Source organism: Haliotis rubra, unplaced genomic scaffold, assembly GCF_003918875.1.
Source record: "Haliotis rubra isolate DU_JTF1 unplaced genomic scaffold, ASM391887v1 Scf739, whole genome shotgun sequence".
In the NCBI taxonomy this organism is placed as follows: Eukaryota; Metazoa; Mollusca; class Gastropoda; order Lepetellida; family Haliotidae; genus Haliotis; species Haliotis rubra.
In genome coordinates this window covers 301-288658 of record NW_025767456.1, presented here as the reverse complement: position 1 = coordinate 288658, position 288358 = coordinate 301, and the positions used below count along the sequence as shown (strand labels likewise).

The following is a 288358-nucleotide window of genomic DNA, read 5'->3' as shown; positions in this document are numbered from 1 at the left end:
TTGCAAATGGATATGGCACTGAGCACCAGGGAGGCGCAGGTAGGCCCAGAAAATTGACTGTCGGTGACAGGAGGCGGCTTGGTATTCTTGTTTCTAAAACAAAGGAAGGAGTTTAGAAAACTTAAGGCTGGATATGATTGATAGAGGAACTGTGGCTGTCTGTATTGAGACAATTAGGACTGAGCTGCATGCAATGGGTTGGCAGAAAAGTCGAGGAATTCCATCACCGATCATGAAACCTGACAAAAGGAGCGAAGGTTGAACTGGTGCTTACAGCATAGAAATTTCAACTGGTACAATGTGATTTTCTCAGATGAAAGTTCTGTGTGGCTGTTTCCTAATAGACTGAAATTCGGGACCAAACAAACTGAAAAACCTTTGTATCAGCGCCCAAAGTACAGTCCGAAATTTAACGTGTGGGTTGGCATATATGTGTTAGGGGCAACGCCCCTCAGTGTATTTGAAGGGAATATGAACAGTGAGCGGTACACAGATATTCCCGAGGGACATTTACTTCCATCTGCTCACGTGTTCTATGGGAATTTTTGGATTTTCGTTTGTGAACACAGCCTTTAGTTGATTAACATGAGCAGTAGAGTGGTAGGTTTTTGCAGCTTTGGCTGAAGTCCACTGACAGGAACAGTAGACCAGACACTCTCTGGACTGCTAGCTATATAGAGAGGTAGAGTGGTTCAGGTTGTGGCGAGCTCCGCTGATGCGAGTGGTAGACATGTACATAATCTGCTAACCTTTAAAGTTTCTAACGATCGCCTGGCCATCATCATCCCTGTCCTCATCACTAACCTATCCGACGTGAGGCAGTGCTATCTCAAGTAGTTAGCTGATATAGGGGAAGGTATCTTCACATGGGGATTACATGAACGCAGTCCAAACGACACTTCCCAAGTCTTACTTTTCAGCGGAAATCGAAGCGGGATAATACCCCGTCTACTGTCCAATAATATGACGAGATGCACACACCGGAAGCCAGTGCAAATATCTTGGTTGGGGACCGATTCAGTCAGCGGCGATCCCTTTGAAGGCTGGGGAAATCGAACTGGTCCGAAGGGATCGTGGTGTGGGAGAGAATGTGATAGAAACTTAAGTGTGCCCGAGGCACTGAGTATGATATAGTGGATGTCATGTTTGTATATAAAGGATGGATTTATCGGAGGTTTTCGGATCTAAAGGCCTAGCGAGAATACTTTACAAACATACACTTGCAATTATGATGCAAAAGTATTGACGGTGTTAGGTGAGCCATATTTGTATTAGACATACACATAGCCAATAGTCTCGTTGCTGAGGCAATGCAAGCAACAGAAACTATCCGTCTTGATTACATTGTCTTTGGTATAACAATATCATTTATTATTGTCCAACAACACACGTCCTTGTGTGATTTGTTATATTCTTTAATCTGGAGGCAGTATATGGATGCAAATACACAAAAGATTGCAATTTGCATCACTATGTACACTGAACGGAATGTTGTTTGGTGTGCGTGTGTGTGGTTGTGAGTGTTGTTACTTGTCGTGACTTGTATGGTGTATGTCAGGGGGCGTGGGACCGGCGGGACTGACTATAACCAGACACAGAACACATCCAGGAGTGGCCATATAGGTGTAGCAGTAGTGAACTGATACGGGTGGACTGACTGTAACCAGACACAGAACACATCCAGGAGTAGGTATATACGTGTGTAGCAGTAGTGAACTGATACGGGTGGACTGACTGTAACCAGACACAGAACACATCCAGGAGTGGGCATATAGGTGTAGCAGTAGTGAACTGATACGGGTGGACTGACTGTAACCAGACACAGAACACATCCAGGAGTGGGCATATAGGTGTAGCAGTAGTGAACTGATACGGGTGGACTGACTGTAACCAAACACAGAACAGATACAGAAGTAGGCATATACGTGTGTAGCAGTAGTGAAGTGATACGGGTGGACTGACTGTAACCAAACACAACAAAGATACAGAAGTAGGCATATACGTGTGTAGCAGTAGTGAAGTGATACGGGTGGACTGACTGTAACCAGATACAGAACACATCCAGGAGTAGGCATATACGTGTGTAGCAGTTGTGAAGTGATACGGGTGGACTGACTGTAACCAGACACAGAACAGATACAGAAGTAGGCATATACGTGTGTAGCAGTTGTGAAGTGATACGGGTGGACTGACTATAACCAAACACAGAACACATCCAGGAGTAGGCATACACGTGTGTAGCAGTGAACTGATAGGTGTTACATCACTATACAAGAGTGAAATGTATCTGTTCTAATCTGGCAGTACAGACACAGAACTTTGTGATATGGGCGTTGCAGAATTGATAGAGGTTACTCCAAACCGACTTCTTTGCCATTGTAAACACATAATGACCGCCATTACTATCGCGTGACAAGTCATGCTTAATGCTACGGAATTAGAAACCCTCGAAGTTCAGTTTTATCATATGTTATAAACATTAATCAATGCTTCTAATGACTATGATCAGTCTCATCTGGATGAGCTATATTTCTCTATTCTGTATATTAGATAACGTCAAATTTCATACTGTGGCGGACATGGTATAGTGATAACCGAGACATTATAGGTCGAGATGGGTGAGCAGGCCAAGTGCCCAGCTAATTCCCTCTGAGCAGTTTCTAATGTGTCTAGCTTCATTGATCTGGCCAATTCTCTCAAACACAGCAATTCAATTACTGAAATGCTACAACTCATGTCCGTGAAAACAGGTGGTGAGACCGAGAATTTGGAGGTTGGTGTTCGACCGAGGGGATTGTTCAGTGTGTTGACGCTCCCTATTACTGAAATTACCTACCAAGGTCTCCCGAGAGGGTCTGGCTGGGTACACATCTATCTGACAGGTCACATCCTCCTTTCAAACAAGAGATCCAAGTATGTAAATGGACTGTGATCTTATAGACACATCAGATTAATCTCTCAAGACCTGGGTTAGTTGAGACTGCAGACATATTGTTTGTGCATTTGATGGTGTGTGTAGGAGTTCAATAGAGTCAATGCGCCGATACGTCGGAGCACAAGAGAGGTAGGTATCCCGGGATTACAAGCAGCGTTTGTGGCCATTCATTCAAATAAATTCACATTGATTTCGTTGATTAGCGATTAAATGTCGTTTTATAAATAGTGAAAAAAGAGTTTATTGATTGTAACTTCTCTTATATTTGCATTGAGTGATGTTGCACACTGCCATAGAGCCCATAGGCCAAAACAAATTGATTTGTTTACATTGCCGATCATTTGTGCAAAAGTGAAGATCCGAAGGCAAATGATGTGTTTAATTTTTCGTTTTACTGACATTTTCCTTTTTCCTAATGACGAATATGATTACACTCTCAAAATAAATTTTCAATCAACTTAATTTAGTGATAAAATAATTCGTGATCGTCAGCAGTGGGTGTATTACAATAATGATATTATTGACCCACATACAATAACCCAATCAGTCAAATGTCAACAAACGCCATGAAACCTCTTCTTAAAATTCCATCATAAATAGTACCTACCGATGAAATCTTTGGATTCAGATTTGAATGGTGAATGGAAATATTATTGTAAATTGTAAACCCTTTTGAAAGCTTCCTACGTGTAGTGTAAAATCCGCAACAGCATACATTGCAGACAACTGTGATAAATATTGAGGCTATTCAATGTATTCAAAGTCCTGCATTTGCCGCACTGGTACATTGGTCTGTTGGAACAACACGTGTTTATTGTGTTTTCCACGACGTTTAGCCTTCATATTCAAATATTCCTTTCTTAGAAAATTAGCATAATATTGGTCAGGAATGGTCTGCCTCTCGGAGGGTAGTCCACCAGTAATTTCCGTTTTTTGGAGGAGGAGATGATAGATGTTACAACTATTTTGACTGTTGTTTATTCTGTTGATGATAGTGGTGAGTCCACGTCACACCGACAGTAACCAATCACTCAAGACACACAGCTGTGTCTGCTTCATAACGATGAACATGGCAGATGATGAACCTGCTAAGGAGTCAGAAGCCATGGAACCCACCAAGCTGAAACCTCAGTCATGTCCAGTGAGTTGGTCTCAACTCCCTCATGAGAGAGGACTGTTGTTTCATGTTTTGTTTTTGACGAGTGGTTTGCTGTCGATCATACATATTCACATCATGTATTTTATCAACATCTTCCTGATCATGTACAATCAGCATCTAAGAGGAAAGAGCGTCATATCCAAAAGTCCACCCAATGTCCACTTGGAGACTCATGTCGTGTCAAGTCTGTCCAATTTCATCAACACTGAATACCTAGTAACTTATTAAAGAAAATAGCTGAAGATCCACGGTCGAAATATTGCTTAAGAATGGATGACACGCATGGTGAAGTTCTTTTGAAGGCATCTGATAACGCGGGGTGTTTTTTCAAATTTCTAGTTGTCAGTATCACAATGTTACAAGCAAACGGAAATGGTTCATCATTCCGGATTTTCCATGAAAGAAGGCCCTTTTGCTGGTAACGCGTAGCTATTCACGTCGATAGACATATTAATGTTAACTGAAAGCGACGAAACCATTTCTATAAACTGTGAAATCCCAATGGAGTTCATTGTACGATGCCCACTACACATAAACACTCGTTTGTGAAACATTATCAAATAATGACACCGGGTGTTCGCGTACTGTATCATTCCCCACTGGTGGCACCCGTCATAAATACATGCAAAGGCAAGCCAGTTGGTCGCCGGGAAATCACGGAAATACATCATGATGGTAGAAAATGGGGAAGCTTTACGAAGGCCTTGAACGTTGTAAAACCCTGATGAAACTATTCATAAAAAATGTCATCCCCCTTGTCATAGAGACTTGTTGAGAGGTTTTTTTTATCTGGGTCTTTATGCTCGGGCAATACAAAATTTCACACTTGTTTCGTATAAGTCGTGTGGCACACTTGTTCGTGTAATAGTTTCTTTATTACCCATATTAAAGTACATTTGTGCAGTAAAACAGTGTAAGCAAGTGTGACTGCCATGTTCATTGACGTCACGTTCAATTGTTTTATGACGTCTTAGACGACGAAAAACAGAAACAATGATTGCTAGGCAAAAGCGATATGCACATGTGCACATATTATATATATGACACTGGTTATGCTCAACATATGGGTAATAAATCTAAATAAGAAACATAACACGTAGTTTCACAGGTATTGTTTCTTTCAAATATATAGGTTCGGAATAACATAATCGATATACCGGTATACCTGAAGCATAAGTTCTTAGCTAAATTTATTCTTTTGATTTTGTCAATCAGTGCAATAATATTCCCAATGAAGCAGACAAGCACCAAAGGGACCACGGCGGGGTATGCCTCTTCTTGTTTAAATGGTATAACCAAACTTCACATAGATGATATCAATTCAAGAGTAGAACATTTCACATAATTTCTCAGTAAATATTATTATATGACATTTACTTTCATTTTTAACAAATCGTCCCAAATCTTTGAATATGTTACCACCCCTATGACTCATGCGATTCAATACATTCAAAGCTATCGCACTGCTGCAGACAATGGGACTGTTTGTACCTGCTCGGAATGTTAAACCCTGTACAGATCATGCTTGAAACACTGCTTACATATATATTATCTCGGGTTTAATGTGCACTACATCGAAAGACCCGACTGCAAATCACATTCGAGTCTTATCATGCGCAGATAATACTTTTCTCAACAAATAGCATTATTAACTGGACGACACTATTGTCAGGACGCGTTCATAGATGAATGGATAGATCGGGGACAATTGCCACTATGAGTATAACGCAGAGAGACTTAGAAAAGCGTCTAAAATATGAATCAATCCTTCCCATATCTTTTCCCCAATAACAGGTATGATATTCTATTATGGCCCAGGAACGTGTTCTCTGTACTGACATGGCCAGAAATACGTCAGTCTCATTTGCAAGTGATGCTTTACTCCGATACCTGAAGATGTGACGATGACTCCATGCTGGAACCCAGAGTAAACATTGATCAGCAGTGTTTAAATAAAGAATGCGTGGGTTCTTGAGCCAATTATTTGTCAGCTTTCGCGGACGATTCGTCTTCATTTCTTGACCACGTCGATTCGGAAATATCTGTCTTAGCAAAAGAAAGCCGGTCCCGATCGCATATACAAGCTTCAAGGTATTGCCTTTTGGGCGGGGATGTCACTGCGGTCATGGACATGTACCATGACAAGGGCATACATATTGAAATGTCCTAGTGAACTGGGACATATAGCGTGATGTCCCAAGAAATATTTATACATGTTGAACTGACAAGGAAGTGGGTGCACTTAGCGTTATGATAAAATGAGATAAGTATAAATATTGGACTCAGGAAAGGGTAATCACACTGATATTGCCCTGAAAATGGTATAGATTAATATTTAGACCAGGAAACAGATAAAATCTATTTCTTTTTCTTCGCAAACAAACAGTTGTCCGTTCAAGACTTATCTAGTTGTGAGTTGAAACAAACAAGTCTTGACGGTCCGGGTAGATCAAAGAGAAAGTGTTTGACATTAAGAAAGAAGTATACGTTCCCCATACTATGGCAAGTCCTAATCAGTTAAGGATGTGATAAGCATGTTCACGATACTGCTCCATCTCATGCCTCGATTGTACCTCAGAATGTGTACGGCTTTGAAGTTTTAATTAGAATGTTTGAATGCTGTATTACCCGGTGCATCCGTTTGGCGGGCATATTGCTCGCTTCCCGGAAGTACATGCCTGATTTCAGTGGGCTGACTTATAATCGAATCATCGTGGTGGACACAGCGTGTCATCAGTCAAATTCATCTCCGAGCGGGAAGATACACACTGTCATCGATTCTGCCTCGTTCTAAGTAGTCCAACCCAGTGAAATACGATCTGTGCATAACACACAATTCAATTGTTTTGTTAATATGGTCAAAGGTTAATGGTGTAATATTCCCATATGACAGCTGATAATAGACAATAGTTATATACGTTGGATAGGTACCACTTAAATAGTAAGTACTCGAAATTGTGACACTGAGCAATGTTTGAACAGGTTACACTGCAAATGTTTAAAGAACATGGAACACTATTCGAACACGTAACATTACACAATGTTCGAAAAGATACCATGGAATCCTGTTTGGACACGTAGCTCATTAAACAATGTTTGAAAAGCATTATTGAAACACTATTCGAGAAAGTAACAATAACAATTTTTGCATAAGTTAAACGTAAACATCGGAAAAAATGAATATTCGTATACCTAACACTTAGGCGATGGTCACACACGTGGACCCAGACGATGCTTAAAGGTTTAACATGGCTTGTACATTTTATAATCTTTCTGATTGTGATATATATACATCGAGAGGATTATAACCATGAAATATATCTCACGGGGTGTTTCTCTTCCTCATCATGTTCAGTAATTGATGTTATATATGAAGGTTCCCTCCATCAGTCATGTCACGAGGAAAACATTCAGGCAACTGCTTCCTGCACAAGGGTTTGTTGCCCAGTGCTGAATTTGGGGCGAACTGTGATCGTTCTTCAGTGCATAGCCATGAACTGACGAGTGTTGAGTAATTGCTGCGGTGCTCACTCAACAGTCTTACCACATTAGTTCGGGAAAAAAGAACATGATTAACGGCCCGGGGATGTATTTCATTATGGGATTTCTGTACAACACAAGCGTTGTTGAAAAGGTTTCAAGATCCAACATTATTTCTGCATATACATGATTGAAAAAAACATTTAGAAGATTTGTATGCAAATATGATCGTTGAAAAGTCTTAATCAATTTGAAACCAGTTGAGGCCTCAAATTGATGGTTAAGGGATTTTTCAGATGAAAAATACGACAGATTGTTACCCGTAGTACTGTTTGAATTGTATTTGGTGTCACTGATAGACTGATTAGCAACGGTTAAGAATGATGGTTTCAGATAGCAAAGATCCGATCCTTGAAATCGCATTTACTCAAAAGGAACCCGTGAAGGTCCGGGTTAGAATATTGATCTTCAGTAACCCATGCTTTTCGTAACAGGCGACTAACGGGATCGGGTGGTCAGGCTCGCTGACCTGGTTAACACATGTCATCGGTTTCCAATTGCGCAGATCGATGCTCATGCTGTTGATCACTGGATTGTCTGGTACAGACTCGATTATTTGCAGACCGCCGGAATATTGCTGAGTGCGGCGTAGAACTAAACTCACTCACTCACTCAAAAGGAATGAGAAACATTCAAAGTCAAACTTAAACTGTGCATGTGTGAGGTGTGTGTGTGTGAGAGAGAGAGAGTGTGTGTGTGTGTGTGTGTGTGTGTGTGTGTGTGCGCGGGCGCGCGCGCGCGCATATAGATGTACATAAATACCAACCATTACATATAAGCTACAAAACCTTTTCCTAAACCTAAATAAATCTCAGACAACGAATATCACATTCCATTGTGTGATTCCGTCTTTATGATAAGCATGTGTTTATACATCGCTTTGAGTTCTAGTTGTATACAACATACACCATTCATATCATACACTGCGAATGTTGTCGCATTTGCTCGGCACTTTGGTTTAATTGTGCAAGTGTTAAGATGAATATGTTGGACTGGGACAATGTATGGCGTTCTTTCATATTTTGACACCTTAATACCAGAGTCATTGAGCACATCGTCTCGGCATGGGCTGCGTCTCCACTACAGAGACGTGGACGTCCATTACACACACAGATTAATCCTGATAAAGGAAGTCAGCGCGCTGCGATGTGACCCCTGTAGCTCATGTCGCCGTCTTCGCAATGCCTGCTTCATCAAATAGTGCTGCATTCTGGGGAACATCACTTCAATACGACTCATTGCCTCATACTTCTAATCACCTCCCGAACAGAAATGCAATCAAAATGCATGCAAATCTCTCATTCGTAATATTGAAATTCAAAAAGCACTATGCACTTATGAGGTGTCCTTGTAATGGTGGATGGTTGAGGAAAGTTTGATGCAAATTTAAGTGGCACACACAATCACCACATCATCGACGGAGGAACTAATTTCATCACTAATACATCTAAATGTCGAGAATAATCCCTAGCCAAACACCGCGAGTAGGCCTCCTTCCCGTCAGAAGGTCGCCGACTGGTCAATAGCGTCCGTCTGTATGTAGTACGGTTTGTGTTTTAAGAGAAATGTGTGTCAGTCGTTCATTCCAGGCTATAATATTTGCTCAGTAAAATAATTCCACACGATATGTCAGACACACAAGTGACTTAAACAAGATTTTGCATAAACGCTTTTAAGCCTATTAATGTAAAATGTAACAGGTTCACTTTAAAGCATTTGGAAAAATGATTGAAAACAAAGTGATTTGGAGAATGGTTCTCTCGACATCTCTCAGGTTCCTTCAGTCAGTATTGATTAGGATTACACATTATTCGGCTGAGGAGACAGAAAATGTCAACGCTGATAACATATGGGAGGATATTGTGGTCAGCAGTTTCCATCGTACACTATACAACATGCAGACAAATCAGACGTGGATTTAATAATATGACAGAAGTCGTGTTTGATTAACAAGCTTTTAACATCACTTTGTCTTATTAAACTCCTCGCATCGCACCACCTCCTCCCTCCGACATGCAGCGCCAGCATGTTTCCCGTAGTCCAAACATCAATCTTCCCTTTTTGTCAGCTTGAATCCGATCTAATAAAATCTCTCATCTCATTTGAGAAATGGTTGCTCTCTAGAACAAAGAAGAGATAATGAAATACTCAAAGGTTTGCCCCACATTTTACCAGCAATTTCTTCTGCAGAAACACACAAAGCAATGGTTGAATGCTTGCACTGATGGGTTTGTCGTGATGCTGAGATGTATTGGCTAAATTCAATAATATAAGAGAATTGTTTTGATTCGATTGTGAATTACATGCATTATGCATATCATAGCCCCTGTGTGGGAAGTTCAAGCAAAGTGTATAAACGAGATTAACTCCAGAACAGGGAGGTGGAGGATTGGCTGAAGTGTCTTCAGTGTATAGGTTACCCCGTACAAATCCGTACTCGTATATAGACCCAACCAATATCGTTTACACAGTACAGTTATCCCCGTACACTTCCGCCTAGCAGTGGTACTCGTATATAGACCCAACCAATACCGTTTACACAGTACAGTTATCCCCGTACACTTCCGCCTAGCAGTGGTACTCGTATATAGACCCAACCAATACCGTTTACACAGTACAGTTATCCCCGTACACTTCCGCCTAGCAGTGGTACTCGTATATAGACCCAACCAATACCGTTTACACAGTACAGTTATCCCCGTACACTTCCGCCTAGCAGTGGTACTCGTATATAGACCCAACCAATACCGTTTACACAGTACAGTTATCCCCGTACACTTCCGCCTAGCAGTGGTACTCGTATATAGACCCAACCAATACCGTTTACACAGTACAGTTACCCCGTACACTTCCGCCTAGCAGTGGTACTCGTATATAGGCCCAACCAATACCGTTTACACAGTTTACACAGTTACCCCGTACACTTCCGCCTAGCAGTGGTACTCGTATATAGGCCCAACCAATACCGTTTACACAGTACAGTTACTCCGTACACTTCCGCCTAGCAGTGGTACTCGTATATAGACCCAACCAATACCGTTTACACAGTACAGTTACTCCGTACACTTCCGCCTAGCAGTGGTACTCGTATATAGGACCAACCAATACCGTTTACACAGTAAAGTTACCCCGTACACTTCCGCCTAGCAGTGGTACTCGTATATAGACCCAACCAATACCGTTTACACAGTACAGTTACTCCTTACACTTCCGCCTAGCAGTGGTACTCGTATATAGATCCAACCAATACCGTTTACACAGTACAGTTACTCCGTACACTTCCGCCTAGCAGTGGTACTCGTATATAGGCCCAACCAATACCGTTTACACAGTACAGTTACTCCGTACACTTCCGCCTAGCAGTGGTACTCGTATATAGGCCCATACAACATCATTTACACACTACACATTTCATTGGGTGTAACAGATCGACCTAGTGGTGAATATTGTGTACATGTATCATAAACATCTGACTGACTGACTGAGTATGGTTTTACGCCGCTTTTAGCAATATTCCAGCAACATCACGGCGGGGGACACCAGAAATGGGCTTCACACATTGTACCCATGTGGGGATTCGAACCCGGGTCTTCGGCGTGACGAGCCAACGCTTTAACCAGTAGGCTACCCCACCGCCCCCCATAAACATCTGAGGCCAAATCTTCACCTTAACTTGTAGGAGCATAAGTACTTTGAATATCAGTAACATATATACATTGAACCGAGTGACGATGAGGTCCATTGTTGACATGATATCCCACTCAATATGCCGCTAGTCGGCGTTGTGGGTCTATGTAGCGCATTTCTACATTACGTTATTGCTCTTCCAGGACATCGGTGCCATTGCGTGGACAGCTCTCTCAAGTAAAAGATATATGTCAGTGTGATTATGAAAACTCCACCGACTGGCCAGCAAGAGTGAGGACATTGTTTGATACGTGTGCTCCCATAGGGGAAACCACTTTCATTTAATTTACAACTGTAATATAAATTACAACACCTGTTGTGTTTTTGAAAATTAGTACCTGCATAGATCATGAAGTAAATACTCTCCGTCACAAACACCTGTATAAATAGAAACCCCTCTTCCTTTCACGCTCGCGTGTTTCTGGAGAAACCCTCGGCAGCTCCTCTTTTCGACAAATTTCTGTTACTGGGCAAAACTTTTCACCATGCCTACGAGCTGCTGTTTCTGGATGCCCCTCTCACCGTCCCCATACCTTGGACCTGAACACCAACCGACGAGGACCAATCACCTTGCCCTCAGATAATTCCCATCGGCTTTTTCATCGGGTCACGGTATCCTCAGTTCTACTGTAATCCCTTCAACTGTTCAATCCACCCATCTCAACCCTTGTATTCCATAACATAGGTCCCTTCAAACAACACCAGCACTGGAACAACCTTACAACAACGTTCTCTTGCCCGCTGTACTGAACTTCCCCTTGAACCTCGCGCCCTTGGCTCTCAAACTGAACCACCCTCTGGCCGCTTCCCCGTGGGCCCCGTGACTGCATCACTCATCACTCGAGAGTTTAATCCGCGCTTCAAAGCTAGTTCGTCTTCTAGTAAAAATCAATAAGATTGAAAGAATCAGACATCCATGCCGCCAACTACACAAGCAGTCATCTGTCGACTTCAGTCAATATCTTTCTGTTAGCTTGTCTGTCCTTATTTATGGTAATTACATGACCCACTTTTGCCAAATACATTATTTGTCTTTTGAAGTATAAGCTGGTCTGATGTTGGTCGTTTCCTTTGATTCTGTAATATATGACGCCTTCTACACATGCTACACTTAAGGTTTACTGCACACGTCTTGATAACTCCCTACTCTTCCATGCCATTCTTTCTGCTCCTCTCTGCAGACCGGTCAGGTCATCTTAGTTGATGAACATCTTGTGCTCAGGTCGCATTATCTGACGTTGGTTACAACAAAATCACAGGTCGCATTTTCAGATGTTTATTTCACTCTGATACCCAGATCGCATTATGAAATCATATTTCACTGTGATGCCCAGGTGGAATTATAGGATGTCGATTAAAATCTGATGCCTAGATCGGATTATCAGATATTGATTACACTCTGATGGCCAGGGCGCATTATGAGATCATATTACCCCATGATGCCAAGGTCGAATTATAAAATCATATTACACTCTCATGTCCAGGCATTTCTGGTGTCCCCCGCCGTGATATTGCTGGAATATTGCTAAAAGCGGCGCAAAACCAAACTCACTCACTCACTCATGTCCAGGTCGCATCATCAAATCATCTTTCACTCTAATCACCAGGTCTCATTATGAAATCATCTTTCACTCTAATCCCCAGGTCTCATTATGAAATCGTATTTCACTCTCATCCCAAAGTCTAATTATAAAATCATCTTTCACTCTCATCCCCAGGTATAATCACAGGTCGCATTTCCAGATGTTTATTTCACTCTGATACCCAGGTCGCATTATGAAATCATCTTTCACTCTAATCCCCAGGTCTCATTATGAAATCGTCTTTCACTCTAATCCCCAGGTCTCATTATGAAATCATCTTTCACTCTAATCCTCTGGTCGCATCATCAAATCATCTTTCACTAATCCCCAGGTTGCATTATAAAATCATACTTCACTGTGATGCCCAGGTGGAATTATAGGATGTCGATTAATATCTGATGCCTAGATCGGATTATCAGATATTGATTTCACTCTGATGGTCAGGGCGCATTATGAGATCATAATCCCCAGGTCTCATTATGAAATCATCTTTCACTCTCATCCTCAAGTCTAATTATAAAATCATCTTTCACTCTAATCCCCAGGTATAATCACAGGTCGCATTTCCAGATGTTTATTTCACTCTGATACCCAGGTCGCATTATGAAATCATATTTCACTGTGATGCCCAGGTGGAATTACAGGATGTCGATTAAAATCTGATGCCTAGATCGGATTATCAGATATTCATTTCACTCTGATGGCCAGGGCGCATTATGAAATCATCTTCACTCTAATCCCAAAGGCTAATTATGAAATCATCTTTCACTCTAATCCCCAGGTCGCATCATGAAATCATCTTTCACTCTAATCCCCAGGTCTCATTATGAAATCATCTTTCACTCTAATCCCCAGGTCCTATTATGAAATCATCTTTCACACTAATCCCCAGGTCGCATTATGAAATCATATTTCACTGTGATGCCCAGGTGGAATTATAGGATGTCGATTAAAATCTGATGCCTCGATCGGATTATCAGATCAGGTCGAATTATAAAATCATATTACACTCTGATGTCCAGGTCTCATTATGAAATCATCTTCACTCTGATGGCCAGGGCGCATTATGAGATCATATTACCCCATGATGCCAAGGTCGAATTATAAAATCATATTACACTCTGATGTCCAGGTCTCATTATGAAATCATCCTTCACTCTTATCCCCAGGTCGCATCATGAAATCATCTTTCACTCTAATCCCCAGGTCGCATCATCAAATCATCTTTCACTCTAATCCCCAGGTCGCATTATGAAATCATTATTCACTGTGATGCCCAGGTGGAATTATAGGATGTCGATTAAAATCTGATGCCTAGATCGGATTATCAGATATTGATTTCACTCTGATGGCCAGGGCGCATTATGGGATCATATAACACCATGATGCCAAGGTCGAATTATGAAATGATCTTTCACTCTAATCCCCAGGTCGCATCATCAAATCATCTTTCACTCTAATCCCCAGGCCTAATTATGAAATCTTCTTTCACTCTAATCCCCAGGTGGCATCATTAAATCGTTTCACTCTAATCCCCAGGTCTCATTATGCAATCATCTTTCACTCTAATCCCCAGGTCTTATTATGAAATCATCTTTCACTCTAATCCCCAGGTCGCATCATGAAATCATCTTTCACTCTAATCCCCAGGTCTCATTATGCAATCATCTTTCACTCTAATCCCCAGGTCTCATTATGAAATCATCTTTCTCTCTAATCCCCAGGTCGCATCATGAAATCATCTTTCACTCTCATCCCCAGATCGCATCATGAAATCATCTTTCACTCTACCCCAGGTCGCATTATGAAATCATATTTCATTCTAATCCCCAGGTCGCATTATGAAATCATCTTTTACTCTAATCACCAGGTCGCATTATGAAATCATCTTTGACTCTAATCCCCAGGTCTCATTATGAAATCATCTTTCACTCTACCCCAGGTCGCATTATGAAATCATCTTTCACTCTAATCCCCAGGTCGCATTATGAAATCATCTTTCACTCTAATCCCCAGGTCGCATCATGAAATCATCTTTCACTCTAATCCCCAGGTCTCATTATGAAATCATCTTTCACTCTAATCCCCAGGTCGCATTATGAAATCATCTTTCACTCTAATCCCCAGGTCGCATTATGAAATCATTTTTCACTCTACCCCAGGTCGCATTATAAAATCATCTTTCACTTTAATCCCCAGGTCGCATTATGAAATCATCTTTCACTCTAATCCCCAGGTCGCATCATGAAATGATCTTTCACTCTAATCCCCAGGTCGATTCATGAAATCATATTACACTCTGATGTCCAGGCTGAATTATAGGATGTCGATCTAACGCCCAGATTGGATTATCAGAAGTTGACTATACTCTGATGTTTATTTCACTCTGATGCCCAGGTCGCATCATGATATCCTATTATACACTGATGCCCAGGTCGAATTATAGGATGTTGATTTCCTAATGCCAAGGTCGGACTGGCAGGTGTTCACCATGCCCTGATTCCAGGTCGCATTAATAGATGGTGAAACGGTGAGGCAAAGGGCGTGTATGTGAGTACCGGGAACAGCACTCAATGTCAAGCCAGGCAACTTTACTAGGTTGAGAAATCAAGTTAATTAATGAAATGTTGTACTTAGTTACGTTAAATAACATGTGCCACTCATGCGTTATAAGTCGTAAGCTAAAGCTTTATTACATTGTGCCATTGTAAAACAAATGGTAATTGTTTTGTTTCTATTAGCATTCAGTAGAAGCCAGTGGTGTGGAAGTTTTAGGGGGCCAGGGGTTGTCTAGAATCTAGAATCTTTAGAACAGCCCACATTAATCTAGCATAGTACAGATCATTTCTGGAAGATTGTAAAGCCTATATACGTTGCAAACGCATGCCTTCATCGCCTCACATTACATGAAGACCAGCAATTACGTGAAGATCATCCTGCATATCAATCCTAAAAATATTTCTGAAGATTGACCACTGCTATGTCTAGGTGAATATAATCACTATAGGTATGACCACTGCTATGTCTAGGTGAATATAATCACTATAGGTATGACCACTGCTATGTCTAGGTGAATATAATCACTATAGGTATGACCACTGCTATGTCTAGGTGAATATAATCACTATAGGTATGACCACTGCTATGTCTAGGTGAATATAATCACTATAGGTATGACCACTGCTATGTCTAGGTGAATATAATCACTATAGGTATGACCACTGCTATGTCTAGGTGAATATAATCACTATAGGTATGACCACTGCTATGTCTAGGTGAATATAATCACTATAGGTATGACCACTGCTATGTCTAGGTGAATATAATCACTATAGGTATGACCACTGTTATGTCTAGGTGAATATAATCACTATAGGTTTGACCGCTGCTATGTCTAGGTGAATATAATCACTATAGGTATGACCACTGTTATGTCTAGGTGAATTTAATCACTATAGGTATGACCACTGCTATGTCTAGGTGAATATAATCACTATAGGTATAACCACTGCTATGTCTAGGTGAATATAATCACTATAGGTATGACCACTGCTATGTCTAGGTGAATATAATCACTATAGGTATGACCACTGCTATGTCTAGGTGAATATAATCACTATAGGTATGACCACTGCATGTCTAGGTGAATATGATCACTATAGGTATGATCACTGCTATGTCTAGGTGAATATAATCACTATAGGTATGACCACTGCTATGTCTAGGTGAATATAATCACTATAGGTATGACCACTGCCATGTCTAGGTGAATATAATCACTATAGGTATGACCACTGCTATGTCTAGGTGAATATAATCACTATAGGTATGACCACTGCTATGTCTAGGTGAATATAATCACTATAGGTATGACCACTGCATGTCTAGGTGAATATGATCACTATAGGTATGATCACTGCTATGTCTAGGTGAATATAATCACTATAGGTATGACCACTGCTATGTCTAGGTGAATATAATCACTATAGGTATGACCACTGCCATGTCTAGGTGAATATAATCACTATAGGTATGACCACTGCTATGTCTAGGTGAATATAATCACTATAGGTATAACCACTGCTATGTCTAGGTGAATATAATCACTATAGGTATGACCACTGCTATGTCTAGGTGAATATAATCACTATAGGTATGACCACTGCTATGTCTAGGTGAATATAATCACTATAGGTATGACCACTGCTGTTATATTTCATACTGACATTGTATATATACTTACGTACTGTGAACTGTCTTTCTATTGTATACTGCCAATGTAATTGCACTGCAGTAATTTAACTGGTTTGTAAATCATTTCATAATGAGATTGTTTATTGTATACCATGACATTGTTATTTGTTTGTTTCACTTTGGGGTCAACTTTTAGTCCCAACTATCGACACATGACATCCTGAAGACACCAACAAATTTTCACTATTGTCATTTCAATTCGATTTCGTCATTATTACATTAATGAAGACCTGTAGTCTCAAGTGAATTCAAATTTAACACATACTACTTTCTATATAACATGTTCACTCGGAAGTGTTTGTTTCTCTTGTGAGGGGGAAGTGCTGACCACGCTCTGGTGGAGGAAGTGCTGACCATGCTCTGGTGAAGGAAGTGCAGACCACGCTCTGGTGGTGGAAGTGCTGACCACGCTCTGGTGAAGGAAGTGCAGACCACGCTCTGGTGGAGGAAGTGCTGACCACGCTCTGGTGGAGGAAGTTCTGACCACGCTATGGTGGAGGAAGTGCTGACCACGCTATGGTGGAGGAAGTGCAGACCACGCTATGGTGGAGGAAGTGCTGACCACGCTCTGGTGAAGGAAGTGCTGACCACGCTCTGGTGAAGGAAGTGCAGACCACGCCCTGGTGGAGGAAGTGCTGACCACGCTATGGTAGAGGAAGTGCTGACCACGCTATGGTGGAGGAAGTGCTGACCACGCTCTGGTGGAGGAAGTGCTGACCACGCTCCGGTGGAGGAAGTGCTGACCACGCTCTGGTGGAGGAAGTGCTGACCACGCTTTGGTGGAGGAAGTGCTGACCACGCTCTGGTGGAGGAAGTGCTGACCACGCTCTGGTGGAGGAAGTGCTGACCACGCTCTGGTGGAGGAAGTGCTGACCACGCTCTGGTGGAGGAAGTGCAGACCACGCTCTGGTGGAGGAAGTGCTGACCACGCCTGGTGGAGGGAAGTGCTGACCACGCCATGGTGGAGGAAGTGCTGACCACGCCTGGTGGAGGAAGTGCAGACCACGCCTGGTGGGAGGAAGTGCTGACCACGCTCTGGTGGAGGAAGTGCTGACCACGCCTGGTGGAGGAAGTGCTGACCACGCCATGGTGGAGGAAGTGCTGTCCACGCCTGGTGGAGGAAGTGCTGACCACGCTCTGGTGGAGGAAGTGCTGACCACGCTCTGGTGGAGGAAGTGCTGACCACGCTCTGGTGGAGGAAGTGCTGACCACGCTCTGGTGGAGGAAGTGCTGTCCACGCTCTGGTGGAGGAAGTGCAGACCACGCTCTGGTGGAGGAAGTGCAGACCACGCTCTGGTGGAGGAAGTGCTGACCACGCTCTGGTGGAGGAAGTGCTGACCACGCTCTGGTGAAGGAAGTGCAGACCACGCTCTGGTGGAGGAAGTGCTGACCACGCTCTGGTGGAGGAAGTGCTGACCACGCGTCTGTTACATGTTGTCCTAGAGCATGATTAGATTACAACGGAAAACAGATACCATGTTCACGTGACATATCTCATCACGTGTTACCATGGTTACTACTTCAAACACAGAGGAGACAGACGTACAATATGTGCATAATTCATTTTCCAGCGTGACAACAACAAAATCCCATATATGACAAATGACATATACATGTACGCGTTGCAAGACAGTTTGAACTACTCTTTCTGTCCAAAGAGAAGTTCAACAACCACGATGTCACATGACACATTAACTGAAGGCGCAGATAATGGCAGTTTGTGTGTTGATTTAACGTTTACGGTTTGTAGATCCCTACTCCTCGGCGTATTTGCGATGGGCTTTTGAATAAATGTTCATAATCATCAGACTGATAGCAGCTGGGGCAGCAGCTGGTGCAATGTACACACTTCTCTGACATACTCTGACATACTCTGACATACGACATACTTATTGCGCAATACAGCTTACGTGTCTAATATCTTCACTGATGCGCTTGGTATTCCTCATCTCGCATAAAGGATGCGTTTCATTACATCAGCGATGCTAATTTATTCCAAATATTCAGTTTATTTCTCCATGTGGAACCGTTTGTTATAAATCCACAGTGTGTGTATGTTACAGCTGTATCAACATGTACACATTGTACCAACGTGGGATTCGAACCCGGGTCCTTGACCCGGCGAGTGACGTCTTAATCACTAGGTGTACCCAATATGAGATAACTCTTATGTTTCCGGGGTTAAATGTATGTCACTGTGACATTGGCCACCCCGCTACGTAATGTCCCAATGTGTACACAGAACATACCGCCATGTAAATCATGCTTCTGTAACTTCAGTTTCGGCATGGTCCTCCGCTACAACGGCGGTTTCTATGGGTGACAATACGTGCTGCTCTTTTCGGGTCCCTAGTCTGCTCACTTTGTTTAGGTTGACTGTAAACACCTCCGGCTCTGTCCACTCACCTTCATGACAGTCAGGCAGTGAGTCGTGGGTCAGGAAGCTGTGTGCCTGGGGCCTCTTGTATAAGCTCGGACTGTTATTCACTGAGCTCATTACGACGTGTGTCACCGGCGTTCACATCTCTTACCTTGCAGGTAGGATCGTTCTCTACTCTTGCCTGGCAGGTAGGATGTGCTTTTGCTCACCTGTAATTAAGCCGGGTTGAAACAGGAAGCATCATACACGTAGACATCAACATGGACACACAGTGTTTGCTGGGAGTCAGCGACGTTGTCGAGGAAGGGACCAAGGAGGAAAACACGGTAGGACTTCTACTTCCACCTGTGGAATGTGTTGTTATGGTGCATTGTGCACGCTACCTTACTTCGCGGTAGTTTTAGTCAAACAACGAACACTTTGCCCAATGCCCTTGCAGTAAAGGGTGTTTACATGAACGGTTAACTGATAACTGAGCTAAGCATGTATGTGTTGTGTACCGGTGGACCTACAGGGCTGAGTAATGTACGAACCCTCGGCAGTTGGTAGGCACTAGAGACGACTAGGTGTAAACTCATTAAACTATTACAACTGTTTCATTTGATATGTCTACACTGTGATTATTTACGTGCGCGACTACCCGTCAGAATGCACTCATTTTCCGAAGGCTGTTTCAGATCATGTTTTTATACGACCATATCCTGTGTAACGAGCACCACATGTCGATGAGTCAACCCTCACTCTGTCGGAGTAACAGTACATGGAATTACAGGTGTGCGCAGATAGGTAGCTTTCGGCTGTAACTACAGTAGGCCTAGATACAGGTCAGCATTAGCTGTAAATACCTTGTGTAAACTACGGTGACAATTAGGAGACGCTAATTTATATAAATTGAGCTTTCGCGTCCTTTTCCTGCATTCATCGTGACTTGACAAGCAGTAGCTGATGTAGAGGCTGAATGTAGTGTACAGCTGTTCCCCAGAAGGTACGAAATCGTCAAACAACGAAAGACGGAACAAAACGTACCCCATTAGTCAAAACAACAAGGGTAAAACAATTTCAAGACCATCATATATAAAACGTGAAAAAAAGTCATTTTATTAATATCACCTCGACCGACATTCGTCCTACATTCCAACAAACAAAAGTACTGTTGTGGCGTCATCAAACACATGTCCCAGTTAATGTCAATTATTATGTTATCTGAGCCATAAAACAATGCTAAACGTACAATGAATGTTTTTCCCTCAGAAGTAATCACATAGCGTTATGCCCGTGTAACCCAAGTGACCGTATGGCTGTATGGGGTTGTAAGTAAATGTACAGTACTACATAGAACGGCCCACAATCTAAACTGCTGATGTTATTGCCTACAGCAGGACTACAGCTTTATGTAGGCTCATGTACGTTATGTAAGTTGTTGAAGTCGGAGTGTAGTCAAACAGGGCCTTGATATTCTGTATACCGTATTTCCTTCATTTGACACCCTAGAGTTTAATATTTATTTCACGCAAACTTTTGGCCCGTGGTCTATTTTGGCACAGATTATTTTATCGAATCTAAACCGTGTACTCTTCACACACCGTTTCCAACGACACGTGGTGATACCGGAAGTGAAAGGAAGTAGTCATTACACGCCGGAAGTGAATATGAGAGGGGTCATTAATTTCATCAAATAATGGACACGGCATAAAACCATAAAACCTGATCGCTAATTGACAGAGACCTGTTTTTCTGTTATTGGGCAGAGCCTCTGGCCCGACCTCAATTTGAAGCCACCGTGTACTGAATAGAGGAAACATGGTATATACAAGTTGTGCCTCCATATGATGTGGTGTGTGTAAGATTGGGGAAAGGGGTTACAGACTATGCCTGTCAGTAACGTGTATACCTCACTACAGTAAGTGGCTATCGGATGTAGTTACATAACGCCACTGTGGACCTAGTACTCGGCATGCTTGTCATCAGCTGTTGACTCTCGACAGTGATCACCATATATCAATATTAGCACATACCTGGGAACTCCCTGACTATAAAACATTAGTCATGTAACACTATTGTGTTTGTGAAGGTTCCGTCTTTGTGTACAGTCACTTGACACTGGCTGGTTCAGGGTTAGCACAATACAAACGCCTGCCCACGTCAGACCAGCGTCTCCTAGAACAATACTGATTAAATAATGCGACAAACAAAGCGTTTTACGGCGATATAAATGTCACTTGAAGGCTAATGTGTTGTGCTACAAACCTGAGCCGGTGTGATATTGGCCAACATTATGTAGATGTGATAGACCAGCTGATGCAAAACAGTAGATGCAGTAGTAGTGAAAGTAGTAGTAGCTGTTGTAGTGAAATAGCATTGGCAGTAGCAGCACTTGCTGCAGTAGCATCAATATCTTTAGGATACGTAGTAGTAACAATAATACGGGTAGTAGTTGCAGATGATGTAGTAGCAATAGGAAGGATAGTAGTTGTAGCTGATGTAGTAGCAATAGGACGGGTAGTAGTTGGAGCTGATGTAGTAGCAGTAGGAAGGGTAGTAGTTGTAGCTGATGTAGTAGCAATAGGAAGGTTAGTAGTTGCAGCTGATGTAGTAGCAATAGGAAGGGTAGCAGTTGCAGATGATGTAGTAGCAATAGGAAGGATAGTAGTTGTAGCTGATGTAGTACCAACAGGAAGGGTAGCATATATAGCTGATGTAGTAGCAATAGGAAGGGTAGTAGTTGCAGCTGATGTAGTAGCAATAGGACGGATAGTAGTTGTAGCTGATGTAGTACCAACAGGAAGGGTAGCATATATAGCTGATGTAGTAGCAATATGAAGGGTAGTAGTTGTAGCTGATGTAGTAGCAATAGGACGGGTAGTAGTTGGAGCTGATGTAGTAGCAATAGGAAGGGTAGTAGTTGCAGCTGATGTAGTAGCAATAGGAAGGATAGTAGTTGCAGCTGATGTAGTAGCAATAGGAAGGGTAGTTGCATATATAGCTGATGTAGTAGCAATATGAAGGGTAGTAGTTGTAGCTGATGTAGTAGCAATAGGACGGGTAGTAGTTGCAGCTGATGTAGTAGCAATAGGACGGGTAGTAGTTGTAGCTGATGTAGTAGCAATAGGACGGGTAGTAGTTGCAGCTGATGTAGTAGCAATAGGACGGGTAGTAGTAGTGTAGCTGATGTAGTACCAATAGGAAGGGTTGGGTATAGCCGATGTAGCAGCAATATGCTGATGTAGTAGCAATAGGACGGGTAGTAGTTGTAGTTGATGTAGTAGCAATAGGACGGGTAGTAGTTGCAGCTGATGTAGTAGCAATAGGACGGGTAGTAGTTGTAGTTGATGTAGTAGCAATAGGAAGGGTAGTAGTTGCAGCTGATGTAGTAGCAATAGGACGGGTAGTAGTTGTTGTAGCTGATGTAGTAGCAATAGGACGGGTAGTAGTTGCAGCTGATGTAGTAGCAATAGGACGGGTAGTAGTTGTAGCTGATGTAGTAGCAATAGGACGGGTAGTAGTTGTAGCTGATGTAGTAGCAATAGGACGGGTAGTAGTTGCAGCTGATGTAGTAGCAATAGGACGGGTAGTAGTTGCAGCTGATGTAGTAGCAATAGGAAAGGTAGTATTTGCATCTGGGTAGTTGTTGTGAAGGTAGTTAATATGACAGATTTATAGCATACATTGTAGCGGCAGTTCTATCTCCTTGCATTATATACGTTTCTGCTTTGCTTCTCAGTGATTGTCGTACATTTCTGCATATATAGTGTCAAGCATATAGCTTCGGGACCTTCCTGAAGCTTCCTCTTGGGCGCAGATGTTGGTGTAATTCAGTCCACATCCACATCCACATTCACATCCACACAAATACCGACACAAACGTGCACACTGCATCTGGTGCTAGTACAGTTTTATATTTCAAGGTGTGCAATTAATCAATTGAAAGTATCACTCTCGAGAAATTTTATGGTGAAATTATCTGATCCCTGGCAGTGCAGGGTTTAAAACATTGCAGATGTTGGCACCGGGATATTAATATTGATATCAGTTAATATATTACAAGTTATTCCATCCCATTTGATTTGTCTAGCAGAGCAGTTTTTGTCGTTAATGATTACACTGTCCTTACTCTCAGGTAATGGAATAGGAAGGGGCTTGTGTTGCCTAATTCCTTTGTTATCTACACTTGTGTGTGTGTTTGTGTGTCAATGATTAAATAAGCAGGTTGCGAAGTTCCATTGTTCTCGCGTCTATTTATATATCGATTTATATTGACTTCGATACATGTTTTCGTCTAGGAAGTTGAATTAAAAACCGATGTTCACATTTTTCGGTAATCCCTGCATCCGTTTTGTGTGTATGGCTCCATTAGCGCAGGTAACATAGAAGTTAGTTCTTGAAAAAGCATTGCCTGTTATGTATCGGGAAGGTTATTTGAGTGTAATCAGTGCTTGTGTTTACATGGCTTTAGGGCCTTTCTGTACACGAGCCCGCTACTTCCGGGTATACGTCCATCTGTCCTTGAGGGTATATAGGAGTTGTACACCCATCTTACATTGTCTAGTATGTGTATCGAGTCTATGAGGCGGGTGTAGAGGCAACAGTTTACACTCTAGGACTAGTGTGGGTGGAGAATGCAAGGCAATGCGTCATCCGAAGCATGTCGGGTCTGTTAGGTCTGATTGTAGGTCTAATTGACATGCAAGGTTTGTTGAATCTGAGAGACAGGCGAAGAAGGTTTTGTATGTACACTGGGAGACAATGACGTATGTGTATGTTGGGGGTCTATACCTGATGACAGTGGGCCTTTAGATGATTTAGGGTTAGAGGGCTTGGGTTGGAGGTTTTATTCTAGTATTGGTTGGTCAGTGGAGGCGTGGTGTTGACAGAGGCCGTTAGTTGCAGAGTATACTATCGTCATGCCCCGAGGCTGTTGTTTGAACGGATCGACGTATTGACGTCACTAAATTCATCAAGCCATGTCGGATAACGACAATTCGCTGTTGTGAGTTTACGTGCATTTGTAGATCGTCTTGTACACCACCCTGCATACAAGAAGATGGTCAATACTTCCTGTGTCCCGGTTATCAGATTTTAATAATGGGTTAAAGCTACGAGAGAGTAAGTTAAAGTCGCATGGTACATAGTTTAACGTCATTGACGTGATAGCCTCGAGTGGTGACGTCATATTAATGTACTATATTAACCCGACTATAATCTATGTGCAGTCTCCACAGGCTGTTGACATTGTTTGAAATGTGCCTCTATTCACCCAGCAGTCGGTGGGTACCCGGTAGGATGAAAAGCAATGTGACTGTTTACATTTTAGCGCCTCGGGTTGAACAGTGATTCATTGAACGGAGCATTAATGTAGGACTTTGAGCATCATCGTCCTCATTTTCATGACCATTATTATTAGACGTAATATTGTTGCTATTTGGACTTGAAAACTCGCTGATTTCAGCACGTTTATCTCAGTGAAATGTGATATGCCACTCGTGTAAGTAGATATGTACAAACTAATTTTCTGCAGTTTGGCTTTTTGACAAATGATATAAATATCTATATGTATATAAGAAGATAATGAAACATACAACCAAATGTTGTATGAATATTAATGAAAACAGTAAATGTTAAAGCTCGAGTGAAGCTATACATAATGTACGGAGTAATTACTGAATACTTCAGCATGCCATGACCTGAATACTTTATTAAGGATAACATATCATGAACACGTCGCCTAGGCTGCCATGACTTAAAAACTACGCAAAGCGTTGTCGTGAAATACTTGACAAGGTCGCCATGACGTGAATACTACAGGATGTCTTGACATGCCAATGCTTGGTGCAGTTTCTGACGTTACGGGGTCCATCCAATTAGTGCATGACGTTACGGGGTTCATCCAGTTAGTGCATGACGTTACGGGGTCCTATAAGGGTAATGCTATTTTTGAGGGCATTATCATTTGTAGAAGCCCACGGTCTCCCATTAACTGCCCGACGAAGGAGGGCAGTTGAAAAAGACCTAGGGCTTCTGCAAATGATAATGCCCTCAAAAATAGCATTACCGTTATTATTGCTAAAATACATGGAATTTGTGTTGAAAAGAAAAAGGAAACGATGAAGGAATTTGACTGTAAGTTTACTCAAAACCAACTTCTGACGGGGTTGACTGCCCGAATGCAATTACGTCATCGAACAATTCAAGTGACGTCACAACAGAAAGTGACGATATTCGACCTTGGTCTTTAACAAGACCTTAGTGCATGACGTTACGGGGTCCATCCAATTAGTGCATGACGTTACAGGGTCCATCCAATTAGTGCATGACGTTACAGGGTCCGTCCAATTAGTGCATGGCGTTACGGGGGGCCATCCAATTTTTGCATGACGTTATGGGGTCCTTTCAATTAGTGCATTACGTTACGGGGGCCATCCAATTAGTGCATGACGTTACGGGGGTCATCCAATTACTTCATGACGTTACGGGGGTCATCCAATGCAGTGCATGACATTAAGGGGTCTATCCAATGTAGTGCGTGACGTTACGGGGTCTATCCAATTAGTTGATGACGTTGCGACACCTTTTTCCAAACTTCCAAACAATCTGATCTTCGATCCATCCAACTATTTGATAGCGCCTCCAACTCAACTTAAGGTAAACATTCATCATTAGTCTTGTTCCAAATATATGTCTCGTGACAAAACTCGATTTCCCTAAAGCAGACAAGAGTATATAAGTCTCTCACATCTCTCTGTCCAAATAAATTCCATAAAACTAAAGTCTCATCCATCGCTCTATCAAAATGTCTCATGACGAGGCACTATGTATAACCTCGACCTTCGCTTCTTCCGAATTTCTCCAGAAGTTACACAACATAGCCTCCCATAGGTTAAAATCTCACAAATCGCTAAATCCGAATTCAACATTACCCAAACGTCTCACGAATATGGCATCACCATCGCTCCAGCCAAGTATCTCATGATGAGACAGACAGTGTCCTTAACCTCATATAGATATAATCTCACCATCGCACCATCCATGTATCTCAAGACGAGACAGGCAGTGTCCTTAACCTCATATAGATATAATCTCTCGCCGGTGTCCTTAACCTCATATAGATCCAGCTCCAAAGTATTATCTCATGATGAGACAGACAGTGTCCTTAACCTCATATAGATATAATCTCACCATCGCTCCATCCAAGTATCTCATGACGAGACAGACAGTGTCCTTAACCTCATATAGATATAATCTCACCATCGCTCCATCCAAGTATCTCATGACGAGACAGACAGTGTCCTTAACCTCATATAGATATAATCTCACCATCGCTCCAGCCAAGTATCTCATGATGAGACAGACAGTGTCCTTAACCTCATATAGATATAATCTCACCATCGCTCCAGCCAAGTATCTCATGATGAGACAGACAGTGTCCTTAACCTCATATAGATATAATCTCACCATCGCTCCAGCCAAGTATCTCATGACGAGACAGACAGTGTCCTTAACCTCATATAGATATAATCTCACCATCGCTCCAGCCAAGTATCTCATGACGAGACAGACAGTGTCCTTAACCTCATATCGATATAATCTCACCATCGCTCCAGCCAAGTATCTCATGACGAGACAGACAGTGTCCTTAACCTAGCACAGATATAATCTCGCCGTCGCTCCATCAAAATCTCTGAAGACGTTAAGAAACAAGGTCTCCTGTCTGAGACATCGTTGATTGCTCTCAACATTTGCCAAACCAATTCCGCATTCTCACCAAAGAAATTCAGCCCTACATCATTAAAACCTGTCACCCACTGTTCTGTCCATGCGCCAGCAATTATATAATCAATGCGAGCCACAGTGTGCACTGCTCTCTTCGGCCATCATTATATTTCCTATCACGGTCGACCCGGGGGTCAGCGCTTTGCACGTGTTGGGGGAAATTGCTTAGCATTCAACAATTGATTCTAGATTATTTCTGACGGCTGGTTGTGTGGACTGGGAGCACAGGTGACACAACGGACGCATTCTGTCGTGCATCTTTCCTGGGGGTTTTACACCTCTTGATGCAAGCGGACAAATTACTGTGGTGCAATCATGTAAATTACATGTTCAAAGTGGCGTTTCAATTGGGACAAGACGCTCAGACACATGGTATTGGTAAGACAAAAGGAAAAGCAATCAGGCGGCCCTGTCTAGTGGGAAGAGCTGGGCACCCATTGCAGTCTGAATTAAATAAACCTGTTCTTGATCTCTGTCCCGATGACAGCAGTGATAATGTAAATCTACAGTCACAGAAGTAACAGATGAACATCGTAATAGTTCAATTCATTTAGTTCATATATGTTCATATAAAACTCGCGTAAAAAAGTCTATTGAATGACTATGGTTGGAAGAGAATTCGAAACCAGGTACGCTTAACTTCGATTGAAACAAAAATCTGATATCGTGCAATGTGCACATGAACTCAATCATTCAATATATTGAAGGCAATGTGTAAACTGTTCACCTTTCTACAAGGTCGGTCCACCATCAGTCCTAGGCCTACATCACAGATGCTGCAGTGTGGGAATACAATGCCCACGTAGGCTGATGTTATGGTAACTATGCACGCTTGCTGGTACTCATAAAACTTCATCAGTGATAACCAAAGCTTCTCCAAGCTTCTCCATGTCGACATTCTGGCTGATGTTCACCGTGATGCTAATCCAATGGTCTCTTGATGACACTCTGGTCACGCGTTGTCCAGTCGTGTTTTGTGCTGCAGACGAGCCAGATTCCTAGGACTGTAGGTTCAAGCCCAGATATGATAAAATTAATGATTCTTGGTTTGGTCTGCGCATGAATGATTCACGAAAGTGATAAACGTGTAAGATCTGCGTCACTTCCGTCCCAAATTAGACTGACGAGATCATTGTTTGAGAGAAACCCCACTTCATTTATCCAAGAACAAAACGGAAATAGTTTCGAAATATGTGTCCGGAAGTGACGTCACCAGTTTCCACGGTATATGTTATACGACTGATCGCACTCTTATACGTAATCATCGTGCGTTAAATTACTTTTCGCTGATTGACAAACGACTTCAAATAGGAATTCCAGAACTACCTACGAATTATTCATTTATTATGAATTTGAGTACCACACACTCAAACGAACTTTAGCAAATGTTTATCACGACTAGGTAGTGAAAATATCCACTTCCGCTTTATGAGGAGTATGATAAGGACACTTTGAATCTTCGATACAGACTCAAATACCAATCAGCATTATCACAACACGTGATGGTTTTACCAGTAGAAAAGCGGAAATAGTTTAAGAGTTTAAATCTATCCAACATCTTCATACATCTAAGAGCTACCTTCATATGTCGAAATGGTACGTTTACAACCTTATGCCTCAGCTTGCAAAAGGCAAAACATGTAGCACTTACCAGTTGGACTTTTGCTCATTTGATATGTTTGAAAGAAACAAAGTTGTTTCATGTTACAGCAGAGATTAATATTATGTTTGTTTGCGTTGCTAACTTAAATATGAAGAAGAAAACTAGAAACGTCCGTTCTTTTTTGAACGGCAGCGTTACTTTTAATGTTCTTAAAACTAAAACTAAAACTAAAAAACTAAAAATATCGTCAAAGTCCAAGTCAAAGATGAGGTTAAGTTCTATTTTTCATCATATATTTATTTCGTTTTTCCTAAATCATGTTGAGCATTTGAAATCATTCATCTCACAATATATTGTGCCATCTTTACTTAAGGACTGACACAACCCTATGAGCCACACACTCCGAAATTCGTGTAAATGTCGGAGTTGAGGGCTGGATGTCACTCCAGATTATTGATCTCACCAGTGTGATGAAGAGTGGCTAATGAGTCGTGGTCACATGATGTCACAACACGACATATGTACCCAGTGACCCTGCTATCATGACGTTGCCCCATGGCCAGGGGGGACAGGTGAATCACATTAGCAGTCTGGTATCTTTGCTGCAAGCGTCAGTTTTAATAGCATTAGCCGTGACGTAACTATCATATCGCCAGACTGGTGACGTTACTTTTGTCCAAACTTGCATTTAACCTTTCGCCCACTGCTGCCGCGTTGACGAAGGAGAACCTAATTCGTGGTGACATAGTACATGATGGCTGTCTGTCGTCACCAGCGTGTTACAGAGCATACATGATCAGAACACCTCCTGTCCGTCTACCGCCAGTCTGTCTCACAGTCCCTCAACCTAATTATTTTCCGACCAGCCCTTTTTGCAATGCGAAAGCCATAAATGACGCAAGTCTAAGTTTTCCTCAGGTTGAGGAATATGTCATCTCTCTGGAATTCCCAATGGTCTTCAAGTCACATGGTTTCTATCAAAATTATATATAAATTTATATTTTTAGATATTAGTGTAAGTCTCGTCTACGTCACTAGAACGCTAACAAACGCAATTTGATATGTCTGCATGTCCGTACGTGCGTATATGTATAAATTCTCCACAGCAATAGTTGGTCTGTACGATAACCAATACCGACAGATACTTCAGTGGCATATCTGTTCAGCTGCAACTTGTGTCCGGGAGGTGACCAACATTGACTGTTGCCTGACGCCTACTGACATTCGTCTTGGACTATGTATGGACTATGATCATTCCTTACAGTGACGATGCTTATCATGCCAAACATATATTTTCTTCATCTTCCATAGCTGGCAATCGATAAGATCTGATGATCGTAAAATGTGATCATATTCTGAATAAACGTATTTAAGTATTTGAACCAACAAACAGCATTTGACTGTATTATCTGATCGAAGTATTCCTTGAGAACCCGTGAAGATCCGGGTTAGAATCAATCTTCAGTAACCCATGCTTGTCGTAAAAGGCGACTAACGGGATTGGGTGGTCAGGCTCGCTGGCTTGGCTGACACTTGCCATCGCATCCAATACGCTTAGATCGATGCTCATGCTGTTGATCACTGGATTGCCTGGTCTAGACTCTGTTATTTACAAACCACCACCATACAGCTAGAATATTGCTGAGTGCGGTGTTAAACAACAAACAAACTAACCAACCAAATTCCTTGAGACACAAAGAAACTGAAACCCTAACTATCTGTTAGGTGTATTCCTTGGGACACTGAGTAACTGTCACCCTAACTATCTGTTAGGTGTACTCCTTGAGACACTGAGTAACTGTAACCCTAACTATCTGTTAGGTGTACTCCTTGGGACACTGAGTAACTGTAACCCTAACTATATGTTAGGTGTATTCCTTGGGAGACTATGTTACTGTAACCCTAACTATCTGTTAGGTGTATTCCTTGGGACACTGTGTTACTGTAACCCTAACTATCTGTTAGGTGTATTCCTTGGGACACTGTGTTACTGTAACCCTAACTATCTGTTAGGTGTACTCCTTGGGAGACCATGTTACTGTAACCCTAACTATCTGTTAGGTGTACTCCTTGGGACACTGTGTTACTGTAACCCTAACTATCTGTTAGGTGTACTCCTTGGGACACTATGTTACTGTAACCCTAACTATCTGTTAGGTGTATTCCTTGGGACACTGTGTTACTGTAACCCTAACTATCTGTTAGGTGTACTCCTTGGGACACTATGTTACTGTAACCCTAACTATCTGTTAGGTGTACTCCTTGAGACACTATGTTACTGTAACCCTAACTATCTGTTAGGTGTACTCCTTGGGACACTATGTTACTGTAACCCTAACTATTTGTAAGGTGTATTCCTTGGGACACTGTGTTACTGTAACCCTAACTATTTGTAAGGTGTACTCCTTGGGACACTATGTTACTGTAACCCTAACTATCTGTTAGGTGTACTCCTTGAGACACTGTGTTACTGTAACCCTAACTATCTGTTAGGTGTACTCCTTGGGACACTGAGTTACTGTAACCCTAACTATTTGTTAGGTGTATTCCTTGGGACACTGTGTTACTGTAACCCTAACTATTTGTTAGGTGTACTCCTTGGGACACTGTGTTACTGTAACCCTAACTATCTGTTAGGTGTACCCTTGGGACACTGTGTTACTGTAACCCTAACTATCTGTTAGGTGTACCTTGGGGTGTAACTGTAACCCTTGGGACACTGATTAATCCCTAACTATCTGTTAGGACACTCCTTAGGGACACTGTGTACTGTAACCCTAACTATTTGTAAGGTGTACTCCTTGGGACACTGTGTTACTGTAACCCTAATTATCTGCTAGATGTATTTATTGAGACACTGTGTTACTGTAACCCTTACTACCTGTTAGGTGTATTCCTTGGGACACTGAGTAACTGTTACCCTAACTATTTGTAAGGTGTACTCCTTGGGACACTGTGTTACTGTAACCCTTATTATCTGCTAGATGTATTTATTGAGACACTGTGTAACGTTTCAGCAGAATCTACAAGCATATGGCAATATCAGCAGTTACTTCAGGCAGTACTTTGAGTTGGCCATATTAACGTATAAATATCACAAGTTATACTCAACATTTTCAACCGATGATGTCTTTGATGTAATGCTTGTATTGGCTATAAATGATCACAGAGGCTAGAGATCCCTACTTTCCCCCCGTCTCCGGTCACCCCCTGTGGCGAGGACCAATATCACGGTCCCCCATTCATCACCAGCTGAAGGCAGTGTGGAGGAGGACATGATGCAGGACCGGGGCCCTTCACGAACAATGAGATGATTGTGATTATATTCCACCGAGTTAGCACAGATTTATTCCAGGAATCACACTTGACATGACACTTATGGTCAATTTTCAATATCCAGCAAGTGTATTGCAATCTTCCTCCGCGTGAACATGATAGATTGTTATGTGTTCCCCAGTTATTGTATTCCTTCCCATTATACAGCTTTTGACAAGACAATATGTGGAGAAGACAATCGTACAATGCTCCATACTATAACGGCTGTTAAGGTGCTTTTCTCATAACGGATCTGCCGACCCAAAATTGCACAAATGTAGCATATAATTGATATTTTACGAATCGTGTTTTATTTTTCCCATCGAGTCGATTAAAAAAGTTATTTTGTTAAGTATAGATCGATATAAGAAGGGACGTAACTCATAGTAAAACAGCGCATTGATGTATTCCGAATACCATATTTCTGAGGATTCAATCTTAGACTAAGTGTTTTTCAAAATTTATTTTCATTAAGATTTCAATCACCAATCGTGTAGTTTTATTAAAGTTACCGGTTAACTTGCTCAGATGACAACTGGGAGCCATTGTCGCTGGATCTGACTTGGTACACTTCAGTGTGGAGGAAGTAAAAATGATGCAAGGGCAGGCCACTTTGACAAAATCCATGGAAGTGAAGATGAAATGACACAGGAGAGGTGCTGTCTGAGTAACTAAGCACCCTTCACACCAAGAAACCCTCCAATATTTCGAAATTTCACACTTTAACGAGAGAATTCCCAACAAACATGCTCTTCAGGGTGCGTATCATCAGTACATCATATTTTACCTATTTGATGTTAATGTGTTCCGTGGGTGTAACGTATTCAAGTCGGTGTAACGAAAACCAAGCTGCCTCCACTGTATAGACCCACAATTAACAGACAGTACAGGACACGCTTCTTGTGTTTACCCGGAGAACCCAAACCGCCGGTGCCAATGAAACTGTCATTTACTGCTTCCCCATTTTCTGTCCATCGATCTAACGCTCCGGGCCCGTCTTCCACGGCCATCTTTCTCTTCACTGGCCAACTGACCATTCTAGGTCCATTTAGCCACCCAATCAATGCTATGCATCACTTCAAGCGATCATCCTTTATGTCATCTGAACGTAAACACCGACAAAGGGTAACCACACCGCAAATGATGAACATCTTCAATGCACTGCTGGGTAATTTAGGGGCGAAGGTGAACGCCTAAAGTCTGTTATCAGGTCATATAATTCTGTTCTACCACCCTCCCATATCATCTTAATCGCCCATTGGGACTCAACACTGGAGTAATATGACAGTATAGTGGTAGAGTGCCCATCCAATAGTTTGCTAGTGGAAAAGATTTGGATGTTATTTGCAGACTCACTCACTCACTCGCTTACTCACTCACTCACGTGATTAAGTGGAAGGCGCAAACTTATTACAATCACGTTATTAACTTTTCCCTGATGATGTGTATGTGCCGATGTACCAGTTAGTGTCCTTCGTCATCTACAAAATCAAAACATCAATGCTGTACCTCTCCTGCTGTCAGTCGACTTGTATTGGAAACATGCATATACTGTAATGGCCTCCACTACAAATTGCCTAACGTTTCCGTACGTCGAAGAGTAAAATACCGTAAAACCAGAAATTAACACGCAGTCAAATGAATGCGATCCCTGGTCTAAAATACGTGGAGCAGCTGGACAAGGACTAAGACCCCATCAGACAAGGTTGATGACTTTGAAAAAGCTTGGTGTACAATCTGACCACACTTAACGCGGAACTTGATGACGAACACTCTCGATATATGGAACTCAGGTTCATTGTTTACTGTGTATACATCACCGCCCATGTGCAGTGGACCCGACATAACACTGTTGTTAACACTTAGACACGTCCTCACCTTGTTAGTGAGAGCAGGGGACAATCGCATTTTACGCATCAAGTGTTTAATCGCATGAATTTCATGATTTACAGTATGTCCAAGATGTCCTCTGGATGAGCATGATAGTCGGACGGCTTACCGTATGGTGAATGACATGTATATAGCATAACCAGGACGATAAACAACCTGGCCAATATCGCCTTTAATACCACCTCTAGGTCCTGTGATAAATATATTTAGTGGTATTGTCGAGTATTGTATTAGAATATTGCAATAGTGCTTGTAACTATCGCAAGTCTGTTGCAATGGTCAAAACCTCCTCAACCTATACCTCAGCAGCCTGCGTTGTGATTTGATTAGGTCATCAACGTTAAGGTAGTATTGTAGACACACAGCTTCTTCGGCAGTGGCTACAAATTACACATCTGGCTACTCGCTTTGTACCTTGTGGCAGTGGTAGTTTCATAAGTTTTGTGGGTGAACCAGTCTCTGTGTTACGTTTTGTTATAGTGATATTGTAAAAGATTCTATCGTGTAACAAATAATACAAAGAAAGAACGCACACGTTTTAAAACTGACCGCAAGGACCGTGGAGTTGAACTCATTTTTGCGTCCCTGGTTTCCACATAGATGAATATGTTCCATTACAGACCTCTTTCAAATGTAACAAGATATTTGATTTGTAAATATGATTAAACATAAGACGACGCGATACTGTTTATTGATAGCCATGGACAAAGAGGTCAAGTCAATAGAGAATGTTGGCCATGGCTGTCCGGGTTCCAATGTCTACACTCGCGGTGTTTGCCTTCACGGAGACAAAACACAACAGGTCCTGATCATGGACAACGCTGCTGGTCCCGTGACCTTGATTCTGTCAGTGTTATGTGTGCCCAGTTCCCTTTGTCTCCCTATTCCACATATTTACCATGTGGTCAGTTGTTCTCTATGTCTTCTTGCGCCTGTGTCCTCTTTCCCTCTTTGTCCTGTGTACCCCCCTATTCTGTTTCTCCCTGTGTCCCTTTCTCCATGTGTCCCGTTTCTTCCTGTGTCCCTTTCTCCCTATGTCCCGTTTATCCCTGTGTACCCTGTATGCTGTTTCTCTCTGTGACCTGTTTCTCCTGTACCCCACTGTAACCCCACCCCACTCCACCACCCGATGCAATTTCCTCTGTGACCCGTGACCCCTGTATTCAGTTACCATTGCATCTTGTTTCCCATATCGTGTTTCGTTGCGTGTCTTCTTTCCCACAATGTCCTGTTTCCCCGTCTCATGTTTCCTGCTGAGGAGTATTGCGGAGTTAATGGTTGTAGGTTTTGCGTCAGTGCTACTTTGCTCATGTTGCAGTTTTATCATTCAGGCAGAAATTGCCCAAATGTACAGACCCTGCCGCAGATTCGAGGTGTTTTTGTCTCTTAATGCTAGTGTGTCGAAGACATCAGTAACTTAAGAGATATGAGTTTATTCTAAATGCAATAAATTACCTTAACTACTATTCGGAACGATGAGCACTTAGCACACGATTTACTACGGCAAGACGCTTGATCCAGGTATTGATTAGGTTACATGTTTAAAGGAAGTGATGATGATACTGATTACGGGGATTTAAAGCGTTTATCACTATGTATTCTGTCAACAGCCACAGTGTGTCCCTGCATTTCACACAGAGATTACAGACTTCGAGAAGGGGGTTTCGTTTTCAGCCATCGAGAACTCAAATCGGCTGCAGTCAGATCAGATCTTGTCCATGTCTCCACCATTTAGCCTTGTTAGACCACCGTCCGTTTGAATGTATTAATGAAGCCAGCACTACGCAGCTCCGCAAACATCTGACTGACCAACCATATCCAAATGACCAGACTATCATATCGATCACTATTAGTTAATTGATCTAATCACGTGACAAAGAACCCAAATGTGGATTCCATTGTTTCCGAGCGTCCCCTAAGGGCACACCAGCCCATTCTTATATTTGCTTCATCATCTTAAATACAAGTAGGGAAATGAGGTTTTAATTTGATACACCAAGGGGTTGTGCTAAATCAATGCTCTCGCCTTACAACGAGCGTAGGTTCAGGGTATAATGAGGGCGCAGTACAACGTATGTGGTTGATAGTATACTGGATAGTTGAAGCAAGGAAAGCTACTGCATCTCGATGGTTTTCACATGTGTATCGCTGTCGCAAAGCTGATAAAACGCGACAGAAAAAACACTAATCAACCAAATTGAATAACCTTTTCCACAAATCGGTGTAACATGGCAATGACGCAATGACAGCATTGTAGGTTCCGTTCATGTGACAACATAAGACATCTCCCGTTCAAGAGTACATTCTTTCTGTTCAAGTGCATAAGACAGCTCCTGTTCAAGAGTACATTCTTTCTGTACAAGTGCATAAGACAGCTCCTGTTCAAGACTACATTCTTTCCGTTCAAGTGCATAAGCTAGGCTCTGGTCAAGGGCACATGCTTTCTGTTCAAGTGCATAAGACAGCTCCTGTTCAAGAGTACATTCTTTCCGTTCAAGTGCATAAGACATCTCCTGTTCAAGACTACATTCTTTCTGTTAAAGTGCATAAGACAGCTCCTGTTCAAGACTACATTCTTTCTGTTCTAGTGCATAAGACAGCTCCTGTTCAAGAGTACATTCTTTCTGTTCAAGTGCATAAGACAGCTCCTGTTCAAGACTACATTCTTTCTGTTCGAGTGCATAAGACAGCTCCTGTTCAAGAGTACATTCTTTCTGTTCAAGTGCATAAGACAGCTCCTGTTCAAGACTACATTCTTTCTGTTCAAGTGCATAAGATAGGCTCTGGTCAAGGTCACATGCTTTCTGTTAAAGTGCATAAGACAGCTCCTGTTCAAGACTTCATTCTTTCTGATCAAGGGCACATGCTTTCTGGTTCAAGTGCATAAGACAGCTCCTGTTCAAGAGTACATTCTTTCTGTTCAAGTGCATAAGATAGGCTCTGATCAAGGGCACATGCTTTCTGGTTCAAGTGCATAAGACAGCTCCTGTTCAAGACTACATTCTTTCTGTTCAAGTGCATAAGATAGGCTCTGGTCAAGGTCACATGCTTTCTGTTAAAGTGCATAAGACAGCTCCTGTTCAAGACTTCATTCTTTCTGATCAAGGGCACATGCTTTCTGGTTCAAGTGCATAAGACAGCTCCTGTTCAAGAGTACATTCTTTCTGTTCAAGTGCATAAGATAGGCTCTGATCAAGGGCACATGCTTTCTGGTTCAAGTGCATAAGACAGCTCCTGTTCAAGACTACATTCTTTCTGTTCAAAGGCATAAAAAAGGCTCTGATCAAGGTCACATGCTTTCTGTTAAAGTGCATAAGACAGCTCCTGTTCAAGACTTCATTCTTTCTGATCAAGGGCACATGCTTTCTGGTTCAAGTGCATAAGACAGCTCCTGTTCAAGACTACATTCTTTCTGTTAAAGTGCATAAGATAGGCTCTGGTCAAGGTCACATGCTTTCTGGTTCAAGTGCATAAGACAGCTCCTGTTCAAGACTACATTCTTTCTGTTCAAAGGCATAAAAAGGCTCAAGATCACACATGCTTTCTGTTAAAGTGCATAAGACAGCTCCTGTTCAAGACTTCATTCTTTCTGATCAAGGGCACATGCTTTCTGGTTCAAGTGCATAAGACAGCTCCTGTTCAAGACTACATTCTTTCTGTTCAAGTGCATAAGATAGGCTCTGGTCAAGGTCACATGCTTTCTGTTAAAGTGCATAAGACAGCTCCTGTTCAAGACTTCATTCTTTCTGTTCAAGGGCACATGCTTTCTGTTCAAGTGCATAAGACAGCTCCTGTTCAAGAGTACATTCTTTCTGTTCAAGTGCATAAGCTAGGCTCTGGTCAAGGGCACATGCTTTCTGTTCAAGTGCATAAGACAGCTCCTGATGAAGAGTACATTCTTTCCGTTCAAGTGCATAAGATAGGCTCTGGTCAAGGTCACATGCTTTCTGTTCAAGTGCATAAGACAGCTCCTGTTCAAGAGTACATTCTTTCTGTTCAAGTGCATAAGATAGGGTCTGTTCAAGACTACATTCTTTCTGTTCAAGTGCATAAGATAGGCCCTGGTCATGAGTACATTCTTTCTGTTCAAGTGCATAAGATAGGCCCTGGTCAAGGGCACATGCTTTCTGTTCAAGTGCATAAGGGTGCAGGTTTTCTGTAACAGTGGTCATTGTAGCTCCAGTTCATGGGTACATAAGATACATATGTTATATGTTTCTGTTCCAGGATGTCATCTGTGGCCAGTTCAGACACACACCTGAAGGGAGCAAGAGAAGAAGACACAACCCTTTGCGCGTTTCATACCTGTTCCTGAGATATGTTTTCAAAAACAGAGGTAAGTTGGATGTTAATGATACGTCTAAGAGCCATGTCCTATCGCAGAATACATCTGCTGGTGTACACCTTAATAATAGCTTATGATGAATCATCCTCGCCACGACGTCATCTGCTGAAGATTATAGTCATACGTGAAGACAGTCTTGAGCGACGCCTTTGTTCAAATAGCACCTGTAATCAACATATCTGAAACCATGGAATGTTTCTGGCTCAAATCTTGAAATAAGATAGCTATAAATATGTTAATGACTGGTTTGAATTGCGACAGTGCATGTCGGTATCGTCTACGTCTACGTTGTGGACGTCCAGTAACTTTTTTGGTTTCAACACGGGTATCGTAGTTACACTACTTTTTTATCGTTTTGAATACAACAATGTGTGCGGAGCTTTGACAATGGGAACATTATGTGGAATACATTCTTGGTGTTATCCAGTTTGGGTATTGCTGAATATATGAACACGAACAAAATAATTCACTCACTCATTTATTTTTCTCACCCATTTGTTTTTGGTATGTATATATGTCTCGTATGTTAGCAATGTAGGTTAGTTGTTTTTGTTTATCTCATCAAGTCTTATGAGGGTGGCGGCGTTTGCTGTGACATCCAGATGTCTTATCTCTGAATAGACTAAGATCTTCTTTAGCGCTTACTTGTATAATTATGCAGTGTTTAATATCTTTGTTATTATACTTGATCACATCACGAAATTCGTTTTGAAAGAAAATGGCATTATTTGTTGGCCAGAAGAAGATATGGTATTTTATTCTCGTACTTTGAAGGCATTGTTTACAAATTGGGAGTTGCTGACTGTGGCATAAAACGTCATTCGCCTACTTCGACTTTGAAATTAGGTATATGCGAATTTTATGTAAAACGTTTCGAAATGTTGCCACAGGACATGTGATTGGATAATTACTACTTGTTAACCCATGAAGGTTAAATCAGAAATCGTAAAACAGTTTCAAGGTTGATGCTTGGTGAACATACACAGCTACTCTATTATTAACGTATGAGGGAGCGAGGGAATAGGGCTTGCGCTGATTTGGACGGTATTTCAGTAGGCTAAAAGACTCGTATTGAGAGTAGCCAACGTGGCACAGGGCTGTAACGTTGACCTTTAAAATGAAAATATATACGAGTAGCAGAATCCACGAGTAGCAGATCCTGATACAACTAAGCGATGTCACCCCTTCACTGTGGTTTAGTTAGTATCAGTCAGCTATCACTTATGACTGAATGTTACAATATTTGTTTCTTGAACAGATATTTTTGTAGAAATATGCCATCACAGCTAAACACCAAATCGTTATTTCCAGTGTTACGGGAGTGTGTGCGGTTTTGCAGCATCTGTATCACAGTCAGCATGCTCTTCATTGGTGAGTACCCTATGTCATATACAAATATTGCAATATTCAAACCTCGAAGTAGAAAGCGTCAATGTTGGTAATCATGTTTTACTTTTCTAATATTAATGTCATATATCAGACCTTGATTTTCGAACAGATATGTGTAACGGTATCAATATAATCTAAACTGCTGAAGGCAGAGTCAATTGTACCATCTAAACCAAATATTTTAGTTTATGAATCACGATCAAATAGTGATAATACCAGCTATCCTGCTCCATCGGTGGCACAATCATAAACACATGCAAAGGCAAGCCAAGTGTTCACCAAAAACCACACGGAAAATAATTATGATGCAGTTAAGAATAAGGAATTCCATCAGACATGGGAGAAATTATCAATGCCCTCCACATGTCATCCATGGAAATGAAGATGAGGATTTTAATGTTATAACGTCGGGTTTTTCTTCGGACGAATTACACTGTCTCTCCTCGTTATCATCAACTGATGAAGCAATACTTTGCTGTACAGGTATACAAAAGAAGGAGTTATGTCCCTTTGAACCTGCTATTCCCGTGTTCCTGTTGGTTGATGGCAGCATCCTGGCTCTACATACGGGCATCTCGGCTATCCGACTGTGTATGGAGAAGAAAAAGTCAAATGACCCGGATATCAATAGACTTGATAACACGAGCATCCTCCTGAAAATACTAGTGCTTTTTCTCGTGTTGTGGAACTTGGCAGGTGGGTTAATCGATGTATGCTGCTAAGAGTTATCTGCCATTGATATCGTACAGGATAGTGACCACAAGCTCTGTAGTTTGTCAAGATGGACATGTGAAACACGGCTCTACTTACACCAGCTAAAGCATATAGGAGTGTAGAACACACACTGCCTTATTGGGTTGAGAGTAAGTGTGTTGTGAGTTAGTGAGAGTGATTGATGGGAAAGTGAGTGTATGTGTGTGAGCATTAGTGGTGGTCCGATTAATTGAAATAATCGAAGATTGGTCGCAGTGACTAAACGACCAAGCAATCGATCATGTTTTCTCATAATCGAACACAAACAATTCTGGAAAACCTTTTGCATTAACAAGATTTTTCACAAGTTTGGTTTTGTCTGTTACATTTCATAAGCACTACAAGCTCGTTCCACGTCATGATTGAATTTATCTGAAAGACTCCAAGAAATTAATGTTTTTAACATACTAGTCATCCTTTAAAGATGTGCAATTTGCAACAAATCAAAGAAGTACATTTTTTTTTCTTTTTGTTTTTGCGCAAACAAAAATAACCAGGAAAATTTCATAAATGACGCTAGCCAATTATTTTCGGTGATTGATCGGTTTGTAATGAACCAATCATCAATTATGCGATTTTAACCAATTCCCAACACTAGTGAACATAGGCGCACCCAGAGGGGGGTGGTTATGTGAGTGGGTGGATGTGTGACATGTGTATGTAAGTGATTTTGTAGAAGAGTCAGTGATATCATTAATCATTGGTTTTTAAGTAAATGTATGTGTGAGAGAGTGGATGTGTGAGTGAGTGGTTGTATGAGTCGGTGGTGTGTGAGTGGTCGTAAATGGTTGTGAACGTTGGCGTATTTGAGAGTGACTGATTGTGAAGATGATTGTGCCTGCGGTGATATTGACGGAGTTGGATATGGATATCTTCAGAAACTACTTCAATAATTAAACTTCCCACTAATAAATATGAACACAATTAAATTTGCGTCTCTGAATTCAAGATACCCGTTTAAGAATATTTTAGTTTTGTTTTCATCTGTAGTGTCAACAGGCTTACTGTGACTGTTTTGTTGCAGGGTCAGTGTGGATCTACAGTGCCGAGAAAATAGTGCAGTTTCACGACTCCATCAGGACCACCTATTGTGACGTAACAGCGTATTACTTTGCATTTGGTCTTGTGACGTCGGCATACATTGTTGTCGGACTCATCATTGTGTTTGTGCTACTGACTGTGACGTCATTGTACATATACCAGACATGCACAAGGACGTCATTGCGTGGAAGGGAGGACGAGGAAACGGACCAACCAGACAGTATCACTCATATATGATCAAAATGAGAATTTGATCATTCATCATCGTCACGATGTTATCCTGCTTCATTCAACAGTATTACTTACACTTCATCATTATCATCGACGTTTCCTTGTAGACGGTTTTTCATGAGAATTCCTCTTGCCACTATTGAGATTGCCATGACAATCAGTGTACGGTTGCCATGGACACAGGAGATTATTAGTCTGGAGAACAGTTGAACAGCTGTCTTATATACATGTAGAAATGTAAATTATGCAATTGTTTTTCGGGCATTTTATTTTGTACATAATTATGTAATAAAATGAGTTGATAATGTTGTGTTGTGTTAGTATTAATGGTGAACGTCGCTTGGAGCATTATCAGTTGTATCACGGTCTGTCAAGGAAACCTAAGACTTGTGCAATTTACGGACGTTTTAAGGGAATCCCACAACCAGGACACTGTACTGACACGCCAGTTTGAAACACCATCATCAGGCAATGGATCCTGGCAAAGTAGAGGAAGCAACAAAGTTAGATATTAAGTAAGTTAGTGTATTTACATGGTATGGTCTGGGTGAAGGACGTTCTTACACAGGGAAAATGTAGATAGTAGTTCAAACTGGTCAATATGACAGATTAGAAAGTCTGCTTGTGAGTTTTCTACGTTTTCAAAGCAAGTCGTTATCCAACAGGCGAAGCCAGGCTCCCCAGCAAATACGTCGTACGTTTGTTGTAAGGAGAGGGACTAGTATTCCAGGTCGAACACAGGCTCCCCACGAGCTCCCCACAGGCTCCCCCAGCAAGTACGTCGTACGTTTGTTGTAATTAAATTATATTTGTGACGTCATTCCATTGTCTGTTCGCTCCATTACTTTTCAGGAAAATGTGTACCAGTTTCAAAATAAAACTAGTATTCACTTCGAATTTAATTTTGATAGAAAGCAAATACGTCGTACGTTTGTTGTAAGGAGAGTGACTAGTATTCCAGGTCCCCTCCGAGCTCCTCCACAGGCTTTAAGGAATGGAGAGTCGACACACGGAGAGGAGTTGTATTCCAGGTCGAACACGAGCTCCCCACGAGCACAGGCTCCCCTCGTATCCTTGTAAGGAGAATAGAAGCGACAAGTATTCCCCAATCCTTTCCACGTCGATAAGAAATCTCTGCTAAAAGCAGAGTCGATTATACAGTTGTGACTATATGATGAGTATATATTTGTTTCAGCAGCCTTACAGCTGTACGATGTTGTTTGTAAACAAATCAATCTGGACCAGACAATCAGATTGTCACCATGCGATACAATGACAGAGCATGTGTTTATGAATCACTATGAAATAGAGATGATACCAGGTGTTACGAAGCCAAATGTCAGAGAGATGTATCAGTGCCTTTTGTACATGGAATCTGGACAATACAAATCACTGGTTGACTTAATGAGCACCAATCTTCTCATGGCAGTACCCAAACAGTGACATATCATAAGCACCAAGATCGGACCGGAATTGTCGTCCTCACAAATCCCCCAGTAGCACAGTGTACGACCGATATTGTTGACGTCACATATGTAATTATCATTAGCTGTTGCTTCCGATCGTCCACCAACGTGTCTCTGTCTCAGCTATTATTTTTCAAGCTAATGAATAATGACGAGAGAGAGAGATATATTTACAGAAAAAACAACGTGCTCTGGTATAGACTTTCCATGTGTACAACTAATTTACATCTATCCTTATACATTCCAATTTTTGTCGAAGATAAATCTAAAATGCGAAGCATGGAATAAAAATGTGAAAATATCTTCGAACAGCTGGCAAATGTGACCTCAAAGTAACAAAGAACATCCCTTGGGTGCTAATACATAATTAATACAATAAAGAAAGAAACACGATTTCAGTTTACACGAGGCGTTACGTTTCTGGTCTCACTGCTAAGACCCACCTTTGAAATGTACAAAGGCCGATAACTCCGTTATGTAGTCGGTAGAGTTCACGTCGCCGTGGTTCATGGAGATCAATGCTTAAGTGCACAGACTGGGACCATCCATTCAAATCTGTACTATGCCATTGTCATTGTTCTTTATAATGTTACAAGTGAGGATGAGAATAAGAATAGTTTACATCCGAAAGTTTCAACTTAATGCATGTATTTGGTCTGTATTGCCCAACATTGTTTTGAACATGACGTGTATTACCAATAGGTTGACTGATACAAACCAACGCATTTCTTGAAAAAGGTCAATGAACCACTTCTAAAATTTAATCAATTTGTTATGGCTTGATGGTGCTCCAAACATTGTGATTTGGTGACTCTAAGTATTAGACTGCAATGATTATATCACATTTCTTGGTTGTTTGTTGCCATCGTTCTTTGACGGGGTGATTTCCAGTTCCCATGATTCTACAAGGGATCAACACGTAACAAACTGAAGTCTTCGACGGCACTGTATATTTAATTCAAACATGGTTTGTACAATACTTATAAGTTAAACGTACATACAGTTCTATGCATCCACATATACATTCAGCTGTACCAACCACACACTTACAGACTCACTCACTCATTCATTCACTGTACAAACTCACACACTTCAAGTCCCACTCACACTGAGTTCCGACTCATCAACTGACATAACACACGGTCATCACAGAAACTCCACGGAGTCATTCAAAAGGCCACTTATGAAGCTTTGGGGAAATCTAGTTTTGATATCAATGTTAGTATGATACACAGTCAAAACATTATTCTGTCGAACTTACCGAAAAACTCCTGATCCCTTCGTGTTATTTCTGTATTCATGTATTTGTCGCTTTTATTGAACCTCGGATAACTCGAAATATTTACGACGGTCCTTTTAAAATTCGACACAACAATGTTTGACTGGATATAACTATTATATACATCAAGTCATAAAGAGACATATGATCACGTGACACTGGTGCCCGGCGTGCAGGGGTCATCAAAGTTCATGTAAGTCCAGCTCCGACGGTAGTAATGTTTCTCGTGTTGACTCCTTATGGCGCTGTCCATCCGAGCTGACCCTGTCACGCTGAGGGTGCTGAATGGAGAACTCACCGAGTTGCTGGAGCTACTGAGGGTGAAGTTCCCATCCGTTGATTGCAAGGCTTTCTCTGCGTTGCTGTTACACGGCAGGAAGTTCACGTCGTAGAATTCGTCCCACAACCCCATGTGTTTCTGTGAGCGGAAGACCTTGACCAGCATCACGATGGCCAGGACCAGGCACACCAACTGCAGCAAACAGGCCGAGTCGTTGTAATATACCATATGTCTCACATTAAACATGAATTTAGGAATTCTGGGGTTAAAGGTAATACTCGTTTAAATATATGATGTACTTACATTCCAAGTTCGAAATGTCGAACTCTTGGCATTATATTAATTTGCAACATAATAATTTCGTAATTCGAAATAATGATGTAAGAAGCCATTGTCCGGATATTGACGATATTTTCCGAACGAAATTGTTCTAAGGGGAGTAACTCCTGGTTTGTAATGTTCGATGAATGTGAGCAACGAACAAATTTCGGGAAGTTCCTGGCTTACCAAGTTGGATTAATGCATGCATGCCAGAAACATAGCTGCCATAACATTAGGTGCACAGTGAGATATTATCGTTGTCAATCTGTTCCGGGTGACATGGGTTGAGGCACCGTCTGCGTTAGTCTTTCCGGCACGAAGAATATATAGTATATTACTAACACAGAGGACAGGTTATATTGTCCTCACCTTTATCCTTAGCGATGTTAGTTTACTTATACCCGGATGATATTAGAGGACGCCTCTTATATTCGAGGACCGGTCCTTACGACTTTCACATCAGGTACCGGAAATGACGTCATTAATATTGATTAGTCAGGATAGTGTCCTACATAGTGACCCTCCCAACAGAAGGCGTCTGGCAGACGGGTTTTCCGGAGTAAAATTATGATTTTGAGATGTACATTCAGTAACCACACAAATCTAATAGAAACTATAGTACGTATATCATAGGTATAGCAGATTAAGTGGTATTAGTGGCGTAGTAGTAGTTGCAACGGTAGTAGTAGTTGCTGAAGTTGTGTGAGCACAGCCATACGTCTAGGTAATATATATGTACGTGTGTACGGCAGGGGTCGCTCTGAATAACAATTTCTCAAAACATCATATCTCTTTAACACTTAGTCGGGAAATGGAAAACAACTTGATTTAAGTAAGTAAAACCATGATATCCTACTTGTGAATGCTATAGGAACGCAGTTCTGCCTCTAGGTGTCTACATTAATGCTGCCACCTTCAGGTGTCATGTTGCTAACTTTGTTGTCATTCAAAATTATAATTTGTCCAGTTACCCTCCTGTCCCCGTCCACGTGTATGACCTTGTACGTCATGTTGTTTACCTGTCTGATGACCTTACGGATACCCATGTACGTCATGTTGTTTACCTGTCTGATGACCTTACGGATACCCATGTACGTCATGTTGTTTACCTGGCTGATGACCCTGGTTACACCCGTGTACGTTGACTTGATTACCTGCCACATAACAATAGGGTTACCCATGTACGTCATATTGTTAACCTGTGACCCTAGGGCTACCTATATACGTCACGTTGTTTACCTGTCTGATGACCCTAGGGTTACCCATGTACGTCATGTTGTTACCCTGTGTGATGAACCTAGGACTACCTATGTACGTCATGTTGTTTACCTTTCTGATGAACCTAGGAGTACCTATGTACGTCACGTTGTTTACCTGTCTGATGAACCTAGGACTACCTATGTACGTCACGTTGTTTACCTGTCTGATGAACCTAGGACTACCTATGTACGTCACGTTGTTTACCTGTCTGATGAACCCAGGACTGCCTATGTACGTCACGTTTCTACCTGTCTGCTGACCCTAGGGCTATCTATGTACGTCATGTTGTTAACCTGTGTTTTCACCCTGGTGACACTTATGTTGGTTTCCTGTCTTTCATATGGTGCCTATCCATGAATTGCAGAAGTTAACAAACGCGATTCTCACCTGAACGACACCCACGGCCGCCGTTGTGCATGCCCATATCACGATATTAGCGAACAGCCATTCGTCGATCTTACTCCAACATCCAGCCTGAAAACACCAATCAGTAGTTATAGAAACAACAGCTATTTACGCTACTCACGAGATCAGTGGAGGTCATTACCATTTCAGATTGAAGGGAGCACTGACGGCCCAGTATTCTAAGGTGCCAAACATCGCTGAGCAGAGTTGCCTTTCTTTGGCACGCCAAGAATATATGTTAGTACCGTATCCGTGTTTGTAGGTTCCACAAAGTGGTAACTGTCTGAGGCCTGTGTCACGTCGAGCTTTGTTCCTGTGTTGAGCTGACAATGAGCCGATATGAACGAAGTGAGAGAGTTAAAATGTAATGCCCCATCCGAAATATAGTTCAGTCCCATAGCGGTTGTTGTAAGCGGAATGCTGTCTCACCCAGTAACTTCACGGCTTGGCAGCGTTCGAAATTATCGTCGGTCCTTAGGGCCGAAGCCGACTGTAAACCACTCGGACCCACAGCTTTTGTTTTTTTGTAGGTCCGTATGGCCTTGTTTGCTGGGAATTACTTACATTGTAGCTAAAATATAGGGCCTAGACATTTTTATCAGGACCCACAACTTTTTTATCGTTCTGGCTCCTTAGGGCCTAAAGCTGTTCAGGGTTAAGGGCAAACACTGCGGCTTGGAGATGACAAAACCGTTATGGTAGATTAAACTTTTAGATATACCTATATCAGTGATAAGGATTCACAACGGATCATTAGCAATGTGTATCCCAGACTAAACAAGACTAATCCCAGACTGACTGAAGACTAATGACTTGGACCATCCACAGATGGCAGTGGTAAGTGAAGGGAGATTACTGTTCATACTGTACGGATAAGCGTTCGACGTATAATGCCCTTATCTATAACAAATAGGGGAGACGTTGCAGAGATGGGTAGTTGATATATTGGACTCGGATATAAAACAGATGGGAGTGAGTACTCGCAGTAGTAAGACGTCAAAGGTATTGGACCCGGATATCCAACAGGGGAGACAACTACTCACGGTGCTGAGATAGATGTCCGACGTATTGGCCTGAGATGAGAAACAGCTATGGGGTATCTTCATCACTGTTTCATTGTATTCCCTGTACGTGTACAGCCCGCAACACTGCAACTGTACGTGTACAGCCCGCAACACTGCAACTACACACACAACATCGTCTAAGTTCACAACCACTGCAACTACACACACAACATCGTCTAAGTTCACAACACTGCAACTACACACAACATCGTCTAAGTTCACAACACTGCAACTACACAATCATACAACATCGTCTAAGTTCACAACACTGCAACTACACACACAACATCGTCTAAGTTCACAACACTGCAACTACACACAACATCGTCTAAGTTCACAACACTGCAACTACACACACAACATCGTCTAAGTTCACAACACTGCAACTACACACAACATCGTCTAAGTTCACAACACTGCAACTACACACAACATCGTCTAAGTTCACAACACTACAACTACACACAACATCGTCTAAGTTCACACACTACAACATCGTCTAAGTTCACAACACTGCAACTACACATACAACATCGTCTAAGTTCACAACACTGCAACTACACTACACATACAACATCGTCTAAGTTCACAACACTGCAACTACACATATCGTCTCAACAACATCAACTACACACACACACAACATCGTCTCAGTTCACAACACTGCAACTACACATACAACATCGTCTAAGTTCACAACACTACAACTACACACAACATCGTCTCAGTTCACAACATCGTCTAAGTTCACAACACTGCAACTACACACACATCGTCTCAGTTCACAACATCGTCTCGTCTCCAGTTCACAACACTACAACTACACACACAACATCGTCTCAGTTCACAACACTGTTCACACACATCGTCTAAGTTCACACACTACACACACACACATCGTCTCAGTTCACAACACTTCACAACACATCATCGTGCAACTACACACACACATCGTCTAAGTTCACAACACTGCAACTACACATCGTCTCCAGTTCACAACACTACAACTACACAACATCGTCTAAGTTCACAACACTACACAACTACACACAACACAACATCGTCTAAGTTCACAACACTGCAACTACACACAACATCGTCTAAGTTCACAACACTGCAACTACACACAACATCGTCTAAGTTCACAACACTGCAACTACACACACAACATCGTCTAAGTTCACAACACTGCAACTACACATCGTCTCCAACACTCTACACACAAATATCGTCTCAGTTCACACTGCATCACATCGTCTAAGTTCACAACACTGCAACTACACACAACATCGTCTAAGTTCACAACACTGCACTACACACACACATCGTCTCAGTTCACAACACTGCACTACACACAACATCGTCTCATGGTCACAGCACACAACAACTGCACACTACACACACAACTTCGTCTCAGTTCACAACACTGCACACACACACACATCGTCTCAGTTCACAACACTGCAACTACACACACATCGTAGCACACAACATCGTCACTACAACTACACACTACACACATCTTCAAAGTACATAACACTACAACAGGTAACATCTCCCAAGTGTACAACAGAGCAACTGCACAAACATCACCGTCTCAGCTTACAACAACCACAGTAACCGACGGATTCGACATGTGAACATCTTAACATGTAGACTCTTTAAAATGAAAAAGACGACAAACAAATAGAATGTTATAATATGAAGACTTGATTATTTACGCTCCGCAGCCATTTAAATGGAGTATCGTAGATTGTGGCGTTAAACAACAAATAACAAGGATGATGGGGAATATGAAGTTTTCTCATCTACCATGCACGGTGACCTCCTAAATGTTTAATTGTATCGTTCTATTGTTTATATGTATCCTTGCCATCGTACCTCAGTCTGTATCAAGTCCCGTGTGTCAGTGTTGAAGTCCCGCCAGGTGGAGTTGCGGTACACCTGCAGCTGGAACCAATAAGGTCTGACTTGACTAAACGATGCAAGATTCGTCATCATTTATAGGGTGCGTGTTTCCTTAGAGATAATCCTTCAGATAGCCTTGTTACTTGGAAGGCACAGGAAGCCCAGTTAGCGAGGTGTGCCAGGTAAGCCTTGGTTAACATTTATTTATCTGAACCAAGACCAGGCAAGTGGATTTCCCCAAACAGGTAGGCGTCAATATGTGTTTGTTGTTAAACGCAGCTTTCAGCAATATACCAGCTGTATGACAGAGACAGCGGCCTGTAATTAATCGAATCTGGACTATACAATCCAGTGATCGAAATTGTAAGCAACGATATACCCATTCGGGCGAACATTCAAGTCACCGAGCCCGACCACACCATAAAAATAAACTGGCGGTCTGTTTTAACCCGGAATTCCCACAGCGTATCTGCGTCAAGTGCCATTGCGTCACTAGGACGAACTTTTCACATGAATCTGACACGTCGCCATACGACTTAAATACTGATCTATCTGAGGTCAACATCCCATCTGTCTTTCCCGTTTATATAAGATGCTTTCCTTAAAGCTGAAAGACTGAAAGCAACTTGTCTTCACTAACCTCGCCCCTTAGAAGGTATGCGGTCACAGCGCCCCCTATCTCCACGGCGAGGAAGATCAACAACAGGACTATAAACTGTTGAGTAAGCAAGAGAAAGTCTATCGGAAATGTTTTGAGGAAGGAGCTTTGTTAAACTTCTTCTAGGAATATGTCGAGGCTAATTCAAGAACCTTGAAGGTACACACGCTTAACTAACTTAAGATATTCTAAGCAATAAACACTGAATAAAGTAGATCCTGAATAAAAAACAGAAATTTATCCCTTTGGTATTTCTTTACATAAATATATATGCGTACACATATATACACAGTACGCATGAAGAATAGTTCTTAATACGTTTGATGTGGGAATTCTACCTAGTTTCAGTGTAATTAACACACCGCATCGATCAGGAGAATGCGAGCGGTAGCGATTGATCTGGGTATTGGAAGAATTGTGTACATATTGATAAGACGGGGTTTCACTGTGGTAACATACCAGGTTAAACATACGGCTGAGTATGTACTTCCTGTCACAGACAAGACTCACTCACCGTTATCAGGAGGCATTTGTGTTCCTTTAGACCTCCAACACAACCCAGGAAACCTGTGGAGACACAATGGTGCTCAGTATGACATTAAGAAAAACGTAGTATCCCGGCCACTTCGAATTCCGGGTACCGTTGTGCATCATACGCTTGCACACCCACCCACAAACACACACGCGCACATACACATAGGACAGTACTCTGAAAGCATGAATCGTTTAACCAAATGATTGCTGTTCGATATAACTGCGTTGACATGAAGGATACAATCCGGACTATTGATTTTACTGTAGACAGATACGTGTAATGAGACAAACGTTAACTGACTACAGATTGACACTGATCTGACGTTTACAAAGACCCTCACACAAGCGAATTACCCGTCCTACCTGTTAAGTGAGTTGAGATAACACCGCTTTGCGTGGCGGGGCCAGAAGAGGTCCAGATCCACACTTTCGGGAATGTTACGGAGAACAGGGAACTTACAGACAAATATTTCTAATCGGTGAGAATGTAGTATTAGACAGGTCAGCAATGTAACGTTTATATGTACGTTTAAAATAGTACATACCCGTCCCACTCATAACTTGTGAGTGAGTGAGTTTAGTTTTACGCCGCACTCAGCAATATTCCAGCTATATGGCGGCTACTCATAACTAGAGGATCTTGAGAACACGATTACACATACCTGTGACAAATATAAAGGCCCCAGCTGTCAGGATGGTGTAGGTGAAGTACTGAAACACAGGAAGATGTTGCTCACGAGACTGACAATTATCTTAGGTGAGAGTCGTCGGATTATCAGCGCTTTTAAACTGTGATAGTTTACTTATAGTCTCAGTTACATTAAGACGTCACAGCTTTTAGATAAGAGTTAATTGGGTTAATTACAATATTACAGCAGCAATATCACGGCGGGGATGCCAGAAATGTAGTATACACAATGTACCCCTGTGGGTAATCATACCCGTGACGAGCGAACATTTTAACCACTAGGCTACCCCACCGCCAATCTTTAGATAAGAGATAACCTGACGGTATGTAGCTGTTCGGTTTGTTCAACCAGTTCGGGTCGCTTGGTTTACTTGTTTCAAATACCCGTTACATTCAGTAAAGCAATGGTATATCAATAGGGTAAGATCATCATGCTGTTACAATAGGACTCAATCCATGTTATGGTTGAAACATATTTTCTCGATAATGTTGCACAATGACCTATCGTGACATCGGGTTAACGAGTTCAAAATGTACAATCGGATTTCCAAGCACAGATTCAGCCTTCAAGAACAATAACGTGACGTCATGATAATGGCTGAAAAATTCCGCACTTCATATTGGAAAAATCAAACCAGGAAGTGATATGCATAAAGTAAGGGAATATTTAAATGAAAAACATTGTTCTGAAAGCTTAGACTTGATCTGTGTTCCGACAACTTACTGTGGTGCCTTTCGGAAAGCTGGTCAGCAGGGCAGGGTTAGTGGCCAGCGTCCAGGAGATATACCCGACCAGGAAACACCCGATCAGCTGGAGGAAGAACCAACAACATGTACAATGTCCCTGCAGTCGAGTTGAAATGACTTAACTCTACAGTCACAAATATTTGAATTCATTGTTTGATTGGGCCAGGTGAACAAATGGTTGACAGCACAAACACAGACTGATGACGCAGTCAGCCAGATATTACATTGCCAACCACTGATACTCACTCGGCTCTTCAGACACGCATGGCTTGCAGGGCCTCTTTACAGACTCTGATTCCAAAAGGAATCGGGGCGGTGGGGAAGCCTAGTGGTTAAAACGTTCGCTTGTCACGCCGAAGGCCCGGGTTCGATTCCCTACACGGGGACAATGTGTGAAGCCCATTTCTGGTGTCCCCCGCCGTGATATTGCTGGAATATTGCTAAAAGCACCGTAAACCTAAACTCACTCACTCACTCCATTTCGATGGTTGACTGGAACTAGTGTTCTCTTTCCAGGTGGAATATAACAAATCAATACACATTGTGTGTCAATCTTTTTCAGTAATATACAGTGACCCTATGTCGAGTCTGATGCTTCTAATTGCTCTACTATCATATCTAACATATAGTAATGATAACTACACTATAATAATGTTATCTATAACGCCAAAATGATATCTACTACAAACTAGCGATATGAATACATGACACTTGTATTAATAAAAACAAATTGTCTTGTTCTCGAGGCTACTTCTTGCTCTCCCATGACATACAGCTTGTGCAGGAACAAGACGTAACTGAAACGTCATGACATACAGCTGGAGCAGGAACAAGACGTAACTGAAACGTCATGACATACAGCTGGTGCAGGAACAAGACGTAACTGAAACGTCATGACATACAGCTGGTGCAGGAACAAGACGTAACTGAAACGTCATGACATACAGCTGGAGCAGGAACAAGACGTAACTGAAACGTCATGACAGCTGGTGCAGGAACGTCAAACGTCATGACATACAGCTGGTGCAGGAACAAGACGTAACTGAAACGTCATGACATACAGCTGGTGCAGGAACAAGACGTAACTGAAACGTCATGACATACAGCTGGTGCAGGAACAAGACGTAACTGAAACGTCATGACATACAGCTGGAGCAGAAACAAGCTGGTGCAGGAACAAGACGTAACTGAAACGTCATGACATACAGCTGGTGCAGGAACAAGACGTAACTGAAACGTCATGACATACAGCTGGTGCAGGAACAAGACGTAACTGAAACGTCATGACATACAGCTGGTGCAGGAACAAGACGTAGCTGAAACGTCATGACAACGTCAAGACGTAGCTGAAACGTCATGACATACAGCTGGTGCAGGAACAAGACGTAACTGAAACGTCATGACATACAGCTGGTGCAGGAACAAGACGTAACTGAAACGTCATGACATACAGCTGGTGCAGGAACAAGACGTAACTGAAGACGTAACTGAAACGTCATGACATACAGAACAAGACGTAGCAGAAACGTCATGACATACAGCTGGTGCAGGAACAAGACGTAGCCGAAACGTCATGACATACAGCTGGTGCAGGAACAAGACGTAGCCGAAACGTCATGGCGAAGACTAAAAGAAGATGTTATCCATAGATAAGTGGCATATATCCATGTTCGTAAATTTCTAAATGCCTGTCATACCTATCAGTGACATGTATGACATAATAACGACATCTGCGATATATTATATCAATAAGCACTTGTTTATATAAAAATGATGACTTGTCTATTATATTTGTAAAATCTGCAATATTTTTAAACGACATCTGAAGAAACTTTTTTCGGAGCAAATGGAAAATCGATTTTCTAGAGTGAGACATGTTTCAGATATCGCGCAACGATTGATGAGCTGTAAAAATATGTTTTACAATCTAATTGTGTTGACGTAACGAGAAAACTTTAAAACGCATTTAGACCAGCATGTCGAGTTGCCGGGTGACATTAGCTAAGGTGCGAGAGTAAATGGGTTGTAAACATAGCGTCGTATTTTAACACGGGCAATAACAAACATGACATTTAGTGAGACAGCACAACTCGCGCTTTTTAGTCCATACTCAGTTAGATGTCAAACATGAGTCATGTGCTTATGTAACATCCTGCCGGTATAACGGAGTATTTGGTATACGGCAATTAACATATAGAATCGGAACACTGTCAAATACAGGACACCTCGTCAAACCCGACACCGTCATTCTGAAACATCTGTTATCGGGACATTAACTTTCAGGAATGTCTTCAAATATGTCATCGTATTAAAAAACACTTGAAACCCGAAATTTGTTTAATATTAATGAGATCACTACAGTCCGGATTAACGGAGGTTCACATTACTTGGGGACTAGTAAGTCATTGTTGTCCTACTTAAACATATACAAAATGATTATGTACTAATGTATAATTGTATGATCAAATACAATTCTCTCTCTCTCCTCTCTCTCTCTCTCTCTCTCTCTCTCTCTCTCTCTCTCTCTCTCTCTCTCTCTCTCTCTCTCTCTCTCTCTCTCTCTCTCTCTATTGGTAACATCTACACCACGGCAGACTGTCTGTGGGCAAAGACAACGCGAATCTGCTTCACAAACCATCTAGTTCTACATGTGCTAAAACAGTTTATTACGTATAATTAGATAGGCACAGCACTACTGTCATATGGAGCTACAAAGAGGGTTCCGGTAGAACTCCCCAGAACTCCATGCGCAAGACAGTCCTTTTTGGGAGACCCCTAACACAATGCACCATTCATACACAAGTCCCGTGTGTCATATAACACAATAAACCGCAAATAATGCATCACTATCCGATTTCCCGTCCATCGATCGGTTGGGAACAGACGTTTTCCATTCAGGCGTGAAAGGTTGAAAAATGACAGGTACAGTTCTCATGTCGCCAGATAGATGTGTTCATGCATGACGACCAAGATTGATTTCACTTACCGACGTGGATCGTCAATATGAACCAAACAGTGTCCTAAGAGAAACTTAAACTCACCCAGAATATACAGTTGAAAACGATGAACCATGGTCTGAGACATCCTGTGACCGCCATGGCGGTCTCCCTCGCATAGTTAGCTCCAAACACCGTCTTGTTGTCCCAGACCTAGCACCAAGCGCTGTGATGTCTCTGAGCTCCCAGCACCGTATACAGTTTGATTGTCCCAGTAGTGAGTCGCCCCAGTATGTACACCTGTCCTGAATGCCCAATGTATCACCGCTGTATTATGCAGGCCTACATTACCGCACCTGTATCTCAATGACAGGGCTACATCTTGACTCGGAACGACATGCCAAGTCGGCGCTTGATTGTTGTCGCGAACACTGCGGGGAGACCGGTTGAACGGGACACAGCTCCCAGCTGTATAATGAAGGGGATTTTGTATAGAATCTATTTACACACAGCTCAACCAGGCACGTTTTATTCAATACTGCATACGTACATACAGTGTGTGGAATTATACAGCATTTGCATGCCGTTATCAATGTTTATGTTGAAGCTCGTGTGGGTGTACAAACACACATTCAGTGATTATAATTATTATTTTTATCATCCGGGTAAATGTTTGAGCGCGTGTATTGAACAGCCGCGTCATGCCGGTGTTGGTGAGCATGTTGAACGGGTTTGTCCTGCCCGTGACACACAACGGATTGCAATATCGGCCAACATCGACTTCACAGACATGTCATGTCGGGGTCGCATCCGGTCAACAAGTTCTCCACCCACAACATACCAAGGTCATCATTAGGTAATGATAAGTGATGAGGGCAGGGTTGACGGAGTCCATTTGTTGCTTCTTTCAATGCGATGTGTCGGTACAAATGCAGGTAAACGGACAATAGAATTGAACGCTATGCACAGCAGAATGATAATGTGCCCCATACCCTGATGTTCCGGGATTATAGCCCATCTGTGGTGTCCCCCGCCGTGATATTGCTGGAATGTTGCTAAAAGCGGCATAAAACCATACTCTCTCACTCCTGGATTATTGTAGAATTAAACTCAACTTACTGAGTTGCTGTTACACTGACATATGTATGATCAGATCGTGTGTTTAGGTTTGGGTGGGTACAGACAATACATGGCTGCTGGATAGTTTGCCACGTAAACAAAGACTGAGTCCTTTTAGTGCCTATGCTACAAGATGGATGTGAGGGTCACTGTTCCATCGTTCCCAGGATGATGCCATGTGACATTACACATTACAATGCTTCATATATCGCTTCTGAAGAACGGTGAAACACTGTTAGGTAATGTTTATTGCAGTTCATGATTTAACCAGATGATCAAGGTAAAACTATGCATTATACAGGTAAATGTATTGATTGATGAAGTTGTTGAGATGACGATAAATGAAAATGTCATGAAGCAGAATGGTATGAAATGTTTATGTTATATATACACAGACATGTTTAATTGACAAAACCCATCTTAGTGTGTGTTTTCTCAGTTCAAAGTTTGCATCTGTTCAAATCAACATACATAATCGAGTCTGGACCAGACAATCCAGTGATCAACAGCATGAGCATCGATCTGCGCAATTGGGAACCGATGACATGCGTCAACCAAGCCAGCTAGCCTAACCACCCAATGCCGTTAGTCGCCTCTTACGACAAGCATGGGTTACTGAAGATTCATTCTAACTCGGACCTTCACGGGTCCCATAACGATATGACCAACATGTTTCATATTATAATAGTGGAACGCTCGAACACATGAACTTAAGATACGTTAACTCAGTGCATAGAGTTTGGTGTTCATTAGACCACTGTGCTACTGGTTGTCCCAACAGCGTTAGTAGTTGACTGGTTTGAACTGTCGGTTGCTGTAAGTTGCTGGGCTGAGGGTGTGACGCGGCATAGATCTGTCACTCCCTCTCGTCACACCGAGGCTACTGGTCCCCACAAGAACAACCCTGCCACCAACAACTCTGTCCCGTCTGTCTGTGTCTTGGTTCCTAGAACGTGCTTCCCTGGGACTGGCGTCGCTGTTGTACCCTTCATCCACCGTCATGGATCCAGGTGGCGTCCCGGCAAGCTGGACTTCCGGTTTAGCAGCAGATGAAACTGCGTCGTGCAGCGGCGCTGTACCAACCCTATTGTCTCCACTTCCCGTGTTGCTGGCCTCCTGCACTGTCTCCTTCTCCACCTTGTAGGGGAGACTCTGTCTTCGGGCAGAGACTTTCGCTGACCTGGAAATCTTTACCAGGATGAGAACAGCCAGGATTAGGCACAGTAGCTGCAACATTAAGACTTTCATGAGACAAAGTCAGAGCTAAGATTCACGTAAAATATTCAACTGTTTCAACATTCAACTGTAATATGTATAACATTCAGAACAAAATAGATGAGAAATACTTCGATTTGCAACAATGCTGAACAATCAAAGATAGCTTAATCAACAATTCGGAAGCATGGTACAGTTCGAAATGAGATGAAAAAGGGAGTTTTGTTGTTTTGATAACACATAATATTCTGTAAAGGTTTATGTTTCGGCTTTTCTTCCAGCATGTTCGGTTTTCAATGTAATGGCGAGACAGGTTATGTCGGTAGATAGACCGCTGTTGTTTTGTTTTATCTCTTAATACACTTTGGCCTATATTGGATCTAAGGGTAACTTGTACACACGACGTGTGAGCCTGATCCTTACCTCCAAGACAACCACTGCCGCTATCGTACACGCCCACGTCGCCACGTTCTGCAGCAGCCACCCGTTAATCTTGCTCCAACACCCGGACTGGAAACATTGTGATGGTTAGATTCTATAGCTTACTGCAGCGAGTAGTTTTCTCATTTTGATAACATGGTTAATTAAAGATCAATATTCAGTAGGTCACGGAGCTATGGTCAGGGAATTCCCAATACAGAGTTGCGTCCCATTGTCACCCATGTTACGCTGTTCGTACTTTCCAATTCCAGAGGGGCGGTGGGGTAGCCTAATGGTTAAAGCGTTGGCTCGTCACGCCGAAGGCCCCGGTTCAATCCCCACATGGGTACAATGTGTGAAGCCCATTTCTGGTGTCCCCCGCCGTGATGTTGCTGGAATATTGCTAAAAGCGGCGTAAAACCAAACTCAGTCAGTCAGTCCAATTCCAGATCCAAATTTATACTCTTAATGTGACAGAACCCTGAAGAGATAAACATCTACGCTCTGGGACACAACGACGTTCCTCTCAGCCGACACGCCGTGCTGTAACTGACACACTCCTCAGAGCGTTACACCCTACTCTCCTATTCGACATCTTTTTAATGTCTAACGTAACTAGCAAATGTCAGTGAAGACAGGTGTACTGACTATGTACATATTGACTGAAGATTTGACTGTCCCGGGTGTGAAGCAGGTGTCTGGAAGCTGGGAGATCGTCTCTCGGTAGTCGGTGAAGCTGGTCAGACCACAACACTTCAGCTGTAACAAGAGCAGATGATCACATCAGGGCTGACTTAAGAGAACATCAGACATATTGTATCGTTACGAATGGTGTCCATGCTAAGTGGCAAATCAACGAACTGAGCTGAGCTGTCCACATATCGGGATGTCTGGTCAACTCACCAAACTTCTAATGTCACCATGACACACAGTGACAAAGAAAGGGATGGGTGCATGTGTACCTCTACATGTTTAAATGAAAGTTAATGAATAATATATTATATTGAATCAATTGCTTGAATCGGACATTCACCACAAAAGATTACATGACAACTTTCATTCTAGTTAAACGAATATTTCGAACATGTATTCGATTTCTTTCCCAGCATACTAGATTGTCGATAGGGAAACACACGAGAGTAATATTCCTTTATCATATAATTCCAGTCTTGGGATATATATAATCAATAAATAAGAAGTGATTTCACTCAAGAATACAATTTATAAGTGAGCTGCCTCATTTACGATGTAGTGCAAGATTATGTTTATCTGTCTACATATAGGAATACACCCATCTAACGGTGCAAGTGCTCGTCGATACGAAATGAATTATTATGGTAGTGTATTATCGTTTAGTTTCAGTGTACTGGAAGTGGCAAATTATTGTACTGGCAAATTACAAGGGTCGGGATATTCAGACCGGAAGGTACAAGTTTTCTGTATGGCAAGAAAATGTTAAATATCTTGACTAAGCATTTGTAAGGGTCAGTTCAAAAACTTTGCACTGATAATTAAACTAGTATTCTACTTTAGAACTGTGTACGAAGTGATCATCGGAGCCACAATCAGTTGTTTGGTGCTCAGCTACATAAAGATTGATTGAGCATGAAGTGCAAGTAACTGTAATTGGTTCTTGAACACATCGAGGAACTACATGTCATGTCAATAGTGTCTGTATATATGAACCTTTGCCTGCTCTACTCAAACACCTACCTTCTTCTGAATGTAGTTCTTAGAGTCTGTGTTGAGGTCACTCCATGTGGACATGCGGTACACATCTAGCTGAAATATACACACAGATTACATGATGAGGTCACTCCGTGTGGATATGCATCTAGCTGAAATATACATACAGATTACATGATGAGGTCACTCCGTGAAGATATGCGGTACACATGGACATGCAGATACACACACATCTAGCTGAAATATACATACAGCATGATGAGGTCATATGTGGACATGCGGTACACATCTAGCTGAAATATACATACAGATTACATGATGAGGTCACTCCGTGTGGACATGCGGTACACATCTAGCTGAAATATACATACAGATTACATGATGAGGTCACTCCGTGTGGACATGCGGTACACATCTAGCTGAAATATACATACAGATTACATGATGAGGTCACTCCGTGTGGACATGCGGTACACATCTAGCTGAAATATACATACAGATTATATAATGAGGTCACTTCGTGAAGATATGCGGTACACGTGTGTGATCAAGCGCATGGATTCCATATTAGAAATAGGATCGTGCATACCACCTGACACCGACGTGTTACAGTTAGATTAATACAACCACTGTTTCCTGTTTTACGACTTCCATGACGTATCGGACACGAGTTATTATCGAGGTGGGTCCTGGAATTCTGTATGTATTCATCAAATCCTCTTGGTTTGACCCAAGTAAATGTAATGTCAACTGCCGAGTACAGGAAGTATATACAGGTAGGCCATATTTCATGCACCATATCAATGGGTATCTCACAATCGCCAAATTATTTTGCACGGCAGTGTATATGCGTTATATGTTAAGTGGTTCCTTGGTAAGCTTCACACATTAAACAGAGGTAGCGCCATGACAACTGATTTACTTTTCTCGTACATTCCACTCAATTTTAAAACTGTTTTAAAAAGAAAAATATTTACGTTCGCATGCGATTGTTGACATATTGTTTGTTAATCCAATACCAAACATACGCTACATCATAATTGAGATTTGAATGTTTCCTTCTTCATAGCCCAAGCATAAAGCTCATGATGCTCAAAGTTTAACCATCACCATATGGTTTGTTTGTGCCGTCACTTCCATTAAAAGATGATATGATATATGATTTATGACTGACTGACTGAGTTTTGTTTTACGCCGCTGTTAGCAATATTCCAGCAACATCACGGCGGGGGACACCAGAAATGGGCTTCACACAATGTCCCCATGTGGGTATGATATATGATATGATACGATACGATACGATACGATACGATACGATACGATACGATACGATACGATACGATACGATATGATATAGGATATGATATGAACACGACTCACCTCGTCTCCCTTGGTGTAGGCTGCCACGGACCCCGCAACCGCCAGTATCAGCAGCAGGACCAGACAGGTGATGTACTACAGGTAAAACGTGGCGTTTGCATTCCATCAGAAGTAAGCAAACATCAGGTGTTTCAAGATATTTTGAATTTCACCAAAATACGTTTCACTGATTATGTGGTACTGATGCTGTCAATCACTGGATTGCTTACATGTCGGCGTTTCAAAATTGTAATTTTATTGTCTGTGGTGTAAAATGACACTCCCTCGAAATCTATGTGCATTTTCCGCAACCTGTGCCTTTATACTCCGTGTTTCACATAGTAAATGCAATAATGCATTATACTTAATGCTTCACATAGGGCTTGCGGTCATGTGGTATACTCAATGTGTCATGTGACACACGGTAATGTACTATACTCAATGTGTCATGTGACACACACGGCAGTGTACTATACTCAATGTGTCATGTGACACACACGGCAGTGTACTATACTCAATGTGTCATGTGACACACACGGCAATGTACTATACTCAATGTGTCATGTGACACACACGGCAATGTACTATACTCAATGTGTCATGTGACACACACGGCAATGTACTATACTCAATGTGTCATGTGACACACACGGTCATGTACTATACTCAATGTTTCATGTGACACACACGGCAATGTACTATACTCAATGTGTCATGTGACACAAACGGTGAACGAGTGAGTTTAGTTCTACGCCGCATTCAGCAATATTCAAGATATATGGCAGCGGTCTGTAAATATTGAGTCTGGACCAGACAATCCAGTGATCAACAGCATGAGCATCGATCTGCGCAACTGGGAACCGAAGACATGTGTCAACCAAGTCAGCGAGCCTGACCACCCGATCCCGTTAGTCGCCTCCCGTTAGTCGCCATGGGTTACTGAAGATCACTATTCTAACCCGACCTTTGCGGGTAGACACAAACGGTTATGCATTATACTCAGCGTGTCATGTGACACCCTCACGCTAATGCATTATACACAGTGTAACACATCTTACTTAGTACTGTTTCATTGGGTATCGGTGGTAGGGCCATATACTCACCGCTTTTGTAAACCTTGTCCTTCTCATTACACTCACTATGTAACAGGGTGTGTGGGGCCATGCTGTATACTCACTGTTTTCAGTGGGCAGTCCCTCTCAATCAGCCCCCCGACACATCCAAATGTCCCTGTAGGAGGAAAGGATGGACACATGTGGAAGAAAATACTTTCATCATTGAAGAGAAGTAGCGACCGTTAGTTAAGGAGTGATTGTTTCTGGACACACGATGGTATGTGTTGGGTTTTCAATTCACCAAGGGTATTATTATCAAAGATTTACTTTATTCATACAGATTAAGGCATTGCATATGATCTATTTGAATGGGTAAATTAACACTATATTTACCAAAGTTTTATTGCAATGATAAAGGGTTGAGACTTTACCTGTTGTAACAACGACCAGTCCTATGATGAGCGTCGTGTAGGTGAAGGACTGGAAATACACGTTACCATTCTCAGTAAACCTACTTTTAAACGAACATATAGTCCAACCAATATAGCCAACAAATAACACTTGGTAGGAATGGGACCATTATATAAAGTCAAATACATAAAGTATTAATTTATATTTTTTAGATTTAAAGAAATTCTCTTGCTCAAATGAACTGACCTAAATTGTCAATGTCTGATGTTCAAAGAAGCCTCAAAACCGTTCCCATAATCACGATTAATGACAAATTGCCAAATCCCTTCTAATGCTGATTAAATACCTTTTGAGCAAGAGACTTTCTTTAAATCTAAAACCAACATCAATAAATGTGTCGATGACAAGAGAAAAGTAGCCTACGTCTACAGCTCGTGTAGTCATGTTATTCATGACCTACTTACTGTTGTGCCTTCAGTGAAGTTGTCTGCCAGGACAGGGTTGGTCGCCAGATTCCAGAAGGTAAACCCAACAAGGCAAAACCCGATGAGCTGTAGGAAGAACCAGTAATGATACAGATAAGTTAATCATAGTTTATATGATAAAAATAAGCCGGTTTAACATGAGAACCATATACCTCCTTCAGACATATTTCCAGAAATGGGAAGATAGTCAACCTGTTTCATCGCGAAATCCGCGGAGAAATTTAGACCACCATGAAAACGATGACAACCAAAACAAGAAGACATGGTCATCAATTTCCCCCCACCAGAGTGTTCTGTTCCTATTTTGACAACTATTAATTCTCCCTACAAATAGCAGTACACATTGGAGGTGATCTTAAATCTTGTTACAGGGGCTTTCTGACAATAACTATAAAATAGAGATACATAGCTGTTAAATGACTACTGAGAGGATTACTGTCATGTCAGCAAGGAGAAGATCTCAGTGCCTTAGACCTATTTTGCCAGACAGCTACCTGGTGTGTTGAAGGGTTTTTGTCTACTGATGGACAGTGAAGTGAAAATTCATATGGAAAGCGGCAATGGCAGGCGTCTTGGTGAACAACAAATCCAGTATGTTTCCCAGAAGATGAGTAGGTTCTGTGATGTGTTGTCTGAGATTGTATCGTGAAAACAGTTCAGTCAAATTGGAATTCCTTGTCCAACTGGTGTTAAAGTATCCCATAACAATGTGGTCACACAGAGTAACAACATGCCTAAGGAGATCTTCAAGCTGATGTGAAAGTCTGATCCACCTTGTCTTTGGAGGTACATATACTGCTATGACGCAAACTCTGTTGGTGACAACAACAAGAGCTCCTACGTTTTCACTGTCGAACACGAACAAGAGAGGAAGTTCCAGCTCTTTCTTTAGTCTCATTTTTCAAATGTCGAGGACTAAGTTTGTAAAAATTCCACTACCACACAGGAATCATCAAACTTAACATACATAGTTCCTGTGAGAGGTCTGTCTTTTTTTGTATCAAGATGGACGATAGTGCCTGTCGATCCATTCACCAACATTTCACCTATATCAGTATTCTTTGTGTACACATATCTAGCACCAACTGCAACTGTGATTGTGAATGTAATCCTCCACGGGGGTATCATGGGGAGTTTCACTCAAAACTGACACTGTTGTTCTCCCAGTAGGAAAGTCTCTTTGAGTGTCTTCAGCCTTGAAGACAAATAATGGATTGGTAAATTTGTTCAACTCTTATTGGTTGTATGAGTCTACTTTTGCATTTGTCACAAAAACAGACACTGTCTTCAGGTATGTGGTTGTTCTCAAGGATTATGAGAGTGTCCACGTGGGCTTCAGTATGCTCTCCTACTTGTACTGCAGCCAGAATGATTTCTGTAAGTTCATACAGTTTAAAGAGTTGCTGCCATACTGATCCTGCTAGGTTCATACGTCTATCTGAAGAAGCAAATACTGGTCTATTTCCTACGGGGTTCGGTTGCAATGGGTCTTCCACAGCAAGTACTGATACTCCACCAATAGGAAGTTCACACTCAAACACCTCTTGGCCTCTCTGTCTAACTGACAGGGCAAATGCAAAATGGAGAGTTGTTCCACCAATTTTTGAGGCTGATTTTCCGTTGGAAGCTGTAAGTATTATCTTTGGTTTCTCTAGGTCATCTCCACCTACCCATAAAGCTCTGACAACTGTTTCATGAATAACATGAATTGTGTGGCTCTTCCCACACCACCCCAACCACTGAGGAAAACATGAAACGGTTCTGGTGGAGTACCCGTGAAGGTAGACTGTCTGCACGTTCTTGTCCAGTCTTGTCCAGAAGTTGTGAACTCTTCTATGCTCTGAATTTAAGCTTTGAATCAACACATATATTGTCCAGCTCCAAGCGCAACTGTGAAAAGAGAGAATCGTTTTTCCTTGAGGTTGGAGTATTTGCCACACTGCAGATTTCCTCATCACCAACAGTTTCCAGCAAATCTGGATCAAGTGAGCCACCCGTCTCTACAGCATCATCATCTCTGTTCTGTTCCATCCGTGGTGCTAGTTTGTCCCATACCTCCTGGTCGACATCCATGCTGCTGTCATTACTTTCCATGGCAACTTCCAATTCTTCTTGATTTGGTTCATATCATAGGAAGCATTTTCATCCTTCAACTGTGATCACACAGATGAAAATGTCAGTTCATATATAGCTTCCTTTACACAACAATTCTTCTTCCTTCCTCGAAGGAAGATACAGAATCAAAAGTCTATGGTAATATCTCTCCACGTCTCTTTGCTTTGAAATGTAATGGTATCTGATAACAACAGGTTTTTTTACTTTTGAAAATTGATCCCATGTCATTCTGCTACTGTAGTCTGTTTCTTTTGCCTCCTTCTTGAGAGATATCACTAGGATCTGCACCCTCCATTTCATTGTTTTGTGACAGAGAGTCAGAGACAGATGCATCATTTGCCCCCAAATCCGCAAGACACAAGGTTTCCAGATTGTTGGGACGTGCTGCATACTTGTCAAGGGTACTTGGAAGGAATACATCCGTGTCATCATCATATAGCTTGGATAGCTTGTCTGGAGGCTTCAGCATTCTGGTACGTTCATTTTGGAATCCTGATTGTATGAACTGTACAGCTGTGTTGGTATCACGTAATGGTGACCCTAACAATCTTGCAATAGATTCATGCTTAGAGATCTCAAGAAGATTTCAAGAAGACATTCCCAATTTTAGTTTTTCTTGCAATGTATTAGCTTCCTTTGAAGCTTTTTTAATAAGTTCAGGCATTGCTCTTTCGGGCTTACACATGTAAGACATCAGGTTGGCTATGTAAGTCCATATGTGAGTAATGAACCGAATGAATATCTATGTTGTTTCTCAGCATTTTGAGAAGACTTGGGGTGTAGTTATTGATGAAAAGTTCATTTGCTTTTTTTCAGGATGATGGTAGTACACTTTGATGATATTTGGCCTGCCCGTTCATGCCGTAGATCAGAGACACTTGTTATGTCTAAAGCATCTGACAGGTCCATAATGATGGTTGGATTACTATTCGAGGCTTCAAGGACTTTGAAAATAACTGATCTGGCTGTGGAGATTATTTATTTGGCTTCTTCACCATCTGGTTTACGTGCAATGACTGTTTCCTTTGAAGGGGGTCTTGAAAAGAGAAATCTACAGGGAACATTCTTGTTCTTCTTGCAGGTACATGTATGTCTATGTCTTTGTCTACCGATAACAAGTTCAAGCAGCCCTGAACACTCTGTTTCAGATGGGATACCACTGGAAATATAATTGTCAATGAACTGAATAACCTGCTCATCACTATCACGATCCAGTTTTGGAGCATCTATTACACGAACTGCAGAATGGAAATGTTCTGTGCGTCTTGCTTGAATTTCTTTTCTAATATCATAATTCCATATTTGTCCAACAGGATGTACGAAAATGACTTTGTTCCACAGCTGCCGAAAGATGTAATTAATTTGTCTGGCAACAGTTACAGGGTTTCTAGCATTCCATCCACGTTTTGTGCACCAATCCTTTTCTTTGATCTCATCAAAAGACAGGTCCTTTCAATACTGTTTTGCCACTATGCGTATCATCTCAGGACAGTGAAATTCAGCAGCAGATCCAGTTATGAAAAATTATATGGACCAAGTTGATGAACTTTTGCGAGCATGTCCAGCTGCATCTCTTGCTAATACTGTGGTGATCCTCTGACCTTCTCGAAAAAAGGAAATGTCATCTTTCATCAGCTGTGTGAGCCTTTCCGGATTGTTCAGCTGTCCTGTACGTATGTCACCCTGACGTAACTGTTTAAAGCACATGCTAACACTGTCTTTTAAAGTCTTCATCTCACTCCAGTGCCGGCATTGGAATACATACTGGGTACTTTCAGCAACTGTAGATCCTGTGACAAAAGGTTAGCATTCACGTATTTCTTTGGTGTGATTCTCAGAAGTCTGTCATGAGAAAATGAGTACTTTCGATCTGGAAACAGACATGGAACTGCCATAGCTTTCCAACTAGGTTCCTGGTATATTGAAACAGGAGTTTGTCCTTCACCGGATGTCAAGTTCAAAATTTGGTTTGAATGTAACTTGGGTCCTTCTTCTGGATACCAGGGTTGTGACAATGCATCGAACTATCGATGGATTTCAATTGTTGAGTCTCCGATGGCAATTAATCGATGGTAGAAACGAAAAACTATCGATACATCGATAGTATGTATGACTATTGATAGTTTTGTAATTGACTTTATTTTTATTAAATATTTATGTTGTTTTGCAATTTTTTTTTTATTGTTTGGGTGCAGACTTGCAGCTTCATTGAGTTTATGTTTTAACTGTTTACTTGATCTTGGTTTCAAGTTTCTTGTCACTTGCCTGATCTGTCCACTTGCCTGATGCAGTTGGGTGCAAAACGTTCATTGCGTGGTCTGTACACACGTTGTCTTCCGTCACGTCGCTTGAGGGGGATACCGCGATTCATCACTGAACCATATGTGCCTCCGGTTTCCCAGGTTCCATGGCTGCACCGTGTTACAACACCTGACTCGCGGACGTTGACGTAATCATGTCAGAGAGGAGGCAACATTTGGACGTCTGGCACACATACCTGCCTCTCGGAGACGGTTCCTGATTGTGTGGTCGGACATTCTCCAGGCTCAAAACCGTTCTTGTGCTGTGTCCCGGGCGGAACGATGTCAGTCATGTAGGTCGATTACCCGGTATATTATAGCGATATTGGGCTGGTGTGGTGACTCGCGGCTTCCTGGTCTTGGATGGTCATTTGTCGAATTGGAATACACAAAACGATCCCACAAACAAGTTATTGGCCTTGGATGAACGCCGAAGGTCCTCGCCACGTCATTCTTGATTCGCCAGCTTGTAATCGTCCAACGACAATATTTCTGTCGGCACCGTTGAGACGTCCAATTTTCTGATCCAGTATTTGAAGAGTCTTGGGTGAATTTGCGAGATGTATTTAGGTCTTTTATAGTCATAGGTTGTACTCATGCTTTGCACGTGAAAAGCTATAATCGCGAGTATAACGTGAACAAGAGTTCCTATGATGATACTAAGTGTTAATGAAAAGGTGGGCGTATCCTGCTCTACTGTAGGCACCCTTCATAAACACATGCAAAGGCAAGTCATGTTCAAACTCCTAAAAATTATTGTGCTTTTTCCTAAATCCTATATCTGTGTGAATCAAGAGAACCCCGAGGCTCCCCTCCTCCCAAAAATGAATGTTGAATAGTGAGAGAGTTGAATAAAGATATCGAAATAATATTATGAGGTTAGGCAATGATAGTATAGGATAAGTTTGTTTACGTTTTTATGTATTGATATAGGCCTGGTCTATACCGCAAAGACATTGTTATTATGGCAAGGAGCAGAAACTCACCCAGAAGAGACAGTTGATGACGAGGAAAAATGGCCGAAGGCATCCAGACACCGCCATGTTTAATATTCTTTTAAGAGCGAATGTCGATGTACCTGAACCCGATGACAAATAGTATCCCCAGATGTGCTACCAACTACATGATAGACATTCGCCCACTCGTAGGTATGTACTCGCTTCATAGGATTGTAGAGGTTATTATTGAAATATATTACGCAGTGGGTGCGTTGTGTTTGTTTTTTACCCCGCTGTATTGTCGTAGAACGCCAGTCAACAAAGCTATGACCACATGCCATACAGTGAATGTGAGGATTATATAATGTAGCAGAGCATAATACTTACTTCAAGCAAGAACTGTTCAGGCACACTTGACACTAGATTGTGGACACGTGAATGCACGGCGATAGTGACACTATATTGTGGACACATGAATGCACGGTGAAAGTGACACTAGATTGTGGACACATGAATGTACGGCGATAGTGACACTACATTGTGGACACATGAATGCACGGCGATAGTGACACTGGATTGTGGACACATGAATGCACCGCGATACTGACATTAGATTGAGGATACGTGTATGCACGGCGATAGTGAAACTACATTGTGGACACATGAATGTACGGCGATAGTGACACTACATTGTGGACACATGAATGCACGGTGATAGTGACACTGGATTGTGGACACATGAATGCACGGCGATAGTGACACTAGATTGAGGACACGTGAATGCACGGTGATAGTGACACTGGATTGTGGACACATGAATGCACGGCGATAGTGACACTAGATTGTGGACACATGAATGCACGGCGATAGTGACACTTTATTGTGGACACATGAATGCACGGCGATAGTGACACTATATTGTGGACACATGAATGCACCGCGATAGTGACATTAGATTGAGGATACGTGTATGCACGGCGATAGTGAAACTACATTGTGGACACATGCATGCACGGCGACAGTGAAACTAGATTGTGAACACATGAATGCACGGTGATAGTGAAACTAGATTGTGGACACATGAATGCACGGCGATACTGACACTAGATTGAGGACACATGAATGCATGGCGACAGTGACACTAGATTGAGGATACGTGTATGCACGGCGATAGTGAAACTATATTGTGGACACATGAATGCACGGCGATAGTGACACTAGATTGAGGATACGTGTATGCACGGCGATAGTGAAACTAGATTGTGGACACATGCATGCACGGCGACAGTGAAACTAGATTGTGGACACATGAATGCACGGCGATAGTGAAACTAGATTGTGGACACATGAATGCATGCGACTCTAAACAGACAACACATGTTCACATCAGTTTATTGATACCTAATTGACACACAGAGACCAGGAAAATACCTAAACAGTAAATAGTCATCAATAGCGGATAGCACTATTAAGGTGGTATCCATCTTATATTCATACGTAATAAATTATCACAGATAAGGACTAAATACATTTCCAAGGATCAGACAATAACAAGGGGAAGAGGAATTCCCATTAATATCCATCCCATTTGTATCATGTGTTTCTATTGCCTGTATTTGCTGACACATAACACTCTGCTTTAAAAGTCAGGAATAATGTTATCAGTAACCCCTGACAAATCTATATGTTCATCATTCTGTTGATTGCACTGTACTGTGAGCTGGCCGCTAAATATACTACCCATCAAAACTTTAGACTCACCTAAAGCACTCACTATATGTTATGTATATACATGTATATATATGGTTACCGAATGGAATATTTTGCAAAATCATGTTTAGAACAGTTGACTGAAGTAAGTGGCTACATTTACACTAGTGAGTCTAAACTTTTGATGGGTAGTATATATACTGTCTCGAATGTGATTTAGCGTCAGGACCAGTCAAACCACCTGTGTTCTTTCATTCACAGAGTATACGGAAATATCCCGAATACAGTGGCGATGTGTCTTTGAAGGCGTCCACTGCTATTGACGTCCTATACGTCAAACCCGCCTTACACTACGTCATGTTTGAAGTAAATAATTCAGAGTCAGCTAAATACGGATGTCGCTGATTATTCTGACCGAAATCGACGATGGCAGCCACCGCTTGTCTGGGTCTTTCAAGAAGGTCTTGTGTGACCACAACATGCCATTGTCTGGACACCGGTGCCTCCAGTAGCAATGTACACAATTGTCTGGTCGTCCGTATGGCCTTGTTACGAAATTTGTTGCCCTTGGGTTAGGTGTCCTGTTCATTTCTTTCAAATGTCTTCAGAATATTCTTCTTCACCGTGGAGAATGGATATGGAATACATCCTAATGGCCGGGTAATTGGCAGGACTATTGTGTGTAAATGCCGGTGATAAAACTGCTTTTCTCATTTCTCACGTCAGATATAATTTTTCTGGACTTCTCCAATGGTATTTGGGAAATTAGTGGACACATGTCGTTAAATGTGGGTAAAGGTCAAGGTCATATGTAATAACGTGTTCTCAAAATAATCCACTCATCATTAAATCTGATGCATGCCTACTTTTGGGCTGGGCTTGCTTTGTAAATGTTACACCTGTACAATCGACTTGGTAGTAGTTGCATCTCCTGCAGTTATCTTGATAAACGTCAAGGTCTGGAAGTAACGTCTGGCAGTGCATGGTTGAATGGGTGCAAATTAGGCGGATTTGAGTAAACCCAGTTTGAATTATATATCTGTGGTTGTTTCTATGACTTGTGATACATCCAGCTGTTACTCCGTGATGTAGCGGAAGTAACCTACTCATAAAGCGGCTTTAAACCGAACTAACACTCAGCGGACTTGATGCCCTTTTCGTGATAAATTCCTATCAAATATTTTGACTGTTCATAAATGTGTGCCTTTACCCTATTAGTAAATATCAGAAATATCCATTTAATATGTTAGGTTTATGGTATTATGTTGATGGAATGATTCAAAGCTAAACCAGGTGGTATATATTTGTATACCGAGATGGTGACAGGTACCCGATACCTCCATGCATTAGTTAATCATGTCTGGTGTAACATCACCTGAACCGGTTAAAACCGTATGTAGATAGAAGCGACAAAACCCTTCCCACATTCATAAGAAAATCTCTGCCAAACGCAGAGTCGACTGCAGATATTTGCCTCAGGAGTATTACACCTGTATGATGTTGTTTGTAAACAGATCGGGTCCTCTTTGAATACATCTGTCAGTGTTCACCAAGAGGTCAATACGGTACATTGATTATACAATTAAATGGCACAATTACAATCATATCTACTGAATCTGTCGTATAAACTAACAGCATAGAAACAGGAAAGTCTAGTAAAATTGACCATGCAAAAAGAATGTGTTCACTGTGTCAAAAAGCTATGGAAGACGAGGATTACTGTTAACATGTCCAGGTCTTTCATATCTAAGACACGTCATGTTATCTTAATATTTCTAGTAATATCCCCACGAAGCAAAGGTTATCTTACGTAACAAGCCACTTACGTTAAAGAAAGTTACATGTATGAGGGAAGGTTTTTGTATTTCTACATTTTTATACTGTTTATTTTTAAACGTGTATTTTGTAAATGTCTTTTCAAACATAAGCTTCATATAACAGCTGCATATTTGCTAGGTCGGTCTGTGGGAGTCACAAGAGGTACTCGGATGTTTCCGTGTTTGGTCTTGTATGGTTGGTATCAGGCAGCTCCATTCTTAAGTCCGATGCTTTATGGTAGCAGTACAGTAGCTTTCGACGAGAATTAGGGTAAATTGGCCGGACGATGTCCAGTCCAGAAACATTGACATTATGATACTTTAGATTGCGTCGTCAGGGGTATATGCTTTGAGTCAGTGAGTGAGTTGGGTTTAACGCTGCTGTGAACAGTATTATGGTTATGGTTAAACCCATCAGTTTGATGCTAACAACTTTAGAAACATGACTGGAACGAACTGGGATTCGAACCAGAAGTGAATTGCAGCGGCCAAGACGCCTTGATCCCCAGTGCCCCATATTTAGTGAGTCATACATTATATGCAGTCAGCAAAAACAAATCTCAACGCACATTCAGTGACAAAATAATTTATTCAAACCCATTTAAATTGTGGAAGAGTTTTTGATATTTCTCATTTGACATGGTTTTCAAAATGAGTTAAGTCAAATACAAATGGAATTACATTTATTGCTACAATTGACAATCTGCAAAACACAAACAACATCTAAATATAACACACAATAACAGATAAGGTTTACTATCACAAACATGAATGATTGTACAGCCAGCTCAAACTACGGTCTCAGTACAATGTCATTACAAAACAACAACATCCAAATCAACAGAGTTCAGGACAAGGGAGGTAATAACACCCAGCCAACAGCAGTCAGTGCAAGGGAGATAACCGTGGCGTAGTTACTGGTTCAGCTGTCTCGACAAACATTATTTCTCTTGAAAACAAATTTCGAAAATGAATAACGTGTAATGTAATATACAAAACCAAACAACAACACGACATTTGTAGAGCAAGTTAATTCCGTTACAACATATTCCACAAAATGTCATCAATAGTCTTACATATTCATTTCATGTGAAAACGCTGATCTCAGACAGATGTACCTTTATCGTATGAATTACATCACAAAAAGAAAATATTGTTATTTTTTAAAGAAACATAGGTGATTTCATGCTTTTTTACATTTATGCAAGTTTTCTCTTCGAATGCAGACACGAACAAATATGAAAGATAATATCAAAGTGAGAATGTTTGCATCGAACCCAGCTATGGCTTGTTGAGTGATCACTGGCACCAGTGAGCTGCCTCATCCATACTGCGCGTGTTACTAGGGATGGAATATGGAGGCAGAAAACTGACGAGGCCACGCCCATACAAGTCATGCTCGGCCATGACCCCGTACAAACAGCCTCATTATCAAGACATCTTCTCCACGGTCTCCCTTCATCGAAAGATATACAAATATATAAATATCGAAAATATATACACCAAGGGACGGATATATCGTAATGGATATTTGGTTACAACGCGTCAGTACTATGAGACGGCCGAAAATCAGTTGTAAAGAAACCATCTTTCTTCAGTACAAGGTCCTTTATGCCTCAATAAAGTATCACTATATATGGAGGGATTATACAAATACACATGTAAATTGTTGCTAGACAGCCGAAAAGCTTTGGCACAATAATTAAAAATCTTCTGTGTAAAATATAACACAAAAAACAGATTCAAGTAAAACGAACGAAAACATAAACTAAGAACGTATAAACTAACAAAGCCCAATGTTAAACTGAGGATATATAAATCATATACATACACGGTAAGAGGTGTTTACTGAACTTACAACAAAACACCCAACAACTGTTTCAGGCACAACTGGTATACGTCAGCCCTTTGTCTATCTGCTGCACCACGCCACCCCAGCCTCACCCCACCCCCACCCCACCCACCCCAACCCCACACCAACAACCCCAACTACACCCACGCCCTTCCTTCATCCCAACATCTCCCAACCATATCTTCAAAATTATAAATTATGGACGGATGTGACTGGTTCGTCATGTCAATCAACGACTAAAAGTCAACGTTACTCCTATGTCAATATTGTGTACTGTTCTGTGTATCGTAGAGCATATATATTTACATCAACTCCAAAAATATACCATCGTGATAACTATCTAAGTGATAGACTTTTCCCCCTCCCTAACTTACATTTTTCCAGGAAATATTATATATCGACAACTGATGTGTTCTTTGTCGGGTTTTTGCTGCTAGTACCTGCGACTACCACCCCTGTGCCCAGCATGTCTACCCCCGTTGTGACGGGCGTCCCACGCTTGGCCTTTGTAAGAAGGCGTGGTCGACACCTTGCGGGATTTCTTGACCTTTGACACAATCACTGCAGCCAGGATCAGGCTCACGATCTGAAACATAGAAGAAAGAAATATTGGGCGTTTCTTCGAAGGAATCAGCTATTACCTTCAGGATATAAGTATGTTCCCTCTAAGTTGATGTGATTTACTGACTATGGAGAAAGAGTTCTAAATTTGTAAAATATGTAGGCCACGCCCACATTCAAACAACTTCGTCCTAATGCTATCCCGTGCCTTTTCACATGCAAACAGGGCAGGTCAATAGTAATTTTAATGAGGTCTTGTATACCGTCCTTTCAATGACAAACTGGTGGTAACCTTGAAATATCTTGGAACATTTTTTGCGTTGATATTTTCCGAAGAAAATGACAACATTATGATGTCTCGGACCTATTCGATTCACCAAACAATACTTTCTGAGATATTTTCTCTGCCAAAGTATCTATGTATAAACAATACAGATCACTCACATGCAATGTAGTCTGTGCTTCTGTTTCTTTCATAAATGTGCATTAGGAATCGTGTCAATGTATTGTTCTGTTTATAATCGAGCATAGTTTACCAGAAACAGTGTACACCTAGTCGAGTGGATCACCATCTCCCAGCTACCACGGAACATATCTGCACAAGCACCACACCACCCAGTGTCCCCGCCCATATCAGTCAGATCACAATCTCCCAGCTACCACAGAACATACCTGCACACGTACAACAGCGCCTAGTGTCCCCGCCAATATCGACCAGATCACTGATCCCCAGTTACCCCATATTTAGTGAGTCATTATATACATTAAATGCAGTCAGCAAAAACAAATCTCAACGCACATTCAGTGACAAAATGATTCATTCAAACCCATTTAAATTGTGGAAGAGTTGTTGATATTTCTCATTTGACATGGTTTTCAAAATGAGTTCAAGTCAAATACAAATGGAATTACAATTATTGTTACAATTGACAATCTGCAAAACACAAACAACATCTAAATATAACACACAATAACAGATAAGGTTAACTATCACAAACATGAATGATTGTACAGCCAGCTCAAACTACCGTCTCAGTACAATGTCATTACAACACAACAACGTCCAAATCAACAGAGTTCAGGATAAGCGAGGTAATAACACCCAGCCAACAGCAGTCAGTGCAAGGGAGATAACCGTGGCGTAGTTACTGGTTCAGCTGTCACGACAAACATTATTTCTCTTGAGTACAAATTTCGATAATGAATTACGTGTAATGTAATATACAAAACCAAACAACAATACGACATTTTTAAAGCAAGTTAATTCCGTTACATCATATTCCACAAAATGTCATCAATAGTCTTATATATTCATGTCATGTGAAAACGCTGATCTCAGACAGATGTACCTTTCTCGTATGAATTACATCACAAAAAGAAAATATTGTTATTTTTTAAAGAAACATAGGTGATTTCATGCTTTTTTACATTTATGCAAGTTTTCTCTTCGAATGCAGACACAAACAAATATGAAAGTTAATATTAAAGTGAGAATGTTTGCATCGAACCCAGCTATGGCTTGTTGAGTGACCACTGTCACCAGTGAGCTATCCATACTGCGTGTGTGACTAGGGATGGAATATGGAGGTAGAAAGCTGACGAGGCCACGCCCATACAACTCATGCTCCGCCATGACCCCGTACAAACAGCCTCATTATCAAGACATCTTCTCCACGGTCTCCCTTCATCGAAAGATATACAAATATATAAATATCGAAAATATATACACCAAGGGACGGATATATCGTAATGGATATTTGGTTACAACGCGTCAGTACTATGAGATGGCCGAAAATCAGTTGTAAAGAAACCATCTTTCATCAGTACAAGGTCCTTTATGCCTCAATAAAGTATCACTATTTATGGAGGGATTTTACAAAATACACATGTAAATTGTCGCTAGACAGCCGAAAAGCTTTGGCACAATAATTAAAAATCTTCTGTGGAAAATATAACACAACAAACAAATTTCAAGTAAAACAAACGAAAACATAAACTTAGAACGTATAAACTAACAAAGCCCAATGTTAAACTGAGGATATATAAATCACATACATACACGGTAAGAGGTGTTTACTGAACTTACAACAAAACACCCAACAACTGTTTCAGGCACAACTGGTATACGTCCCAGCCCTGTGTCTATCTACTACCACCACGCCACCCCAGCCTCACCCCCACACCCACCCCAAACAGCCTACAAGCACCCGCACCCTTCCCGCCCATGTGTCCCCGCCCATATCGACCAGATCAACCATCTCCCTCTAACTTACATTTTTCCAAGATACCACAGAACATACCTGCACACGCACCACACCGCCCAGTGTCCCCTTGCCCATACCGACCAGATCACCATCTCCTAAGCTTATACAGAACATACCTGCACAAACACCACACCGCCCAGTGTCCCCGCCCATACCGACCAGATCACCATCTCCCAGCTTATACAGAACATACCTGCACAAGCACCACAGCGCCCAGTGTCCCCGCCCATATCGACCAGATCACCATCTCCCAGCTTATACAGAACATACCTGCACAAGCACCACAGCGCCCAGTGTCCCCGCCCATACCGACCAGATCACCATCTCCCATAGCTACCACAGAACATACCTGCACAAGCACCACAGCGCCCAGTGTCCCCGCCCATACCGACCAGATCACCATCTCCCAGCTTATACAGAACATAACTGCACAAGCACCACACCGCCCAGTGTCCCCGCCCATACCGACCAGATCACCATCTCCTAGCTTATACAGAACATACCTGCACAAGCACCACAGCGCCCAGTGTCCCCGCCCATACCGACCAGATCACCATCTCCCAGCTTATACAGAACATACCTGCACAAGCACCACAGCGCCCAGTGTCCCCGCCCATACCGACCAGATCACCATCTCCCAAGCTTATACAGAACATACCTGCACAAGCACCACAGCGCCCAGTGTCCCCGCCCATACCGACCAGATCACCATCTCCCAGCTTATACAGAACATAACTGCACAAGCACCACAGCGCCCAGTGTCCCCGCCCATACCGACCAGATCACCATCTCCCAGCTTATACAGAACATACCTGCACAAGCACCACAGCGCCCAGTGTCCCCGCCCATATCGACCAGATCACCATCTCCCAGCTTATACAGAACATACCTGCACAAGCACCACAGCGCCCAGTGTCCCCGCCCATATCGGCAAGTTGCCGTCCAGCCATTCGTTGATCTTAGCCCAACATACAGCCTGGAACAGGAGGCCAACAGTTTTATAGGAAAACTTCAGATGAGATATATGGAAGAACAACTTATTAATAACAAATTAAAGCGACGGTTTTAACACTGCTATCGAGTAAGTGGTTTACAGAATTTAGCGAGGAGCACACATACAAATATTTAAGGTAGATTTTATACAACTGAATAGATATGTAACGGAGAACATGACATTACAACCACGTTACCTCCCACGATCTAGGAACAGGGAGTGGGTATCGTCCACCGTGTTACGTGAGAAACAGGAGACAGCGACATCACGCAGCCATGCATGAAGCTACATCCCCCAATTCCTGTACACCAGGATTAATCAAATAATATTTTTGCATACAAAGATACAGTAACCGTTAGTAACTAAAGCCGGAAACAAGTATGGCCTTGACATTTGGAGTGAGGTGGAGATATAACCCAGACGTACATTGTGTTGATTGGCAACGGTTTTGGTAGAAGGGTCTGAGAAGCAGCTGTCGGGGTAATCGGCCACGGTGGCGCCGTACTCTGTCGCGCTGTTGAAGCCGCAGCACTTCAACTGGAAAACACATACTAACATACAGCTGCTATAAACATATATATGACGCTTGGGTTTAACCTTTCAAACAGCCTTGCTTATTGCATATACATAAATATCTTAATATTGTTACCTTGGCTGACATCATTTTGTTATTGTATATGAATAAAATAGTTTACGTTTCATTATGTATTCAGTTCTGAAAGATTGTTTATTCAAATATCCAATCAACATTTCATATAATGAAATAACACTTTGTATTTGTGTAGCTATTTTCAGTTTGCCACAAAAACTAGATGTATATGATTACACAATGCCATTTAGACAGTGGTCACATGTAACACATGTTATATTTAGGTGCCTGACTCTGAGGATGTGGGTTCGAATCCCGGATGGGACTGAACCCAACAAAAGTACTTCTAGAATATGTACTTTACTAAGAAAGTTTAACCGCAAATATAACATATATTATGGATGTATATGCCGTTTCCTTGTCCAGCAACACGGACATTCCGGAAGAGGAACAGGTGCCCTGTGGTCGCTAGAGGCGACGTTATGGGTCGGGAGGTCGGGTTCAGTGTGTCATTGGACTCCGACTGGATGGCCCGTTGCTCATGATAATATTATCAATCTGTTTATATACATGCCACGGCAAGTTTTACAAAGTTTTACAAAGTTGACATTTTCGCTCACGCTGCACCGGACATGAATATCTCAACCTGGCAGGTCTCTTGAAGATATGAGGATGTTATCTGCCAAGAAAAGACCAACATCTTCCAAACATTATAACAGTAGAGCAGGCCGTACCTCCTTCTGCAGGAAGTTCTTGGTGTCTGTGTTGAAGTCGGCCCACCCGGAATCCCGGTACACTTGTAACTGAAACATCAAGGAAGAAGGATGAATACTTATGTGTCCTTCTCGACATGCAGCTGTGTATTCTTGCAGCTGTTGTTTATCAGATACATACAAATGTACATTTAAACACCTTGCAACAATAACTGCCCGGCCTTGATAGCCATAGCAATCGTGGATCTGATGATGATTTACCAGTACATGTGCCTGTTTCTGGCGACGAAGTAGCATGTTTTCATGTGTAAAGTTTCTCATTGAACAACATTTTGAAGCCGTGACAGCTTTACCGATAACACAAGACGACAAAGCTCTTAGAACGTGCCCGAGCTGTTGAGGATGCAGACTTATAATTGCTAGAATGATGATACACACACATAGACGTGACAGTCTGATGTATAGCGATTGGTGTAGTAGTAACTCAACTGGAAGATATCATCAAATGTTGACTGACTGACTGAGTATGGTTTTACGCCGTGTTTAGCAATATTCCAGCAATATCACGGCGGGAAACACCAGAAATGGGCTTCACAAATTGTACCCATGTGGGGAATTGAACCCGGGCCTTCGGCGTGAGGAGCGAACGCTTTAACCACTAGGCTACCCCTCCGCCCCATCAAATGTTGCCACACCTACCTGTTCCCTCATCATGTAGGCCGTCACGACACCGGCTATCTCAATCAGGAAGATGATGACGGTGAAGACAAAAAACTGCAAACAGAACCACGAGAAATGTATTTCAGTTTAATGACTTTATGGCAGATCAATTAAGCTTCATTTATAGCGAGATACGTCGAAAGATGGATTTCTCCCAAGTTAATCCTGTTCATGTAAACTTTGGTATCAGAGAACCATTCTTGATAAAACTGATTTGTCAAGGAATTCATTACGTATGAGAAGATGCTGAGTTTTAGGCCAAAACATGCTGTCACTCAAATCTATCCCTGAGAATCCATGCAGGACGGTAAAGTGAGCGAGTTTAGGTTTACGCTGCTTTTAGCAATATTCCAGCAATATCACGGCGGGGGACTTCAGAAATGGGCTCCGAAGCTAAATCTTCAGCGGGGCGAACGAACGCTTTAACCATAAGGCTACCCAGGATGGTAAAGACTGCGGTAGTTTGGTGCCCAATCTGACAGGAAGGTTTGTTGCATTTTCATAGGTTCACGACTCCAGCACGGAATTTCATATTCATACTTGAATCTATCCCTGTATTTGGTTTTCGTAAATGAAACGAGGGGTAGATGACTTCCCATAATCCATAAAGGCAGTCGGTGTAAATAACCGATGTTTTACAGTCGTTCACTGACCACTAGTGTCCGGACCAATGAGGGTGGATGTTGTATACAAGTATGTATATGTCACTAGTGAGTGCTTATGATTTTACTCCGCCTTTAACAATATTTCAGCAATATGAAGTCTGGGGACATAAGAAATGGGCTGCAGACATTGTACCCGTGTGGAGAATCGAACCCGGACCTTCAACCACTACGGTCTGCTTGAGACATATAGTTGTAGGTCCAGATATCAGTAAATTACACTAAAAATAAGAACAAATTTGAAATTCTTCAGGCATTCTTCCCAGAACTAGACAGCTATGAAGGAGTTACATTGTTCATATTATTTTCTCGATTGATAAATACTTATATGGGTTCAGTGTATTGGATTCGTTTGAAACCGTCTAGAACATTTGTTATGAGTATGCCTTATATGTCATTGCATGTATTCGAACACCACGCATCACCCATTACTACTGTATCACAGACATGAGTACTGTTACATAAAGGCGTTATCACAAAGCGGTCTTCATAAAGAAACATGTTCATCGGTATTTCTTTTTACTTCAGACTTTAATTCTAAATGTATGTCCTACGGGACAGAGCATGTGAAACGGGCACAGTGCATTGAACAGTACGTGGAAACTGATATAGCACAATAAGACTATAATAGCATGAAGTCCGGGTACATGAGCCGGTCTGCCGTGAACCCCTGTAGACGTACCGTCTTCAGGAGGCATGTCCCTTCTTTCAGTCCGCCGATGCATCCAAACAGACCTGCAAACAAAGACAGAAACATGAACATCATATATGTTCACGGGATGAATAATTTAGCAGTCCTATTTTGCTGACAGGCGGCATCTGTGACCTGTGTCGGCACCAGTATCCGATATCCAGGAGATAATAGTGGGAAAGGAGACTAAATGGCATCGTGCAATGACCCTAAGAATACACATCTCCAAGAGACGTTATACGGCTCTTTATAGTGCCAATACTGCGTACATCCCGAGAAATCTAGTAGCTCCCGATGTGTGTCAGCTTCATTCATTTTCAACGTGTGTAAATGTTGTAATATAACGAATAAATGGTCTTACCTGCCAACACGATGAGAATGCCTGCCCCCAAAATAGAGTAGGTAAAGTACTGAAATTGAATTTACAATTATCTATGAATTAAAAAATCTATACGGAAAAGAACTAATGTATGGAAGCAAGTTAATGTCACAGACCGTAGATGATGTTCACATCTACGTCACTGATGCTGTACTATTACGCAGATGATCTTCATGTCTACGTAGATGATGTTCAAATCTACGTCACTAATTCTATACCATTACGCAGATGATCTTCATGTCTACGTAGATGATGTTAACATCTACGTCACTGATGCTATACCATTACGTAGATGATGTTCATTTCTACGTCGATGATGTTAACATCTACGTCACTGATGCTATACTATTACGTAGATGATGTTCATGTCTACGTAGATGATGTTCACATCTACGTCACTGATGCTATACCATTACGTAGATGATCTTCATGTCTACGTAGATGATGTTCACATCTACGTCACTGATGCTATACTATTACGTAGATGATCTTCATGTCTACGTAGATGATGTTCACATCTACGTCACTGATGCTATACTATTACGCAGATGATCTTCATGTCTACGTAGATGATCTACAGGCAGTATGGTGTGAAGTATGAATTTGTCATACAAATATTCAAGTAAATTTATACCAACACACGACAACCAGTTTACCTTCGCATATTCAGCTCACGGTTAGAGGGATGTTTATCCTGTGAAGTGAACTTTGCTTCATTAAAGTGTTGTGGGAAGTAGTATGTGTAACACAGAACGCATACGTCATTGCAGTCAGTTACAAACAAGGGATACTACTCTGAGTTTGGTTTCTTATCGTATGCATGCAGCAAAACGAAGAAGGAACACCCGCGAAGGCATATCAGTCAACGAACACGATATATCGGCAAGTGCAAACGTTAAGTGACCCAGCACACCGTATGCATGGAAACTGCATGAACACACTCGCGGCTCTTTGACACCCGTGAATGCCACTTGAATATGACACCCTGTTTCAGAAATAAAGAAAGGGGTATTGTTGTGTTAAGTATTGTTGTGATAAGTAGAATTACCCCCCTCGTTTACAAACAACCTCCCACCGAGGCGCGGTACCATCTGAGGACAACGTGTGTTTGGTTGTGCTTTATCCTGGTTGTCGAGACTCATTGTAACAGTAACATTACCCATAAATACATGTACAGCTTCTTTGACTGATGAAAAGTTTAAAGGCAGGATGGTCGTACATACATCATGCAAACATATATTCCTTACATATCTACTTTCACTTAGCAAATTGTATACATGGTAAAAACATAATACCCAATGCAATAATAATGATGGTGTGTGAATGAGTGGGGTTTAGTTTTACCCCACGTTAAGCAATATTCCAGCAATATATCGACGGGGGACATTAGATATGGGCTTCACACATTGTACCCACAATGTTGTGATAAGTGCATGTATAAAAATATAAGAATATGTGACGAAGTTATCAACGGAGTGACATAATATGTCATCCAATTACCAAGAATTGTATATAAACTACCAAAGGGATTGGCTAAAGAAGATATGTACTTGCACATTGGAGTTGACTCAATGTTTACAGACAGGAACACGTGAAAACCCAGTGCCTCACTCACCCGAGAGCCGGAAATGAAGCCGCTAACCAGTGTTGGGTTGGTGGCCATTGTCCAGGCAATGAAACCCACGAGGAACAACCCCATCAGCTGAAAGAAGAAGGGGGCAAACATTGCAGGAATTACTTAAAACGGCATGATATCAGCTGAAAGAAGAAGAGGGCATACATTGCAGGAATTACTTAAAACGTCATGATATAAGCTGAAAGACGTGGGCATACATTGCAGGAATTACTTAAAACGTCATGATATAAGCTGAAAGAAGAAGAGGGCATACATTGCAGGAATTACTTTATTGGTATGATTAAAGCAACCACTTGATGGTATTTCCGTTTTGGTTTTTGGATTGTTTACAATGTGTATTTTTTATAACAAAACGCACTTGCAAATTACACATTTTACTTTAGACGTATATTGAAAAATAACTCACAGCCTCAGCAATTTACCATGAATTATACAGGACATGCTGTTAACAACTCACTGAGTGAATGAGTGAGTGAGTGTCTATTGCCAAACAACGAATTGATGAAGCTTCATTTATGAGAAAATGCTAATATTTTCTGTGTTGGAGTGCACATTTTTAACAAGTTGATAACAACGTGGTAATTTACTTCTTTTCCTATTTTACTAACTTGCAGTGATGTTTCGTTGATGACATCACAAGTGATATGATGTCAGGCAACACGATAACTAAGAACTGACTCCAATATTTGGGGGTCAATGAAGGCACTAAGGCACTAAAACATTTCATGTTACTTGGAAAGGATACTGTCAATTGCCATGCCATCGTGATAAACAAACAGCAGTATACGTTAACCAATGGCACTCCACGACAAACAGTACTAGAATCTGTACTTAACGAGAAAGTGTAACCCCAAATGTAACGTACAGGGGAAATGTTACATTTTCTGATCAGTAAATTCGACAGCAGCATGCTGCAACCAGCTGATTGACATGGTAACAAGTTAGTTATGACTACATGAAGGGTAAATTATTTCGGGTCAATTTCTTACATTCACGGAATGTTTGAAAGTTCTATGATAAGAAGTTCTATGGCGACCCAAACACTTTATTATATACTGAACATCATTGAAAACGCACCACTGATAAATGTTCAGATTATTAAAAATACGTGTAAGGAATTGATATTTTTTGAGTGGATAATAACAGATGGACGACTGACAAAAACAACAACACAGTCGCTCATTCATTGAAATGTTCCACAGTCAGAAAGGATCAAATAATCAGTCTCGAATGACTCCTGAAACAGAGTCCATAGGCGTGGAAGACAAAGCAGCGGTGAGAAGATTTGACAGGTGGGGTCAAATCGAAAAGTCAATATCGCTTGTGACCGCCATTTGCATTGACACATGCAGTTCAACGTCTCCTCATTGATTCAATAAGCGTCCGAATAGAGTTCTTGAGGATGGCATACCACTTCTGCAGTAGTGCAGCCTCAAGTTCCCGGATGTTTCGCGTCTTTGACTTTGACCAATTTCGTCCTACAAGTGCTCCATGGGGGATACATCTGGCGACTGTGCTGGCCAATGAATAACCTGGATGTGTTGCTGAGCCAGATACTGCATAGAAAGTCTTGTTGTGTGTGCCCGTGCGTTGTCCTGTTGAAAAGTATGGACATCTTGGTGGTGATTGAAGACAGATACGATGTGATTTTGAAGAATCTGCTCACGGTAATAAAGGACATTAACTCTCTCTTGACAGACATGAAGGCAGTCCTGAGATTGTAATTTATTCCACCCCAGACTCACCACCCAACGGTCTGTCTGAACCACACTCTCATCAGCATAACGTTCACCACGTCTACGCCAAACACGTAATCGGCCGTCAGCATTACGTAGGTGAAACGTGACTCGTCAGTGACTACCACACCATGGCATTGTCGTAACCTTTACTGAAAATGCCTGCTAGCCCATTGTATACGCTCATTACGGCGGTGTCTGTCAGTCAGAATTGGTCCAACGTAAGGACGTCGAGCATGGAGCCCTGTAGCGTGTAGACGGCGTCGCATGGAGTCAGCGCTGATGACCCCCACGTCAGCCTTGAACTAGTGCAGCAGTCCTGGCAGTCGGCAGTGTTCAATCACTGACATGGACAAGGTCAATATGGCAATCCCGATGGAGCGTCGTAACACGTTGTTGCCAAGGTCATTGAAGGTCACGGGTTCTGCCTGTCTACTGATGTCGTCTATGAAGCCTAACGATGGTGGAGTGGCCAAGTCCAAGTTGTAGAGCACTATCCCTGCTGCTGGTGCGAACCTGAATCATGCCTCGTGCACGTTCTCTTTCGTGGGGTGTTAACCTCGGCATATCTGTCCTCGTGTTACAATCGTTAGTGAAGCAATGAGAATCGGTTCTCATACATCTGCTTTAATGTCACAGTCAGTATGATTTCAGAATGAAATTTGCGCTTTTTTTCATGGCGTGACTGCATGTTGATGCATTTTGGAATTAAAAGTCATACTGTGGACAGGAATTTGTTTCTAAAGCATTTTTTCAACTGGACATGCCCTTCGACTTCATGTTAGTTATATCCATTGATCAGTGTCATGCTGAAATCCATCTTGATGAAAATATGGACAATTTTAGACTGGTGTGTTTTCAATGATGTTCAGTACACGTATATTTAACGTCAACGGCATGGTATAATCAGCCTCGAATGACTCCTGAATCAGATTCCATAGGCGTGGAAGACACAGCAGCGGTGAAAAGATTATTATAAGAATTAATGTGTTAAATCCATGATGACACCAGGTGTTCTGGTTAAGGGTAAGCATGTCCTGTTGTATCGCCAGCACCAACTACTCTCATTGCATTGAAGTGTAATATATCGTAGGAATTTTAACAGCAGCAATCCTGTCATACCGGTCTGTAAACATCAGTCAGGATCGGACATTCTCGAGACAGGATATTAGCATGATTGACTAAAAACAAAATGGTACGTTTGAAGAACTTCTGCCGTGACACAATTGCAGATATTCTGCCGCTTATACAATGAGAAATAGGTTTTAAAATTTTTACATATGACGATTACAAATATTTTCTTCCTATGTATTTATTGGTGACATTTAGCTTCAACCTACACGTTAGGTCTTATACCTATCTGGTTACACTTCATTACTGATATCAGAATTGGGTGGTGGTTGTGTATCGCTGCACGTCAGGCGCTGATGTCAACAGGACACGCCTGTAGCCTATATCAATTCTTGGGTATACAATCCAACTGACACACACGTCATTGCAACATTGTATTGGGGTGTGAATATGTTGGGAACTGGTACGAGTCACACTGCTGTTTTGTTCTATGTTCCATTTGACCTCGGGCTATGAGATACGGCAAGAAATATGAGACGAACTCGTGAGTTAGTAAATCTGAGTTTCAAAATAGCAATCTCAAATACGCACGCACTGAAGAACACAACTTCCTCATTGAACTTTAGGGACATGGGGCAACGTATGTTTAACATTCTGGAATGGATGGCAGAGTGGGCGTGTTGTGAAAAATAATCCGTGAAAAAATAAATCTCGGTTGTCTTTTTATACAGGTTTGTCAATGCTCAAAACACGCATTTTGTTCTGTGAAACATCATAATACACATTTCAAAACATACTTTGCAGGATTAAAACGGAGAGCAATTATTTTCATTTTTAATATATCAAATAAAATGTAAATAAAACAGTAAATACTGAAAACAACCAATCGCACTTTCAAACTTCAGGGGCATATTCACCAAGCAAACAATAACATTGGCCTCATAATTGGATATGCATTGTGACGCAAGCAGACTTTTGATTGTTACAATTGGATAGGCACATGCACACGTTGATGAACCTCTTTTTCACATATTTTGCATTTCATTAAACCTACACTGACCCCTAGCTCAGCTGGTTCATGCACTATCATATTACCCGCCCGATCATATTTGCCGATTTAATCCAGGTCTGACGCAGCAGTCAGAATTGAGGTAGTAACAGCAACAGCATGGCGGACATTTCCAAAAAATGCAATGTTGAAAACAGACCGACACGCAAAAGAAAGCCCCCAAATCGTTTTCATGTTAAGGATGCCTCTATTAAACCTCGCAATGGCTTTGGGTTTCAGTTAATACGACTTTCCCCTTTACCGCTACACTTTCAATAATGCCAAGGTTTCCTAGGTGATTAAACGCTAATTATAATCACAGGCAAGTAATTAGCGATCACAAGACCCACGGGGATGGACAGTGAAGATTTACCGACACGTGAGCCCTTGTTGTATACAGGATGACGTGACACGGATAGATACAGATTCATACAACATATTGGAGATTCATTCCCACTCGAGAGTGTCATGTCGGATTCTTCTTTTTTCGTTGTCGGAAATGTAATCGTTAGATCAGATATCTGTATTAACAGACGGGAAATGACATCATTAACAATAGATGAAGCCTTTGTCGTCGGCGTTTTCTGAATGTTGCCCCAAACAATAACAATAAATAGGGACCAAAGAAATCAATAGCATTTTGTGATCGATAACGCTGATTGACAGATCGATCCCCAAAGTATCACGGTGTGAGCCACCGAATTCCAGTGGGGATTAGATGGAGAACTTTGTCGGGCCTTCTTGCAAGCAAGTAAGCAAGGGAACTAACATGGGTCATATACTACCAATATACTAAGAAAGTCACAATAACGTGAAATCTTGCGTTCAATAAGCAGTATCTTACAGGTGTATAACGTTGATATGTACAGGTGTTTACTTCTGTTTTTAACGTTGATGTGCATACTAGTGTGACATTGATGTGTCATGTATGTTGTAAAAGTTGATATGTACACGTGTTTGTGACATTGATGTGTACTGTATGTTGTCAACGTTTATTATGTACACGTGTGTGTGACATTGATGTGTCCTGTATGTTGTCAACGTTGATTATGTACACGTGTGTGTGACATTGATGTGTCCTGTATGTTGTAAAAGTTGATATGTACACGTGTTTGTGACATTGATGTGTACTGTATGTTGTCAACGTTTATTATGTACACGTGTGTGTGACATTGATGTGTACTGTATGTTGTAAACGTTGATTATGTAAACGTGTGTGTGACATTGATGTGTACTGTATGTTGTCAACGTTTATTATGTAAACGTGTGTGTGACATTGATGTGTACTGTATGTTGTAAACGTTTATTATGTAAACGTGTGTGTGACATTGATGTGTACTGTATGTTGTAAACGTTTATTATGTACACGTGTTTGTGACATTGATGTGTACTGTATGTTGTCAACGTTGATTATGTACACGTGTGTGTGACATTGATGTGTACTGTATGTTGTCAACGTTGATTATGTACACGTGTGTGTGACATTGATGTGTACTGTATGTTGTAAACGTTGATGTACACGTGTGTACATTGTGTGTGTGACATTGATGTGTACTGTATGACATTGATGTACGTTGTTGTTATGTATGTACACGTGTGTGTGTGACACATTGATGTGTACTGTATGTTGTAAACGTTGATTGTGTACACGTGTGTGTGACATTGATGTGTACTGTATGTTGTAAACGTTGATTATGTACACGTGTGTGTGACATTGATGTGTACTGTATGTTGTTAACGTTGATTATGTACACGCGTGTGTATGAGCTTGATGTGCAGTGTCTGTTTTTGACGAATTTAACGATGATGTTTACACGTGTGTTTTCAACGGTGACATTTACACGCGAAATTTGATGTACATAAAAATGTTTAGGTGCCAAAGTACAGTTCGTTGTAGTATACTGATCTTGGCTTCCTTCAGGGGTTATCTGTGTTACTACAAACCCCAGGTAATACGTGCCCGACACGAACTAAGTGTTTCTCCCATAGGGATAGTAAGGTCGGTATTAGTATAAAAGAAGATAAAAAAGAATACTGGCCTTGACATGCTCTGAATTAACTATTCATATACAAGATTGTGAGCTTTGTAGCAACGCTAATGAATTCCTCGACGATTGCTTACATAGCAGGTTGTAACAAACTTTAACTGCATCCTATACATTAGGGTGTTACACTGTCAGTACATCCCATATTGTCAACTATACATCAGGATGTTACACACTGTCAGCACATCCCATATTGTCAACTATACATCAGGGTGATACACACTGTCAGTGTTACACACTGTCAGCACATCCCATATTGTCAACTATACATCAGGATATACATCAGGATGTTACTATACATCACAATGTTAGCACAGCACATCCCATATTGTCAACTATACATCAGGATGTTACACAATGTCAGCACATCCCATATTGTCAACTATACATCAGGATGTTACACAATGTCAGTACATCCCATATTGTCAACTATACATCAGGATGTTACACACTGTCAGTACATCCCATATTGTCAACTATACATCAGGATGTTACACAAAGTCAGTACATCCCATATTGTCAACTATACATCAGGGTGATACACACTGTCAGTACATCCCATATTGTCAACTATACATCATGATGTTACACACTGTCAGCACATCCCATATTGTCAACTATACATCAGGATGATACACACTGTCAGTGTTACACACTTTCAGCACATCCCATATTGTCAACTATACATCATGATGTTACACACTGTCAGCACATCCCATATTGTCAACTATACATCAGGATGATACACACTGTCAGTACATCCCATATTGTCAACTATACATCAGGATGTTACACACTGTCAGTACATCCCATATTGTCAACTATACATCAGGGTGATACACACTGTCAGTACATCCCATATTATCAACTATACATCAGGGTGATACACACTGTCAGTACATACCATATTGTCAACTATACATCAGGATGTTACACACTGTCAGTACATCCCATATTGTCAACTATACATCAGGTTGTTACACACTGTCAGTACATCCCATATTGTCAACTATACATCAGGATGATACACACTGTCAGTACATTCCATATTGTCAACTATACATCAGGATGATACACTCTGTCAGTACATTCCATATTGTCAACTATACATTAGGGTGATACACAATATCAGTACATCCCATATTGTCAACTATACATTAGGATGTTACACACTGTCAGTACATCCGATATTGTCAACAATACATCAGGATGATACAAACTATCAGAACATTCCATATTGTCAACTATACCACAGGGTGATACACAATGTCAGTACATCCCATATTGTCAACTATACATCAGGATGATACACACTGTCAGTACATCCCATATTATCAACTATACATCATGGTGATACACACTGTCAGTACATACCATATTGTCAACTATACATCAGGGTGTTACACACTGTCAGTACATCCCATATTGTCAACTATACCTAAGGGTGATACACAATGTCAGTACATCCCATATTGTCAACTATACATCAGGATGTTACACACTGTCAGTACATCCCATATTATCAACTATACATCAGGGTGATACACACTGTCAGTACATCCCATATTGTCAAATATACATCAGGGTGTTACACACTGTCAGTACATCCCATATTGTCAACTATACCTCAGGGTGATACACAATGTCAGTTCATCCCATATTGTCAACTATACATCAGGATGTTACACACTGTCAGTACATCCCATATTATCAACTATACATCAGGGTGATACACACTGTCAGTACATACCATATTGTCAACTATACATCAGGATGTTACACACTGTCAGTACATCCCATATTGTCAACTATACATCAGGGTGTTACACACTGTCAGTACATCCCATATTGTCAACTATACATCAGGGTGTTACACACTGTCAGTACATCCCATATTGTCAACTATACATCAGGGTGCTACACACTGCCAGTATGTCCCATATTGTCAACTATACATCAGGGTGTTACACAATGTCAGTACATCCCATATTGTCAACTGTACATCAGGATGTTACACAGTGTCAGTACATCCCATATTGTCAACTATATATCAGGATGTTACACACTGTCAGTACATCCCATATTATCAACTATACATCAGGGTGATACACACTGTCAGTACTTCCCATATTGTCAAATATACATCAGGGTGTTACACACTGTCAGTACATCCCATATTGTCAACTATACATCAGGGTGATACACTGTCAGTACATCCCATATTGTCAACTATTGATCAGGGTGTTACACACTGCCAGTACATCCCATATTGTCAACTATACATCAGGATGTTACACACTGTCAGTACATCCCATATTGTCAACTATACATCAGGGTGTTACACACTGTCAGTACATCCCATATTGTCAACTATACATCAGGATGTTACACACTGTCAGTACATCCCATATTGTCAACTATACATTAGGGTGTTACACTGTCAGTACATCCCATATTGTCAACTATACATCAGGGTGTTAACACTGTCAGTACATCCCATATTGTCAACTATGTCAGGGTACACTGTCAGTACATCCCATATTGTCAACTATACATCAGGGTGATACACTCTCAGTACATCCCATACTGTCAACTATTGATCAGGGTGCTACACACTGCCAGTACATCCCATATTGTGAACTATACATCAGGATGTTACACACTGTCAGTACATCCCATATTGTCAACTATACATTAGGGTGTTACACTGTCAGTACATCCCATATTGTCAACTATACATCAGGATGTTACACAATGTCAGTACATCCCATATTGTCAACTATACATTAGGGTGTTACACACTGTCAGTACATCCCATATTGTCAACTATACATCAGGGTGCTACACACTGTCAGTACATCCCATATTGTCAACTATACATCAGGGTGATACACTGTCAGTACATCCCATATTGTCAACTATTGATCAGGGTGCTACACACTGCCAGTACATCCCATATTGTCAACTATACATCAGGGTGCTACACACTGTCAGTACATCCCATATTGTCAACTATTGATCAGGGTGCTACACACTGTCAGTACATCCCATATTGTCAACTATACATCAGGGTGCTACACACTGTCAGTACATCCCATATTGTCAACTATACATCAGGGTGCTACACACTGTCAGTACATCCCATATTGTCAACTATACATCAGGGTGCTACACACTGTCAGTACATCCCATATTGTCAACTATTGATCAGGGTGCTACACACTGTCAGTACATCCCATATTGTCAACTATACATCAGGGTGCTACACACTGTCAGTACATCCCATATTGTCAACTATACATCAGGGTGCTACACTCTCTACATCCCATACTGTCAACATCCCATATTGTCAACTATTGATCTATACATCAGTGATACACTCTCAGTACATCCCATATTGTCAACTATACATCAGGGTGCTACACTGTCCAGTACATCCCATACTGTCAACTATTGATCAGGGTGCTACACACTGTCAGTACATCCCATATTGTCAACTATACATCAGGGTGCTACACACTGTCAGTACATCCCATATTGTCAACTATACATCAGGGTGCTACACACTCTCAGTACATCCCATATTGTCAACTATTGATCAGGGTGTTACACACTGTCAGTACATCCCATATTGTCAACTATACATCAGGGTGCTACACACTGCCAGTACATCCCATATTGTCAACTATTGATCAGGGTGTTACACACTGTCAGTACATCCCATACTGTCAACTATACATCAGGGTGCTACACACTGCCAGTATGTCGAATATGGTCCACTAGAGATAGAAACGTATTACATCCTGTCAGTGAATGGAATATTATAAGCAATTTTCTAAATTGTTTCCCTGAGACCTGGGCCTATATTTTCGAAGCTCTCTTAACGCTAAGATAGTCGTAAGTGCCATACATTAACATTAACTTACGACTATCTTAGCGCTAAGAGAGCTTCGAAAATATAGGCCCTGGTGTTTAAGGTCAGCAAAATAGTATCAAAATGTGCTGATTCAATTGTGTGTCGGTACCCAAGGGCGATAACCACCACCTAATATAATGAGTTTCGCGTTGTTTATGACACCTATGTGTTAAAACCACGAAATGGCGTCGGGGTCACGTCGACATAGTAGAGTGAGGGAAGGGGGAAATTGGCATTTTCCCGGTACGTGAGCTAACAAGAGTTAAGGTCATAAACATTTTGTATGTGAATTAAAAGCGAAAATGTGGAAAACGTTCGTTGAAGTCTCTATTCTGAGACACTTGAAATACACAATCGAAATACACCTTGAAATACTCAAGAGGCCACAAAAGTTGAAAACAAAGTTATGAGGTAATCAAACAGAACAATGTCGATGAACGAGTTCAAATCTCCGTGTGTTGAGAGATCCCGTGAGGTTTGAGCATTAAGGCACATCTTTTCTGATTTCGAGGTAACTAAAGCATATCATGCAGTAAACTCACGAAATGAATAGGTATATATAATTTTATATATACACATAACATATAATAACACGGAACAACGCGGACAATAGGGGGCTTTTCTTATGACACAAGTCATAACGTGTTGCTCTGATCCGTGATAAGACGATAAGTAAGGACTAAAGATCTATAAAATAAACCAGGATGCATTATCCTTATCAATAATGACGCGGGCTCAAGTCCGTCAAGGAGGCAGGATTATGCCTCTGATTTAACGTTCAGCAGTGTGGTTACCTAGAGTGTGTCTAGTGGTCGATGGATAACATTGAATACGTGACAAGAGGTAGACACGACATCTCTCTTGTACTGGACGTATGTACATTACAGGTGTGTGTGTGTGGGGTGTGGGGGTGGGGGAGGGCCTATCGCCTGTCTAATTTGTGTCGTACAACAATTGCCTCAAGGACGGCAGAAACACATAACTATTACTGCAGGTGTTTCGGATGATCGATTTCATCTTAACAAGCTCAATACAAAAACGCACTTTAATATTATCCATATGGTCTTAAGACTTTTGAACATCTGGAGGTTATCAGATCAGACTGAACGGATCAAGACGTCATCCTTTTTCTTTAGAGGTATAAACTGTTAACGCTGGTGTATTGTATTTGTTGACCTTTCATACATGCTATTTATTTCTCTTACTATCTTTTCTCAAAAATAGTATTGGATCATATTTAGATTACCGTCCACAAACCATACGGGCTTATCAATCGAGGGCTTGGTGAGGTTTACACAGACATAGCATACACATGACGCACAATGACATTATATAACGATAGAAGACCATCACCTTTTGGCATAAATGTGGTCATTACTAATTTACTAGCATGTTATATTAATCAGACATACGATCAGTCGTGTAGACAGGTTACTGGAAGGTAATCGTTAATGGTTCACCTTTAAGACAATGTACAGATCCCACCTGTATGGTTGTATTATAACACGGACAAATACTTCAAACGAAGAATCATCTAACGGTGGATGACTTGGTGTATATAGGATATGTCATTGCCATGTTGTAAGATAACAATTCAGGATTGAATTTTGTGTCTCAGGGTAGGGCTTTCAAAAGCACTTTTCAAAGAGAACACTCAAGAAAAACAAATGTACTTTAATTTGGGTACAATGCCCAGACTGCACCAATAATTTTAAATGATTTATGAATTTGTAATAAGAGTAAGTGAGGAAGAATGGTTCTGGTCCTCATTCTGTGAAAGGTCTTATGATAGCTATAACGTCTTTTTTTATAGTTTTCATAAGATATTTACATTAATCACGTAAATAATGTGAGCAGTATAGCAGGTTATAAATAAACAATAATGGCCTACCGAGATAAGTTGTCTGACAGATTATTTGTGTATAGATACTGATACTGACAAGGACACATGTAGACGATAATATGAGTTATCAGTTGCTTCTTCCGGGAACTTGTTTATTCGTCAGTTCAGGTGAAATTGGACATGGCCAAGAAAACCATGAATTGTGAACGTACCAACTAAAACCTCACCTTTTCACGACTAATATAATTAAAGAATACACAACAGGTTTTGGAAAAGAGACAGTTCCTTTATTGCGATGATGAAGCTCACACTGATGTGAGTGAGTGACCTCGACTTTACGTCTCTACTAGCATGTACTAGTATTTAACAAGCAACATCGAGCGATGTCACGGTTGGCAACCTCAGACACAGGCTGTCTTCACATTTGACCACATTAGTACATTACGTGACGGCAAATCGGGCAACCACTGTAACCACTCGGCTACCCACTGGGTACCACATAACATTAAACAAACATTACTATAGGATGCTTGCCAACTGGGCTGGCTCATGTGAACTATATTGCAGTGTTGTAAGTAGAAAATATCAATGTTCAACCTTATTGTTCATTGCATGGCTTTCGTGCAGTGTTATGTTCAGTTGAGATCGTTAATATATTTTGTGAATGTCGAAGTTTTAGAACATATCTTGTATATTGTTGTCGTCATGGCAGTCTCTAAAATACCCAAACAATAAATTCCCAGGTTACAGAGGAATCATTAAAGCTGAATTAACCCCAGAGATTATCTCACAACCAAAAGTTGTCCCTCTACATGATACCACACGTTGCCAATATGTCGGAAATGTTTACACGCTGATTATAACATAAGGAGATTTATAATAACGAGATGATTAGTATATATTCAACATTGATGTAACTGGAAACAGGGAACGACATATTTTCACAGACGGTTATGCATGTGGGTGAACGAGCAGATTAACGATAAAGGACAGTTTTAGGCCAAAGGTTAAATGGTTGATGCAACGGACCAGGACTGAGAGGATCACACACCACGCAAAATTATGAAATCAATAAACTTGCTTCTTGGGGTGTTGTATGCCCGGCCTATTAGTTTCTTATCGTCTAATGTTGGCATATAATCAATTATTGACAGACTGTCTCCATCAGTGCCTCGGGTTAGGATGAAGACAGCGATTAGAAACGGACCTGGCGCAGTTCAAGTCTCATTAACACAGTGTTTTGGACCAGTCGAATAAACTATAAAGACTGGTCCGATAGTTGATAAATACAATTTTATTCAAATGGAATAATTAAACATTTATTTGAATCTAGTGTGAATGGAGTTGTGTGGAGTGGAGCTGGTAGATATGAACCTCTCAGCATGTTCTGACCATTCCGGAGCCTGGTGGTGAAATCCACCGCCTGTCACTGGGATTAATTTTGCCATCTTGTTTCAAATTAACCGACCACATTGCCTCCTCCCAAACCTCTAACACCCACTGCTTACTGTCTCTACATTGCTATATTACTTCTAGAAACGCTATAAAATAGACGTGACTCCTTCATCGTAGCTCTCCAAGACAACGAAACAAGGAACGGATGTGCTTCAGGTAGATCCGTGGCCTATCGTCTAAGTCACTGAATACACAGTTATCATTCGTTCACTTGGCCATCGCTGTTAATAAGATAACTCTCATAAGACTATGCCTTTGTGTCAAATGGTTGCCTTATGTATTTAACCATTGAGAAGCTCATTTTAAAATACCAGGTCGCACCAGCCTTATCCGGTGGGATTTGTAAGTCTACATATTATAATCAAGCAATATTACATGTGTAGATAGCGGAGTGGAACCACATGCTTCATATACTCTGATATATAACGGCCCTTATCGGAGCCAGAATCTTCTGGTCGTTGATTCGAATCCGATATAATCGGATTATATAATCATTGCGCTGTTGGGACCTGTGTCATTTTTATTGGTTTCAGTAAAGTCGACGATCTTCATCACGGGGGACATTTGTTTCTTGATTTAACTTTAAGGACGTGATGTAACTAAACTACATGCATAAACACTTCACGCTTTTATTTCATACCTACATGAGATGTCAGAAGTTTCTATTATACACACCTAAACATTAAAATGAATGACAATTACAGTACAAATATTGATTTTTTTCTTGAATACAATACTTGATTTGAAACTCGTTGAGATTATTTGACTTTACAATAGAATCATAAATGACAGACAGTGTTTCAGTTGGAGTGTCAAGACTGTTTCAGAATTATCTCCCTTGGTCGTTTAGGCGGAGTTACTGACACTGCATGTTGAAACTATACATGTCACCACAAGGGTTTTAATATAAGGTGTGTCAAATACTTCATGTTGCGCTGGATGTTACATAACAAACAAAGACGCATAGTGGATGGCCTAAATACCCCCTACCCGTGGATCAAGTTGGTGCAGGGCGTGCATGTTACTCCTTGTCTAAACCCCACCAGCCTTTAAAGACAGTTAAGGTTTTGTCCCAACAAAGGCAGGTAGGAGATGAGAAGGCTGGGTTTTTCTATTATTCATGTCACCGTTAATTCGTAATTGTAAATATGTAAACTGAAACCACCAAACTTCATTCTACAATGACAGACACGTCCGTGCTACTGTTAACGTTAACGCCGACAGAAACATGCGGAAGTAAGTATGTACAACGGGTTCAAGCTTGTGGGACAGAGAGTTATGCGATGTGGTAGAATTTCAGCTGAGTTTGATATATTTCCCATTAATTAATGAGACGAGTGAATATTGCTTTTTGATGTCTGTAAATAATTAAGTGTACCAAACAGGTAGTGGCATATCGGGATACGATGACATAGACAGTCAGCACGTACATGTAGCGTATCTACCTGGTCTCTAGTAGATTCCTACAAGAATATACTCATACCAACTGCCATGGATCCCACTTTTTACAAACTCTTTCTTTTTTTCCCCAAGATTTGACACTTTCTATTTTCTTTCATATTTTTTCTTTCAACTTCCTGGTTTCTTTAAAATGACCTGATGATGGGGTATTGAAGGTGTGTTATCTTGGACTTGATTACAAGAACACAATCAGTTTAGCTGACTATGTAGCCATATTGCAGAATAAGAAGAAATGAATAAAAGAATATCGGAGACATCCTCTGTGCATGTTGTCGTAATGTGCAATGGAAATTATGTTGTTGCAGCGAGGAATGCATCAAACATTATATCGGAATGGTCGATAGTCCCGAACGCCGGCAGAACGCAGTAGTCTTATCAGTGTGTCCATGCTGATGCGGTTGCCCAACGCTGCTGATGCTGTTACCTCACTGTGAGCATCCGGTTGCGCTGCCGGAGATGGAGATGTCTGGCCAGACTGGTTGACGCGTCCCCTTAGTCTGATGATGGACGAACGTTCTGACAACCTGTCTGTTCGAAGACCCCATCTGCGACATTCCAATGGCTTGTTCTCGCTCCACTAATGATAATCTTGGCAATATGATGTGTGCCTTTAACAGGTACACCACTAACAATCTCAGTCGATCGTGTTTTATACAACTGGTGCATATATGAATATGTTTCAACAAAATCATGATTTTCATGATATCCTTTACAACGGTAAAGGATATCTGAAGTGTTTTGGCAACACTGTTTGGCAAGACTTGTAAATCACAATCAAACACTTTTCAAAATATTTAATAACCCCAAACAAACAGGGGTGTATATGACTTATGAACCTTTAGTTTACGTCGTATTATCAATATTGCAGATACACTTTCAACCAGCTCAGTAGACAGTATCACATCCCCTACACAGTTAATCGTGTTTCAGCATCAGCACACACGCACACGCACACACAAGCACTCGCACACGCATTCGCACATTTAGGTACAGAGTTGAAGCAGGACACCGAACCCTGCCATCCCATGAAACACACACCGATCACACAGTAGAACAAACTACAAAAACAAAACCGACGGTCCTGATACATTCTCAGCTCATCAAGTGAAAGTAGGAAATGAAATTGTGAAATAAGGATGTACAGTTATTCTACAGTAACATATGGGGGTGATACCATCCTCCAGTGGAGGGTTTCGGACGTAACCGGGCAGTGTAAATTAATGAAGTACTATCACAGGATGTCGAATTCTGCTGCAAAATGTCTAAACCGTTACGTATGTCTTCAAAGGATAAGTAATCACGTTGATATGTAATCATGAAGGGCAAGCTGCTTTGTCCTGCTTGAATGAAGGCAGATCCGTCTTGGTCTTTAAAGGTATAGATGTCGCCAGATTGTGAATTATACATGAGTGTGAACAAAGGGTATCAAATAACGAAACGAAATACAATGTAAATCCATACGTCTTGGGTTTTGGAATGTCCCTATTAAATGAGTGTCAGACCTACATCCTCCACAGATGCCTCACAACATCATCAACCCTACGGTGGCCATCGTCGACAGAATTACGAATCCTAGATGCCATACATGGGAGATTTGTTATCATTTTATATCAGAATTTATTCCAACTTGCGATAAACCGTGTACTTGAACATTGCTACGATGTTACACGATATGAACTGTGCCGTTCCGTGAGTGAGCGACGAAATGTGTAAATTGATCTGAAGTTTCTACCAATGCTTTCTTTAAACATCAACATTGTCAAGGCTTTCTTTAAAAATCAACATTGGAAATAAAACAATAGTAAGTCACAGTTGTATAATATTCAGATAAGAATATTAAACTTACCCAAAACAAGAAATTGAATACGATGAAGCATGGCCGCACACATCCGGACACCGCCATGGTAATCCCTTCAACTAGGAAATCTCAGGTAATGTCGTGATCAGTGGTCGTATACTCTCCGCGCATGCGCCAGTCCAGTGCCAGCAAACATCGGCACTATCGCGATAGCTTGTTAATGAGAGGTCTCGAGACTATGTTCAACACCAATTGAGACAGGACGGCCTCGCTCCCTTTGTTGTCCCGCTATACATGACTAGAGACACACACAGCATGTAAGCACAGCCTTCTATAGCCACTTTTGTCAAGCTAAGTCAAACATATTTGTATGGCTTTAACGTTACCATTTGAGCCCGGCAATATCTTTAATAGATTGGTTTGTTGATTTTATGTTGGAATTCAGTGTAAATCTGCATCGTGCTGATAGAGGAAGGGTACTTGGATATTTAACTGTGAACGAACTGAACGTTTGACAAATACGGCTTTGTGGCGTGTCGGGGGACGAACCCAATATCCGGGGCGAAGTCACTGAAGGATGACATCTATCGACAACAATTTCAGAAGGACTGAAACCTACTGACCTTGTGATAGACAGATCTATATAACGACGTAAAAGTAGGGAAATGATGGGGAATACTTTGACCTGACACTCGTTGGATTTCAGATGAATGAAATAGACACATTCCGGCAAGGCTAGGATAGGTATTAGACGTCGCTTCGGGCCAAATGCCTCTGCAAGTCAATCCGTAATCTATCCCCAGGCATTCGACCTTTCTCTTCATGGCCCCACTCTACAAAGGCGTCGACATATTTTCATGCTTCCGTTTTGTCGGTCAACATATTCGAATCAATGTCCAAACATCATTCGACAAGGGTAAAGGTAGCCATTTCACGGTGAGTAGGGAGTTGTTTGTTGCAGGGAAAATAACACGCAACAATCAATAGCACCAGCATGTGTCTGTGTATTTGGTGAGATGTTCAAGAATTGGTCATGGGTAAGAGTGAGTGAGTGAATGAGTCAGTCAGTGAGTGAGTGCCGCTTTCAGGCAATATTCCAGCAATGAATACCACAGCGGGGAACACCAGAAATGGACTTCACACATTGTACTCATCTGGGGAATCGAACCCGGATCTTTGGCGTGACGAGCGAACGCTTTAACCACTACCCCACCGCCCCGTGGGTAAGAGAGTCCTAGTTTCGTGTAGTAAGAGATACATCGGAGTCCCGAGGTTCACCGAATAGTTGTCGAGTTATCCGTTGTTCGAGACAAGGGAACAAATGTGAGTCCGTTGTGCTAATGCTGATGATTGTAAACGATAGCTCGAGATATCCGAGTTCCAGATATCGAGGTTTCGCTGTATGGAAATACGATGTTAGTCGCTGTCAAACATTACTGGGTAAATCACAGCTGAAGTCCCTTAGTACAGAAGGTCACAGGCGAGGTTAAGTGTTGATAGTTGCGGAGAGTCCAGGGATGGATGACCGTGTCCAGGAAATGGCTCTTAATAGTTTCCGGGGCTTTAGTCCTGCCCCACACTGAAGCTCACGTAGCATACGTGGAGTCTCCTTGAACAAGGGATAATGGTCCCAGCAGTGAATGGGTACCCGGTACGATGACATGATAATGTGACTGTTAATCTTGTAGCGCCAGACAGGGCTTCAGCTGTATAGTTCTCGGGGCGATCAGACTGAAATAACACGTACACACAGATCCACTGACCGCTGAAACAATAATACAGTAGGCTTCGAGCACACACGGCGAATGAACTCGCAAGCGGGTTATAAACTTTGTACTCCCTGCTCACGGTCGGAACAGTATTTTCCACTGCAGTATAAACTGTATCATCAGTTGTTGCAACGCTGTATATAAGTAACTGCTTGTGGCTTTACTGATTGGGTTTATACATTCATCACCAACGTCTGACACAAAAACTCATTCATGGCGACCTTTTAAATATTTTATTCAAAAGGATAATTGTCATGTCAACCATATACGTCTGTGTCATCAATAAAACAGCTGTCCTTAATTACAAGATCTCAATCCCCAGATGGCCGCGCTAACGGAAAACCCCAATCTCCATTGTTTTGTACTTATACTTCAAGCCACCCTTAACGACCCGTGCATCTGTTACCCTCTTACCTGCTTGACTGGCGTTCTAGTCTTTGGAGAGTAAATCAGAAAACAAAATGGATAACAAATTATTTCTGGTTTATGACATTTATCCCGGACTGGTTAAAGGTTTTGGGATATCTGTCTCTTCAAACACAGAAGTCCATCAGTGGGTCCACAACACTTTATTCGGCAACTAAGTATGCAATTACATGGTAGTGCAGCAACGGCCAGGCGGCATCACAGAGGCGATCATCAGCCCACCTGCCTAGCCGCTGTCCGAGGGTCAAGTCCCGTTACATTAAGAATTCATTGTCTATATACTACTGACTGTCAGGCTGCCCTGTATCGTATTACGATACATGTATGGTCAGCCTGCAGTATCCAGCATGCACCTCATCCACAATGTTAAGCTTCCGTGGCCGACCGGTCATACCCTAAAGTTAATAAGGGTTAATTACACGCAGGCAGCTGATCTGTACATGGCTGTGCTGATGGTCATGATAATAAGCTGCTGATATTGCATGTATATTGTCAGCACTGTGATTTAGATTTAGATAACACAACTTTAACTTAACTCAGAGAATATACAAACATTTCTATATTTCCTGATAAAACCCATACCCCATCAAAGTGCCTACGACACATTTAGCGACGTTTGAATGTAGATTCCTCCATCGTTATCAAACTGGATACGACGATACATGCAATGACGAAACATGCAGTTCTTTATCCTTAAACCTGAATGTCTTCTTATGTGGCACACTTCATTATCACTGTTGTTTAGAATTATTAGCGTTGATCCGACATTGGCAATCAAAGCATCGATCCGAAAAGACAGACTACCAGAATGCGAAATTGTTCTATTGTAATCCATCTCAAAATGGGGAGGTACTGCCAGGCCGACAATCTGTTTAATTTGTCCGTTTCAGTCCCATCTAGCAAGTCGGCCTGGCGCAACATTTTACCCTTGCCAATTTATAAAGCAAACATATGTTATATTTGGGATTACACTTTCTCAGTACAGTACAGATTCTAGTACTTTAGTTTGGTTGAGTCCATTTACTGAGAAAGTGTACTCCCAAATATATCATATGTTACATTTGACCACTTTCTAAATGGCATTGTGTATTCACAATTTAAAAAGGGATTGGCGAAACAATGGCAGTGGGGGGATTAAATCTGGGGGACATGTAAAACAAAAGTTGGGGGAAAGCTATTTACGACAGGCAAGATGATGCGTTTATTCACAGTATGTAATATTGTAATTACATCATCACACAAACGTACATTTTATACACTTGTTCGTTCATTTATTCACATTTGAAAAGGTTGAAAAGGTTCTTGATAGTCTCAATGGTCTCTTTCACCTGTCTAAATGAATTGAAAACTTTTATAATGTCACGAGATAGGAGATAATCTGATAAGTGTTATACCCAAAACTGATATACCATAGCCAAAAAATATGAAAGCTAATATTGAAAAAATATAATCTCTTAAAAAATTTAAAGAAGATAGATCGAGGACGAGGAGCCCAGTTGGAATATAAAGATAGCACTGAAAATAACAGTATTTCTAGAGATATATGTTCTTGACCAAAAAGTATTTCGATATTGTGTGTATGTTATATAGAGATGCGCGACATACATACATGCATGTAAGGAGATACATAAAGAAAGTATGTACATCTTGTACATATTGTAAAAAATACATTCACTCTCTGGAAACATCATCACCTTTCTCCGCTTGCTTTAGTCTCTCTCACAGTCCCTAAATACATGTAATGTGTGTTTCTCCTTCGCTTGCTTTAGTCTCTCTCACAGTCCCTAAATACATGTAATGTGTGTTTCTCCTTCGCTTGCTTTAGTCTCTCTCACAGTCCCTAAATACATGTAATGTGTGTTTCTCCTTCGCTTGCTTTAGTCTCTCTCACAGTCCCTAAATACATGTAATGTGTGTTTCTCCTTCGCTTGCTTTAGTCTCCCTCACAGTCCCTAAATACATGTAATGTGTGTTTCTCCTTCGTCTTGTCCCTAAATTAGTCTCGCTTGCTTTAGTCTCTCTCACAGTCCCTAAATACATGTAATGTGTGTTTCTCCTTCGCTTGCTTTAGTCTCTCTCACAGTCCCTAAATACATGTAATGTGTGTTTCTCCTTCGCCTAGGTTCTTCTTTAATGCTGAGTGAAGCAATGCTAGATTTTAGTCTGAGTCCAATTTCACCGGAGCTCATTTTCAATTTCAATAGAGGTTTGCGTTTTTAAAATGTTATGTACCCCGAGACCTAGCGTTAGTATACCCTTTGGCTCAGGGGTAAATTGAGTCGCGGTACTCCCTGATGCCGGCCATCAAAATGTCGTCCATGTTGTGAGAAGTTGTGTTCGGCCAGCAACTGACACACGATGTACCTTCACCAAGCCTTAGTTCTGTCACAGAACATAATTGTTAGCTTTAACACTGCTTACAACAGTATTATTTACCGCTAGGTACAGCAGGAAAATATGATATCGTCCTTGGACCAAACACACCTCTCCCCATTGACCAGTCTCGGTTGCCTTACCACAGACCATTACATACTAACGTTACCTTCATTCTTTGATGAAATGCCAAGAATATCAATTACCGGAATGTACATATTCTATATAGAACATATTGATATTGGCCTTTTGGACAACAGCTACTGCTGGTCGAGAATTTGTCACGCAACTGTGCCAATGTGGTGTCGCTGTCAACGTATAACAAACGTTTTCGAACGCCTTGGTGGAACTGAAAGGTTCTACAATTGTGTACAGTAACAGATTAAACGAAAGGTTGGCCATTAACGAAAATATGTTTTATCAGGTGTGACGATTCAACAGATGAACATGACAAAACAAAATGCATGTATTCAAAATCCTCTCGTTGTCCAAACGCTGTTCCAGGATGGCACGTGATTTCAGACGTCCGTGACAGCTGAGACCATAACAGTGCCTGGTGAGGAAGATTAATGACCTATGATAATATCTACAAGATGACGTCACAGTTCACTGAAGTTTTGTCAGGGTTGATTGTCAGACGTCTGCGAGCAGGTAGCATGCAATGTGTCACGTGATATCAAGACAGAAACACCCGGTTGTTTTCCTGAAACTGAACACGTACTCACTGAACGGATCAGTGACTGAGTGCAAATAAAGATATGGCAAATCCCTGGCTATACAATGGTGTCAGACCTAGTAATGTATGACGGTGTTAGATAATGTATGGAGAGGTATGGTTGTGTTAGACCTAGTGTGGAACCGTATGACGGTGTTAGATAATGTATGGGGAGGTATCACGGTGTTTGATAATGTATGGAGAGGTATAGTTGTGTTAGACTTAGTGTGGAGAGGTATCACGGTGTTTGATAATGTATGGAGAGGTATAGTTGTGTTAGACCTAGTGAGGAGAGGTATCACGGTGTTAGATAATGTATGGAGAGGTATGGTTGTGTTAGACCTAGTGTGGAACCGTATGACGGTGTTAGATAATGTATGGAGAGGTATGGTTGTGTTAAAGCTAGTGTGGAACCGTATGACGGTGTTAGATAATGTATGGAGAGGTATGGTTGTGTTAGACCTAGTGTGGAACCGTATGACGGTGTTAGATAATGTATGGAGAGGTATGGTTGTGTTAGACCTAGTGTGGAACCGTATGACGGTGTTAGATAATGTATGGAGAGGTATGGTTGTGTTAGACCTAGTGTGGAACCGTATGACGGTGTTAGATAATGTATGGAGAGGTACGATTGTGTCAGACCTAGTGTGAAGAGGTATCACGGTGTTTGATAATGTATGGAGAGGTATGGTTGTGTTAAAGCTAGTGTGGAACCGTATGACGGTGTTAGATAATGTATGGAGAGGTATGGTTGTGTTAGACCTAGTGTGGAACCGTATGACGGTGTTAGATAATGTATGGAGAGGTATGGTTGTGTTAGACCTAGTGTGGAACCGTATGACGGTGTTAGATAATGTATGGAGAGGTATGGTTGTGTTAGACCTAGTGTGGAACCGTATGACGGTGTTAGATAATGTATGGAGAGGTACGATTGTGTCAGACCTAGTGTGAAGAGGTATCACGGTGTTTGATAATGTATGGAGAGGTATGGTTGTGTTAGACCTAGTGTGGAACCGTATGACGGTGTTAGATAATGTATGGAGAGGTATGGTTGTGTTAGATAATGTATGGAGAGGTATGGTTGTGTTAGATAATGTATGGAGAGGTATGGTTGTGTTAGATAATGTATGGAGAGGTATCACGGTGTTTGATAATGTATGGAGAGGTATGTTGTGTTAAGATAATAATGTATGGAGAATTATGACGGTGTTAGATAATGTATGGAGAGGTATGGTTGTGTTAGACTTAGTGTGGAGAGGTATGACGGTCTTAGATAATGTATGGAGAGGAATGGTTGTGTTAGACCTAGTATGGAGAGTTATCACGGTGTTTGATAATGTATGGAGAGGTATGGTTGTGTTAGACCTAGTGTGAAGAGGTATCACGGTGTTAGATAATGTATGGAGAGGAATGGTTGTGTTAGACCTAGTATGGAGAGGTATCACAGTGTTAGATAATGTATGGAGAGGTATGGTTGTGTTAGACCTAGTATGGAGAGGTATGACGGTGTTAGATAATGTATGGAGAGGAATGGTTGTGTTAGACCTAGTGTGGAACCGTATGACGGTGTTAGATAATGTATGGAGAGGTATCACGGTGTTTGACTATATATTCAGAGGTGTGACAGTATTAAACCCTGTATTGATCCATATGACGGGTGTTAGACCTGCCGCGGAGAAGTATGGCGGTTATAGATCTTGTATCGAGCCATATGACGGGTGTTAGACCATGTATAGATATGTATGTCAGTGTCATACCTAGTGTGGAGCTGTATGGCGGTGTTGGACCTTCTATAGAGCCACATGACAGTGTTAGATCTTGTTGAGCCGTATGGAGGTGTTAGAGTTTGTGTGGAATCGTCCAACGACGTTAGACCTGGTGTGGAGCCGTATGACGGTGTTAGAGCTGGTATGGATCCGCAACCCGGTGTTAGATCTGTGTGGAGCCACCTGATAGGTGTGTGCGCTGGTGTGGAGCCGCCTGAAAGTGTTAGACCTAGTGTGGAGCCGCATGACGGTGTTAGACCTAGTGTGGAGCCGTATGGCGGTGTTAGACCTGGTGTGGAGCCGTATGACGGTGTTAGACCTTGTGTTGAGCCGTATGGCGGTGTTAGACCTTGTGTTGAGCCGTATGACGGGTTAGACCTTGTGTGGAGCCGCATGAAAGGTTTGGACCCATCGTGGAGCCTTGTGAAAGTGTTAGACCTGGTGTGGAGCCGTAGGACGGTGTTAGATCATGTGTGGTGTGGGGTCGTAGGACGGTGTTAGATCATGTGTGGAGCCGTAGGACGGTGTTAGACCAAGTGTGGAGTCGTGTGACGGACGGTGTTAGACCAGGTGTGGAGCCGTATGATGGACGGTGTTAGACCAAGTGTGTGGAGCCATAGAGAGTCGTGTGACGGTGTTACACCAAGGTTGAGCCGTATGGCATTGGACGGTGATCATGTGGAGAGAGAGTGTGGAGCCGTATGACGGTGTTAGACCTTGTGTGGAGTCCGTATGGCGGTGTTAGACCTTAATGTTGAGTCGTATGACGGTGTTAGACCTTGTGGTAGCCGCATGAAAGGTTTGTGTCCCATCGTGACCTGTGGAGTCGTGTGAAAGTGTTAGACCTGGTGTGGAGTCGTGTGACGGTGTTAGATCACCAAGTGTGGAGTCGTATGACGGTGTTAGACCTGTATGTGGAGCCGTATGACGGTGTTAGACCAAGTGTTGAGACCGTATGGCGGTGTTAGACCTTGTGTGTGAGCCGTATGACGACGGTGCAGGTTAGACCTTGTGTGTGGAGTCGTGTGACGGTGTTAGACCCATCGTGGAGCCTTGTGACGGTGTTAGACCTGGTGTGGAGTCGTAGGACGGTGTTAGATCATGTGTGGTGGGGGTCGTAGGACGGTGTTAGATCATGTGTGGAGCCGTGATGACGGTGTTAGACCAAAGTGTGGAGTCGTGTGACGGACGGTGTTAGACCAGGTGTGGAGTCGTGCTGACGGTGTTAGACCAAGTGTGGAGTCGTGTGACGGTGTTAGACCAAGGTTGGAGCCGTGTGACGGTGTTAGACCTAGTGTGGAGTCGTGTGACGGTGTTAGGCCTGGCCTTGTGTGATGAGTCGTATGACGGTGTTTAGACCTGAGTGTGGAGTCGTGTGATGACGGTGTTAGACCTTGTGTGGAGTCGTCGTGTGACGGTGTTAGGACCCAAGTGTGGAGTCGTGTGACGTGTGTGTTAGACCTGGTGTGGAGTCGTGTGACGGTGTTAGACAAAATGTGGGAGTCGTGTGACGGTGTTAGACCAAGTGTGGAGTCGTGTGACGGTGTTAGACCAAGTGTGGAGTCGTGTGACGGTGTTAGACCAAGTGGGGAGTCGTGTGACGGTGTTAGACTAAGTGAGTCAGGGAGTCGTAGTGACGGTGTTAGACCAGTGTGGAGTCGTGTGACGGTGTTAGACCAAGTGTGGAGTCGTGTGACGGTGTTAGACGGTGTAGTGTGTGGAGTCGTGTGACGGTGTTAGACCTGGTGTGGAGTCGTGTGACGGTGTTAGACCAAGTGGGTGAGTCGTGACGGTGTTAGACCAAGTGTGGAGTCGTGTGACGGTGTTAGACCAGGAGTCGTGTGACGGTGTTAGACTGGTGTGGAGTCGTGTGACGGTGTTAGACCTGCCGTGTGACGGTGTTAGACCAAGTGTGGAGTCGTGTGACGGTGTTAGACCAAGTAGCGTGGAGTCGTGTGACGGTGTTAGACCAAGTGTGGAGTCGTGTGACGGTGTTAGACCAAGTGTGGAGTCGTGTGACGGTGTTAGACCTGGTGTTAGACCAAGTGTGGAGTCGTGTGACGGTGTTAGACCAAGTGTGGAGTCGTGTGACGGTGTTAGACCAAGTGGAAGTGTGGGAGTCGTGTGACGGTGTTAGACCTGGTGTGGAGTCGTGTGACGGTGTTAGACCAAGTGTGGAGTCGTGTGACGGTGTTAGACCAAGTGTGGAGTCGTGTGACGGTGTTAGACCAAGTGGGGAGTCGTGTGACGGTGTTAGACCAAGTGTGGAGTCGTGTGACGGTGTTAGACCTGGTGTGGAGTCGTGTGACGGTGTTAGACCAAGTGTGGAGTGTGACGGTGTTAGACCAGACCTGGTGGAGTCGTGTGACGGTGTTAGACTAAGTGTGGAGTCGTGTGACGGTGTTAGACCTGGTGTGGGAGTCGTGACGGTAAAGTTAGACCAAGTGTGTGGAGTCGTGGAGTGACGGTGTTAGACCAAGTGGGAGTCGTGGAGTGTGTGACGGTGTTAGACCTGGTGTGGAGTCGTGGGTGTGGAGTGACGGTGTTAGACCTGGTGTGGAGTCGTGTGAGTGTGACCAAAGGTAGTCGTGTGACGGTGTTAGAGTGTGGAGTCGTGTGACGGTGTTGGAGCCACCGTGGAGTATGACGGTGACGTTAGACTAAGTGGGAGTCGTGTGACGGTGTTAGACCTGGTGTGGAGTCGTGTGACGGTGTTAGACCTGTGTGGAGTCGTGTGACGGTGTTAGACCTGCGGGAGTCGTGTGACGGTGTTAGTCGTGTGACGGTGTTAGACCTGGTGGTAGACCTGGAGTGGAGTCGTGACGGTGTTAGACCTAGTGTGGAGTCGTGTGACGGTGTTAGACCAAGTGTGGAGTCGTGTGACGGTGTTAGACCAAGTGTGTGAGTCGTGTGACGGTGTTAGACCAAGTAGTGTCGTGACGGTGTTAGACCTGTGTGGAGTCGTGAGTCGGTGACGGTGTTAGACCAAGTGTGGAGTCGTGTGACGGTGTTAGACCTGGTGTGGAGTCGTGTGACGGTGTTAGACCTAGTAGTCGTGTGACGGTGTTAAGACCAAGTGTAAGTCGTATGACGGTGTTAGACCAAGCGTGTGTGAGTCGTGTGGGTGTTAAGACCTGGTGGCGGAGTCGTCTGACGGTGTTAGAGTCGTGTGACGGGGTGTTAGACCAAGTGTGGAGTCGTGTGACGGTGTTAGACCAAGCGGGGAGTCGTGTGACGGTGGAGCCGGTGTTAGACCGCGTGTGGAGTCGGTGACGGTGTTAGAGGGAGCCGTATGACGGTGTTAGACGTGTGACGGTGTTAGACCTGGTGTGGAGTCGTGACGGTGGTGTTAGACCAAGTGTGGAGTCGTGTGACGGTGTTAGACTAAGTGTGGAGTCGTGTGACGGTGTTAGACCTGGTGTGGAGTCGTGTGACGGGACCTAAGTGTGGAGTCGAGACGGTGTTAGACCGCGTGGAGTCGTGTGACGGTGTTAGACCGTGTGAGTGTTAGGAGTCGTGAGACGGTGTTAGACTAAGTGGGGAGTCGTATGACGGTGTTAGACCTGGTGTGGAGTCGTATGACGGTGTTAGACCAAGTGTGGAGTCGTGTGACGGTGTTAGACCAAGTGGGGAGTCGTGTGACGGTGTTAGACCAAGTGGGAGTCGTGTGACGGTGTTAGACCAAGTGTGGAGTCGTGTGACGGTGTTAGACCAAGTGTGGAGTCGTATGACGGTGTTAGACCTGGTGTGGAGTCGTGTGACGGTGTTAGACCCAGTGGGTAGTCGTGTGACGGTGTAAGACCAAGTGGGGAGTCGTATGACGGTGTTAGACCTAGCGTGGAGTCGTGTGACGGTGTCAGACTAAGTGGGGAGTCGTGTGACGGGGTTAGACCTAGCGTGGAGTCGTGTGACGGTGTTAGACCAAGTGTGGAGTCGTGTGACGGTGTTAGACTAAGTGGGTAGTCGTATGACGGTGTTAGACCTAGTCTGGAGTCGTGTGACGGTGTTAGACCAAGTGTGGAGTCGTGTGACGATGACCGTAATATTGGCTTACAGGTGGACGTTATAGTCCTCATTCTGGCTTTAAAGAGGCTGTCTTCGCCCGTATGATGGTTTACTGATTGGTGGTTTAGCCTCTCTGCTTCAAAGAGGGAGAGGAGTTGAAGGCCAGGCATTGACTACCAGTATACCGCTGTTTGTGTAGTTGTGGTAATCTTGTTTATCATTGGAATATGATGTCTTGGTGTATAGCAGCAAGTGCCATTTCAGATACAAGAAATATCCAGACTTTGTCCATTTATGATGTCTCCCGTCGAGATAATGCTGGAATATTGGTAAAAGCAGTGTAAAATATCATTCACTCACTCACTCAGGCACAGCTGGTTTGATCTCTGCGTATGACCGCGCGAACGTGCTCACCTCGACAAAAAGGAGACCGGAGCTTTAGCACAGGAAGAGTTATGCCCCTTACATCGTCGCCGTACTTCCCATGCACGCTGACAGGTAGTCTGTCTCACAGTCCCTGAACCACATTAATTTCCCTACTGCCAAGCCCTCTCTGCAGTGCTAAAGCCATAAATAAAGCAAGTCTAGATTTCCTCAGGTTCTGAATCTCTGGTCTCCCTAGGGCTCCTTTTCAATATAAATGGGCTTGTTCGTTACTATCAAAATTATATATATTCAGAGACTAAGCCTTAGTCTAGCTGACAGGTATCATCTAATATCATAATAACGATTTTATTGCGCGATTTGTGATACAACGTAAAATAGCCCTGTAGTGTTTCAGGATAATGATTCATAAAGCCACTGACTTTACGAATAATTACCATTGAGTGTGTATCTTGTTGTTGGGGGGGGGAGAAAGAGATTTCAGTAGATCCAACCTCAATCTGTTTCGGTTTATCTAGTTGTAAGATGGGACAATTATTTGTAATATTGTTTCAGTTTACCAAGTTGTGACGTGGTTGGTTACCCATTGTACAGACAGTTAACCCTGCGTTGTTTCAGTTTACCAAGTTGTGACGTGGTTGGTTACCCATTGTACAGACAGTTAACCCTGCCTTGTTTCAATTTACCAAGTTGTGACGTGGTTGGTTACCCATTGTACAGACAGTTAACCCTGCGTTGTTTCAGTTTACCAAGTTGTGACGTGGTTGGTTACCCATTGTACAGACAGTTAACCCTGCCTTGTTTCAGTTAACCAAGTTGTGACGTGGTTGGTTACCCATTGTACAGACAGTTAACCCTGCGTTGTTTCAGTTTACCAAGTTGCAACATAGGTACCCGTTGTGGATACACCATTGCATAGTTTAAGCTGCAACATAGGTACCCGTTGTGGATACTTCATTGCATAGTTTAAGCTGTAACATGGGTACCCGTTTTGGATACTTCACTGCATAGTTTAAGCTGTAAGATAGGTACCCGTTGTGGATACTTCATTGCATAGTTTAAGCTGTAAGATAGGTACCCGTTGTGGATACTTCATTGCATAGTTTAAGCTGTAAGATAGGTACCCGTTGTGGATACTTCATTGCATAGTTTAAGCTGTAAGATAGGTACCGTTGTGGATACTTCCATTGCGTAGTTTAAGCTGTAAGATAGGTACCCGTTGTGGATACTTCATTGCATAGTTAAAGCCAAAACATAGGTACCCGTTGTGGATACATCATTGCATAGTTTAAGCTGTAAGATAGGTACCCGTTGTGGACACTTCATTGCATAGTTTAAGCTGTAACATGGGTACCCGGCATGTGACCGCGTGACGTCATGTTTCGTTGTGTTTGTCCCGGATGTTTGGAAAGGTCACCATCTTGATTGTAGTTGACTATTTGGGGATGTTGTGACTGGTTTTATGGATGGTGCATTACAATAGTGGACGCGCTTCGTCTCTGAAAATGTGTAGTTTGGATTGAAAAGGGGCCCCATTTAGCAGGGGAGATGCAGAACCTGAACCTTAGGAAAACCTAGATTTACTTCGATCGGGGTTTTTGTATTGCAGAAATTACTGAACGTTAGGAAAATGTGGTTCAGGGACTGTGAGACAGACTTCACAAGTAAAACAGCTGTGATCCATTTAGCTGAAATGGCCATCATTCTGTAACAGTGAGTGAAAGGTATAGTACGGCCGCGGCTTTTAAAGCACTAGAAATGGGGCGTTTCAGTGAGACCGGAGCTTTAGCACAGGAAGAGTTATGCCCCTTACATCGTCGCCGTACTTCCCATGCACGCTGACAGGTAGTCTGTCTCACAGTCCCTGAACCACATTAATTTCCCTACTGCCAAGCCCTCTCTGCAGTGCTAAAGCCATAAATAAAGCAAGTCTAGATTTCCTCAGGTTCTGAATCTCTGGTCTCCCTAGGGCTCCTTTTCAATATAAATGGGCTTGTTCGTTACTATCAAAATTATATATATTCAGAGACTAAGCCTTAGTCTAGCTGACAGGTATCATCTAATATCATAATAACGATTTTATTGCGCGATTTGTGATACAACGTAAAATAGCCCTGTAGTGTTTCAGGATAATGATTCATAAAGCCACTGACTTTACGAATAATTACCATTGAGTGTGTATCTTGTTGTTGGGGGGGGGAGAAAGAGATTTCAGTAGATCCAACCTCAATCTGTTTCGGTTTATCTAGTTGTAAGATGGGACAATTATTTGTAATATTGTTTCAGTTTACCAAGTTGTGACGTGGTTGGTTACCCATTGTACAGACAGTTAACCCTGCGTTGTTTCAGTTTACCAAGTTGTGACGTGGTTGGTTACCCATTGTACAGACAGTTAACCCTGCCTTGTTTCAGTTTACCAAGTTGTGACGTGGTTGGTTACCCATTGTACAGACAGTTAACCCTGCGTTGTTTCAGTTTACCAAGTTGTGACGTGGTTGGTTACCCATTGTACAGACAGTTAACCCTGCGTTGTTTCAGTTAACCAAGTTGTGACGTGGTTGGTTACCCATTGTACAGACAGTTAACCCTGCGTTGTTTCAGTTTACCAAGTTGCAACGTGGTAGGTACCCGTTGTGGATACACCATTGCATAGTTTAAGCTGCAACATAGGTACCCGTTGTGGATACTTCATTGCATAGTTTAAGCTGTAACATGGGTACCCGTTTTGGATACTTCACTGCATAGTTTAAGCTGTAAGATAGGTACCCGTTGTGGATACTTCATTGCATAGTTTAAGCTGTAAGATAGGTACCCGTTGTGGATACTTCATTGCATAGTTTAAGCTGTAAGATAGGTACCCGTTGTGGATACTTCATTGCATAGTTTAAGCTGTAAGATAGGTACCCGTTGTGGATACTTCATTGCGTAGTTTAAGCTGTAAGATAGGTACCCGTTGTGGATACTTCATTGCATAGTTAAAGCTGCAACATAGGTACCCGTTGTGGATACATCATTGCATAGTTTAAGCTGTAAGATAGGTACCCGTTGTGGACACTTCATTGCATAGTTTAAGCTGTAACATGGGTACCCGGCATGTGACCGCGTGACGTCATGTTTCGTTGTGTTTGTCCCGGATGTTTGGAAAGGTCACCATCTTGATTGTAGTTGACTATTTGGGGATGTTGTGACTGGTTTTATGGATGGTGCATTACAATAGTGGACGCGCTTCGTCTCTGAAAATGTGTAGTTTGGATTGAAAAGGGGCCCCATTTAGCAGGGAGATGCAGAACCTGAACCTTAGGAAAACCTAGATTTACTTCGATCGGGGTTTTTGTATTGCAGAAATTACTGAACGTTAGGAAAATGTGGTTCAGGGACTGTGAGACAGACTTCACAAGTAAAACAGCTGTGATCCATTTAGCTGAAATGGCCATCATTCTGTAACAGTGAGTGAAAGGTATAGTACGGCCGCGGCTTTTAAAGCACTAGAAATGGGGCGTTTCAGTGAGCTCCTTTCAAACTTGTTATTTACATTGCTGGCAAAACATTGTTGTAAAATTATGTGCATAATGGCTTGTATATTTGCTAGCGGCTGCAGTGTTTGTCGTTCAACTGCACGACTGTGTGGTATCGGCAAAACGGTGACTCATCGGTGTTCGGTCAGCAATATTAACCCGTAACACAAAACTGTATATAAAAAATATGTTTATGAATAAAACGAGTTGAAAATCCACTTGCCGTGTACGTGGAACGTACATTCCATGTACAAACATGTCTGACAACATTACATAAAACTTCTAGTCAACCAGCGTTCCAACACGTTGCATTGCGCAAGTGCATACCGGTTTATCTGCCCGCTTTGTGTGTGGCCATATGCACGAACCAGTGTCACTGGTGATGTAAGAGTTGTTTCCCCTGGTAGATAAGGCTGAGCGTGGGAACAGGTGTCAGAGGCGATGGGCTGTCAATCGAAGCTCAGGGAGCAGGCCCGGACCGGTAAAACACTTTATCGTACGTATCCAACCGTACACTTTCACTTGCGGACCAAGAATACATAATATGTACATTGAGTCTCGTGCTGAAAGCTTCTGCGTGATGTGTTCTAGCCGTGAAAGCAGAATGGTCCTTGTATTATATTCAATATCCGGACCAGGATTGTAATGTATTCATCTTCCTCACAGTGTATTCATAGTGCAAGCATGTTTTTACTTAAAAGTAGTAATGTTAGCGACACCGCAAACCAATCATATGCACTGGAATGTAATATACACATGAAAAAAAAAGAACCGCAACACCCATGATTTTAACCCCGATATAGCCATGTATATTTATATTTTATCACAATTATGTTTCAGTGTGTTGTTATCTTGATCCTTCGGACGGAGCCCTACATTGATTTTAGATATGCACGTGCTACGATCAAAGGAGAGCATTACATATTCGTGTATCTGTTATAAAGCAAATATAACGTTTCAGTAAACGGTTCTTACAGCTCGATAACTTGGAAAATCAATCAGTTTCGTTGTTGATAAACAATATAGGGCCTACTCAGCTGACAACTGCCAAAAGAGGGCAAGTTATTGATATACGGAATGTTGCCATGTCATTGAGGGCTATTGCCAGATATGTTGGTTGCCTTCCATCGACTCTCAGAAAACATCTGCAAACTAATGCCTTAAGGCCCGTCAGCGTTCAGGTCGATCACGAGTTGATAACTCTGGGGAGGGTACAGCATTTCTCGAAATCGCCTACAAATGGCCTTTTATAGAACCAGACGACCTATTCCACGTCCCAAGAGCACAAATCAGCACAACCAGCTTGGTGTCAAGCTCGAAGTCACTGGACAAAAGTCCACTTCGTTTGTTCATGACTGATGGCCGAACTCGTGTCTGGCAGAAACACTGCATATGTACAATGGAATGTTTGGGAACAGGTACCGATTGGCGGGGTTCATTGATGGTGAGGAAGGGATGCCTCTCACATGCGACGATCAGACACAATATGAATGCACAGCGGTTCATCGATGACATCCTAGACAGTGTGGTTGTGCCACATTTAAATGACCATCCTCTCAACACAAGGCCAGTCTTCCAATGACGACAATTCTAGGCCACATCGTACACGTTCCATCGGGGATTTCACACATCAAGAGCAACTCTGCCTTGACCCACTAGGAGTCCAGATGTCAACCCAATAGAGCATGTTTGAGACATTATGGCTCGCAGAATACGCCAGAGACTACAAAATGTTGATGCATAATCTTGACATTGTTCCATGTGTATATATCGCACCTGAAAAATCTGACAGCTGATTGTTCAATAACATCACAATCAGTAATATTCAATTGACGGTCTGTAAATAATCTTGTCTGCACCAAACAGTAAGTGGTTGACATGATGATCATCATACGGTAGAGTGAGTGAGTGAGTGACCTTCACGGGTTCATCCGGTAGAATGCATCAAATAAAGTCGACGACCCTATAAACGTGACCCTGTTACAGCTTCTTATCACGAACCGAGACCAACTCTGACACGGATCTTCAGAGAGTACGAACAGTTGTACAGCCAGAATGTAAGAATGTAGCTTTGAGTATGAGCTTTATAGTGTGGATGAAATACTTGGGGAAACAATTGTGTTAAATGCTTACGTTTGCATACTGTATATGTCAAGTTAATTTTATTGCCTCATAAAGAAGACCTCATCAACCTGGATGACGTTTTTTCACATTTAAATGTAATTGGAATTTCTATTAGCACGACATATTGTTCTTCTTTTTTCTCACCTTTGGACAGTACACACCGATGATCAAGTCAATCTTTGTTCATACTGAAGGCCACAGGCCCATAGTATACAAGAACATAGTACACAATATCATAGAAAAGAATAATATAGTCACATCACAATGTCATATCACATCAAAATGTATCACATCATATAACATCGCATTACACATACTTTGTGGTATCACATCATATCATAACACACCATATTACATATCATATCATACCATGTATCATATCATATCATATAACCATATCATATAATATCGCACCACATCTTACCATATCATATCAAATAACAATATAAGTACATACATTGTATGAATTATTATGTTTATTTCTTAGAGACAATGACTGATAGATAAAGGTTGACAACTTACGGATAAGAACATTGTCATCAGTACTCATTAACAAAGAAAATTTCACCCTGTCGGGATATGCAGAATAATGTTGGGACATTTTTTTTCTTAACTCACAATAGAATGGGCAAATTAAGAGGAAGTGATATTCATCTTCTACACAATTAAGATCACAAAATGTACAAATTCTATTTTCTCTCTCTATTTTATGATATCTCCCTGTTTCGATTGCCAAGTCATGTGAGGAACACCTAAACCGAGCAAAAGCCTTTCGAAATTTCTTGATATTTAGTGAAAACAGATAATTCTCTCTGTATATATGGGATTTAAACATTCTATGATAGAAACATTTACTTGACAATGACAGTGCTACAACCCATTCTTGGGTGTATATATATCTTTGAGTAACATTATTCACAAAATATGTATGAAAGTCAACATTTTGCCTTTGCCATACCTCCCCAAAACCTACTGTATTTAACAATTCTCGAATGTTAGTCACCCAGTTAGTCTTCCCGTTGTTATCTTACATTAACATCATATCATAACACTGTCTAGGGTATCTATATAACAGACGTATCTAATATTATTCTAGCTTTAGCAAAAATGTGTATGGGAAATCTTCCACAATCTCCATATACCGTGGCATAAGGTGTACTTGCTTTCACTCCTAAAAAATTCTTGCAAGTATATAAATAGAATAGGAAGGATTTTTGTATCAAATATTTTGAAAAAGGAATGATAATCAATATCTACGAGTTTGGGAATGCTTTTAAGAACTCAAATGAGTACCTTTTTGGCTTGTGTGGAACAATATTTAGCATGTGCTGAAAAGCCAAGACGATTAGTGAAGTAGACTCCAAGGTATTTATATGATTGTGTGACTTGGAGCGGCTCTCCTTTATAATACCATTTTTCTGTTTTAGATAGTTTGCCCCAATTTTTTACTACAACTATTCTAGTTTTCTCAATATTAAGTTAATCCTGCCTCATTGCAATAATGTTCCAACTCATGTATATTATGCTTTTGTAATCCAATAACAGTAGTCGCAAACAAAATCATATCATCAGCAAACAACAACAAAAAGAACTGTGTCAACTAGGGATGTAACTGGATACCATGAGTACCATTCTGTTGTATTATCGAAGCAAATTCATTAATGAACATTGAGAACAGGAATGGACTCAAAATACAGCCTTGTCTAAGCCCAACATTGCAATTGAAGGTATCTGATATTTCATGATTATTTCTGATGCAAACTTTCACATTATCATATATCTTCTGTAGCAATCTATTCATCTTAGAGCTAATACCATGTTTTTGCATTACCCCCCAAAGTTTTTCTCTCTGTATTGAATCAAAAGCTTTCTTAAAATCGACAAAGCATACATTTTCTTTCCCCTTGTATTTAGACACTTTTGAATTTAGTATAAAGATATTATCAACAGTGCTGTATCCTGCCCTAAAGCCGGCTTGAGATTCATCTATTTTATCAAAAGTATTTGCCCATAAAGTCAATCTCTTGTTGATGATATAGACAAAAACCTTTCCCAATATACTTAACAGATTTATACCTCTATAATTATCAACATTATTAATGTTCCCGCTTTTATGAATTGGAATAATAACTCCAATAGTCCAAGACGATGGAAAATTACCGCTCTCTAAAATAACATTAAAAATCAACTCAAAGTTAGGTAATAAGGTATCTTCAGAATAAAAAAACTTATCAAGGCGTTAATCCATAGCCAAACCACATATAATTGTTACAGCCTCAAACCTACCAAGATGTAACCCACTGTCCGAATCCAATCTAACCTCATGGTTGGTAGTTACACCATGGCTCAACGCTTCTTGAGGTCTGATCTCAATATTCGGTAGAAGTTATTCCGTGGACGTACGCTTACCTCGTGGTCGCCCCGTGGCCAGAAACTTACGTACAGATTACACTTGACCCAGTGCTTTCATACAAGTTACACCGAGACGGCTTAGCCAGAAATCCACTCCATAGACCAACGTTCGTAGACCCCGTTGCTTTATTTGAATGGCATTAAGAAGTGATGAACATGAGTCAAAGATGTGTTTGATGTCAACTTCTTTATTCTTAAACACAACGTTTTGAGATTACCGCCCGGACCAATCAATGTTTGTCTTGAAGTTACCCACGGGCCAACCAACGGTTGTCTTGAGATTACCGCGTGAACCAACCAACGTTTGTTACTCCACGGGCCAATCAATGTTTGTCTTGAAGTTACCGCACGGGCCAATCAATGTGTGTCTTGAAGTTACCTCCGGGCTAACCAACGGTTGTCTTGAGATTACCGCGTGGACCAATCAATGTTTGTCTTTAGCTAACCCCAAGGGCCAATCAATGTTTGTCTTTAGGTTACCCCACGGGCCAATCAATGTTTGTCTTTAGGTTACCCCACTGGCCAACCAACGGTTGTCTTGAGATTACCGCGTGGACCAATCAATGTTTGTCTTTAGGTTACCCCACGGGCCAATCAATGTTTGTCTTTAGGTTACCCCACGGGCCAATCAATGTTTGTCTTTAGGTTACCCCACGGGCCAATCAATGTGTCTTGAAGTTACCCCACGGGCTAATCAATGTTTGTCTAGAAGTTACCCACTGGCTAACCAACGGTTGTCTTGAGATTACCTCGTTGACCAATCAATGTTTGTCTTTAGGTTACCCCACGGGCCGATCAATGTTTGTCTTTAGGTTACCCCACGGGCCAATCAATGTTTGTCTTTAGGTTACCCCACTGGCCAACCAACGGTTGTCTTGAGATTACCGTGTGGACCAATCAATGTTTGTCTTTAGGTTACCCCACGGGCCAATCAATGTTTGTCTTTAGGTTACCCCACTGGCCAACCAACGGTTGTCTTGAAGTTATCCCGAGGACCAACCAACGCTTGTCTTTAAGTTACCCCACGGGCCAACCAACGGTTGTCTTGAAGTCCACTTCCACCTTGGTTCGGACAATATACACACCTGGTCACGTGTGACGTTATTAATATCCCCATGTTTGATTTGTTTCATTACTTGATGACATGACTGAAGTCGTTTCTGTAACCCTGGCTTGTGGTTGTATTGCTGTGAAAATGAAATATCGGAAGAAACACTCAGAATGATTATATCTCCCTTCTATACAGTCAATGTTAAACTGTCTGTTAATCAGACAACCGTGAGCGGTTCACCCATCTGTATTATATACAGTTATCATCCAGGCCTCCAAGCTAATAATGATTATCTAACACCGGTTTGTAGTCAATAAATGTTTTTCTGGGATAAAGGACTGTGTTTAAACGTCAGTGGAGCATGCAATGGCTGGCTGTTCAGCTAGTGTGGCCTCTTTCGCATGGGGACATTAGCATACAAACATAATCAAATCCAATTTATTGACAATAGGTCTGCTGGAGGGTCGCCTGTGCGACAAGCGTTAGATGGCTGCGCTGAAATAAATACTAGAAATTGCATCCGCTACACATCCGGTAAGAAATTACTTCGACCTTTCATGGAGCAGCATTCAGAGGAGAATACAGGTGGTTGTCTGTGACAGCTGCAACTCCACTCAAGGGAAGACTTTTCCGCCACCATGGCAACATGAACTGTATCCGGACTTGTAATGCAGCATCACATAAGTTTCAGCAGTGTCACTTGAGTTATTTGCGGTTTTGGGCGTCCCCCGTTAGGTTTTATACCCGTGATATAAGGCTAACGAGGGGTGCCTAAAACCACATCTACCCCGAGTGATACTGCCCCTACGAATCTTTCAGACATGGGGAAATATCTGTTTGATTGAGCTGAGGTTAACTTGTGAAACTTACAGCTTTTTGCTTCATGGTGGGGTATATTATTATTATGTTTTACAGATTGGGAAAATGCAGCAGAGAAGGTTCGGATGATCCTGACACAGTCAGGCTGGTAAAGCTCATCGTCAGCCCAGGGCCTTTTTCCCCTCCACACGCAGCCCAGACAGCGAATGGGACTTCTCCCAGGAAACGCAGCCTAGTCGAACCCACCAAGAACCAAGAGAACATGTTGACTCCCTAACACTGCAGCCTTCTGCATTACCCAGAGTGTCAGAAGGGCTGTGGTCCCGGTGGAGAACCCAGACACGCTCCTCATCTGCGCCAAGAGATCTGGACGACAGTGTACTTGGAATGCAAGCGAAACATTTCAAAGCGAGGTCCGCATATTTAGCATGCTTTTCCTGAATCTTGCCAATTCACGTTGCTGACAAGGTTCACAGTCGACATTCTTCTTATTATGTTCTTTATTCCTCCAGAGGAGAGTTACATCAGAAATCATGAGAATGAGAGAGTATATACAATTTCAAAATGCGATAATGCGATAACATGTACAATTTCGAGATTGCGAGAATTTGAGAGAATATACAATTTCAGGAATGCGAAGTGTGCCAGCATGCACGCTTGCGAGTTTGCTCGATTGTGTTCACGATCCAGTGGTTTGCTGTATCATCAAGCACAGTCTGAATAGTCCAGTGATCACCATCAGAGCATAAATGTCATCATTACCTCCGTTTAGAGGTCCTGGAGGCCTGCAGGATAAGAGGCAGCAAACAAGATCCACATCATTCATGGTGTCAAGCTTCACACTCAGGTCTATTGGCTCAATGGATAGCATGCTGCACTATACTTCGTCTCGTTGCTGTTCAGTACATGTACATTGGCAGACTATATGTACCAACATGTCTTCATACCCTCACTCATCTTGCAGCTTCCCCTAACCTGTCCATTATGCCACATTGCGTTTGGTATACAATGAATTTGTATGCTTCTTTCTGTTCCCTAGTTCAGGCACCCAAAGTACGTGATTTTGCATTGCGTTTGGTATACAATGAATCCACGGAGTTTGAAACCATTTATGCTTCTGTGGCAGGGTGCTTCTTTCAGTTCAGGGTGTTATTTTGCTATCCACGAGTAGCCTGTTTTCTTCGTGGCGGGGTATATGGGATTTCTTCTCCAGCTCAGATATCCACGAGTTTTCTTCGTGGCAGGGTATAAGGGATACATACTTCCTCTCAGCGGTGTCTTTTCCTCCCATGCGAGATACGTTGAACTGTGTTCCAGGAGCACGTGAACCAATCAGATAGGAACATTCTGACATGGACGTAAGATAACATTAATTCATCAATGTTCCTGTTCTGCTTATTACATAGTCTTTTTGTTCAACTGTTGAACCGCGAGTATTTGTATTGAAATCTCAGATATGCTGAGGGGAGACAACTTTATCACTGTGCAATTTCTTGCGGTTTTATAATATAAAATATATCCATTGTCACATTTGAATTACTGGCCTAGCTCCTGTTTAAAGACATTTAATGTGTCGGGTGGAAACAGTCCTCTAAAGGTGATGGTCATCCTGAATCCATAAACAGAATACCATTGATACCTTCCCATGAGTTTCGCCGTATCTATATACCATCACCTGATTGTTGACTGTCAGTTGCTCTGAGGTTAGTCTGTTTGTTAACTGGACCATGCAGTTTATGTATTCGTAGGCGATGCCTCTTCAATTATAAGACACCCAGAATGTGACACTGTCTCTGGTTTAAGGAGTCCCTCCCGGGGCCCTTTGTGCGCATGACCATAGGGTGTAATATAATGTTGAAACTGAATATCGCGGAATCAGCAATACAAGCGTGAATGAGTCATGTTTGATATGACATCCGAGAGGATGCCTTGGTTCCCCTTCAGCTGCGGCAGGTAGCTCAGTTAGAATAACCCTCAGTAGGATGAAGTTAACGAGTCGCATGAACACCGACAAAACATGCTGCTATATGATGATAATCAAACATGTGGAGACGGTAAAGGGTTTTGAAAGAAAACGCATCCCTTCTCTTTCACTTTGAGAGAGTCTTAAGAGTCGTGTACCAGTAGCAGATCAATGAGGCGAGGAAGTGGGGAGGGACGCCGGCAACTTTCGTATATCTGAAGACGTCGTTGTATGCGAATTGAATACCATAATAACATGCTGACGTGGATGAGTGAGTTTAGTTTTAGTTTTATGGTTAGCATATCGTGTTCGTGATTTAGGGGTGGGCGTCTGGGAGGATCCTCCCCACCACCCTGTCTACTCCTGGATCTCCCCCCTGTGTACGTGACATAGAGCACAACAGTCTGTTTATTCCTGTGAGGATCCTCCCCACCACCCTGTCTATCTCCCCTGTGATCTCCCCTGTGAGGATCCTCCCCACCACCCTGTCTACTCCTGGATCTCCCCCCTGTGTACGTGACATAGAGCACAACAGTCTGTTTATTCCTGTGAGGATCCTCCCCACCACCCTGTCTACTCCTGGATCTCCCCTGTGTACGTGACATAGAGCACTACTCCTGGATCCTCCCCTGTGTACGTGACATGACAGAGAGCACAACAGTCTGTGTATTCCTGTGAGGATCCTCCCCACCACCCTGTCTACTCCTGGATCTCCCCCTGTGTACGTGACATAGAGCACAACAGTCTGTGTATTCCTGTGAGGATCCTCCCCACCACCCTGTCTACTCCTGGATCTCCCCCTGTGTACGTGACATAGAGCACAACAGTCCTGTGTACAAGGATCCTCCCCACCACCCCTGTCCACTCCTGGATCTCCCCTGTGTACGTGAATACAATAGAACGACGTTTATTCATATGTGTTTCCTTGAACATAATTCCTCTACAGTTGGAATATATAGGGCTATTTACTCTATTTTGACAAAATGAGCTGGAAACCGTGTCTCCTGTTGGGGTGGAACCTGCACGTTATTTTGTGATATCTTATACTCTTCATGTTTTCGAATAAATATTTCTTAAAACTTAACAAATAGAATGCATACAGTTATATTACAGTATGTTAGCTGTACCGATGTTCATATTTAAAGCAACCAGATAAACCTTTGAAGAGGAAAAGAAACAAACAGGTCAACATACACATTCCAGGTCAGGGCTCTATGCTATCAATATTATAACGAGAGCATGTTTAAAAGACGTATAAGCGATTGATAGAATTCTTGTTCAGGGATCCCGCGTATTTGTGAAGAGCCGTGCACCATGTATTGTAAAGTTCAGCTCGCGGCGGCGCCTGTTGCACGTGCAACAGCTGCAGGGAATGTATTCCACGTGCACCACCAAGGGCGACCCAACTGTCGCTGCAAAAGAGTTCTGTTTGTGTTTTGTTTTAAGTATTTCACGTAGAAGAAATTGTTTCTTCAAATGTTGAAACTAGAAATTGAGGAACTCTCCATTCATTAAACATTATGGACCCCGGCGACTTACTTGGGCACACCCCTCCATATAAGGCGCGTGCACAATATACCTAAATGAGTGAACAAGCATGTGTCTTGGAGTCAGACGTGTTTGGCGTCTGTGGAAATGCCCCCTGGTTGTAGTGTCTGTGGAAGGCGTCTCCGTGCACAATATACCTAGATGAGTGAACAAGCATGTGTCTTGGAGTCAGACGTGTTTGGCGTCTGTGGAAATGGTGGCGTCTCCTTGCCCCACCCACTATGGATCCGCCAGTATTGTACATTGTAGAAACCACGGGTCTCCCTGGTTGTAGTGTCTGTGGAAATGGTGGCGTCTCCTGGCCCCACCCACTATGGATCCGCCAGTGTTGAACATTGTAGAAACCACGGGTCTGCCTGGGTGTGCATATATATCGGTATATCTGTTGTGGAAGGGTATGAACTATCAGGTATAATTAAAAGATTTTTGTTTTGTGTTTTACAGAGTGATACATGCCGGGCATGAAGAACCCGGTCGAAATCCATGTCCATAGGCTAAGTACTACGTCTGTTGCGTCATCAATCACGTTGTCCCGGGCGGGAAGTGTGTGGGTCTGTGATGGATCGCCATCCCCTGGAAACCCCACTTATGACAACTGCAATGACAACGAGTACAGTATGACACGACCAGAGGAAACGCCGGGGCAGCGTGGTGGTGCCGCACCACTTGGAAGTAGATCACGTGATCCAGGGCGCGCTGTGCAGCTTTATGCACACTGTGCATGCAATGGCAATCACAACAGAAACATGAAACGTTAATACTTTATCACCGACACGCACACAGTTATAGGTAAAGGGGCCCTACGTATGGGGAGGTTTAATAGGCCAGTGGGTCGTGACGAATGCCCGAGTTCGATTCCAAACACGAATCCTACATCAGGCCTTCATGGTATATCACTACTAACATTCACTGAGAACGGTATCACCAAGTTAAATATATGATTTCGCTTTAAACGAAATAGGTCAGAATATTATCCTGACCTTTTGTTACTTTGCTTCAATGATTTGCAAACGGGTTTTGTAAAATGTTGGAACGGTCGATCACACTTAAGCATCTGGACGCCTTTTGAACTGAGAGTTACGTCCCTTTGAATCAATGACGTATATCTCTCGTGACAAAACAAAACAAAGGGGTAAGCTGTACCAAGGACCACATACTACATCGGAGACGGGGAGGGTGGGGAAGGGTGGGGCGGGGTTTGGCGGGGCGGGATCTAGGGTGGACTGCCATGTTGCCGATGTCATAGAGTTAGAGCATGCACAATACTTCAGTGCTGCATATGTATACATGTGTTTTATTGTTATTTACGATTTTTTCTATCTATTTTACCTATTTGTGATAGTGTCTCGGAGGCCATATGGCCGGATATCCTTTTTAACCGATTTTTCTGTGGGACACCTTTTTAGTAATGTATATCATGTGACACTCAAATAAAATATTATTATCTTATCTTATCTTATCTTTTGTATATGTTCTCTCGTTATTCGTGTTAGTTAATACGTATATCTGACCGATCCGACGGCCCGTCCCATCGTTTGAATCCGAAGATTACGCTAAATGATGTCCAGTTTGTTTCTATTTACGTTGACGGTGAGGGTCGAACGTATGTGCAGAAAAGTAGACAAAATGGCGTCTCGACACAATTTCAGTTCAAATGACAGAGACAAATGCATGTAGACATGACACTGAGACGCCTTTCAGCCCCGGTCAGGTATGATTAACGGCGCGACGCGGGGGACGCAAATGGCGATGTTGTTAACTAGAAATAAAACAAACGCGTATTGTCTACAACAGCGGTGAATCTTCCAGTCAAACATGGTGTAGGTGGAAGGACTGACTCCAACAGTCCATCCCACTCTGGCTATATACGGTATGGGTAAACAGGTAATCCGGCGCGTTTAGCGACACAGCTAAGTTAATTCCGGCTACAGCTTGTTGACAGTATAAATCTAGGTGTTCAGTGTGTGTATATTGTCCACACGGCGACACGAACCTCGAGTCACGTGATACATTTAGTCATCTTTGAGGCTGTGTTACACTATAACACTCCTGCATTTCAATTTCGTATTGGGCGGGGAAATTCGCAGAAGCACTTGTATGGATAGCTAGCAGGGCCACTGTATGAAATATTCAGATTTGGGGTGAATGGAACGCCAATTTGTTTCTCAGCAGTCCAAGAGCCCGTTAAGCGTTTGTTGGAATCCCTAATGCGCCCCAATTAGTAATTAAGGCCTTTGAGCATCACACTCTCAATCGTGGTTTGTACTGCAGTGGAAATCACGGAAAGTATGCGAAAATCAAATGATCTTAAATACCCTGTCTCCAATTTAGCTCCACATCAAGACTCGTCCTTGTACAGCTGATGCTGGTCGCAGGTCGGTTTGCACCAGAATGTAGATTGTCCTGGGCGTTAAAACGTGTTTGTGATGGAACATGGTTTCTTCACAGGTTTCTATCACCTGATCAACAGATCCGTTCGTTTAATAGGTCGGCAATAGGCGATCGGCACAAGAATGTCAACTGACCACACGTCACTGACCTGCTTTCAGTTTTGTTACAAAGCAACGTCCTGCAAATTGTACTGGAGTATTTGCACCAAATGTCTACATCCTGTTTAACTTTGATATGTCCCTGGCATGGTGTCATGAAATACAGTTCAATACGCCGACACACACAGCTCACTCATTCACTCCCACTCACTCACTCACTCGCTCAAATCGAAATCCCCTTATCTGGAATGGTGACATCATGATATGTGCGTATGTTCTGTAAACGTAATTATGACAAATATGTATCGCAACCCACGGCCATCCCAGTATAAGCAGGTTTAACACTAAATCAGGTACTGATTGTGTGTTCCCACAACAGGATGTACAGCTGACTTTATCATATGCATGGTATAAGGTTAATAGCTTAACCCTCCTGCGGCTTGTGCTCCTCGTTCATGTATCCCCCACACACGGTCAACAGGTTGGGCATGAGGGCGATTGTACCCACATGGGGGATGGGACATTAGATGAGTGAGTGAGTGAGTTTAGTTTCACGCCGCACTCAGCACTATTCCAGCTATATGGTCTGTAAATAATCGAGTCTGGACCAGACAATCCAGTGATCAACAGCATGAGCATCGACCTGCGCAATTGGGGACATTAAATGAGGAATTCAACTCCTGTCATCAGCTTGACTACCTCACCCTCCCACTCTCAGTTATTGAATTATTAAATATGATACAAGGGCACCTGTGATTTGATTCCATGTGTAGATGATGTACACAAATATACAGGTGCGAGTCTTATGTAACTGCTGATTCACCTGCACGCTTCTTTGACATGACCCATGCTTTGACTTGGTTCGTTTGATTGGTGCCTTTGTCCGGAGGAAACAATATGTAAACATTAAACCTGGACCAGGCACACCAGTATAGTAGCATCATGAACATTCCACGCCGCCGTGGTACAATTATACACAATCAACCAGTCACGGAGAGTACAACCGGATCCAGTTAAGACCTCCTACGAATACCAGTAGACTGTTTCGGACCTACTTGAACCCGGATCCGAATTTGTGTCACTGGTAGTTTCATTGTGCGATGAAAGAGTGCTTCCCCTCACCTAGCAGAGGATCAGTGGAGGTGCTTACTGGGATCTAAGTTGTCTATGTTGTTTTAGGTCACCAGTCAAGTAAACATCGCTAACGACAACGCCCTTAACTAGATTAGAACTGGACCCAGTACCACGAAACAGCATCCACCTTTACTACTGAATGACCCTGTGGATTCTGGCAGAGAAAAAGTACTCAAGGAACCTTCCAGGACGTCAAAGTTTTAAGCTACTTATGGCAATATTCCAAACATCACGGCGTAAGACACCAATAACTGGTTTTATACATTGCACCCATGTGGCCTATATTCTCGAAATGTTCGTAGCCCTAAGAATTCTTATCTTTGGTCTTAGCCAATGTGTTAAGAATGGTCTTAAGAAGTTTGTAGGGTTACGAAGGTTTCGAGAATAGCTAGTCTGGACTTTAGTGTGACGAGACCGGTGTCACCATTAGGCTACTCCCTCCCTTCTAAAGTGATAATTCCATCGTACGACTGGATGGAATGTGTGACGTTGGTCTCCGATAATCTGGTCAGTTACAAGTTCCGCGTGTGGTAGACAATCTGTTTGCCTCATCCTGATGATCAACACATCAAAATTGCTGACTGTGTAAAACCCACTCACTCCATCCCTTCTGATTGTGTATTGCGTTCATTGTGCGCTGCTCTGAAGACGTTCAACTGAATGGTCGTCTTAGCACCCTTGTATTACATACTGTACTGGCCTCCTTGATGAATATTCAACAGTGTTGAGGAATGTGTAGTGAATACTCCTAGGGTTAACCCTATTTGACCTGGGGTCACAGGAGGTCAGAGATAACTTCAAAGGGTCTATGATATGACTTCCGGATGAGTGACTATCCTTTAATGGAATATCCTGAGCTCCCACAGGGCCACTTATGTGATCAGCTGTCGCAGAGCAGCCTCCGTTGTGGAGGTACAGACCCTGGATGGAGGTTCCGTCTGTAGACAATTCGCAGGAAATATTCCAATCTAGCAGGAACTTGATTCGTAATAGAACTCAATAGATCAGTAACGTGTGTCAACAGTCGTTCCGGTGTTGCTCACTCATCGCCCCACTTTACACAACTAACTACATACACTCAAACACATCTGCCGCTAGCCGAGAAACGGCTGCATCACTGTCCAGTTATACAAAGTACGGTGCCTTTGCACAGGTATAAGACGAATAAACTTCACAAACATATTGTATTCCTTCGAAAAGATATGAACAGCTTACAATTGCCCTGCTGTTTAAAGGGCACCGACACCAGCTGTAAACAGGAGGGGGTTATGCGGTGGAAGAAGTTAGCCAACAGGGTATAAGATGGCTGGATTTTTACACACCTTCTGCGATTTGTATCAAAGTTTCTGTGCATATACTTAGAAGTTTGCAGAATATTGTCACTGTTTCTTCATTGAACACTGAGCAATACATAGCTGATAGACAAGAACTTATACAGTACTGGTTTAAACGTGTAAATACGTCCGCTTTAACTGAGCACCTGGTTCAAGATCCAGTCCGAAACAATAATTGTATTTACTTGTTTAACACTGCACAGCAATATTGCAGCATATGACAGCGGTCGGTTAATAATCGAGTCTAGATCAGACGCGCGATAGTGATCCGTGTGCCGGGTGGATACTCCCAGATACTGACTGCAGAGTCAGGTGTGACTCTCTGTTGACAATTATAGTATTATATATAATTATTTAATGGTAAAATCAACTTCATTATTTGTGTGAGTGCTAGATGGTCTATTTGTCAGTTCTCTCTCATTTGTCGTGTTACCATCTATGAAACCCACCAGTCAGCTCTTAATGTAGCCCATATTAGATAAAAGCTGGTGCTTAATAATGTGTATGTATACATATTACTGATTCCTTAACCTGATGGAATTTCAGATTTACTTCATTTAGGGCTTTCACATTGAAGGAATACCTGCTGGGCGGAAGGGAAGATAATGTCCAGGGACAGACACAGACTAAGCATGTGTCAATGTATCATGCCGGCTCCAATTGGCCGAACTGCGACAAGTTGCTAGACCGGTATCGCACCACACAGGTATAAAAACTTTTACCTGGTGGGTTTTACACCGGCGCTAACAAAACATGTAGCAATGATTTACAGGTTTGCGTGGGTTTTAATCCATTGTTACAGTTATGCAGGAAAGGAAACCTTTATTGTAATAGACAACACAAGGCAGTGTTGTGTTCTAATAATGGATACTTCTCCGAACCAAACCTCAAACTCACAAACAAACAATATAAATACTGAGAGAGTAGACCCTAAGGCTGACGATAGGTGTGTATTTAGGTTGATTTAATCAAATGTTAGCAAAGGGGTCATGGCGGTTGTTTGCTTTGATATCGTGCACGGGTGAGGTCTCCGTGACCTAATGATAAGAAGTGAATGTCAGGGGATCGTAGACTGTACATATCACCCCCGTATCTTAGCGGGGCTGGCGTCGTGGGTGTGGGGGTGGTCGGGAAGGGGGGTGAGGTGAAGTGTTATGTCAATATTGTGTATACCAACAGTAATTTGTGAATTCATTTCAGGGTCTCGTTTTTATGGAATCCCCGTTCACCGAACGATAGAGGAATCCGTTGATAACCGCCTTCATTTCAACTCAAGTATACACTCCTGATAATGTAGTAGTTTATCTGGAATGAGTGAGTGGTTTTGCACCTGTTCTATCAAATTGTCAGCAGTATTAAGGCATGGATGCGGGGAAATTGGCTTCACACACTGTACCCAGGTAGGAAATCGAACCTGACGCTTTGACAACTAGACTACCCCATCGCCCAAGTTTTTTCTGTAGATTTCATCATCCACAGGATTTCATTGGGAACTGTATTTCCGGATTCATAGAAAATGACTTAATATGCATACGGCATAAAACATCATGTACATCTCTCGTTGCATAAATATTCTTACAACCATCAATCGAGATAACCGTAGTTCGAGACAAGCGGTGATATCAGACAACCCTGAGTTGTATCGAAGTATTGCATTAACTTCAAACGTCTGCATGGAGTTAACATGATAACGGAAATATATGTTCTTTCAAACATTGTTATTTCCGAAATAGAATGATAGTTGCTTCTGGGTGATAAAATACGGTATCGAATATTCAAAATAGAAAAGTGATTATTTTGGGCGTGATATGTAACTTATTACATGTCTCCAAGTCTCCTAACAATGGCGTGACATGCGCAGACTAGCGCTACTCGTTGCTTCAGGGAACAAGATCGAACTTTGATATTCACTAAATCTCTCAGATATTCAAATCCGGTAGAAGGTGGTGTTATCAAAGGGCGTTGTCTCCTCATTTAAGGGCATGTGTCACATATCACAACAACCGACACGCCCTGGGGGCAGTGGTGACGTCACAAAGATTACTCAACGCGGTGACAGGAACGGGATCGGTAATGTAAGTCAATATGCGCTTTCATCAGTGCGCATGCGTAGTGGTTTATGGGTTATATGTGAAATCATGCTTTGAAAAGCGTTGCATGCTTATGAAACCAGTTTAATAGCATTAATATCAGTTTGCATGCTTTATACATCAACTGATTATATATAGTCAGTTTGTCAACATCTATATATCATCTTTAAAAGCAGCTGGATCACTGTCAGAGGTAATCTGTTATTCAAGATAACGAAAATAGAACATTCCCGATGCAGAATTTATAACTGTTTAAATGACTGCGAATATATGTAATATATACTTTTTACTTTTAACAATTACATGTGGCAGCAGGAGAACAAAAGCACCAGAAAGGAAAAGTAATTAACATATGCATTATCGGCGATACAACTTCATTGTTATTATATAATACTACTTCATAAAAAAATATATATATATAATAACTAGTCCATTTCAGAAGTATTTAAAAACCTAGTTTGGAAACATTAAAAATATCTCTATACAAAACAAACACATCTATAACCACAGGCCATTGATCACGAGCGACCAAAGCTTAGCCACCAAGAGTAGGGACCAATATGTTTGCCAACGATGATGAACAGATGTTGTAGTTCGAAGATGCCCTTTGGGTGTCTGAAACCTTCACGCTATAACGTCATCGTTTGAATAAAACTGAGTTCCTACTATCGCATTCTGTGTGTTTGGGAAGAAATGAAAATCAGTCGAAGTCAGATCAGGAGGTGGGTGATTTAAAAGTTCAAAGCAACACTTGTGGATTGTAAACATGACAATGAATGATTATCGGAGAGTTGTATTGTCCTTATAGAAGAGCAGATATGTTCTCATCTTTCCACGTGCCAGTACTGATTCCATCCCGGGCTTGCTTGAAAAGTGCAATATGATATGTCCGTTAATTTAGTCAACCAAGATGACACCCTCAGCATCCTAGTATGGTGGCAGCAAGTGGGATAATCTTTGTACTCTTTACTTGTGCTGGTGGTGGTGGTAGTGCTGGTGGTAGTGGTAGTGCTGGTGCTGGTTGTGATGGTGGCGGTTGAGATGATGGTGGTGGTAGTCGTGGTCGTGGTCGTGGTGTTGCTGCTGACGGCGTGGATGTGGTTTCGGTTGCGGTTTCGGTACTAGTGGTGGTGGTTGTGGTTAAACCGGTTCAGTTGCGGTTTGGTAGTTGTTTGAACCAGGGAAACCTTCAGTTGCTTTGATTGATGTTTGAACTAAGCCTTGTGAGCCTAGGTACCTACCAAGTCACAATTTGTTGCAAGAACCTTTCTGGTCAGCCTCAATCAGAGTTCAATTATCTCGAGACGGCGTGTTTTTTATCAGATACATGTAACAGATACATTGTTCTCTGCTGGCAAATACTGAACCAGCAATATGACACTCAGTTACAGAAGTCTGGACGTCTCTGGATCATTGCTGGTGCTGCAGACGTGGCAGGCCGCCCAGGACGGGAGCCGGTAAATTAAGGCTCTGCTGCCGTCCCTTACGGCGGCTTTGGAAGGGGCATCATTCCCTCTTGTCATTTACATTTCATTTATTCCCAGAAATAGAGTTACCTTACTTACAATATATGCCTAAAAAAATAAACAACATCCAAATGGAGTTGAGAGCAATGCTTGATGTCAGGAACTCAACTGGGCAGTCTAGACTTACCACACCATTCTAGATTTGAGTCGTTTTTCTTGGGTCTGAGAAGCAAACTAGCTTTTCATGTAAAGCCCCTTTTCTTCAAGTACTAGTACGTGATCGCTGCACGTTCCTTTTTAAAAGGGCGGTGGGGTATCCTAGTGGTTAGAGCGTTAGTTCGTCACGCCGAAGACCCGGGTTCGAATCCCCACATGGGTACAATGTGTGAAGCCCATTTCTGGTGTCCCCCGCCGTGATGTTGCTGGAATATTGTTAAAAGCGGCGTAAATCCAAACTCAGTCAGTCAGCCCTTTTTAAAAAGTGTTTCATAAGGTCGTTTGACTAACATGACTCAGCGAAAAACATTGGTCATCTGACCCATGTCTTTATGGATATACTTGCATGATGTTCAATGTCCCTTACAAAACATTTCACCATTACCCGTCTCCTTCGATGTGCGGCTCAGAATCACTCAAACATCACAGGCTAGTACGTAGACTAACTCTAGTGTCTCTGTATATATAAAATTGTGATAGCAGCAAATAATTCCTTTAATTTGAGATCCTGGGCCCCGTTTCACAAAGCTCTCGTAGCGCTACGACTATCGTAAGCCAATGTTACAGTATAGGAGGTACGATTACTACGAGAATAGTTACGAGATCTTAGGCTTACGAGAGCTTTGTGAAACGGGGCCCTGAACCTGAACCTGCGGAAATCTAGACTTGCTTCATTTAGGGCTATAGTATGGAAAGGGCTTGGCGGATGTGAAAATAAGGTGGTTCAGGGACTTTGAGACAGACTAGTAAGTACCTTCCGGTGTCCTTTCACCAAGATTATACATGACCATAGACAGTGTGGCAGGTGCTCACTATTGCGTGTACATGTTGGGCTGCTGTAACGTTAATAATGGCCTAATGGTTTGTAAGTACTTAGTAGCGCTTTCAGGAACGTGAGCTCAGGTGATCCAACAGTCATGATATGTTTTGTCTTGAGTGTAATCGGAAATGTTTTACAGTCGTAAACCGCAGTAACTCCAGCAGAACAAACACACACATTCACGGTCACACATTGCCATGCTGTCTGGCAGCCATAAAACAGTCACCGCTGATAGAGAGTTCCAGTAACAACCGTTTGTCCAAACACTTGTGTGGTAAATACAACATAAATCTAACGTGCCACTTCCACCGTCCGACATCACGAAGTTGGGCCCATTCTTGTCCTCACATACCTCCATACAGGGCAGGGTAACCGAGGGGTAAAACCATCACATATCTCATCGATTCTCCGATAGAATCATTGTGCCCATTCTTCGTGTGCCATGCCGTTAGGTGCATTGTTACCGAAACGGCGTATAAACCAACGCCCTCACCACGCTGATCTTGACGGAAGAAAACTACTGCAGCGAACATCTTTAAAAGGTATACGGGATGGGGTGTGTGTGTGGTGGTTCGGCTGTCCATAGGAACAATGCCCTCTGTGTCCTAGAACATAAAATTAAACCTCCACAGTATACATCCTCGACCAGTTATACCAGTTGATTTATTAAGCCTGGCTGCTGTCCTAGAAAAATATGTTTCTTTGTAAAATATGAGTATTAAGGAGAAGCCGTTTCTGCACAAGATACCCTAGACTAACAACTAGCCTATATAAGGAGAATCCGTTTCTTCAGCTGATACCTTGCCACATTGTTGTAGTTATGCACTTGGATTTTTGCTGTATGACAGACTGATACTGTTGAGTTATGCACATTTTGCCGCTGACTGTGCAGCTGGCTCCTACCTCGACATTACCCATCTGTCGGGGGACTGTATGTCTACACAGAATGGTGAATTATTCATATTGCGAGTAGCCGTATGATGCAAGCTTATCCTTATGGACTCAACCAGGACGATAGATTTTGTTTGTATATATGCATGCAGCTGTCGTTGTTGTTACAATACATGGAAATGTGACTGGAAATCTGTCAAATTAGTCAAGTTTTAAATTTGAAATTAAAAACATAAGTTCACAAGAATTGTGTTGAGGCACGGCGGTAACGCGGAAGTGCATGTCAGCTGGTTGGTTATATTTATGCCAGCCAGACAGTGGTATTGATTGAGTGTGTGTAGTGTTAATAAGAATAATGCTGATACACTCTAGCTGTCCATCTCGGGGAGGTCCCAGTCACTCTTCCTTCCCCTGGAGATCTGAATGGTTATTTGTCGGAATGGATTACTAAACGATTCTGTTCGAGTACATAACATCGCTATTATGAACAAGACCACTTATGGGCAGCTACAGGCATGATGGCTGTATTAATGGTTAAAGACTACACGCATATATATGAAGATATATATGCATATATATGTATATATGGGGAGAGAGAGAGAGACTTCAAATACTTATGGTCAGTGATATTACTTTTACGCCGCACTCAGCAATATTCCAGCTATGTGGCAGCGGTCTGTAAATAATCGAGTCTGGACCAGACAATCCAGTGATCAACAGCATGAGCATCGGTCTGCACAATTGGGGTTTCAAATACTTATAGCATCAGAGAGAGAGAGAGAGAAAACAGAGAGAGAGAGAGAGAGAGAGACAGAGAGAGAGAGAGAGAGAGAGAGAGAGAGAGAGAGAGAGAAAACAAACATTATGACTGGTCCATGACAATCGAGCACGTAACCAACAAGCCGTGTGTCGACAGGTCAAGGGGAGTTGGGGCAATCAGCGTATTTGTTCTCAATAGAGACCCTTTATTATATGGTCTGTTCTCGGTGAGAAGAAAGAGAGTACTGTTCTAACGGGATCTTGTATATCCGTGTTGTCTATAGATGAATATGATGAACCCCACATATGGTAACGAACTTGTGCTGTCATTGGTTCCGGAATGTTCAACCTGAGTTAATCATGTCTCCAAGCCTATGTGACGTCACTGGGATCCGGGATGTTCGATGCAAGGAGCTCCGGCCCACTATGTGATGTTGTTCTGTATGCTGAACCCTATCTTGACCACGAGCTGTAGATTGATAATTGATGTAGCCCTGTAGCATGAACTGACTGAAACCCGGCTATTGGACGATTACTGTTAACAGGTTTTCGTCAACCCAGTATTTCATTAACCTGGACGATTCCCCTGGAAGTAATGTCAACGACGGCGTTTCGATGTGTCCGTATGTTCATCAAATGATAGTCTGGGTGTGAATGGGACAACTATATTTCTCTCATACCACGGAGCAGCAGCGCGGTGGTTACACTGCACGGATATAGATAGCACATGTGTACGACTTGGAAACCCTATAAACCAAGAATCATACCTAGAAAGATCCAGGTATTCGAACACAAAATCATAGCATCCTGGTTCGCCAAAGGGACGCAAGTCTGCACGGGGAGTGCGACAACTACATGTCAAGCTCTGCGTCATGACGAGGAGAACTTGGATTCGAACTCACGAGCAATGGATCCTTACACAGCCTAGAGACCATCAGCCAGATGTATCAGGTATCACGTGTTGTAGGAGCCAGCATTTCATTCGTCATCTACCTGGACTTGGAGCAGGCAAACCAAAACTGTAAGCATCGACCCATGATGGTAGCTATGGTGGTCAAAGCTTCTTATGAGAGACTACCGTCATGTACATTAAACATGAGAATATTGCTGAATCCTCCTTGAAAGTCTTGGCGTGTGATGAGTTATGCATGAGTTATCCATGAGGGGTAATTTGAAACAATTACTGCCTCCATACATACAAACGGAAGAGTATGTTGAATAGAAACACGCAACACAATAATTATTCCCAATTCGGACAAAAAGTGATCATCGCCATGTTGCCGGTACATTCTCAGTGTTACACGCGTACATTCCAGAGTGTTCCCTGCTGGGACCATAGAACAGTTTTTGTCTCACCTGAGGATGTGAGAGCGTGTCCACGCACATCTGACAACTCCTAACGCCGTCACGGTCACGTCCCTGGCGTTACATTCACGGCGGGTATGTCAGTCTGTCTGTCTTATAACTTGACAAAAACGACTCCTCTAAGAGGTGACAACTGACCCAGACCTCTTTATTACGACTGTGTGAAGACACGTGACCTGTAATGGGAACTGCATTTCTACGTCGGGAACGTGCTGATTCTTGGTTCTTCAGCTCCCTTCCACAATCTGGTCTTGCCGACTTAACCATCATAAGTCTGTGTGACGGTATAGGAGTGAGTTTTTCATACGCAATATTCCAATAACATCCCGGCGGTGGATAACAGAAATGGGTTTCACACACTGTGCCCAAGTAGGAAATCGAACCCGGGTCTTCGGCGCTTTAACCACTGGGCTACCCTCACCGTCCAGTGACGATATAGAGCGGAATATATTGTGACTCAACTCAACGTGACGTGGAACAGATTTACATCCCGTTTATGAAAACGTGGGTTATAGAAAATAAATATGTGAGTGAGTGAGTGAGTTTAGTTTTACGCCGCTTTTAGCAATATTCCAGCTATATCACGGCGGGGGACACCAGAAATGGGCTTCACATATTGTATCCATGTGGGGAATCGAACCCGGGTCTTCGGCGTGACGAACGAACGCTTTAACCACTACGCTAGCCCACCGCCCCAAAATAAATATGTCTTCAGACATGAAAAAGATGCTGAAATAAACAACGAAGTGTTGGTGTTGAAAATATTAGCGAACCAAAAATACATGTGTATGTTTAACTGGATCTTTCATCTTTTCCGACGTAGTGGTTATAACCAGTAGATTCAATGATTCCACGAAAGGGGAAACTGGGAGTGCATGGTATACGGTCCCGCAGAGCGAATGTAATACCAGTTTAACACGCTTCCTCAACACAGATTCTTCTTCCTTGTGAAGTACGATGTAATGTTATCCCAGTACATGCAGGTGCTAGTTCGTCTCTAAGTAAACCAGGTTCGAACATTCACGCTACTTCGATTCGCCAGAGATCAAGCGGCGCCAACATTCAACATAAGAACTGGATTTGCTGAAAGTCTCCGGGATTTTTGAACCAACAATACCCACAGTGCATAGGTTATTGATAAACACGGTGCATTTACAAGACGAGTTGGCAGCCTATATGTCTACATGATACGTACTAGACGCCATGACGCCCGTTTTACTGAATAACAAATATATCATGGGATAAAATAACTGACGACATTTTGAGCAGCTACATATAAGTCATCATCATGTAAAAATCAGCCTGCAGATCAATCTGCAGATTAGAGATCTCATATAGGGCTGAAAGAAAATAATTAGCGGGAGACGGGGATGGATTGACAGAAACTGCAGCATGATGCAGCCGTAGATTAATGAGACAGTCGTTGGGAAATGGGAATTGCAGCATGATACAGTCATTGGGAAATGGAGCATGATACAGTCATTGGGAAATGGGAAATGCAGCATGATACAGTCATTGGGAAATGCAGCATGATACAGTCATTGGGAAATGGGAAATGCAGCATGATACAGTCAAATGCATGATACAGTCATTAGGGAAATGCATGATACAGTCATTGGAAATTTGCATCATGATACAGTCATTAGGAAATGCAGGATGATACAGTCATTAGGAAATGGGAATTGCAGCATGATACAGTCATTGGGAAATGCAGCATGATACAGTCATTGGGAAATGCAGGATGATACAGTCATTAGGAAATGGGAATTGCAGCATGATACAGTCAATAGAAATGCAGCATGATGGTGAATTGCAGCATGATACAGTACAGTCATTGGGAAATGCAGAATGATACAGTCATTGGGAAATGCAGAATGATACAGTCATTAGGGAATGGGAATTGCAGCATGATACAGTCAGCATGATGTCAAATGGGAAATGCAGGATGATACAGTCATTAGGAAATGCAGGAATGAATACAGTCATTAGGAAAATTGCAGCATGATACAGTCATTGGGAAATGCAGAATGATACAGTCATTGGGAAATGGGAAATGCAGAATGATACAGTCATTGGGAAATGCAATTGAGCATGATACAGTCATTAGGAATGGGATGCAGCATGATACAGTCATTAGGAAATGCAGAATGATGATACAGTCATTGGGAAATGCAGGATGATACAGTCATTGGGAAATGCAGGATGATACAGTCATTAGGAAATGAAATGATATGCAGTCATTGGGAAATGCAGGATGATACAGTCATTAGGAAATGCAGAATTACAATCAGCATGATACAGTCATTGGGAAATGCAGCATGATACAGTCATTGGGAAATGGGAAATGCAGGATGATACAGTCATTAGGAAATGCAGGATACAGTCATTAAGATGATCATTAGGGAATGGAATTGCAGCATGATACAGTCATTGGGAAATGCAGCATGATACAGTCATTGGGAAATGATACAGTCATTAGGAATGCATACAGTATACAGTCAATGGGAAATGCAGAATGATACAGTCATTGGGAAATGCAGCATGATACAGTCATTGGGAAATGCAGCATGATACAGTCATTAGGAAATGCAAAATGATGATCACAGGAAATCAGAATGATACAGTCATTGGGAATGCAGCATCATACAGGAATTGGGAAATGCAGCATGATACAGTCATTGGGAAATGCAGAGTGCAGCATGATACAGTCATTGGGAAATGCAGCATGATACAGTCATTGGGAAATGCAGCATGATACAGTCATTAGGAATGGGAATTGCAGCATGATACAGTCATTGGGAAATGCAGGATGATACAGTCATTAGGAAATGCAGCATGATACAGTCATTGGGAAATGCAGCATGATACAGTCATTGGGAAATGCAGGATGATACAGTCATTAGGAAATGGGAATTACAGCATGATACAGTCATTAGGAAATGCAGCATGATACAGTCATTGGGAATGGGAATTGCAGCATGATACAGTCATTAGGAAATGCAGGATGATACAGTCATTAGGGAATGGGAAATGCAGGATGATACAGTCATTAGGGAATGGGAATTGCAGCATGATACAGTCATTAGGAAATGCAGCATGATACAGTCATTAGGAAATGCAGGATGATACAGTCATTAGGAAATGTAGGATGATACAGTCATTAGGAAATGCAGCATGATACAGTCATTAGGAAATGCAGGATGATACAGTCATTAGGAAATGCAGGATGATACAGTCATTTAGGGAATTGCAGCATGATACAGTCATTAGGGAATGGGAATTGCAGCATGATACAGTCATTAGGAAATGCAGCATGATACAGTCATTGGGAAATGCAGCATGATACAGTCAATTGGGAATTGCAGAATGAGCATGATACAGTCATTGGGAAATGCAGCATGATACAGTCACTGGGAAATGGGAAATGCAGTCATGATACAGTCATGATAGGAAATGGGAAATGCAGCATGATACAGTCATTGGGATAAGCAGCTTGATACAGTCAGCGTGAAATGCAGCATGATACAGTCAGCGTGAAATGCAGCATGATACAGTCACTAGGAATTGTGCGCCAAAATGTAGACATGGTACTTCCAATTACATCAGAGCCGTCTTACAAAGGAGCAAGTGAATAGCATTAAAGACATCACATAAATATCCGTTTGCAATTCATTAAAACAAATACTTAGTAATCATGGTTTTCCTAATCTATTGGGATGAAACATATTATCATCAATATTGCCAAGTGAAGTGGCTGTTAAAAGTATATAAAGTTGGTTGACTTAAGAACACACTGAACAATGACATAAAATATCCGTTATTGGTTCAGCCTACTCATGTGCTGTACGACCGAACTTTAGATATCAATCACTTCAGAGCCATACATACAATTATTATGTTTAATTCAGCGTCCATGTTTACGTAAGTTCAACAGAGTACACACTCTCTATCAGAAATTGATGGTTTCTTCACTGGAGACTGTCATCAAAACTCTTGCTGCTTCAGACAGACAAGGGTTCATAAACACGAGGCTTTATATAACTTAAATACGTCTCTAACATCAAATGGAAGAGTTACAAAGAGATAATATCTTGGATAAATAACGATGTAACATATCCTCAAAGCCCTGCATGATTGAGTGTACACACAGACTGCATGGACACGGGGAGCGCTCAGTGACTGGGTCTCTATTGATTACACGGAACCGCCATAACCGTTCATAAACAAGCAATTGTGCTATGTCATTGTACAGTTGACGACAGTTTTCTGACCCACTAACCGCATCTACCAGTGAATGTGCTCAAATGTTTAGACGGGGGTAAACTTTCTACACCGCATTAAACTCGATTTATTCTCCGTGTATTCTACGCTTGACATCATTACACTATTTTCGTTACATCTCTATTGTCAAATGGTATGCTGGGTATGCTTGCATAGACGAAATCTATCAAAACATGGAGATTCGAACTAGTGGGAACGCTGACCACTATGCTAAACAGCATCATATTCAACTAGCGGTAACATAGGGACCATGTCAGATTACTGGTAACATCATATTGCGTTTTGTAATGTTAAAATATATGTACTTCCTTGCCGCGCGTCAAACGTTGTTCACTGATATGCTTAAGAATAGTCTTACTCCTAAAACCGCGTTGTGGTCGAGACCCAAGCTTGATCCAGTAGCGAATAACAAAAATATTCAATTCATATTTGAAAGCAAAGTTCAGGTCGCACGGCTTCCGCCAGACTTGCAGTTCGGTTAGCAAGACAAGACGTTTTCAATGTACACACAATTTGTCAAAAACGACCACAAGCATTCATGTCAGACTTACAATTGTAGCAACAATTAACGGTTTCCCATTCAATGTTGATTGGTTGGCACATGTCATCGCATCCCAATTGCGTTGATCGATGCTCATGCTGTTGATCAACGGATTGTCTGGTCCAGACTCGAGTATTCACAGACCGCCGCCATGTAGCTGGAATATTGGTGAGTGCGGCGTAAAACAACCAACCAACCAACCACCATTCAATGCTGCAGCAAGGAACGCAATGTGCACGCAATGTGCACGCAATGTGCAAACATAGAGAGAAGGAAACAGCTGTGTGAAGCAGTTATCATCATGTCGTCCGAATCATGGAATTATTTATGGAGGTACGTGACACACACTGGGACATCACCGCGACAGTCTGTCACGTACAATTAGTGGGTCTGCAGTAATCCAGGACATAGAAGTATACTAGGTGGCGACGCTTGAAGGTGAGGGTCAGGAAGATAAAGGCCGCCTGGTCAACGTAGGTTCTGTAGATCTGCTATGTCCACATCACTGTCGTCAGTAAGGAGGTGCGGAGACAGATCTAGAACATCACCTCGCACCTGCTGTATCTGCCCTACATCTCCAGCCTGAGGAGCACCTGTCCTGAATACCATATCGCAGTTTTCCTTCACTTTCAGATGTGTTTTGTACTTAGTTTACGGCCAGATTATTTACAAATATGGAATAAAATTAGAATATTTGCATCCTGTTTTGGCCCAACAATGTGTGTAGATACAGTGAGTAGCGACAAAAACAGCTCCCCAAAGTAGATTGATTGACTCGTGAAAGCATCAGAAAGTATATTTTATGTAAATGCTTTTCCGAACACGAAATAAATATATGTGGTACAATACGTTATTACAACTACCGATTTTGTTTTATGTAATGGGTGACTGTTGTTTGACGCCGCAATCAGATACATATTGGGTTACTTTAAACTGTCATTGTCCTGAATGACAAAGGGATATGCGTCACGCCAGTGTATTTACTTACAAGAGAAACATAATCGCGCAGATCCTTGAGTCGAACCCAAAATAAGCGAATCCTGGCTGACACAAGAGATGGAACTCAGCATAGCACCCCCGCAAACTAGGCCACCCGCTATACATACACGAATCATACCCGCTTCTGGAGCTGCTCATGTACAGGTGACCGTGTGTCGGTGTGGGGTTGGGGTAGGATGGGGGTTGTAGTCTACGCGTCTACCCTCCCTGTAAATTGTCGCAACTAAACGGCTGTAATTTCTGCACTCAGTAGGTTATGTATACATTACAGCATTTACAGTTCCCAACTGCATGGGTTGGTTTCATTTTAACTTTTGCATCAATTTGAGATCACATTGCAATCACATTCATCAACATTTCGCAATGAAACATTTATCTGAAAATGAAACATATTCATCAGACAATGAAACACATCCACCTGACAATGTAACAGAAACATCTGACGATTTAGACTGATGTAGTACATGGTGACAGTGTTATACAGGGTCTAGTCTGATGTAGTACATGGTGACAGTGTTATACAGGGTCTAGTCTGATGTAGTACATGGTGACAGTGTTATACAGGGTCTAGTCTGATGTAGTACATGGTGACAGTGTTATGCAGGGTCTGGTCTGATGTAGTACACGGTGACAGTGTTATACAGGGTCTAGTCTGATGTAGTACATGGTGACAGTGTTATACAGGGTCTAGTCTGATGTAGTACACGGTGACAGTGTTATACAGGGTCTAGTCTGATGTAGTACATGGTGACAGTGTTATGCAGGGTCTAGTCTGATGTAGTACATGGTGACAGTGTTATGCAGGGTCTAGTCTGATGTAGTACATGGTGACAGTGTTATACAGGGTCTAGTCTGATGTAGTACATGGTGACAGTGTTATACAGGGAGGGTCTAGTCTGATGTAGTACATGGTGACAGTGTTATACAGGGTCTAGTCTGATGTAGTACATGGTGACAGTGTTATACAGGGTCTAGTCTGATGTAGTACATGGTGACAGTGTTATGCAGGGTCTAGTCTGATGTAGTACACGGTGACAGTGTTATACAGGGTCTAGTCTGATGTAGTACATGGTGACAGTGTTATACAGGATCTAGTCTGATGTAGTACATGGTGACAGTGTTATACAGGGTCTAGTCTGATGTAGTACATGGTGACAGTGTTATACAGGGTCTGGTCTGATGTAGTACATGGTGACAGTGTTATACAGGGTCTAGTCTGATGTAGTACATGGTGACAGTGTTATACAGGGAGGGTCTAGTCTGATGTAGTACATGGTGACAGTGTTATACAGGGAGGGTCTAGTCTGATGTAGTACATGGTGACAGTGTTATACAGGGTCTAGTCTGATGTAGTACATGGTGACAGTGTTATACAGGGTCTAGTCTGATGTAGTACATGATGACAGTGTTATACAGGGTCTAGTCTGATGTAGTACATGGTGACAGTGTTATACAGGGTCTAGTCTGATGTAGTACATGATGACAGTGTTATAGTTATACAGGGTCTAGTCTGATGTAGTACATGATGACAGTGTTATGCAGGATCTAGTCTGATGTAGTACATGGTGACAGTGTTATACAGGGAGGGTCTAGTCTGATGTAGTACATGGTGACAGTGTTATACAGGAGGGGTCTAGTCTGATGTAGTACATGGTGACAGTGTTATACAGGGTCTAGTCTGATGTAGTACATGGTGACAGTGTTATACAGGATCTAGTCTGATGTAGTACATGATGACAGTGTTATACAGGGTCTAGTCTGATGTAGTACATGGTGACAGTGTTATACAGGGTCTAGTCTGATGTAGTACATGATGACAGTGTTATGCAGGGTCTAGTCTGATGTAGTACATGGTGACAGTGTTATACAGGATCTAGTCTGATGTAGTACATGGTGACAGTGTTATACAGGGTCTAGTCTGATGTAGTACATGGTGACAGTGTTATACAGGGTCTAGTCTGATGTAGTACATGGTGACAGTGTTATACAGGGTCTAGTCTGATGTAGTACATGGTGACAGTGTTATACAGGGTCTAGTCTGATGTAGTACATGGTGACAGTGTTATACAGGGTCTAGTCTGATGTAGTACATGGTGACAGTGTTATACAGGGTCTAGTCTGATGTAGTACATGGTGACAGTGTTATGCAGGATCTAGTCTGATGTAGTACATGGTGACAGTGTTATACAGGGTCTGGTCTGATGTAGTACATGGTGACAGTGTTATACAGGATCTAGTCTGATGTAGTACATGGTGACAGTGTTATACAGGGTCTAGTCTGATGTAGTACATGACAGTGTTATGCAGGGTCTAGTCTGATGTAGTACATGGTGACAGTGTTATACAGGGTCTGGTCTGATGTAGTACATGGTGACAGTGTTATGCAGGATCTAGTCTGATGTAGTACATGGTGACAGTGTTATGCAGGATCTAGTCTGATGTAGTACACGGTGACAGTGTTATGCAGGATCTAGTCTGACATAGTACATGGTGACAATGTTAAGCAGGATATAGGAACTGAGGAAGGCCGAAGGTCTCAAGTATGATTCATAAATTGAGCCTTGTGCTATTTTTTGTAATTTTTGTTCAACACGGAAATAATATATTGCAATATAATAGAACACTGTTTTCATAAATATGTGCGGAAATCTGACTAATGGTGACACATACATGCAGGTTAATATTTGGTGACAGTTAAGTGGGTGTGTGGACCGTGTTGACCACAAACAGGATCTGTCACTGCTGCGTGCTGATCACGCGAGGCTGGTCTTGGAGGCTGTGGTTTGCAAACGAAACTTTCAAACACTTTTTATTTCCGTGTGTCTTGCATGTGTCCTTGTCTGTTTTTCTCGTGTTGCATTTGAGGAAGTATTCCCATGATATTTCTCAGGATTTCATAAACACCAGGGGACATTAGGGGCATCCAGAAGCGACCACCGCTGGGCAAATGACAATGGGTTATGTGATCTGTTATCCCTACACATCGTAGCTTTATGCATGTATACGAATACAAGCAGTCAGAGAAACATGGCATAAAATATCATTGTCAACCGGAAGCTGAATACAGCTCCAGGCGCCCCACGGACATTCAAGTGAACATATCGTACCCCTCGCCGCGGCTTAGTGCTGAGGGCGTGGAGGGTGTCTTTGTTTCAACTCAACCCCCGAGGTCAGGTTTTGCACCTCAGTCTGTGAGTAAGGTAAGTATCGAAACGTTTCCATCTGGACATAACTTGTTCGTTTCTGCTTAGTTTCTGTCAAGTTATACAATTCCTCATCGGAGGATTTAAACAACTTCGTGAGAGAATCAAACCCATCTGTGTGTAACAACCTGCAGAACTGCTAGTCACCTTCACGGCATTCAGTCAGTGGAATTAGATATATTACTAGATGTTATCAGATACTACAAATGTAGATATATTATCCGTGTGGTGTCTTTATGACAGGGGCACCGCAACGTCAACGAATATGTCAGTCTGTTTATAATTACGCCCATTTTTCTTATAATTCTAGTCTTATCGCGGTTTCATAACACCTAGTTTGCACAAAGTATAGAGTTTCATAGTGGTAGGACCCATGAAGTTCCGGGTTAGAATATTGATCTTCAGTAACCCATGCTTGTCGTAAGAGGCGACAAACGGGATCGGGTGGTCAGGCTCGCTGACTTGGTTGACACATGTCATCCTATCCAAGCTGCGTAGATCGATGCTCATGATGTTGATCACTGGATTGTCTGGTCCAAACTCGATTATGAACAGACCGTCGCCATGCAGCAGGAATACTGCTGAGTGTGGCGTTAAACAACAACCAACAACATAGTCGTAGAGCTGAAACCTCTATCTGGAAAGGGCCTAGATTCGAACCCAGTGATCGTATGAATTTGTCAGTATTACCAGTGCAGAATAAATGCTTTGCCCCATACTGCTTAGTGTTATCGATGAACCAATCAGATCAATTTGGTATTACGATTCGAGAAATATACAAATGAAACTGAAATTATTTTAAACGGTTCTGATGGGTTTTTATCCTAATAACCTATTCTTAACGGTTCCTACAGCGCTGTGTCTTTGTGTGTGGAGAGAAGCGGGTAGGGAGATAAGCGCAAATATACAATCGTGTTATATAGGTATGAGTTAAATGGCTGCGTGTGAGTGTTGTGTGGGGAGGATGGGGCTCTTCTTATTATTATTCGTTTCCTCATCGTTCGTTTTCTTCCTGAATTAGACAGTGGTTCCCGGTGTGTGACTACTAAGGAAAACAGCCATCAGTTTAATAGTTATCCATGGGTGTTTGTAGACTAACAACTAGTGTCTGCAGTGAACATATTTTACACATAAAACAGTTCATAATAAAAAAAATTAAAAAAATGAAAAGGAGACTTTCTTCATTTCCTCAAACTATCGAAATCTAGACTTGCCACATATTCTAGACTTGCATGGTCTTTCTGGGATATAATTGTTTCAGGGTCTTACATAGCAGATTAGGGTATTTGTAATAGCAACACATAAACTTTAATGTTCCTTGGATGTTACTAATCTCAGCAGAGTACTTCATCTTTACTTATCAGAAAAGGCTGGCCAGTAAAGTCATTGACACATACAAGACCCAGGTTCGATTTAAAAAATGTATTTGAGCAAACGTAATTACTGCCAATGGTTTGTGGCCACCAGGTACATTGTTACTGTAGGACAAGTGAAAGCGGCTATTCATACAGAACGTAAGCATAGTCCCTTAACTATACGTTTCTACAAATAGAACACTTCAACCGAGAACTCTCAAGCAGGAAGATTTAAAACATACTTCAATTTATTCCAGTTCCACTTCAATGAACGGTTGGTTTTTGGCGTTTTGAATTCACTGCAAATCTTTTCCAAACATTCTACCATTAATGTTTACTGAGTGTATGAATGAGGCATTAAACGCATTCGGAGATTTGCAAAGGTTATAGAGAGTTCTCAGAAGAATAATTTCAATGAATGTATTCAATAATCTTTGTTGGATGTGGGGATGCTGTGAGGCTTCGTTAGTTCGAGGCTCTGACTAAGGCCCAAGGCAAGGCGTCTGAATCCGACTGCAGCAGGCTGACCCCCGAACTACACGGTCACGTCGCTGGTAAATACAGATTCCGATCAATATTTCTGTGTAAATCTGAGCAAATCTTTCGCGGACTTTTTGAGATCTTAAAATTAGGCGGGCATTACGGGAGTACTTTTCATGTGTTTTGACGAGACTCTGTGTTAACGCTTGGCCAGCCAGTGAGTGTTTAATATAGCCAGCATTGTTCTAATAGGAAGGAAAGGACTCATCCCCCTGTAGCCCCGACCTGGGATGTGCGCTGTCTGCTGCTGCAGCAATTCAATGTGCGTCACTTGTTTCAGACTGAGTCGACACTGACGGACGATCATGGCGGAGGAAGGGCAGGGTCGCGGTTCTGATGGGGAGAATGATCCCCCTGCGTCTGTCAACACAACAGATACAGAGGTAAGTTGACGTTAGAACCCATATTCTATTCACAAATGAATTTTGATTGTTTATTAGCTGGTAGTGTTCGTCCGCCTCTGTCGTGAATGAGTCCTTACAGAGGATTAGCTTGCAGATCAGCTGACAAGGGTCATCTTGGACCCTGCATGGATTTGTTGTTTTTCGGAATTGTGTGACAGGACGGTTTCTAAGTTAAGGTAACCTTTAGTTAATAATATGCGCAAGAATATGAATATTATTGATATGATTTCATAAGTTGAGAGATATTTTCCTTAATGCAAATAAGAAGACTATAAGGCGCGTCACAATTTCCCCATAAGGCAGAAAAAGGGTTATCTGTTTCCTTGCCATAGCAGTTGTTTAGGAACAGTGAAAACAATAGGCTTTTACATAATACAATAAAGAGGTTGTCATCTATAAAGTGTCTTTAAAAAGTGTTGTTTAACAAATGAATAAAGTTTACATGTACAATACAATCCAGAAATACACATCTGTATATAAACTGGACATGCAGAAACATTGTTCATTGTGTGCTATACACATAGCCTATACATACACGAAGTATTGTGTGTATGGTGCATGAATCAAAACATTTATTGCAGGTGGAACTTATAAAGAACATTACTCTCCGGGGGTACAAGTATGGTTTCAATAACAAATATCGCTTTAATAGCTACCTGCTACCGTTCGCTGGGGGAAGTGGCCAATTGCTTTGAGTTCCGATTTGCTGATTGGTCCATATTACCAGTGACCTGTGATTGCTGGGGTCAAGTTTTTGAGTATGCAGAACACATGTGTAGGAACTCGTCCAAATGTGTGCATACACTTGGTGGTGGTCTGTCAATTTGAACGCGGTGCTGGGCGTTTGAAAGCAGGCCACTGTGGAGTAGGGCTATTTTGGCTCGGGTTCTCTGCGTGGGAAAAACGAGGACACTTTAATTAGCGACGTACGAGATAATGCATTCTTTCATAGCTCCCGTCCGTTGACAGCCCCAGTCCGCTGATAGCTCCAGACCGTTGACAGACGGGCGTCACAACAAGCCTGCATGACAACCTCCACGCGATATCGTACAGGGAGGCCCACCACTGTCATATACCTTGGTCAGCGCTTCACCGGACAATTTACTAAATGTTTGACCATTCATTTATACCAGAGACCATATGGTCTCTGTTTATACATAAGAAACAGGTTGAAAGCTTATTTTTCGTGAACATAATTAAACTCGGTGTACATATTACTAATCACAGCTAGATTCCCTCCTGTCACATACTGTACCAAAAGCCCGTGTTCTCGTCCACTAAAACACCGGGTGGTTTGGTGATTGTTTGGCCGACACCGCGTTCCGATAGCGTGGATCATACCTTCAGTGACTGGTTGTCTGGTCGGTACGTCACTACTTACATCTCGCCACTGGGATTGTGCTGGCTGCGGCATGAAACAACATTCACACTCTCAGTCCTGGGAGGATTGTTTCACACGTTAATGTATATATACGATGTCAGTCCTGTATACACCTGGGGCAGTTTATGTGCTATACTACATTCCCGTGCATGGCCCTTGTGTGAGCACCCGAGTTTGTATGTCTTCGTGGCCACGTGTCTGGTATATTATTATTATTCTAACATTTGTATAGCTTTGATTTTCCCTCGATCATTGATGTCGAACTCAAACGGCACAGCGTATTATTAATCTCAACTCCTTGGGGATCATACAACTGTTGAATATTGTCATATTTAGTTTCAGTGTCGACTTCATCGATAACTATCCAGTCTTTGTCCCTGATCCTTGAAACTATAATTAACACTGAATCAAGCTCAAAACTCGTATGATTTAGTCGAGTAGCAGACATGTCTACCTGTGGCTACAGTACTCGTATGTAGCTCATACTGACATACTGTGTTTATTGGTGGCCACAGTGACTGCAACTTATGCATACTGTTCGTGGCCTTAGATCTTGCAAGTAATGCATACTGACATACTGTGGTTGTCCTGCAAGAATATCTACATTCAGCTTAAAATAACCCAATAAAGGTAATTGAAACAGGCTAGCCATATACTTTACCAGTGTTTGCGGGCCATGGTGAAAACTATGAGACATACCGTATCTGTCTGTGAGACTGTTTGCATATTGTTTTCAACATGGTGGTCACATGTGGGATATTTCAGTTTGTGTAGTACAATATACGATTTATACAATGCTGATGAGGACTTTCGGTACAGAACATGGTTCCATTATCATGCAAGTACTACGATAGCTACCAAAAGTGAAAGAATACAGATGCTGTATGTATTAATACTGCGGGCTCTAAATTGCCACAAAGCTATTTTGATATTGCTGCTTAAATATGACGTGTAGGTGCTGTGCAGGAACTAGTCAAGTGAGGTATCGAGTGTCCATGTGACGTTGTCAGCAGCAGGTCATGTACGTCTCACCTGACAGGTACCGAGGACGTCGGGGTTATTAACATGGTGAACATGGGGCCAAGGGTCACGCTCTCAGATTTATATACCATATAACTGTCAGGGATCAGTTTTCACGGGGACTAAACAGCGTCTGATTTATACCACCACATGTGCCACTGTAGTTGACGTAGACGTTAGCTGTAGACGTTGAGGTAGACGAAGAATCCTATAAATCGCTTATCTAAATGAACACATGCACTTCCACAAACGTTACTGAAAAGGGTAAGCAGGGTACTTCAGTTCCACTCATCAAAGGCCCCAACATTCCACAAACATGAGTGTGTTCTGTGACAGGTGCGCGTCACGCCCGATGTACTATCTTCAGTCAGTGCTACACGGAATGTGAGCTCCCAGCACCCACCGTCTCCACAAACACCCTGTTGTCGGAGCACGTACATCGCAGGGACGGTAACCTGTATTTAAACATGTGTCATCCAATGTCATATCCGACACGACTGAAAATATATCTTTAACCGGAGATGATTTAATGACGATTCAGATATTCTTGGAAATCGGATGCCGGTTTGTAATGGAGAGCATCCCTGTTGTGTGGCTGGTGGTTTTATATCCCACTGATGAGGGTAGGCCAGGGATGTTCTATCGCTGTGTTCATCCACAGCCAAGTGACACCAACACCTGCCGCTGTCACCGTCCCAGCTGTTCGACTCGGCGATATTAGGTTGCGCCAAGGACGTCAGTTGTCGTGGACAGATGTAAGATAGTTTCATCAGGCAGTGGAAGGGGTGGGGAATAGCGGGATGGTGCTGTAGCATCACTTCTCTATAGCTACGCGAGGTATATTTGCGACTGGGGTTGGGTTATCTCCCCTCATAACTGATAAGATTCTGGGGTAACCATGAACCATGACATCTGCGTTTGATTTGAAAAAAGACGTGATGGAAACATGCAAATGGAGCTAATACCACGTTAGGTAGTCAGCTTTGAGAAAAACGTTTTAACAAGAGGTAAATTTATTGTGCAGTGAAATGTTTTCTAGACCACGTGAGTTTAGCTCTTGGGGTGTTGCACAGAAACATGCACAGGTAATGAAGGGAGAAGAGAAAAGACGTTTGTTATACAAAACGTCCTTGTCATGAGAAAAAGAACAACCAGTGTTAAAGGACACATATGTTTTAAATAGCTACAGGTGGGTTTGTGGGGCATGTCACAGTTGGTTGGTTGGCTGGTTTTGTAACACGGCAATATTCCAGGTATATAGCTATATATGGTCTCTGATATGGCAGACCTAGTTGGTTCGTTGGTTTTGTAACGCTGCACTCAACGATATTCCAGCAATATGGCAGGTTATATCTGATGAGTGAGTGAGAGAGCCGTTTATAGGCATAGTACACACATGGGGAATGGAGCCTGGGTCTTCAGTGTGAGTGCTTTAACCACTGTGCTACCTCACCTCCCCTCACAGCTGGTTACACAGTCACAGTCACATCTTATAACTTATTTTGTTTATGGAAAAAATAATTAAAACTGTTTGAACAGCTGTAGTACTACATATACAGGTAACGACCAGTATATTTTACAATAGTATACGTTTACACAATTGTGAACTTCCTGGTGGGAGTACCAACAAAACATGTTCAAATAACTTCTTTGAGAGGCATTTTAGAAGTTGCATAGATGGAGGGTACTAAACCAAGATGGATAGTCAACGTCTTTATTGCAATGAATGCGACATTTCGGAGCACTCTGTAGGTACTGACACTGTTATCAAGCAAGTTATGACCGAAACGTTGCAATCATTGCAACAAAGAAGTTGACTGTCCATAGAACTTGGTTTTACTGCATGTTCAAATGAATTTGTCAATGTGTTACTCAAAAAGTGTTGAGGAGCACCCGAGTCCTTCCTGATCCTGCAGTTGAATCTGTCATGTCATGACTATCTGTAGGAGCATGGAAGAGCTGGGTAGTCTAGTATAAGTGTGTTTGAGTAGTATCTGTTTGACTTCATGTAATGTGGCCCAGAAGACCCAGCCAGGTCCCCCCAGGGACAAGAGTGTAGATATGTCACAAAGTGAGTTGATGATGTGACCCAGCCAACTGTGTTATCATACTTCCCCCTGTGAATAATTGCTGGTGTAATCAATCACCACCTCTAAGGCTCTAACACAACCTAACACAACCTAACACAACACAACACAACACCCACACACAGCTCCACAATAATGAGATAGATACTGCCGTTAGATAAAACAACAAAAACTGAATGCATGCAGACACTGACAATTAGATTTGCTAAGTTTGATTGATGCTTGGACTATTTTTTTCTAAAGAGACCTGCAGCAAGTCTAATCCTCACTGATGACAGGTGCTCCAGTTATACCCAGGTATTTATTGCAGTGATAGCTAGATAGTGACATACCACAGCACACAGAACATATGACCCAGTAGTGTGGAACATATGCTACTGATGGTGTGGGTTGGGGGGAAGTACATCCCCAATCTATGCAGGAGTCAAGCACTAATTGTAAAAACATAAAATTCATCCAATTAATACTGACAGGAGAATTTACATATTATTCAAGTTATTACCCAGTTTGTGTGTGTGGGGTGGGTGGTGTTAGCTGAGAGTTGGGGAGAGGTGGTGAGAGTTGGGGAGAGGTGTAGGTGGAGAGTTTAGCTGAGGTGGACGAGTGTGTAGGTGGACGAATGTGTTTATGGAATTGTAAGGGGACATGGTGGTATTAGTTGAATTGGGGAGAGAGGTGTTTTATGGAATGGGGTTTTTACTAGTTTCCATGCATGCACCATAGTGTGTAGGTGGAATATGTGTGGTGTTTCCATGGCTGGTATTAGTTAACATGTTTTATGCATTTCCATGAGGTGTGCATACCACACCCAAATATATGTAACATGTGTGTCCATGCATGCACCATACCACACCCAAAATAAATGGCTGGTTTTATGTAACATGTTTCCATGCATGCACCATACCACACCCAAATATATGTAACTATGACCATCACACCGCCCACCTACTAGAAATCAATGGTCCTGCAACGTTTTATCTGAAAACTGCACCCTTCCTATCCATCCATATAGTTTTGATACATTATTGTGCAGTCTTTCCCTATCATTGTACCATTAACCTCTATAATCAGCCTCCTGACCCCCTCCACTTACATAATATGCCAGTCCTTTTGTGTGGAAGAATCATTTTATACATATACCATATTCCATTATTCACTTCATGTATGTCTCATGTAAAAAACATACCCGGGAGATATAAGAGAAGATGTGTCAGGTCCTTATTGTATATAAATGCAAATGTCATATTTTGTACCTGGACATCATTGTATGTATGTATACTTAAATTATATTTTTAAATTTCTGTTATGACGCCAACATCTAATAATACTTAGGTTTATTCATATACTGTATGTTGTGTTTTAACACAGAGAAAAGTGACTCTCTGTGTGTATGTCAGTCATCTTGTCACTATGGTTGTAATATCCAACTATTCATGAAAAGAGAGAGGTTGATAAGAAAATTATTGAATCCATGAATTCCAATTCAGATTTATGTCTTTCAGTGCATGTGTATGAATATCCATATGTTAGATATGATAGTTGTGTAAACCCTCACAACAGAGGGCATACAGTCGGCAGAGATTCCTTCTGTGAGTGGAGGCAGTGCTTTACCACTCTCCATGATGTAGAAACTGATGGTTATCAGTAAATGGGAGAATGTCTCACATTCTCTGGGTGAACATTCCAGATTATTGAAGTGTACATCAGAACAGTACTGGGGCCCTATCCTGCCCCTGAAACCCCTTCAAGAGACAACTATCTAGTGCTGCAAATCATATCCTTCCTTCGAATCATCCCAGAGGATGTTTCTTGAATGCCATATCCTTTCTATATTTCAGTGTGACACATTTCTATAGTTATATTTAAGGAAGGATACACTTTGACTCATGACTGCTTCCCTTAACCTGAAGAGGAGATTTAAACTGAAAGTCCTGAATTCCACATTACAGTGAAATGTTCACCCCAAAACTAACACTATTTCATCAGAAATGTATCCAGTACTCTATAGCTACAGCCTCAAAAGGAAGTGTACCAGCATTGATTAATGTTTGTGTTAAAGAACTTAGGAATATATATATTTAATTAATGGAATATGTTTAATAAGAATAACAGCACATATGTTATTTTTCATCCATCCAAATTAAGACAATCAAGACAAGCTTGACCAGTCAATATTGTTGAGGTATTACAGCAAGATGCAACTGCATATATTGATGCACAAGTTGTTTCCCACACTGCACACAACCATTGCTATGTACCCACCTTACTCTATATTCTATACTTGTTTGGATAAATGTTCATGCTGGGGACACTTTGTAGTCCTTGCCCATATACCCCAGTACTGACCCTCCCTCCCTCCTCACTCACTCACCCACCCAACACCCACTCACTCACCTCACTCCCACCCACCTCACCCATCCACCCACCCACCTCACCCACCCACCCACCCACCCACCCACCCACTCACACCACCACCCTCACTCACTCACCCACCACTCACTCCTCACTCACTCACCCACCCACCCACACTCACTCCTCACTCACTCACCCACCCACCCACTCACTCACTCACTCACTCACTCACTGCCACTCACTCACTCACCCACCCACCCTCTCAGTGTTTAGTGATACAGTTGGCAGTAATTCCTTCACATTCAACCAAGATAATGACATGAGACCACACCATTGTAATAAGGTCTGTTGGCCACTATCAGCCTTGTGCAGCCAGTACATTCATGTGAAGACAAGTACTGATGATCACAGATCACATGAGAACTGACTCCCATAACGGGTTGGCCCGGTGTTTGCTGCACGTGTTCATCAAGTGTTCACACACTCATAGATATTCACCACCATGTAGGGCATATACATGAATATTCACCACAAATGATATTTGTTGAAGGTAGCGCTTTGGTCACTTGATTCAGTCCCTGGTGTGTGATTACTTGATATTTGTCCGATACTGAATACCAATTAACTGATCCGACACATTTCAGTGAAATAATCCTGCAGGCTACAACAAATATCCACTGGCATTCTGTACCATGGGTACTGATCCCTTCACAGAGGCCTTAGTGCCAGGGACTGCTGGTCCAAGGGATGCGTCATGAAAACATGGATTTAGACAAAACTGGTTTCAGAAAAATGTCTTCCAACTGCCACACCATTATCTAACAGATGTGCTTGGACTGAAAGTTTGATGTTGTCATGACAGTCAGTCAGAGTCATGTGCATTGAACATGTTTGTCTGAACTAGTGATGACTGATATAGCCATTGATGAAGAATTTGACAAGAAACATCTTGTACCATGTACTTATGCATCTTTCAGTGAGATCCCTTGACTATGGATCAGAACATACATTGACACAACAATGATGCAGTTGCAACATAGTGCAGCTAGGAATTTCAACATATCCAGAAAACATCAGAGAGAAACTATATAATGGATGACGTAGAGATGGCAGCACTGCCTCACGTGCAACTGCAACTACATTCAGAATTCTCACTGAATGAATGACACATGACACCATGTACATTCATGAATGTAACGGCTATGTGCTACTTCCCTACAACAAGGAAACAATGCAACACATCAACAGCTACAGTTCCTTCCGTGTACAAGAGTTTCATCAGAGATTGTACACAACACATAGCTACAGTTCCTTCCGTGTACAAGAGTTTCATCAGAGATTGTACACAACACATAGCTACATTTCCTTCCGTGTACAAGAGTTTCATCAGAGATTGTACACAACACACAGCTACATTCATACAAGAGTTTCATCAGAGATTGTACACAACACATAGCTACAGTTCCTTCCGTGTACAAGAGTTTCATCAGAGACTGTACACAACACACAGCTACATTTCCTGCCGTGTACAAGAGTTTCATAAGAGACTGTACACAACACATAGCTACAGTTCCTTCCGTGTACAAGAGTTTCATCAGAGACTGTACACAACACATAGCTACAGTTCCTTCCTTGTACAAGAGTTTCATCAGAGACCGTACACAACACATAGCTACAGTTCCTTCCTGTACAAGAGTTTCATCAGAGACAGTTCCTTCCTTGTACAAGAGTTTCATCAGAGATTGTACACAACACTAGCACAACACGACAACAATTATCTTCATGGATTGTGGCAATCCATCACCTAATCACATCCATCCTAATCCTGGCTAATTACAGTAAACAAACACCAGCAACCTGCTCAGCAATCGCTATTGATCCCTGTCTATCTATATGAGTCAGCCTTGGAGGGGGGAGGGGGGACACCCTCATGATGTCTTCATCAAGCATACTGTCTTTACCTGTTCTAATTACTATTCACTGTTCAATCAACAGATCAGACACCTTTGTGACCATTGTTCAAATTACTACCATGCACTTGTATATGCATCTGTTTTCTAATTACAAAATGCTTTGATCAGCTTGCCAGCTTGTATTGATCACTGACAAAGTAATTTGTCTACAATTATTGATCAGCATTACTTGATTGGTTATTGATTAGGACCTATAATTAGCCCAGGTGGATTTAGCTTCTCCAGGTGCATGTTGGCAGTGGTGGACGTTCTAACCATTTTCTAGGACGATTAGTATGTACTGATGGTGTGTGCACCTACTTTACAATGGAGATTGTTGTGTTAGGCCAAGTATATATTGGAGGAGTATGCAAAACACTGTCTACCTTACAATAAATCTCCCTTACATAGAAAACAGCAAGAATTGGCTTTCAAGAAATTATAAACAGTTTTAATAATTAGAACATTTTCAATTCTTTATTGTTGAAAGCTGATCCAGTGAGCTGTTAATTTCAGTCTCATGTCTTGCGGCACCAGTGTGTCGAGTCCACATTCCCATTGGGTTATTATCTGAGGACTTCTTTCCAGTGGTTTTATTATTGATGTGTATGTTTATGTTCATATTTTTCCACAAACTTTTTATATTTCTCCCAGGCAAGAATAATCAAACATGTTGCTATTATGGAAAAAGACATACAAAATAAAGTAGTTTGTATGTTTAATCTGGTGAATTTTTGCAGCATTTGGACTGACCTCACAATGCAAATGATCTGGAATTTTGATGTTTCAAATCTGATGATAAAAGTCAATCTCCTTTCCAAACATGATGTTAGGGGTCAAACTATCAATCATTATAATTCTCCCCTGCCAATGAGGTGATGTACCGGACAAGTCATCTAAAATGTAGACTAATTGCAAGGCACCTGATCAAATATTGATAACTTGATGAGGCGTGACGGAATATAACGTGTGGCAACAATGTCTGGTTTGGTGTGAAGTGGGTTAAAATGTATTGATCCTCCATACTATATACATAACCATTGACGATGCATGAAACAAGCAACCTTGTTCCCATAAGTGCTGTATTGAATTAATGTCATAACAATGGAAATATAGAAATAGAATGAACTTTCTCAAATCTATTGCCATATCAGTATATTTTCCAGGGGAGGATACAGCTTTTTGGGAAAGGGGGTGCACACTCTTGAGAAAGGGTGGTGGGGTGATGCACACTTCATTTTCACGAAAGTTTCAATGGTCATTTAATAAACTTTCAGGACAAAAGTGGGGGTGCACACCCCTGCAATCCCCCCACACCCTCTGGATCAGGGTCTGTGTTTTGGGTTTTAATAAATTTGGGGGTTGAGAAAGAATGCAAAATTAAGAAAGAATATTGCTTGAAAGTATTTGATTTTCAATTTGATTTTGTTTAGATGTTTTAAAAAAACTAAAAAGGCAGATCGATAACATAAAATATGAACAGGCTGCACTACAGGTTTGTGTGCTTGTATAGTTTGTGGTACACATGGAATAACTGTGTTACCAAAATGGCCTCAGGGGTTAAAAAATCCCATCGCCCGACCCCCGGGACAAGTCAGTTTTCATTTCGGGCAATCAAATAATGGTATCTTACTTGTCCGTGGGCTACTAGATAATTTCCACTCATGGTTTCAAACTGCAAATAAACTTTGATTTAATTTCATATCTGCTCAAAACGTAGCTATTAAATTTCGCAATGATAATAAAGTAGAGTTATCTTTCTTTGCTATTTATCACTTTTCAATAGATAGTCCAGTAAACATTAACATCAAATACGATGTTGATTTCTTTTTTCATAATTACATCATCATAATTATGTCATAAAATCAGGGCAAGTGGATAATTAGTGAGGACAAGTTACTTTCTTAAAGTCACTTGCCCTGTGGCAAGTGTCTTTTTAAAAAAAAATTGAACCCCTGGGCCTGTACTATGAGAGCTGTCTGCACAAACATCTACTTCAGTCACATGATTGTCTAACAACAAATAACTCTGCCATGTAACAATAGTTGTATTGTAGTAGCTCACTGCTGCACTGTATTCAGACTCCAGTCGGGTCAGTTCTTACTGGTCAGCCAGCCAGGGCAACAACAAGTACCAGTGATTATACTTTATGGTATGACATGACAGACATTCCATTTCCTTGTTCACTAAACCACAGAGATGTTCCTTTTAATGCATGACTTCCAAAACATGACCTGCAGTTGGCTTTAAATCAAATTCTAAAGAGGAACTTTGCTCATAGGTAAGATGCTCATTGTGTGTCCAGTTCCAGATGCTGAAATTAGGAGTTTTACCTCCTTTCCTTGTTATTTCTGCCATTAGGCAAGACCAATTTTATTTTTTGTTTTACAGATCTGCCTGTCTTATTTTTTCAAGAATTAGAAAAAACATAAAAATGAATTTTCCCTGCTCAAAAAATAAGATCCTAATGTTTTTATTGGCCAAAAATGTAAACTTACAAGAAATTTTTTTCGATTGTTTTTTGCCCCATATACACTTCATAAATTGTCAAAAGTAAGATATGTATAATAAGTATTTAGAAGGAATATTACTTTGACTGGTGATTTTATCTTTATTTTTTTCCCCTTCTGCCTTTAGGCTTTCTGAGGACAAAAATCCGTAAAACAAGAAATAAAATTGGTCAGGCCTTATGTAACAAGACCAGTCGATACAACAAGCCTCCTCCATCTAAATTGTTTGTTGGCTCATCAATGTCACAGTGCTCCCCCAGCTTGCATTGAATCATGGATGTCCCTTTTCAATTAATTGCACATGTTATTATAATCTAAATTTTCTCTCTCTCACTAATGCCAGCATGAATCTATGTCATTGTGACACATATCTCCAGGAATAATTTACCAATTAATTGATATACATGAAAACCTCTGAACAAGTAGGCACTATCAAATTAGCTGGGACTGTCAAATACCCAGAGCTTGATCCCCTTTTCATTTTTCTCAAACATCCAGTTTACAGAATGACCTGAGGTTGTTTAGACTCTACCACAATATGGGAAGTACTGCTGTACATTTGGAAATGGATTATTTGTGAACAAATACCTGTCGTATAGTCCTGATTTCTATGTGGTGAGATTTCTCACAGTAATCTCACTACACCCATGTTGTCAGCTGTCAATGGTCATTACTTGTGGGTGGTAACACAGTGTGAGAACTACTAGCACCCTAACAACTAACAACAACCATACTTCTGGGTTGAGAACAAGACTCTGCAGTAACAACTGTTGTCCTGGAAAGCTTTGAAGATACAAAATGTATTAAAAAACAAACATCTTTCATGAAACTAAGCATTATTAATGTTATAATTTTCACCTGAAACAAAAAAAATCATTATTTGATAAAAACAAATCTTTGTTATCAGTAATTGCAGCAGTCCCATTGGCTTAAAATTCTTCATTTCAATCTTTGACAAACGGATTTCTGTCACCCTTTGTGCAATGACGTCTATCATTTCTACACTATTTTCACACTACTACCTGGAGCGAAAAGAGTGAGTATGGTTTTATGCCACTTTTAGCAATATTCCAGCAATATCACGGCGGGGAACACCAGAAATGGGCTTCACACATTGTACCCATGTGGGGAATCTGACCCGGGGCTTCGGTGTGACAAGCGAACACTTTAACCACAAGGCTACCCCACCGTCCCTTGAGCAAAAAGACACTAGCAAAATAGTACCAGTATAAACTATCTTTTGATAGGGTTATTTTGAGTGTGACCAAACGCTGGGAGAAGTTGTCATATAAACTGTATTTAGTATATCTGAGTATTGGTACATTTTCATTTTATTTTTCAAATTAAACATTAGTAAACATTTCTGTTCGATTTTTCCTCTAAGTTTCTCATCATTATAATATATCTGAGTATTCCCATAAAAGGAAGTGATGTGTATCATGGCTACATCTTGCTTCTTTTCGATGTCTGCTGGACTGACTTTATTCTGAACAACCTTGTTCCACTGCTGTACAATAGGGAGATACACTGGGATAGACAAGCACTGCAACAGTGACTCAGATTTACTTTGATGATATACTAGTATTAGACTTGAGCTGATGTATCTTTTTTGGCATTTCAGAAAGTTGCAAGATGTTTTACACTCAGACTGAGTTTGTATCATGGAAATATTGAACTAACATATTGATTTTAACAAAGAACTGCGAACACAGACAGTCAGAGATCAAGAAGAGCTCAACTGCACTGATCATTAATTTCTCAGAAAGCAGTTTGATGGCTGTGCACCGATATTAAACAAACATTGAAGGCTCCTAATTTCTCACCTTTATGAGGTTTTACATACTTTTCTCTAAAATGGATTTTGAAGGATTTCTTTACTCAAAATGAGACCAGAATTGACTCATATGGCCAAACATTTCAAACTGTTGCTTGGCAACCAAGCTCTGTAAAGGCTAATTTTGCACAGAAATAATGGTTTCTCCTGTAGCACTCTGTACTATGGTTACAGATTTATTATATAACGAGAATCAATGTTTGGCGAATGTGGCTATAATGAGTTGGAGAGGCCAAACAAGATACTTGATGTCTATACAAAGTCCATTCCATAAAACAGATTGTCAAACATATATCCCATAGTGATGACAAAGAGTAATGATGTTCACAGAAGTCTCCCCTTCATGTGAATGTTCTACAGTTATTGGGCTTATTCCATGCATATAACATTCAGATTGATATCATCAACAACAGATTGTAGTAACCACCTACCTGTGACTTCATTATTGTACACACATATTGTGATGATGAAATGAGAAAAACTACATCAGCCGGTTTACAATATACCTCACAGACTGTCATTATGTATTCAATGAAACAATCACACAGCCCTACAGACATGAGGCTTCCTTCAGTCATGGGTTCCCCGGGTAAATTACTTTGAATTACATAACTGCTAGTATATTTCAAGGACTATATAAGGGTTTCTTGATAATTGTGGTTTACTTGTAAAATGACATCTTACTTAACATTATACATACCTATATTTCAGTCCTTTAATGTGGGTTCCTATAATAATGTTGGTTGTACGTGTAAATTGTTGTTATCTCGCCTTATATATAAATATATATTTCACCAGTTCTATCTGGGTTCCTTTAATAATTGTGTTCCTTTGTAATCTGATGTTAAACTAACCCTACACAAAGCTTGATAGTGACTCTATCAATGTATCAGTAAATCCGAAGCAATTCAAGCTCATCTGCTTGACATGTGTACATACCTGTGCTCATCAAATACCAGAGAAGTGGAGAGATTTATCATTAGCCTGATAGAACAGACTTGTTTACACAAATAATCATAGAACATCCACAATCTAAACATTTGAATGCTAGTGTTTGTTCAATCAATTCCTGACTGACACTTGGACTAAACTCCCTCCCAGAGTCCCCCATCATCTGTCCAAGTAACCATGTCCGTCCCCTCACGCTGCAATGTTAACATGCACTCATCAACACTCACTTAGTGCTGGCTGGGGGCTGCATATCCCTCATATATGTGGCATGTATTGGTGGACTGGCTGGTATGTAAACAGGATGGATGTAACTCATACTGATGTCATTGCACTGGATGGAGGGCATGCATTAAGTCATAGAGCAAGCTGCATTGTGAATATGCATTTTAAGTCATAGAGCAAGCTGCACTGTGAATATGCATTTTAAGTCATAGAGCAAGCTTCATTGTGAATATGCATTAAGCAAGCTCACAGAGCAAGGTGGACTGTGAATATGTATCACAGCATACTTCATTGTGAGCAATAGAGCAAGCTGCACTGTGAATATGCATTTTAAGTCATAGAGCAAGCTGCACTGTGAATGCAGGCTATGTATTATAGCATAGAGCAAGGTGCACTGTGAATATACATTATAGCATAGAGCAAGGTGCACTGTGAATATGCATTGCATTATAGGGGAAGGTCATCTATGAATATGCATTATATTGCAAAGAGCATGGTGCACTGTGAATATGCATTACATCATAGTGCAGTTTGCTCTAGGTGGACAATATGCATTATATCATTATTTGACAGTCACCTCAACTTCAACATAAATAGGTCACTAGTATCCCATCCAGACTGAATGTTGCTGACTCATGAGGATTGTTTGAGTGTAATCTGTGTGTCACTCACTCACTCACTCCTCTGTGACTATTGTTCCTCAGCAAGTGTTGCCCGCTACCCAAGTGGTCACTCCCCTGGCATGTGTTATATCTCAGATTGATACCCTTCCCAAACCTCAAGTTATCTGCATACAAGCTCTACCAACATATTCAAATACTTATCATTATTTTGTTAGAATCTGAAGTGGTGTGAGGGTTTACAGAAACAAGAGATATCTTGTACGTCCCCCACCCAAGGCTAACATCTTCTCTCTCTGAACCTCTGTTAAACTGCTGTGTCAGCTACAAGTTTCCCTTTACACATGAATGGTCATCAAACTAGTCACCTTCTTGTCCAACAAAACACAGGTAAACATCACCTGGTGAAAACTCGTTAACCCCAGTGTGCGACCAGGTAGAATCTACAATAGTGTATTTGTGCAGGTTGTTCACATGCCAGGATTAACAGTATCTCAATAGTCAAGGTAAAGTGATCCCGACTATATGAAGTTTTTACTGTTGTTGTTGACACCTGCTGGATTAACTTCACCTGTGTATGGACAGTTAGCCCTGCAGAGGGCAAAGGTGGAACTGGAAGAATAATACAGGACTGGTCAGGCTCGGTTGACATGGTAATGACACTGGAGTGGACAAAATGATGGTGGCTTTATACTGGGCAGGACACTGTGTCATTCTACTCAGCCATTACTAAGAATGTCAAGTTGAGTATGTTCATAACAAACCAGATGACTCAATTCAATCTGCCAAACATTCCCCTAAAAATAGGGACACATCGTTTCATGCTGACCACAATCTTCAGATTTAATCATCTTTCATAATAAATGCCTTCATAACTGTAAAGTTAAACATAAACTCATGATAATAGAGTCCTCATCAATATCATCATATATAACCACTGTTATAACCACATCAGCGTCTGTGTTACTAGTGCTGGCTACTGCTGTAACTCCATTACTACTACTCAGCTACTACAATCACTACTACTCTAGTCATTACTTGTACTGACACTGCTACTACTACTACAACTACTACTACTACTACTACAACTACTACAACTACTACTACTACTACTATGGATCCTACTACTACAATGAAGTCTACTTATACCACATGCACTACCATTACATCTACTACTACAACTACTACTACTACTACTACTACTACTACTACTACTACTACTGCTATGAACTAACTACATGTACTACTAATACTAATACTACTTATACTATATGCACTACTATTACATCTACTACTACTAACTACTACAACTACTACTACTACTACTACTACTACAACTACTACTACTACTACTACTATACTACTACTACTTCTACAACTACTACTACAACTACTACTACTACTACTACTACTACTACTACTACTACTACTACTACTGCTATGAATCCTACTACTTCAATGAAGTCTACTTATACCACATGCACTACCATTACATCTACTGCTGCACCTGCCACTACTACTACAACTGCCACTATAATAATACTGCCACACTAACACTACTGCCCCATTCCTACTGCTACCATGATCATCAACTGCCAAATGAATGACACAATAAAGCACTTTGCTATGGTTCACAGTTTATAGTCAATATCATTGTGTGGTCGAGACATTGAAGATCACTGAGGCAGTTCTGGCTGTCTGTGCAGGCTGATGGAAGGCGCAGTTCTGGCTGTCTGTGCAGGCTGATGGAAGGCGCAGTCAATACATGGATTGATCACAAAGCTGTCCTCAGTCTGCCATGTCATGGTGGCATGCATGAGCGATGTCTCTTGTGGCAGACAGGGACGCCAGCCATTATGATTGACGAGACCGTGACAGTGTATACTTATAGATCACTTTGTGTTGCAACATTCTGGTGAGGCGCCCTTGGGTGGAGGCAGGTAGCTGAGCATGGCACATGGGGGATTTGGTCACAGTGAAGTACACACAATGTGTATAGTGACAGTGAAGTATGCACAGTGTGTATAGTGACAGTGAAGTATGCACAGTGTGTATAGTTACAGTACAGTAATGCAGTCTGTAAGTCACAGTAAAGTTCTGACTCACCATCTTGTAACAACAGCCTTGTATCCAAAACTACATAAATATGTAAATAAGGGAAACAAACAAGCAGGGAAGCACACTACAGTTTTTGCAAGTCAGCCAACCTGTGTACCAGTGAGAAAAGTAGTTATTTATAACTCTACCTTGACAGATACATTCCCGCAATCAGTGTTCCCCTCCCCACACATAGATGACGTACCACCACACTACCACATCTACAGGTACGCAATCTGTTAACCATCTGAAGTTAAACTCAGTTAACCGGATTACATTTGATTTAATGTTAGAGTGTCCTGCCACAGACTTCCATCCTCTGATGTTGTGAGGTGGGATTCTGCAGGTGACACCTCCACACAATAGTCTCCCGCTGACTGGCGCCACCTGGCTCCCCGCTTTCCATGTTACCTGCTGTAGTAGTCATCAATGAATGGCTTTTTTTCAGAAACTTTATTAATAGAATAAACCCCAGATTATTGATCTGGACTCAGGATTAAAACAATATTACATGACAAGACCTAATTTAATGGGGACCTGAAAGTTACAAACTGATGTAAATGATGATTTTCAGTGAAAGCTGTTAGTGAAGCGGCCATTTGTTCATGTTGTACAGATAATCTGCTTCATTGTAGGACCAAACAATGTCACTGCTAATTTCAGAGCTCTCTACTTTAAACACTTTATGCCTGCATGAGGTTCACAGAAGGCTTCAGTTCAATATTTCTTACTTTCCACTGCTGCAAATGTAGGAGCAGACTTGTCAGTAAACAATGTGCCAGTTAAAATATCACAGGAAATCCAGACAGCCTGTCTCCTGGACTCTAGGGAATATAGAAAATAAAAAATTCAGCTTAAGTCTAGAATGATCTGGCCAGATTAGATGATCTCAGCCCGAAAATAGGCACTGTTCTGGGCTCCACATGGATTTTTTCTTCTATTTTGTAGATAAACATTTAGATTACTTTTTGTAATGCATGAAACCTGGTTTGATAAAAGATGAATCTATTACATTATGACACAAAGGATGTCAATTTCCATAAGACTCTACAGGGATAAGATATCAGCCTGGGACAGCAGGACTTCTCTGCTTCATGATTGTAACTGAGCATCTTGCATTTTCTGTGATGAGCAAGCATTTAGCAACTCAAACACAGCCTCCTCACTGGTCACTTTCATTCCACTGCCGAAGGGAGGATCGTGTCCACTCTTCAATGTAGTGAACTGCAAGCATCAAATTGTTTCAGATACCAAGGGTCAAACCCATTCATTATTTCCACTGATTGATCTGGGGGGCCCAGGCGAGATGCGCATTCCTGTGATATGAGAGGCCCCTCATCCAAAGCTTTTAAGCTAATCATCAGAATCAGCTGTGGTATGGCATGTAGTCCCTAAATGCGCTCCATTGAAGAATCATTCATGTATGAAAATGTGCAATTGTAATCGTATGGATGCCTATCAACCCTCTGTGTGAAAATTATACATATACCTCTCACTGACTTGTCCACTTAAACTCTCCATCACCTCCTGAATAAGACACATACACAGATGCAAGAACACCCACATGTGCACACACACACATATGGACACACACATATATGCATGCACATGCATGCACACGCACATATGGACACACCTTCAACTTTCAAACTTTCTGAATAAAAGGGTCAGTTTTACAAAAATGTAATATTTAGATTACACAGTTTCAAGTTATCTTAACCTGAAATATAGCTGTGGTTTCAGAAAGTTGTGCAGTAAGCTATACTGAGAAATAAGCCTACAGTATTCTGGGTTATCATGACTTGAGCCCTGATTCCTAGCGCAACACTGGTCTTAAACATCCAGCAATACCAACCTGTCACTTCAAATGACCTTGACATCCGTTGTGTCTACCACACAGCCTCCGATGTTACGAGAGTTACTACAGCAGCGTCTCATACTTCCCACACTTGCCATGTTGTTGTTTATTGTTTTATTTCCATAGCAACACAACATGCACCACTGAAGGCCAGTCACGATGATTGTGTAATTTTAGTTTTCCTGTTCACTTATATCTGCAATCAGTTACTGCCAGTGTTGTTCGGAGTTCTAAGCAAAACATGTAATTGGACAATTTAAATCTCCTTGCCAATGTTCCAATCTTCTGGGAGTACTGAGGGTCAGGTACCAAGCTCCTGCTGTAATCCAGCCGCCCTAGGGTCCTATACAGATGACACCACTCGCAAGATAGCACCGGTACTTACATGATACGCAGCTGAACAGGAGCGTGCCTGTAGTTCCTGTTGAGGTAGGAATGGTGCTCATTAACTTAGGATTTAAGATAGGCATTAATAGATAATGTGAGATGAAGATGGCAATAGGAGTGCTCTTTCCCATCATTCCAATATAGATGTACAGTGCTTGTACATAACCACAAGATGGGCTCAATTTTCATATTGTTTCCTTGTCATTAAGATTACAGTTTAAAATGGAATGTACATTGCTTGCATCTGGAATTTACCTGTTGAGTTTACTTTGTATTTATTTGTAGTTTGTGGAATATTGCCACCAAGGAATGTTACACATTACAATTCTTATCTTTCAATTCAGCACGTGATTACTTCACATTTCTAACAAGAAGATATAAAAGTCATACTGCCAGAATTTCAGAGGTTTAGGACGATATCCCCATGGCAAATACGAATTTGATATTTTATACTTTAAAAATACTGATGGATTCATATTCTATATGGTATGGGATCCATTGTGTGATGTAAAATATGTAGAACAAATAATTGCTCCCTTTCTATATGACAGCGTCATCAGTTTTATAACAACAGAAGGGACAGTTCTAGATGTGGATGTGTGGACTCCAAGACACTGTATTGCTTAGTAGGGTCACAGAAAAGGGGCAAGACAATACCCAGTTTTAAACTGGATGACTACTATAATGACTCATTTATTGTCAAACTTCAGAACTAATTGATGTATGTAGTAAGATAACAAAATGTTATGTCTGATAAATGTCTGATAGGAGCATTCAGATAGAGCGGTATTGCTTTAACTCCAAATAATGTATACTAAATAGTGAAATGTGTTTGAATCACAACATATTTCTCCCTTATCTGCTGTTCAAGTAAGAGCTCACAAACAGTAATTCCAGCAGTGACATTTAATCAAGGTAAATAACAGTCGCCCTGGCTTTAAATCCTGTAACAAAATGGCTTCTGCAATGTATGTCCTCACAACCGTATAACTGCATGCTTTAGATGTAATCACCACCTAATCTCGGGCATGAAATGTTTCTTATTACAGCTAGCTCATCCCTCACCTGATAACGTTTTCCAAATGCTAAAGCTGCTGTCTTGTATTGTCCCAGCAGCAGGTTGTGTTTCACATTACACAGGTGGCGCTACCTGGTGTTCACAGTTACTTAATGAAAACTGAGTTTCAGCCAACATATTGACACAGAACATATTTGTGTTGATTTAGTATGAAAATGTACTTGTGCTTTAGCATCTTGAACTTACTGTAATACTGCCTGAAAAAACACAACAGTCAGTTACTCGAATCCCCCCCCACACACACACACACTCTCTCTCTCTCTCTCCACAAACTCCACTATCTACTAATCTACTTAATTAGAATTGCTTAGCATTAAAAAACTGTATCTCATAAGTCTAAAGAAGACTACAGAATACATCACTGTCATCAGTTAAAAACAATAATTTGCATATATCTTGTGACCGTAACCATTTAAACTTTAAAACAGATCAATCCTGCTGCAGACAAGCGTGAATCGATGGTCATTACACGAAAACATTAAACAGTTTCATGTCTCCCGAGACTCTATAAATAAAACTAGCTTAATGTGATAGGAAAGTGAATAATACTGGGTAACAAAGTTCACCCCACTTCCTGGGAAACATCTGACATTTTGTTAGTTATTGTCTCTGTCTGCCTGGCGTGACCACGGTCTGGCTGAATCAGAGGGTGGCCATGGACATTGGACGCTTATTGATCTGTCCACACAATCAAAAAGACACACTCATCCCCATTCCTTCCACTGTTGGAATGTCCTCCTCATTCAGATCTTGTTGCAGTTAGTTGCCATGGTGATCACCTGAGGTGAACTCTGTGGCTGGTTGGCTGTGAGTGATGAATGGAAGGAAATGATGGAAGGAGGGAATTTCATGGATGAATGAACAATACAGACAGCGCAAATTTCCCCAATGTCTGTTTATATGTTACTCAGGCTCTTTAGAGAGTTTAGAAACCAGGAATAATGTGACCTGCTGGTGTCTGGTAAGGGGGCATGATTTAATCAATAGTTTATCATCCTTACCACAAGTTTGTGATGAGATTGTGACTTGAGAAGTGCCTGCAAAAAAACTTATTTAAGAAACAGTGAATATAATCCAGAAGTACCACCCACAGCATATGAAATTACCTTGTTAAAAACCCATGATACAACAACAGTTCATTCACATGTGGTATGATACAACCATACACACCAACTTGAGTACAATACTATTGTACACACCAACCAGAGTACAATGACATTGTACACCAAAATAGAGAACAAAACCATTGTACACACCAACCAGAGTACAATACCATTGTACACATACACCAACCAGAGTACAATCACATTGTATACACCAACCAGAGTACAATACCATTGTACACACCAACCAGAGTACAATACCAATTGTACACACCAACCAATTTGTACACACCATCCATTTTGTACACACCAACCAGCGTACAATACCATTGTACACACCTGAATACAATACCATTGTACACACCAACCAGCGTACAATACCATTGTACACACAGACCTGAGTACACACACCAAACCAGTGAGTACAATACCATTGTACACACAGGCCTGAGTACAATACCACTGTACACACCAACCAGAGTACAATACCATTGTACACACCAACCAGAGTACAATACCATTGTACACACCAACCAAAGTACAATACCACTGTACACACAGACCTTAGTACAATACCATTGTACACACCAACCAGAGTACAATACCATTGTACACACCAAGCTGAGTACAATACCATTGTACACACCAACCAGAGTACAACACCACTGTACACACTGACCTGAGTACAATACCAGTGTACATACCAACCAGAGTACAATACCAGTGTACACACCAACCAGAGTACAACACCACTGTACACACAGGCCTGAGTACAATACCACTGTACACACCAACCAGAGTACAATACCAGTGTACACACAGACCTGAGTACAATCCCATTGTACACACCAACCAGAGTACAATACCATTGTACACACCAACCTAAGTACAATACCACTGTACACACCGACCTGAGTACAATACCATTGTACACACCAACCAGAGTACAATACCATTGTACACACCAACCAGAGTACAATACCATTGTACACACCAACCAGAGTACAACACCAATGTACAAACTGACCTGAGTACAATACCATTGTACACACCAACCAGAGTACAACACCACTGTACACACTGACCTGAGTACAATGCCAGTATACACACCAACCCAAGTACTGTAATTCCACTGTACACACCAACCTGAAAACAATGTAACCACTGTACACCCCAACTAGAGTACAATACCATTGTACACCCCAACTAGAGTACAATACCACTGTACATACCAACCTGAGAACAATGAGTAAAATAAGATTATACCTATCAACTAGATTTAAATACCATTGTACAAATCAACTAATTACAATAATTGCTCATCAGCTCGATTACAATACCATTATAATGTGTTTATAATGTTGGTGCTGTAACCTAGTTGATGAGTACAATTGTAAAATGATTTAAATCACTAATGACCCAGCATGATACTTAATGAACAATTCTTGTTAACATGCCCAAATAAATATTTTAATCAGAACAATATGTACCGTTTTATATTTCCTATATGAAGAAATATGACGAGTCATTCACTGTGTAAACATGATGAGTATGGCGCCAGTGTGGATAGCCTCCATTCTGTACATGCAGTGACAGTAACAGAGAAGTGCAAACAGCATACATGCATGGCACATACTACAGTCAAAGTATCAATACGATCAATGCGATCGGTTCATCTGAATTATGTAATACTGCTGAGCCTAATCAAACACAAGAAATTTGCACACACTGACTGACTTGCTGGGAACCCGCTAAGACAATCTGACCATGTTTGTATTTACCTTGCTGTGACATGTGTCACGAGTCACTCGAAATGGTTGAATGGCGAGACGGGACAAAACAGGTCTGACTGGGATTCGCGCATGTGTCTGCCAACATAGTGCTGGTGTGATAAAGTCAGTTTGCAAACTTGATTTGACTGTAAATACAGACTTTATTCAGAAAGGTGATATATCAAATGTGTTACTGGTAAGCTGGCTTCATGACAATGGCAATGATGATGATCATGATCATGACAACACTGAGGACAACAATGATGAAAACGACGACGGCGATGATGATTAGGAAAGCATTATTCCACTTGAGTACTTCACACAATTATTATCTTAAACGCTACCCTAACTATGGGTTACAATATGATGGAGGTGACACCCTGTTCTTCCCTTTGTCACTACTAGGCTGAGCATACACAGAACCCTGTCTGGTATACCACATAGATTACAGATTAAGAAACACAAAGTAACCCACAATGATAGCTCCAGCCTCCTACAGCAGCTTGAAGATGTAGTGTCGCCTCTGGACATATCTCTCCTCTACAATACCCTGCCTCTTATCTGCCAGGTGACACAAAGGTCATGGCCATGAGGTGGAACCCTGAATAATTCTCCAGTAATGTAGAAAATGTTCCCATCTATGTCTTTATAGTCATGTTTCTGCCATTAACTGTCTGTTGTGTCCATTACATGTACATTACCAGTTGTAGTGTTTATGCTTATTGTCCGGTATGGTCCGGTTTACATTATATTCTCCGTCTATTAAAGCGAACGGAAATGTATCTGCGCATGAGCAGCATGAATGGGCAGACGAGTAAAGTGCGGGAGCTGCGAACACGTGTTGTTGTTGTTTTGTGTATGAAACAGAAGGGACTTAAATGGGAGCGCACTAAGTGGCAACACCACATGAATGGCGACGAGGATGGGATTCGAACCCACGCGGGGCCACTTAGTGCGCCCCATTTAAGTCCGCTTGTTTCACACATAAAAAACAACAACACGGTTCAAGCAACTCCACTTTACTCGCTCTGCTCCATCTCATGCTAGATACATTCGCGTTTTAATAGACGGAGAAATATAATAAACCGATCCATACCGACAATAAGCATAAACACTACATCCCTCCTTTTTGTCAAGAAATGAATGATTACTATCATAACACTTAGATAATAAAATTAAGGATTAACATTCAGATGTTAATAATGCCAAATTAAAGTTACAACCTCCATTATTTCAATACCACTTGACTTCAACATGTTCAAGAAATCATAAAACCAATCTTGGATGGAAATCTACCTAAACCTATATTTAGAAGTCTTATCCAGAAATTATCGTGCCCAAAGATATGATAAAGCAATACTGTAACAAAACAAATTCCACATTTTCTGTAGGTCTACATAAAATAAGCATACCTTCTGATATAAATTAAATTTAAATATTTTCTCAAGTTTACATTTTCACTTCCAGTTGTCTGAATTGTTCCTTGAAACAATTGTTCCTTGAATTGTCACTTATGAGTTCACATAACCCAGCACAAAGTCTCCAAATCTTTCGGAGGCTCTCTTCTTATTCTTATTAGGTCTCTGAGTTACTCTCTGTTTTGCTGCACCGGTGTACTGTCAATGTCTGTTACTTTAGAAACACTTGTATCTTCAGATACCTCTGCTGTCTCAGACAACGCATATGTTGACTAGAAACATGACTGTTAGTGTTCTGCACATCACCATCTGGTTTTGACACATACTTTTTTAACATGAGTAACATGTCGCCTCTATACATGCCACCTGTACTAGATTCCAGATCAACTGCATTCCCATACCTTTTCACTACTGTACAAAGTTGAGGATGGAAATTACTGCTTAACTTGTTCTCGCGATGTTGTCTAACAAGCACTTTATCCCTGTCTGTATCGGGTATGTTGAGCACATCGCTTCAGATCAGCATAATCCTTCCCTTTCATCTTTTTGTACAGAGTGAAGTCTCGGACATCATCGTCGTCAATGCCAAAGTCAACCAATTCTGGCAATTTTGTCCTAATTTTTCTACCAAATAGCATCTCAGCTGGTGCTTTTCCAGTAGATGAATCGCGTGCTTCTGTACATCATGAGGAAATGTTGCAATTCCTGTTTCCAATTTTCTCTTCCACCTGAGAAAATCCTCAATATCTTCAGCAGTGACCTGTTCTGTCTCGACCTCTCCATTTGCCTGGGGCCAATAAGGTGTGGATGTGTTGTGGATTATTCCCTCTTGTTTCATAAAGTCCACAAAACTGTCACTGATGAACTGTGGACCACTGTCTGTTTTCAGTGTATAAGGTAAACCATGTGTAAGAAAAGCCTTTTTCAAACAGCCAATGATGGCATCCGTCGAAATTTTTTTCAGAATGTAAAGTTCGCAAATCTACTGTAGTAGTCCACTACCACTAGAATGTTATCTCCAGAAGGCAATGGTCGAGGAGATCAGCTGCCAAATGTTGCCACGGTAGTGATGGTAAAAGTTGTTCGAAACAATGGTGGGGAGGATTTGGACTTGATACAACTTGACATCCATGACATGACTTGCAGTGTGCTTCAGCTTGTGCATCAATACCTGGCCACCATACTTTGGTTCTCAGTCTCTGTTTCATTTTCACCACCCTGGGTGACCTTCATGGACCCAAACACAACACCTTGTCCCTGAGGCACATAGGAATAACTAATCTAGTCCCCGAAGAACAATCTTTCCAATCGCTGAGAGTTCATGTCTCACAGGAACATATTTCACATTTGTCATCATATGCCATCTGCCTGATAATAAGCACTCCCTGATCACTTTCAGTTCACTGTCCAATTCAGAGCATTTTCAACATCACTGGTTGTCAAGGCTGCTGGCGTTGCGATTCAGGATCGCGGAGGACCAATCGAACATACTTTCGTCAGCTTCACTTGAATTCCTTGTAATGCGAATTTGTTGATTTGACCTCAGTAGTCTAGAAAGACAGTCAGCAATATTGTTCTCTCCTTTAATGTATTTAACATTGTAATCATAGGCTTGTATCCATAACACCCAGCGTTCAATTCTGAGGACATGGCCTTGAACGGATAGCATGTATGAACTGCAGTGGTTTGTGATCTGTTAGAATTTCAAAATGGGCTCCATACAGATAAGCATGGAATCGTTCACACGCTTCCATACCAAGGCTAAAGCCTCTTTCTCAGTTTCAGAGTAAGCGTTTTCTACATCAGTCAAACTTTTTGCTTGTATAGCATATCACCACGATGAACATATCTTGCTGTTGCACAAGAACCGCACCTAGCCCGACGGACTAGCATCTGTGATTACCTGGTAGGTGCCTCCCTTTGTCAAAGTATGCAAAGCGCACTTGTGCTGGTCAACCGTTTCTTGAGTGTATCAAATGCTGTTTTCTGTTCACTTCCCATCAAAAACATTATTCTTCCGTGTCAGTTTCCCGCAGTGGTTCGAAATAGTAGCCATGTTTTCGAATTGTAATCTTCCATTGAAATTCACGATCGACCAAGAAAACTCCTGACTTCGCTGGGCTCATAGTAGGTGTCTTGCTTCTTTAACAGCGCAACCTTGGCTTCAGCAGGACTTAATCCTGTTTCAGACAAAACATGTCCAAGAAATTGTAAGTTCTCCTTCCTGAACTGACATTTATCCGGTTCAATGTAAGTCCCTTGTTTCTGAGAACTTGCAAGAACATGAGTCATCCTTTTATCATGTTCTTCAACACTTGGCGTGAACAATGATATCGTGTCCATGATGTTGCGTACTTCCTTCATCTCTGTAGAATTTGTTGTAATATTTTTCTGATAGAGCTTCTGGTGCACATGAAATTCAAACATAAGTCTCTTGTAGCGGTAATAATCCCTGATGTGTACAGAAAGTTGTGATGTGACGAGACTCTGGCGTAAGGCTCAATCTGGTGATGTGCCCACTTGATATCCAATTTACTGAAGACAGTACTCTTACTTAGATCATGAAGAACATCATCTCATTATTGTACAGCATAGGATGTCGCTCTCATAACTGCTTGATTAGCCACTCTCATGTCCACACACATCCGTATATGCATCTTTCGGGCTTCGAACAAATCACTATGGGTGAAACCATTTGCCCAGGTTCATCAACTTTCTCTATAATGTCCAGTTTCTCAAGTTCCTCTAATTTCTGGCTCAATCTTTCTCTCAAGTGATAGGGTACACTTCTTAGATTCTGTATTACTGGTTGCACTGACTATCTATAGGAATGTTCAACTGGTAATCCTTCAATTGCCAAAACCTTCAAAACACTCTGGAAATGCTTTCACAAAGTCTATGGTTCGTATGCAGTGAGTTAACACTGTTTCCCAGTTTCAAAACTCCTAGTTTCTGTGATGTCTTTCTACCAAGAAGAGAAGGACCATCCCTCTTAATGACAATGAATTCCACCTCAGTCAGTGTCATCTCACCAGCTTTAATATCTGCCTTAAAAGTTCCTGCAACCGGTAGTGCTGTATCCACCCCATATGGAAATACTGGCTTTGTTTCCTTTTTGGAATCTGGAAAATTATGTCCTTTGCTTTCATGTCTCTCATGTTGACAATCCTACTATGTTACATGATGAACCTGAAGTCTATGAGCATTGTATGTTCACATTCCCTACCTCTACCTGAATTCTACCATCATGTACTTCCACCTCATTAACAACAAATGCATAATTTGTGTCATCTACCACAAGACTCTTCATCCTTATCCTGTGAACCCTGTTTAAACAACATTATCATAAATCTATTCAGACTTACCTCTTCTAGGTTTCAGATTCAAACTTTGTCTTCTACAAACTTTTCAAAAATGTCCTACAGCTCTGCACCTACGACATGTCTTCCCAATGAGCTGGACACTCACTATCCCTTGACATATGATCCAGTCCTTCCACAGCGATAACATGTCACTTCAGTTTTCCCTTTCCTTGGGTATGTTCCCTGGTTCACAGACCTTTTAGAAGTTCCAACAACATTTACTTCATGACCATCAGTGAAAGATTTCACCTGTAGATCCGAATCCTCAAACACCTGTGCCATCTCTATCAACTGGTCCAAAGTCAATCCACTTTTCTCCAACAACTTCCTCCTCAAAGTTTGAGAAATACACTTTTCTATCACTTGGTCCCTAATTCTTTCATCCACTTGACCAATGTCACCAAATTCACAATTCTCCGTTTGCTGTCTCAAACGTGTTATAAACTGTACCACAGTCTCACCACTTGACTGCGACATGGACCGAAACACGTGTCTCTCGTAGGGCACATTCATTCTGGGTAAAAAGTAGCCATTTAATGTAGTTACCGTTCTGTCGTAGGCGTTATTATCAGCTGAACCACCGAGTTGAAGAGTAAAGAAGATATCTTGAACTGGCATACCAGCTGTATGAAGCAACAAAGCTTTCCGTTGTTCAATGTTCTTAATTCCACGCCCGTCTGCGTACAACTCGAAAGCGCGCAGCCATCTTCGCCAACGTGGTCCCAGACTTGAAGTCTCACTACAGTCGAAACTGTGAAGGTGTCCAATGTCACCAAATTTAACCGTCGTCATGATAGCTAGAACTATAACTATCCTCGTCGCCATTCATGTGGTGTTGCCACTTAGTGCGCTCCCATTTAAGTCCGTTCTGTTTCACACACAAAAACAACAACACGTGTTCGCAGCTCCCGCACTTTACTCGTCTGCCCATTCATGCTGCTCATGCGCAGATACATTTCCGTTCGCTTTAATAGACGGAGAATATAATGTAAACCGGACCATACCGGACAATAAGCATAAACACTACAGTCAAGTGGATGAAAGAATTAGGGACCAAGTGATAGAAAAGTGTATTTCTCAAACTTTGAGGAGGAAGTTGTTGGAGAAAAGTGGATTGACTTTGGACCAGTTGATAGAGATGGCACAGGTGTTTGAGGATTCGGATCTACAGGTGAAATCTTTCACTGATGGTCATGAAGTAAATGTTGTTGGAACTTCTAAAAGGTCTGTGAACCAGGGAACATACCCAAGGAAAGGGAAAACTGAAGTGACATGTTATCGCTGTGGAAGGACTGGTCATATGTCAAGGGATAGTGAGTGTCCAGCTCGTGGGAAGACATGTCGTAGGTGCAGAGCTGTAGGACATTTTGAAAAAAAGTTTGTAAGACAAAGTTTGGACGGAAACCTAGAAGAGGTAAGCCGAATAGGTATGATACGGTTAAACAGGTTTCACAGGATAAGGATGAAGAGTCTTGTGTAGATGACACAAATTATGCATTTGTTGTTAATGAGGTGGAAGTACATGATGGTAGAATTCAGATAGAGGTAGGGAATGAACATACCAATGCCTCATAGACTCAGGTTCATCATGTAACATAGTAGGATTGTCAACATGGAGAGACATGAAAGCAAAGGACATAATTTGTGATTCCAAAAAGGAAACAAAGCCAGTATTTCCATATGGGGTGGATACAGCACTACCGGTTGCAGGAACTTTTAAGGCAGATATTAAAGCTGGTGAGATAGACACTGACTGAGGTGGAATTCATTGTCATTAAGAGGGATGGTCCTTCTCTTCCGGTAGAAAGACATCACAGAAACTAGGAGTTTTGAAACTGGGAAACAGTGTTAACTCACTGCATACAACCATAGACTTTGTGGAAAGCATTTCCAGAGTGTTTTGAATAGGTTTGGCAAATTGAAGGATTACCAGTTGAACATTCCTATAGATAGCTCAGTGCAACCAGTAATACAGAATCTAAGAAGTGTACCCTATCACTTGAGAAGAGATTGAGCCAGAAATTAGAGGAACTTGAGAAACTGGACATTATAGAGAAAGTTGATGAACCAAGCAAAATGGGTTTCACCCATAGTGATTGTTCGAAGCCGGGAAAGATATACGTTATTGATTGTGGACATGAGAGTGGCTAATCAAGCAGTTATGAGAGTGCGACATCCTATGCCGACAATAGATGATGTCCTTCATGATCTAAGTAAGAGTACTGTCTTCAATAAATTGGATATCAAGTGGGCATATCACCAGATTGAGCTAGCGCCAGAGTCTCGTCACATCACAACTTTCTGTACACATCAGGGATTGTACCGTTACGAAGACTTATGTTTGAATTTCATGTGCACCAGAGCTCTATCAGAAAATATTACAACAAATTCTACAGAGATGTGAAGGGTACGCAACATCATGGACGATATCATTGTTCACGCCTCAAGTGTTGAAGAACATGATAAAAGGATGACTCCCATGTTCTGCAAGTTCTCAGAAACAAGGGACTTACATTGAATCGGATAAATGTCCAGTTCAGGAAGGAGAACACAATTTCTTGGACATGTTTTGTCTGAAACAGGATTAAGTCCCTGCTGAAGCCAAGGTTGCAGCTGTTAAAGAAGCAAGAAAGCACTACTACAAGCCTTAAGAAGTCAGAGTTTTTCTTGGTCTCGTGAATTTCAATGGAAGATTCATTGAAAACATGGCTATTTCCGAACCACTGGAAGCCGACACGGAAGAATAATGTTTTCGTATGGGGAAGTGAACAGAAAACAGCATTTGATACACTCAAGAAACGGTTGACCAGCACAAGTGTACTTGCATACTTTGACAAGGAGGCAATCCTACCAGGTAATCACAGATGCTAGTCCGGTCGGAGCTAGGTGCGGTTCTTGTGCAACAGCAAGATGGTGTTCATCGTGTGATATGCTATGCAAGCAAAAGTTTGACTGATGTAGAAAAACGCTACTCACAAACTGAGAAGCAGGCTTTTGGCAGCCTTCGCATGGGCGTGTGAACGATTCCATGCTTACCTGTATGGGCCCATTTGAAATTCTAACAGATCACAAACCACTGCAGTTCATACATGCTATCCGTTCAAGGCCATGTCCTAGAATTGAACGCTGGGTGTTGCGGATGCAAGCCTATGATTACAAACGTGTTAAATACATTAAAGGAGAGAACAATATTGCTGACTGTCTTTCTAGACTACTGAGGTCAAATCCAGCGATTACAGGGAATTCAAGTGAAGCTGACGAGTATGTTCGATTCGTCGCATCTGAATCAACGCCAGCAGCCTTGACAACTAGTGATGTTGAAAATGCCTCTGAATTGGACAGTGAACTGAAAGTGATCAGGGAGTGCTTATTATCAGGCAGATGGCATATGATGACAAATGTGAAATATGTTCCTGTGAGACATGAACTCTCAGCGATTGGAAAGATTGTTCTTCGGGGACTAGGATTAGTTATTCCTATGTGCCCTCAGGGACAAAGGTGTTGTGTTTGGCTCATGAAGGTCACCCAGGGTGGTGAAAATGAAACAGAGACTGAGAACCAAAGTATGGTGGCCAGGTATTGATGCACAAGCTTCGAAGCACACTGCAAGTCATGTCATGGATGTCAAGTTGTATCAAGTCCAAATCCTCCCCCACCATTGTTTCGAACAACTTTACCATCACTACCGTGGCAACATTTGGCAGCTGATCTCCTCGGACCATTGCCTTCGGGAGATAACATTCTAGTGGTAGTGGACTACTACAGTAGATTTTTTGAACTTTACATTCTGAAGAAAATTTCGACGGATGCCATCATTGGCTGTTTGAAAAGGCTTTCTTACACATGGTTTACCTTATACTGAAAACAGACAATGGTCCACAGTTCATCAGTGACAGTTTTGTGGACTTTATGAAACAAGAGGGAATAATCCACAACACATCCACACCTTATTGGCCCCAGGCAAATGGAGAGGTCGAGAGACAGAACAGGTCACTGCTGAAGATATTGAGGATTTTCTCAGGTGGAAGAGAAAAATTGGAAACAGGAATTGCAACATTTCCTCATGATGTACAGAAGTACGCCGCATTCATCTACTGGAAAAGCACCAGCTGAGATGCTATTTGGTAGAAAAATTAGGACAAAATTGCCAGAATTGGTTGACTTTGGCATTGACGACGATGATGTCCGAGACTTCGACTCTGTACAAAAGATGAAAGGGAAGGATTATGCTGATCTGAAGCGATGTGCTCAACATACTCCGATACAGACAGGGGATAAAGTGCTTGTTAGACAACATCGTGAGAACAAGTTAAGCAGTAATTTCCATCCTCACCCTTGTACAGTAGTGAAAAGGTATGGGAATGCAGTTGATCTGGAATCTAGTACAGGTGGCATGTATAGACGACATGTTACTCATGTTAAAAAGTATGTGTCAAAACCAGATGGTGATGTGCAGAACACTAACAGTCATGTTTCTAGTCAACATCGTGCGTTGTCTGAGACAGCAGAGGTACGGATACAAGTGTTTCTAAAGTAACAGACATTGACAGTACACCGGGTGCAGCAAAACAGGGAGTAACTCAGAGACCAACAAGAATAAGAGAGCCTCCGAAAAGATTTGGAGACTTTGTGCTGGGTTATGTGAACTCATAAGTGACAATTCAAGGAACAATTGTTTCAAGGAACAATTCAGACAACTGGAAGTGAAAATGTAAACTTGAGAAAATATTTAAATTTAATTTATATCAGAAGGTATGCTTATTTTATGTAGACCTACAGAAAATGTGGAATTTGTTTTGTTACAGTATTGCTTTATCATATCTTTGGTACGATAATTTCTGGATAAGACTTCTAAATATAGGTTTAGGTAGATTTCCATCCAAGATTGGTTTTATGATTTCTTGAACATGTTGAAGTCAAGTGGTATTGAAATAATGGAGGTTGTAACTTTAATTTGGCATTATTAACATCTGAATGTTAATCCTTAATTTTATTATCTAAGTGTTATGATAGTAATCATTCATTTCTTGACAAAAAGGAGGGATGTAGTGTTTATGCTTATTGTCCGGTATGGTCCGGTTTACATTATATTCTCCGTCTATTAAAGCGAACGGAAATGTATCTGCGCATGAGCAGCATGAATGGGCAGACGAGTAAAGTGCGGGAGCTGCGAACACGTGTTGTTGTTGTTTTGTGTATGAAACAGAAGGGACTTAAATGGGAGCGCACTAAGTGGCAACACCACACCAGTCATGCCTCAATGATTCTGCTACGGTCCAGCTGGCTCATATCGAATACATATGCTGGGTTGGAGAAGTACCATATCGATCTCAAAATTGCCGACTGTGCAAAAACAATTCATGTTCCATGCATCAACAATGCTGCTGATGTTGACATATTCTCTCACTCCTCTGACACTACTCACAACTAATACATTATATCATCCTAACTCCTAACACAACGTATGCCTTGGGTAATTCATGTCTGACAGACAGAGAAGAAAACAGTTACTACCATATATGGAGATGATGCCATAGATGGAAGCAGTATAACAAAACGCAACATTGCGTCATCCATCCATATATGGAGGGGCAGGCTATATCAGCATGTACTGAAGATAATGGAAGTCGCAGCAATGATGAAACAGTCACACATACAGCATTTCCTGACATCAACAAGTCATGGATGGAATATATTACAGGGGTCTAAATGTCTTATCAAATCTTAATGGTGCATCCTAAGAACACAGCTTCCAGGGCTAACTTCCACAAAGGGATCTTACTGCCAAGACCGTCAACAGCTCTCATACTATAACATAAACTTCCTCAATCACCACAACCATTTTGTTGAACATTGCCATGTCTTGCAGAAAGTGAACTTGAACATCTCAAACTAAATATACCCGGGTTAGAATTGGTCTTCAGTAACCCATGCTTGTCACAAGAGGCGACTAACAGGATCGGATGGTCAGGCTTGCTGACTTGGTTGACACATGTCATCGTATCCCAATTGCATAGATCAATGCTCATGCTGTTGATGACTGGATTGTCTGGCCCAGACTTGATTATTTACAGACCACCGCCATATAGCTGGAATATTGCTGAGTGCAGCGTTAAACAGCAAACCAACCAACCAAACTAAATATATAATGAATTCATATGTAATTTAAAATAAATGTGAACGTCTGTGTTCTATTGATGCCATATATAAAATGTATCGAAAATTGTGTATAGGAACAGAAACTATGTACACCTCTGTTCCTGTCCCATTCCCCTGCCCTGGATACACCTGCACTAGGTAATCATTTGTTCCATGAAATACTTCACTGTTAACAGTACATTAACACCCTACAGATTTACACAAGATTATGTCTGATTTTCACCTGAGATTGCGGAGTGCATTGCTCAATGTAGTCTTGTGTTGCTCACAAACAATGGATGATGCTGAACCTCGGGTCAGTGTCTTGCAACTAACAAAGAAAGCAGTGTTGAAATTTCTGTTTGGTTTATTTCAAATGCTTCATGTGAGCCTTCCATATCTCTGTCTTGTGTTTACAGAGACCAGTGAACATCAGGTATATCTGCCTGTGTTCACAGTAGAAATAATCTGTTCATGGTATTGCTGCATTAAACAAATACTTCACATTAGTGCATCACACAGTGCATCGCACCAGTACATCACACCAGTACATCACACAGTACATCGCATCAATACATCAAACCAGTACATCACACCAATACATCACACCAGTACATCACACTAGTACATAACACAGTACATCACATCAATACATCACACCAGTACATAACACAGTACATCGTATCAATACATCACACCAGTACATCAAACCAGTACATCACACCTATACATCACACCAGTACATCACACCAGTACATAACACAGTACATCGCATCAATACATCACACCAGTACATCACACCAGTACATCACACCCGTACATCACACCAGTACATAACACAGTACATCGCATAAATACATCACACCAGTCCATCACACCAGTTCATAACACCAGTACATAACACAGTACATCACATCAATACATCACACCAGTACATCACACCAGTACATAACACAGTACATCGCATCAATACATCACACCAGTACATAACACCAGTACATCACACCAGTACATAACACAGTACAACGCATCAATACATCACACCAGTACATCACACCAGTACATCACACCAGTACATCACACCAGTACATAACACAGTACATCACATCAATTCATCACACCAGTAGATCACACCAGTACATTACACCAGTACATAACACATTACATCGTATCAATACATCACACCAGTACATAACACCAATACATCACACCAGTACATCACACCAGTACATAACACAGTACATCACATCAATTCATCACACCAGTAGATCACACCAGTACATCACACCAGTACATAACACAGTACATCGCATCAATACATCAAACCAGTACATCACATCAATACATCATACCAGTACATCACATTGATACATCACGCAAGTACATCACACCAGTACATCACATCAATACATCAAACCAGTACATCACATCAATACATCATACCAGTACATCACATCAATACATCATACCAGTACATCACATTGATACATCACGCAAGTACATCACACCAGTACATCACATCAATACATCAAACCAGTACATCACATCAATACATCATACCAGTACATCACATCAATACATCATACCAGTACATCACATTGATACATCACGCAAGTACATCACACCAGTACATCACATCAATACATCAAACCAGTACATCACATCAATACATCACTGCAGTACATCACACCAATACATCACACCAGTACAACAACAAAAATAGCTAAAACCGATACATTATATTTTACTCATGCATCAAACAAATACATCACACCAGTGCATCATATAAGTGCATCAAACAAATAGCTCAAACCAAAACATCACATCAGTTCATCATACCAATACATAAAACAAAGATATCACACCAGTGCATGACACAATACATCACATCAGTGCATGACACAATACATCACATCAGTGCATGACACCAATACATCACACCAGTGCATGACACAATACATCACACCAGTGCATGACACAATATATCACAGCAGTGCATGACACAATACATCACACCAGTGCATGACACAATACATCACACCAGTGCATGACACAATACATCACACCAGTGCATGACACCAATACATCACACCAGTGCATGACACAATACATCACACCAGTGCATGACACCAATACATCACACTAGTACATGACACCAATACGTCACACCAGTGCATGACACAATACATCACACCAGTGCATGACACAATACCTCACACCAGTGCATGACACAATACATCACATCAGTGCATGACACAATACATCACACCAGTGCATGACACAATACATCACACCAGTGCATGACACAATACATCACACCAGTGCATGACACAATACAGCACACCAGTGCATGACACAATACATCACATCAGTGCATGACACAATACATCACACCAGTGCATGACACAATACATCACACCAGTGCATGACACAATACATCACACCAGTGCATGACACCAATACATCACACTAGTACATGACACCAATACGTCACACCAGTGCATGACACAATACATCACACCAGTGCATGACACAATACATCACACCAGTGCATGCCACAATACAGCACACCAGTGCATGACACAATACATCACACCAGTGCATGACACAATACATCACATCAGTGCATGACACAATACATCACACCAGTGCATGACACAATACATCACACCAGTGCATGCCACAATACAGCACACCAGTGCATGACACAATACATCACACCAGTGCATGCAAACACAATACATCACACCAGTGCATGCCACAATACATCACATCAGTGCATGACACAATACATCACACCAGTGCATGACAATACATCATCACACCTATGCATCAAAGTGCATCACTAAAGCAGTGCATTAAAGCGATCACTAACGAAGCTGCATTACGCACGAGTGTATGAGCGATTGCAACACACTAGTGCATCATACCTGGATGCTTTACACCAGTGCATTTTGTCAGATTATAAGACATCTGATAAAAACACATTTTCCTGAAATCTTTTGACAACTTTAGGTCTTAACATTTGCTGTTCACACAGCTTGAAACTTAAGTCTGTCCCATCAGCCTACTCCACAAGTCTTTTTGAATCTAAAACTGCAGAAATAATTGAAAAGGTCAACAGCATGAGTCAAAAGCCGAGCAAAAACTTGGATATTTCATTGAAGTTGTGTGAAGTAATCGTCATGCTTCATCTCATCCAGTATTGACAGCAGTTGAGACTGTTCAGACTTGAACTAGCAGTCAGACAGATCATTGTTCAAACACCTTGCAAGGTGCAGCCTTTAGCCCAGACACTGTTGGTGACACAAGTTATTGGTGAGGCTCTGCTATAGAGAGACTCCAGATATGACTGCAAGCATTCATCAAGGAAATGAGATCATGTCACTCAAGTAGAGTTCGTAATGTATAGAAAATAGTTACATTTCTGAATTGGATCACCTTTGCACAATGTTAGGCCTTTGTACTGTCACAGCGTTTTGTCACTGACAGCTGAGAAACTCAAGAGAACCTGAGTCTCCTGTTCCAAAGAAAATCAGCTACATCACAACTGGCAGTAGATAGTCAGATCTGGACCAGACTCACCAACGACTGATGTTATAAGCTGGTATAAATGCTGTCAGTTATAATGAAATGCCATCAACCACTATCCAGACTGATCACCTGATTCATATAGCCACATCTTAAGACATGCACAGCTTACTTTGACCAGGGTTCCTTTCACAAAGCAATCTTAGTGTCGAGGTGATCATGACTACCATACTTTGACAGTGGCATATGACAGTCATAGCACTAAGATCACTTTGCCAAACAGGGTACTCATACAGGTTAGCCAGCTTTTGATTGGGCCATGTACAGTTGTAGCAGCCATCAAATTTCCAAGGCCCGTGCTGCAATTCAAACCACAGACCTTCTGATCCGAAGTCGGACGCCTTGTCCACATGACCAAAGAGGTTGACCCTGTCAGCAAGCTGACGAAGTTAGGATGTCATCTGTGGGATGACTCCACGCCCTGCTATATGCAGGTTAGCCAGTATTTGATTGGGCCTGGTACAGGTTAGCCAGTATTTGATTGGAGCATGTACAGGTTAGCCAGTATTTGATTGGACCATGTACAGGTTAGCCAGTATTTGATTGGGCCTAGTACAGGTTAGCCAGTATTTGATTGGACCATGTACAGGTTAGCCAGTATTTGATTGGACCATGTACAGGTTAGCAAGCATTTGATTAGACCATGTACAGGTTAGCCAGCATTTGATTGGACCATGTACAGGTTAGCCAGTATTTGATTGGACCATGTACAGGTTTGACAGTATTTGATTGGTCCATGTACAGGTTAGCCAGTATTTGATTGGGCCATGTACAGGTTAGCCAGCATTTGATTGGGCCATGTACTGGTTAGCCAGTATTTGATTGGACCATGTACAGCTTAGCCAGCATTTGATTGGACCCCGTACTGATGGTCAGTATTTGATTGGGCAATATACAGGATAGCCAGTATTTGAATGGGTTTGTACACTTTAGCCAGTATTTTTTATTGGGCCACACACAGGTTAGACAGTATTTGATTGGACCACACACAGCTTAGCCAGTATCTGATTGGGCCTGGTACAGGTTAACCAGTATTTCATTGGTCCATGTACAAGTTAGCCAGTATATCATTGGTCCATGTACAGGTTAACCAGTATTTGATTGGTCCATGTACAGGTTAGCCAGTATCTGATTGGGCCTGGTACAGGTTAGCCAGTATTCATTGGTCCATGTACAGGTTAGCCAGGTTAGCCAGTATTTCAATGGTCCATGTACAGGTTAGCCAGTATTTGATTGGGCCTGGTATCTGTGAATCAATAATTGATTGGCTTACATTGCCAAACATGAACTGAACCTGTACTTCGGAGTGGTCAAGTGATTTTCCAAAGCAAAGATGTACTCGGCAATGTTAGACTCACTGTATTGCATGTTTCTAACATATTGCCAGTACAAAAAGTAAACAGCTCAGAATGTCAGATATCATTCACACAGTCTAAAAAACATGTCTGTACAGTGGTGGATCAAAACAGTCTGACATCTAGTCCTGAATAGCCTGTATGCAACATGAATGTATTGATGTGAAAATAGGAACCCATCTATATACCATGTGCTACTGGTACAGATGTTGTCCTGGCAAAATCAGGCTTACTCATGATACCAGTGATTTACTCCACATATTTATAGAGGATAATAGGCACTTTGTGTCCTTGGTCGCTATGCACAATCTGAGGTCATCACGACCTGCTGAGTGTAAACATTATGATGTATATATCTCCACCCTATTGGCAACGCTGAAAGGTAGTGGCTGGCCTTGCATACATACATGAGAGAGTCCTTGACCGCAGCAGGAAGGTTCACAGAAACATGGGTCAGATTCAAGGAAGGGTCATCAAAAATGAAATAGAAAGTTAAGGTGATGTAGGATAAAAAACACAACAGCGACTAAAACATTTTAATAACAATACCGTAATGCACTTGGTCAGTCATCACGTGACTTGACTTGCATGTGATGGGTTGTACTGATTGACAACAACAGTGGAAGTCAGTGTCCAACAGTTATGGGATGGTTCAAAACAAACACTGACAAAGTTCAATATTAATTAAATCCTTTATCAGTTAGAAATGAGGAGTTTTATGCTCAGGTTACACGGATACAATTTCTTGCAGGTTAGTCAGTATACCCATATACTCATCCAGATGTAAAGGGAGTGAGATGGGTTTTACACCACTTTTACCAATAGTCCAGCAATACCTCAACAGAGAACACTAGAAATGGGCTTCATACACTTTGTCATGTGGGCAATCTAACTTGTGCTTTAATAACAAGCTAACACTGTAACCACTATTCTACCCACCACACACCGGATGTAGACAAGCGGCATATCATTTTTCCTGCCGCCACTTGACAGTTGATATGGAAGGATCATCCAATACTGCTGAACCTACTGTCCAAGTTGGGTGATGCCATACATCTTTCTTGTTGAAGGTACATTGTAGCCATTACACATGACTTACTGGCATTGCTGGGAGCTGTTGGGCCTCCTTGAGCTGTCACTGGGTGGTCAGCTGCATAGAGGGTTCATCTGGACAGAGTAGTGGGGTACTGGTGGGGTACATGGGTTTGGGGGTGGGGTATATAACGGATCAGGCAATGGGTATTTGGTGGGGATAGGGTTGAGGGGTGAGGTTCTTGATGGGGTAGATTTGATAAGGCATTTTGGTATATTGGATCAGGCAGTGGGATACTTTGTGGGGTATATTGGATCAGGCAGTGAAATAGTGGGGGTATATTGGATCAGGCAGCGGAATACTTTGTGGGATGGAAAACTACTTTGTGGGGTATATTGGATCAGGCAGTGGAATACTTTGTGGGGTATATTGGATCAGGCAGTGGGATACTTTGTGGGGTATATTGGATCAGGCAGTGGGATACTTGGTGGGGTATATTGGATCAGGCAGTGGGATACTTGGTGGGGTATATTGGATCAGGCAGTGGGATACTTGGTGGGGTATATTGGATCAGGCAGTGGGATACTTGGTGGGGTATATTGGATCAGGCAGTGGGATACTTGGTGGGGTATATTGGATCAGGCAGTGGGATACTTGGTGGGGTATATTGGATCAGGCAGTGGGATACTTGGTGGGGTGTATTGGTTCAGGCAGTGGGATACTTGGTGGGTTATATTGGATCCGACAGTGGGATACTTGGTGGGGTATATTGGATCAGGTAGTGGGGTATTTGGTGGGATATATTGGGAAGAGGGTGGAGCACTTTTGAGTAATTACCACTGAGTAATCTCCACTGAATAAAGTTTCATTTATAAGGGAAGAAATATGAAATGATAATTATACCTGCAGAAACAGGATCTTTATAGAGCCTTGTTATCCACTGTAACCAAAGTGAACCTTTCCCTCCAGCAAGATCGACATGCATCAGTGCCTCAAGCTGAATGATCAGTTGCAATTTCCAGATTTAAAAAAATGCTTTTGTATACCTCAATATAACACAAGTTCTGGTGAAGAAGCTAATTGTTCTTGAGAGTGTCTTGCACCAGTGCACTTTCACATAAGACAATACCCCTGAATAAAATTTTTAGATAATAAGAGGGATGTTTTTATAAAGAGGTCAGTGTCATGTCTCCACACTGTATGCTATAAAGAGGAAGTTGCAATTTCCTTCTAATCTTGCACCACACCTGCTGAAGGGCAATCTTAACCTGTATTTGATTACAGGTAGATCAGTGTACACATATACCTTACGAGTACACAAAGTATTTTTTCATCAATACTGTGAACTCTGGCTGTAACAGGCTCTTAACACTAAAGTGATAACAGACATTTCCCCCTGTCATAGCCATATGCACCGCTCCATGTGGTGACTCACAGGTGAAAGATCACATAGGTCAGGGGTCACAGTGTTCAAAGGTATACAGCATTGATTCGGGGTCCCACATACCTAATAAATAACTGCGTGCTCAGATGCAATCACACATGTAAGATCTTAAGGAAGATTACATTTTGAAGATAAAGACACACCTGGCTGTGTAAACATATTACTTATATACATTTGTTTTAAATTGCATAATTGCTTGAATGAAATGTGAATTAGCTGTTACAGAATTAGCATTATTTACTCAGATGTTGAATACATTCCAAAAATAGCTTCCCCTGACAGTGGTACAGCTTGTATGACAATGATGGTATGTGGTGTACAAATACCAGTACTTAGATGGGCCAAATCCAGGTACCATCCACTATGTACTACATATTAAACTGCAAATTTTGGTGTCTGCAACTTTATTCAGATCAGATCAGCTTAGCTCAGCTCAGCTCAGCTCAACTTAAACAGCTACCTGTTTGATTAAATATAGAAAGAAACAAGCATATGACAGAGCCCCTCCTGTGACCTGGTTTGTGTGGGAGTGGGGACGCCAAACGATTTGGCCGAGAGCGGTGGGTATTGTACACCTACACACTTCACTTCACTTCACAGATAGTGGGACAACTGTGTCTGACTGTGGGATGGACTACTCCTGTAGTATTTGATCAGTGATTAATACTTGCTGAGCTAACACTTCTCAGGTAGGTCCACTTCAGTATCCACTGACCACTGTCTTGACCAGTAGGGTGATTCTTCCCCAGGTTCTGCAGGGAGTGAGACATGCAAGGAATACGACACTTAAGCCCACTATAACATGCATGGGCACTTGCTGGGGCAATGTATAGGCTAGGCTGTGTTTGGAAAGGTGTTGGATAATGACTGTTTATTTGTAGGGCAAGAAAGGATATCTATAGCTCTTTATGAGCTGTAAGGGGGGAATATTAGCTGCACAGATTACTGGTTTAGCATGATTTAAACCACATGATACATGTTAAGCATCTCGTTGACTTGCAGAGAGGACGTGCTGAAGTTAATAAACATCAAACTTTTGATACAGATGAATAAAATCAGATGCCTTAAATAAACAAACAACAAACAATTGAATGAATAAATAACTAGGGTTATTGTTTGATATGAGTTAATACTGTTGCTTACAGTTATGCAAAGTGTAAAAGGAGTTTGCTCATGATGATAATGTTGTTTAGAGAGATGTTGTTGGTAGCCGTCCCTGCCGTTGCACGTCACCTACATACTTCCTGTCTACTGATGCAGGACCCTGCAGCATGCCTAGTCTGTCATAATGCCCTGTCCTGCAACAGGTGCCCTACAACAGGTGCCCTACATGTGCCACACCCACTATCAGAATGTACACCTTCCTGAGTGACTAAGGCCATAGTTGTCTTGAGGCCATAGAGATTAGTTATCTGGCCAGGAGAAGTCCGGTTGTGACAATACGTGTGAAAATACATCTCGCAATAGCACATACACAAGAGTAGCTTAAGGACAGCTATATTCACCATCTTCTCTATGTACACATGTACGGACCTGGTCTATTACAAAGATGTGTTTTTATGAATTTACAACCAAGAACACATAGACCCAGTACTGCTAAACTCAAACTGCATAGTCGCTAGCTCAGTGGACAGTGTGTTGACTTGACAGTAGATTGAGGTAGATGTTCCGTCTCATACTGTGTTCCATCCACATACAGACGCCACCTAAGTCCTGTGTCACACTTGGCCTTCCCTACATTAAGCAGACATGTCGAAGTTGAAATACTGTCTACAATACTGAAAAACTTAACTCACTTACTCCAGCTACACAACATAACTCAAGGTATGTTACCAACTCACAAATACATTTACCATATTCGCTGTAAGTTCTGAAATGTTACAAGACAGCTCATATTAAACACAACAATCTAAAAGAGATGTACAACTGCTAGCTGCTAGTTGAACCAACTTTGTACTAGAATCTGTACTTTACTAAGAAAGTGTAATCCCAAATATAACATATGTTATATTTGACCACTTTCTAAAATGGCATTGTGTATTTCATAACTTTGTTTTGTACATTCAAACAACAAATTGAAATTGTGTATGGTTTTCATAAGCTCTCACCTTTGTTGATTATTTTAAGCACCAGGGCATATATTACACTATATACAGTATCTAATACTAACCAAACTGTTGTATATATGACCACTTCACATGTGACCTAATCTGCCCAACAGGTGCTGAGTGGTTTCCACCATGTAATATGTCATATATTGTACAACTACCTTGTGGTGAATATCAGCATCTGTGCAACATGAAATATGTTCTAGTAAACAATACAGTGCTCAACAAAATGATTTCTATTTGGTGACTAATCAGGCAACACTATCAAACATATGTATTCCATGCAACGAATATACATGGAACTAATCATCACATGCTAGTCTATGTGTCACGTGACCCACTACACCTGCAGCGACACGCAATCAGTTCATTCACGTTCAACACAGTCAACAGAATACTCAAGGGATTCTGTAGTTTTAATACTTAAGTCAGGTCATTTCATTTCAAATCACAACGTTTTATATGACCTCATTATGCCTGCCCAAATTTTGCAGCATGTTGATGATGTTTAAGCCAACCTGTAACATAATTGCACAATATGAGTTGTGACAGGAATAGTAAAAGCTGGCCAGGAGGAATGAATATTCATGACAGTCACGACATACATGGGTCTAGGCAGAATAGTTTATTTGACTAACAACTGATCTCAGTATCAGTGTATTTAACCCTGGATATGGCTACCTGACAACGCAGTTATTATCCCAAATATGAATAGGTACTACAATGAGTGTGTATTGATAGTTTTGACAGGTGTAAAAACAAACACATGTACTGAAACACTTTGTGAACACATATTTGATTTTTCATAACATTTTTCAAAATGGCCTCAAAAAAATAAAATCAACTTAATCTTAGATATTTGGGCATTAGACAATCAAAAACAAAACAATGGCGTTGCAAGTTTTCAAATCTCAAGTTTGGAAATTTGAGCACAAAACAAATGTTTTCTGATTTTAATTAAAGTTGATTATGTGTTTTCAATGTCAGTCTGTTTAGATATTTCACCACACATTTCATCATTTTTTGATTGGAAAATATTCTTGTGTATAAACCAGATTGCAATCACACAGCCATATTTGTCTCCCTTACTCACTAGAACCCGACCTGGAGTTAAACCCCTTCACCTGCATTCATTGAAGGTACAGATACCTACAGTAAGAGAACAACATATTATCTCTTGATGATTCAGACAAAATACATTTTGAATACAAACTATTGCAAGGTATTCATATAATACATGGATGCTGAGGTAAAGTACAATTTTGGTGAACTGCCAAACAAAGTTATGGTTCAGGCAAAGGATTATAAAAGGTCATACATGTACTTGGATTCAAACCCAAGAAAAGTACATCCTGATATGACAGGACAGTGGGAGTAGGAGAGTAGTTAAAGTGTTTGCTCTTCACGCCAATGACCTGAGTATAAATTCCCCACATGGGCACAATGCTTGAAGCCCATTTCTGGTGTCCCCCGCCATAATATTGCTGGATTATTGCTAAAAGCAGCATAGAACTTGACACAGTCACTCACTCCTGGTGTGACAAGGGGACACAACTCAGAACAGCAAGCTGGGCCATACACTTCCTTTATGCTGAAAATATAACAAGTTATATAATGGTAAATACGATAAACTATCACCTGCATCCCGACCTGACAATTTATGATGCCCCTTCACATTTGCAACACACTCAGGAAGCTCTGGGGCCATCTTCCTGTAATTTGACCAATCAGTGTTGTAATAACACACAAGTCCATTCTTGATTGAGTAAATTGTCTTGAAGTGTATCTCTTTATCTGTTTATCCTTCACCCACAGCTACTGTTGGAGGGTGACATCCTGTCATTATGGGGGAACAGGGGGGATAATGTCATGTCCTGCCGACTCTACCGCCACTGGCTGCTACTTCCAGCTGACTTCAACACTGCGACTTCTAGTACAGATACTTTCGCATGTTCCCAACAACGACATTAGAATATATGTCGATCCATAAAAATTGTCATCATTCTTCATGTTCCCAACATATATAAGACTTATTCAGAATTTTTCCAAATAATTTGACAACAAAACTTAATGTCATCACATATGTACATGTACTTTGTTAAGTAAAAATACATCTAGGATTGAAACTGGTTGATATCCAATGTTTTCATCTTGAAGGTACACCATGCAATATCTTGCATCAAATCAAAATCAAGAAAAATGCACACTTAACAATCTCCAAGCATGCTAAACATTTGGTTCAGTTCTAAATCATTTTTACCAACAGTTACCCAGTGAAAATTCTCCAAATATAATATCTACAATCTACAATCTAAATAGAGTTCCTGGACAGGTTTTGCTCAATTCTCTATTGTTTGCATAATGTTATATTACATTGTATATTGTTTTAACATCACACTGTTACAATGTACTTGCTTTGTATGTGGAACATGTCTGTATGTTTTGTATTCATTAGACACAAATTTAATTGAGTTTGTACAATATTACACTGTTTCTTCATGGAAATTTAAGCAATAAATATCATCTCACGTAAAGTTCATCTATATACACTAGGCCCTCCTCCCTGCTGTTGTCTAAAGGACAACTGTTGTACTCCCCAAGATGTCTTTCTCACATCTTTCTTGAGCCTGAACAAAGATTTCATTTGAGGAAAAATGTTTTAACTCTGAAAGATAGACAAATATTTATCTCCTACACCATTGTGAAATAATTGTAACAATAACAAAGAGTACTTAAATGTGTCCTTTGATTCTGGACTAAACGCAGAAATTTACATTGATCTTGGAAATGAATGTTTTCCCAAGTGTAGGTACAACTCTACCAAAGTAATTATTTATGGATGAAACATGAGGTCAAAATTGTAAAGTTCACATTAAAGAGGGAACAAAATGACAAGTGTGAATGAACTGTTAATAGTACCATTATCACAGTGTTAGTAATACTGTGTACAACAAAGTTGCAGGTCTAGGGAGTAAGTCACTATCATTTTCTGCATCAATCATAGATACAGATACCATCATAATATACCACTGTTGGTGGGCTCTTCTGAGAATAAAACAAACTGATAGCACACCAGCTGATAGCTACATGAACTCTCCTTCAAGTAAATATCATGGTTACTGGGAAATAGTTTTACTAATTGAAAATGATATAGGTTTGGAAAACAATGTTTCAAGGAAACTATCACAGGATGAGAAACTTCTCGAACTTCTCTCTTCCCCTCAAGATGCATCCTTGGAGGAGGGGGATTTGGGGTGGGGGTTGTATTGCTTAAGAAATACCCTGAAACTACTGGAACAATCATTACCTGCTTGTATACCCTAGCACTTCTAAGGGTTGTTGATAGCCACAGGCTGGCTGTGTGTCAGGAGTGTCGTGTCCTGGGGCAGGGACTATCAGATTTGTGGAGATTAAAATACCAACCCTAATTATAACTTGAACAATGCTGCCATAAATTCTCTGAAAATGCTTAACATGACACCTGAGTAATTAAGAAATACTGATGTCAACTCTGATGCGATTTAAGCCATGGAAAGATTTGTAATTATTAATATTCCACAAACTGAACAACAGATACAATCTGACACAAATTGTGGATAAATATTTGACCTGCTCACATATCTAAGAATACACATATGATATTGACAATACCAATTTATGAATTTGAATATATACAATTTCACTTCATCAAAATGTTTCAAAATTTATGCTTGATGGAAAATATGTTTATGTTTGACATGTTTGTAATTGTTAAAGTATTTCACAGAGTTAATTAATTAAATTAAGTCACTTGACAACATTGTTTGTATATTTTGTAGAACCAGAGCTGAGTTAGTCTGGCCTAAATAGGGCATTAATCATGTCTAACAGCAACTGGGTTACACGTATGGAGATGACATTTCTTAATTAATGTCAGCTTCCTGCTGCGAGTGATCAATACACACATCAAACTGGTGAACACAACATAATATCAGCATATTTGTTGGCCACCTTGGACCTCTGGGTCCTATGGTAGCAGTGATTCACGCTCTGATTTGGTCTTGCGTGACCTGTCACACAGAGTACTTGGTAATACAACTATACCTGTAGCTTACTATAGTGGAGAGAAACCAGTACTATATAGCATGACTGTGAGGTTACATCACGACCGCCTCCGTCGTGCAGTGGTTAGAGCATCCGCCCAGAGAGTGAAAGGTTGCAGGTTCGATCCCCGACTGCGTCATACCAAAAGACGTTAAAATATGGTACTTGTTGGTCCCTGCCTGGCGCTCGGCATTAATGGGTAAAACAAGGACTGGTCGGCTCGGAGTCAGTATAATGTGTCTGAGTGGGGTATTCATGCTTTACTGTGGCATGGTATCTCAGTGGGCTAGCACTATGAAACCAGCTTAAGTCTGGCCTTAGTACAAGCAGCTGTACATACACATACACACGCATGCACGTCGTCATATGAGCGAAATATTCTCAAGCACGACGTTAAACCCAATTTCACCTCACCTCACCTCAGGTTACATCAACTTACAAGCAAACAGGTGGGCAAATAACATAGTCCTCCGGGATTATTATAAGGAAATGCGGAACATCAGTCTGCCTTCCAGACCCAAGAGAATATATTGAACATAAGTCCTACTTAAGTCTAAAATGATTTGGCAAGTCATTGTTCTGGGCTCCACTTGGAATTGTGAGTGAGTGAGTGAGTTTAGTTTTATAGTATCACGGCAGGGGACATCAAAAATGGGCTTCACACCTTGTACCCATGTGGGGAATCAAACGTGTGTCTTCAGCTTGACGATCGAATGCTTTAACCACTAGGCTACCCGACCACCCCGGAATTAGGGGACTACCGTATATGTCAGTATAGCAGAACATGGAAGAACATGAATCAGAATAACAAAATTATGAATCTTTACAGCTGGTACATAGGATACACAGAGACTCAGCCAGTAATTACCACAAGGGGCATGTATTTTATATTTCTGTGATGCAAAATCAAATGACAATTATGAAAAATTAATCCTCAAAGGGGGTGCTGGTGAGTGATTTTGTGGAGGTCAGCACCCTTGGACCCCCTCTTGATCTTTATAAGTGTATATGTATGAAGATTTTTACTAATGAATATAGGAGTCTTCGTGTTGACTAATACATTGGTGGAGTTGTACAAGGTCATATCACTTCTGTCCTGGGTGAGATAAACACACCTTGCAAACATGTGGCAATACCAGATTAACTGAGTTCACATTGATGAAACATAATACTGACACACTACTTTGTTTATCAGTTCATGAAACTCCTCATGTGTATCATGAAAAATGGTTTCAGGTTTCAACCAGAGGTTTGTTGTTGTTTAGCCTGTATGGTGTTTCCTACTGGCAAATACTGGCTTGTCCACTGATTTCCCTACTTCTTATAACTTACTGATATGAAAAACAAAGCAAACCAGTGAGGTTCACACCCCTCACGGTTGTGAGTAACTCTATCTCTATTGTAGGTGTGTGTCACTTCCTGCTTGGCAGTGGCATTCATCACAGGGTCACACAGTGTTGTACTTCTCAGAACACAGTGTTGTACTTCTGTGGATACAGTGTCAGACAGTCTACACATGGTCACACAGTGTTGTACTTCTCAGGACACAGTGTTGTACTTCTGGATACAGTGTCAGACAGTCTACACAGGGTCACACAGTGTTGTACTTCTGTGAATACAGTGTCAGACAGTCTACACAGGGTCACACAGTGTTGTACTTCTGTGAATACAGTGTCAGACAGTCTACACAGGGTCACACAGTGTTGTACTTCTGTGAATACAGGGTCACACAGTGTTGTACTTCTGTGAATACAGTGTCAGACAGTCTGCACAGGGTCACACAGTGTTGTACTTTTGTGAATACAGTGTCACACAGTCTACACAGGGTCACACAGTCACACAGTGTTGTACTTCTCAGAACACGTGTTGTGCTTCTGTGGATATAAGATAGTTTACACCACAGGGTCACACAGTGTTGTACTTCTCAGAACAGTGTTGTACTTCTGTGGATAGAGTGTCAGACAGTCTACACAGGGTCACACAGTGTTGTACTTCTCAGGACACAGTGTTGTACTTCTCAGGACACAGTGTAAGACAGTTAATACCACAGGGTCACACAGTGTTGTACTTCTCTGAACATTGTCACACAGTGTTCTACTCTGAATATAGTATTACACAGTGTTACACTTCTCTGAATACAGTGTCTTACAGTGTTGTATATCTTTGAATATAGTACTTCTCTGAATACAATGTCAAAAGCTTGTAATTCTCTATGTATGTACTGTCACACAATGCACTTTATACCCATGCTCATCACACAATTAAGCTGCTTTAATTACATGAAACATGTCTATTGTTTCCTGATGAGTAATATGACGTGTCACTGATGCGAATTCAAATCTGCACATGAAAAGCACTAAAATATACTATGGTTAGCTGATCATATACTACTACCTGTACCTGATTTTAAGATTGCCAAGATCTAGCTGTGGATGATCCTTCCTATTGTGCCAAACAATAGCAACACATAATACCATATTTCACAGCTGACTAACACATACTGGCATTGTAACACATCCACCAGTTTGCTTCACCCATGTAGTTGTGAATCATGTCGGCAGTGTCCAGCCTTGTTGTAAGCTCCTTACAGCCTCCTCTTAGGGGCACCCCAAGAAACTCTTGGACATCCCATACCCCGCCACTCCACCTTCAGGTGAGTTCTGCAACATTATCCACTACATCCTAAGTCATACTACATCATTTTTGCTACAGTACATGTTGACAATCTTCATATAACTTTCCAGAAACCCTGTCACAACCTCTGTTATACAGACAAACATTGATGATAGTTATTGCATTGTGATTAATCATAACACAATGAAATATTTCAATTATAGACTGAATCATAAATGAACACTGATATTATGTTATTTTCTTTCAAACCAATCTGGAGTTTTAAAACACAAATGGTGTATGAAATGTTTTGTCAATTCTACCCATTCTTGAAGGCGTATTTAACTTTAGGTCTCGTTTGGTTTTATCTTTAAAATAACACAATTGCAAGGCAATTCAATCTTGAAACCAATGTGTTGCCTATGATGAAGTGCCATATTCATCTAACTATTATATTGTGATAAACATATAAAAAAAGGAAAGTTTGCTTAAATCAGAAGTGAAAAACAACGGACAAGCATTTAAGAGGTTACCAAAAGGTTCCATTTAGTGAGGTTCCTGTACTTATTTAACATACTCATGAACAAAATATCTCTGACACACACCTGTAGTTGTGACCAGTCCCTGTTTAGCCTGACAAGATACAGAGCTATTTCCATTGTTATATCATGCACTGCACACAAACCTATTGTAAATCCGCACAATATTAAGTTCAAGCTTACCTTTCCTTGTGAAGCTTGAACCAGCTGACACACCAAGACTGCACCAGCAGGAGTGACACATCACCATGGAAACAACATGTTTCATATGCTCAAAGTGAATCATATGTTGATGTTGAACACATAACATAAACTTCTTCTCAGTTTCTTACAAACTGAAACTGTCGGTGTTTAAAATAGGTTGAAAGTGGACACAAGCCAATGGCATTCTAGATCATTTTTTGTCTACTGTGAAATGTCTGGCTCTATTTTCATAAATGTATAATGCTCTCTGAAATACTAGTATGCAACAGAATGTCATGAATCTACTCGATCTGGCCTACACCTCCCCCAAATGTTTGATAGGCACAAGACTTTTAGTCAATATATTCATGTGATCAGTTACTTTTGACTTTCAGTATACATACCAAGCACACTTAATGCAATCTCTTTGTAAATATCCTCTGTTTTGCATGTGATTATATCTATAATTCCTTTCATACGACCAAGAAGGTATGTGACTCTGCCATCTGTTGCACAATAGATGCAGGTCGTGCAAGCCTTTCATCCTTGTTCCACAGTTCGTGACATTTATACATTGATCTGAGCATGTATTTCATTGAGCTGTCATCAGCATTTGTTGATATAGGGTAATTTAATTAATTTCTCCATTCTAATTTTCTAACGTTCGAGACTGTAAACATCTACAAGTTTGAATTTGTTTTGTCACCTCAGTTTACCTGAGAATCAGAAATGTCATAATGATTTGTCCATAATAAAAAGTGACACATGTATACATGAACTATTACACACGTTTTAATTTTCTACAAAGGAGGAATCCTCATTTGCTCACAAACAATTTTGTATTCAAAATTTAGACTGGAACAACAGAGTGCCTTGTATTTTTACTAGGATATATTATGAAATTTAGACTGAAACAAAAAATCAATAACCACCTTCAGTAATATAAGGTGCTGACAACTCTCTGGGCAATGTTGAGTAATTTAGTGAGCAATTATTGTATGACAATATATCTATACAAATTGTTTTAGTTTTAAAAGAAGGTTTAGAATTTCATATATTTTGAAAGAAGTATTGTATTACAAAGATGGCCTTTCAGAATCCATATAATGCTTTTTAATCAGATGATACAACAAAATACTTGAACATTCACTTGATTCAGATTGAAGTTTCACTGTATTGCTTTCTAATAAACTGATTAACTACGAAATTGTGCACCAAAATTTGAAGACATCAAATTTATTCAACAACATGTCTGTTCACTGAATAAGCCTTTGCTTTGAAAAGAACTTTTAGCAGCATAAAAAACATAGTAAGTCAAAATCGGATTCCGTAATCCGTAACTCTTTATCGTGTTCATCTTTTACATGATTCCACGCACCTGTAGGATCTGACCACCTTACAGACTGATAAAACGTTCTTAGAAATTCTGGCCTTTTCATTCTGCAATAACAGTTGTCTTTCTATTTGAATGGACATCAAATGTTCATAATATTCAAACCGTATTTATGACATTTGCACATTTGTTTACAAAATTCACACACCTTGACACACTGCATTGACCTCGCAGGGAATGCTGGGTACGCGGTGATGTCATAGATGTAGCGGGGAGTACCTTTCGGAAACAAGCGAATACACTGCGTTCACTTTCCAAATGTTCGTGCGATAAATGAGACTTAACAGGTATGTCAAATTTTATGATTAGGAGCCACAATGTTTTTGCCTATTTTGTGTCAGTGCAATCTTCACGGGACAGCGCCTAAAAATAGCATATTAAGGCGTCGTGACCCACATTAGTTTGAATCGTCAATGGCGGCAGCCATGATGTTAGTACTCGTTTGGTGGTGAAATCCATATCCTGATTGCAAACCGGTAATGCAGCTTGTCAGTGCTTCATGCATAGGATGAATGCTGTCTTTAGTATATATACAGTCATAGGCATAATCAGTTGTGTCTGGCGATGAGTTTTGTAATAAATTATTTCGTTTCTCAAATAAATCGGCCTTCGTCAGTTTCGTTTCGTTCAGCAAGATGCAGACAGACTAGAGCTTTGAAGGATCCTCACGACAAGCTAAAGTTTGTGCACTCGCGTAACTATCGCCTAAGCGATCCCCACTTCCTGAATTAAGTAATCGTTTGCGTTATGGGTTGTCAATGATCAGTTTGTTCTTATCGGATGTCAGGCACTTGAAATAGAAATATTGTTGACGGAACTTCGTAATGGACGACGCATTTCCAGGTAGGCTTGGCTTCATTACCTCCCTTGCCTGTTTGGCTGTTCAGGTAAATATTGTAGGGTTTTGTTTTCCCTAATAGAGACATTATCAAGAAATAGCAAGTAATTTAGCCCATATGTATGTTACTCTCGCGGTTAGACGTGTATGAATATGGACGTATGGTATTTGTAAAATGTGTCGTCTGCCATTTTGTGACCTCGACCGGGTGTTCAGTGATGCGTTTCCGTGCCGGTGTGCTGTCCTGTGAATGCATACTTGTCGAGTGACGAATGTCCCACCACTACGGAAGTAACTGGGAGCGGAGCGCTTTCTAGGGTCTTGTCATGCGATACTGTCCACTATTCCAATACGAATTTTGTTCATTTTGCAGGTGAAACGAGAGAAGAGCCCGAACAAAAATATGACCGACAAGAAGTCCCCTAAGAAACAGACTAGGTCATCGAAGGAAATAATCTGCACTGTTGTACTCTTAGATGGAGAGAATTTCGATGTGCCGATTGATGTAAGTTGTCTTCTTTTATGCCATGTCAGTGATACTGAATGAATACAAACAATGCATTTTATTAAATTTATAGTAGGATTGTCTCAATGTGACCTTTCCTGAATCAGCCTACATTTTGTATGAAGTCAAATTGTGTGTGTACTGTCAATGCCCCGCTGCAAATGCTTTTAAATTGTTTAGCTAACTATATTTTGTATGATTTTCAACCCATGATTTTTTAAAGCAAATGTGATGACACTTCATGACTTCAGCTACATTTTCAGTCATTCTTGTACGTCACTACCATGTTTTATGTACCTTTTTAATCCTTGATGCAAATGTTGCAATGTAATTTTAATGCTGTGATCCTGTTTTATTCCAGAAAAATGCTGTAGGTCAGAAATTGTTTGACAAAGTTGGAGATCATATCGATCTGCTGGAGCGGGACTACTTCAGCCTGACCTACACAGATGACAGGGACCCAGCACATATAAAGGTGAAACAAGCATGTCTCTTTCACTCTAATGGGACATACAATCCTTACTGTTTCCAGGGCTTTATACTCTGCCTTTGGAATGTTGGTTATTGTTTTCTGTTTTTTTCAGGTTTTGTTTTATCTTGTATGTGCACATTTCAAGGATCTTTAATGTGGTCTTGACAGGGATTTGTGATACAAGAATATCTGTGCGAACCTGTGCAGATGTGAATGGATTATTTTCTGTGCTTTTCATGGACATGGCTTAATTATTTGGATAGTCATGAGATGATGCAGTGCAGTGGAAGATGTTGGATTATCAAAAGTGATGTACTGATGTACATGTGTGGATACATGGGAAAATTATGGATTCATTGTGAAGCAGTATGACAAGAGGCAATTTCCCTTAGTGTTTCACAGTGTTGGAACAGTGGATACAAGTCAATTCAGTGAATTTCTTGATGTTCTCTGTGAATTGTATTATTCATAGTATTAGTTGTGTTCTGCTATACATACTCATAACAAGAATCATGGTGTGTAAAATTATTGTTGGGCACTGACTAGAGCTGGTTATTGTTACATTTTGTCAGATCGATAATCGCTAGTGTCAGATCGATAATCAATCGATTATAATCGTTTGGACGGTCATTTCATAGTCAAATACCTACGTTAGCGAACTAACTTCCGGGATGTTGTCAGCACGTGTCAATTGTTAACGCTAGCAAGTTACTTACATGTGCAGCGTCTTTGGATCATCAAGTATCCTATCGTCTAACGTTTCTGATTGTTATATGTTTTTGATCGCCGATTACAATTCCCATTTATAGCGCAAAAATGAGAGAAAATCCATGAGAAGCATCCCCGAATGACAAAAAGATGATCCCCGCTATTGTTCTGCCATCGATATGCTACGAATCAAGTTGCGATCCGTAGGCAACAGTATAACAGTGTTCACGAATGGTGTTTCAAAGTCACAGGACATTGGGTCCTGTAAGTTTCAGATGTCTGTCTGACCCATTGAAAATGCACAGGACCCATGGAATAAAATTAAACACACATTTCAGATTTAATATTTCTTATAATTGACATTGAAATTATTAACAAACATAAGATTTATAAACAGCAAACAAGTGTCACATATAACAACTTCAGTCAAAGTCATTGTGAAATATACAGTCAGACACTGGGGTCTGCGGGTTGTAGACTTCTGTCTGACCGTTGGCGAATCTGCCGGATTTGTCAGAGGGTCAGACGCTATTCGTGAACACTGTTATAAAAACCCCACAAAAGATTAATTTTAACTCGGGGGATCCTTAATGCAATATGTACCTCATAATCAAATGCACAAAAATCCTAAATCTTTACTCCAAAGATGCCATTAATGTTTCATCTGCTTAGTTGACATCCCACCATACAAGATCACACTACTAGTCATGTGACCTCGCTGGTCGATTTATTTTCATGGCATGCCATTTTTTAAGAAACTTTTAGTTTATGTTGAAGGGTGAACAAAGACATTTCCTAAAGGTTGAAACACAAAATTTATTCTGGGAAGTATTATAATTAACCACTGTAACGAAAGTTCAAGAGAATTCATGAAACTGAAAATAGCTCTATTTTACCCGCCTTCCATAGTCATGTGTTTGTATGCAAATGCAACTCAAGGAATTCCCTCTTTCAGCCAATTAGAAAGTAGCTAACCTGTAATACCTGGGTCGTATTGTGACGTTTTGTTGCATGATTGGACGAATGAGTTTTGCTATAAACCACTTTACACGTTAACTCATAGTATTTCAATGACGAAATAGGACACCCCAATCTAAATATATCTAGCATTGCCATTGGCTGACAGGGGAGGCATGCATACTTGTGTACTACACAGCTTCCGTTTAAGAGGTAAACAAGCAATGACAACCAGAGTGTTCGGTATAAGAAAACATGACAAGGTAGAATAAAATATTTTAATGTATGTGCATCCAAATAATGATTATTTCCGATTATCGATCTGCAGTTTATTTGTAATCGACAATCGTTTATTTTCACTTAGATCAAACGATTAACCGATCCTACGATTAATTGCTCCTGCACCACTGACACTCGACCAACATAAGACAGTTTGTTCTGTGTATGTTCTACTGAGGAATTGTTTGATCCAGATTCAGTCGTTTACGGTCTATAGTGATATTAGTCTGTGTCTGTCAAATATCATTTTTCAGTCTTCTAAACTTCTATATTAATATATTAACTCTTGGATCAAATTAAGATCTAACGTGACGTGTAGCGTCTGTTATAAATCTACACAGGTTTATGAAGGGCTGTCATGCATGGATGCCCACTGCCAGCTGATTCTTCACTCAGAAATGAGACTGATGCCTTAATATAACCATTTGCTTGCAAGTAGAGAGACTATCACAGAACTTAATTAGTATATATTTGTGATCTCTATGACCTTTGATTGATGACTTACATATATTAGGAAGTAGATGCTGCAGAAATAGGATGTCAAAATTTGATAATGTTTTTCTACTGTACTACTTTATGTACATATTTGACAAGTTAATTAATATTTGAAAATTACGATGCATCATCTACACAAAATGTCCAGTATTTTCCCTTTCATTTGGTCAGTATTATATCATTGTGTTACATGATTTGAATGATCAGCTGTGACTTCCCAACATCAAGACTTCCCATGTTGCTGCTAAACTTAAGTTAAACAGGAATAGACCTGGGCCCCACTTCACAAAGCTATCGTAGCGCTACGACTGTCGTAAGTCTATGTTACAGTATAGGAGGTATGACAGTTGTAGCGCTACGATAGCTTTGTGAAACGATAGCTTTGTGAAACAGAATCCTGTTCTTTTTGGCTGATATATTTACTATATACACGTGTATTGTGAGCTAATTTTATGGCAATTGATGAATAGATTTAATACAGTGCATCCTAAAAAGTAACTTCTTTATGAGTTTAAACAAGCAAAATGGTTGTCTTCAGGGTGACATTTCATTTTCAACTTGAATTCATTCTGAAAAGTATTGATCTGGCCTCTACAACCTGTTCACATCCTTGTAACTTGTAACCTGTGAATGAACTTAAGTGTGTTACATCAGTAATGCCTGGTATCATATCTAATATAACTGTGTCCTAATGAACAACTAGATATGCTTGAAAGGATGACATTAGTGCGGGAAGGTGTTTTGTAACAAGATTATTTTCAGACTTCAGTCTATTATAAAATGAAGTGGGATTAGTTTGGATACCAGACATATAAGGATGTAGGTTGTATATTTACATTTAGGCCATTGAGGCAGGTATGTGTGGTATGCTGACTGTCACAGTATAATAGGTGGTGTATACATTTGTATATAACCCCTGGCTGAACGACACCTCTGACCTACACTCATGTGTTACAGGGCAAATAGTTTCAGCTTGGCAGCTTAGCTGAGGTCATTCAGCTGTGTAATGACACAAGTAATTACAGTAAGACTTGTTTGGGTGGCTAAGCATCACTGACTCTTGAAATGTTAGTTTAACTGTTTACTCAGTAGGCCTAATCCTGATGCAGATAGTATTGGTTGGAATGTAAGGTGACATGGTCTTGTCAACTCCAATGTTAAAAGTAAAAATTCAAATATTGTTTCAGCCAATCTCATCAGTAACCACCTAATTTATGACAGCTGTAAATTTGCAAATTAGAAAATCAAAATGTAGGGGTGGGTAGTATGAACATGAAGTAGGAAGAGTTACCTGTGACCTGGATAGCACCTACAAGATTACGAGATGACATTGACAACTTGTTAGTACTAAGTAATAAAATGTAGACGTGGGTGTAGTACTTTGAAGGTTACCTGTGATGAACTTGGTTATTCATGGAATTATGTGACATGTCAATACAAAAGAATTACTCCTATTCTAAATGAAAACTAGTGTCAAATCCAGATTTGAAAGTCATTTTATTCAGAAGATGCATTTGTCATGTTGTTGTGTCACCTGTGTTATTGCTTAGGCTTCTCTGTATTATAATTTATAGCTGTGATGTTGCTCATTGTTAACCCAGTCACTCACTGAGGGGTGATAGTTCAGAAGATGGTAACCGACGCAGCTGTTAGATGCTGTAGTTTCAATTCTGATTAGGGGCGGTGGGGTAGCCTAGTGGTTAAAGCGTTAGCTCGCCAAGACCCAGGTTCGATTCCCCACATGGGTAAAATGTGTGAAGCCCATTTCAGGTGTCCCCTGCCGTGATATTGCTGGAATATTGCTAAAAGCGGCTTAAAGCTAAACTCACTCACTCACTCAAATTTGATTAGATTCATATTATCCCAAAGCAAAGGTCCATAGATGTGTATTGACAAGTAGTATTTGTGATTGTAAAGGGTGTTTTTTATTTCATGCAAATATCTCCTTGAACGACTTACCTGATGGCATTTTAAAGTTCTCCATTGTTGTGTGATACCATGCATGCTGAATTGCCTTGAGGTATGGGAAATTCATGTGTTAATACCTGTTTATTGGGACCTTCCATCTCCTGTATTAGATACATGGTGAATAAGTATTGTATTCTGAAACAAATGTTTCATTTGTGCATTAATTACTTTGATCATGAAATTACATATCACACTGATGTATTTGAATTGTATGAGTACCTGAATGTTGCCTGACTCTGAGGGTGCGGGTTCGAATCTCGGATGGGACTCAACCCCAAATCTGTACTTTACTAGAAAGTGTAATCCCAAATATAACATGTTATATTGTGACCTTGCTGTATTATTTCACCCAGAAGTTTTCTCATTGATGATGGAACATGTTTTTAATTTAGTTTCCTTTGTTTCAGTATTGGTTGAATCATGAAAAGAAAATATCAAAACAGAAGAAAAGTAAGTAGTTTTGCGTGAATTGTCAGAATAATCTTTTTAGTAGATGAACAATCTTTTAACTGTTGTCATTGTTTTTTCATAGATTGCTACTTATGAAATACTGCTTGTTGTGTGAATCATCAGACCATCAGAGTTCAGATACCTTTTCAGGATTTTAAGTTGGTTTCGGTGGTCTTATATTAGGCATAATATCTTACTTACCTAAGTTCTCTTTTTCCCTGCAATATTTACAGTCAAATATATATGCTTTAAGACTAGATGAATATGATGTTACCAAAGATGCCTACTTTTCTCATATCAGTGCACTTTTGCTCTACATTTCAATTCACCAAGCAAACATTATTTTCAGGAGGTGCTTGGGTGTTTGAATTTGCAGTGAAGTTTTATCCACCAGACCCTAGCATGTTGCAAGAGAGCCTTACAAGGTAGGGGTGCCAATAATGCTGATGGATCAATTGTCTCTGGACTCTCCCTGGTTTCAGTGTCTTATTATTGGTTCATATATGTTTCATAATACAGAGAGGTCTGTAGTAACTCGTACAACAAGAACCCTTCCAGTACCAGTTAAATTTGATTTTGTGCACAGTAATGTTTAACAGCATGACTGTTACAATGAAAAGGAGACAAGTATGTAGAAAATTTGACTCTCTTGACTGTCTCTAATTTTGCTTATCCTGTCATTTTCAGATATCTTGTTACCTTGCAAGTCAGAAGAGACATTTTAAGTGGAAGGTGAGTTTTATCTTATATTCATCAGCATTTCTTGGTTTAATGATTGTGGGTGTGGGTAGGTCTTGGAGGACTGTATGATGCCTCATTAATAGAATTACAAGAAAATTAAAGGAATATGTTTCAAGACAATGGAACCAACTGATGTAAGGAACAGGTTTTATATTGCTGATAGTGACATATGAAATAATAACTATCCTGAAGGTTTCTTGTGCCATGTGACTCTCTCACTCATTCACTTGGGGCGGTGGGGTAGCCTAGTGGTTAAAGCGTTAGCTCGCCACAAACGAAGACCCAGGTTCAATTCCCCACATGGGTACAATGTGTGCAGCCCATTTCCGGTGTCCCCCGCCACAATATTGGTGAAATATTGCTAAAAGTGGCGTAAACCATATTCACTCACTCACACTTCATGTTTCAGGTTACCTTGTTCCTTTGTCACACATGCCCTCCTAGGGTCATACAGTGTCCAGGCAGACCTCGGCGACTATGATGTCAACGATCATGGAGCTGGCATTGACTACATCCGTGACATGCCATTTGCTCCTTCACAGACAGCAGAACTTCTAGACAGAATACATGAACTTCACAAACAACACAAGTAAGTGTTAAGAGTCACTCTGCTATGATGTTTTGCGTCCTTGGGAAATTGTGCTGTTAGTATTCACTAGCATAAAACTGAAAATTTGACAATATTCGGCTCATGTATACTCACTTGAAACCTACACAACTACATTTTATATCATGAAAATGACTTGTTTGATATAACTCACTAACTGATGTTTTCAGCCATTGGCATTTCAGCTGCTTGAATACTAGTACTGTGTTGAGTGGCTAGTGACGTAGAAGTGTTGCAGGATGCATTCTTATCTTTACTGCCATTATTTTTCAGAGGTCAAACGCCAGAAGAGGCTGAAAACCACTTCTTGGAAAATTCCAAGAAATTAGCTATGTATGGTGTTGATCTTCACAAAGCAACAGTAAGTTGTCATCTTATGTCAGTGAATACCACAGGAAAATAGACTCGAATAAGTCTTTTATCATTGTCTTTTTGGTATTCAATAACCCCTCAAATCTTATTCAGCTGCTGAAAGATTTCAGTGAACATATACAATATACACCTTGCATCAACTGTCATTTGTGTAGTACACTGTCACCGTAATCCTGTACATTTTGACTGGTAGTCTGACAAGATTAGTGACATTATCAAAGTAATGAAAGTGTTAGTGTTACCTGCAGGAAGTGGTACAAGCTTGTAGTTACGTAACTTTGATATGGTTGATGTTGCTCCAATGTGCAGAACATTTTGACTCTAATGTCTCTTTCCCTTCTTCTCACTTTGATGATTATGTGGTTCCAGGACTCCGAGGCCGTGGCCATCATGTTGGGCGTGTGTGCTAGTGGGTTGCTTGTATACAGAGACAAACTCCGTATCAACAGATTTGTCTGGCCCAAAATATTAAAGATTTCTTACAAAAGGAACAATTTCTACATAAAAATACGACCTGGAGAGGTGAGTAAACAGTTCGTTTGAACCCGAGAAGATAAACCTGTATATTTTGAGTATCCATTCCAAGAATTACTCTAAGACCTATATGGAGAGCACCATTTCACCTCTTTATGGACAGCTCTTTTATCAAACTCATTTTGTCAACCAGTCTTGCAGTTGCAAGCTACAGATGATGTTGCTGTTGGGTTACTGTTATGACAGATAGTTGTGAATTAGTTTGCCCTGCTTACCTTCCGCAGTGTCTGTTCACACCCTGTAATGTAAATCCACTCCATAATTAATCTGTCATTGTTGATTCCTTTACAGTTTGAGCCTTTCGAGACAACCATCGGTTTTAAACTTGATAATCACAGATTAGCCAAGAGGTTGTGGAAAACATGCGTAGAACACCATGCCTTCTTCAGGTGAGATGAGAATCTTAGTAGTAGTTACTGTGAACACTAATAAATCCATTGTTGCGTTTGGCAGAGAGTGTTTCCTTGATAGTGAAACATATGATAAACCACACAAAGTATTATTGTTGGTCACTGATGTTCACAGAATTTGTAAGTGTACTTACTTATATATTTTCTGCACATATTTCTGTAAACCCTTTATGTTTACAAGGGTAGATTAACGCGTTCTGTACAGGGTGACCAATCCTGGGTAATAGTTTGGTTTGATGTTTCTATGAACTATAGTTTGTTTTATTTACATTTGCAGGTTGCGAGAACCAGAAGCACCCACAAACAGCACAGTATTCCCCCGCCTTGGTTCCAAGTTCCGCTACTCTGGGAGAACATTGTACCAGACACGACAAACGTCAGCACTCCTAGACAGACAACAGCCTTATTTCGACCGTTCCAACCAGAAACGTCACACATATGCAGATCAGAGAACACGCAGTGTAGATGAATGTAAGTTGCCTTTCTTAATCAGTAAGTGGCTTCATTTTGTAAACAAGCATGCTATATAGTTTAATATTTCGTTTGCACATGAATCGCTTTAATTGTGTAGAGTTTGTAGTCAGGGTGGTGGGGTAGCCTTCTGGTTAAACGTGTTCGCTCGTCACACCGAAGACCTGGGTTCGATTCCCCTCATGGGTACAATGTGTGAAGCCCATTTCTGGTGTGTACAGCAGTGATGTTGCTGGAATATTGCTAAAAGTGGCGTAAAACCAAACTCGCTCACTACAGTTTGTAGTCAATTAAGACATGTCTTCTAGTTTTTAACAGTTTTGATAAGCGGTTTTAGTTTGTTTACGCTTAGATTGTTAACCTGGTTGTTAAAGCATGAAGACCAGGATTCAATTCCCCAACAGTGAGTGAAGCCCATTAGACATTATGGTGCAGAATATTAACCAAGAGTGGCCATTAACCATACTCAGTGAAACAGATCAGTAGAAATAGACCTTACGTCATTTTGTATAATCTTGAAGCAAATTTATTAATGTCTCAATGATGAAACGTAACTGCTTTGACTTTTTACTCATCTGTAATTACTTCACTTGTTCTGCTTTAGTGGCTATGCGTCCAAGCTACAGAGAACAATACAAAGACCAATATGGCTACTACCCAGAAGATGCACCAACACTGGAAGGCAGAAGCACCCAGATGATCGTGACCGAGATTTAGACAGGTCGCTCCCAGATGAGAGGGACAGACATGATAAGAAGGGATTTGTCAAGACACCGATCTCAGAACTGGGTCTATCTGGTGTGAAGCCTTATGAAGATGAAGAAGGGGGAACGTTGAAGAAGCGGCCAGAGGAGTACTCAACAGACACAGCAGACAGGCGAGACAAGGCACCTACAGACCAGGTTAGGAGTCATCGAAAACCAGCATTTCGGGGGTGGGGGTTTGTTGTGTGTACAAATAATAATCTGTTATATGCACGAACTTGAATTGGCCAATATTCCTGGATTATCATTATATATTTGTAGGCACTGCAGTGTTATATGTAACTCCACTTGAAATTGATCTGCTGAGTTCAGAGAGCTCAAATCAAAAGCAAGTCACTTTGTTGCAGGAAGCTAGCGCTAATTCAGTGACAGTTAAAGCCTGGAATTGAGTTAGAATTTTTCCAAAGAAAGTACTTATGAAACTGCATAAAAAGATGCTGATATAAATCAGATATGCCTAATTTTTGTCAAACACAGCATGATTATATTAATCAGTAGACCTGTATTGTGCATATTCTATAGGCTCATTTTTGTTAATGTGAATGATATTAATGTTGAATTTGTAAAACATGCAAATACAAATATTTCTGTGTTATAAATCATATTGTAATCAGAGAGGTAAAAACTGTTTCCATTTTTGTAGGATGCTACCATGACGAGTGATCCCAGATATGGTGGTAATGATGTTATGGCAGTGCAGGCAGGCACAGTGGAAGGGCAGTCACCACCCAAAAAGTTATCAAAGGAAGAAGAGAAGGAGAGAAAGAAGAGAGAGAAAGAAGAAGAAAAAAGAAAGAAGGACGAAAAGAAGAGGTTAGGAAAAGGAAGAGAAAGATCGCAAGAAGAAGAAGGGCAAGGACAAAGATCATGAGAAGGTGGCATTAGCAGAGCTTAACAAGTCTGAGGATAGGAGTGATGAACAGGTAAGAGGAAGTGTAGACCAGGGATGGTGAGGCAATAGACTAGGGTTGAGGAAGTGGAGACCTGGGATGGTGAGGCAATAGACTAGGGTTGAGGAAGTGTAGACCTGGGATGGTGAGGTAATAGACTAGGGTTGAGGAAGTGTAGACCCGGGATGGTGAGGTAATAGACTAGGGTTGAGGAAGTGGAGACCTGGGATGGTGGCAATAGGAGGCAATAGACTAGGGTTGAGGAAGTGTAGACCCGGGATGGTGAGGTAATAGACTAGGGTTGAGGAAGTGTAGACCAGGGATGGTGAGGTAATAGACTAGGGTTGAGGAAGTGTAGACCTGGGATGGTGAGGTAATAGACTAGGGTTGAGGAAGTGTAGACCCGGGATGGTGAGGTAATAGACTAGGGTTGAGGAAGTGGAGACCCGGGATGGTGAGGTAATAGACTAGGGTTCCGGTTGATTTGTTGTTTAACACCGCACCCATCAATATTCCAGCTCTATGGCCTCAGTCTGTAAATAATTGAGTCTGGACCAGGCAATCCAGTGATCAACAGCATGAGCATCGATCTATGCAATTGGAATACGATGACATGTGTCAACCAAGTCAGCAAGCCTGATCACCCGATCCCGTTAGTTGCCTCTTACAACAAGCATAGGTTGCTGAAGACCAATTCTGACCCGAATCTTCAAGGGTTACTAGGGTTGAGGAAGTGTATGCAAGGGATGGCAAGGTAGCAGACCAGGGTGGAGGGAATGTAGAAACGGATGGAGTGGTGGTAGACTAAGGCTGGGTGAGTGTAGACCACTGATGTTGAGGTGTTTGATATGATGGTAGATATGGAGGTAATGTATTTTATATTTCATTTGAGTTCAGCTACATTTAGTTTTGGTTTTACCTACAGGGAGCAGATGAAGCAACATTGAAAGCAGACCCAAGACATCAACCAGACAGTTCTGGTCTTGATATGGTAGGATGCAGTTTTTTCACCTCAATGACATTTTACAAATTCTATCAAATATGTTTGTCCAAATCAATACACAAGGTGTTTCGCTCACTTTTTAAGAGGTTTTACCTTTCAATGTCTTAATCATTGTCACTGTCTCTGTCATGAGAGCCATGGACTCACATTTCATCACATTATTATCGATTGCGCTTTGGTTGTTTTTGTGTAAATATCCATCATATCACGCTCTGCAAGCATTGGTTATGTTGCTTGGAGCAAGAAGTTACTGTTGCATGATGGTATTTGTTCACAGGATGAGATAATGTTGGCAGCTAAGATGGGCCAGGATAACAAGTCGCCTGACTCGAAGGTTTTTACTTACTTGTGCTTGTGCTATGTGTGTTGCAACATGCTTCACATCTGCCTCCTTCAATATATAACTTCCTGAAAAATCTTCATGGTTATCCTTTTTCTCTGAATCTAACGGTCTTTGAGGATGGAAATGTGGCAGGTATTTCATTGTATGAAAAATCTTTCATGAATATTTTTTGTCAGTTAAAGCTGGCATTCACCATATGTGGCTGTTTAAGGATCATAAATTGTTCTGAATGTAATACACAAAAATATTGTGTGTGTTATTTAATTATATTCAGGATAGGCGAAGGGAAAAGGATGGTGAGAAGGGCAGTGAATTAGACCCTGAACGGTACCGAGGAAGTTATGGGAGGTACCCAGGGGATGTTGGTCTGGATGGGGAGAGGTACCCACCAGGGAAAGATGGACGGTACGGTACCAGTCCAGGGGATGAGCGATATCCTGGTCAAGATGGAGATGATCGTTACCCTCCTGGCAAAGATGGATATCAATATGGGAAAGATGGTGAAAGATTGCCTTATGGAAAAGATGGCGAAATATTGCCTTATGGGAAAGATGGTGAGAGACTGCCTTATGGTGAAAATGGGGAGAGGTATCCTTATGGAATAGATGGTGAGCGATCACCCTATGGTAAGGATGGCGAGAGGTATCCTTATGGTAAGGATGGAGAAAGATCTCCCTATGGCAAAGATGGCGAGAGAATTCCTTATGGCAAAGACGGCGAGAGATCACCCTATGGAAAAGACGGTGAAAGATTTACTTATGGCAAAGATGGCGAGAGAATTCCTTATGGCAAGGACGGCGAGAGGTCGCCCTATGGAAAGGACGGCGAGAGGTCGCCCTATGGAAAGGACAGCGAGAGGTCACCCTATGGAAAGGATGGCGAGAGGTCGCCCTATGGAAAGGACGGTGAGAGGTCGCCCTATGGAAAAGACGGCGAGAGGTCACCCTATGGAAAAGACGGCGAGATACCCCTATGGTAAAGACGGCGAGAGATACCCCTACGATAAAGATGGTGAGAGATCTCCTGACAGTAGTTTCCCAGGTGATGTTGAACATGATCCCAGTAGATATGGAGGGCTTGGAGCATACCCTGGAGATGCAGACAGAAATCGAGAACGACTCGGCTCGGATGAAGGTGAGGATAAAGATGGCAAGGATAAAGACAAAAAGGGTAAAAAAGGAAAAGAAAAGGACAAGAAGAAAGGAGGGGGTCTGTTTGGGAAGTTTCGCAAATCTGGCCGAGGTGACAAGGATGGAAAGGACAAGGATGGAAAGGACAAGGATGGAAAAGACAAGGATGGAAAGTCACGGGATGGTCGTTATGGACCTGGCGAAGTTCCTGTTGGTGTTGGCTATGGTGGAATTGATCTCGATGAGAAGGTTAACTTCCCAATCAATTTGCTTGACCAAGCTTGAAGCATTGGGAGTAGATTAGCGGCTCACTGCCTGAATCATAGCTCACAGTGGTGTATTTATGCATGGTAGCCATGGCTAGTTTTTTCACCTTTTCATTGTCATATTGTTAACACCATGGGTGTAGTTCATTCATTTGCATAATCTTTCTCACAAGTGAGTCTCACAATCTTGATTGCTAACATTTCGAAGATATACGTTGGTGTATCTCTCTTGCTCCAACCAGGAACCTCCTGTAGAATATGATACTCTTCCAAGAGTACCAGTTTCTGCAATCAAGGCGGTGTTTGACTGGTTAGTCTCGGCATACATTAGTGTGCATCATGAATGGCCATAGATCTAATGTCATGTCTGGTATTAAATGTCACACTTTCTTTGCACTGGCACAACTCCGTACAAATATCACCGATGGTATCACGCTTAACAACTATGCTGTCCCACTGCTACTGACTTCTCTTCTATTTTAGTCTTCGTGACACTGACTTCAGCCAATGCAAAGTTGTCTCCCTTTAGCAAAGCAAGGATTGACAGATTATGGGTTAAATCTCAAATTAGCCCTGATTATGATCCTTGATATGTCTGTCATATCCATGCTAGTCGGTTTCTCCAAAATGGTAAACATCTACTATTTAGGGGATTTCCTCCAACATTGAGCTGTTGTGTAAGAATATGACTGAAATGCTGTAAGATCAAGGTAAAATCCTTTTTCAAATTGACATCAGAACACCCCACCAAATGATTGATGGGTGGTGGAAGAATCTTCATCATCCGTGACCTTGCCTGCTTCTTGAGCTTGTTCTTCATCACTCGGCATAACACTATATCTTTTCTTCGCATTTTCCAGCAGCTTTCAGATTCCTGTAAGGAACTTGCTTGGGTTTTTACCTTTTGCAGTATCTCATTTTATGTGTCTTACATTGATAATTGAAAGTGAATTTAGGAAATGCTTGACATAAATTGGGATCTGCAATGGTTTTGTCAGCTGCTATTACATCCAACTCTACATATAATGACAGTGTGGGAGGAAAAGGGAAAGTGTCATGTATGTTTCCCAAGGGAAATGAAAGCCTATAGCCATGCTGTGTAGCACTTTGTAACACAAAGATGTATCTCTCTCTTTAACATAGAATAAATGTGATGTAGACATTTCTCATGGAGGGATGTTTACTATTACAAATTAACAGGATCATGTTGAGTTCCTTTGATCTTACTGAATGACACGAGCTTACGATTTAAAGATGATGTTGGAAGCAGTTGTGTCAAAGAGGGAGGTACCTCTAAAGGTCAAGACAAAGGAGCTTGATATGGCAATATGTTATTGGCTGAACACCTTACATTAGTCGGAATCTGTCTTATTTTAGTCAAAATCAAATATAGCCACTGACAACAAAAGCTCAAGTGGAGATGTCAGTTGCTCTTGTTCCTTCACAGTGTGAAAAGAATATATAGAGAAACATCCCACACTGAACATTTATGTGAGAATTTTATGTGGGTGACTGTTTTTCAACAATTTAGAATGCATATATTATTACAGGAAAGCTCCACTTGGGCTGTAGTGAAGTGTCTTCATGAACAGCTCACAACACTCTTTTCTCTTTAATACATTTATTTCACATTATTACATGGTGACTATTTGCAGTATTTGCATGTTTATGTACCTTATATATGTTGCATGCCAATAACCTTTTTTCAATTTTAGGATATTCATCTAAGATAAAGCAATGCTTTTGCTCTACAATTTTTATATGTTAAAGACTTGCATAATTATTGCGTGATGCTTTTTGTATATTCTGTTGACAGCTCCTGTGTTATGTGAATATTTCTGACATAATTGTTTGTGTTCATTGATAGAACTGAATGTGGGAGTTCTGTTCTTGTACTCATTCCTGCTTTTGTTGACCCAGGGAAGTCCCTATGGTCCTGGGAGAGAGGCAGGTGGCCGTGATGCCCCAGATAGGGACAGACACCAAAAGGTTTTGCATGATTTTAAGTAGATAGATGTGCAGAGCTTAACCCACTATATCCACATGCCAGCTTATCTTAAGATTAGTTTTTATGCTATTTGGCTTTGGGATAGGCTCATCTCATCATCATTCATCACCAACCACACGGTTGAAGAAACATTCCGGTTCCTACAATTCCCATTTGGTTGTGTTTCATTCTGCGCAAACCTACCAGTATCTCTGATAACATGCTGGGGCGGTGGGGTAGCCTAGTGGTTAAAGCGTTAGCTCTTCACGCCGAAGACCCAGGTTCGATTCCCCACATGGGTACAATGTGTGAAGCCCATTTCCAGTGTCCCCCGCCGTGATATTGCTGGAATATTGCTAAAAGCGGCGTAAAACCATACTCACTCACTCTGATAACATACTTATCTTGTTATATGAACTATTTAAAAGACTGCTTTGGCATTTGGAAAAAAAAATACTTAAAGGCTTCCCAGTTTTGTTATGAACAATGTAGGTTCATTTCACTTTATCTAAACTCTGGTGACTCAAGCAATGACATAGCAAATCTTATGGCTGGATAACCTGCAAGTCAATCAGGATCAAGTTTTCTTGCCCTCGTAATTCATAAGTATTCACCTTCATTTTGAGGATCTGTTAATTATCAAACCACAAGCATAATTGTCAAGCCTATGATGGTCCAGTAGTTTATATATGTATATGAGAACTGCTGATCACAGCATAAAGCTGTATATGTGCCTCAACAGTGTATGCTGTCCTCTCAGTGTGTTATTGCAGCAATACAGTACAGTATATAAAACCCTATCCATTCACTTACTCCATCTCCACCTTCTCCAGCCCTGCCCTCTTGTATTACCTTTCATGGTATACTGTGTGTTCACTCATGATTTTTTAGATGGGTATACCTTTTCCCTCCTCGTTTCTACAGTCATTATTGTGGTCAGGGATTTAGTTTTGTTCTTTTGTGAAAGACTGTTGGGTTCATTTCTACCTGTGCACTTCATTTACACCTCGTTCATTGGTCATCTCTTCCAGAAGGGTAAATCTGATAAGAACAAACGGGCATCTTTTATGGCCAGTTTGTGTGCAGGGAAAAATCCAAAGAAGAAGGTTTGGTTTGCTTGATTGGTTTGGTTGTTGCATCTGGAGTAACATGGCATGGGCTACTGTGTCTAACAGTTGCATGTTGATATGTTCAACTGCTATTCCCATGTCGGCAGCTGGAGGCTGCTGTTCGGATGGATGAGTCTTAATGTGTCACCTGACGAGCTACATTCTGTATGGACGTTTGCATGCCTAGTGCTTAAATGTGTAGGCCAGTGTCTTCATGTCTCCCAGCTCCACCCAGGCCATTTCCACTCCACCCATACCCTTAACTTCCCCTCCCAAAAATTCACCCCCACAAGACACCCCCCCTTATCTCCCCACTTTGGTCACACCCTCCTTTTTCCCCACAAGCTCTAAACTTCACTACCCAGGTCATTTTGACTTTATCCTCTCCCATCCTACACCACCCAGACTGCCACCCACTCCGCCACCCACTCCACCCATACCCTCCCCCACGCTACCCATGCCTATGTCATTCCACCAAGACTCTGTCTGATCCACCCACACACTCCAAAATTAACTTGTTCCTCCACCCACAACCTGCCATTGTTTTACCGTCAATGGCCATTAGTTGACCACCAGCAGCATCCTACTAATGTTGTATGTGGTTTGTGCTTTGGATACAAGTAGACAAATCCTAGCTGGAATTGATGAAGAGGGCTGTTACGCCTTGGCTTCAGGAAGGTAGGATAGTTGTTTGCGCCAGTGTTTCAGTGAGGGCATGCTTGTTAGCGTGTTTGGAGGAACATGCTTTGTTAGTGTGCCATGATGTATGTTGTGTTTGTATGAGAGGTCATTTGTGCTTGCTTCGTTGATGTTACACACTGTTCATAGATCGTCATTGTGAAACAAAATTTTAGACCAGACAAGAAAAATGTTTTAGAAACTAACAAAATGCATGATTAAATCGAGTAATCAGCATGCATTTCAGTTTGGGTTCCATGATAAACAGATAAAACAAAACAAAAAATAATGCATGTACATTTTTCAGACCAATTAAGAACAGAGATGTTGTTTTTTAACAGAATGTTTTCTTGTAGATTTTATCATAAGCACATTATCTTCAATTGTTTTTGGATACATGATATGCAGATAACCAGAAAAAAGGAAATAATCCTTGTACGTTATTGAGGCAAATATGGAATTGAACTCTCACTTTTTAACAGAACATTTTATGTAGCTTTTATCATTTTCCTCCAAAAGAAATTGTGCATTTTTTAAAGACATTTTTTTATTCATGAATATCAAACATATCAATTAAACATTATTTGCTTAAATGTTTCTATAAGATTGTATATTGTAATCTTGAATAAGAGTGTGCAGCACATGTGTGTATACTGTAAGGAAGATGTACGATTGGTTGTATGCAAGACAGCCTATATCCCCCAGGGAGGAGATACAGATTCCGTATCGTCTACTTCATCTCATGCATCTCAGTCTGGCTCTAAACCTGCTGGCAAGACTGAGGAAACAACAGAATCTGAAAAGGTTAGACCACATGTCCGGTGGTGTTGTCTGAATTAATGGCTTCTTGTCAGATTGTCCCCATTGTGTTTTGGCAAACATCCTTCCCCACTACCTGTTGTCGTCTCACCTCCAAAACACAAAGGCAATTTTGCCTGTCAAGTGTTGACTTCTATTGACCAATTGATCATAGTTTATTAAGTATGTTGTTGATGAGTATCATTCCATGAGATTGTTGCACATCTCACCTTCATCTTGTGTTGCACCTGTGATTCATGCATCATTTCATCATCAAATCGTCTTGTTTGCCGACTCATCAATAGTTGTTATTGATTTAATAAATGTTGTGGTTCCAATTGAATTGAGAATGAAGATGAGAATTAATTTCATAGGGCACCAGCAACATCTGTTAAATTATTAACAAAGCTGTAAGAGAAGCTGTCACTTGGACACAACATTTGTAACCGACAAGTTGCATTACTTAGGAAACCCTCACAACAGAAGCTTTAACAGGACTTACCATGTATTTAGTTAACAATCCTTGATGTCTGTCTAAATTTTTAACATGACATTTCCATATGGTTTTAACTTATTATTTCTGTATTCCTCACTTTGTAAATTGCTGATTTTAATGTGACTTATTATCTTTGATCATTTATGTATTTCTTTGACATTGTACTAACGCATTTACTTTCCAGGATAGACCTGTTGTCTGTAATGGAACTGTAAACATCTGACATCAGCTGATGTTAGATATAACACCCATTGTTTGTTACACTCTGACAATCTGCTGATGATTGGTGTGATAATCAGTTATATATTGTCAATCGCCAGGCAAGGGTTTTGTGTAGTGTCACTTCTGGTTTCCTATAGCTAAAAGACTTAGTCATCAGATACAACAGATTTGGTTGTTATATAAAGAACTGAGGGAGCTCTATGCCTTGGCTATCTTACCAGGGACTTATATTTATTTCATCAATGAATGATTAGAATGATCCAAAACAATTTTTTTATTTTTTTAAAAATTACTAATATCCTGAATTTGGACTCCACTAATTTCACTTCTCCCAGCTGGCGTTTGTTCCAATAGATTTCTGTATCTGCTGCTGAAGGACCCTAGTATTAACTGACACCCCTTTATCACAGGGATCTTTCGGACCTGGGGTGGGCGTCGGCCCTGGAGGTTACGGTGGAGTGGGCGTTGGCCCTGGTATGGGCAGAGGAGGACCACTTACAGCAGAACTTGGAGATGAAAGTTTCGTTGATCGCAAGATGGAATTCATCCCTGTTGAACCCCCACACAAGGTTAACATCATCTCCCTATACTAACGTGGCCCAAATTATCAGCCAGCCAGTTAAATACTATTTTGTAACTTGTAGCGAGAAAGGTGTTTATGTTGTCAAGTATAGTGAGCTGGAACTGATGTTTTGGGCTTGTTTGCATGAGTATTTCATCATGGTCAAATATAATATGTTTGTGTGTTGTCTGTGTGTCTTTACAGAACATCAGAATTCATGTTTTAACATTGTCCCTGTCAAACAATTAATACAGTGAAATATGAAAGTAATCTCATTCAGTTTTGCATGTGAATTATAGATGATGTAGATAACCCAAGCCACCAGACGGATTACATAGGCAAGCTGATACACCAAAAATGTTCTGTATAAGGATGTTGATTTCAAGAATGTTTATATCACAAGTGTTTGTCAAATATCTGAACTTATGTTTCTTTTCTTTTTAAGATGCGGGTAGAAACAAATCGTATAAAAACAGGCCTTGACCTCTCTGACGGGTCACCAATGCCATTCTTCAACCCAGCAGCTACCAGCACCACGGGCCGTCCCGGGAAAGTGCCACCACCAGTGCCACCCAAAGGAAAGGGAGGGTACGGAACTGACGACAGGAACCGCGTCAAGTCCGATCATGTAAGACCATGTTGCATTTTATCCACTTGGTTGAGGAGCATTTTCAGTAAGAACTTTTATACTTTAAGAACATTCGTGACACATATCACTTGTGTTTGTTAGAGAGATATATTCATGAACACAAACACATTTGTGTCATTCAGCTTACATGTTGGCTTCAACTGTTCTCAAAAATAGTGAACCATGTTGCATGATTCATTGTACTCATTGCACCACGCATCCAACATTCATCCATCAACTCCTACATTCTGCAGTAAGCTTACCTCCAAGCCTAAGATGGAATGATGTACGTGGTACAAGAATCTAGGAATTATCTGTTAAATCTAAGTTATGCAAGATCATTTGTTTACATGTTATTGTATGAGATTTTACTTCTCAGTATATGCTACAGCTCTTTAAGCATGAATGGTTATGGTTTTCTCCCTTTACTTAGTCTCTCCGGTGCTACAGTGTTCAAAAACTATCAGTGCTTCTGATAACTATGCTGACTAAAATAAAAGAAAGAAATATAAATAAATCTTCATTTCATGTGGCCTCAAATTCACACCATGTTGAAGCTCTGCTCTTAACTTACCTAGGGAAACCCAAAGATTTCAAATTAAAACAATTCCACACTACATGATGTAATCTGGTGATTGTGGTAACAGCCGATGCATACTTTTTGCCTTGTCTCAAATTTTTACATTACTTTTTTAAATTGAACATGAATGCCAAAGTGACATAATCCTAAATTACTAAGTCAACAATTTAGGGGCCCCTAGATTCAAATACCTCAGAAGAAGACTGTGAAAGAGCTGACCTATTGAGTACAGTGTCTCTCTATGTATGGTTTGGCAGTATCATTATGTCGGAAACGTGTGCTGCAGGTTTTGAATATGTGTTATCTAACATTTAACACCACTGTCAGCACCAATAGGTTGCATGAAATCAGGTGAAATCATTCTCATTGCATATATTCTCATAACACCTATATTCAAGGCCCTGTTCCATAAACACTACCATTGACATACCAGTTTGTATTACATGGTGATACTGGTAGTTCTAAATCTTGTGTTATGGAAGAGGGCCATGGCTCAAATTCTTCAACCATCAGCAAGTCTACAACAACCTTGGTGGATGGTTTACAATAATTATTGTTATTCAGACATACACTGATCTTTCTGATCTCAACTTATATTTTAACCATTTATGTATAACATGGACTATTAAGGAATATATTTTTCATTTGTGTATGTGTAGACATACACATTGGGTAAATTATGTTGTTCTCAAACAATAATAACTTTTTAAACTGCTTATTTAATCATTAACACAAGAAGTCATGTACAAGAATGCAAAACCAGTGCTATTAGTATTATTCAGCACAGTAATGTACAGAAGCCCTGCCATGCTATCAGCTGTGTGATCCATTAGTGTTTATGGCTTATTAATATTTTCACTTTTGGGAACATAAATGGAAAAAGCCTCCTTGGTTGGCCTGTCAATTATAATTTATTTTTTCAGGCTTGAAATTGCCTTTAATTTGAAAAAGCATTAACAGTATAAATTTGACCCTGAGGCTCCTTGAAATTTATGTCTATGACTTTGATATTAAGAAAGAACATTGCTGAGGCCTCATTTTGCTGTCATAGCTTTGTTTGATTTTCATGGACTAAAATTGAATGAGTGGGCAGGCTTTGGACTTAGTGATCTTGCCATATGGAGTTTGGAAACCTTGCTTTGTTTTTACATTCAAAAAGGTCAAATAATTGGGGACAGTTTTGTAAAAAGAAATAAAATCAAACTGCCATATGGCGTTGTGTCACTAAAATGTGCCAGAACTCTGCCACTTTGCCAGCTCATTATCAACTTACATTGATATCCTTTATGTCAGTCTTTTTATGCATACTTTCAGCTATCTACTTAAGGCTTGTTTGTGTATGTTATATATGTGTATGTATGTTCTATCACCTAGCTTACTGTATCATGCTCCAATAGCTACCTATCCATCCATCCATTCAATGTTCATCCATCTGAGTCATTAGATATATAAAATGATATATATGTAGACTAGAGACAATATTAGCCATTCCCCTATTCATTGGTGTTATTTGTTATTCCCCACTTGATCCTTCATATAGACAAGCAAGTAGTTACACTGTAGCTATGTATTTAGCCAGCTCTCTGTATCCTAGTGTACAGGTAGGCATCATGCTTCCTGTATTCAGCTGTGCAAACTTAGTGTCTGCTCTTTGGTAGGATATTTGTACTCCATTCTTTCAAATTTTTATGAATTTTCCCAATTGGTTTTATTTTTAAAAATTTGATTTTTTCCAATTGTCCAAGATTTTATTGGCTGTAGGTGGCTGGGACTTTTCATCATAGAACTAATTTTGTGAATTTAGACTTCATTTAGTGCATCATAGAGCTTGAAAACAAATTTCGGTTAATTCTGTTACAAATATCTATTGTGAAATGATGCATGCATTTGGCTTCTTGCATGCATGGATAGGATCTTGATTTGTAGGACTCAAATTACATTCAAACCAAAAATATGCATGTTGGAAATTTAGTATGCATAGTAGTGTATTTTAAGTTTCCTCACCATTTGGCAGTAGCATATCTGTTGTGCATGCATTGTGGTAGCAGCAGCAGCAGCAGCTTTGTTGTCAATGTAATAGTGAGATGTAACTGACGTAGTGTCATTATCTCATTATTATAGCCACCTACAGTCCTTACTGAGAGCGTTAAGTACGACCCCGATGTCGATGACACTCCGGTTTCCACAAAGAATGTCCCCCTCGTGAAAACTGAGACTCGAACTGTAACTTATGAAAAAGAAGGGAACTCACTACCCTCTGAGATGGAGGATGGTTACCTTGTTAGTTCCCAGTCGCATAGCACCAAGACGCAAACTGTCGAAACAACTACAGTAAGTTAGGAATACTATGAATACTCCCGTTGTTGAGGGAAAGCTATTTGTGTGAGGAAAGATCATCAGTTTTGTTACATTTAAAAAATGAAAGTTTAAGTCCACTGTTATCATAAGAGAATTGTTTATTGTTTTATTTTTTTTAGATAGATTTTTTTCATATCTATAAATTTCATAAGTGTGTACATTTTAAGAGATTTACTTTTAATAGAAAAAACTGAAATGTTATTTCCTCACACATTAGTGATATACTCTGGCTAAATACAAGCAAATTTTATGGTATTTAAATTGTGTGAGTGTGTGTTTGGCTAGTTTAGAGGAGTTCAAGAATAGACATACACAGGATTGTCCTAATCCTACAGTAGCACTGTAACAGTGTCACTAGAAGTAGAACAAAGCTACACATTTCAGCTTAGATCTTGTTATGGAAACAAATTTACAAAGTTCATAGTTGTTTCATCGCCTGTTTCAATGCATAGGAGATCCAGCGAAGACAAGCATTTACATTGGAAACACAGCGCAGTAAACATCAGTGGTGTTGGGAGCCTGACATGTTCTCTCATTCTGGTTTTCATGAAACTCCTTTGAACTAACCATGTGTTTGATTCCTGTCTGCCTGTGTTGGTGGTTGTGGCAGGTCTTCCCTCTCCTTCACAACTGCAAAGAAGATAACTCTGTTTCTTGTGTTCTGCATCCTCTGGAACTCAAAAAGTCCTTTCTTTAAGCAATGTTCAGTACAGGGAGTTATATTCCAGGCTAAATATGGTTCAATGAATTTTGTTGATACTGTTTGTATGATAGTTCTTCATTAGTTAGTTGATCTTCAGAATTTCAGAATGAACTTCCTAAATGAACCCATTTGAAGGACTTCTCATTTAAAACGTATGGGAGTCTCATTCCTGAGTTAAAAACACGTGATAATCATTTCTACCTCATAAGTTTCTGTGGGTAAAAGTGTTAAATAGCATAATGGAAAGCTAGATCATTTTAGATATAAGCTGGTGCTGAATATAATGCTTTCTCAAGTCAAGTATATGCCAATCTTGGAGTCAAGGTGCCAAAAAGAGGGAAGACTATACACAATGGTGTTGTGTGTTTGCATGTCTGTGTGTCCAGAGTGTAGCACCTTTAGTCTTATGTATGTCTGGTTTTTCAGTACAAGACCGAGAAGGACGGCATTGTGGAGACACGAGTGGAGAGAAAGGTTGTCATTCAGGGAGATTCCGATGACTTCGATCATGACGAGGTAAGAGCAAAGTTAATATTACCCTCAATGTGCAAATCATAAACCTAGGAAATGTTTTAGTCTGGGGGTTATTTTGTTCAGCAATGGATATTGAGTAAATGGCAGAAGACATCTTGCAAGATATTGATGTCCTCATTCATGTCTTCATACAGCCTTATGATCTTTAGAAGTAAAATCCTTTGATATATTTAAGACCTTCACATCAGCAGACACTATTAATTCAATTCCAGAGTTTAATTCAGACAATAATTTATGTATCATTCTACTAGGACACACCTGGTCATTCCACAGGTTACTTACGTAGACTAGTGGATGTGTTTTACCATCATCCACCATTGTTGCACTCCCACTTTAAGACCCTTCCAATACCACTGATGTACCTTTAAAAGCAACACTGTTTAGTTTGGTTTCCTGTTATGGTGATACTTGTCTTATGTTTGACCTTGTACCTTCTCTAGGCCTTGGCGCAGGCCATTCTGAGCGTGACAGAGCTGGATCCAGATATCTCCGTGGAGAGAATTGAATGCATGAGGCAGATGGAAGAGGTCAATGGAGACAACAGAAAGTATGTTTTTCCCCACAACTCATTAGATTTATTTGATTTAAGTTTGTCACTTTGCCTCTGAAACTGTTATGTTCTTTAGTTGAGTTTAAGCCCCAGCAAGTTCCTAGAAGTTTTGCTTGGAAATGATAAAGGAAAATAATGCTTGTGTAAGGTTTCGCATTATGTTGAATCAAGTGATGATTTTTTCATTTATGCCTTGTTAGAACCTCAGAATACTGTCACAAAACTGTTGCAGTAGTTACAATACCCAACAGGTTTCGTAGGGGTTACAGAATCGTGGCCAAGTGAGGGAATTTTCTCAGACCTAGAATTGTTTAGAAAATAAGACTTAATAAGTTATGGAAGAAGAATACTTTGATGCTTGTAATCCTTTTCTGAATATGCCTGGGCGGTGGGGTAGCCTAGTGGTTAAAGCGTTCGCTCGTAACGCCAAAGACCCGGGTTCGATTCCCCACCTGGGTACAGTGTGTGAAGCCCATTTCTGGTCTCCCCCACCGTGATATAGCTGGAATATGGTTATAAGCTGCATAAAACTGAACTCACTCACTCACTCACTAAATATGCCTAGATGAGAGGGAAAATGAAAAGACCACACTCATATTTTTCCAAAGTCTTTCTGAGTTAACAATAATTATTGCAATTACTGAATACTTTCCAGAGCCTGTCATTGTAACAAGACTGTCGTTTAAGTCATGTGATTGTTTCTTTTGCAGCACAGCAGTGTGAGAGGAAGTGAGTGATATCCCAAGTGCTGAATCTATACTCCATCTCCTCCATTCATCGGGAACAGAAATGACAGACAATAAGCTTGCATTCATGCCATCATCGCTGGATTACCATTCTGTTGTTAAATAGCTTCATTTAATGATTGATTAGTTGCATATTTTGATGGTTTAGATGTCAGATTCAACCCCGTAGGAATGAAATTAGATGCCTTTTAGTTATGATGGAAACTCAGCCTCTTTTTGAAGTTACCAGTCTTAAGTTTAGTTGTTATTTTAATTCATTATATATCTGCTTACGTATGTGATTATTTTCTGATGAGGCTGTTATATTTTTTTGACTGTACATATGGGAAGTAAAATATGCTTGTTCCATTTAATTCATTCATATCTATCATAAAGCTTTTAATCTGTTCATTGTTTTATTACAGTGTTTTTGTCATTCTTTTTATACCAATAATTTCACAATTGAATAATCATGCAAATAATACGAACATCTGTATATTTAGAAAATTGTGAATAAGCTTTGTTTATTTTACCATACTTGCCAAGTTTGTAGACAAATTATGCATTTTCTTATGATCAATACAGGACCAAATGTTTGTATGTACTTTGTGCTGTCATATTTTTGGTGTATTGAAACACATACACACTAATTAGGATGTAATAATTAGTCATATATTTATCCATATAACATGTACAGATGGACGTCCATAGTGTGGAATATTCAGGTTTGTGACTAACCAATTTCATAAAGTTTCTTATTGTTACTGCTGAATGTTATATGACAAAAAGAAATATTTCAAACTCGCTCCTTGTGTACTCAAAGTATATGGAAACCTAGCTTAGGTCTGTTGATTGTAAAGCATATATTGGTTCTTGAAAGTTCTGACATTTTTCAAATTTACTGTCTTTGATATGACTTTTAATGGTGTTTAGTGCCTCTACCCCTTTAAAATTAACACCTTTTGAGATACATATTTCTTTGGAAGTGGAGTGTTTTAAACGTTTTTTCTTGTTCAGTTTGGTGCTAGGTTGTTTGACAAATATTTATGAAATGAAAAATAACTGGCAGTGTTGTGGAGACGATTGCTTCTTCCATTGTTATGATTTTTTCTTTCTTTTTGAAACAACAAATAACTTATGAAATTGTGTGAACAATGTCCTATTTGCAGTATATGAAACTGCAGTGTCCCAAATTGGTATATTCCTCAACTCGAGGGAGTGTATTAGGGAGTAGTCATGTGAACAGAGACAGCCAAGACAAGAGTTGTCATTGGTCGGGAGACAGAACCCAGCCACACATGTGGACCGTCCAGCTGTCCTATCTTTGTGATACTATTAATGTCTGTGGACGTCTTGTATCATCTTACGCCTGCTGTGTATCTGGATTGTGCCCGAGTCTGCATCTAGACTGGGAAATCTCTAGTATGGGCATGTATTTAATGCATCGCTGACTTTCAACATTGCCATGTCTAATGTAATACATTAGCTTTCAGTAAGGGCATTTTCTATGTCAGTCCATAGCTACAAATATGATTTTCGATACAAGGCTCTTTATGACAAAAGCCTGTAAATATGGAATGGTTTTTATGAGTTTTGTTGTGGCAGGTGCTTCTTTACTGAAAGGAAAAATTTGGCATTAGGTGTGAGCATGGAATGGTGGGAGTCTGAGATGCTGGGATTTGTTATAGCTGGTCACGTGCTCACATTGATCATTGCCTTAAGACGCCATATGTTAAACACGCTTTTTAATAGTCAGCAATCAGTCTAGATGGCAATGATACATTTAAATCATGACTTCAGAATAAAACCTCTGTTTCCAAATGATGTCTTTGTTTATTGTGAAAAAAGGCTTTAAAAGGATTCCAAATCTGAACTGCTCATGGATGTTTTGTTTGAAACATGAGTTCACTGATTGGACTACTCCAATAAGGGAATGTGGATTTGAACAGGACAGTCACCACCTACACAGCCACATGCTGTTCCTTGTGACGTATTTTTTCACAAGTTCATCCTGCTTCATTTTGCAGACAATGTCCGGAAGTCTGCTGGTTTGGAATACATATTCCAAGGGTGTCAGTATCCCAGTGGTGTCAAATAATGGAACAAATTTAAGAAAATTTGAAAGTGTGTGTTGCTCTTAAAAGTACCCTGTTAAGTCGTATTCTAGTTTTATTACAGTCGTTAATTTCTGCTTTGTTTAGGAATAAGTATGAATAAGCCCAAGAATACAGGATACACACAGAAATGTAAATGTTTCAGGTGGTAATAACTCCAATACAGCATGATACATGTCAAAATAGAATTCGCGTATGAAGTCTTTGAGAGGCACTGTTCTGCAATGGACAAATTGAAGCCAGGATTTAATCAGGTCAGTAGTCTTGATAGAGCTTGTTTGGAAGCTTTCTGTTCAAGTAACATCCAGTAGTGATCTCTACAAGATACATTTACATATACATTTGGATATAACCTGATATGTTAAACAATATGCACTTGCCAAATATAAAAATAATCTAAAACAGGCTGTCTGTCGTTAATCTGTCATACCATCACATTAATTACAGTAATATAAAAAAATTGTTTTGTCCTTAGCTTCTTTTGAGTGGCATACATCTGGAGGTTCTTTAACCTGTTGCTGACGAAATATTAATATCATCCCATACACAAGCTAAACATACGAGATTTTCATGACAGATCATTTCTTGCTTGAAGCCAAGAATAAACTTTTGGCACATAATCTCCCTACAAATTTGAACTAAAAAATACTTTTTGTTTTGGTACGTGAACTGTGTGTACTCAGGCCCCATCAGCAAGTCACTTTCACAGTATTTGTTACTATAAGTTGTGGGTGTATTCGGCCTTTGACCTCTAGGAGTCAAGTGAAACAAACAGGTAATGCGCTGACAAGTATTGTAATCATGGCAAATTCATGAGAATTTGTAAGAACTTGTTAACTAGACCAAGTAGTTTCTCTCACACACACAAACACACACACACACACTTATTTCATACTGTACAAAAGCTCTAAAGGTAAGTGACTACATTCTGTAGAGATTGACAGTGGTTGTCAGTAAAGTGTGGTTGTAATTCATCTGACCCTGGGCCTCTTTCCACAAACATTAATCATATCTCTGGAATGAAGAAAATTGTGGCTCCACCAATTGTGAATTCAGAATTGGGCTTCACACTTTCGTTCATCCATACCCTGCTCCTTGCTGCAAAGCAGGAGGCCTATTGTAATCGTTAATGTTTTTATTATTTATTATTCCGCCGTATGTTGTACCACTCGTACAAAAAGCACCGCTGGACAGAATCGCTTGAATAAAATCACCAAGGTGCCGACAGTGCAAAAATCTCAAGGCTCGAGGCCCAATAGCAAAGGGGAGATAATTCAAAATTAATTCAAAAATTTCAACTTCAACAGCAAATATCTGCAAAACTACTGATCCAATGACTACCAAATTTCCTGAGCAGATGCGCAATCGAAATGTCTACAATTTTGCCTGGACGGGTCGAGACGCTAAAATGCACCGTTTAGCCGCTATTTTGGATTGAATTTTTTGGTGATGTTTTTCAGCAAATTCATGACTACTTTTCTCCCAAAATCTTCTCCTCTGTAACTATCAGAGCTATGGCTTCCAAACTTTGCATACTTTGCCTCTATGTACCTTCCTACAAAGCATTTTCATTGATTGTGGCTAGGTCTCTTGGTGGCCGCCATATTGAATGCGACTTCTGGGCAAAAGTTGTCTTCAAAAACTTTCAAAGGCTTCTTGGCGATTTTTTCCAAACCAAAATTACAAGATACAACACTGGAAACGTTTTGAAAACTGTACTTATTCATTTATTTATGTCACTTCTGAAGAGCGCCATCAAAGTTGTTGATTAAAACGTGTGCAACATTAAAGGTCACATGCAACGTAAAACACAACTTTGCAGATTCTGATACCTTTCGGTATGGACTTACCGAAACAAATCTTCAAAACTGCAAATTCAACTTATTAAGTTGAAAATAACGCGATGAAAAAAAACGCGCGAAATCGTAGTTCAAACGATTCACTAATTTTCCCTCAGCGCGTGGGGGAATTCAAGTGGTTTCAACAGCTGGGCTGCGCTCATAGCACGTGCGCAGTGAAATAGGTTCGCGCAGCTTGGAAGCGGGTTGTCCGGTGAATACTCGGTGAAGGCTTTGGTGTGAGCTATTTTTCTAATGTTTTGTTGATATTTCACAGGCGCGAGCTTTTTATATGTTATGACAGTAGATTAACTGTTTATATAATTTCATTTGTCTATTTCACCACACGTTCTTCTTACCGTGTCACTTTCTCAGTTCGATACTTAAAAGCAAACAGAATGCATTGATTTATGGCCCGAGTTCGGTCTCTGTCACATTATGTAATTACACAGACAGACAGGTGTGATACTTGTACACATGACATGTTATGATGTCTGTTGATTGCAAAATGTTATACACAAAAAATGAGCATGTATTTACAAAACCCAACATCTCTCTATATACACACACAATGAGCGGTGAGGGCATCTGCAAATGAACCAGCCGTTACACTTGAGTGCACACCCACCCGCTCTGACTGGGTTCGGTATCCCGGCTGCTTCGTTTCTTGGGAAGTGAACCCAAGTACACAATATTGCACTTTTGATTTGCGATTGTACGCTTATAATTTTGCATATATGTTTTTTCATAACCAGCAATGTATATTATATGTCATGAATAAGTGATAATTGTGTTTTAATTATGTTTGATTTTTTGGTTGCATGTGACCTTTAACATTATCCATGTGAATATAGCGTATGGTAGCTAAAAGTTAAAAAAAACTATTTGAGACGTGCCCCGAATGAAAGAAGAGAGTGCCAAACAAACTCACCAACAACTCCAGGCACACCACGCCAAAAATCACGCAAAAAGGATTCCAACAACGTACCAGTCACGATAAACAATGCTAACACTCAAACCCCCTATGTTTTGACAGATGAAGAAACTGGGGACCCCGACGGCCCAGGGATACATTACCGAATGTGTCATAAGTTTCTCCCACATTTACTATACGGCAGATTACCCGTGCAAAACATGCGACAGTCTGAAGGAAAGCGCGAGGACGATTCTGGCAGCTCCTTCAAACACGCACTTGCGCTGTTTCTTATCGATTCCCTACAGACGCAGGCAAGTTGTACACGTTTATTCACCGTGACAGCATGGATAGCACTGGAAAACTACTAGGTAAGTGTGCAGTCACATGTTCATAACTAATACCCAAGGCATGTTGGATCTATACCAAGATCCGCATGTTGTCTCTACATCTCAACATGTGCATTTGGGATGCCTTGGTGGCACTTTGCCTGCTTAATTTCCCCCTCATGATATCTCCTATAAGTTGAGTTGAGTTGGGCTTTACGTCACATCGGCATTATTCCAGCCATATAGTGACGAGAACAAGTCTGCATTAATAGACATTGTAAGTACAGAGTCAAAATGAGTTTTATTTCAAAAACATATATGTATTCATTACATTGTCATTTAAAAACAGAAAAAGTCATAGCACTAAATTTAAAAGCAGGCAATTTGTTAGTCACATTACAATTTATGATACAGATCAACTTTCCTCAGGTAGTTCACTGTCAGATGAGCGCTCGCGCGGGAGAACAGATATCTCCTATAAAGAGACTACCACTGCAAAGCGTGGTCCACGTGCAGATATGGGTGACGATGTGAATTTCAACGACCGATGTAATTGACTATGACGAGGAGCTGTCAATTCTGAGCTGGAACGTCAGCGGGTTAAAACATAAGCTGCACGATACTGAAGTAACAAATAATTTGTTTAAATGTATCTTCAAAGACAACAGAGAAACCAGTGAAATTCTATTTTCCTCACCGTAGTTGCTATCTTCATTGGTTCTCTAGAGAGCACAATGAAAATTTGCAGTATGTATCTCAAAAGTTTGCTGATCATTTCTGTTCATGATGCATGTTAAAAGTATCACCGTTTAGTACGTATCTTTTTCATGATTGTTAGCGTTAATTGAGATAGCTGACGGAAGCGCCAGTAAAATCTACCAACAACATCCACTCGCTGGCTTTCTAATGCCCAAAGAGTAACAATTGGGTTTCTGCAGTTTGCACGGATTTTCAAACTTAATAGGCGACCTGTATCGAGGTGTTAGGTGTACTTCCAGTATATATACTTGCTCTTGATTCACAAGTTCAGTTTACAACAGCCCGAGCGTAACAGTGTAATGGATACTGATACAAAGTACTGAAGGGTTCATTCTCAGGACGTGGACAACCTGAACTTTTGCATTCACAGGACGTGGACCGAACTGTTATCCGGAATTGCCAAGGTGTCGTGAACTCTGTTCACTCTAGTAAGCGTGGTAAGCATGTGACTGTGTTAGGTGAGTGAGTTCACTCAGAAATTGTTTTCAGTGTTGATTGATTTCATAAAATATGTTCACTCCAACAAGTATACACCGCTAGGTGAGTAAATTAATCAGTGTCAGGAAATTGTACTATATAATTCTGACAAAATAGGGTCAATACATTACTTTCACTATGGCAAACGCACAGTTAGATTACAAATTTCTTCCGACATCACGAGGCGGAAGATATTTCAGCGTGAATGGACACACATACAGAATCATGAAGAGAATAAGCAATGACTGGTGTTTTCGGCATCAAGGGTTGTAAATCAACTGAATCTACAGTCAACGACATCGTCACACAACCACCCCGCTGTTCCAAATGAAATTGAGGTTTATCGATGTTTAATAACCGTGGGGACATCAGCGTCATTGTGTTTGCCGACAGTGTTTTATAATTTTATTAAAACTGTTAACAAAACCCCTTTTTTCGTTTCCTTATAATTTCACAATCTAGTATTGCCCGAAGTCTTGCAATCACACACTCTGTTTATTGTCTGGCGTTAACAAGCTTAGTAACCCAACTTTTTTCTGGACTTTGTTTTAACAGGACACAGGGTGTCCACGTCCCGAGAATACCCCTACTGGAGTACCTTAATTGCTGTGAAATCACAAGTTCACTTGCGTCGTGAAAAAAAAGGTGGTCAGTACTTAGTGTTCCAAAATTACATGTTTGTAGTTAAAAGAGACGAGGAACATCTGTCCATTGGAACTGCGCCCAGAAGAACTGCCATGCCACGGTTAACACCAAAGATAATATTCTCACGTCCTACAGAGACCATCATAACCATGCATCTGTGGAGAATAGAATCGCTGTAGATTCTTTCTTGGCCAATCTTAAGGACCTTGTCGAAAAGATTTAAACCAATTCCATCTCTTTATCAGGAGGAGTTATCAGGTAAATATTAACATAAATGCTTGGCAACTTTTAATTACTATTAAATACTAAAATACTACAACAGTTTTCTTTGAATTTAACATTGTGTTTCTCTGTTCTAGGTCTGAAGTGATGAATCCTGACATCATTGCAGAAGTGCCCATCTTTGACAGTGTACGTCCTGCTCTATACCGCTCCCGAGCCAAAGACATCCCCATCTGCCAGCAACTAGATCAGCAATAGATCTTCCCGATGCATATACTAAGACGCATGCCAATGACAACTTCCTGCTGTTTTCTCACGGCGACCATGACAAGATCCTGACCTTCGCGACTGACGAGAACCTGCGACTTCTCTCGAAGCAGATGTGTACTACTGTGACGGAACATTTGACAAGTGCCCTGGTGTGTTCCGCCAGCTTTACACCATTCATGCATTTTGTGCAAAATAAGATGTGCCCTTTGGTGTATGGTCTGCTCCCAGATAAAAGCAGTCGACATATGAACGTTTCTTTGAAAATGTGAAGAATGTAGCGGCCTCTAAGAACATTGTATTGGATCCAGTGAGTGTGTTCACTGATTTTGAGTCAGCTGCTCAAAACGCCATCAAGATGACTTTTCAAAATGCCATATTAAAGGGTTGCTACTTTCACTTTAGCCAGAGTGTTTGGAGAAAGTTCAGAAGCTTGGAATGGTAACTGAATATAAGGACAACCCGGACATAGGTCGTCTTGTAAGACGAGCGATTGCTACCCTGGTACCAGTGGACTGTGTGAGTGATGTGTGTGGCAGGCCTGGAAGATGCACCTCCTGGGGTGGAACAGTTTACAGACTATATGACATCGTACTGGGTGGAGGGTGACCATGGCAGGACCATGTGGAACCACTTCGCCACCGAGGCCCCCGCACTACTAATCATGTTGAGGACTGGCACAGGAAGCTTTCCTGTTTAGAAAACCATCCCAATATCTTCAAGATTATTGAATTCTTGAAAAAGAACAATCTTACGTGTATGCAATTAAGAGGAGGTGCCAAACCTCCTCGCAAAGAAAAGTTAAATATGCCAATTTAACAAACAGATTATGTAACATCAAACAGCAATTCTTGGCTGGCCATATGGATGTATATGCATATTGGGATGCAGTATCCCATTTAACAGGCTATTGAGGATTGTTTTGATGTATTGATGAAATAAAAAAATGTAGAAAGACTTACTTTTTACTACTACATTCAGGGGATCTTATTTCACAGGGAACAAAATTTCAGGGAAAAGAAACAGCGTTATGGAGTACCTTATTGGCAAACGCGACAGAAATACAGAGCACGAATGCTTTGTGTCAACATGTCAATTTGGCTGCTGTTAATATTTAGATGGAAATGGTGTCTACCAACAGTGCAGCAAAAATCTGCATCACAACTCGCCAGGTATCTCTATCAGTAGGCAATACATCATGATAAAGAGCATAAACATGTGATTCTTTCGGTCGAATTGCACAAGAGTTGTGTTTACAGACAGTTAAATGAGAATCACGACTTGTCACCTACATGTAACGGCATGTAATGCAGATCAAGAGTGTAACAATGTAATGTTTGGCACAGAGCTAATACTAATATTAATAATACAGTAGATCTGTTATGTACCAAAAACCCCATAGCGCTACACAAAATTAAAATACAATGCAGTAGAGGTGCTATTCCTTCATTGTAATTCAATCTTTTGGAAGAGGTATGTCTTTAGGCAGCTTTTAAAAAATGTCAATCATTGGGATTTCTTTATTCCTAAGGAAAGAGCGTTCACGGTCATAGTAAAAGTTACCGGGTGAGTAACTGTAACTCACTCCTAAGAGGGAACTCTGGTCTGAAGCTGTGTTTCAGCGAGCCGCTCGAGTGTCAAAAACGTGTTTCGGTCTGTTTTGGACGATTTCAAAACCCCCAAATGTTCGCTTCAATCACCCTTAATTCTCAGATTTTGTCCGATTTCGACCAAAATATGTGTATGCACGCATGCTGCCAGTGCCCATTATACCTGTGAATTGTGACACCGACAACGGTTGGACATGAAAAAAATAATCTATTTTGCTCCCTATTAGTTGCTGTCTTCATTGGTTCTCTTCGGAGCACAATGAAAGCTGGCAATTTGTATCTCAAAAGATACAAAGGTGCATGTTAAAAGTATTACCGTTTGTTGGTTAGATGCATCTGTATTTGTGAGTGTTGGCGGTAGCCGAGCTATGCTAGCTGAAAGAAGCGCCAGTAAAATCTTTCAACACCCCCCACTCGCCGGCTTCGTCGTGAAAATAAAGCAGTCCTTGCTGATTTTTGTATATATCTGTTATTGAGAATAGATCAATGGAAACCTATGTTTTGTTGTTAAAGAAAGACGTACATTCAATTCGCATAATGTGAATCACAGTGAGCATTGCAACTTATGCAGTTAAGGCCACCAAATTTTCTGTTTCTCCGACTGTTTAAACAAAGGGTTCTTCTGTTTTGAGATTCATGATACCGAAGTGATATTTTATAAACTAAGAAAATCGGTTTTGTGATGAATTTATGGAAACTCAAAGACCTTCCAGTACTTCCAGTGGAAGAGCATTTGACTAGCAGTGATACGATTCATATTAACTAAAACTACTTTCATCAGATATGTGACGGATACTCTAAGCTAGATAGAACTAAAGCCAAGGAGCCCTCATCGTTGCTTGCAACAATATTTTGAAAATTGTATCTATTTAAAACTAGATACATAATATGGTAGCCACTCCTTAGGCAAACGCTCACTTTTATCTAACCTTATGCACTTACATCATGGAACAAGTCATTGACAAGTACACAACACCAGTCAATAGGAGGTATGGGATCCACAAAACAAAATGAAAAACTGAAACCACCTTACAATAAGCTTACATATTTAAACCAAATTTGACCCCACATCATAGTTTTCTGTTGAATCCATGATTTGATACTCAGCAAAGTGTGAATAGTATACTATTACTCATGCACCAATTGAAAACATTACTCAATTTCAACTGATGTACTCAACAAGTCCTCATGTACATTGACAAGTGAATCAGTAACATTTGGTTGTGGTACGACAAAATCATTGCGAGTTACTTCCCTTCTACCTATAGTATGCTCACATTCCATCCACATTTCTTATATAACTTTTTGAGATCAACATTGCCCTTGACTTCCCAAAGCTTTCAGTCATGGTTGGATTGAGGGAGTATGGTTCTACACAGCTTTCTACCAATATTCCAGCAATATCACAGCGGGGGACACCAAAAATGGGTTTCACACAGTGTACCCACGTAGGTCTTCAGTCTGATTTTAACAGCTCGTTTCAACAGAAAACAAAGTCAAAATGTGTATAAAAATATTTATTGTTAAAAAAAATGTCAAAAAAAATAAAGACGATTCTTTCATACTCCATGTACTCACCCTGAAATGACAAAAAATGTGGTTAGTACTTTTTCTCAACAACAGATTACATGTAATTCTCAACAAACTACTAAACACTGCATGCAAATTTAGAATGTAGTTTAGGTAATTCTTGAAAACTTCTAATATGTTCGTAATTTTTGGAGTATCAAGCAGCTATTTCAATGCTTTTTCATAGTTGATTTGATCATGCCTATTGAGTTACTGTACAGTTGCTTCATACATGTAAACTAAGTACACTGAATTAAATCATTGAATTAGTGGTACCTACTCCTTATAAAAGAGAATAGATATGCAAAAAAGTTGATTTGAACTAGCAAGTTTATGAAATAATTAAAATAACACACGACAACAATATTTTTTACATTTGTTTGTTTAGTTTATTTCTTTATGTGTGTAAGTACTCACTTTGTTGCCAAAATAGTATTTGGCAAATAGAAACATGGTTAGTTACAACATCCTCATGTGCCGAGGCGAGCGTCTCACTTTACCTGTTTGAAATTACATGTATCCATGGTAACTTCTACGGTTTGGGGGCTGGTTAGCTGCATACTGCTTCATATTCTTTGTAATAACAGGAACTCAGACTCTAATGTCTGTCTTTCTTCATTATGATGCCTGGGTATCATTTCTCTTGGATTCATAAAGCACACATGGCCATAGGCAGTTCAAATTCACAGTTGTATTTGGATGGAGTTTTTCCCCCACTTATCTCAACCAGGAGGCACCAACTTGCTCTAGGCATGAACTAGGGTTTTTCAAACACATTTTACTTGTGTTTTTCTAGTTAACATGATTAACATATAATAAAAGCAAAAACAATCTAAACTTTACAATCAAAGTTTGAGAATGATTTTTATTTTCTCATTCAAGTAGTTCATATATGGGGAAAAATGCTTAAGATTAATCAGCTATGGAGTGGAATGTTAAAATAGCAAACACAAAGAAAAGATTAGCAAAATATTCTGCAAGTGAAAAGGTTGTCAACTTTCTTCAACAGTCTTCACAAATCTACAATGGTACATATCAAGTTCACATGTGAGTTGTAACATAATTTCTTATAGTTTATTTGACTTAGTTAGCTCAAGTTTATCTTTCTCAAGTATCAAAGCTAAACTAGTTGAGTATTAAAGTCTAACAAATGAAAGTATGAAACACTTAAATGCATTTGTTAACGAAAATTGACAACCCAGACGTAAATTTCAATTTAATAATTTCATTAATTTCTTGACCATACTTATTTAGTTGCAACAAAGACAAATGATTTTAAAACATTTATTTTACACACTGAAAATGACTTACGATACAACATTGTAGCGTTTATAGCCTAGTTACAATTTCACATGACTTAAAACGCCTACTTTCAACAATGTCCAATGACTTTTTTTAAATGAACAGTTTATGTGGAATTAAGTGTAATTCTTAAACTGTATGAAAAATTGTTCACATCTTAAATGGTTTACAACCTAATTAAGACGACTTGAGTATCTCATAAGATTAAAAGCTGGCACGATAAAACTTGTAGTCAGTCCAATTGTCCATGTACCTCAATTTGATACACAATGTCCACACAAGATGACCAATGATGAATGATAAGACGTTGGGCGCCTACACCAACTGACTGGCGTTGAGATAGCACTTAATATCCTCCTCGCTGACTGTAGGGATGCGATCTGTACTGGCCCTTGGCTGCCCCACGTGGCGCAGACTTGACGGGACCAGCCCCCGTGGCCCAACTATCACCTGAAAAGAAAACCACCAATTATCTCCAGTCATGACAAAATGTACCCAAACTAAGTTATTTGGCCTGAATAACCCTTCCAGCAACACATTTGTAAATATTTATATGCTACATATTTTCTCTCTAGTACCCCTTATCACTGATAACAAAATCAAGTCTACATGAGCAAATCCATGTTAAGATACAAAACAAGTTAGCAGATGGAGTGTGACAAATATAGGAGACTACAAGGACTGATAAAAACCCAAGCAGCACTATGACATTGTCTTGCTCTGTGACTGAATGCTGGAAGTGTGGACACACCCGACAACCAGAAGAACACTGGAGTCTGCGGAATGTACGACGGAAATATCCGCACACTGAGGCACAGTCATACAGAACCTTTTCTTGTAGAAATTAACATTTTCCAAATAGAATCTTTCATTACGCCAAAACCTATTATGAAATTTTAAAATACTATCATTTACTTAGCTGCAAAATCATACTTGCAACCTGAAGATAAAAACTATCCCCACATTACACAATGGTTATTAACTTGAAACCTTGAACCCTCAAACTGTTGAGTGTGGAAGTATCCAGAAGCTACTAATATCAATGCAGGAAGAAAATATTTCTCCATATTGGTCCACTTACACTATACTATCATGTCCTGAAGCAAAAAAGTATAAATGTGCCATGAATATATGCTGAAAGTTTCTTCAGACTGGAAGGGTTATTTGCTACTAATTTTACAAACTGTTCCTTCTTGCGTTCTTTCCTGAACAGGAAGCCCTGACATCTAGTGATGAAAGCAAGGCTATGAACCTGTAGTCTCACCGTAGTCTTCATAACCACCTGCAGCTGACCCTGATCCATGCCCATAATCAAAATACTGGGTGTCACTGAAATGAACACAAAGAGTACAAGATTATAAACAAAAATAATTGGACTTTAATTTATAATGGTTGTGAAAGAAAATATTACAGAAACATGTTAATGATTTTATTACGAAGATATTCATGTGGTCATCATGACTTGTCAAAGTGCCACACCCAGTAAATCAATTTAATTATATCTTTAGACAAGAAAACAGATGCAAGTACACTGGCTAAACATTTGATGTTACATGTTATCTTAAAGGACAAAACAAAAGGATAGAAAGAAACATAGACATAATTACCCTCCTACTTCTTCTTCATTGAAGTACTCAGCGCTATGTCCACTGTACCTTTGTCCACCATAGCTTGAGTCATACTCAGGCTCAGTATACTGTTGTCCATGGCCATAGTCTTCATAGCCACCCTGGGCAGAGTAATCCTGCCAAACAAATACACAGGCGTACAAGAAATTCTAACAAAGAAAATCACAAATCTTAAGAAGGCCATCATTCTTACAGAGAACAAAGTAAATGATACTCCACAAAACACTGACAATGTTAACTTGAAAGATGTTAGTTTTCATCTGTGTTCCTGTCAGTGGATTTCTGATGGAAAGCTTACACTAAAACCATGTGTAAAAACAATATGAACATTTCCACACCGTTACCAACCATGTATGCTTTATTTCTCAAACATGTCACCTACCACTAAAACATGATAGACACACTTCTGGGCTTACTTGCAAAATATCAGCATTAATCATTCTCTCCATAATAATGGACCTGTTCTCTATACTCACGCCTCCACTGTAGTCATCATAGGTCTGTTGTACAGGCTGTGGGGGTGCTACTGGGCGGCCACGGGGAGCACCCATGCCCCCTCGTTGGGTCTGCCCTCCACCACGTGACATACCCCGAGATGGTGGGCCACCACGTGGTGCTCTCATAGAAGGTCCACCTCTACTGAAACAGAAGCAAATCTTTGTATGTGATCATTTCTTTTCTAAAGTGACAGAAAAAGTACTTAACCCATTCAACACCGCAGGCCGAATAATCGGCCACAACGTTATGAATCCCCAGACACCAGAGGCCGATTAATCGGCCAGGCAGTAGTCAAGTCAAAATGAGACATAATTTTAGGAACCTACCAGACTTATGATTCATATATTTAATGTATCACATTTCACTATGTTTGAAAACACTTATTAAATTTCAATTGATCATATATTATCTGCAGAATTAAAATTATAAACTATTTTTCGCAATGTTATTGAAAACAACGATTCTCAGACACATGCTTCGGCAGCGGGTCCACAATAAAATTGTCAAAGAGCAAAGTAACGATGTTTCGAGGAAATCATTAAATAAATTGAATAAACTAATGAATAAAATCAACAACAGCATTCATAAAAGTTGTCAAACGTACATATAAAATTATCTCGGCTCTCACAGGGTTTTACCGGACGAAAGATTCCTGCGTATTGGACGCAGAAATTTGGTGAAGTACCCCCAAACTAAAATCCTGGACGTCCTTGTGGACGCAATATATTTTCTGGGAAAGAACTTTCTGAGTTTGTAATGACATCCCATATTAAAATATAAACATTCTATTTACAATCATTATTCTAATGACATTGAAAGTAACACATATCTTAACATAATCATTATAAAATGGGAAGCATTCATTATCATTTATTTAATGCAAATTGATGGACCCCCAATTTTGGAAATGGACTCTCAAAAAAATATGCCCGGAGTCCCCAGGACTCCCAGTTTCGAAGAGCTATGTAAAACCCTGCTCTCACCGTCTCAATCTTCACGCTCGGACACTATGTTTAATGCGAAAATATATGCATGAAGCATTTTTGTCACAGGTCATAACCTAGCACAATAAGTCCAATAATTTACGAATATGTAGCGATTTCTTGCTTAATATGTTCAGAATTGCATTGTTACCCAAAAATTTCGTCTAAATCTAAAAGTTTCGTTTACGAGGACGGTATCCATTGCTATAATATGACTGGCTGCCTTAGGTCACGTGTCTGTTTTGACCAATCACGAACCTTATAGCAGACTGTGGCGAAAAGGGTCATTAGACACCAATCTTTATCCCATAAAATCGCTCCTTCTTACAACTGTGAAAATACTCTCGGCATGGGTACAGTGATATTGTTGATGTTCAGAGCTTTCGAACGATGCCCGACATCAAACGATTCACCTTGCGTGTTATTCATACAAAGCTTCGAAAATAGAGGTATTTTCCGTTGTTGTGTCATGTTACCGAGCGGAAAGCCACTGATATCGGGAAATAAGGCGACCATACATATTATTTAAGAAATCTTTTTATAATAACTTTCTGATTACGTAAAAATGAAAATATAAACAAAAGGCACGGGCATGTTATGACATAAAAATGCTCACAAATGGAAAAAATGCATTCTTTTGTGGTTTATCTGGACATTATAAATGTAAAAAATGCTTGCATTTTCATTAAAAAAAAAATAAATTTCATTTAAGTCGGAAACCGGGAGTTGCAAATAGCAAAAGGCACCACCGCCAAGGTTCTGTTTGATTATTTGACATAAACTTCAAATAGCAAAAGGCACAACTATTTATCAACAGTGGGGTTCTTGATCTTTTTTGAGAATGTTTCCATGGAAACCAAGAAGAAAATAAAATGCCAAAAAATCGGCAAATAGCAAAAGGCACAACTTTACAAATGGAAAAAAAATCTGCTTGATAAAAGGCACCATAGTTGAGTTATGCTCGGAAACTTCTTTTGTAGTTTTTTGATCTGGACATTATAAATGTATTTTCATTAAAAATATGCCGTGGGATAAAAACAGGCATTTATTTAAAATAAGTAGTTGTATTATTTGAATTATATTATAAAAATAAACTTCATATTTATCAACAGTGGGATTAGATCTTTTAAATGGTGTATGAGATGTAGTAGCAAGAACATTTTACAAGCTTATAATTTCCTTCATAAACATAGGCTTCATCTGTGACCTTCGAGTCTCTGGGAACTCGGTGTCATGGCAGTAAATGCCTCTGGTTGACTGGTGTTGAAAGAGTTAAATAATACCTTATATTGGATTCTTCAGCAACTAAAATACTGGACCATTTGTCAATTTAAACAAATTATGCAAGTAAATAGAATTACACTGTCGTGTAAGAAAGATTTAATGTCCAAAGTCATGTGTACAAATTACCTTGCGCCAGAGCCTGACGAGCCGAGGTGGCCTGCTCCACGACCTCCTCGTGGGGCTCTGTGATAGTTTGATTCCCTGGACGATAAAATAGACATGTCACAACAAGATAACAAACTACATTCACACAATCCAATCAAATACAGTAAAATTTGAATACACAATGCCATTTAGAAAGTGGCCAAATTCAACATGTTACATTCGGGATTACACTTTCTCAGTACAGTACAGTTTGTAGTAGATTCAGTGTTCACATTCCAGATGGCACAACACAAAAGAAGTACTAGAATCTGTACTTAACAGACCAAGTCTAATCATAAGTTCAATCTAAGTTACAGTAAATTTGATTCAATAAAGCCAAAAATAATTCCAATTATTGTTATATTAACTATGTCAATACTTGTACATCACTGAAAAACACTACAAAAAGGGTAGGGGCCTTAATGCATAGTTTCACATAATTACACAGAATGCAATGTTACAATACCTCATATTACAGCAAAAACAAATTGAAATAATCTCAATTTTGAAGAAAATGGTTTCTCCCAAATTCGTACCCCATGGTCACTTAGTTTAGAATCCCAGATAAATTCCTGGCATCACTGAATTATTAGGATCATCCCGACACCTTGCATGAATTAACCTAACCTGGGAATCAAATCACAATAGAGCAGAAGATGTGTTCTCCCCATCTCCCCAGAGTCCATGTCTATGAACATTTAATCCAATTACACATTACAACGTAACTAATGCAGGTGTGATCATGAGTGCTCTGTCACAAAATTTACCCAGATCCTGCAGGTGGGGTCATGAGTGCTCCTCCACGCCCACCACGGGGAGCACCTCTGAAGTTGGGTCCACCAGGAGGTCCTCCAGCACCACCACGCCCACCTCCACGGGGTGGGGCCATGCCCTTCTCGCCATTAGACATAAACATCATATCTTGAAGTTGTTGCTGACGGATATCATCATTGTATTCCTGTCAAGGCAAAAATGCCATATTTAGAATAAGTTATTTAGGTAATGAGTAATGTTTACAAAATAACTTTAATTTAATCAACTTCAAAATCTCTGCATTGAATTCTTGTAGATGTTTCACATTGACTCCCAAAATATTTTCAAAAGTTTTATTTATGAAACTCACTTACTTGCATAACTGATTACAAGCTAAACTGAAAATGTTCTGTGGGATTCTGAAATAAATTTACTTACTGGCTGTAAGAATTTCTTAAGTTCTCCTATTGCATGTGTCAGTCTACCATAGTTGTCAGTCATTTCAGAGAACACCTCTACAAACACATGCAGCTCATCACTGAGGTGGGCGTACTTCCCGCCTTCCTTCCGCAGTTCATCCTCCTGAAACACATGAAAGTACTTACACAATAAGAAATGGATACACCATAAATAGAAACGATATTAATCACCAACTGCGCTGGCTATCGACATAGATCATAGACATTAATAATCGTTCACTAAATATCGATTAGCTGCTCTGGAACTGAGTTCCCAGAGTCTGAGATGATAGATGAAGCCTTCATTTATGAAGTGAGTGAGTTTGGTTTTACGCCGCTTTTAGCAATATTCCAGCCATATCACGGCGGGGAGACACCAGAAATGGGCTTCACACATTTTGCCCATGTGGGGAATCGAACCCAGGTCTTTGGCGTGACAAGCGAACGCTTTAACCACTAGGCTACCCCACCGCCCTCATTTATCAAGGATAAAGTTCATTTTAAACAAGAGTCATCAGAAGATGACATATCCCCCCGGCCCCCACATCTTTGAAAGAACAAATCATCTGACAGTTACTTAAAGTCCAGCTTGATTTTACACTAAGTGCAAATCGTTTCCATGGAAATGATGAAAAACATAAATGATAAAAATCTGCAAATAGCAAAAGGCACCACTTCAAGATCTGCCTCACATTGCTGCCAAGTTTTACTGAAAGATATTAAGAAGTTTTTGAAACAAAACCCACCCCTCCCTTTTGAGACTAAATCTAAATCGTTTCCATGGAAACCAGGAAAATTAAAAATGCCAAAAATCTGCAAATAGCAAAAGGCACCACTTAAGGTTCTGTTTAATATATCTACCAAGTTTTGTTGAAAAATCTTGAACGGTTCTAGAGTTATACTCCAGAAACGAAGCCCACCCTTCTTTAAGACTAAGTCCAAAACGTTTCCATGGAAATCGAGAAGAATAAAAATGACAATAATCTGTAAACGTTTTTTGAGTTATGCTCCGGAAACAAAATGATTACGGACGGACGGACTGACGACACGACGACTATATCCCATCGCATTACATGCCGGTGGGATAATAAAATTGTAAGCTCACATATTCATAACACCCAGATTAAGCAAAGAATTGAAAACTGTGGTAATTGTTTGACAATTGTAAGCTATCCAATATAACTATTTCTTATATATTTCTTAGGCTTACACAATCGGAAAAATATGATTTTTTAAATATATGAATGGTCACTTATTTACAGATAACAGCAGCTTTAAGAATATTACTGACTGACTGAGTTTGGTTTTACGCCGCTTTTAGCAATATTCCAGCAACATCACGGCCGGGGACACCAGAAATGGGCTTCACACATTGTACCCATGTGGGGATTCGAACCTGGGTCTTCGGCGTGACGAGCCAACGCTTTAACCATTAGGCTATCCCACCGCCCCTTTAAGCATATTAAGAAGAGACAACACCAAGACTTCTTTGATACCGCACTAAAGCTCTGAAAATCAATACTAGGAGTAAATTTGCAGATGCAACAGATTTTATTGGAACAAGAACACAAAGTCATCAACATCCCCCGCAATGGCAAAATACTTTTCATGAATATGTCTACAAGTTATGATTATATCAAATATTTTGGTGTGTATATAGAAAAGCGGAAGGAGAGTATTGTAAGGTTATTAAAGTTCTGCTCAAGAAAGGAGCACTACCACCAGTTTCAGTCCAAGTCAAACCCTTGTTGGCATGGAAATGCAAAGATATTTTCTGAAATCCAAAACTACCAAAGGCACCAGTACACCACCAGACCAATCTATGTGCCAAGTTTGATGAAGAAATAGTGAACAGTTTTAGAGTTCTGCTCCGTAAGACCACTGCTCCCAATTCAGTCTAAGTGAAACTTGTTACCATGGAAACACCAAAGAAACTTTCATTCAGAAATCCAAAACTACCAAAGGTCACCAGTACACCACCAGATCCATGTATGTGCCAAGTTTGGTGAAGAAATATTGAACGGTTTTAGAGTTCCGCTCCGGAAAAGACAAATGTGCATGGACGGATGGACGGCGCCTTGCGCATCGAGTCCATTTTAATACCCCCAGCAAAACGCGTTGCGGGGGATAACAAGTTAGCAGATGGAGTGTGACAAATATAGGAGACTACAAGGACTGATAAAAACCCAAGCAGCACTATGACATTGTCTTGCTCTGTGACTGAATGCTGGAAGTGTGGACACACCCGACAACCAGAAGAACACTGGAGTCTGCGGAATGTACGACGGAAATATCCGCACACTGAGGCACAGTCATACGAACCTTTTCTCTCTAGTCCCCTTATCACTGATAACAAAATCAAGTCTACATGAGCAAATCCATGTTAAGATACAAAACAAGACAAAGTAATCAATATCCCCTGCAATGGCAAAATACTCTTCATGATTATGTCTACGAGTAATGATGATGTCAAATGTTTAGGTGTGTATATAGAAAGTGGAAGGAGAGTATTGAAAGGTTTTTAAAGTTCTGCTCCAGAAAGGAGCACTATCACCAATTTCAGTCTAAATCAAACTTGTTGCCATGGAAATGCCAAAAATATTTTATTAAGAATTCCAAAACTACCAAAAGGCACCAGTACACCACCAGACCCATCTATGTGCCAAATTTGGTGAAGAAATAGTGAATGGTTTTAGAGTTCTGCTCCGGAAAAGAGCACAACCACCAATTTCAGTCTAAGTCGAACTTGTTGCCATGGAAACGCCAAAAATATTTAATTCAGAATTCCAAAACTACCAAAAGGCACCAGTACACCACCAGATGCAAGTTTGGTGAAGAAATGAACGGTTTTAAAGTTCTGCTCCGGAAAAGACAAATGTGCACAGACGGAGTCCATTTTAATATAAAACTAGAGGTTTTATGGTCAAGTTCAAGCATGTGATCTAAAGCCGATCATATTACAGCAATGGACACCAGCCTCATGTGCAATAACTTTTAGATTTAGATGAATGTTTTTGTAAAACCATGTAATTTTGAACATTTTAACAAGAAATAACTTTTTACTTAAAATATTGAACTTTGTGGACATATCATGCTAGGTTGTGAGTTTCAGTTTAGCTTTACGCCGCACTCAGCAATATTCCAGCTGTATGGTGGTGCTAGGTTGTGACCTGTGTCAAAAATGCTCCTGCATATATTTACACATTAAACATTGTATCCATGTGTTGAGATCGAGACAACGAAAGTCGAAATGCCACTTGATTTACATTACATAATTGCAGGAAATGATTTCCACAAAACATCGTTATTTCACTATTTGACAATTTAGAGGTTGAACCACTGCCGAAGCATGTGCTCGTCGTGATGAATTGTTTTTCTCAAAAACATTGCAGAAGATAGTTTATAATTTTAAACCTGTTGATAAATTATGCTGAACAGAAATCAAACATGCGTTTAAACTGAGTGAGTTTAGTTTCACGCTGCACTCGGCAATGTTCCAACTATATGGTGGCAGTCTGTAAATAATCAAGTCTGGACCAGACAATCCAGTGATCAACAGCATGAGCATCGATCTACGCAATTAGGAACCAATGGTGTCCACCAAGTCCGCGAGCCTGACCAACCGATCCCGTTAGTCACCTCTTACATGCATGGGTTACTGAAGATCAGTATTCTAATCCGGATCTTCACGGGTCTTATACTGTGAAAAGTGATAGATTGAATAAATGAATCATGTCAGGTAGGTTCCTGAATTCATATACCATTTGATGTGCCTACACTTTGGCTAGAAATCCAGTCTGCAGTATTGAATGGGTTAAATTCCATTTACTCTCAAACAAAATTACAAAACAAAGTTAAAGGAAATCCATACACAGAAATAAACCCCCACTTGTAATGCAATGACAAGTTACCTTGGCTTTGTCTCTCATGGATCCCTTTCCTAGGATGGACATCTTGGTACCTGTTTCCTCTTGGAGTCTCTTCAGGGAGCTTCCTTTGGGTCCCAACAATTTGCCAACAAAGTTGAACTGAAAGATAAGATCACAACATCAATACATTCTTCAACATCAATACAATCAAAACAAACACCTAACATGTTTCACATGAGTACTTTTGTTTTTATAAAATCATTTGGTCACAGTCTGGGTTTTTTGGGTGGATAAATCAGCACAACAATGTTGGCTTCAGAGTGTATTACTTGAAACTCACCAGCTCAAGACAGGTGGGTGTTGTGGATGTAGTGAGTGAACCAGTATATAACTCATATGGAACTTAATAGTTATTTGAAGAATAACTGAATGCATTATCTCCGAAACAGGACAGCAATGTGGATTAAACACATCCGTTTGCTGAGCAAAACCTCTTTCGTTTTTCTATCCCTTTTTATCAATTCCAAAAACAGTTCCTTGACTACAATCTACTTTTATTTTGCATATATTGACATTTGGCACATTCCATCCATTTGCTTCAGCCAATCCGGTACCGTATATTCAGAAGTAGGATATAATCAGAAATTGTGTTTAAAATGATTGGTTGAAATCATAATAGCCATGTGTCATACTGAAAATAGCAATGCAAATACAGAACCTCTTATGTGACAAATGAGATCAAACAAGTCAGCTTGTACTACAGTTATGGGTAACAATGTTTAGTTCCACCCAATGAGGTGTGTTAAGTCTTGCAGATATTGTAAATACTCAGATAATGACTTGGTTTTTAGGGTGTTGTTGTCTTTCACAAGTTTGTGTGATGTTTGTGTGTGTTGAACACTCTAATGTCAAGGACAAAAAACATCAGATAGTCAAAATAATGATGAATATAAATGATCAAGTTGTCCAAGTCCAATTTCTTTCCAAAGGTTATGATGAGAGACAAATATGTCCCGAAGTAAACCTATCTCTCACTTTGTCTGTTTCTGACTTTCCACACACATTGTATTGTTTGTTATACTGTACTCCTATAAAATCGACCCCTGGATTTTATGGTGAAGGGGTGAAAGTGAGCCTTTGAAAATTTAAGCCAGAGCGGACAATACTGGTATAAGGACTATTTGGGACAGAATGAATGACAATGACACTACTACTCACTCTGGGGTGTTCTTTCACTGGAATGCGCACTCTGACAGACATAGGCTGGGGGTTGTTTGGATGCACGTCAATCCATGAGACAACTCGCTCTTTGGCCTCTCCTTTCTCTATTCTGCTTATTTCTGTAAACACAAGACATCATAATATGAGATAAACCACATCAACCACATCATGCATGTTCACAATCATTGCAAAATTCTGGTGTTGCACTAATTCCAGGAGACTGAACTAAAGAGAAATAAAACATTTCCAGAAATCAAATTACTGTTACCCTGCAATTGGGCCATGGTAACAACTGACTGGCAGTCCTGAGTTAACCAATTGGAAAAGAATTACAAATAGCATTATAGTTTCAGTAGTGATAACATAAGGTATGTTAGCTGGAAAACGATACACTAATAGAAACCTGACCCAGACCAAACAACCTGCAAGCACCCTGTACTTTAACAAATACCAACTCGTTGGAAATATAGATGCCAGTGCAGTAAGTGCTTTATACACATACAAAGTGTCATAATACACCAGTTTGTGAGTCATGCTTTTGAAGCTAGCTAAATATGGACCACTGACACAGATAGCACTCATTCAATATAACACTGCCACCTTGTAAGTTGTAGTGTAACAAAGTAAGGTACTTCATTCACAATTTGATCAACTAAAATCAGGCAAAATAAAGTGAACTGGGTCTGCTGGCATCCAAATGTGTCCTGACAAAAACTACTTGTCAGAAGTATGAGACAAAACAAATTCTGTTTTGAACAAGATCTAGCTATGGTTGTAAGCATTTTTGGCAAGGCAAAATATTGGCATAAGTTGACAAATTCTTTAAGTTCCGTCTGTATAAAGTGGCAGACACTATTAAAACCTGGAAATTAACCAACTCTGTTCTAACAGATTCAACTTGCACATCATTTAGTTCAAAATTGTTTGCTGAAGCCTAAAAATGTTGATCAAGTTAAAATTACACTATAAAGACTAGATTCTAAGTAGATTTTCAGGGATAGAAATACTTTTTTTTACTAAGTGTGCCTTTTGGGCACCAGACAAATATTTTAGATGTGCCTTTCAAAAATCAAGAATGCCCACATGTTTTTAGAATAAATAACAATGATGATCATTTGAAATTTATTGTTAAATAAAGAAATGGGTTTATGAGCACTCAAATATGTATGGTATTATTCAGTTTGGAAAAAAATAATGGTTTGGGGGATTAAATGACTAAATGTGAGCTGTGTCTCTAGAAAATTAGGTGTGTCAAAAGGGCATATAGAACATCTTTTATCCGTATCATTTCGATATTTACTGTGCCATGGCACACTAATATATGGTGTATTTCCAACCCTGATTTTGGTGCTATGGAAAACTACCCTTTGAAAAGCTGCTCCACGGACAAATCTTTCAAGCTGCATTTAGGAAAGGTCTGAATAGTTTAGTTGGTCAATTTACTAGAGATAGGTAATGGAGGTTCAAAGTACATCTCAATGTATTAGACCTTTTGAAACTTTACTTCAAAATGAAAATTAGAATATACTCAGAAGTAAAAATATCTTTTGACATGTCTCAAATTACTTTTTCAAAACAGATCCTTGAGATAAACCTTCACATGATCATAGAAATGACCTGACATGGCAACATGCTGGAAGGAGCAAGTGTTACTGTTAACACACAGCATGAAAAGAAAATGATGGAGACTAACAAAGAAATCAATTTTTCAATTGGCTACAACCACTAGGTACTGAAGTGGTGGCAGCAGCTGCAGCACAGAAGAAAGCAATAACTGCTGAAGGTGCAGTCAAAAGGAGTGGACAGGTGAACATGCTGATTGCTGTATCCCCTCCCTCCTTTAGTAAAACTACTACCACTGCAGTGTTCACGAATAGCGTCTGACCCTTGGACAAATCCAGCAGATTTGCCAACGGTCTGATAGAACTGTACAACCCGCCGGCCCCGGTGCGACTGTATATTTCACAATGACTTTGACTGAAGTCGTTATATGTGACATGTGGCACTTGTTTGCTGTTAATAAATCTTATGTTTGTTAATAATTTCAATGCCAATTATAAGAAATGTTAAATCTGAAATGCGAGTTTAATTTTATTCTGTGGGTCCTGTGAATTTTCAATGGGTCAGACAGACATCTGAAACTTACAGGACCCAATGTCCTGTTACTTTTAAACACCATTCGTGAACACTGCCACTGAAAAGAAAACAGTTCCCTGTTGTCTAATGAAGGGGTGCGAGAGTGGCAAAGTACAAAGAAACATTGACAATTGTAGTGTCCATGACATCTGGCACCTGTCAATTTGCAAAATTAACTTCATCTATACAAATCATGGTGGGGCATTCTACAGGTGCTCAAAATATTTTAGTGGGGTTTAACGGGGCTTGCCCCTCCTACTATGGACAAGAAAGGGGATTTTGGGAGACATTTTTCTTTTCCTCCTTGCTGTCGATGTTATTCAACGCATGTACATATATCATATGCACTTACTCATTCATAAAAAACATGTGTTGGTGTTTGGTAAAGACCAAACATTGCCAAACACATGTTCATGGAGATGCCATTAAGCTGGTAGGCATTACACGCTCACTGTAGAAGAACATTACTCAATCATTGTTGATTAGCGCAAGTGCCTCCATTTTTGTCGTGGTGACCTTGAAAATAAGGTCAAGGTCACCCAAATCAAATAGTGTCTGTGTAACCCCCCAATGTAGGCTGCCACCAAAGTTGAAGACATTGGGTACCACGGTTCATGAGATATCGCGTTAACAAGAATCGGGACGTACGGACGGAGGCCGCTAAATATATAGTCCCCCGTTCCGCAGGGGACAATAAAAACTTCCTGCAGCATAAGATCCTTGATCTGAACTTTCTCTTATAGGCTGAAAAATTTATCTTAACACTATAGTTCCAAGACTTTGGCTAAGTTTATGAGATCCTGATGCATAAATGTACAATACTTTTTTTGCTATTCTCTGTATTGTGTAAAAAGGCTTCCTGGTAAATTAAAAAAATGTGGCCAGTGTACACTAGCAAACTATGTTCAGTTATTAAATTTTTTATTATGTATGGATACATTTTAGATACCTATGTATGGATGTGCTTTGTATCAAAGTCTTTGTGGCTTCTGATATCCTAGGTTTTAGATTTTGAGTAAGTACCATTTCACTACATGATAAAGGTAGCATGTTCATCTGACCCTCAAAGCAATATCTGGCAAGATATCAGACCTCAGAGATCCCAGTATCAATAAAACGACTAGCTGTAAAAACCTTGGAGTCAACTTTGTGTGCAGACTCCTTCAGTGTTGTCACAAGCCCTAGTGTACAGTACACAACCCTGTGCACTTGAAAGAACCCACGAATCTGTTGGTATATGACCAGATGGTGGCCACATGAATATGTGCAAACACCTAGTTGCAGGTACCGCAACGTGCAGTAAACTTGGACAAAGTACTGTGACTATGTGTCCCAGTCCACCCAGCTGCGAATAGGTACCTCATAAGGATGGGAAAGCCACACTAACTCGGTGCACCTAGTGGCTGCAAGAGTTGTATGATCCCCAGGCAGTTGAGATTGATAACACGCATGCCGTTGAGATTGACATCCAGTGATCGAGGGAAAAAACAAAGCGCCTTTGAGCAGCTTAGCTGGATATCGGCGGTATACAAATGTTAGCATGTATGTAGCTACTGACTTGTATACCACCGACTTAACTGATGACATAAATTATGTCTGTGGTAAACTTGATGGTGAACACCGATATGTTGCACCTCAAGTACATTGATTTTACCCAGGGAGCTGCTGTAGCAGTGTACTGTTTGTAGTTGATACTGACCACAAATGTGTAAGATCAAAAGTGGAGAAATGGTTTTCTTTTTCCTTTACTTTTGTCCAGTTGATTTTAGTCATTTAAAACATTTTGCAATCTGTATAGTGTCTATGGCCCAAGATTTTCAAATGTTTAGAATTCACTTTGATACTTTGTTTCTAAAGAAAAGTGATATATTTGTTATCTAGTTACATGTTGCCTGTTCATTAATAGACACTTTGCAAAACGTGTTCGACCCCTAAAATACATAAATTTACAGGTGCCCCCACTTTTTACTTTGTATTTGCTGTTTCAAAATATTTTTCCTAAATGTAAGTTTTGAAAGGATTGATTAACTAGCAACTGATTACCATGTATTTTCATAAAAGAAACTGCTATTTACAATTTATTTGCCATGACAAAGAAAAACAGTGCACTTTGCAATGTTGTGTCCAAATAAATAGAGCACATATCCTTGTTTTTATAAATACACTGCCTATTACACATTTAACAAAAGTGCAACAAAAATATGACGCCTAATTGCTACTACACAAACGCACGTTTTTATCTTTATTTTGAAACAAAACAGGCCGTTTTCTCTTGACCCTCATGAAATCGTAGACGTTTTGTTGAGGTGCCTCTTTATTCTGCAGCCTAATCGGCGTATGCCTTTCTTACACAATGTATTTTCATAATATATTCCAACACTGGAAAAGAAACAAGATATTTTCTTGTAAATATTGGCCTTGGGCTGGGAGTACTGGTTAAATGCAATTGAAACAGCGCCTGGATATCAAAGATTTCACTTTTTCTGAACAATGGGGAAGGGACAACATGGCCGAGCACATGTCGGCGCACCTCAGCCAAATTTTACTGGTTATCTTACCTGATTGAAGCAAGCGCCCTGCATGTGAATTTGGATTTGTTTGGCGGGACTCAAGCCGAAGTTCTTCAAGATAAGTAGTGTTGTCCTGCCCATCCCCAATCCTCATCTTAGAATCGTTGTTCGACATTTTCTGTAAAATTAACGCTACTTTTCTGTCCTTACTTGAACAAACCGGCTTCTTTCCTGACAGCGACTGAGCTCTTATCCCGCGGTACTTCCGATATAGTTCGTGACCAAATAGGTCGCACTTACGCATTCACTCGCTGCAACATGCAAAAAAAATTGCAAACTTTCCGTTTACAACTAAATGATTCAGCAAATAAGCATATTTATGCAGCGATCATATAAGTAATCCTTTTTTATTCTGTGGAGAAAATGTTATTTGCAATTTTGCGTATGAATACAATACAACTAAGGGGCCACCTGCCTGGAAAATCGAATTTCAAGAACGATAACTCCGCTGCGCCTCGGCTTACAAATTGAGAATGTATCGATTCGGTGTTGGATAATATAGTTTCGCACCAGCTTATCTCAAATATGCTTTCATTTTACCTGACAGTTGTTTTTCATTCTGAAATGTACATTATGCATCCCTTTAACCAGCCAGTGTAAATATCATTTCCCTTACAGTACAAAATAACTTTATTTTGGAGAACATATACTGCAGTATTGCATAGGTATATGGGATATTTGTATCTGCGACAAGACATGCATTGTATCCCATCCAGTTTCACGTACTTGGCATGCATGAACGGCAATGATCTTATTTTGTGAACCACAGCCTCTTTTCAATAACAGAATATAGATAAATAACATGTCTGGATGTTAAGAGTGTTATGATGAAAATGGCCATTTCATTAAAGACGTATGCCCGCTGTGGTGTGTGTGTGCGTGCGTGCGTGCGTGTTTCTTGCCTCAAAAGGTAACTTCATTTCAACGATTTGATTAAAGTGGTCTTACACTCTCAGGGGACAATCATACGACTCTCATAACACAGCCACAAACAAAGCACACACCACTAATACTGTAAAATGTTTGCTGAAGATAAATTCAAAAGTTGTAAATCAATTCGATCTCTCCAAATGCTGATATTATCAAATGAGACGGGACGTTATGATAAAGGTTCATTATGGATTTTCTGAAGGAAATATCCTAGAAATTTCTACACAAATGCAGGCGATTCTGGAATCAGCCCATTGCAGCTCTCCACAGATCTTTCTGTCTAAGTCTAGTATGGCTGCCCGTCACTGAATATCACATGTTCAATGGATTACACTTGGGAAGGTGTTACACAATAAATAGCACAGCCACAGAACAAATGTACCGAACACTTCATGTTTGTTTGTTGTTTTACGCCGCATTCAGCTATATTCCAGTAAATAATCGAATCTGGACCAGACAATCCAGTGATCAATAGCATGAGTATCGATCTTCCCAATTGATACGATTACAAGCGTCAACCAAGTCAAGGAACTTGACCACGGTCAACACGTATATAGTCTGTTTGATTGGCATTTTAGAAGTTGATAAATTAATCAGAACAGTAGCTACTTTGTGGATAACAACCTGTAATACATCTTGCTTGACAGCGGTATAAGAATCTACACCGAAACTTCGCATCATAATGTAATAAAGAAGTTGTTATCCATAAAGTATCATACCTTTCTTATGTGAGTGAGTGAGTTGGGGTTTACGCCGATTTGAGCAATATTCCAGCAATATCACGGCGGGGGACGCCAGAAATGGGCTTCACACATTGTACCCATGTGGGGAACCGAACCCGGGCCTTCCGCGTGACGAGCGAACGCTATAACCATCAGGCTACCCCACCGCCCCCTTTCTAATGTACGTTTATATAGATAGTAAGTTTAAAGTATATCAATCGTTGCATGGAATGGATCCTCGGGTTCTGAATAATGCATTAGGTACAGTAATGGATGAATCACTCTTGAGCTATTCAGCTAACATCTGGTAATCCAATTGTATTTATTTATGCATTGCTTTGCTTTTAACTGAACAATCTGTTGTTTCTCAAAACACTTGAAACTGTGGCAGATACGAGAAGCACTTTTATGTAAGTAATGCACACTGTTCAATTTACGTTTAAGGCATTCAGAGATCTTCTTAAGAACAATTTGTAGTATAATAAGGTATATACTGCTGTATTATGAATGTGTTCGTCTATAACTGACGAAGTTGTGACCAGTTGGTAGCTGTGTTTTGTTAGTGTGTTGGATATATTATATAACTGACGAAGCTGTGACCACATGGTAGCTGTGTTTTGTTAGTGTGTTGGATATATTATATAACTGACGAAGCTGTGACCACATGGTAGCTGTGTTTTGTTAGTGTGTTGGATATATTATATAACTGACGAAGTTGTGACCACATGGTAGGTGTGTTTTGTTAGTGTGTTGGATATATTATATAACTGACGAAGTTGTGACCACATGGTAGTTGTGTTTTGTTAGTGTGTTGGATATATTATATAACTGACGAAGCTGTGACCACATGGTAGCTGTGTTTTGTTAGTGTGTTGGATATATTATATAACTGACGAAGCTGTGACCACATGGTAGCTGTGTTTTGTTAGTGTGTTGGATATATGATATAACTGACGAGGCTGCGACCACATGGTAGCTGTGTTTTGTTAGTGAGTTGTATATATGATATAACAGACGAAGCAGTGACCACATGGTAGCTGTGTTTTGTTAGTGTGTTGGATATATGATATAACTGACGAAGTTGTGACCACATGGTAGCTGTGTTTTGTTAGTGTGTTGGATATATTATATAACAGACGAAGCTGTGACCACATGGTAGCTGTGTTTTGTAAGTGTGTTGGATATATTATATAACTGACGAAGTTGTGACCACATGGTAGGTGTGTTTTGTTAGTGTGTTGGATATATTATATAGTTGACGAAGTTGTGACCACATGGTAGTTGTGTTTTGTTAGTGTGTTGGATATATGATATAACTGACGAAGCTGTGACCACATGGTAGCTGTGTTTTGTTAGTGTGTTGGATATATTATATAACAGACGAAGCTGTGACCACATGGTAGCTGTGTTTTGTTAGTGTGTTGGATATATGATATAACAGACGAAGCTGTGACCACATGGTAGCTGTGTTTTGTTAGTGTGTTGGATATATGATATAACTGACGAAGTTGTGACCACATGGTAGCTGTGTTTTGTTAGTGTGTTGTATATATTATATAACAGACGAAGCTGTGACCACATGGTAGCCGTGTTTTGTTAGTGTGTTGGATATATTATATAACAGACGAAGCTGTGACCACATGGTAGCTGTGTTTTGTTAGTGTGTTGGATATATTATATAACAGACGAAGCTGTGACCACATGGTAGCTGTGTTTTGTTAGTGTGTTGGATATATATTTTATAACAGACGAAACTGTGACCACTTGGTAGCTGTGTTTTGTTAGTGTGTTGGATAAATTATATAACAGACGAAGCTGTGACCACATGGTAGCTGTGTTTTGTTAGTGTGTTGGATATATGATATAACAGACGAAGCTGTGACCACATAGTAGCAGCTGTTTTGTTAGTGTGTTGGATATATGATATAACTGACGAAGTTGTGACCACATGGTAGCTGTGTTTTGTTAGTTTGTTGGATATATGATATAACTGACGAAGCTGTGACCACATGGTAGCTGTGTTTTGTTAGTGTGTTAGATATATTATATAACAGACGAAGCTGTGACCACATGGTAGCACAATGTTTTGTTAGTTTTGTTGGATATATGATATAACAGACGAAGCTGTGACCACATGGTAGCTGTGTTTTGTTAGTGTGTTGGATATATGATATAACTGACGAAGCTGTGACCACATGGTAGCTGTGTTTTGTTAGTGTGTTGGATATATTATATAACAGACGAAGTTGTGACCACATGGTAGCTGTGTTTTGTTAGTGTGTTGGATATATGATATAACAGACGAAGCTGTGACCACATGGTAGCTTTGTTTTGTTATTATGTTGGATATATTATATAACAGACGAAGCTGTGACCACATGGTAGCTGTGTTTTGTTAGTGTGTTGGATATATTATATAACAGACGAAGCTGTGACCACATAGTAGCTGTGTTTTGTTAGTGTGTTGGATATATGATGTAACTGACGAAGTTGTGACCACACGGTAGCTGTGTTTTGTTAGTTTGTTGGATATATTATATAACAGACGAAGCTGTGACCAGTTGGTAGCTGTGTTTTGTTAATTTGTTGGATATATTATATAACAGACGAAGCTGCGACCACATGGTAGCTGTGTTTTGTTAGTGTGTTGTATATATGATATAACTGACGAAGTTGTGACCACATGGTAGGTGTGTTTTGTTAGTTTGTTGGATATATGATATAACAGACGAAGCTGTGACCACATGGTAGCTGTGTTTTGTTAGTGTGTTAGATATATTATATAACAGACGAAGCTGCGACCACATGGTAGCTGTGTTTTGTTAGTGTGTTGGATATATGATATAACAGACGAAGCTGTGACCACATGGTAGCTGTGTTTTGTTGGTGTGTTGTATATATGATATAACAGACGAAGCTGTGACCACATGGTAGCTGTGTTTTGTTAGTGTGTTGTATATATGATATAACTAACGAAGCTGTGACCACATGGTAGCTGTGTTTTGTTAGTGTGTTGGATATATTGTATAACAGACGAAGCTGTGACCACATGGTAGCTGTGATTTGTTAGTTTGTTGGATATATGATATAACTGACGAAGTTGTGACCACATGGTAGCTGTGTTTTGTTAATGTGTTGGATATATATTTTATAACAGACGAAACTGTGACCACTTGGTAGCTGTGTTTTGTTAGTGTGTTGGATAAATTATATAACAGACGAAGCTGTGACCACATGGTAGCTGTGTTTTGTTAGTGTGTTGGATATATGATATAACAGACGAAGCTGTGACCACATAGTAGCTGTGTTTTGTTAGTGTGTTGGATATATGATATAACTGACGAAGTTGTGACCACATGGTAGCTGTGTTTTGTTAGTTTGTTGGATATATGATATAAGAGACGAAGCTGTGACCACATGGTAGCTGTGTTTTGTTAGTGTGTTAGATATATTATATAACAGACGAAGCTGTGACCACATGGTAGCTGTGTTTTGTTAGTTTGTTGGATATATGACATAACAGACGAAGCTGTGACCACATGGTAGCAGTGTTTTGTTAGTGTGTTGGATATATATTGATATAACTGACGCAGCTGTGACCACTATGGTAGCTGTGTTTTGTTAGTGTGTTGGATATATTATATAACAGACGAAGTTAGTGACCACACGGTAGCTGTGTTTTGCTAGTTTGTTGGATATATTATATAAACAGACGAAGCTGTGACCAGTTGGTAGCTGTGTTTCGTGTTAATTTGTTGGATATATTATATAACAGACGAAGCTGCGACCACATGGTAGCTGTGTTTTGTTAGTGTGTTGTATATATGATATAACTGACGAAGTTGTGACCACATGGTAGGTGTGTTTTGTTAGTTTGTTGGATATATTATATAACAGACGAAGCTGTGACCACATGGTAGCTGTGTTTTGTTAGTGTGTTAGATATATTATATAACAGACGAAGCTGCGACCACATGGTAGCTGTGTTTTGTTAGTGTGTTGGATATATGATATAACAGACGAAGCTGTGACCACATGGTAGCTGTGTTTTGTTGGTGTGTTGTATATATGATATAACAGACGAAGCTGTGACCACATGGTAGCTGTGTTTTGTTAGTGTGTTGTATATATGATATAACTGACGAAGCTGTGACCACATGGTAGCTGTGTTTTCTTAGTGTGTTGGATATATTGTATAACAGACGAAGCTGTGACCACATGGTAGCTGTGTTTTGTTAGTTTGTTAGATATATGATATAACTGACGAAGTTGTGACCACATGGTAGCTGTGTTTTGTTAGTGTGTTGGATATATGATATAACTGACGAAGCTGTGACCACATGGTAGCTGTGTTTTGTTAGTGTGTTGGATATATGATATAACTGACGAAGTTGTGACCACATGGTACCTGTGTTTTTGTTAGTTATTAGTAGGATATATTATATAACTGACGAAGCTGTGACCACATGGTAGCTGTGTTTTGTTGGTGTGTTGGATATATGATATAACTGACGAAGCTGTGACCACATGGTAGCTGTGTTTTGTTAGTGTGTTGGATATATGATATAACAGACAAAACTGTGACCACATGGTAGCTGTGTTTTTTGTTAGTGTGTTGGATATATGACATAACAACCAGACGAAGCTGTGACCACATGGTAGCTGTGTTTTGTTAGTGTGTTGGATATATGATATAACAGACGAAGCTGTGACCACATGGTAGCTGTGTTCTGTTAGTGTGTTAGATATATGATATAACAGACGAAGCTGTGACCACATGGTAGCTGTGTTTTGTTAGTTTGTTGGATATATGATATAACAGACGAAGCTGTGACCACATGGTAGCTGTGCTTTGTTAGTGTGTTGGATATATTATATAACAGACGAAGCTGTGACCACATGGTAGCTGTGTTTTGTTCGTGTGTTGTATATATGATATAACAGACGAAGCTGTGACCACATGGTAGTTGTGTTTTGTTGGTGTGTTGTATATATGATATAACTGACGAAGCTGTGACCACATGGTAGTTGTGTTTTGTTATTGTGTTGGATATATTATATAACAGACGAAGCTGTGACCACATGGTAGCTGTGTTTTGTTAGTGTGTTGGATATATGATATAACTGACGAAGTTGTTACCACACGGTAGCTGTGTTTTGTTAGTTTGTTGGATATATTATATAACAGACGAAGCTGTGACCAGTTGGTAGCTGTGTTTTGTTAATTTGTTGGATATATTATATAACAGACGAAGCTGCGACCACATGGTAGCTGTGTTTTGTTAGTGTGTTGGATATATGATATAACAGACGAAGCTGTGACCACATAGTAGCTGTGTTTTGTTAGTGTGTTGGATATATGATATAACTGACGAAGTTGTGACCACATGGTAGCTGTGTTTTGTTAGTTTGTTGGATATATGATATAAGAGACGAAGCTGTGACCACATGGTAGCTGTGTTTTGTTAGTGTGTTAGATATATTATATAACAGACGAAGCTGTGACCACATGGTAGCTGTGTTTTGTTAGTTTGTTGGATATATGACATAACAGACGAAGCTGTGACCACATGGTAGCAGTGTTTTGTTAGTGTGTTGGATATATGATATAACTGACGAAGCTGTGACCACATGGTAGCTGTGTTTTGTTAGTGTGTTGGATATATTATATAACAGACGAAGTTGTGACCACACGGTAGCTGTGTTTTGCTAGTTTGTTGGATATATTATATAACAGACGAAGCTGTGACCAGTTGGTAGCTGTGTTTTGTTAATTTGTTGGATATATTATATAACAGACGAAGCTGCGACCACATGGTAGCTGTGTTTTGTTAGTGTGTTGTATATATGATATAACTGACGAAGTTGTGACCACATGGTAGGTGTGTTTTGTTAGTTTGTTGGATATATTATATAACAGACGAAGCTGTGACCACATGGTAGCTGTGTTTTGTTAGTGTGTTAGATATATTATATAACAGACGAAGCTGCGACCACATGGTAGCTGTGTTTTGTTAGTGTGTTGGATATATGATATAACAGACGAAGCTGTGACCACATGGTAGCTGTGTTTTGTTGGTGTGTTGTATATATGATATAACAGACGAAGCTGTGACCACATGGTAGCTGTGTTTTGTTAGTGTGTTGTATATATGATATAACTGACGAAGCTGTGACCACATGGTAGCTGTGTTTTCTTAGTGTGTTGGATATATTGTATAACAGACGAAGCTGTGACCACATGGTAGCTGTGTTTTGTTAGTTTGTTAGATATATGATATAACTGACGAAGTTGTGACCACATGGTAGCTGTGTTTTGTTAGTGTGTGTTGGATATATGATATAACTGACGAAGCTAGACCACATGACCACATGGTAGCTGTGTTTTTGTTAGTGTGTTGGATATATATGATATAACTGACGAAGTTGTGACCACATGGTAGCTGTGTTTTGTTAGTGTGTAGGATATATTATATAACTGACGAAGCTGTGACCACATGGTAGCTGTGTTTTGTTGGTGTGTTGGATATATGATATAACTGAGGCGAAGCTGTGACCACATGGTAGCTGTGTTTTGTTGAGGTGCCGTTGGATATATGATATAACAGACAAAACTGTTGTGACCATGTATGGTAGCTGTGTTTTGTTAGTGTGTTGGATATATGACATAACAGACGAAGCTGTGACCACATGGTAGCTGTGTTTGTTAGTGTGTTGGATATATGATATAACAGACGAAGCTGTGACCACATGGTAGCTGTGTTCTGTTAGTGTGTTAGATATATGAGATATAACAGACGAAGCTGTGACCACATGACCAGTAGGTAGCTGTGTTTTGTTAGTTTGTTGGATATATGATATAACAGACGAGAGACTGTGACCACATGGTAGCTGTGCTTTGTTAGTGTGTTGGATATATTATATAACAGACAGAAGCTGTGACCACATGGTAGCTGTGTTTTGTTCGTGTGGTTGTATATATGATATAACAGACGAAGCTGTGACCACATGGTAGTTGTGTTTTGTAAGTGTGTTGTATATATGATATAACTGACGAAGCTGCTGTCCTGACCACATGGTAGTTGTGTTTTGTTATTGTGTTGGATATATTATATAACAGACGAAGCTGTGACCACATGGTAGCTGTGTTTTGTTAGTGTGTTGGATATATGATATAACTGACGAATGACTCATTTTCCGAAGTTGTTACCACACAGTAGCTGTGTTTTGTTAGTTTGTTGGATATATTATATAACAGACGAAGCTGTGACCAGTTGGTAGCTGGTGTTTGTTAATTTGTTGGATATATTATATAACAGACGAAGCTGCGACCACATGGTAGCTGTGTTTTGTTAGTGTGTTGTATATATGATATAAACTGACGAAGCTGTGACCACATGGTAGCTGTGTTTTGTTAGTTTGTTGGATATATTATATAACTGACGAAGCTGTGACCACATGGTAGCTGTGTTTGTTAGTGTGTTAGATATATTATATAACAGACGAAGCTGCGACCACATGGTAGCTGTGTTTTTGGTGGCTGACTGTTAGTGTGTTGGATATATGATATAACAGACCATGTGGGATTTGAACCGACGATAACAGACGAAGCTGTGACCACATGGTATACACCGCTGTGTTTTTGTTGGTGTGTTGTATATATGATATAACAGACGAAGCTGTGACCACATGGTAGCTGTGTTTTGTTAGTGTGTTGTATATATGATATAACTGACGACGAAGCTGTGACCACATGGTAGCTGTGTTTGTTAGTGTGTTGGATATATTGTTGTATGTAACAGACGAAGCTGTGACCACATGGTAGCTGTGTTTTGTTAGTGTGTTGGATATATGATATAACTGACGAAGTTGTGACCACATGGTAGCTGTGTTTTGTTAGTGTGTTTGATATATGATATAACTGACGAAGCTGTGACCACATGGTAGCTGTGTTTTGTTAGTGTGTTGGATATATGATATAAGTGACGAAGTTGTGACCACATGGTAGCTGTGTTTTGTTAGTGTGTAGGATATATTATATAACTGACGAAGCTGTGACCACATGGTAGCTGTGTTTTGTTAGTGTGTTGGATATATTATATAACTAACGAAGTTGTGACCACATGGTAGCTGTGTTTTGTTAGTGTGTTGGATACATGAGATAACAGACGAAGCTGTGACCACATGGTAGCTGTGTTTTGTTAGTGTGTAGGATATATGATATAACAGACGAAGCTGTGACCACATGGTAGCTGTGTTTTGTTAGTTTGTTGGATATATGATATAACAGACGATGCTGTGACCACATGGTAGCTGTGTTTTGTTATTGTGTTGGATATATTATATAACAGACGAAGCTGTGACCACATGGTAGCTGTGTTTTGTTAATGTGTTGGATATATGATATAACAGACGAAGCTGTGACCACATGGTAGCTGTGTTTTGTTAGTGTGTTGTATATATGATATAACAGACGAAACTGTGACCACATGGTAGCTGTGTTTTGTAAGTGTGTTGGATATATGATATAACAGACGAAACTGTGACCACATGGTAGCTGTGTTTTGTTAGTGTGTTGGATATATGATATAACTGACGAAGCTGTGACCACATGGTAGCTGTGTTTTGTTAGTGTGTTGGATATATGATATAACAGACGAAGCTGTGACCACATGGTAGCTGTGTTTTGTTAGTGTGTTGGATATATGACATAACAGACGAAGCTGTGACCACATGGTAGCTGTGTTTTGTTAGTGTGTTGTATATATGATATAACAGACGAAGCTGTGACCACATGGTAGCTGTGTTTTGTTGGTGTGTTGGATATATGATATAACTGACGAAGCTGTGACCACATGGTAGCCGTGTTTTGTTAGTGTGTTGCATAGCTCCGCACCCATAACTATATCAGCTGAAAAACAGTGTCCTGTACATCATCGACTCTACACCAGACAATCCAGTGATTGATATTGCGAACAACGGTTGACGCCGTTAACTCAGTCTGCCGAGGGGAATATGTATCTCCAGTATTCCACTGCGTCTTGTGAAGAAAAAACGATACGATATCTAATATTTGTCTAGGAAACGAAATAGTGCCAAGGTACACTTCAAAATATATTCAAATATAAATATTGGAATAATCTGTCTGGTGCTTGTCCAATGTCCTTGAAAATTACAAACAGGATGACCAAAATCTGATGCATCTTCCTGCAACAGCACCCATGTCACGAGCATCTGTGGCCACTTTGAAAGGGTTCAAAATGTTGCACTTTATTAACAGGATATTTCATGAGAATGACTCATTCTTTTTCCGAGCAAACTAGTGAAAATGGCTGTCACAAGTGAGGAATTCTTACAAAATTTACAGTAGAAACCAGCCGTTCCCAGATATTTCTTAAGATTCTTCTTCTTTTGGGGAACTAGGGACTTTTAGAATAGAGTCCACCATCGCTTGAACCTGTTGTACCTGACCTTGACCTATGACATGACCTTAAGGTTGTACACTTGCCGGTCCAAATTTACTCTTTGCTAAATTCTCAGTCAAGCTTGGCTGAGGCGAGTCTTCCAATAACACGGATCACGTTGTTCCTCCTTCAGTTGTGGTATCATCGATCCTATTCCGGTATGGAAAGATGACTGTGATGGTATCATCGATGTAAGCACCCACTAGGTGTATTGCCGGTAATGTCAGTAGGTGAAGATAAATTTGGCCTTATGTCAATGTCTGTCACACATGGCAGCATCTGTCACTTCCATCAGGCTTGGGCACAAGAATACAAGTCCATCTGGAGTCACTTTAAGAACAAAAACTCTTTGTTTAGCAGCTGTGGTGATATTCATCTCTGCCAGTGGAAATTAGTAATATTAATAGCTGTCAGTTTACCTTTATTATAGTCAAATTTGGCCTGTTAGGGTCGCAATCGAACTAACTCCCAGGGGAGTATACACCATGCACAACCAGCACATCTTCACGGGTACCCATTTTACAGCTGGGTGAACTTAGACAATGTGGATTGAAGTATCTTGTTCAAGGATACTACGTAAATATGCCCACCTCGGGACCGAACCAAGGTGCCTCCACCGGGAATGGAACCCGGTCCTTCAGCGTGATAGCCAGACGCCTTACCACTGCACCATGCGCTCCAAATTACCTAGCATAAGATCAAAGTTGGATAAAACTTCCTTAACTTACGGCAATAGTCAGCAATGCCATCAATCTCTACGACTGACTGACTGAGTTTAGTTTAACGCCGCTTTTAGCAATATTCCAGCAATATCATGGCGGGGACATCAAATGGGCTCACATTGTGCCCATGTGGGAATCGAACCCGGGTCTTCGGCGTGACGAGCCAACGCTGTAACCACTAGGCTACCCCACCGCCCCCAATCTCTACGAAGCCACAGTAGCACCTGATACACAAATCTAAGGCGGCAATAGTAAAAGTGGCTAAGATAGAATATGTACTTTAATGAGAAAAGTGTAATCCCAAATATAACATATGTTGCATTGTGATGATTTTTGCATCGCAAACTAAAACTATTTCAAAGCATCTCGCGTTGAAGACCATATTGTGAGACTACCTTGTCTCGTTTGTTTCATATACTACAAACAAAAAGTATGGGGACACCCTAAAATTTGATAGTCATTTATAAACTTAAACGTGGTGAGGCCATTTATACTCTAAGGTAAATGAAACTTTTTGTGTGCTTCAGGGACCCTTTAAACGACATGTTAGAACATGCATTGAGGCAACTGATTCAATATTCGTTGAGTTTGAGTGAAATGAAACATTGTCAAAAAACAGCGAAAAACGGGTATTGAAACACACCAGCACCATTTTTGATTCAAATGTCCAAACACAACAGCCGTGTGCAGCATGTAGAAGACAGACTTCCAATGCAGCTATAAATCCCCTATTTGTTTCACGAATTTTGAAAACCGACTTGCCTTTGCATATGTTCATTGCGGTTGCCAAAAGGTGGTGCAGGATACGCTTAGCTTTCGGCGAACACCTGGTATCTTCACTGTTTTGATAGTGATTCATAAACACATGCTCACGATATAGTCGGAGTTGCACTATTGACTCTGCCTTTCTACTTTTTTTCTTGGAGTAAGTGCCCTTTTGCAGGGGTTCCTTGACTGCTGGGGGTTGGGTATGATGTGGGGGGTGGTCTCTCACATGACTCTAAACTTGTGACGATCAAACAAAATCTGAATGGACAACGGTACACAGACAATATAGACAGTCTTCATGGTCGACAATCCTATCGTGCACGTGCCGTTTGTGATTTCATACCTCAAGAGGCGGTAACAGCTCTACCTTGGCCAGCCAGGAATCCAGATCTCAATCTCATAGAGCATGTTTGGGACTTTATGGATCTTAGAATACGCCAGGGTGATCCTCCACTGCTTGATGCTATTATTATATGGGTATTTATATAGCGCTATAGTCCATCTCACATGCATGCTCAAAGCGCTTCTTTGTTTTCCCCTCGATCATTGGATGTCAATCTCAATGGCACATCATATTATCAATCTCAACTTCCTGGGCACCTTAGCCCAGCTCGCCCACCACGATGTATTGGAACAAGAACTCCACCATAACTTGGAGGCAATATCTCAACCTCAAATTCAACGTGTGATACAGTGAGTAGAGAGGAGTGTCAGAGATGTTATTGCAGTTGGCGGAGCTTACACCAGATACTGTTCTCAGATTCCACGTGTGATACTCGTGAGTAGAGAGGAGTGTCAGAGATGTTATTGCAGTTGGCGGAGCTTACACCAGATACTGTTCTCGGATTATACTTAGGAAACTTGAGGATTGTATACCAGAATCGTGAAAATTACCTTTTTGTTAACGCCATAGGACCACACTTATCAGCACTACAAAATGAGTTATTTTTTGCCGCATTTGCTTCTCTTAACAAACTAGTTTTTCGTTCCCTTTGTTTTAAGTTTTGCCATTAAACTATTCCTTGAGGGTCATTTAATACGGATAGTACGTTCAATTGAGGATTGGATAAGTTCCTTTGCTATGGTTAAAGGTAACATATTGATGCTATGAAAAATAGAGGGTGCGATCCCTTCCTAATGTATATACATATCTCTATGTATTAGGTTTATGGATTCACAGCACTTGCTTTCATCTGACTGTTTGATTAAACCTTTCATTAAGTCATTAACCTATTCAGACAATGACCTACTTTTCAGCCGATCCGAATTTCTCGTGTGAAAGTGAAAATAGACACCACAAACAACTATGGTTGCACTGTATTCCAATTCCTTGTTTCATAAGAAAATGGTTTTACAAATGAATTTTAACTCTAAACTTTAATAACATCGTATTTCTGTATTATATGGCGAGGTGTAGGCTGCATGACCTCACTAAGACGTCATCAGGTACTGGATGATGCATGCTGGATATGTGTTCTTTGCGCTTATTCAGTGTAGTTTTGTAACACACAATGCGATTGATACAATATCAAGTCCGTACCAGACCGCCAAACTTTTCTAGCGGCAGAGTCTCGTTTTGAGATTGGCACGATTTCCAGGTTTCCGTTTGTCAGTGCTCGCTGTACAACAGAGCTCGCTGCACTACCTGTTTGCAAGGATTATAAGGAGCGTACTGTTGCAATATACAACTTCTTAGATGTATCAAATAATATTGATTAATATTTATGCATCCAGTTAAATGAATTGGTCTCAAAATTCTTGATTGGTTATTGCACTAAGTTGCGCAATAGGAACGAGCCCAGTCAGCAGGAAACGAGACTGTTGTGTAATCAATGTTTTGACTTGACATCTGACCTAAACCACTCTCAAAGACTTTCAACAAGTTCGTCTTCTCTAACCTTCTCTAACCTTCTTTAACCAGTTTCTGAGCATATGCTTCCCATAATGCCGTTGAGTGAGTGAGTTAACTTTTACGCCTCTCTTCCCACACTCCGGCACAGCGATGACTTAACATAACATCACTGCCACAGGCTAATTTGCATATCACGTGACCGGACTTTTCTCTTGTTTGTAATCAAACGCGCATATTCATTATAAGAAGAGACTGGACTCACGAAAGCTTTTCGGCGCTCTCTTCATAATGTTTTACATTGTTACATATATATTCTTCCACAACTGCGACAGTAAGGTCTATGACAGTACATATTTAGATATCAAACTGGCTGCATCGTTTGCTCTCCATCAGCTTCGATGACAGCACGTGGAGCCGTACAACCTATGTAAACAAAGGATCGCTACACAAATCGAAATAGTGTTACATGTTTTTGGATATTTTCTCAGTGAAACTAAACCATTCTATTAAAGATGTTTAGTTAGATGTGTAGACTCGTCAAAAATAAAACAGTTAAAGTAATCTGTACATTATATTGAATGGACATTGCAAGATGTGACGAATCGTCACATTTTTCTGGCCTGTGGCAGAGATACTATGCTGGCTTGCCGCATGGAACTCTGGGTAGGAGAGTGCTCGGGTCTTCGGCGTGACGAGCCAATGCTTTAACCACTTGGCTACTCAATCGTCCCGTTAATGCTGTTGAAGATATGGTAATAGTTGGTACCAGTCTGCTCATGATCTTATTGTCGATATTTGCATAAATGACGAATGTTGTGACTGTCAACTATGGCGGAACCTGGCAGTCACAAGAGTCATTTAAACGCTTGCAACGCTCTCCTGTAATAACATAGCATCAATGGAATGGGGGTTTTTTTTGGCTGTTTTCCGTAGGGGGAACAACATAGTATGAAATAGATATCACAATGTTGATGCAAAAAGGAGTCATCCAGAAAAATCACTGTATACACAAGTATTAGTGTGAATATTTTCAATTAATATTTACATTTTTCAATGTGTGACATGTTCTTTGTGACTATTCCGTACGCATGCGAGTGCATGAACTAAAATATACAGTTCCACTCGGATAAATCATGAATACAATATAGAACATAAAGGAATACACAGTCATGACTTAATACCAACTGAATAATGCTGTAACATCAAGTAGTTTGTTAAAATGCTAATCCACGTAATATCATTCAACATCACAATCAGCAATTGTGATTACATCTTTTCTGTTCCTATACCATTGTGATCATAGAGCATCCGTTCATATACACTGTGGTCATATAACATCCGTTCATATACACTGTGGTCATATAGCATCCGTTCATATACACTGTGGTCATATAGCATCCGTTCATATACACTGTGGTCATATAGCATCCGTTCATATACACTGTGGTCATATATCATCCGTTCATATACACTGTGGTCATATAGCATCCGTTCATATACACTGTGGTCATATATCATCCGTTCATATACACTGTGGTCATATAGCATCCGTTCATATACACTGTGGTCATATATCCGTTCATATACACTGTGGTCATATAGCATCACGGTCATATACATATACTGTGGTCATATAGCATCCGTTCATATATACTGTGGTCATATAGCATCCGTTCATATATACTGTGGTCATATAGCATCCGTTCATATACACTGTGGTCATATAGCATCCGTTCATATACACTGTGGTCATAGAGCATCCGTTCATATACACTGTGGTCATATAGCATCCGTTCATATACACTGTGGTCATATAGCATCCGTTCATATACACTGTGGTCATATAGCATCCGTTCATATATACGTTCATATACACTGTGGTCATATAGCATCCGTTCATATATACTGTGGTCATATAGCATCCGTTCATATACACTGTGGTCATATAGCATCCGTTCATATACACTGTGGTCATATAGCATCCGTTCATATATACTGTGGTCATATAGCATCCGTTCATATACACTGTGGTCATATATATCATCCGTTCATATACACTGTGGTCATATATACATCCGTTATACACTGTGGTAATAGAGCATATATACACTGTGGTCATAGCATCCGTTCATATACACTGTGGTCATATAGCATCCGTTCATATACACTGTGGTCATATAGCATCCGTTCATACATACTGTGGTCATATAGCATCCGTTCATATACACTGTGGTCATATAGCATCCGTTCATATACACTGTGGTCATATAGCATCCGTTCATATATACTGTGGTCATATAGCATCCGTTCATATACACTGTGGTCATATATCATCCGTGGTCATATAGCATATAGCATCCGTTCATATACACTGTGGTCATAGAGCATCCGTTCATATACACTGTGGTCATAGAGCATCCGTTCATATATACGTTCATATACACTGTGGTCATATAGCATCCGTTCATATATACTGTGGTCATATACACTGTGGTCATATAGCATCCGTTCATATATACTGTGGTCATATAGCATCCGTTCCGTGGTCATATAGCATCCGTTCATATATACTGTGGTCATATAGCATCCGTTCATATACACTGTGGTCATATAGCATCCGTTCATATACACTGTGGTCATATAGCATCCGTTCATATACACTGTGGTCATATAGCATCCGTTCATATACACTGTGGTCATATAGCATCCGTTCATATACACTGTGGTCATATAGCATCCGTTCATATACACTGTGGTCATATAGCATCCGTTCATATACACTGTGGTCATATAGCATCCGTTCATATACACTGTGGTCATATATCATCCGTTCATATACACTGTGGTCATAGAGCATCCGTTCATATACACTGTGGTCATATAGCATCCGTTCATATACACTGTGGTCATATAGCATCCGTTCATATACACTGTGGTCATATATATACTGTGGTCATATAGCATCCGTTCATATATACTGTGGTCATATAGCATCCGTTCATATACACTGTGGTCATATAGCATCCGTTCATATACACTGTGGTCATATAGCATCCGTTCATATATACTGTGGTCATATATCATCCGTTCATATACACTGTGGTCATATAGCATCCGTTCATATACACTGTGGTCATATAGCATCCGTTCATATACACTGTGGTCATATAGCATCCGTTCATATACACTGTGGTCATATAGCATCCGTTCATATACACTGTGGTCATATAGCATCCGTTCATATACACTGTGGTCATATAGCATCCGTTCATATACACTGTGGTCATATAGCATCCGTTCATATACACTGTGGTCATATAGCATCCGTTCATATACACTGTGGTCATATACTATGGTCGGTATAGCATCCGTTCATATATACTGTGGTCATATAGCATCCGTTCATATATACTGTGGTCATATAGCATCCGTTCATATACACTGTGGTCATATAGCATCCGTTCATATACACTGTGGTCATATAACATCCGTTCATATACACTGTGGTCATATAACATCCGTTCATATACACTGTGGTCAAATATCATCCTTCCCATATCTGTGGTCATATGCCATCCGTGATCCTTTCTTGCGATGCAAATCAAATTCTCCTTTAGGACATAGGATATATATGTGTGGACTGAGAGGGAGGGGTTCAGGGGTGCTTACTTTTAAGAAAGGGGTGCACACTTCTCCCGTTTTCACGAGAGTTTCAATGGTCATTTAAAATAGACTTTCAAGACAAGGTGTGTGTGAGTGTGTGTGTGGTGTGGGTGTGTGTGCGCACCCCCTGCACCCCTTCTCAGGATCCGCCAATGTCAAGGTTCAAATTCAGACTACCATCGTACCACACCAGGTACCCAGTTTACTGCTGGGTGGACAGAGTCAATGCTGAACAAACTCACCTGCCTAAGGTGAGACCACATGTATCACATGTGCTTCGTTGTGGGGAAACTCTCAGGAGTCAAGCAAGTCTGGATTCCTTTAATTGAAGATGATATAGACAAACTTTTTAAGGCGCACTGTTAAGAGTGTAGCGGAGTTAATAGTGTAGCAAAACCGGTATTAATAGTTAACACTTGGTTGGCTGTCACAGTCTTTAATTATCATACTACGCTCTAACCATGTTAGGCAACCCATGACGAACTGTTTTACATCGTTGACCAATGGTTTCTGGGGCAACCAGCTACTCTCAGACAAATGCGTAAAGCAGCCAAGCTCTGAACGTCAAAACGATTAACAAATCATATCGAACGTACATACATTGAACGCACATTGATACAATGACATCAATGTTCCACCAAATCAAAACAGATTAGTGGTTACAAAAACCAACATTCCGAGAATATTTACCTTAATCTTGACTGACCTGGAAAAGTCTCGGCAAATACCGATTAACTATGACTGGGTTGCTATTCCCATATGGAAAGCTTTGGTGATGATATACTACAGGAATAAAGTAACTGTACATTATTTGATGTTATGCCATTTTTAATGTAAAAAGATAATAACATAATATGAGGGTTTTCCTTAATCACTGTTTAACTGTTGACAGGATAATAACGAATACTGCATGATTTGACACTAGACATCGTGACACACCCTTTGAAGAGATGTGGTGTCAAACGTCAGTTTACAAATTCAGTATCGTGTGTGTCCACCATTGACGTTGATGCAGGCTTGACAACGACGCATAGACAACGACGACACATAGACGACACTAAGCGATTGAAGAAAGCTTGGGGAACATTCTGATACATGTCTGAACCAACGCTTGTCCCAATTAACAGTAGTTATAAGCACAGCCCAGTGATACGAAACTAAAAATACGAAACTAAAAATAATCACTCCTGATTCTGGGCTTGACGTACACGTCTCTCCATTTCACCCCAAGCGTGTTCGATAAGGAACAGGTCCTGCTGTCTCAGGAAATCTGTCACAGCACGAGCGACATGTGAACGGGCATTATCTGAAGCGTGAAGTTACGTTTTCTGTCCTGGAATGAACGGGTGCACATGAGGTCCAATGATCTCATCCCAGTATCGCAGACCTGTCAGATTGCCATAGGGCCTTTAGTGAGTGAGTGAGTTTAGTTTTACGCCACACTCAACAATATTCCAACTATATGACGGCGGTCTGTAAATAATCGAGTCCAGACAATCATGTGATCAACAGCATGAGCCTCGATCTACGCAGCTGGGATACGATGACGCCGTTAGACGCCTCTTACGACAAGCATAGGTTACTGAAGACCAATTCTAACCCGGGATCTCAGTTGTGTCCGACCATGAGATTTCATGTTTCCCCATACCATATCGCCACCAAACTGTCGACGTTGAACAACGCACGCGTCAGCATACCGCTCATCTCGCCGTCTCTACACCCTTGCCCAGCCGTCTGAGCTGTTGAGATGAAATCTCGACTCGTCAGCGAACAAAACACCATCCCAATCTTGTCTCCTTTGCCGTAGATGCTGTCTGCACAGGCAAGACGTGCCTGTCGGTGACGTTGGAGCAAAATTGGACGTATTGCAAGCCGCCGGGGCCAGATGTTGTGCTCCGTACAGTACTGGAACTGTTTGGACGTAAGCCAGGAATGGTCCGAGCAACTTGCAGTCTGGAATCAATTCCTTAATTGGGTCAGCCGAATGTGGTTGCTGATGTGACGTCACGCGTGGACCGCGGGTCCGAGGCAAATCTCTCGTGTTTCCATTATGTTGAAAACGTCTCTATACAGATGAGATCGTGTTTCGATGGTCACCAAAATGTCAGACCACTTCATTTTGGGCCAGTCCAGTTTCCAGCATTTCCATGAGGAAATCGAGTATTCTATAAGTCTCCCATTTAAACACATTCTGTGTTTATACTGATCAAAAACGTTAATAAACTGATCCACTTTCAATTCAAAGCACTTTTACATGTAATAGAGCACACTTGTACTAAGTCAGTGCAAAATTTCGAGTTGCAGAATCGGAAAATCCATTCCATTTTAGTAGCACCCATTAGCTTTTCCTGGAATTTAGCGTCTGGGCCGTCTGGTTTCCTAGAATCGGTTCGAGAGGCGGGTTCAGTAACAGTACCGCGAGTGCTGGGACGACTGAATTTCATTGAACGGGTAGGATTCATATGACTTTCGCAAACATGCGGGGTTCGGGCAGGGCCGGATACAGCTTTTTGAGAAAGGGGGCTGTGGTGCACACTTCATTTTCACGAAAGTTTCAATGGTCATTTGATAAACTTTCAGGACAAAAAGGGGGGTGGGGTGCGCACCTACAACCTAGGAGGATCGTAGGGGATCGTGGGTGTGTGGTGTGTTGTCCTTTAAGTTTATCAAATGATCCTACCCTGTACAATAATATTTAATATATTGCCTCGTGTATCTTCTTTCCACGTGTTACCTGTACTGATAGATCCGCCTATGGTTCGGGGAATATTTCATCTTTTGATGACTCGTTACTATCCGCCTTAACATAGAAGCAATATGTAGGACCATGCTTTCTACGTCCGTCATTTCCAGACATGGTTAGACATGACAAGCACCTTTGATATGAAATGTCATATACTGGAGATGAGAGTACCGTATTTGCGATGCGAGTGCCGATCTCTAATAGAAGCAAGTCTCTAATAGACGGAGGTATGGTCATCTCCTTGCTCTTGAAATCAGCTTCACCCCCCCAAATCATCTCACGTCCATCTCACTAAATTTCTTAATTTACTCAGGTGCCTCCATCGTTGCCTTTTTAAAGGCTTTTCTTGTTTACTGTGATTCGTGAGTATTTTACTGTGATTCGTGAGCGTATTCTTGACTCCCATTTCTTGTTTACTGTGATTCGTGAGCGTATTCTTGACTCCCATTTCTTGTTTACTGTGATTCGTGAGCGTATTCTTGACTCCCATTTCTTGTTTACTGTGATTCGTTAGCGTATTCTTGTTTACTGTGATTCGTGAGCGTATTCTTGTCTCCCATTTCTTGTTTACTGTGATTCGTGAGCGTATTCTTGACTCCCACCTGCTGATGTCTTCCTTACATGAGGGTTATGTACTAAATAGCTGTGGTATTTCAGAACCGTTTTGTCACATATTGCCTGTTCCAAATGGATGGACACCAGATCCGTATAGCACATTCTTGTCGCTCGAAGTCCGACATAATTACCGAGATGGCAAAGTCTGCGGATCAAAAGGTAAGAGTGTAAATAACATATACAGATACATAATACTACTCTGCACAATGACATCTAGTGGTCGTGAATGTTTTGGAGGACATGTTTATGAAATCGCGTGCTCTGACTTCACAACAATGAGTACACCCCCAAATATTCATGATATTTACCTTTTAATGTACCGTACATAATGATAATGTGGACAAACAGGAAATATTACCTAATAATATTTACCAAACATTAGTAACACCCATCTGTAAATATTTACAACGTAGGCGGATCTAGAGGGTATTTAATTGGGTGTATTTTCATTTTAAATATATTGCCTCGTGTATCTTCTTTCCACGTGTTACCTGTACTGATAGATTTGTGAGATCTGCGATTGGTAAAATATATTTTTCAATACCTTATCTATTTGTCAGTATTCAAAGATATGTTATCCATTTTGTACTTGCCTATAACTTCAAAAGATCACAGTCATCTAACAATCTATTAATACTACGACTGCTACTGCGTAATGCGACCTTGCATTAGACGGCCATTGAGGTCCTACATCATAGCAGTCTCCGGACCGGATTGGGTGGTTACACTGTGTGACATGATCGAGGTCCAAAGACTTAAGAAGAACCCCTCACTGTGTACTGAGTAAGTGAGTGAGTTTGGTTTTACGCCGCTTTTAGCAATATTCCCACTGTGTATTAAAGTCAGGCCTGTTGTAAACATGTTCCACATGTTGCAGGGCCGTGATGATGCCTTCTTCCTTGTCGATCTGGGTGACGTTGTAAACAATTACCGGCGTTGGAGGAGACTGCTGCCGAGGGTGACGCCGTTCTACGGTATGTGATTACTTCTAGGTATATCCATTTAGAGAGCATGGCTGAGAGCAGAGACCATATAATCTATTATATATACCATAATCTATTATATGGTCACTGCTGAGAGAGATATTGGTAAGTCCAGTAAATGTACCACAAAATCACTGTCTTAATGATAATACTTAGCACTATTTTGGAGGGACTTTATATTGCGCATTTGATACAATTTTAAGAGAAACTTCATTCCTGGATTCACTGGGTATTTGTTAATAAGCGTCGTCAATGTAATAATAGTAATTATAGTCTCATATTTGCCTTCAAAGGGTCAGGACAATTTGTTAAAAATGAAAGCAAATGTCATCTGAAATTTATTTGAAGAATATGTGAAATACTTGAATTCTTTGTTAACAATTAATTAAAAAGGCGTACTGTTTATCATCATTCGTGCTTTGTATTTGTAGTTGTGAAAACACTGACCGTATCCTTATCTTTACACGTTATTCCATGACTGTAGCTGTCAAGTGCAATGCTGATCCAATATTGCTACGAGTTCTTTCCCAACTTGGAGCCGGCTTCGACTGTGCAAGCAAGGTACAATCTTGTTCTAATGGTGAAGCATCTGTGTTGCCATTGAACTTAATTTGGTTCGCAGAGATGCACGAGGTCTTGCTATAATTAGCATATGTTCGACATATATTTGTGAAGGAAATGTTCACTGAATATAGTGAGGACTGTTGAATTCTGTAGTTGTATTTAGTTAGACCACACTTAGCATGTTGCCATACCGTCAGTGCCCGTGGCAATGGAGATCCGGGTTAGAATTGGTCTTCAACAATCCCTGCTTGTCGTAAGAGGCGACTAACGGATTTGGTTGTCAGGCTCGCTGACTTGGTTGATGCATGTCGCGTCCCATTTGCATAGGCTGATGCTCATGATGTCAATCACTGGATTGTCTGATACAGACAGCCGTCATTTCATCCTACCGGGTACCCATTTGCATGTTGTGGATTGCATTTGATCATGCCATAAATAAGAAACCTGCAAAGGCAGTAAGAAAATGTGTCAGATATTTCGAACATATTTATCATATTTATCAAAACATTTTAAAGCCTTAAATCTTTACAAAACACATTTCCAGTGATGTTATACTGCTTATCCTACCTCCTCCTTTCCTAAGATTTCAATATTTGCAGGGCGAGATAGGGACCGTATTACAGATGGGCGTGGCCCCGGCACGAGTTGTGTATGCCAATCCATGCAAGCAGATCTCCCACCTTGAGTATGCGGCAAGGAATAACATAGATTTGATGACCTTTGACAACGAGGCTGAACTCTACAAGATCAAGTCCACGTATCCACTAGCACGGTAAGCATGTCAACAGAGGAAACCCTTCCGGGACTATTTGATGGACGCGCGTGCTTCCGGTACATGAATTGTTTTAACATTGCATGTGCATGGTGTATAAAGAGTACGGTGAGCTGTGTAAGGTATAATGGGATGATTCATGATCGGTTTTATACTTAAACGATTTAAAGAAACTCTGTTATACCAACGTTTGAGACGTTGCCCGAATTTCTTCTTTTTGTCGTCTTCATTCCTGAAAGGGTAGACATCTATATTATTTTGTTAACAAAATGTTTTTTTGACAGTGCTGTACAACATCCCTGATGGGAACTTCTGATGTGACAATTACTTAACCCATGGATTATATCAGATGTCTGTGGATTTACAACAGATAGATCCTACTGAAAGATCACAATAAGACATTGGTGATGACGACTGCTATTTGTAACCATATGTTTGGTTGAGCTGCTCTGATCTGTACTAATTTGTCTCCACGGCCAGGCTGATCTCTTATGTTTGGATTCAGGTTATTGTTTAGATGCGAACATAAAAACACTTCTCAAACACAGTTCCTTAATTGTATACACGGTGATGTCATGCTGACGTCATGGTGTGTCCTCACGCCCCTTGGAGCGTGTCTCGGTCCATTCCAGCAATGATATACCTTCACTCTTGCTGACAACGTCTGGCATACATGCATACTTCAGCCACAGTGTAATGTGAAGCCATGTGTATGTACCTGTGTTAGTAGGATATCATCGGGCACACCTTTATCTTTTTAAATATATAATAAAATACCTGATCACCTGTGATGTAAATATTTTATGTTTCTTATTGTTTCCAGACTCCTGTTGCGGATTGCTACCCCGTCAAACAATGACGTTCTGTACGACCTCTCTACCAAGTTTGGCTGCCACCCTGGTGACGTCAGCGGCCTACTGGGCACAGCGAGGCAACTCGACCTTGATGTTGTCGGAGTTAGGTCAGTCTCCTGGTCCCTCCTGCCCCGTCTCTTACGACACATAACTTTACCTTTCATTATGTGAAGATTCTCGTCAGATGAACCTTGAGCAAACTCTGATCACCCATGTAAACAAAGCATGTCTGTTATTAAGACCATCATTTGTCAGGTTTTTTATACGATTCGGCTTAGCATTGACCATCTCGAATTGGAACAAATAATGTAAAGCCTTCCTAACATAAATAATTCCTCTTGGTACACCTTTAATGTGTAGGTGCCATGGAAGGTAACATATAATCTCAAGTAAGTGACGGATTGGACTATAATATTTACATTCTAAACTGACCGTCCTACGCCATTCTGGTGTTCTGACCGGTTATACATTCGTACCAAGCTTTAGCACTGACGGACATATTAGAAACTTCACACTGTGCGACGTCCTAACGCTATAAGATATGTGCGAGGTACCATGTCACTGCAAAACAGAGTAACAAACCCACTAAAACATATTATCAACTTATTCATGGTTAAGAAACAAATCAGAGATAGACATGATATCCCAAGGCCGTGTTTGCGGGCGTTGTGTGAGCCTAGTGGTTAAAGCGTTCACTCGTCACGCCAAACACCCGGGTTCTACTGCCCACTTGGGTACAATGTGTGAAGCCCTTTTCTTATACCCACCAATGTGATATTGCTGGAATATTGTTAAAAGCGGGATAAAACCTATATCACTCACTCACCCATCTCATGGTAATGACCTACGTTCAGATTATGACGGACTTCCGTCGTAAGTCTGATTCATTAGGTTTCTCCCGCTCCAGTCCAGTTCACCTACATGTCGAAACTTTGCGGTTTCAGAATGTATTATAATGATCCAGTTTGCAATATCATCATCGCCTTGACGATCCACAGATGTTGTTGAAACATTTTGTGGGAGTCACACTAAGTATCAGTAGTAGACAGTAAGCTGGATGAGTCACGCCGGTAGGGGCGCCACTGCGATCATCAGGTGGGCAAAACAGGGTTCCGTCACGGAACATCTTGTTGTCCCATCACGGGACATATTGCGGTGGATAACCTCACCTGTGACCGGTCGCCGATCATACAGGTTTGTGTTATGCGCTTAAATAATCAGCTGCCCTACAGAACAACCTCGAACGATTTGTCAGCCAGTCTGCCCACCACCAATCAGAATTGCTCATACCAAACAACCTGACTGCAACAGAAAATGGTGGCGAAAAGAATTCAACCACCGACGGAACAGAATCAAAGTATGATACCCAAAACTCGCAGGAAGTACATTTCCTGCACCCACGACTAACGAAAGGTACAGTTACTAACGCAAGTTAACGACCAACACCCGGAAGTAAAATGTCTGCACGAAACAAAACACGCGTTCCCGTTACACAGGCATCATGTGCGATTTAATGTGCACTACGAAGGTTTACTGGGGTCGGTCATACACCATTTATCTTGGTTCAAAATGCCCTCGCTCTTTATATTAGATATTCTCTTTTGAAAGAGCACGTTGCAAAATGTATGGTCTTTGACGCCGCTTGTGTTTGTAATGTCCCTAATGAAGGACGTGGGTCGATGTTTCTCCTCTAAACATGATTGTGCTGATCATTAGCCTGGTAGACACCTTTCACAATTCCCGTGCATTTTCGTTTCCAGTATTCTGTACCTGTGCTAGTGTAAACAAGGCATTGTGTATACTTGTGTCCTATGTGTCCTTACCACCAGTTTCCACGTGGGCAGCGGAGTAGAGGACCCGGAAGTGTTCGTCGAGTCTCTACGGAGAGCACATCTTGTGTTTGAGATTGCAGCGAAAATGGGATTCACTCTTAACATCCTAGACCTTGGTGGGGGCTTCTATGGGCATGAAGGAGCACCGATATGCTTTGAAAAGGTAAAGTATACTGCCTCTTCTTGTGCAGAGGGCGAAAGAATTTAGGTGGAATCAGCAGTTTCTGAGGCGTAGGAAGTGAATGGATGTGATAGGTAAACTGTTACAGTTGCCACGTACGTTACAAAAAGAGCGATAGACACACGCACACGCATCAAAACAACAAAACACACGGTTACCTCAGCAAATGAGTGCCGGTGATATGCCTTGCAGTATGTGCTATATTTCCAGGTTGCCGCCGTGTTGAATAAATCTCTGGATGAGGTATTTCCCTTGAGTTCCAATGTCAAGGTCATAGCAGAGCCGGGACGGTACTTTGCAACATCACCCTTCACTTTAGTAACAAGTGTGATTGCAAAGAGGAAGTGCACGACCCCCACAGAGAAAACAGATCCACATGAACGTGAGCGAATGTTTTCAGCGACCGTTTTCAGCAATGCCACGTAGTATAACGGTAAAAATAATGATTCAAGTACATTTGGGCATAACACGAGCATCAATCCTCCGTCAACCTCAGCTCTTACGACCAGCATAAAAAAGAGTAAATTTCTCTTTTATCGCGCACTAAAAGCACTGTGCTTTTTTAAATGTGCTTGTGCATAACGTTATACGCTCAACATTAAAAATGACTCGCAATAAATGTCAAAATGTATTTTCTTCTATGACGTCAAACGACGACAGAGAGGGTCATACACGTATAATGATAAGGGGGCATAACTCCGTTATGCGTAAAACTAGGTCAATGTAACCCAGATCACTTGGAGAGAATTTGTTGTGGATACGGACGCTATATTTTCGTTATTTTATATTCATGGTGAACCACACTATTCCAATTCAAAGTTCCCCAATGTGAACGGATGCGCCTTGGTACTTTCACAATTTATAAGAAAAGATGACAACGTATTACATGTGAAGGCACGTAATAGCGATTTGAATGGCCCTATCCGATATATAAGTTAGTTCTTAGATTCCCATATTCTCCTGTTTGTGTAGATGTAATTTGACTAATTTTGCATCGTTATTACCAGAGTACTAGCCATATCTTCAAATGTAACGAAATTGCTGAAAATAATACAACATTTTAGTTGACGTCATCGCTTGTTTTATGCATTTTGCGACGTCGGAAAAAAGACGACATTGGTATGCTGATTAGTATATATCTCACTTAATTTCCATTAATTGTATAAAAGGTCTAGACTTCTATGTCAGAATTTAACACTCTTTAGACAAAACATAAAATTACTGATTTTTCCATTTATATAGTGTCCTGAATATATCAACAATTAGACAGTTTGACAGCGTATCTTATTGTGAACAACACGCGCACCTGTTTGGCATCAATTTAACGTAAATAAAATAATATTTCACAACACCAATATTTTGTTTGGGATAAGAATTTTGTTTGTTTATGATTATGAAGCTATTTATCTTCATACGTAAGCAGTGAAAGATGCAAAAAGATAGCTTTTTATATATGGAACTATATATTAGAATATGGATATAAGATTTGTCCGAATTAACACATGAGATGGTATATATATTTTTCAACAATTTTCGTACAAGTAGTTAGAGTTTGATATCCTGTCATCACAATCTTATTTAATCGAATATGAATTGAATATATTATCGACAACAATGATAGCGAATCATAAAACGTTCCCAACAAACGCGCACCTTGCCGATCTATATGCATCATTCTTTTGTCTATAAAACGACACAAAATTATGCAATGAACAAGACAATTCCTTTAAATATGTGTGCATATACATTTCATACCATATATAAATCATTTTCATTAATATTAGCAGTTTTGCATATAAGGTTGAATTATATCACCGTTCATTAACCTGTTCATATGAAATTGCAATATTAGTCCAAATAAATTGAATATTGTACATCATAGGAACTAAAGTAGTCACAGTTATGGCTACGTTTGATCTTCTAACACTTGTGTAAAGGTTTAGAATATGGTGTATTGCAATAAATATGTCAATTTCTTATGTAAATATGATTCAAACAATCAAAAAACTTTCAAAGAATAAAACACCGTAAACCCTATATGCACGTATGATATGATATTGAACAAGGCTAAATGTAGATACTGAAGTCAGTTTCATGAAAAAGTATCCGAACTATCCGCAAAATACACATCATAATACTGACAGTGTAATCGGAAGGATATGGTGATTGTGTTTACTCTTGTTCAACCGACCTTCGCCTCAAAGAAATTGCCTAATATGTACAACAATGTTGACGTATGACATCACTACCGCTGACCGATTTCTTACAAAATGGCGGCTTTGCTGACAAGGGTACACAGGATTTTGCGAGGACCCTTCCACTGATTCAGGGATCGTTTGTACATAAATATGAGATGTAAGTAATCAGAATGATTCTGACTATCTGTGTATTGTTATATGTCTATATCGTTTTCACTATACGTAAGAGAAAAGGACAGAAATGCAGATAATTACCGTTGTCGTTCTGCGTGATTTGGCGTCAGTCATGGCGTCACGCTGCACGGAAACTTTGACAATTTCTTATGAATTATCAAATCATTGCATTGTATCCATTTATAATTTCCTATTTCTTGCTACGATACTCTTTCAATGTATATTCTAAAGGTATTGAGCCATTGCAAGCAATGAATAGACGGATGAATGTTGAAAAATTTCAGAAAATGCTACGCAGTGTAAAATCGGAATTTGTCTTTGTTTACATTTCACACAAACGCAGTCTTTCAAGCACAGCGTTCGTTTTCACACCCAATATGTTTCGTCTCATTTTATCTAGACAGTTATTATTGGTGACAAAGACCAGTTGCAGTTTGATTCTAAAATGTATGGGGAATTCAGTGATGCATTTTTCGAAGCTGAATATGAAATATACGTGATGTAATAGGCGTCTCAATACCGGCCTTCGCGAAACGTGATTTTGTAAACACTATCCAATATGGCGGAAAGCGCTCTACGGTGTTCGTGTAAGTGCATTTTCGAAAACATCCCAACCGATTCTAGATTCATCGGCAACGTTTCAGAATTATAATTAGCGAAATCAAGTAAAACTGATATCAGTGATCATAAATATGTTATTTTTGAAATTCAATACTCACAGTAATTATCCGATTTTCACATTTCAAAACATACAGCAAATAACGCTGTGAATCGCGATTTCGTACTGTGTCAAAAATGTCGCCATTTTCGATGAAGCCTATTTTGAAAGGTCATTTTCAGCACTTGAGCTTTGTCTAAAATAATAGTGGATGGTATCAAGAAACAGGAAGTTTCCCGCAGAATTCGAAACTGTGAAGTGTATTTGTGTGCGTGGGATATTTTGATTTTTATTGGACTTCAAATTGAGGGTTGAAGGGGAAGGACATATATGTCCCTGTGGCATCCAGGGGGTTAAGTAGAGTCTCCGCCAGGTCGATCTGAACGTACACACACACACATATACACACACACACGCACGCACGCACGCACACACACACACACATATATATATATATATATATAAGAAGAAGTTTCTGAAATAATTACACAACACGGATCTTCTCCAACATGTTTCACTTTTATCTTCAGGGAGAAGTGATTACAGTTAAACGGATTATGTTATGACGTCAATTTGTCATGACGTCACAATGCAACTGTATACAAATGTTGTGACGCGGCGTTGCCATGACGTCACATTGGCGGCTTTATATTGACAGTACTGGAGAAGAACATGTTGGAGAAGATCCGTGTTGTGTAATTATTTCAGAAACTTCTTCTTATATATGTACTACTGTACGCTCGGTATTCTCATCACTTTCTTTATATATATATATATATATATATATATATATATATATATAAGAAGAAGAAGAAGTTTCTGAAATAATCACACGACACGGATCTTCTCCAACATGTTTCACTTTTATCTTCAGGCAGAAGGGATTACAGTTAAACGGATTATGTTATCCGACACGATCCGTGTCGAGTGAATATTTCAGAAACTTCTCATATTTATGTACTACTGTACGCTCGGTATTCTCATCACTTTCTTTATAGCATGTATAACATGTCCTCTGTAGAGAAGAGAGGTAAACGGAACCAGAACACATGTCAGTTTATTTGTAGTACACAAATTGACCATCGTAAGAAAATGATAAATAAAGAATAAACAATTTGTATTAAGAAAGCATAATCAATTCGCGAAATATAAACTCACACAAGTACATTATTGACCATCAAGGTATTGACCGAAAAGGTTCGTTCTGTTATACATGGAAATCATGCTTCCCACGCTTTGCACAACCTCAGTATACACGCGCAGCATCGACAAGCGACCCGTAATGAAGGTAAAATATTTACGCTGAAAAAAAACCCCACTGAGGTGTACTTTCTTAATGTTTACCCCAGCCGATTTCTCTTTAATCGGATTAAGGATGTGTTTGGTTATCATTAAGACCTTTCCTTTATTGAAACCAAAGTAATGACAAAGAAATAATAACAAAATCGGTATGTTTACAGGAATGCCTTAGATGTTTTGTATTCACAGTGACGACATTGGACCCGGAGAGGCTCGGCAGCAAGAAACCAACTTACATGTATTATATGAATGACGGTACATATGGATCGTTCGGTATCGTTCACTTTGAAGACACTCGCTTCATACCCCGATTAGTCAAGGTGAACTCTTTATGTACAGAAACAATACAATTATAATTAAACCCATTGCATAACTTTGAAATATAAAGTGAAACCAATGATAAAAAACCCCAAAAGTAGTTTGATGAACTAAGCCATAAAAGCCTTTTACCAAACTAGGATACATTCAAATACTATATTTACAGAATGTATTCAGCAGTCTATGCCTTAACTTTGGCCTCAAAGTAAGATTTTATTATAAGTTATTTCAAAACAAACAGACCTATGCAAGCGAAGTTTTTTTGGCGGGGAAACGATTAATTATTTTATTGAGTGAAGGATTTCTACATTTTCAAATTGCTTCAAAGTTTGCTTATTGGAGTTCATGGGTATTTTGTGGCAGAAACCGGTAGCGAGTGACGTAAGGAGCCAAATTTGATTTGAACACATGCACCCCAGATTCCACTGATCGTAGGTTCACTGAAGTTTCAGACCTGTTCTCATCCTCTGTATCACAAGTGCTGGCATTTCGGTAAACCTACACTTACCCCTTGATCAAATGTCGTGGTTCGCGCGATCTCAAATTATCCGCCCTTGACAAATATATGAGCCAATCAAACATCGAGGTAAGGAATAAGATTCGGAAAGGGGGATAACTCCTATTGTCAAGAAAGCAAAGCCACCATTAGTATTTATTAACAGGGAGACATCCTTGTAATGGAAGTGGCCGCTAGGTTGCTGACATCGTCGACCCAGCATGGAGGTGTGTTTGTAGCGTAGCAAATATAATTATCTAATGAAAAGCAAGGGCAGGTAATTTGAGACCACGAGAACCACGCCAAGGAATCCAGAGTTAGGGCGGATGTTAACCGAAGTGCGAGACCTATATATACTGAGAGGGAAAACTGTGTTCATGGATTTCTCATCAGTGGTTAACATCTTCTGGTTTGGCCTCTCCAGTATTCTGACACGTAATACAATTACGTGAATTCTGTTGAGAAGCTCTCACCGTTATCCTGAAGCACATTTGTCTTCCGCCCAGATCTTTTCGTAATGCAAAAACCTTAACTGAATCCAGTCTGTATTTCCTGATTTCTGAATTTCCGTTTTCAGTTTAAATCGACCATTTACGTTTTATCAAAATTCTATATATTCAGACTTAGTCCACCCTGAAATCAGCGTTTGAACTAACTGATCGTTGAGTTCAGCAATTTAAAGACTCTTACAGAGATATCATTGCTTCAGGAACCCACTAGTGATGTGACCTTCACATCCAGCTTGTGGGGTCCGACGTGTGACAGCATTGACTGTGTCCTGAAGGAAGTCCCTCTTCCCGAACTCCAGATCGGCGACTGGTTCTACTTTGAGAACCTGGGCGCCTACTCTATCAGTCTCCAGTCACGGTTCAACGGAATGCCGGTGCCCGAGTGTCATTACATGTGTGATGAAGATGTCTGGTAAGGCGGGTGATATGCACTTAATAACTCACAAGGCACGAGTGATTCAGGAAAATATTATAACGATGAAATAAATATTTTCAGTTTCGATCATTATCGAGGAATTAAAACAAGTCCCAGTGTGACATAGTTTCCGCATGCATTCGTGCCGAGTGTGTTATTCTGTCTATTACCCATAATCAGATTAAAGACTGGTTTCAACGAATCAGCTGTTTTTGTATCAATCTGAGGAATCAGAAAACACTCAATCATTAAACTGCTTTTCTCAGTCAACTTCTTGTTACGCGTGAAGTGTACAAGTAGGTCAAAAACCTTTACACATCACTTTATTCAAGTTATATGCATCTCTGAAAACTGCCTAGCATTGAAAACAACTAGACTAAGTGTAAAAAAACAGGTTCAGCCAGTGTTTTATCAAGGCTTGTTTTGACAATCCAAGATCTCGTATTCAGTTCTCATGAAAGAGTGGAAACACGGAGAACTGGCAATGATCTTTTCATATGTCATTCTTAAGACATCACAAAACCAATTGCAAATACACAGAAGGAAGATAGTCAAGTTTGTGTGAGAAAGGACAAGTATTAAAGTTAGAAATGTACGATTTTGTCACAGTCGGAATCGATGACACGGTTTGACCCAGATGTGGAACCAGGAACTGTGTACTTCGACCAACACGTTCTGTAACCTGTCCAGAATCCATGGCAATGAGGATCCGACTCTATGTGAATGTTTATGCAGCCTGTGAAGGCATTGGACATGATGTGACCAATGCAAAAAAGGCAAATATCGCACTGCAGATTTACAGGGAACATGTTCATCTATGATTTCAGGGGGGCTTGTCAGAGAGGGCATTGTAGATGACATAATTTTCTTGTAATTCATTAATTCATTAAGGATTGCATTATAAACTGTTGATGGATTTTGATCTGGGTGGACGACACGGCATTTTTATTATTTAAGACAGAAGTTGAAATAGAATAATAACCCAGGGGGCGTCTGTCTCAGTATCTCGTATGAGCACCACGCGCTGCAATCACTGCACGGCATCTCCTTGGACAAGAACGGATAAGACGCCGGATTCTTTCCTGGGGAATGGCTCTCCACCTCCTGCAGTGCAACGGCGAGCTGTTGCAGCGTCTGTGGCGGCGGCTGACGTTGACGTACGCGTCGATCCAGAGTATCCC

The 288358-nt window shown here is 40.7% G+C and overlaps 6 protein-coding genes and 1 long non-coding RNA gene across 10 annotated transcripts; 3 read left to right on the top strand and 4 right to left on the bottom strand.

Moving 5' to 3' along the window:
- Nucleotides 1-19355: 19355 nt before the first annotated feature.
- Nucleotides 19356-42747, top strand: LOC124259825 (transmembrane protein 272-like). The gene is made up of 5 exons (XM_046694022.1): nucleotides 19356-19864; nucleotides 38341-38449; nucleotides 39770-39829; nucleotides 40331-40543; nucleotides 41625-42747. Exons 1-5 carry the CDS (start codon nucleotides 19799-19801, stop codon nucleotides 41876-41878), a joined length of 702 nt encoding a protein of 233 aa, XP_046549978.1. The 5' UTR covers nucleotides 19356-19798; the 3' UTR covers nucleotides 41879-42747.
- Nucleotides 42748-44275: 1528 nt separating this feature from the next.
- LOC124259817 (tetraspanin-9-like) lies at nucleotides 44276-55872 on the bottom strand. The gene is made up of 9 exons (XM_046694019.1): nucleotides 55524-55872; nucleotides 52460-52546; nucleotides 51710-51758; nucleotides 51028-51080; nucleotides 50496-50570; nucleotides 49829-49897; nucleotides 47927-48037; nucleotides 46866-46952; nucleotides 44276-45089 (listed from the first exon to the last, which is right to left on the bottom strand). Exons 1-9 carry the CDS (start codon nucleotides 55578-55580, stop codon nucleotides 44766-44768), a joined length of 912 nt encoding a protein of 303 aa, XP_046549975.1. The 5' UTR covers nucleotides 55581-55872; the 3' UTR covers nucleotides 44276-44765.
- Nucleotides 55873-72618: 16746 nt separating this feature from the next.
- Nucleotides 72619-99669, bottom strand: LOC124259826 (tetraspanin-8-like). 2 transcript variants are annotated; one of them, XR_006893934.1, is made up of 10 exons: nucleotides 99531-99669; nucleotides 83089-83175; nucleotides 81456-81504; nucleotides 81086-81138; nucleotides 79721-79795; nucleotides 79043-79111; nucleotides 78146-78256; nucleotides 77615-77701; nucleotides 74275-74486; nucleotides 72619-74240 (listed from the first exon to the last, which is right to left on the bottom strand). XR_006893934.1 is itself a non-coding variant. In XM_046694023.1 (9 exons), the coding sequence occupies exons 1-9, from the start codon at nucleotides 99585-99587 to the stop codon at nucleotides 74334-74336; spliced, it is 741 nt and encodes a 246-aa protein (XP_046549979.1). In that variant the 5' UTR covers nucleotides 99588-99669; the 3' UTR covers nucleotides 72619-74333. The 2 variants fall into 2 exon arrangements, 1 of the variants encoding a protein (XP_046549979.1); XM_046694023.1 differs by having other exon boundaries at nucleotides 72619-74486.
- Nucleotides 99670-145662: 45993 nt separating this feature from the next.
- LOC124259811 (band 4.1-like protein 3) lies at nucleotides 145663-228677 on the top strand. Its single transcript, XM_046694014.1, has 26 exons — nucleotides 145663-145937; nucleotides 148116-148218; nucleotides 201935-202066; nucleotides 202428-202541; nucleotides 207353-207395; nucleotides 207745-207820; nucleotides 208083-208127; nucleotides 208546-208725; nucleotides 209017-209104; nucleotides 209485-209637; nucleotides 209941-210038; nucleotides 210337-210530; nucleotides 211135-211244; nucleotides 211337-211432; nucleotides 212119-212217; nucleotides 213110-213175; nucleotides 213465-213521; nucleotides 216847-216915; nucleotides 217945-218019; nucleotides 219406-219504; nucleotides 220627-220785; nucleotides 221224-221406; nucleotides 224108-224317; nucleotides 225474-225563; nucleotides 226022-226128; nucleotides 226842-228677. The coding sequence occupies exons 2-26, from the start codon at nucleotides 148141-148143 to the stop codon at nucleotides 226852-226854; spliced, it is 2634 nt and encodes an 877-aa protein (XP_046549970.1). The 5' UTR covers nucleotides 145663-145937; nucleotides 148116-148140; the 3' UTR covers nucleotides 226855-228677.
- LOC124259828 lies at nucleotides 167210-168661 on the bottom strand. The gene is made up of 2 exons (XR_006893935.1): nucleotides 168576-168661; nucleotides 167210-167544 (listed from the first exon to the last, which is right to left on the bottom strand). It is a non-coding gene; the product is annotated as an uncharacterized LOC124259828 (long non-coding RNA).
- Nucleotides 228678-238444: 9767 nt separating the features above from the next.
- On the bottom strand, nucleotides 238445-254648 carry LOC124259809 (KH domain-containing, RNA-binding, signal transduction-associated protein 2-like). Of its 3 annotated transcripts, none has more exons than XM_046694009.1 (10): nucleotides 254434-254648; nucleotides 249737-249858; nucleotides 248561-248677; nucleotides 244630-244773; nucleotides 244206-244396; nucleotides 243421-243495; nucleotides 241006-241168; nucleotides 240509-240645; nucleotides 240154-240230; nucleotides 238445-239351 (listed from the first exon to the last, which is right to left on the bottom strand). In XM_046694009.1, the coding sequence occupies exons 1-10, from the start codon at nucleotides 254558-254560 to the stop codon at nucleotides 239248-239250; spliced, it is 1257 nt and encodes a 418-aa protein (XP_046549965.1). In that variant the 5' UTR covers nucleotides 254561-254648; the 3' UTR covers nucleotides 238445-239247. The 3 variants fall into 3 exon arrangements, with proteins under 3 accessions (XP_046549965.1, XP_046549968.1, XP_046549967.1); XM_046694012.1 differs by having other exon boundaries at nucleotides 240166-240230; XM_046694011.1 differs by having other exon boundaries at nucleotides 241006-241165.
- A 21324-nt stretch (nucleotides 254649-275972) lies between these two features.
- Nucleotides 275973-287174, top strand: LOC124259808 (ornithine decarboxylase 1-like; the record flags this gene model as incomplete). Its single annotated transcript, XM_046694008.1, has 9 exons — nucleotides 275973-276083; nucleotides 276802-276898; nucleotides 277392-277468; nucleotides 278071-278243; nucleotides 279067-279204; nucleotides 280927-281092; nucleotides 281321-281492; nucleotides 285629-285759; nucleotides 286963-287174. Coding segments are annotated over exons 1-9 (1253 nt in total), but the record flags the coding sequence as incomplete, so codon positions are not given.
- Between the last annotated feature and the right edge of the window lie 1184 nt (nucleotides 287175-288358).

Bases quoted from the DNA above. Each gene is read 5' to 3' on its own strand.
- LOC124259817 (XM_046694019.1), bottom strand. From the start codon at position 55,580: ATGGCGGTCACAGGATGTCTCAGACCATGGTTCATCGTTTTCAACTGT. The intron at 51,759-52,459 runs GTAAGTTGTCGG...CCTGTGTTTCAG, and splicing joins GCTTTCCGAAAGGCACCACA to TACTTCACCTACACCATCCT. The intron at 46,953-47,926 runs GTGAGTAGTTGT...TGGTGTTTTCAG, and splicing joins CGGACATCTATCTCAGCACC to GCTGGATGTTGGAGTAAGAT.
- LOC124259825 (XM_046694022.1), top strand. From the start codon at position 19,799: ATGGACACACAGTGTTTGCTGGGAGTCAGCGACGTTGTCGAGGAAGGG. The intron at 19,865-38,340 runs GTAGGACTTCTA...TTTCTGTTCCAG, and splicing joins GGACCAAGGAGGAAAACACG to GATGTCATCTGTGGCCAGTT. The intron at 39,830-40,330 runs GTGAGTACCCTA...TTTGCTGTACAG, and splicing joins AGTCAGCATGCTCTTCATTG to GTATACAAAAGAAGGAGTTA.
- LOC124259811 (XM_046694014.1), top strand. From the start codon at position 148,141: ATGGCGGAGGAAGGGCAGGGTCGCGGTTCTGATGGGGAGAATGATCCC. The intron at 221,407-224,107 runs GTAAGACCATGT...TCATTATTATAG, and splicing joins ACCGCGTCAAGTCCGATCAT to CCACCTACAGTCCTTACTGA. The intron at 224,318-225,473 runs GTAAGTTAGGAA...CTGGTTTTTCAG, and splicing joins AAACTGTCGAAACAACTACA to TACAAGACCGAGAAGGACGG.
- LOC124259809 (XM_046694009.1), bottom strand. From the start codon at position 254,560: ATGTCGAACAACGATTCTAAGATGAGGATTGGGGATGGGCAGGACAAC. The intron at 248,678-249,736 runs GTGAGTAGTAGT...CTTATCTTTCAG, and splicing joins CAGTGAAAGAACACCCCAGA to TTCAACTTTGTTGGCAAATT. The intron at 244,774-248,560 runs GTAACTTGTCAT...CATGTGTTTCAG, and splicing joins CCATGAGAGACAAAGCCAAG to GAGGATGAACTGCGGAAGGA.
- LOC124259826 (XM_046694023.1), bottom strand. From the start codon at position 99,587: ATGGCGGTGTCCGGATGTGTGCGGCCATGCTTCATCGTATTCAATTTC. The intron at 79,796-81,085 runs GTACGTCTACAG...TTCTGTTTGCAG, and splicing joins GGACATGCCTCCTGAAGACG to TTTTTTGTCTTCACCGTCAT. The intron at 77,702-78,145 runs GTACGTCTGGGT...CTCCTGTTCCAG, and splicing joins CCGTTGCCAATCAACACAAT to GCTGTATGTTGGGCTAAGAT.